Raw genomic sequence first — 287,617 nt, 5'->3', positions numbered from 1 at the left:
TTTGGCCACTCACAAAAGACTTCCCTGGACCTAATAACAGGTCATCATTGAAAAAGCAAACTATCTGGCTTTTCAGAATGTATCCACTCTAAGACTATTGTCTGTACTCAGGTACCACATCTATTGGTTGATCTGCACATGAACTGTGCCCCCTTCCTTAAGGCATCTTTTGTGATCCCCCTTTCCATAAAAAATGCTTAATCCAGATTAAAAATTCTGTTACTGTCCAAGTCCACCCTGCCTTTCCCAGACAAGGTGCTGGAGAGGATGTTGATTGAACAAGCCCTCACTGAGGACAATCCTATCATGAAAGGGACAGGGGATGGCATTAGACCATCTAGAATCACCATATCAGTCATTTCCACCATTTTGCATGACCTAGAAAGGGAGGTCAACAGCAACAATTTTGGGGCCAAATTCTCAAGGAGCTATCGCCGAGCTATTGACACCTTAACACAGCCAAATGTTAGATAAACTTACCATGCCATTCACAAGCTGGTGTAAACAATCCATATCACCAGTTTTCCTGTGATAGCAGCCGCAAAAAACATCACCAAGGATGACCCTGGCAAATATCGCTAATGAGATGCAGAGTATGCTTTCCTGAGCAAAAAAATGACAACACTACACCACAACATTTTCAATGACCAGACAAATCCACGATAAGATCACAAAACATGTGATAAGGCGCGTTAGCACAGGAAACTAACGCCTGCTCCAACCCACAGAATATGCATCCCGGAGTCCCAAAAGGGCAACAACACCCACCACCATCACCCCAAGGACCCCACCTAAACCATCACGGCTCCCCCGGGCCCCACTCCAGGCACTCCCACCCACTCCCGGACAAAGACACTGCACATCAACTGCTAGAAAACATGAACAAAAGAACCCGCCTGATGTCGCACAATTGCAACAATCAACATACATGTGAGCACTGAAACCCGATTCATACATTCACCAATGAAAGACCAAATAAAATGTCACATCCTAATTTGCCAACAACCATTTTGAAGAGTCATGGCGGAGAACCCCTGGACAACCTGTGACTCACAGCCTGCAAGACAATATCCAAGATAAGAAGGTGTGTCAGGCACTAAGCAAAGGACAGGGAGAGAGAGAAAGAGAGACAGATAGAAAGAGAGAGAAAGAAAGAAAGGGACACAAAAAGGAGCGCAAGGCCAATCGGGCCCTTGGCACATGCAAACATGCCAACAGCTGCGTGAGTCTCGAAATTTGTGCACCCCAAATCACAGGCCTGGCATCAAAGTCAGCGCGAAGTCCACATCACAACCAAGAAATGCAAGCAGTAGTCAGACTGATATCAGGAATGAAAGCCCCTTTGTTTCCACACACAAGGCTGAAGGCCAACCCAACTCCTGACCTTGGTCCTGAATGCGGCTGGCACACCCTGCGTGAGACACCACACCAGCCTCCGACGACTCCCACCCCACAAACTGCGCCAAGGAAACACCAACATGCCCACACCCCACACACACTTGTCCCTGCACGACCCACACCTGCAAGGGATCGCCTTGAGAAATAAGTTAAAGAATACCCATACGTCCAAACGTCGCACACACATACGACTCATTGCCCAAAGCTGTGGCATATCGTCTACCGAACTTCCGTCGGTCTGAGGAGTACCGGTGCCACAAGCCCAACAAACGCAATAATTAAACAACAGGGGGTGGTGATGGACAGAGTTTCTGAATTAAGCAGAATACTCTCACCCAGTCAAGAGATCAGGGCTTAATCCAACACCGTTTTTTAGCTCACTGCACCATCCCAGCTCAGAACCTGGCTATATGCAAATTAGTCTGTCCCTGGCCCAGTGTATCATGGGAACAGGGCAAACCAAACTACCAAGCCAATTCCTTCACTGGGAAGGAAACAAGCTACCGGGGACCGGTTTCTGGCATTTCAGCCGTCTTCGGCCCGGCTTGCTTGAATCCTGATGGTGCAATGAGCAAGGGACTCACGTCTGAGTATACCCTTCCACGCTTATGGTGGATAAAATAATTAAACAACAGGGGGTGGTGATGGACAGAGTTTCTGAATTAAGCAGAATACTCTCACCCAGTCAAGAGATCAGGGCTTAATCCAACACCGTTTTTTAGCTCACTGCACCAACAAACACAATGGCAGGCATTTCCGGGCGCATGCACAACCCCTGTCACATCGAACTGTACCGTGCACGAATGCTGCATCTGTTGGGATCCCTGCCAATGGAAGTGTTGCAAATCAGTTTCCGTCTGATTTTCAGTCTTGCCTACGTCACCTACGTCCGCCCTGGCTCCACTGTCGATCATGCACATTTTTTTTTTTTTAACATTTTTGAAAACCTTTATTGTGCACGTTACAGAAAAACAAATACGGGCCTACAACCATCCGGCCGGCCACAATACTTTTGAGCACGATTGCTAGCAATATTGTCTCCCAGCGGCAGCAGGTGACATAGCAACAATTAACAGCATTTACGCCAGAAAAGACATGTCGCCAGGGAGAAGGAGCAGTGAAGGTTAAATTTTAAAGGTTTTTTTTTTTTGGTGAAATAGAAATCAATGAAGGATAGGTGCAAAGGAGATCCGAGTCCGTACATTAGTTCCACATGAGTAGGCAGCATGAATAATGGCAGCAGTTACGTGAAACACCCCTTCAGAGTGGCAATACAGTAGAAAAACAAAGCGGACAACAGGAACCACGCTCGCGCCACTCCCAGCGCCGCCCACTCCCAACCATCCTCTATCACAGACCCAGAAAGGAAAACAGTGTGAGAAAGCGCAGGAAAGTAGGAAAAAGGCCCATAGAAACTAAAAAGGAAAATAAAATCTACCCCCCCACCCTACACCAATGCGGAGGCTACGGCCTACCCCCCCCGACAATGTGCCTGTCGCCCCATAAAGAACCCGAAATGCAGTTCGAGAAAAGGAAGAGAAGAAAGGAAAGAAGAAGAAAAAAATAATAAGAATTACTTTGAAATATAGAGAGTGAGAATAGGCCATTCTAATCTGCAACTCTCAAAAACTACAAATGAAGCGGGAGGAGGAGCCGTACCAAACATTCCCAGCCCCCCCGTCAGAAACACAATCCCCACACAATGTGCAATTATTAAGAATCAGACATTTACACAAGAGCAGTTAGGGAAGGACATTACAACGTGTGCGACTTAAACCAATGTGTGCCACCTTTAATCCCGGTCCAAACCGCTAAACAACCGGCAGCATAAGAAGAACCTAGCCCTGACCCGACCTCGGACAGATCTCAAAATGAAGCGCATGAAGAAGGCCCGCCCCCATCAAGACAAAGAACCAACATGGCCGCATGGCGAAGGAGAGTAAAACAGTCACACATAGCGGCAATTGAGCGTCACCAGTAAAACCTTTGTCCTTCGCAATGAAGTTCCGCGGGTCATCGAGGAAATGTGGGGTCTCCGGAGCGCAGGACGAAGGCAACAATGAGAAATCCGCCCATAGTTGCATCGCCCCCCACCCCATGAGCGAGAATAACGATGCATCATCCGACAGTGAAAGCTGATGAGGGATAAGAAACATTGTAGCGTCAATGACAGGGGCTGGCGACAGTACTTTAGGAGATACAGTTTCAGGATGTTGCCTCAGCTGACAGTCACGCAGCAACATTATACCCAGTTCAGTGTCAGGAGGGTCTCGGTCGAGATCACAAGAGGGTCCAGCTGGCGAGGCACTCTCCGATCCAAGAATGGCGGCGTCCAGCTTCGCGCTGAGTGCACAGAGACAATCATGCAGGTCTGCCCGGAGATCGGCTAGCGCTGCGAGAATGGTGCCAGGGGTGATTTCAGGCGAGTTAACCAGGAAGTCGGCATTGCGGAGGGCAACGGAGTATTTCGGTCGCCTCTCGAGGTCATGTAGGGCAGCCCCTGCAGGGGACGGGATGGAGCCCTTCCGTAGTGTAGTGGAGACGACCGCCATGTTGCGCCCACACTTGGGGGTCTCAGCTCGTTTGGATGGACTCTACGACGATAGCAAGGGTGTGATCTCGCCAAAGTCCAGCGTTCCCCTTCCCCGCGTGTAACGGAGCTCACAAGTCTCATCAAGGAGACCCATCACGGCGTGAAGCAAGGGCGAGCTGCAGCGGCCATTTTCGCCCCAGCAAAGAACAAAGCAGCGCAGCTCACCTCAGTGCCGTTCTGGAGGGGGGGAAACAATGGAGACCCACAGCCAGTCGAATAGCGTTGCCACAGAGGGGAGCAATGTAGGCACCGTGACGGGCAAGCAATCACAACGGGGAACAGCAGGCTCGCCACCCGTCAGTAGAGTCCAAGGCGCTCCGGTCGTCTCCAGCCGTGCACGTCGATCCAGGGCAATGATCCGGGGCTCAACAACGGCCGGCAGGGGAACACGCCGTTACAACCGGCAATCGGGCAGGTGGGGACTCCGGAGAAACGCCGCCGGCATCAGCGCGCTTCACTCGTCCCTTCTCAGCAAATCTGCTGCAGGATAGATGTCAGGATAGGATAGTTACAGGAACAGGCTCGGGGAGCCGGGCGACTACACGTCCGTCTCCGCCGCCATCTTGGCTCCCCCCCGATCATGCACATTTAAGTGGCCCTGGAGGTCTGCCTATCCAACGAAACTGTAGCTGAATTGGATTATGACCTGATAGTGCGTCCCCTGTTGGCCCAGAAACAGGAGCGTCACCGGGATACTCATGCATGGGATGCACTGCTCTTTGGCGTATGTGCTGGCAGTTGCACATGGGAGATTGCACAACTCCACGTTTGCAGTGACCACATCGAGGAGCTACCCTATTGGGCTGTGTTGCGGACATGGAACTCCCTCCCCATCCACCTTCGACTGACCCAGGATCACCTTTCATTCAGGAAGCTCCTCAAGACCTGGCTCTTCGAGCAGTAGCGGACCCCTCCCCCCAGCGCCTTGAGACCCTACCGGGTGAGTAGCGCGCTATACAAATGTCCATGATTGATTGATTGATAGGGAAATGGTATGGACGGAGCACATCTGCCTGGACCAGTTTATGGAATGGCTCACCCTGGTGTTCCTTGAACTCAACAACGACATACTATTGGAACACATTGCACATGAGGCTGTGCTGGCATTCATGGACGAGTAACTACGTTCCTGCAGCCGCATCCAATTGGCACCCACAGCACAGGTCCCAACACCTTGTTGCATCGTGGGGAATGCTCACATATCCCACCACAGCAGAGGACATGTCTGCCTTCGTCTGGACTCTGAATGCATGTGCGTGGAACTACGCGTCTGTGCACACACCTGTGCAAGGTGATGTAGTTCACAGGTCGGAGCAGCACAGCGTCATTTGGCAACGTTACAAATACAGACACACTGCTGGGGGAGGGAACACACAAGACAATGTAGCACGACATGTGACCTTGTCGGACCCTTTCACCTCATCCCTGTCAGCAGAGCAGACAGTCTGCGCAGTCAGGTGGCAGGTGGCAGGGCACTATGCAGACCCCATGGCCTGTAAGTTGTGCCCACTCACTTGGGGCAATGGGCAGACGCCAAACAACACGTGACTCGTCCAGCAAGGCAAGGTGGGCTGAGACCGTTGCCATCCGTAATGATTGGTGTTCAGCTCTGCCTCCCCATTTCCTGCACCTCGAAAGGTTCCCATGCTGCGTGCAAGTGCCTTAAACATGTCCCTGCCTACTGTGGCCGTTGCCTTGTCCGTACTGACACGCACATGCCAATAAAGTCTATGCAACTTCACTGGTGTCTAACTGTGATGAGTGTTGATTAGGTGGACCACTTGTGTGCCACAATGAGCATCGTCAATACACAGCGAGGGTCTGACTAACACATGTACAATGGGGGTGGGTCCCTTTTGACAGCTCTAACTCTGTGAGCCAGACATTGTTTTGGGATAGTTTCAGGCAGACCAGTGCACTTACATGTCTTAAGCAATGTAAGTATGGTGTCCAACCTCTGACCATGTTGAGCAAGGTCATTGGACACAACAGAATGTGTCCACACAGATGTATGTGAGCAGGTATGCAACGTGACGTTGTGTTGTCACGTGATGCAGGGCACCACTCCTGGCCTGCCGATGTGGTCATTCCTACACACAGCCCTATTCAATACATGGGCTTGTGCCTACGTTGGGTGGTTGTGGGATAGCTGTTGATGTGCAATGGGGACACAGCTGGTACCCGTCTTCACAGTCATTCAATTGGCCATGTGTAAACATGCACATTGATGTCGTTCACCAGGGGTTACCTTCTTGTGTAATCATTGTCCCTTCATCCAGCCATACTTTCATACATGAGTGAACATATTCATGACACATCTGTGTGACTTCGAATGTTTTATTCACATTCTGGTGAATGGTGAATGACGGAGCAGGAGCTGTACATGGTCATCCAAGCTCACATAACATCGGAGCCCAGTGGTGGGCCAACCAGAGTCCTTTGGAGATTGAAAAGTGATTGGGAAGAGGAAGAGTGCAGTCAGCAGCAGGATGGATGTGTAATTGTCAGGCAGTGTAGATTTGGCAGTCCATGTCGGGGTCCGGTTGGATGTCGCAGAGCATTCCGGGTGACAGTGGGAGGTTTTGTCCCAGGGCATGATGCATAGGGCTGAACCAGGCAGGAACATGCCATCTAGAGGTGATGGATGCTACTACCTCCTTCCTCACACAGTAATTCCCATCCGCATCTTACTCCTCTGAGACTTCTTCAGTGTCCGGTGTGTCCAGTGTGTGTGGAAGGGTAATGGCTGCATTACTGGGTGCGACTGACAAATCCAGGTGTAAAGGTGATGGGGTTGCATCACTGGGTGCGACTGACGGATTGGTGTCACTACAACGCATGCTTTTACATCGCATGCCTTTACAACGCGGTTTTTACCACGCAGTCCATTACAACGCATAATGCTTTTAGGCGCTGGATAGTGAATTATTTAATTTACTATTCCAACTCCAGTCCCCGTGGGTAGCAGGGAAGGTGTTGGATAGTAAATTAAATATATTCCCTATCCTAGAGCGCCCCCCAGCGCAATGCGTTGTAATGGTATGCGTTGTAATGGTTGCGATGTAATGGTAGTGCGTTGTAAAAAATGCGTTGTAAGTGATGTTCCCCCGACTGACACATCAGGGGTAGGAGATGTGTGCGTGTCGAAGTTCCCGCTGCAGTTGTCTGGGACTGGCTCAGTGGCAGCAATGGCAAGATGATGAACTGCAGGGCATAGAAGATCCCAGCTACATCGTGCTGGTGTTCAGCCGTGGCAGCCATACATCCAGCCTACATCTGCTCCTTGGTCTCCATTGTCTTCCGCATCTGTGCCAACTCTGTGCTGTCATCGCTGGTGCCTGTCTGACTGGACAGTTCCTTTATCCAAGTAATGGCCCCAGCAAGGTCTGCCAAGGATTGTTAGTGAGCATGGTGCGGACAGTGGGTGTCCGTAAGGGACTGTAAGTTGTCCCTGATGGGACTCAGACACCCACATAAGGTATTGAGTTTGGCTGCCACGAGCTCGAAACCCATCTGCAGCTGATCCACCAACTCCACCTGGCAATCCAACACATGGCGTTGGAATTCCATGTATTGTTCGTGGGGATCCTGGGAGACAGCTGTGGTTGTGTGTGTTTCATGCTGTGTGGTCTGTTCAGGTGGTTGGGTCACCTCGAGGCAGCTGGCCAGCCCTGCTCCTGGGGGTGGGGTGCGGAGGCTGTCCATTATTCATTGGAGAGTGTCTTGCATATGTGCAGGCCAGGTTGTCCACTTCATCATCACTGATGAGATTTGTGGTCTTCTCTGCAGTCAATCAATCAATCAATCATCGAATTTATATAGCGCACTACTTACCCAGAGGGTCTCAAGGCGCTGGGGGGGGGGTCTGTTACTGCTCGAACAGCCAGGTCTTGAGTTGCTTCCTGAAGGCGAGGTGGTCCTGGGTCAGGCGAAGGTGGGTGGGGAGGGAGTTCCAAGTCTTGGCGGCGAGGTAGGAGAAGGACCGTCCCCCTGTGGTGGTTCTACGGATGTGGGGGACGGCGGCGAGGGCGTGGCTGGTCGAGCGAAGCTGGCGTTTGGGAGCGTAGAAGTTGAGGCGGCTGTTGAGGTATCCTGGGCCTTGGCTGTGTAGGGCTTTGTGTGCGTGGGTGAGGAGAGGGAAGGTGATTCTTTTGTTGACCGGGAGCCAGTGCAGATCTCTCAGGTGTCCGGAGATGTGGCTGCGACGGGGGATGTCCAGGATGAGTCGTGCTGAGGCGTTCTGGATCCGCTGGAGTCTCTTCTGGAGTTTGGCGGTGGTTCCGGCGTAGAGGGTGTTGCCGTAGTCCAGACGGCTGGTGACGAGGGCCTGGGTGACCGTCTTCCTGGTCTCGGTGGGGATCCACCGGAAGATCTTGCGTAGCATGCGCAGGATGTTGAAGCACGACGAGGAGACGGCGTTGACTTGTCTGGTCATGGAGAGGGAGGAGTCCAGGATGAAGCCCAGGTTTTGTGCGTGGTCTGTTGGTTTGAGTGCGCTGCCTAAGGCGGGGGCCACCAGGAGTCATCCCAGGCGGAGGGTGAGGATCCCAGGATGAGGACTTCCGTCTTGTCCGAGTTCAGTTTCAGGCGGCTGTTCTTCATCCATTCGGCTACCTCTTTCATCCCTTCGTGATGGTTGGCTCTGGCGGTGGCGGGGTCGTTGGTAAGGGAGAGGATCAGCTGGGTGTCGTCGGCGTAGGAGATGATGTTGAGGTTGTGCTGGCGTGCGATGTCTGCGAGTGGGCTCATGTAGATGTTGAAGAGGGTTGGGCTGAGCGAGGAGCCCTGAGGGACGCCGCAGATGACTTCAGTGGCTTCAGATCTGAATGGGGGAGGCGGACTCTCTGTGTCCTCCCGGCGAGGAAGGAGATGATCCACTCCAGTGCCTTCTCCTGGACTCCGACGTTGCTGAGGCGTTGTACTAGGGTACGATGGCAGACAGTGTCGAAGGCCGCGGAGAGGTCTAGGAGGATGAGGGCCGCTGTTTCTCCATTGTCGAGCAGCGCTCGGATGTCATCGGTGACTGCGATCAGGGCGGTCTCGGTGCTGTGGTTGGCCCGGAAGCCAGACTGCGAGGGGTCGAGGGATCCGCTCGTCTCGAGGAAGGCGGCCAGCTGCTTGTTGACGGTCTTCTCGATGACTTTTGCAGGAAACGGGAGCAGCGAGATGGGGCGGTAGTTCTTGAGGTCGGTGGGGTCAGCCGATGGTTTCTTGAGTAGAGCGCTGAGTTCGGCGTGCTTCCAGCTCTCCGGAAGGTAGCGGTATCGAAGGAGGTGTTGATGATGTCCCGCAGGTGGGGTGCGATGACAGCGTCGGCCTTGTTGAAGATGTGGTAAGGGCAGGGGTCGGTCGGAGATCTGGAGTGGATGGAGTTCATCGTGCGGACGGTGTCTTCGGTGCTGATCGGAGTCCAGGCGCGGAGGGTGGTGGTGGGGGGCGGTGGTTCGGTCGTGGCATTCGTCGGTTGGGTGCTGAAGCTGTTGTGTATGTCCGCGATCTTGTTGTGGAAGAAGGAGGCGAGGGAGTTGCAGAGGTCTTGCGAAGGGGTGATGTCGTTGTTTCCAGCGTTGGGGTTGAAGAGCTCTTTGACGATGTTGAAGAGTTCTTTGCTGTTGTGTGCGTTGTTGTCCAGTCGTTCCTTGAATGCAGTTTTCTTGGTGGCGCGGATGAGTTGGTGGTGTTTTCGGGTGGCGAGCTTGAGGGCAGTCATGTTGTCCGGAGTTGGGACTCTGCGCCAGGTTCTCTCGAGGGCTCGGCAGTTCTTCTTGGAGCTCTTGAGTTCGTCGGTGAACCATGGGGCTTTCTTGCTGCCGGGTCTGCTAGGCGGGGTCCTCAGGGGGGCGAGCTCGTCTGCGCAGTCGCTGATCCACTTCGTGAGGTTGGTGGCCGCCTGGCTAGGGTTCGTTGTGCTGGTGGGAGGGTTCATGCTCAGGGAGGACGCAAGCTGGTCGGCTGTGATCTTGTTCCAGTTCCTGCGTGCAACCTGTTGCTGGTGGTGGTGGATCGTGGTCCTTGCGAAGCTGAAGTGGACGCAGCTGTGGTCCGTCCAGTGGAGTCCGGTGGTGTGGCTGAAGGCGATGTCCTTGCTGCATGCGAAGACGGGGTCGAGTGTGTGTCCGGCGTAGTGGGTGGTGGTTGTCACCAGTTGCTTGAGTCCCAGGTTGGCGAGGTTGTCCAGCAGGGTGGTGGTGTTGCGGTCGTTGTTGTTCTCCAGGTGGAAGTTGAGGTCCCCGAGGAGGATGTAGTCAGCGGAGCAGAGGGCGTGTGGGCTGATGAAGTCGGCGATGTCTTCGCTGAACTGTGTGCGTTGTCCAGGGGGTCTGTAGATGAGGGTGCCTCTGAGGGTGGTCTTCGGGTTGATGTGGACTTGGAAGTGCAGGTGCTCGGTGGTTGTGAGGGTGTCGTCGGTGTTGGTCGTGATGCGGATGGAGTTCCTGTGGACGATGGCGATGCCTCCTCCGGTGTGGTTGATGCGGTCCCGTCGGATGATCTTGTAGAACGTCTGGGATGGCGATGGCGATGTCAGGCGCAGAGGAGGCGTTCATCCAGGTTTCCGTGAAGAAGGCGACGTCTGGGGCTGTGGTGTCGAGCAGGTTCCAGATCTCGATGGCGTGCCTGTGGACGTTGCGGGTGTTGAGCAGGATGCATCTCAGGTGGCTGCGGCTGTTGTTGCTCGTCGAGGTCTTGGGCACTGCTGGAGTGGTGCAGGTCCGGATGCAGGTGAACTTGCAGGAGTTGCAGCAGAAGGGTCCGTGGGTGCGTCTTGGGGTGGCTCGGTAGCATCCTGGGCTTCGGCCGGCGTTGAGTGCGTTGAGGGTGGCGGCGTCGTACGTCTGGCGGGATGGGCTGGGATCTGCGGGGGCCAGGGGTCTTGGCGCTGGGCGCGGTCCAGGCGCGGACGGGCGTAGACGGGCTTACCTTTGGCGCACCTTCGGCGCTCAATCGGTGCTCCCGCTGCACGCGTCCACTGCGCGGTCGCTCTGGGGACGTCATAAGAAGGGAGCCGGTCGAGAGGGTCTGCGGGGAGGCGGGAGCGCGAGCCAATCGGCTGTCGAGGGGGCGGGGCCACGGGCTGAGGCAGCGGGAAAAGCTGGAGCCGGCTTGGCGGCCCTCGGGTGGCTGGGGCTGCGGGAGGCTGGTGTGGGCTCGGCGGCCCTCGGGTGCTGGGGCTGCGGGAGCAGGAGCAGGCACAGGAGCGTGGGGGTGACCAGGCCGAAGGCGCAGTGGTCACTCCCTGGATCTTGGTCTGGCTCCCCTTAAGAAGGGAGCCGGTCGGGAGGGTCTGCGGGGAGGCGGGAGCGCAAGCCAATCGGCTGTCGGGGGGGCGGGGCCACGGGCTGGGGCGGCGGGAAAAGCTGGAGCCGGCTTGGCGGCCCTCGGGTGGCTGGGGCTGCGGGAGGCTGGTGTGGGCTCGGCAGCCCTCGGGTGGCTGGGGCTGCGGGAGCGGGAGCAGGCACAGGAGCGTGGGGGTGACCAGGCCAAAGGCGCAGTGGTCACTCCCTGGATCTTGGTCTGGCTCCCCTTAAGAAGGGAGCCGGTCGGGAGGGTCTGCGGGGAGGCGGGAGCGCGAGCCAATCGGCTGTCGGGGGGGCGGGGCCACGGGCTGGGGCAGCGGGAAAAGCTGGAGCCGGCTTGGCGGCCCTCGGGTGGCTGGGGCTGCGGGAGGCTGGTGTGGGCTCGGCGGCCCTCGGGTGGCTGGGGCTGCGGGAGCGGGAGCAGGCACAGGAGCGTGGGGGTGACCAGGCCGAAGGCGCAGTGGTCACTCCCTGGATCTTGGTCTGGCTCCCCTTAAGAAGGGAGCCGGTCGGGAGGGTCTGCGGGGAGGCGGGAGCGCGAGCCAATCGGCTGTCGGGGGGGCGGGGCCACGGGCTGGGGCGGCGGGAAAAGCTGGAGCCGGCTTGGCGGCCCTCGGGTGGCTGGGGCTGCGGGAGGCTGGTGTGGGCTCGGCGGCCCTCAGGTGGCTGGGGCTGCGGGAGCGGGAGCAGGCACAGGAGCGTGGGGGTGACCAGGCCGAAGGCGCAGTGGTCACTCCCTGGATCTTGGTCTGGCTCCCCTTAAGAAGGGAGCCAGTCGGGAGGGTCTGCGGGGAGGCGGGAGCGCGAGCCAATCGGCTGTCGGGAGGGCGGGGCCACGGGCTGGGGCGGCGGGAAAAGCTGGAGGTTGGCGGCCCTCGGGTGGCTGGGGCTGCGGGAGGCTGGTGTGGGCTCGGCGGCCCTCGGGTGGCTGGGGCTGCGGGAGCGGGAGCAGGCACAGGAGCGTGGGGGTGACCAGGCCAAAGGCGCAGTGGTCACTCCCTGGATCTTGGTCTGGCTCCCCTTAAGAAGGGAGCCGGTCGGGAGGGTCTGCGGGGAGGCGGGAGCGCGAGCCAATCGGCTGTCGGGGTGGCGGGCCACGGGCTGGGGCGGCGGGAAAAGCTGGAGCCGGCTTGGCGGCCCTCGGGTGGCTGGGGCTGCGGGGGGCTGGTGTGGGCTCGGCGGCCCTCGGGTGGCTGGGGCTGCGGGAGCGGGAGCAGGCACAGGAGCGTGGGGGTGACCAGGCCGAAGGTGTTCATTGTCCCTCTGCAATGTTAAGGGGAGATGTGGTAACAGAGTTTCCCCTGTATGTTGACGCTTTGCAGATGTTTACATATAGACTGCATGACAATGCACATTGTGACTGTTTTGTTGGACCTGGCTATTTGATGGCAGACAGTGGGATGTTCGACTACATGACAGATGTGTGGTAGTACCCGTACATTATACTCACACAGTGTCAATCAATGCCAGATGTGAGTGGCTAGTTGCTACGCACAAGCGGAACCTGTTGTGTCCTCTGTCCTGTGGTGTAGGTGTTGAACTTTGAACCACATTGCTGTCATTGCTGATGTTCTGTGATTGCTAAGTGTGTGTGCTGCATTGTGGGAGAGCTGCCCCTGCAGCTCTGATGTCGTGTACCTTTCTCCCTTTGAGGCGGTGTGCCTTTGAATTGTTTGCTTTTCAGGGGGTGAAATATTTGCGACTTGGGTCATATGTGCTCTTGGACAGATTCTTTGGCCCTGTGCATTGTTCGTCGGTTGCGTGTATTGGATGGCATGGGTTGTGGGTGCACGTGAATATGCAGAGTGTAACCTGCTCCTTTACGGATGTGGTCCACACTCAGCCACCTCAATGGCGTCTTGTGCACCATGTCATCTATTTTGATTGCAGCCATGCTATCGGTCATGCAGTGTCACTTGCATAGTCAGTGTGGCTCACACAGCCACTGCTTTTCTGTATCCATCACATGTGCATGGCCCGGTTGTGTCATTGGTGAATTGGAGGGGGCCCATAGTGGACGGGGTCCTACTTGGTGTTCCTATGTGTGCTTCAGTGTGCCAAGGTTGTCAGGGACATGTTCCACACTCATTGTTGGTGTGCTGTGTGCGACACATGATTGTGCATGAGTGCCATTGTGTCCATCTCCTCCAGTCTCTGGTGGTTACTCACCCTGTTGCTGTTGGGTCAGGTCATTTCAAGCTGTTTCCATGCCCCCAACTCCTGCCACCGTCTCCACACTGGTGACTTTGGCCACCATTTGCTCCAGCTTCTCCAGCTCCTCCTGTGGCGCAGGACTCCCACCTCCAGTCGGCGTTGCTGCCTTCATGTTGGCGGCGAGCTTCTACTTGGTTTGGCTGTGCACTTCATGCCAGCGCCTCTTGACCTCCTCCATTGACCTCCTTGCCACTCTGACTGCATTGACGTTGGTGACGATGGACTGACATATTTCCATTTGGGTTGCCAGTGGAGGTGACAAACAGTTGTTGATGTTGTTCTATCACCTCCGTGACAATGATCCGGTCTTCCGGTGCACTGACCCCTGTCTTCCTCTTCCTTTTCTCCTTGCATTGATTTTTACGCTGCCATTTGACGCGTTATCTGGTGACTATTGGATGGTAACGCTCTGTTGTGAATACTTGGTTAACACGGCGTTAAGTTTCCCACAATATACTGTGATGTTGAGGGTTGTGTTAAGTAACTTTTGCGATAGTTCTCTCACGTTCTTGAGAATTTACCCCTTAGCCTGTTGATTTTGCTTTACTTATGGATCACCTACAATGCTGCTGACAATGCTTAATAAAAAGCCTACAGTGCAATTGGGTTACACAGGCATTGGTGATTAAGATTGTCTTGACCACCAAATCCCTAGTGGTATCCACACCTCCTTTTATGTCATTCTCTCAACCACCGAGGAACAGCAGAACCTTTGCAGTTAAAAAAATATTTAACTTATTCCCGCCCAACGTTAATACCAGGACCAAAGAACGGACCATGACACTACTAATGAATGTAGTGGTGGGCTATAGGTATTTTTTTAATAACAGACCCCATTTCAAGAGACTGCCTATTGACTCGCTCTGGTAAACCAAGTGTAGTATGATATACCGGGCCCTCTAATTTACCCTGATTGCATATGGAGTGTAGTTGCATCTTCTTGGATACATGTGAAATGCGGGACCCATGTTGGGCACCTCATGCGTATTTAGCTCCAACGACGTAGAGTTTTCTGAAGGTTTAGTGGTGGCCACAGTTAGCTATCACCCTTCCCCCTACATGGCCCCACAAGCTGCTCCCTAAATTTCATTCCCACTAGAATGTTCTTGTGAAGCAAACTACAGTGTTTGGATTTGTATCATGAAGAGAAAGGACATTTTGTTGTAAGTGACGATAACTGACCCAGTTCCAGCAGTTCAAGGGGTGACCGGGCCATACAGCAAGACTTGGACAAAGGCCAGGGCCTGGAAGCTTGGCCCGAGACACCCACATATTCCCTTCATTTTCACTTCATAGAAGGAGGTGATGTCCCAGTCCATCCACCACATTCTGGGCATTCTGGGCATTGTGCTGTGAAATAAAACTAACTTCCTGAAATGCACTAAGGTAATATTGTAGCTGCCATGGAGCTGAGGAAGATCAAAAGACAAATGCACTTCCTTGTGTTTTGTTCTCCTCCGAAAGATTGGCAAGAACTTAAAACTTGATTGAATATTTTCCCCCAGAAATGTCTGCATGCTGGCCCCTCCAGTACATCTAAGGGGCATATTATCAAGAGAACTAACGCCGCTTTAGAGGTTGTTTTTGTCCGAAAAGTAGCAATAATTCGATCGAATTATAAACAAGGATACGATAGCGCGTGTATCCTTGCTTTATTCCCCGTTTCTGTCACCACTCCATACGGATCAATAATGAGAGGCAAAGTAGGCGTGGCTGACAGAAACAACATGGGAAAATATCACGAAGGCAAATTCGCTATATTAGCAAGGAGGGGTAGCGATGATAATAAACGCGCTACCTCTAGCCTAACGCAGAAATTTAACGTCTGCTAAATTCCTGTGTTAGGCATACCTAACATGGGAGGTGGATTATGGGGTTAAGGCCACGGGGCCTTATCACCAAGATCCTCACCGTTTTGGGAGGGACATCGCTGTTTTTTAGGCGATGTTTGGCCATTTTCCCGCTATCGCTGGAATATTTATCGCCATAGCGCTGAGCGCTGGCAGGGGCGGCCTTAGGCATGTGCAAGCTGTGCACCTGCACAGGGCCACCAAACCCCAGGGGCCACCACACCAATATATATCCTTAATATAATAATCATCTGAGTATGGATACATATTTGTGTGGCGGCCCCTGGCTGGGATTTGGCGGCCTCCGGCTCTGTTCCACTTCGAAACACCCGGACCCCCCTCTTCACTGGCCTGCGCGCTCCGCCCCGCCCGGATGCCCTCTTCCAGGGCCTCCTACCTATGCTCCCTGCCCAGGACCACCATGAGCCTAGTGCCGCCCCTGGCGCTGGTAATACAGCGGTAGCTTGGCGAGATATACTAGCGACCGCCGGCGATAAAGAAAGCGCGTCAAGCGCGCTCAGCGATAATTATCGCCAACCCTAGATAATATGCCCCTAAGGGTTTATCTGTTCCCTCAAGGAGCTCTGCACATCAATATAGATCAAAGCAAGGACCAGAGGCACTGTGTCTATCTTCTTTTTTGCATAAGGACTATTCCCTTGCAAAGAAGCTCTGCTGCTGCTGAGGTTATTAGTAGATAGATTCTCTTTGAGAACCTACCTCACATGCCATAGACTTGGGTCACCATTAGCATCTTGCTATTAGGAAGTTGGAGAAGCCAAGCCTGCTGAGAGGGAGCTGCAAACTGCTCCTCAGGCCCCCTGCACGCTCTCCTGTCTAAAGGCCAAGCCTTGCTTCGCCACACCCTTCAGTGCCCACTGATCACGTGGCTCATGTGCCTTCACCTTGCTTCGCTGCATCTTCACTGTTAATGAATGGAAAACATTTCTAAAGTGCACTGCTACCCCAGGAAGGGGCGAAAGTCCACGCTTGAACCAACTAATTTCACGGGCTTCTGCAGGTCAGAAACAGTTGACAGACATAAAAGCACATTATATATGACTCACTTGAAACTCAAAATTATAGTGGTGGAAGCACGAGAAGAAATACAGCTTAACTCTTTTTCCAGTCAAATAAATAATTCAAGTACCTTATGATGCGTTTTGCTGCTGTTCGCTTTTCTTCAAAGTACTGAAACAGCCTCCGGTTCATGAAGTTGGTGCTTATAACGGCAGGCGACGTATGTTAGGGCTTGCCCCTTAAAATGTATATAGTTATGTCTAGGCTGTTGGGAGGATTTTGAATAGACTTGCCCTTTAGCAGCAGGGCTGTCAGTTGGCCAGCAGGTGGCAGTGAAGATCTGCTGTTCACTTGTCGAATTTGAATTTGAATTTGAATTTAAAACATTTGTAAAGCGCAGCGTTCACCCTACGGTTTCTTGGCGCTTGTCAGCAGCAGCTAAAGCTGTGAGCTCAGCACCAGGCTGCATTCACAGAGAGAAATGTAAATGTTACTCTTATTGCAACTTTCGCATCGTTGAGAAACCTCTCGGTTGAACAAACGTGGCATCAAGGGTGCATACTCTGGACACTTTGAAGCAGGGGCGGGCACTGCAGCCCCGCTGAGAGCTGACCTGCAGGGTCGGGGCTGCGGAGATGTCGTCGGACCCACCTGAGAGGGGGAGATGGGCTTTGATTGATGGTAGAGTTTCGCCATGCCCTTTGGTCGGCTGTCTTCCGAATCTAAAATAGACACACTCTGCGGCAGATTTACAAGGAACGCAAGCCCTTTGGCTGCCCCACGCTGCAGCACAGGAATGCGAAATATTTACAATAATATGTTGCATTCCTGTTCTCTCCCCTGGGAAGGCGCACAAACTGGTGTAATACGCCGGCGCAAGCACCCTTGCACCATGGTGCAAGGATGCCTGTGTCATAGGGAGATAGTTTTTACAGGTATTTTCCTCGTTCAATGTGTGCTGTAGAATGTAGCATGCATTGAAAGAGGAAAACGAGGCGAAATGAAACCATTTCTCCTTGTTGCGCCTTGCTATGCAACCCCTAGGGGGGCGTAGCATTCAGACGCATTTCCAGATTTACGATTCCTCGTAAATCTGGAAATGTGTCTTGTTCCATGGAAACACCCACAGCAACACCCAAGGAACGCCTCTTTCACGTAAAGTGCTGCGTGTAAAGGGGCCATACTTACAAGGACAGGAAAAGCCACCCAGTGTGGCTTTTCCTGTCCTTGTAAATATGGAGCAGTAACATGTGCCACCAGTACGTCACAAAAAGTCACGTACTGGTGGCGCAGGGGGCTTGTAAATCTGCCCCTCTGTATTTTGCAAACAGCCCCTTGCTGTATATGCAGATAGACCAAAACCAGACAAGTGATAGAGCACTTCTATTTATGTAACTAATAGGGTATCTTGGTGGGTTAAAATGCCTGCTGCCATGCTGGTCTCAGCTTCGAATTCCAGCTCTCTGTTGACTTACTTTTTCTGGAAGGTCTGCCTTTCAGCCTGGAAAGAACAATATCTGTTGTTACAATGCTCGGGGCTAGGCGATATGAGAAAGAGGGATAGCAGTGGCTCTAAGGCCTACGTGGCTCCAAGAGCACATAGAGACAATATCCGACTGTGTGGTGGCTTTCTGTCCGCCCAATGATGTACACTGCCTTCAGCCTCGCCCTCAAAGCCAGAGCTGTAAGGCGTGGTTTGTTATAAAACACTGTTTATAACGAGCCATGAATGACAGCTTTGGTGTTGACATCATGCTGGTCAGTGGTTGGTTGGTTGCCCCACCAAATATTAAGGGTACCAGCCACCACTGCTCTAGATAGGCATGGCATAAAGGCCGGACATGTGGCAGGCATCAGCATACATTCATACAGTTACCATATCTGTGATTCTAAAATATTCTATAAATAATCTATAAACCATTTGGGATTACAACTTTGCTCAAGGGCGCTCTCTTGTATGAGGTACACTAGGAACCTTAAGATGGCCACTGCAACTTGGCATAAGGACCAGACTCCATTGATTTAAAAAATAAACACCCAAATATCAGGATAATAGCTGACTTACTAAATGCAATTATTATAATACTGCTGTTTTATGAAAGTACTAAGGATCGACAACCTGCTGTCAGTGAATAATTAAAAGTATGCAAAACAATGAACAATCCAATGATGCAGAATAGATGGCTACAGACTTTCTACTTCAACCCTCAAACAGCCTAGAAACTCCAGGTAACGCTGAGATCACCTGGAAATGAAAAAACGCGTTATTGAACAACTAGCTAAAAGGAAATATCACACATGATCGACCCTAGAGTGCCTGTGTCCAAGGCACTTCAAGCACAGACCTTGCAAGTCCATTTGAAACTGACACTCTGATGCATGGGTGCAAGACTAGGATCCACAAAAAGGACCCACATTTTTAATGAGAAGAAAACACCAACAGCCAATGTCTTTGCAGACAGACACCGCCTTTCCCATCCTCAGTCTGCAACCTTCATCCAGGGCTCGAGTCGTGGTACCACAAGGGTGGATGGCGTCCCCCCACTTATTTTACCGGAGCTCGATAACGTAAGCAAATGGAGCCACACATTCACTCTTTGGCCTCTCTGGGGCGAGATCGGAGCTCATTCAGAACGCTGCTCACGCACTGGCTTCTCTGATGCAATCGCATCTAAGGGGTGAGCCAGGGGAGGCAATGAATCTGATCGTGCATGCCACATTTCGTGATGTCACTTCCTGTCGTGACGTCAGCGTCCCTCCACTTCTTTTTTAGGTCTCGACTGGCGTACACTGTGCAGCAGTGTCGCGCAGCTCGAGAAATTTAGTTTTTCAGGTACTGGGGGTTGAACCCGCCTCTCTCTTCCATTGGCTAGCTTCATAAATGGAGGCTAGCCATTGGAAGAGAATAATGTCACTCATTCTTGGAGCAGATTCGTGGGCGTTTCTGTGTTTTTTTAAGCCCTGCCCCCTTTGTTTCGTCATGAAGAGGTGGCCAATTGTGGGTGTTTCCTTTTTTTTTTTTCAGGATGTTTGCGGCTGCCATTTTTTCATGAAGCTGGGGGGGCGGTTCGCGGAAGCGCTTTACTGTGCCTTTAGCGCTGGGAGAGCTTTATTTCTTCTCTAAAGCGTCTGGAAGCGCTGTGCTTGTCTTCAGCGCCTTGGGAGCGCTTTCTGTTCGTACCTGGTGCCCACCCGGCATTTTCCTTAGCAAAGAGAGATAGAGAGATAAAAATATGTCAGTATTACAAGCTGCTAGACAGCTTAAGGAAGATGGAGAAGAGGCTGGGAGTGAAGTCTTAGATATACAGCGTTGCATGGCCATAGATAAATGTTATCCGGCCTTGCCGTCTTCTCCTCCGAAAGTGATGGAAGACCCTGAAAAAGATCCTTTGATCTCTCATTTACTGAGATTGCCTCCTCCCTATGTGCAGGGTGCTACTGCGCCTCCATTACCCCCAGTTGTCCCACCCTTTGTTGTTCAACCTCCTGCTGTTGTTCAGCCACCCGGTGCTCCACAAATGGTTTTGCCTTCCCCGGCGCAACCCATTCTAGGGTCGCCAGCCTTGCTACCAGCTTTGCCTCAAACTCCTTTGCCTTCTGCTTCTGCATCTTCGATTTCTACTGTTCTAGTCCCTACACCTTCCTTGCCTCAGAATACTTATTCTCCTGTTCTTATGTCTGCTTCTTCTCCTTCTGTTCGAAAACGAATGACAGAAACTGTTTCTAATTTATTGTCACCATTGTTTGGGTCAATGAATATGACCCCTGTTTCGGAACGTAAGCAGAGTCGTAGTCAGCTTCCTAGTTCTGAAGAACGGACAGTGGTGGATTTGTTGGCTCGTAGGTGGATTTTAAATGCTCCGAGGTATAATTTGCCAGCAGTTATGGATGTTTTCTTTCAGTGGGAACCGCCTAAGCAAAGGTATGTTTTTGATGTAATGTGTACTTTTCTGCATCAGGAATGGGAAGATAATGAGTTGGGTCCGATTCCGCAGGATGTGCTCGATGTTCAGTCAGATTTTGCTAAAGGGATGATAGTGGAATCTGATGTTACAGATGCCGTAGAGACAATACTTGCTTTCAGATCTAGGCTTTCGCCTCAGACATTGTATGAACCTGATTCTTCTGTTAGGAGGAAAGTGAAACAGTACCCTATGAGAGAAGTTCCTCCTGTATGGAAAGAAGCAGTTCAGGCTAATGTAAATCAGGGTATTCAGGCCGCTCCGGCTCATTTTCAGCGAGTATGGGTACACGTCCCTTGGAAGAGAGCAGAGGTCTTGGCTCTTAAGCAGACCTTACCTGACCCTCGTAAGAATCATGCTGGTTATTACAAGGAGTTGTCCCAGACAGTTGAAGCGTGTATTATGAATTTAGCTGACATCGATATGTTGATGGGTAATGTAGTTCCTCAACCCTTGTGGGCTTAGATTCGTCATGAGAATCATGCTGCTGAATTAGGTGATACCTGGGCGAATATTGTTGCTGCAGATGGTAGACAGGAGGGAGGTGCTAAACCTGAACCTCTAGTTTCAGAATTACCAGGTAGAATTATTAATCTGATGAAAACGATGATGCCCGCTTTGCGAGTGAATTGGGATAAGTTAGCAGCATGTAAGCAGAAGAAAGACGAGAGTGTATCTGATTTCTTCACTAGGTTTGAAGAAACGTTTATTGATCATAGTGGTCAGGATATAAGTACGGAGGGTGGTCAAAGGCTGTTTGTGGATAAATTTGTCTTTAATTTGCTTCCCGAACTTTCTAATAAGTTAAAGGACTCTGAGAGTTCATGGGCTGTCTCTTCGTAGGCCCAGATATTGGCTACTGCACAATATTATGAGAATAGGGATAAAGATGAGAAGGATAAAGTGGAGAAAAAAACGAAAGAGTTAAAGACGAAAGTTCTTTTGCAGCAAGCTTATCCGCCTCTTCAGAATCAGCAACAGTTTCAGCAACCTCCACAATTTCAGAGATTGTTACAGAAGCCCGAGCCTTATGTTCAGCGATTCTTTCCTGGCCCTAATCAGTGTGCTTATTCCAGAGAGAAAGGTCATTACAAGAATAGTTGACCGGCTTTGTTACAGCGTGCAAATGGTGTATCTGGTCAGAGAGGTCGTGGTAGTTTTCAGCAAGCTCCTAGGGGTAGGGGACGTGGTGTGATCCCTCAGAATGAGCGTTCCTCTTCCCTACAGAATTCTGCAAATTATTTTGACAGACAGAATGTTCCGAGTGGTCAGTCTGCCCAATTTTATGTTGAGGATTACTATGTCGAAGGTGAGAGTTCTGGTTATAATGATAACTAGGACAGCCAAGGACAAAGTGAGGGAGTAGTGTCAGTTCCAGTAGACCAGAGTGGACCTTATGTTGAAGTGAATACATCAGGTGTGGTAGAACCTTTTCTTTTGGATACTGGTGCGATTAAGAGTTCTATTATGCACTCTAAACTTCCTGGCGCACCTTTGTCTGGCTTGACCAATGTTTCAGTAGGATTTTCAGGCGCCCCAGTTCGTAATCCGGTTTCTAGTCCTTTGTCCCTTTCAATTGGCCCTTGTGAATTGGAAGCTCCACTTATTTTAACTACTGGTTGTGGTGAGAATCTGTTGGGGTTTGGACTTGCTGAAAAGATTGTAGGCAACATTACATTGTTCTCCTTCAGGAGTACAACTTACCCTCGGTAAGAAAGTGATTTCCCCAATGTATTTGTCTAAGGATTGTTTGCCACTGGAATTGCGTTCGCTTCCTGATACACTTTGGGCTACAGGTCCAAATGATGTTGGTCTTTTGCAGATTCTACCTTATGTTGTCACGCTTAAATCGAATGCTAGGCTACCTCGTATTCCACAATACAAGATCTCGAGCGATGGCGAGAGAGCTCTTTTAGCGATTGTTTATGATCTGGTTGAGAAGTTTGTAGTTGAGGAAACGAGAGGTAATATTTGTAAACGTCCTGTTTTGCCTATCCTTAAACGTACTGATGCTTCTCAGCCACCTGTGTACCGGTTTGTGATCGACCTTCGAGAGGTAAACAAGATAGTCGTGCCACAGTTTCCTGTGGTACCTGATATCACTGCTTTGTTGACTTTGATTCCTGCTTCGGCAGCTTGATTTTCTGTCATCGATTTGAAGAATGCTTTCTTCAGTATTCCTATTGCTGAGGAGAGCAGGGATATTTTTGGCTTCTCATTAGGAGGCCGAAGCTTCCGGTTTAAGAGAGCTCCCCAAGGTTATTGTGAAAGTCCCTCCATCTATAGTCAGGCGTTGAAAACTCAGCTTGACGGTTTTGTGTTACCTGTTGGTGCTACTCTTATTCAGTACGTTGATGACTTGTTGATTACTGCTGATAATGAACAGATTTGTAAAGAGGCTACTCTTTCTTTGTTGCGGTATTTGTCTGACCTTCATCATAAAGTGTCACCTTCAAAGCTGCAATATTGTCGCCAATAAGTGACCTACTTAGGTCATCTCTTGCCGAAGGAGGGAAGGAGATTGACCCCAGAAGGAATTCAATCAATTGTGCAAATGAGTGTACCATCCACACAGAGAGAAGTGCGTGCCTTTTTAGGTATTACATCGTATTGTAGACAGTGGATCCCTAATTTTTCACTGTTGGCGAAACCTCTGTTAGCATTGACTCTGAAAGATACTCCGCATCCTCTTCCTTGGTCTGACGAATGTCAGAAGAGTTTTTCTGAACTACGCGATGCATTGTGTTCGGCTCCTGTGTTGGGTACTCCAGACTATAGTAAGCCTTTCACGTTGTACGTGCACGAGAGAGAAGGTTGTGCGTTGTCAGTGTTGACACAGACGTTTGGGGACAAGCAACCTCCATGCGCGTATTTCTCCTCTACGTTAGACCCAGTTGCTAAGGCGTTGCCGAGTTGTCTGAGAGCTACAGCTGCAGCGGCTGTTTCTATCCGACAGTCTGCTGGTTTGGTATTGGACAACACGTTGATCGTGATGGTCCCGCATGCAGTGCATACCTTATTAAACAGGACTAAGACACAGCACCTTACTAGTGCACGTCTGTCAGGTTACGAGTTGACGTTGTTGGGTAGTCATGTGCACATTAAAAGATGTAATGTGCTGAATCCATCTACGTTGTTACCGATCTCTACAGAGCCGGATCCTCAGGAACAGCATGATTGTTTTCTTCGTACAGAGGAAGAAACGAAGGCTAGAGTTGACCTCAGGGATACTCCCCTTAAGAATGTTGATGGTACCCTATGGGTAGATGGTTCGTGTTTTAAGCTTCAGAATGGTGAAACGACTGCAGTGAATGCTATTACAACTTTACATACAGTTGTTGAGACAGCACGCATACCACAGAATTCTGCGCAAGCAGCAGAATTGATTGCACTGTCTAGAGCATGCGTGTTTTCAGAAGGAAAGCGAGTGAATGTTTACACCGACAGTCAGTATGCGTTTGGAGTTGCCCATAGTTTTGGGCGTTTGTGGGGAGAGCGTGGGTTCCTTACTTCGCACGGAACCAAAATACAGCATGGGCAGTTGATGAATGAACTTTTGGAATCTCTCACTCTCCCAAAGCAGATCGCAATTATAAAGTGTAGTGCGCATAAGAAAGTTGTGGACGATGTTGGTCGAGGGAATGCGTTTGCGGATGAAGTTGCGAAGGAAACGGCGAAAGACATGATGAGCCGTATGTATGTTGCAGGCCCAGCTTATTGGGTTATGGCTGGTGGAATGTGTGAAGACACAATAGAAAGTATGAAAATGATTCAGGCTGAAGCGACTGAGAAAGAAGTGAGTGTTTGGAGAGAAACTACGGGTATGTTGGATTCAACAGGTTGTTGGGTTCAGTTGTCAGAACACCAGCGATGGCTGTTGCCAGATGCGTATGTGCTCCCAGTGGTTACAATGGCTCATGGAATGGCTCACATAAGTTTGAAGGGAATATGCAAGTTGTTGGCTCCAGTTTTGCAGAATGCTGGAATTCCTAAATGTGCAGAGAACGTGGTGAAACATTGTATGATTTGTCTGAAGTATAATCCAGGTAAGGGAACTCCAACTCCAGCTGGTCATTTTGCTCCTCCTACGTATCCGTTTGAGGTGATACAGCTAGATTATATACATATGGAGAGATGCAACAATTTGAAGTATGTCCTTGTGGTTGTTTGTGCCTTTTCCAGGTGGATAGAGGCCTACCCCTAAAGGATAATACTGCCTTGTCTACAGCCAAGGTTTTGCTGAGAGAGTACTTCCCTAGGTATGGTTTGCCGAGAATTGTATGGTCGAACAATGGGAGTGAATTTGTGGGTCAAATCATGAAGAAAGTGTGTGCTGGATTGGGAATAAATCAGAAGTTCCATGCAGCGAATCACCCCCAGTCTGCTGGACTTGTTGAATGTTACAATGGTACCTTGAAGCTGAAATTAGCTAAGGTACAAGCAAGCACTGGCCTTACATGGCTGGATGCCTTGCCGTTGGCTCTTTTGTCAACAAGGACGACTGTACATTCTCGAGTGGGACTTAGTCCGTATGAAATTGTGTTTGGTCGTCCTGCGAATGTTTGGGGTGTGCCTCGTCCTAAAGAATACAGCAGTATTGAGTACCCTATGTTGGTGGATTACTTACATGACTTGACTGCTAAATTACGTGTTCTCCACCAACAGGTCTATGACAGTCTACCGACAGCAACTGCGGATCCAGGACACACAATTCCACCCGGCGACTACATTCTTATGAAGAATTTTCAACGAACAAAGAATTTGGAGCCGAGGTGGACTGGACCGCATTTAGTTTTGTTAGTGACTCGAACTGCTGTTAGAGTAGCTGGCAATAAAAAACTGGGTGCATGCCACTCATACGAAAAAAGTTCCATTGCCCTTACCATATGACAAGTGGGTGAGGGAAGGTATAGCCGATTCTGAATGTGGAAAAACTCCTAGATTTGTTCCATTTAGTGATGCTCATTTGACATGGACACGGTCAGAGCGCGAGGATGATGATGTTCTGCAAGCTGCTGTGCCTCCTCATCTAAAGATTGACACCACCAATCCAGAACTTTTGTTTACGGACCAAACTGTGCCGACTAAATCACGTTACAACCTCCGATCTCGGAATAAAGAAAGGGACTTTGAACATTATTTTTTTCCACACTGAGATCAAAAAGAGACAATTTCTTCAAGTATTTTGCATTTGACTTTTGTTTTTCTTTTTCTCTTGCTTTTTCTGAAATTGTATTATGGTTTTCTGTTAAATTTTTGATTGGTTACCATTTGCCAGTTGCAGGGTCACGTAGGAGTACCAACGGTTCAGTTTGTGACCTGAGTAGTGGCAGTAGGTCTGCAGGACTTGCAGTATCCCTACGACCTGCTAATAATCACAGCTGAAGTACTCTATCAAGATTGCGTGAGCAACATTAGAAAATGAAAATTGTATTGAGGAATGACGATAAAAAGCAAGAGATGAAAAACCGATATTATAAGATGTTGTTCTCTAAGTGTTGTATAGCTTTATCTATTTTAATACTTTTATGTATTCTATTAGCTACTATATTCTGGTTTGTTTCTCCTACACAATTGACGTCTGCACCAACTTCTCAACCTACTCTTTCTTTTTCTACTATTTCTCCACATGAGTTTCATACGTTACCTGAACATGAACAGACACGAAGATCAGAATTTGTGAACAATTCATTTATACAGATGTTGCATCAGCATCAGCTAGTCATAAATACCACGAATTGTTGGGTGTGTGGTCTTATGCCACATACTACAGATAAGGGAATGCCATATTTGGTTTTGCCTTTTTCGCCTAACGGGTCAGTTTGGGCACTCCAATCTATGTTTATCTATGCGAACGAAGCCTCTCCTGTACGTTCCATCAAAGACAATGCAAGTAATAATGCCTTAATACAGGGAAAAGTTGATATGATTAGAGATATCGATGCGTATAACGCTATCCCTAGAGATGAGGTACGAGCATATGTCGGTTGGAATAAGACGCCATATAGTGCTAGCTTGACGGAGAAGGAAAGGCAGCGAAGGTCTCCTCCTATTTGGATTGTACCCCACCGAGGTCATCTTTGTTTGCAAGGTAATGGTCAGAATCCTAGAGCTCAGCTTGGTAAGAGTGTGTGTGTTCACACATACGTTTATACTTCCCAGAAATCTCCTCCGTTCGTGCCAGCTAAAGGCACGTATTTTGTTTGTCACGATAGAGCATACACATGGCTGCCATCTGATTTTTCTGGCACATGTTATGTGGCATTTTTGCTTCCCCCTACATACACTGCTGTTTTCGACTACCATAAGACAAGATATGGTAGAGGTGTAATCGATGCGAAAGATACTGTCGCACAAGAAGCTGGAGACTTCTTTAAGGGTTTTCTACCCTTTTGGGGTCCTATGTCTAATAGTAGGAATATTCGTCAGCTTACGAGAGTGGTTGAGGCCACTATAAATGAGACTGCAGGTGCCCTTAGCAATATTACAGCTGAGCTTCAAGCGGATCGCCTTATGACATTACAGAACCGTTTTGTTTTGGATATTATACTTGCAGATAGAGGTGGGGTATGCAAATTGATTAGATCTAGTTGTTGCGTTTCATACCAGATAATGCCCCGACAGTGTACCAAGCCATCTCTAGACTACATAAGATCTCTGAGTCTATTCACGTGGACGAAGGAGACTGGTCGTTGATGGGATGGTTATGGGAGTCGTTGTCCAAATGTGGATGGAAGATTCTGACGTTCCTTGGTATGGCGTTAGCTATCCTTTTCTCGTGTTGTTTGTGCATCCAGTGTGGTCCTGCCATTTGTAGTCTTTGTGCTATGATCTGTGTGAGAAGACCAGTTCCGAGAGAAGTGAAGGATAATAAGATGATGTTACAGCAACACCTTGATGACCTGATGAGAATAGATATAGACCTAGATTCAGATTGACATGAGTTTAGGTCATTGCCTACGTAATGGCAAAAGGAGGGGCTGTGGTTCTGAAATTCTCAAACCTGTCTGCATTTTAATCTTGCCCTCACGTAGGCTAGTAAAGTAGGCCCAAAACAAGTGGCTTTGCCTTCTGATTTCGTGCATATATTAATTTAGGTTTCTCTGAATCTGAATGAACTGCAGAGAGAGTAACCCTTTTTGCCTGAAACTGACCTTTTGCAAAACCTGTTTCACTAGCTGATCGTTGTCTGAGTTTTCAATTACTGATTAGGACCTTGTTAACCATTAGTTTCTTGCGCATATGTTATCTTAAACAATATCTAAATGGTTTCTTTCCTTAAAGACTTTCTTTTCTGAAACCTGGGTTTTTGCTATGTGTCGTGACTGCCATCCAGTATTACTTTTTATGTAAGGTTTCAGAAGTTAGTTTGTGAGCAAGGCAGTCTGACCTGTTGTGAATCACATTTACACATTAACCAGGGATTGCTTCGTGCGCTGCAGTTAATTTTAGAAGCTGGCCTTTCACCTATAGAATTGACCCTGCCAAGCCAATTTCCCTGCAAGATCGTTATTCACTTTTTCCAATCACTATTCAAGACATTTGTTAACTTTTAAAGTTTCTTTACGTATTTGTTATCTGGCACATTATCTGAAACTACTTTTCCTGACTATTACTTCATTTCATGGGTTACGCTTTCAATTAAGGGTTTGTGCGGGCCTTCCAGATTATTATTTAGATATGCCTAAATATTAACTTGTGGGTTAGGACACAGTAAAATGAGCTTTACTGTATGATGCTGTGTGATGTCATGTACTTTCTATTGGTTGAATTTTGGTGCAGGGGTGTGCATTTTAAATGTACCTTTTTGTGTATAAATAGGGATGTCTTGCCTTAGTAAAATTGAGCAGTTTCTTGAGATGTACACCGTGTTGTATTGCTGGGATTTCTGCTACTAGCTGCAGCTAATAAATTTGATCTCTGACGCCACCTAGAAGTATTCCGTGTCTCTGCATACCAAGGCAAGGGAACCTAGAGGACTCTGGGCGTGTCCCTGACGCCGCTGGGTACTTGAAAACCCGGTTCTTCACCGCAAATCTTACTCCTGTGCCCTCAGCTCTTACCTGTGCCCTCAGCTCTTACCTGTGCCCTCAGCTCCAACCTGTGCCCTCAGCTCTTACCCGTGCCCTCAGCTCTTACCTGTGCCCTCAGCTCTTACCTGTGCCTCAGCTCTTACCCCTTTGCCCTCAGCTCTTACCTGTGCCCTCAGCTCTTACCTGTGCCCTCAGCTCTTACCTGTGCCCTCAGCTCTTACCCCTCTGCCCTCAGCTTTTACCTGTGCCCACAGCTCCCTCGCCAAGATCACATTACCGGCCACCTAAAAGATCTCCACTGGCTTCCCTCAACAAGAGAATAACGTTCCGTCTCCTCACCCACGCACACAAAGCCCTTTACAAACTAGGACCCGAATGCCTCAACACTCGACTGTCCTTCTACACACCCACCCGCCAACTAAGATCCTCCAATCAAGCCCTCGCCTCAGTCCCGCGTATCCAAAGATCCACCATGGGAGGTAGATCCTTCTCCTACTTGGCGGCCAGGACCTGGAACTCACTCCCCACTCATCTCCACCTTACACAGAACCACATCTCCTTCAGAAAAGAACTTAAAACCTGGCTATTCGACAAATAATGACCCCCCACACCCCAAGCGCCTTAAGACCCTCTGGGTGAGTAGTGCGCTATATAAATTCCTGAACTTGAACTTGCCCTCAGCTCTTACCCCTCTGCCTTCAGCTCTTACTCTGCTTTGTGCCCTCAGCTCTTCCTAGGCCCTCGCTTCTGACTCCTGTGCCCTCAGCTCTTACCTGTGCCCTCAGCTCTTACCCCTGTGCCCTCAGCTCTCACCCCTCTGCCCTCAGCTCTGACACCTGTGCCCTGTGACCCTCGCCGGTGACCATGGCCAGCATGGCGGGGGAGATCGTGGCCTTCCTGCTGGCCAGGTCGGGCTGGGTGCTGGTCTGCTCCACGCTGCCCACCGACTACTAGAAGGTGTCGAGCATCGACGGCACAGTCATCACCACGGCCACCTTCTGGTCCAATTTGTGGAAGACCTGCATCACCGACTCCACCAGCATCTCCAACTGCAAGGACTTTGTAATGATGAAATGTCCACAAGTGATGAAGTATTTAAGAGATGCTTTATTCCAAGTTGTATAGAGAGACCCCACCAGGAGCACCCAACATGGTGCTCAGCCCAGCCAACTGCAAACTCTCAGGCAGAACACCAACTTTCTGAAAGGTGCATCACATGAACATTCCAACAGAGGCAGAGAAGGATAGCATAGAGAATAACAAGATACCACATTATCCTCTCTTCTCAAACAGAAAACAAAAAGCTAAAAACAGCAACGGAGAATGGGAGGAAATGAAAGGAAGTGAATTGAGCAAAAGCGGAAAAAGGAACAACAAAGAGAAAATACTCATAAAAAGAGAACAAAGAAAGAAGAATGGAAAAAACGTATAAGCCATCCTCCCTTCTTACACCATATAAACCATTCTCTCTTCTTACGGAACTTTAAAAAGAAGAAAACAATGGAAGGCAAAAGAAAAGAAACAGGAAGATGAGGAAAAGTAGAGGTGAAACCTCATCAAAACACTATTACCTCTAAGCAAACTACAAATACGTAATGCAAGAGATAACAGTGCAAGAAGTTGCAATAAAAATACGTCAAATCTAAACATGTTTAGCATAGAAAGCATAAAAGCACATAAATAGAGAAAACATAAGCTAAATATGTGGATGTAAAACTTTTAAAACCTAAGTGACAGGTAAACAAACAAAAGTGAATAAAAACACAATAATGCAATAGGACTATAACCCTAGCATAGCTCCTCTGAAGGAGACAAAAAATATGCACACCCAACAGGGTATAAAACAAAAATAGACGTCCGTGTGGACAACTAACATGGTGCCAGGTGGGACTAAACCCCACTTCAGTAAAATAGGACGTGAACCCCATAGCAAAAACATTTAAATAAAGTAGATGGGACTAAAACCCACTACAAACAAATGGGACTGTAACCCATCGCAAATACATAAAAATTTTGCAAGTAGGACTAAAACCCACTACAGTAAAATGGGACGTGAACCCCATAGCAAAAACATTTAAATAAAGTAGATGGGACTAAAACCCTCTACAAACAAATGGGACTGTAACCCATCGCAAATACATAACAATTACGCAAGTAGGACTAAAACCCACAGCAAACAAATGGGGCTGGAACCCATAGCAAATTAAACAGGTGGGACTGAAACCCACTGTGAGCAAATGGGACTAGGACCCATCGCAAAAGACATTTAAATAAAACAGATGGGACTAAAACCCACTGCAAGTAAATGGGACTAGGACCCATCACAAACCTTAAAATTACACAGGTAGGACTCAAACCCAGTGCAATGAAATGGGACTAGGAACCCATCGCAAGAACATGGAAAATAAAGCAGGTGGGACTAAAACCCACTGCAAGTCAATGAAAACGGGACACATCCCCAAAAACATTAAACATAAGCATGTGAACAAAAGAACAGCTGGGACCAAAGCCCACTGCAAGTGTAAAAGACAAAACACTGTAGTGCACAAGCAGGAAACATGTGTGTTGTGTGCAAAACTAAACAATGTGGCATTAAAACATGAACCAACGCAAGTACAGAATTGCCAAAAAATAAATACGGCCAAATAAAAGTAACATAAACAGCAGAAAGTGTAAATCTTATTCAATTAAACCAAAGGTCAAAAGATAGTTCATATATAGACATCTAATCAAATCTTAAACGCGGGAGCTCGATCGTTGCCCCCAATAAATTATCCTTAAAAATGAAGTACACATTGAGATTCATGACGGAACCTGGGCGTCATCCTGGACTCCTCCCTCTCCATGACCAGACAAGTCAACGCCGTCTCCTCGTCGTGCTTCAACATCCTGCGCATGTTACGGAAGATCTTCCGGTGGATCCCCACCGAGACCAGGAAGACGGTCACCCAGGCCCTCGTCACCAGCCGACTGGACTACGGCAACGCCCTCTACGCTGGAACCACCGCCAAGCTCCAGAAGAGACTCCAGCGGATCCAGAACGCCTCAGCCAGACTCATCCTCGACATCCCACGACACAGCCACATCTACGGACATCTGAGAGATCTGCATTGGCTCCCCGTCAACAAAAGAATCACCTTCCGTCTCCTCACCCACGCACACAAAGCCCTACATGATCAAGGCCTGAGCTACCTCAACAACCGCATCAACTTCTACGCTCCCAAACGCCATCTCCGATCAGCCAGTCACGCCCTCGCCGCCGTCCCCCGCATCCGAAGAAGGACAACAGGAGGAAGGTCCTTCTCCTACCTGGCCGCCAAGACCTGGAACTCCCTCCCGACCGACCTGCGCCTGACCTAAGACCACCTCTCCTTCAGGAAGAAGCTCAAGACCTGGCTGTTCGAGCAGTAGCAGCACTCCCTCCCCCCCCCCCAAGCGCCTTGAGACCCTCCGGGTAAGTAGTGCGCTCTATAAATGTCTTTGATTGATTGATTGATTGATTGATGACAGCGCTTCCAAAAGACTCCGTAATTTTCTTGTAGTGTACAGTACCTTAAATTTTGTTGCTCATCAATATAAAGACATCCAACAACAAATTTACAAACTCATTTGTCACCTGCACAGTTCCATTAATATATTTCCATCTTCTACCCTCGAAAATCCATTCAGCGCTGAAGAAAGAAAAGATTTATGAAACAGCTTGAGCCAGGCTATAAAAAGAAGCTGACACTGCTTTTCCTCGGAACACAGCGAGATCACAGGAAGAGATTAATTTTGTCACTTTCTTCTGCTCTGTGAAGAAAAACAGACAGGGCTCTGACGTGCAGACAAGCTTCAAGAACGCATCCTACTGTGCTGAGGAGTGCTCAATCACGTTCCAGTATGACTGATAATGTAGACAGATCACCGAATCCCTTTTCTGGATTCCACTGCGTCATCAGCAGACCGACGAACAGCTCTGGTTCCAACGAACTTCCACGGAGCACTTAGAGCACACAGCTGATATTAATAAGGCAGTCCACGGAGACATCCATAAATATGACTCATTTCAGCAGATAACACCATGCCCCTCCCGTTAGCCTCCTCACCGGTGCATTATGAACAAAAATCAGGCGCTGGAGAAATAGACAATGTGGCAGACTACTCTTCAGTAAAACTCTGCCGCAAGAAGAGGTAGGGCACATTCTGCTTTTCAATTCAAATGTCTTCCCATTCACTGCCATATACAAAAAAAATGTCTTAAGTCATATTTCTTCCCCAAACAACGTGATGAAAGTCAATGCCTACTGTCATGTGAGGGCAAAACACAGGATGAGCCAAGAGCAGAAACGATTCAAGGTTAAACTCCTTAGAGGGCACAGCTCCGAGAAAGAATTTAATTGACTCTCCTTGTAAATAGGGCAAAATGCAGAGTTGGCCAATAAAATGCTTACCCTCATGTGAGGATACAGCGTGAGTCCCAAAGTCAAAACAAAGAGACTTACCCAGCGTCAGGGCACAGCTCCAACTTAAATTTTGTAGACTCACTGGTACACAGGACAACTGCCAGACTGCTGTGGGCGACCGATTGTAGGTCACTGGTGGGGTCATGCTGGCAGTTGGGGTAGCTTTTCTTGTTGCAGGAGGTCCTTTCATAATTTGTAGTTTTCTTTCTTAATACCTTCTAGTTTGAAGTACTTCTTGACTTGACAAAAGTAGGTTATTTCTTAAGATCGTCGCCAATATGTAATGATGAAATGTCCACAAGTGATGAAGTATTTAAGAGATGCTTTATTCCAAGTTGTATAGAGAGACCCCACCAGGAGCATCCAACATGGTGCTCAGCCCAGCCAACTGTAAACTCTCAGGCAGAACACCAACATTCTGATAGGTGCATCACATGAACTTTCCAACAGAGGCAGAGAAGGATAGCATAGAGAATAACAAGATACTAATGACTTCCCGTCCATGCTGGCCCTGGAGGGTGTGTCCCGACAGGGGGGAGGGGGGCTGTGTGTGTGTCTGTGTATGTGGCTCTGTGTATGGGTGTGTGTGTGGCTTTGTGTGTGTGTGTGGCTCTGCGTGTGGCTCTGTAGGTATGTATGTGTGTGGGACTCTGAGTGGGTCTGTGTGTTTGTGTGTGGCATTTGCGAGAGATTAAGCTATTGGCATTGTAAATGACAGTGCCATTTATTTATCTGTTTTCAAAACCAACACATAAATAAAAATGTTGTCATTTACAATGCCAATAGCTCTAACTTTTTCAAAGGCGAGACCTTTGCATTGTAAATGCTTGTTTAGGACTTGTGCCCTGCCTACATACCATCTTGGTGTCTCACCGGATCGCTGCTGCTGCAGGTGGCCGCAGTGACGGTGCTCGAGGCTGCGGGACTGCTAACGGACTCGGCCATGGCGAGGGGTCACATTAGTTGCACGTCAGATCTCGGCCTTCAGCACTAGCAGAAAGAAGATACACACAGCAACAAACAAGTTGCACATGTGTGGAAGGGTGAGATTTTGATCAATATCTTATCTCTATCGATCTAAAACCCCGGTCTGGTCGACTGAACCTTTATTGCCTGTCTTTGAGGAAAGAAAGTGCATCTCTTACCAAGTTAGTTCTCCCAATAAAGGACTCTGCTCAAAGGATCACAAACAACTTCTAGCTTTCAAAGGTTTATTATAAAGTCAAGATAAGTTGTAGATACAAGCATCTCAAAATGAGATTAACCAGATACACAGGCCCAACTACGTACATGTGTTCTCTGAAAGCCCTCAGACGAACAACGGAAATTACCAATACCAATTCTAAGAACAATAGTGCTATTAGCATAGACACATATTGAAATCTGTCGGTCATTACAGGCGGAGGGAAAATACAGGTTAGGCTGTCCCTACCCTGCTCTAGATGGTATCCCTACTTAACCAGGTCCCAACCTATCAAAAGGTGTCAGCAGTGAATGACCCCCAAAGGAAGTCATCCACTCTCAGTCTCTTGGTGAAAACCTAAAGTCCTCCAATCATGGCCCCTCTCTGCCTACCCATCCGCTCTCTAAAGGGTCCTCAGGCTTCTGCTCTAACTCCACCCAGGGGTGCTGTCCCTAATACAAAAACACAACAACATTTAGGACGCCCCTCGCGAGACGCCCCTCACGTGGTGTAGCTTCTGGCTTTTTCCATGATGAGGCCTTGTGGTTAGAGTCGACCTTGCTTCTCAGACGCTTCTCCGGCCCGCTGATACCCCTTAAACATTCCGGAACCCTCCTCCATGTCTGGTCCATTTCAAGAACAGGCTTCTATTCATATTTAATAATTGAATACCCCCTTTTCTCTTCCAGACAGACATTTGGAGCCAAATCCCAAATCTTATGGTTTTCCAACTGCGTTGCAACATTCCCCGGTCCAGACTAATACGTGTAAATCAACGTTTAAGGCTTTCCAGCTCTACAACAGTTTTATAATATTCAACTTCTTCTTTAATTGTTAGCATGTTAATACTCTTATTCTACTGATTAAGTAAACACATCTATAAATCAAACCCTACTCATTATTTCTAAACATTAGTGCAATCCACATTGTGCATTTTACTCTCCTTTCCCCTCCCTCCTAGCTCTGGCCCTGAGGCCTACCACGTTCAACGTTTTCGTATGCCATCTTACATTTTAGCAGCTACACAACATGGATTCAGGAATAATCACGTTTAATAAGCCTTATTACTTCATACATTTCTGTATTAGTTCCACTTCTATTTAAACTTCTATATTAACCACACATCAGAATATAACTGTGGCTACTATCAGCACTCATGGCATTTCTCTTCATGATTTGTGCTTACTACGTGTAAGTGTGATGCACTTCTACATTTTAGTCAGTTTGCGCTCTCTCAGTTCCCCCCTTTGATGACCTCTCGGGGTCATCACTAAATATTTAAACTGCGGTGATTGCTAGCATAACTCGCTTCTGAGTTTCCAGAGCCCTCAGACTCCGGTACTGACTATCTTGTATGGCAGCCAATCTCTGCAGCTGCTTTCTCTGAGCCCTCGCTGACCTTCTGGCTTTGTTCCATTTAAATACCCTCACCAAACCCCATAACACAATTCCACAGATCAATATTATGATGATAGGTTTTAGTATTTTCCACACAAAGCTTTTGCCTAAAGCGGTGAGCCAGCTTCCAGCTTCACTCATTCCTTGGCCCACCTTTTCCCAGACATTTTCCCTGCTCAGGTCTTCAATCTCCTTGTGAATATCAGTTATATTTCTAATAACTTTCTTAAGGGGCTTTGAATTGTCTGGAATGTAAGTACAACATTCTTGGACCTTCAAAGCCTTACAGACTCCGCCCTCTTTTGCTAGTAGGACATCTAACGCAAGGCGGTTTTGAAGAACCATAGCCCTTATCGATTGCATCTCTCCTTCTACTAGCATTAAGGACTGAGCAGTGCTAGCAGACAACCTGTCTACGACTGTTGCTAGCCGTCTAATTTTAACATCATTAAGAGCTAATCCCAGAAGTGGGAACACAGCTCCAAAGACATCTCCAACCATTTCTGCACTCACATCTCTCCTTCCTCTCGATGATGTCTTGCCCTCAATGATCTCTAAGTCTTGGGCATGATATATTTTAGGGAAGATAATTGCCAAATAACATGAGCCATACCAATTATCAGGTAGCCTCACGTAGGCATTTCTCCCACATACAAAATATACGTTAGGAATCACCTGCATTCCCTTCAGGAAGTCTTTGGTGTAGTACTCCAAATTGAAAGCATGTTCACAGCTAACCTCCCCCACGTATACATTTTCATAATACGTTTTGGCTCTATGAAGACACAACTTTCCTCTCTGCGTTCTATCTAAAGCTATTGGACCACTACTACCCTTTCTCTTGTGTGCTTTTTCTTCTTCGGTCCAATCTGTTTTCCATTGTCCTGATTTTTTCAAAATCTTTTGTCTCCTATTCCGATCATCCACCTGCCCTATGAACCTTTTCTCGACTTCTGACACCTTGCATGTCAGGTTATTTCTGCGGGCATGTGAGGTATCTAAAGTAATCCAAGGAATGAAAAACTTTGCCAACCTGTCTTCACTCTTCCAGTAGTCCCACTTATTCATCTGTTTATAATTTGGGACTTCTGGTAACACTGCATCATAGTTGGAGAAATAATAGTCAAAACTATCTCTCCCATAAAATATACTAAGCAACAAGCTACATGTAATGCCATATGTCAGCGGGAGGTGGTGATATCGAATGCCTTCATCTACAGACGCCGGCAACTGCATGCAGACGTAACAATCCTTGACCTCCATGGCATCCACGTATTCGTACAGTAATTTAGCATAAGCATTTGACCTAAAGTCACCTTGGGACTCATCCACGTGTAACCTGCGGGCTTCTGCAGCCAATAACGCTTTCTCGTGTGTGTTTTCCCCTTTCTCACCAGCAATGGTGGGTGTAAGCGCTTCTGCAGATGCCACATCAGTTACCTTTGCCTCCTCCTCACGTCCCTTTACATAAGAGACTGTTACCACTAAGGCTATTAGTATTATCACTCCTACTATTAGTGTACCTATTATACATTTCGCTCTGCGGTTCTGGGTACCGGCCTCCATTTCGTCAGATAGTGTGGTTCTCTCTCAACTCAGCACAAAGTTCCTTTCTTTTTCGTTCCTTTACTGTCTCTTTTTCTCCTTTTGTCCTGAGAACCACGCAACTGGAAGCTGACAACCCTTTCCGCCAAAGTTCTTTTTAGTTCAAAATACAGACAACCCTAGCCCTTCTCCGGCATCTCAGGGAGTGTCCCTAAGAATCTCTGCTTCCTAGGCGCTAGGTAATCTTCTTTTCTTCACGCTTATTTACAAAGTCTTTTAAGCATCCACTATCAGGCGCTCGCCTGCAGCTTCAACAGCAAAATTTAATATTTCCAGGCGAAGATTGTGCTCTTCTGCGGCTGATATCTTTGTACCAAAATCGGGGAATTGCAATTCTGTGAGAAACATGTCCTTTATCTTGCTGAGGCGGGGAGGTCGGGGAAGCATAAATGTCAGTGACCCTTCTTGTTCAACTCCGGGTACTAACAGTCGTATCTCCACTGTTACAATGGGCTCAGAACTGGACACCACCACCGCTCGGATCCTCCCTGTCACTGGCTTCGAAGCCATCTGTCGCCAGGTATGTCCACTCAGGGGTGGAGTATCTTCTGTTAGGCACACGCACTCTTCTTGACCTCCTCAACTCCGGTGCTTCAGCGCCCTGAGCACCTTCTTCGGGGTCTGAGTCTTCGGATATCGGAGGAAGGGTTCTCTCCGGAGTTGACCTTAGGCTAGAGCTCCCTCTTTGCGGCCAATCAGCTTCTCCACGTACCCTTCTACTCCGTTTTCTTCTTGTTCTTTCACGCTCTCTGTCAGACCTGTCAGCGTCTGACTCGTACTCCCAGTTACTTTCACCTTCAGTAGCGTCGTCTGTCTCGCTGTTGTACTGACCGTCCTCAGCTTGGTCAGATTCGTTCCCTGCTTCCGCTGGCACCTCTACAGCTTGGCTAGCCCCCTCTGTGGCTTCTCGGTCCTCAGCTGGACGTCTATCCGAGAGAGGAGCTGTTTCTTCCAGAGGTGCTGGAACTCTCCGCGTGTGCGACGCGTGGATCCAGTTGGGCAGGCTTCCCACCTTCACTGCCGTATTTGTGGTCAGGATGATCTGGAAAGGCCCACGCCAACGAACATCCAGGCAGCTGTTTCTCACGTGCTTTTTCACCAGGACCCAATCCCCAGGAAGCAAGTCGTGACAAGGGTCCTGGCACGACGGTACCTCGGCAGCCTGCACCTGAAGGGACACAGAATGAATGGCGTCAGACAGCCCCTTACAATAGTCCAGGATCATATCATCTGTGATGCTAATCAGTGCAGCAGTTGGAACAGATGGTAACCTCATTGCTCTTCCCATTAACACCTCATGTGGTGACAACCCCGTTCTTCTGTTTGGGGTACTGCGGAGGCTCATAAGAACCAATGGCAACGCATCAGGCCAACTCAAGGATGTTGATGAACACACCTTTGCAATTCTGGCCTTGATGGTGCCATTTATTTGCTCCACAATTCCTGAAGCTTCTGGTCGATAACTGCAATGTAGTTTTTGGTCTATATTTAAAGCGGCACAAATCATTTTCACAAGCGAGCTGTTGAAATGCGTTCCCCTATCTGATTCCAAAGAGGCCGGCACCCCGAAGCGCGGTATAAGCTCCCTAAGCAGTAACTTAGCCACTGTGAGGGTGTCGCACCTGCGTGTAGGATATGCCTCAACCCATCTGGAGAAAACGCAGACAACCACCAGGATATAACGGAGGCGGCTGCACCTTGGCATTTCGATAAAATCTATCTGCATTCTATTGAATGGACCTCCTGACCTCCCTATGTGGCTTAGTGCAACTGGTGTCTTTTTCCCTACATTCAACTGCTGGCACGTCACACAACGCTGGCACACTGCTTCGGCTGCTACTCTGAACTTGGGGTTGTACCAGGTCTGTCTAAACACTCTCAGCATAGCGTCTCTTCCTAAGTGGACAGGACCATGTATGTGTCGGGCCATTGGGCTCACCATTTCGTTGGGCAACACTGCTCTGCCATCTGCTGAGACCCAGAAATGGGCCTCACCCACCACACATCCTGCCTTCTGCCATGTCTCTTTTTCACGGTCAGGAGCGTTCTCTTGCATCTCCTTCAGTTCGTCCCAAGTATCAACAGTTTCCAATATCATAGCTAATTCAGTCCTTACATTTATTCCACCCACCTCCACCTCTGTGAAAGAGTATCCTGTCTCCGCGCAATACCGTGCGACTTCGTCGGCATATCTATTGCCTTGTGACACGAAGTCCATATTTCTGGTATGCGCGGTACACTTCACAACAGCAATACCTGCTGGACATTGCAATGCCTCTAACAGTAGGCGCACAAACTCTCCATTGCGAATGGGAGAGCCTGAAGAGGTCATGAACCCTCTTTGAGACCATAACTGCCCGTAATCATGAACTACCCCGTAACCATATTGACTATCAGTGTATATGGTGACTCGAATTTGATTGCTTGCCAGGCAGGCACGCGTCAGGGCAATAATCTCGGCTACCTGAGCGGAGTGTACTCCTTCCAGGCATCCAGCTTCCACTACTCCAGTAATTGTGCAAACAGCATAAGCTGCTCTCAACTGCCCAACTTCGTCTCTTACACATGAGCCATCGACAAAGAAAATTTCATCTGGGTCGGTCAGTGGCTCATCTACGATGTCGGGTCTTGGTTTGGTGCATAGTTCAGTCACATCGAGGCAGTCATGGTCTGTACATTCATCATCATCTTCAATATCGTTTGGAAGTGGCATCAAGGTAGCAGGATTTAAAACAGAGCATCTCCTGAGGGTCACGTTCTCTGCAGCAAGAATGACTTGCTCATAGCGCGTGAGCCTGCTGTTTGTCAGATGCTGTGTTATGGTCCTGGTCATCAACAGTTCAACAGAGTGGGGCACAAGCACCTCTAACGGGTGCCCCATTACAATATTTTCACACCTCTCAATGCTGACACCTGTTGCAGCAACGGACTTGAGACATCCGGGCAACGCTGCGGCTACTGGGTCTAAGGTAGCCGAGAAGTAAGCGACTGGTCTACGGGCATTCCCATGGATTTGGACTAACACAGACAGCGCGCATCCCTCTCTCTCGCAGCAGTAGAGCAAGAATGGTTTATCGTAATCCGGCATTCCCAGAGCTGGAGCACGACACAAGTCCTCTCTCAGCTGCAGGAACGCCATCAAACAGTCCTTGTCCCATGGTACCGGATCACTCACTTCCTTGTGCGTCAGTTTTTGCAAGGGCTTTGCTTTCAGTGAAAAGTTTGCAATCCACTGTCGGCAATATCCCACCATTCCTAGGAACATTCTGACTTCTCTCTGAGTTTTAGGCGCGTTCATTTTCATGATGGCCTCTATCCTGTCTGGCGACACCTTTCTCTTACCTTTCTCAATTCTGTGTCCCAAGTACTGTACCTCTGTCAGGCAGTACTGCAATTTCCCCGGGGACACCTTATGCCCATTTTCAGCTAGGTGATTTAACAAAGCAATAGAGTCCTGTCTGCAAGCATCTTCTGTTTCTGACGCCACAAGGAGGTCGTCTATGTACTGGACCAGAACTGACCTCTGGGGCAGCACTAGACTTTCAAGATTTTTCTTTAAGAGCTGGTTGAAGATCGATGGGCTTTCTGTATACCCCTGGGGAATACGACACCATGTTAGGACGCGACCTTCCAGCTTAAATGCGAAAAGAAAATGGCTTTCTTCGTCCAAAGGGATCGAAAAGAAAGCCTGGCAAAGATCAATCACAGTGAACCATTCTGCTTGGAACGGTATCTGAAACAGTATCACTGATGGATTCGGTACCACTGGACAACACGAAACGACTATGTTATTAATCTTTCTGAGGTCCTGCACTATCCGAAATTTCCCATTTGGTTTCTGCAAACCCATAATCGGGGAGTTACATGGACTACCCACGATTTCCTTCAGTATTCCCTGCTTAATCATGGACTCAATCACGGGTTTTATGCCTGCAATCGTTTCTGGAGTCAATTTATACTGAGGGGTTCTAGGGAACTCAGCATGTGGTTTTACTACAATTTTCACTGGGTCTACTCCTTTCACCAACCCAATCTCTTCCCCAGTGAAATCCCATACTTCTGGAGCAACTGTCTCTCTCAAGTCCCAGGGGAGCTCGTCTACTGTCAGAGTGGGATACAACTCCACACATATTCTGGAATTCGCGACTTTAAAGTCTGCATCATCATCATTTGTCAGTACCTCCACTCCTTGCGGTGTACAGTATATAGTGCAGTTCAATTTGCACAAAAGGTCTCTTCCTAGCAGACATACAGGACTAGAATCGCAAACCACAAACTGGTGCTCCTCACTGTACCTCCCTATTTTCACCTGCACGGGCTCAGTCAAAGGACTGATCATTCTCTTGTTAGCGACCCCCACCACTTGTATGGTCTCCCCCGATATAGGCAGGCCTGGAACTGCGGCTGATCTGATCGTGGATCGAGTGGCTCCTGTGTCCACTAGAAATGTCGTGGGGAACCCTGCCACTTCGGCCTCAACATAGGGTCCCCTTTGGTCTACCTCCAGAGCTGCCCCGAGGATGCAGTCATCTCTTTCCACTCTCTGTCCAGTTAGTGGGTCCACATAATAGCATTCCTCTCCTCCTACAAACAGGGGCATCTGTCTATATGTCTTACCCATAGTCCCTACTCTGGGTGCTTGCGGGAACTGGGCTCGGGGAGGAGGCCCCCCTTTGAGCACCTTTCCCTGGTATTGCGTTATCCCTCTCGTAGGCGCACTCTGGGTCTCTTCCTCTTCCACCTCTTGGTCTCCTATCTCAACATTATAGGGACACTCGCGTTTCCAATGCCCCACCTCGTTACATTGGTGGCACCTAGTCGTTTTCTTTAAGGTAGCTATATCTATCCTGGGTCTAAAGGTGGAGTTCTCCTCATTGCCCTTGTTCTGGCTGTATTGTTTCCTTCCTCCAGTACCTGTTCCTGGTTGCTGTTGCTGTGGTCCCCCTTTCCCCGCTGCCTGCATCTGTACCACCATCAGTTTCTCCTTTAGTTTCTTAGCCTTAGAGTCTATCTCATCACAGCAGTACCTGGCATACCTCAGTATTTCGTCTAGGGGTTTATTTTGCCAACAAATCAGGTGTTGCTGGATCATTAAACTGATATCCGGCCTCAGGCCTAGGACAAATTTGGACACAAACTGCCCTATGTCCCTCGGATCCATTACATCCAGACCGCTATACTGTTTAAACGCCTTCAGCAATCTCTCATAGTATTCGTGTACTGTTTCTTTGGGCTCCTGTCTTGTTCGGTCAATTTTTACCCAATCTATGTCTTGCATTGGCACTTTCTCTTTCAGCCACGTCATTACTCTTTCGAATTTTGCCATCACACTTTCGGACGGCCCATTAGTCCTAGCATCTCTGTCTGGTTCTATGATGGGCCACTCAGCGCTAACCTTGCATGCGGTCCACAAATCTCCTGGCACTACTATGTCAAACAGCGTGTTCAAATCTATCCATAGGACTTTTGAGATTTTTACGAATCTCTCAACTTGCTTATACCACTCCACAGGGTTTTCCCGCAGTTTGGGGAATGAGGTGGTAAAAGCAGCTAAATCCCCCCTACTCCAAGGGACGTGGACATAGGTTCCATTGGCGACTTCCCTCAAAGGGTACGTTTCTACTCCCTGCTGTCCTCCTGGTGTCATCCCAAGTGTACTTCTCCTAACGGTCCCCCTCTTGGACCACCTCTCTTCCCACTTATCTAGTGCCCTCCACGTCCTTATTCCAGTGATCAATTCCCTTATGTGTGTTTTCAATCCGATGGTCCTCCTCTCATCTAGATCTCGGTCTGTGTAATGTAGCCTGTGGTTGCCCTGTAACGCTTTGGTTCTTGACAAGTCTACCATATATTTGCCTGCTAGTTCGACTAATTTCTCATGGATTGTTCTCGCCTTTCGAGTTACGTCCTTTGCCATGAACAGAATTTCATCCTGCTCATACATGTCCATTCTTTCTAAGGGCAGAGTACCGTCTACCATGTCATCCAGATCTGACTTTAAGCTGGAGACATCGAGTCTTTTGGCCTTTATTTCTGCTCGCAATAATTCCTTCGAGGGAGGTTGACAGGTGTCTCTCCCATCCCAACTCCGGGCTCTACGTTTGGGTTCTGGAGAGTTGGGGAGTGCTCTCTCTTGTTCCCATCTCTCCAGATCCCATGCTCGGCCATCCGATCTTGGAAGGTGATGGAACACAGGCCTGTTACCCCCCTTCTCACCTTGCCCATTCTCTCCTCTCTTCTCACAGTAAATCTCTCTGCTACTCTCCCTTCGGTCTCCATTCTCCCTTGGCCTCGTATCACTCAGTATCTGATACGATCCTTCCTGGTTTCCCGTATTCCCTGGGCTGCGCTCATGTCCGTCGTCACAAGGACTATGGTGTGGCCTCATGCAACCCCCACTCTGTTCTCTCCTGCCGGGCACACAGTGGATGCACTTGAAGCTGTCCCTGTACTCCCGAGCCCTCCTGTCTTCTCCATTATGTATCGGGCGAGACACCCCCCCGTTCTCTGGGCCCCCATCCTCCAGGTCCGATCTATCTCCACTCCGGGCCCAATGGGTGTATCTCCTACTGTCCTTCTCCCTCCCGTCCCACTCCGGACTGCTCTCTTCAGCCCCGCAGTGAGTCCGGGCCCTGCTGTCCTGACTTTCCCTTTCAGCTTCTGCCGCTATGATGTTCTTTTGAGCCTCGACTGCCTCATCCCATTTCTTCATGTACTCGCTGAACTCTTGAAAAGACTTCCGTCCCGGTCCCCTCATATCCTCTGGCCATCTAATATCCCCCAGATCGCCTGTTGTGTGTACTGGGGTGCTCCAATCTCTTGGTATCGGCAACTGACTTGGGGAGTTGATCGTATCTTTCCTTCGTATCATCTCTGCTCTTTCTCTGTCCCTTCTTACCCGTTCTTCCCCTCTAGCCCTGTCTGGGTCATATACCGACACTATAGGACCTATGGTAACAGGTACCTGTAGTGCATCAGGTAATGCGTAGGATGTGGCACACGCCGTTTCTGGCGCTCTTTGCACCACAAACCTCCCGACCACCTGTTGCACTTGGCTAGGCTGGGACAGTTCTTTCTTTGCAGCGGGATCCCAATCGGAACTGGGAAGCGGCCCATGCTCTCCTGCATTGCCCCCCCCTTTGTCGCCGTTCTCAGCATCTCCCCCTGCTCTGTTATACGGAGGTGGCCTGTCTGTCAATAATCTGTTTATCAGGCTGTCCTCTGTCTCGCTCTCGTCATCCTCTTCTAGGGGGCTTTTGTTCCCGGGCATCTCTAACACTGGATTCATTTTATTTACTTCCATGTTATGCACCCTCCATCTTTTAGCATCCTCATCCCACTTGGCATCCTGTACTGCCCTTACCGAACGTTTCACTCTTTCTTGCCGTCTGTTCATGTTCTTTTCATGCGCTGCCCTAATCCATGCATTAAGGGCTTCAAACTGAGTTGGTCTAGGCAAGGGTCTAGTTGCGGTCATAATTGCTTTTAATCTGTGCAACACCTCTAATCTGAACGTCCCGTATTTCGGGAACGTAAGTTCCTCATTTCCATCTGTCATCCTACTCCACTCTGAGATCCACAGAATCGTGTGCAGCCCAACATTTATCCCCATGAAATGCGCTGGCGTACCCTCCGGCGGGGCTTCTTCCCCTTCATACGATCCCCTGCGCTTTCTTTTAAACAGCGCTTTTAACCACTTAAAACACTTCATAATTATGCGCAAAATTTCCAGCTTGAATACTTTGTTTACTTCCTGATGACAATCCACCAATCCTAGCGCGGCTTTGCTAGCTGGCCTATCGCAGCGCGGTCTTTCACCGGCCGGCCAATCCCAGCGCGGCACTTTCTGACGTCACTAGTCTCCGCTTTGCAGCAGCACCCCTCCTTTCTCAGCTCTCCTCGCGATCATGCATGCGTCCCATTCATACACCGAAAAATGACTACTTCCGACCAAGCGGTCACTTCCCTCGACTGTACGTCCACAGTCTATCTGTAATTGTCAACTCAACTGACGAGATGTCTATCGTCTCTCTGATAGGTTCTTTTCACACTCAGTAACTTCCGACCAGCGTCCGTTACTCACGCACTCACTCTTACGTTCCCCCTATCTGGTCCTTCGGGTGATCACTGGTACCTCATGACCCCCTTCACACTAGTTAACAATTACTCTGAGTGTCCGATACACCCGAACCACTTAAGCTCTCCTTGAGCTTAAGATTTCCACCGGTTGCGCGCGCTCACAACCTGTTCCACAGTCTCTCTACAGTCGTTCAACTCCGCCAGACATTACAACATAGATACAATACAAAACACCGCAATCTTAACACGCATGACCCTTTATACTCACTCTCGACCGATACTGCTGCTTTTCTGTCTCACGTCATCCGGTCCTTCTTCCGCGGGCGGTTCTTCCGATCATCGATCTCTAGGGGCCTGGGGGTAATCTAACCTGGCCTAGATCACCTTCCTCAAGAAGGCAACCATCCTCTATAGCTACCAACTGGAAGGGTGAGATTTTGATCAATATCTTATCTCTATCGATCTAAAACCCCGGTCTGGTCGACTGAACCTTTATTGCCTGTCTTTGAGGAAAGAAAGTGCATCTCTTACCAAGTTAGTTCTCCCAATAAAGGACTCTGCTCAAAGGATCACAAACAACTTCTAGCTTTCAAAGGTTTATTATAAAGTCAAGATAAGTTGTAGATACAAGCATCTCAAAATGAGATTAACCAGATACACAGGCCCAACTACGTACATGTGTTCTCTGAAAGCCCTCAGACGAACAACGGAAATTACCAATACCAATTCTAAGAACAATAGTGCTATTAGCATAGACACATATTGAAATCTGTCGGTCATTACAGGCGGAGGGAAAATACAGGTTAGGCTGTCCCTACCCTGCTCTAGATGGTATCCCTACTTAACCAGGTCCCAACCTATCAAAAGGTGTCAGCAGTGAATGACCCCCAAAGGAAGTCATCCACTCTCAGTCTCTTGGTGAAAACCTAAAGTCCTCCAATCATGGCCCCTCTCTGCCTACCCATCCGCTCTCTAAAGGGTCCTCAGGCTTCTGCTCTAACTCCACCCAGGGGTGCTGTCCCTAATACAAAAACACAACAACATTTAGGACGCCCCTCGCGAGACGCCCCTCACGTGGTGTAGCTTCTGGCTTTTTCCATGATGAGGCCTTGTGGTTAGAGTCGACCTTGCTTCTCAGACGCTTCTCCGGCCCGCTGATACCCCTTAAACATTCCGGAACCCTCCTCCATGTCTGGTCCATTTCAAGAACAGGCTTCTATTCATATTTAATAATTGAATACCCCCTTTTCTCTTCCAGACAGACATTTGGAGCCAAATCCCAAATCTTATGGTTTTCCAACTGCGTTGCAACATTCCCCGGTCCAGACTAATACGTGTAAATCAACGTTTAAGGCTTTCCAGCTCTACAACAGTTTTATAATATTCAACTTCTTCTTTAATTGTTAGCATGTTAATACTCTTATTCTACTGATTAAGTAAACACATCTATAAATCAAACCCTACTCATTATTTCTAAACATTAGTGCAATCCACATTGTGCATTTTACTCTCCTTTCCCCTCCCTCCTAGCTCTGGCCCTGAGGCCTACCACGTTCAACGTTTTCGTATGCCATCTTACATTTTAGCAGCTACACAACATGGATTCAGGAATAATCACGTTTAATAAGCCTTATTACTTCATACATTTCTGTATTAGTTCCACTTCTATTTAAACTTCTATATTAACCACACATCAGAATATAACTGTGGCTACTATCAGCACTCATGGCATTTCTCTTCATGATTTGTGCTTACTACGTGTAAGTGTGATGCACTTCTACATTTTAGTCAGTTTGCGCTCTCTCATGTGCAATCCTTCGCTTCCTAAAGTCAGACGTGCAGAACAGCACTCCCCATGCTCGCACATGCAACATCAAAGCTGCGTAAATTGAGAGCAATTAAGACACTTATGTTGAAGCCATGATGCAGGAAGAGAGCCCCTCCTTTGATTCCTTTGTGACCCGCCTACAGCACCATCTGCACATAACTTGCTGCGCTGCTGTAAATAAAACTCCAACAGTCACAGACTCCTTTGATTCCTTTGTGACCCGCCTACAGCACCATCTGCACATAACTTGCTGCGCTGCTGTAAATAAAACTCCAACAGTCACAGACTCCCAGGAAACAGGTGTTGTCAAGGTGCTAAAAATGCATGGTGCAAACAGGAAAAGTGTGCCCCAGCTGAAAAAGAGCCCTAGCAAGCAAATCATTTCAGATATGCATGAATTTTAATGTTCGTTAGGCAATGATTTCTGATAATATGCTGCCATCTAGGGACCCACTTCTTAACAGACTAAAATTACAGTTCGGGTTGTTTCTAGATAGCCTTTGAGGGAAAAATTCAATATGCCTGTTAAATGCGGGGACGAACTCAGCAGCCATAGGGAAGCTAGGAGAGGGAGAGCAGCAGTTTATTCATTTTTCTGCTAGGCTCTTGTTGCTGTGACAGTGGAGAACCCCCCGAAGCAGGACATAGAATATGTCAGTGATCGCGAAATATCGAGATCTTTACTGAATACTCTATAATTCTGTCTAGAACAATTTCTCAAATGTATCCAGTAGGAGGAGAATAGTTTACTTACCCGCATAGCATTCAGACTGTTGAAAGTAAACATACACCACTTTAATGCCTTATTGACAGTCACCTGTCTGTTGCAAAGACCTATTCTGTACATCGACAGTCACCTGGCTGTTGTCGAAGACCTATTCTGTACATCGACAGTCACCTGGCTGTTGTCGAAGACCTATTCAGTACATCGACAGTCACCTGTCTGTTGTCGAAGATCTATTCTGTACATCGACAGTCACCTGTCTGTTGTCGAAGACCTATTTTGTACATCGACAGTCACCTGGCTGTTGTCGAAGACCTATTCTGTACATCGACAGTCACCTGGCTGTTGTCGAAGACCTATTCAGTACATCGACAGTCACCTGTCTGTTGTCGAAGACCTATTCTGTACATCGACAGTCACCTGTCTGTTGTTGAAGACCTATTCTGTACATCAACAGTCACCTGTCTGTTGTCGAAAGCCTATTCTGTACATCGACAGTCACCTGTCTGTTGTCGAAGACCTATTCTGTACATCGACAGTCACCTATCTGTTGTCGAAGACCTATTCTGTACATCGACAGTCACCTGTCTGTTGTCGAAGGCCTATTCTGTACATCGACAGTCACCTCTCTGTTGTCGAAGACCTATTCTGTGCAGTACCAATACTAACAGTGAGCTTTGGGTTAGCCCATTGCTTATCATCGGTTCAATGATTTTCCCTTCCTCTTTTTGTATTCCCTACCATGAGTATAGCTTCTTTACCATCATTTTCATTGTATGACTTTTTTCGTACTCCAACATTCAGGGAATCACTTTTTACTTTTACTTCAAGAACTTTGTGGAGTGCATGTGTTTTCCTAACTCCCTCTCTTGAGTGCTCCTTCCCCCTTCACGTCCTTGCCCTCCACCCTCTTCTTGTTGCTTGCCTATCCCCATGCTCGGATGTTGCTTTCCACACCCCTCCCTGTCCCGCTCTGAATTTTTTATATTCCAGTCCCCACCACCCCTGTGCTACTCCAGGGTTTTCCAAAGTCGGTCCTGGAGGGCCGAATCCATGCCAGATTTTTTGAATATCCACGTTTGGAGAAATGCAATTTTCTAATAAAAATCTGACATGGATCCGGCCCTCCAGGACCAACATTGGAGTGTCCTGTCTCTACTCTATTGCTCCTCCCTGCTAATCTCCACATTGGTTTCCCTTCCACCAACCCCAAGCCCTCTGTTGTTCCGCTGCTCCTCAACCACTATGTTTTTTTAATGCTTGTTATTTCTTTTTAGAAGTATCATCAGTGGCAATGGTCTTCTGTGATGCTTCCTCTATTATTTATTTTTTCAGTTTAATATTCCTAGATGAGCATTTGTTATCTTGGAGCAGTAACTACAAAAAACAACTAGCCATTGCACGCAATGTTCCCTCTAATTTTTGTGCTCTGTGTGCGGCAATAAAGAATCTCTGCGTGCTGGAGCCAAAACAGTGTGCAATGTAGACAGGAAGGGCCTCATCATGCCCGAAATGCATAGGAGGTAACATAGCAATGTTATCAGATTATTAAAAGCGATATTAAGAACAATGAACTATTGAATGAAACAAATTCATAAAAGAGGAATGAATTAAAGAATGATTAATTAAAGACGAAATTGAGTGGAATCCTCATTTTTTCCAATAGAGGAGACATGCCAGTGTGCCCATGGGGATGCGACTAATGGATCATTAGAAGCACATCTTTATGTTATTATAGACGTCACTGGATGGAGGACGCCACCCGTGGAGCACCTTAAAATATTTGATTTAACTTTTTGGAACTTTTTGAAACTTTAATTTGAAATAGGGCTGTGCACCTGAAGCAAACTATTCACTGTAGACATGCGACATCTCACGATGCAAGCGCGTACATTTGGCAAGCTACCAACATCACTTTTGTTTGTCACTCCAAATAGGACCAGTGAGTGACAGTCACTGGTAGTGCAAGCAGTTATAGCAATGATTCTTTACATGCAAATAATTTAAAACATGTAGGATGCTTCAAATAATTTCTCACAAGCCTTTTGAGGTGGCAGGGCACACTGCATTAGTACGACCGACACTCTTCCCAGAGAGCCCACTTACACCACCTACTGTGCAGGAAACACCTGAAAACTGACTTGTATCCAGACTTTTAATAGCTGAGCATCCCAAGTGACAGACCCACTCCTAAAATGTATACATTTAAACCCCTGAAAAGATCAGGTTTTGGCATGCCCAGGCATCCACTGTCAAGTCCTTTCAGCAACTATAATGTAACACCAGGCACATGTTGCCTAAGGAATCTAAACTGGACTATCTCCAACATTTCTATGAACATATTCTAAAGCTTCACATAAACATGCATCAAATCAATTACTTTCTGATCAAAAACACATTTGTATATGATCAAATGTGACATGCTAGGCACAGATGGAAATCAGGTCAATTTCTCCTTTGTTCTAACTGCAGTACTTAAGAGCATCTCTTCTTCAATTTAAATCCCTCCATATCTGAAATCCTTTTGATTTGGGCAGTTTCTCTTCATGGTATGCCAAACTCTGGCCCACATCTTTGCAATTCTGTCCTTCATTTAGCTGGCAGTTAGGACTTTGGGAGTCTTTGTCAAATCAGATCTCTCCGGTGTCTCCCTTTTGTGTTGGATTCTGTCCTTTATAGGTTTTCCATATTGTAGACCCACAGTTAGTTAATAGTTATATTGTTCACGACGTTTAAGCACCATTCAACATGTTACAAAATCTGAAGTGTGAAGATTTTCTATGGCTTGAAGTTTGATCAAGCTACCATGTTGCTCCATGGCCCCATGGCCTGCAGCACATTCAGTTGAAGGCCATATTTATAGTCCAATATCCCATCTAAAATAATGACTCTGTGTTGGAAATAGCCCTTTTTGAAGGGCTCTCCCCAAACTTTTTGCATTCTTCCTCTTATCTTTTTTACTTTGTTTTTGCTATTGTTTGGACTTTGGGCACTTTACCAATGCTGACCGGTGCTAATGTGCATGCGCTCTGTGTCTAAAACGTAATGTCATTTGGTTTCCCCATAATTGGCATATTTGATTTACTAGTAAGTCCCTCGTACAGTGCCCTACACATGCACAGGGCCTGTAAACCAAATGCTGCTAGTGGGCCTGCAGCACTGATTGCGCCACCCAAAAATGTGTCTCAGGCCAGCCCCTGCAGACCCTGTGTGTGACAGTTTTTGTGGCCGTGTCAACCTCACATGTACACCTCCGTACGGTGCCCAAAACTTCCCTTTCACTACATGTAAGACACCCCAAAGGTAGGCCCTAGGTAGCCCCTAGGGCCGGGTACTGTGTATTTAAAAGGTGGGACATGTGCTTTTAAGTTTCACATGTTCTGGTAGTGAAAAGCTGCCAAATTCGCGTTTTACTACAGCGAGACCTATCTCTCCCATAGGTAAGCACTGGAGCTGCCCTGTAGCATTTTACACAGGTATTTTCCAATTGAGAGCTGATATAAAAATCGAAGTTTAGTGTCTCTGGACTCACAATTTAAAAAAAAACCTAAACCTTTAGTGAAGGGTTTTTTAAATTGCAGGTCTGACAATGCCACTTTTAGAAAGTTGATATTTTCTTACTTTAACCATTCGGTGCCTCTGCCTGTCCCTAGAATACACGTTTGGGTTGGATGACAGTTGGGCTTTATGAATTCACTCTAGACAATCACACACAAAGGGAGCTGAGGTGCTAGCTGCAAATTACGGTGTCCCATCACCAGGCTGATGGGTCTCCTAAGCTAGAGTGGTGGGAGGAGTTGTCACCTGCACCTGGGCAGGGATGTGCCTATCCCCACACAAACAAACTGCATACACTCCTGTAGTGTGACTACAGCTAGGGCCAGGAAAGGGCAGGGTCTTGTGCACTACAAAGACCTTTCTTCGAAGTCTTCCTACCTCAAAGACCAAAATTAATATAAGTACTGGACCTCTGACATCATAACAGTAGAAAAACGTCTGAAATGGGGTCACTCTGCCAGGAAGAAGAGCTGTTGGACTGCCAGGAAGGACTGTCCCTTTGCTGCTTGCTTTGCTGGGGTGGCCTGCTGCCGGCTGATTCTTGCTTGCACGTGAGAGGACTGGACTTTGCTCTCTGCACCCTGTTTTCTAAAGTTTCTCCAAGGGCTTGAGTTGAGCTTACCTCCTGTTGGGTGAATCAGGGCCATCAAAGACTTCACCTGCATCTTGCTACCAGCACCTGGGATCCTCTGCTGTTAGGCCCGAACTGCCAAGTTGTGCCAAACCCAGTCCTGGACCCTTTGAAGTGATTCTAGTGCTGCAACCAAGAAATCAATGCATCAACTCCAAGCGTCACTTTGGAACCTACTCATTCCTGTGTAATAAGGGCATCGCTGCTGCCTGCACTAAAGCTGTGGTATGTGCTCGCTCAGTGCACAACACAATGACCACGAATTACAACGCAAGCCCCAAGTGCCATGGTGCCTAAAAGGTCCTGCCCTTGAGTGGGTCTGGAGAACCACTTCATTGAAGTACATGATGCAACGTACCAAGTCCTACGCAGCAACTGCGGCCTGATGGTTCAACATTGCCGCCGTGGAATTGATCCACCACGCTGTTACATTAATGCATCTTTGACACTGCTTTACCTTTGGGGCCCAAGATCTTGCACCTCCAACCGACGCATCACCTCTCCTGCGTCCAGCATCATCCGAGTGTTAGGTGCTCAACGACCCTGCACCGCCTCCAGGAACCTCTGCTACAGTGATGCCTCACCTCCTTTATGCAACCCATCATCTCTGAAGTGCCTACGGCCTACATAGCAACAAGGAACCAATGCATCGCCTGCCCTCACGACGCCTCACTTCCTCTGCCCCTTGCATCATCTTTGACTTTGTGATGCATCCAAGGTACTGTACTATGGTCCGTGTAACTCCTGTAACTAGCCCGCGCTTTATCGCGGTCTGACTGAGCTTGTGGATTTGTTTTAGTCAAGCGCGACCAAAAAGTCCCAGTTGGAGCTATTGTCTTCTAAATGCTATTACTGCATTTAACATTGAAGGATTCATATCTTGACTTGTGTATGTTGGATTTTTATCATTCTGGTCTTGTTTTACTCAGCTAAATATAGGCTATTTTTCTAAACTGGTGTGGATTACTTTTGTGTTATTTTCACTGTGTGTGTGTGTGTATATATACACACACACACACACACACACACATACATATATATATATATATATATGTATATAAATATATACACATACACAAATACTTTGCACATTACCTCTTTAACTTAGCCTGACTGCTCTGTCCCAAACTATCCGAGGGTGAGCACAGGTAAACTTAGTTTGTACTACATTTACGGTGTAAAGCCCTGCGTTGTAAAAGATTTTGCGGTGTAAAAAATGTGGGGTAATGGCACAAGGGGTAACGCATGCGGGGTAAAGGATGTTTCCCTCTTTAGAGTCCACCATGAATCTCCCAGAAGGTGTGTCTATGCACATTAATAGTAAATGTTGTATGATAAAGCTAAGGTGGTCAAGAAGCAAACCAATTCTTTTCCGGAACTGTAAAAACAAGGGTATATGTTTCTGACAACTTCTGGCATGTATCAGGTGTCTGGAGCTGGTAGCTAGAATAACCACCCTAACCAGAACTCCGAGATTACAGCATTGCCAGGGAGAAAGCTAAGGTAGCTAGGCAGTCACTAAGGCAGTCCTGTGAGTGATGTAAGTGCAGCTGACTAATTTGCCAACCAATCAAAAAGTTCACAAATGATCACTATGTGGCAGTGTCTGCTCCAGGCAGTGATAAAGACACTTCCAATCGGGTTTGCTGTTGAAATACAAAATATATGTCCTGTAGAAACATGCTTTCTCAGCATTTTTTTATATCACTCTCCCTTTGTCTATGTCATTTCAATCTCTGACTCTTCTGCACATTCCCTGTGCCTTGTATATATTTTTATGACAGGCTGTCTGTTTGCTATTTTAATTGGCATTGCAGATGAGCATCATAGGGCAACTCATACCCCAAATATGCATAAGTGTTTTTCATGCTTCATAGCATTGTGGACTGATTTGGAGAAGCAGGAAAATATAAATGGTAAGGCGACATGTTTAACAGCCACATTTCATGGTTTTTCAGGCCATTTTTTCATCCAACAGATAAAAGCATGAAGCAATTTGTAATGTGAATATTCCAATTATATGTATTTACCGACAAGTTGCAGCAGACTTAGCACTGTTAGTTCAAAAGGCAAGAGTGGCCAAAAATCACCTTCATAACATGGTGGAGTTTGACTATTGTAAATTTTAAAAAAAAGAAAACTCCTGCTTATGTGTACATGAGGGTAATGCTTGGATGTGCATATGTTTGTGCAAAATTGTGTTTTTTGTCATTTAGACTATTTCCTTCAGTTTTCCATTGTACAATTCATGGGGCAGATTTACAATAGCCTTGCAACACTTTTATGCCACTGTTGCGTCACTTTTGTGATGCAGCAGCGCCGTAAACAATGCGCCACATTTCGATATATTTACAATGTGATGCATCTAGGGACATGAAAGATATGATGTAAAGCCCTGCGCTACATTATATCTTCTTCAAATATAATGTATGCAGGGTGGGCGTTCTAACGTAAGAAAGACCCGTAAAAGTGACGCAGTGAAACAACAAGATTTCACGGAGTCACTGCTATGACGCCACTGCGTCAAAACCTTACACCTGCTTGAAGCAGGTGTAAGGAGTGGTGCAGCATAATAGGAATAGGCTTTCTTGAGCATTGCTGGAGTTTTGTCGTGCTTGCGACACGACTCCAGCAATGCGTTGCCTTTGCGCCAATCGATGCGTCACGCATCTGTCAATCCTAGTGCCACGGTGCTCTGCATTGTAAATGTGACAGGGCAGATTTTTTTTTTTTTTTTGGTGTAAGAATTTTATTGCACTTTTTTATCACACACAAGACAAATCGATAATCACCCATGGTGCGTTCGCCTACAACCACAACGGGCCGGCTTCCTGCAACCATGGTTACCAGCAACTGTTCTAGAAGTACACAGCCCATCAGCCGACATCCAGCGGACCGGCGGCGCATTATCAGATAGAAATCCGTCGCGCGTCAGTGCTATGGTCGTTGCCTTATACATCAATAATCTTATGTTTTCTCAGTTTTTTGATCCTTGAACTGAAACTTAACTTAACTTTACAGTCCCCAACTTGTAGTTCTCCCTCTGCATCCCCCCCTCTGCATCACAGCATCCTCCCTCCTAAGAGTCTGCACAGTACAAATGTTTGTCTTGTGTTGTCACCATCATGCGTTCATTCACACAACTTCATCTTCTGAACCTGCCGTGCCATGCTCAAGCAAGTAGTCACGTAAGTATCCCCAGTAGTCTTTGGGCCTAGAGCCGATTGGCAGTTCCTCCTCGTATGTGTTGAGCGTGTCTCGGCAGTATACCATGTCTTCAATCCAGCGTTTCACCTCTGGTGTTCTTTTACTATTCCAGTGGATTGACACCCTTCTCTTAGCTAACAGGAGTGCGACCGCACAGAATTTACGCTTCAACGCTCTCAGGTGCGGAGTGATACCCAATAAGCAGATCTTTGCTTCACATGACATGTTAACCCCCAACATTTCGTTCAAAACCTGTATGACTTGTTCCCAATAGCCCGCCACCTTTCTACAGTGCCATGCTAGGTGCATGAAGTCGGCCCCTGCCTGTTTACACCTGCAGCAGTTGGAATCTTCCCGTAAGCCGTGTTTGTGTAGTCTCTGTGGGGTGTGGTAGACCTGATGCAAATACTTGTAATGTATTATTTTCAAATTCCCGTTAGGTGTCAGCATACCCGTAAGCATGCATGCGGAGTCCCATTCTACCTCCGTCAGGGGCTCCGCTAGCCCAGCGCTCCACCTGTCCCTGGCCTTGAGTGTGGTGTTTCCCACCGCCCCTTGTGTACTTGCATAAAGCTTGGATACCATGTGAGACGCTTTGGGTGTGGTCAAGAGTAGTTGTAAGGGTGCAAGGGTAGGCGGCTCTTCTGGATACGACGGGTAGTGTTCACGTATTGCTCTATTTAGCCTGTAGAAGTTGAAAGTAAACAGTTGAGACGGGTTTGTGATGTAATGCAGTTTATCGAGTGTCTGAAATTCCCCATCTCTGTATAGGTCCCCCAATGTGTCTATTCCGGCCCGCCGGAACAGATCCATTCCCACCTTTTCCTGTGTCACCGAGAGGGCCGGGTGATGCGCCAGTGGGAGTGTGGGTGCGTATAGTGGTAGACAGTTTGCCTCTTTGCCCATTAGTCTCCATGCCTCAATGGTCGCGTTGACTGTGTTAATGTCCCGGTCATGTAGCCTGGTGCGTTTGTGCGTGAGTATATTAGCCAGAGGGATTGGGTCAGTGTCACCCGCCTCTACCGCCACGTGTGTCAGAAAGGGCACTTCATGATACCAGAAGTGTGCATATTGCGCCTGCGCGCATAAGTAATATAGGTAGAAGTCCGGTACTTTGAACCCCCCCCTAGCGTAAGGTAATGTCATGGTGCGCAGGTCCATCCTCGCCTGCTTACCCGCCCACAGCAAATTGAGCACAAGCGTCCTGATATTTCGGAAGACAGCAGCGGGAGGTTTTATAGGGATGTTGTTGAATAGATAAAGAAATTTCGGTAAGAGCACCATTTTCACTATCGCTGCCCTGTCTGCCAATGAGAGTGGAAGCCTGTTCCATTTTTTTATTTTATCCTCCAGGGTTGCAATCGTCCGCCCATAGTTGGTCCTGACGACTACTTCAGGGTCTCTGTGAAACCATATACCCAGATATTTTGTGGGTTCCTCCTGCCATTCCAATGGATAGTCTAGTTGAGTTGGTTGTGTGCTGTCTGTTAGTGCCAGCACCAGGGATTTATCCCAGTTTATTTGTAAGCCGGCTTGGTGACCAAATTTTATATATTCCCTCAGGAGAGGATTTAGGTGTTGTTCCGGGTTTTTAACATACAGCACCATGTCGTCCGCGTACAGTGAGATGTGTATGGGTCGGGAGGGCATTTGAATCGCTGAGTGGTGATAGTGCTGCCGGATTTTGCAGGCCAGCGGCTCAGCACTAGAGCGAAAAGCATTGGAGATAGCGGGCACCCCTGTCTAGTGCCTCTGCAAATATGTATGGGTTCTGATATGTATCTGTTTACTCTGATGCGTGCCGTCAAGTTTGTGTAGAGCATCGCTATCCATCCCTGAAATATCCATGGGAATCCCATGCGCACCAGCACCGCACGGATAAAAGGCCAGCCAATGGTGTCGAACGCTTTAGCAGCGTCTAACAGTACTGCCACTGCCTTTGTTTCCGGCGCTAGATAGTGTGCTAACGCGAACAGCGTGCGGGTGTTGTGTGTGGTGGCCCTGTCTGGGATGAATCCCGACTGATCTGGTCGGATTAACATTGGCATGAGTGGTTTTAACCTGTCTGCCAGCAGACTAGCTATGATTTTGGTGTCTACATTTAACAAGGACAGTGGTCGGTATGAGTCACATTTATCTGCGTCCTTGCCGGGCTTCAGCAATGTGATGAGCAGGGCTTCCTTTAGTGACGCCGGCAGAGTCTGGGCCTCATGTGCCGTCCCATACATCTGCACTAAGTGAGGTGCAAGCGTGTCAGCGTATGCTTTATAAAATTCCGCCACAAAGCCGTCTGGCCCAGGTGCTTTGTTGTTGGGTAGGCGCCTAATGGTGTCGGTGACTTCCTCTATAGTGATGGGGCGCTCTAGGTACTTTCTATGTCCATCCGCTAACCATGCCATCTCGATATCCTCCATATATTTCAGTAATTCCGTCTGCGACGGCGAGGGGTGTGCCTCGTATAACTTGCCATATGTTTTCATAAATTCTCTCAGTATGCCCTTGGTGTCCGTGATCACCTCCCCGGTGCTAGTGGTTATGGATGTGATATTTTGCGGTGTTCTGCCTGCGCATATCTTAGCGGCTAGCTCCCTGCCCGGTCTACCCCCTTCTCCATACCTCCTCGCAGTAGCTCGTTTAGTCACATATTTTAGCTCGTCTGTCGCAAATTTAGCATGTTCCGTTAACAGTGATTGAATATCCCCCAAGAGTTTAATGTCTCCCGTTTGTGTGTATGCCTGCTCTAGAGCTTGAATGGCTTGTTCTCGCGTGTGTATTTGATGTCTGTTATCTTTGAGGATGCCAGAGGCTGTACTTAGGCAGACTCCCCGGATAGTAGCCTTGAAGGCCTCCCACAGCAAACCCGGGTCTTCTGTGGTTGGGCTGTTAAGATCGAAGTATTCCTTTATTGCCTTATGTATTGTGTCGACGTACACTGGGTCTCTCAATGCAGCCGCTTGAAAGCGCCAGGTGAAGGGTGGTGGGTCGTAGTGAGGGATGTCTACTTCTAATAGTACCGGACTGTGGTCTGATAGTGTGCGTGGCAAGTGCGTAACATCCAACACCCACGAGAGTACCAGCCAGTAATCTATCCTGGACCAACTATTGTTCGCCGCGTTTATGTGTGTCGCCGTTGCTACCCCGGGGTTACAAACCCTCCAGAAATCCACCAAATTTAGGTCCTCCATAGCGTCCCTCACCATTGTCCTGGCATTCCCATGCTGTTCCAAGGTGTGTGCTGCTCTATCTAGTGAGTCCCGCATTGTGACATTGAAATCCCCTCCCCACAGTACATGGGGTGTTGGCATGTTTGTGATGTCGTGCCATACCTTGCTGAAAAACCCTGGGTCATCCACATTAGGGCCATACGTGTTCACTAATAGGATCTGTTGTCGCCTAAGTCTGCCAGCCAGCAGCACGCACCGCCCAGCAGTGTCTCTGTGTATGTCAGTAACTTCAAAGCCCGTACCCTTCCTGATTAATATGCTTACTCCTCTTGAATATGTTGAGTAGCTAGAGTGAACAACCGTTTCAGCCCAACGCGCCCCCAGTGTTGAGGTGCCATCACGTTCTAAGTGTGTTTCCTGTAAAAAAACAATGTCAATGTGCAGTCTATCAAAATAAGCAAAAAGTCGCCTGATCTTCTTCGGGTTGCCTAGACCCCTCACGTTCCAAGTGATAAACTTTAGCGTGTTTCTACGTGACATGCGTACGTGTTTGGTGATAAATTATCCACAGCAGATACCCATTCTGCTTGTTGTATCACGTGCATATGATGTCGTACCATATAACATTCAGAATTGACAATATCATTCGCTGAAAACTAACATTATTCACATGACTGTGCATTCCCAAGGAGTTCGCCATGCTTCTCAGACACAGAGGTTTCAGTCGGTTAGGTTTTGGTTGTCCCATTTTCCCCCCACCCACTTTAGCGCCCAAACTTTGCCAAAGCCATCCCTGATTTAACTTCAACTTTAACAGTAACTTCTGTATCCAACATAGTTCGGGGTACACCCTCCTGAGGGTGTCACCAGGTTCACACATCTCCATCCACATAGTGGATGTGGACGGTCGCAAGCGCTCTTTTCTAGTGAATAACTTGCGTGTGATTTCTTTCAACCCCGTTCTCCCATCCAACATAGTTGGCATCGCTGTAATGCCAGATCTCCATTACGCTGGCCTCCCCTTTGTCTCTAGTCCTAGCGCATATGTGGGGTGACGCTAAGCAAAGCACGCAGTGTCTCTCGCACCGCCAGTAGTCAATCAATAAGGCCGGTCAGGGTCGCAGCCACCTACCCACTGCCACTCGGCCCAGTAGCCGGCCCATCCCGCCTGCAACAGTACTGTGTATACTTACAACCGGAACAGCACCTTCGCGGCATCGCAGACACAGGGACAGTACTCACAGCAAGTTCGTAAGTGCTTTTCCGGTCCAGTCGCTGCCACCCATGTTGCCATCATGGTCCATGTGATTGTCTGCAAGTAACAGCGCACAAAGATGGCCGTGTCTTGTATTTGAAGTACGTATATTTCGCCGGCTTGATAACGGTTCAATACACTCATTCCACATCACTCGTCGGTTCATTCCGGTCTTGCTGTTTTCTCCGCTTCCCTTGTTGCTTGATGTATTCTTGTGCTGCCTGCACCGTTGGTAGTATGACAGGTTTCCCGCCAGTGATGACTTTGAGCTTTGCCGGATACAGCATGGCGTACTCCATGCCAAGTTCTCTTAGCTTTTTTTTGACAGGAGCGAATTCTTTCCGAGCCTGTTGCACCGCCATGGTGTGGTCCGGGTAGAACTCTAGGGTGTTCCCCTGGTGAGTAATTTTTCCCAGCTCTCTCGCCAGTCTCAGGACCGTGTCTCTGTCCCTGTAATTAAGCATACGTGCGACGATCATGCGCGGGGTGGCTCCGGGTTTCGGCACAGGCGCCAGTGACCGGTGTGCACGCTCCACTAGGAACACTGGAGACAGATTCTCAGCTCCAAAGAGTTCTTTTAGCAGGGTTTCTATATACGTCTCCATTTTCCCTGTGTTTGTGGATTCCGGCAGGCCCGAAATCCGAACGTTGTTCCGCCTGGACCTAGCTTCCTGGTCCTCCACCCTGGCTCGCAGGACTTCCACTGTTTTCTCTAGGGCTCCGCATGTCTTGGCTGTGGTGTTCTGTTCATCCTCAAGCCTTGAGATTCTCTGTTCCGTTTCCGTGATGCGCCCTTCGTGCTGTTCAATTTTCGCCGCCATGTTGTCGACCCTCTGCACCACGTTGTCGAGCTTGCCGTTCATCTCTTGCAAACTCTGCTGTATCGCCCTCAGCACCGACTCCATGCCCGTGCCCTCTGGTGTCTCTCGGCCCCCTTCCATCTCCGCTTCTGTCGTATTATTTCTACCTTGGTTCCGCTTCTCAAACTGGAGCTTAGTTTGGTTCCGGTCAGGCTTCCCCATTTCAAGGTGCCGTTTCGACGGGTGTTGTTCTGCTGTGTTAGGGCTGCCGCCCGATGGTGTGCTGGTTGTGGAGATGGGACGAGTCGCTGTTGCCGCAGCTCCCCCTCTCACCGTGCGTGTGGTCATCTGCGAGCTACCGCACGCTCGGATGCAGTCTGGCCCCGAGCGAGGCCTCTGTTGTCAGGTGCGGCAGGTGTCGCTTTTCTCTGGTCTTAGTTGGGGCACTGCGAAGATAGAAGCCCACACTCTCACTCCCCACTGCGTGGGGGGGCCGTCCTTGTGCAGTTGTTGTAACCGGCGCTATAGTAAAGACAGCGCGTGTAGAGATTAGGTGCCGCCGTGCGCTTTATATCCCGTCTGCATACCTTCAGCTGCGGTGTGCTCGTGGCTCACTCCGTTTCCTCATGTGGGGGCCCCGCCGGCCGTGCGCCCCGCAGGCGTCGATGTTTGGCACAAATAGAAAGGGCCAGGATCCTCACGTCTCTGTCATTCCACATACGCGAGTGCCTCAGCCGGTCTATGAGGGGGTCCGACCGGCGGGAACGTCCGTTGCAGCCGCCAGACTTGTGCGTTCCACGGGCGCCGCCATCTTGCCCTCAGTGGAACGCACGTCGATTTGAAGTGGCGCTGTGTCCTGGGGTCTTGCAGGGGCCCTGCCGAGTCCTCGAAGGTGGTAAGCAACCATTTACCGGGCCGCGCCGGGTGGCAGCTGAAGTCCCGCCGCGCTAGGCGCCGTTGAAAGCTCCGGTTTGCCGAGCTTCCGAAGCGGCCATTTTGTGAGGCATCCGCGAGGACTCCGGGTTTCGGGCTGGATCTTCCTTTCCCTGCACAGCAGATCGTAGCTTCGTTTCGGGAGAGGTCGGCCTCACATTCCGATGCCCATATTTATTAACGCCGCTGATTTTGGTGGGGATTTAATGGGTCAAATGTCGTTAGGTGCGCGACCGTCCGGCGGAGCTGACTCGCTAGCCAGCCATTCCGCAGTGCGCCCTCTAGCGCCCCCCGACAGGGCAGATTTACAAGGAACTGACGCATCTGCATAGATGCGTCAGATTCCTTGCATCACCTCCAAATATCCTTGCACCACCATGGATGCGCTGTATTTACAATACAGTGCACCATGGCGCAAGAAATTACAGATGCATGAGATAATTCTGATGCATCTGTTGGAGGAAAAGTGACGCAATGTTGGAGTTTGAACACAAAAGTGATGCAACTCAAGCAATGCGCCAGAAAACATAGGTAGGTCCCATGTAAAATGCCCTGCGTCAATCCTTATGCCTGGTCTAAGCAGGCGAAGGGATTTTGAAGCAGTGAAGGTGTAGAGTGATGCAGTGAAATCTTGTAAATTTCACTGCGCCAGTTCGACATGGCTTTTTCCATGGGAACGCCTACCCAGCTTACATTATACCTGGTGCAGGTATAATGTGACGCAGGGCTTTACAACGTGACGCATCTTCCTAGATGCGTCATGTTGTAAATGGGATGCAACTTTTACGCCGCAGCTGTGTCACAAAAGTGACACAACTGCAACGCAAAAGTGACACAAGGGGCTTGTAAATCTGCCCAAACACATCCATGGTGGCGCAAGGTTTTGTTTGTGTGACGCAAATTAACTGACGCATCCCTGCTGATATGCAGAGATGCGTCAGTTCTTGTAAATCTGCCCCCATGTTTCTACAGTCACTGCAATCGCAGCCAAAGTGAAGAGGTGCAAAGACTCAAAAGGACATGTCTTCCTGAGGATTACCAGCTTTGTCTGGCAGGTCCTATTAGTTACACATAAAGACAAAAAAGAAACAGAGTGAAAGACTGACTGCCTTTATATTGACAGCTATTTGCGGATAGGTAAATAAAGGAGCTACGTTGCCATTTAGGAAAGAAAACAGCAAAAAGCAATTTCCTGGCATTCAGCTCTCCTTGTAGCCTTTAGTTGTCGTGCAGAGGGAGGCACCCACAGCCACTTCAGCAACGAGAGTCTATAAATAAACAAGAGCTGCGCTGCAGGGGCTTGTTTATGCAGCTCGGCAGGGTGTCAGCAGGATCCTCAGCCTGGGTCCATGGGCCCTGCAGGCCTCTCTGCCTGCCATTTGACTGTAAATAAAGGCGAGAGCCACAGTCTGCTGATACACATATTATTACACATTTAACATGATCTTGACTCTTCCGCCTGTAGGCAATTAAAACTACACATCTCATGACAAACATATCCTAGACTTAATTAGTCCAGCAGTGACAGCAAGCTCCCCAACAAAGCATATATAAATAAAGGTTTAAAGCAGGGGTGTGTGTTGGTCCCTCTCCTTTTCAATCTATTTATTGCTGACATGGAACCAGCCCTGAAAAGCTAAGAGGTTTGCCATTAAAAACTCAGCACCAGCAGCTTTATACCCTGATGATACACTTCTGTAGGAGTACTCGGCCATTTGCCTTCAGCGCTCTCTAAACAACCTGGACTCCAATTGCAAGAAAATGGATTAGAAATAAACCTGGACATAACCAAAGTCGTCACCTTTTCTTGGATTTTTTTATTTTATTTTTATTTTAAAGTTTTTTATTGATTTTAATTAACAGATACATCAGCATTACTGTCGCAGGGATAGCCAAACTTAGCCTGTGTTCCAGTCATTATAGGTCTTTGGGATTATGCCTAGCTAAACCCCCTTACGTAGCTTGCAGAAAAAGGGAAAGAAAAAAAAAAAAGAAAGCGATAGTGTGATAGAAAGAAAGAGACAGGAAAGAAGGAGGTGAATAAGAGGTGATCTAGGACCGGGAAATTTGGGAAGCACGCAGGGGCATGTTACCAAGCAATAGCGATATTTATCGCTATTGCTTGGGTAGCGAGAAAAAATTATCGCCGAGCTGCGGCGATTTTTATCGCAGATAAACCTTGGTATTACCAAGGTTTATCGCAAATGCGATAAAAATCGGCAATAATGCATGAATATCGCTGAAAAATCGAGCTAATGCTTTTAGCCATGTTATCCAACTCCCATTGGATAACATGACTAAGAACTGCTCCTGGGCAGGTGTTAGCTTATGGAGATATTCGCGCTTAGCGCGAATATCCCCAAAAGTTGGTAATAGGAGATAGCGATGTTAGCGACTGTTTCCAGTCGCTGACATCTTGGCACACCCACTTTGCATGTCATTAGTGATACATTTTTCTGACATGCAAAGCGGGGCCCAAGATAGTCGCTATCTCCTACTAGCTGCCGCTAACTGGTGTTAGCGATAGCTAGGTAATAGGGAGATAATTTTATCTCCGCTTTCTTGGCTTTCAAAGCCAAAAAAGCGGTGATAAATCCCTTAATAATATGCCCCCAGATTTGTAGCGTCAGCTCTTACTAATATTTTGGCGTTGAATTCCAAGCTTCAGGTGCCAGGAAACTCCACATGGAGTCGCTTCAAAGTAATAGGGGTGGCATTGACATTGAATGAGGTAGCGGACACTCTGACTGGCACCTACCTCTTGCTATAGCTACAGGTTACAAATGCCAAAAATCCGCTGTCATTAGTGTATGGCTTTGAAGCTTTCCCACACAAGTTTGGACAGTTCCGTAACAATAGCCCCCACAGTGCCTGTGGTACGGGGTAGGACCCGAGCTCCAGGGGGAGCCCTTTCGACACTGTGCGCGGGTGGCAGACCCCTGACCGCAGAGCTCCTGATTGGGTCCGTAGCTAGGACTTTGCAGGGGGGGAACCCTCAAGGTTCATTATGCCATTGAGTTTGGAGGATGGCTGCATTTAACTCAATCAAGGCTACACAGATTAATTTTCAGTTAGCCAAAAACCACCAAAGCTCAAATTCATTTGATATTCGTTCTCACAGATCAAGTGCTAGCCCTGAGGGCCACCTTACTACAGTTCTGGTTTAAGCTACAGAGAGCAGAGGCAGGGAGCTTCAAGTTCCATCTTTGCAAGGACCTGATCCACTCAACTCCCACACCATGGCACACCGCCATCAAGGAGCCCTCATGGAACTTCTCATGGTGCCACCATGGTCTTTGAACATTTATTATGCATCTTTTAAATATTTACAGAGGAGTACGGTCAAAATTCATCCAGAGAGACCCTACTCACATATCCTACAGTCAAGGTGCATAATCCATTAGGAGTCTCTACCTACATAAAGCTGTGTCCACAATAATACCATTCACTACCTGTCTTCAAACTTTTTTAAACTAAAAGCTTTGAGGTTGCGTATGGGTGTATTTGATGTTGGAGAGGTGGCCCAAGGATGGAGACACATACGCCTTAATGGCTCCTATCAATTTTGCTTTTATCAAATAGAATTTCTGGCCCATGTTCTATGTGTCTGGCCTCTGGCCCTCCTTTGAGCCGGAAAGGAGACTGCTGCTCAAGCCTTTATTCCGCGATCTGAGCATTTGCTCCTGTCAGGAGGCTTTAAGACATTGCTTTCCCGGGTCTAGACTGCAGACTGTGCTTCCAGGGTCTGGATTGTAGTATGTGCTGCTGGGGTCTAGACTGAAGACTATGCTTCCAGGGTCTAGACTGCAGACTGTGCTTCCAGGGTCTAGATTGCAGACTGTGCTGCCAGGGTCTAGACTGCAGACTGTGCTTCCAGGGTCTAGACTGCAGACTGTGCTTCCAGGTTCTGGATTGCAGTATGGACTTCCGGGGTCTAGATTGCAGAACGTCCTTTGAGTGTCTAGATTGCAGAGTGTGCTTCCAGGGACTAGATTGAAGACTATGCTTCCAGGGTCTAGATTGCAGACTGTGCTGCCGGGGCCCAGACTGAAGACTGTGCTTCCAGGGCCTAGATACAAGGCTGTGCTTCCAGGGTCTGAATTGCAGAATCTGCTTCCAGGGTCTAGATTGCGGACTATGCTTGCAGGGTCTAGATTGCAGGCTGTGCTGCCGGGGTCTAGACTGCAGACTGTGCTTCCAGGTTCTGGATTGCAGACTGTGCTTCCAGGGTCTAGACTGCAGACTGTCCTTCCAGGTTCTGGATTGCAGTATGGGCTTCCAGGGCCTATATTGCAGAATGTCCTTTGAGGGTCTAGATTGCAGAGTGTGCTGCCAGGGTCTAGATTGAAGACTGTGTTTCCAGGATCTAGATACATGCCTGTGCTTCCAGGGTCTGGATTGCAGAATCTGCTTCCAGGGTCTGGGCTGCAGAATGTGCTTCCAGGGTCTGGACTGCAGACTGTGCTTCCAGGGACTAGATTGCAGACTGTGCATTTAGGGTCTATATTGCAGACTGTGCGTCCAGGCTCTAGATTGCAGACTTTGCTTTCAGGGTCTAGATTGCAGACTGTGGATCCAGGGTCTACATTGCAGACTGTGCATCCAGCGTCTAGATTGTAGACTGGGCTTCCAGGGTCTGGATTGCAGACAGTGCTTCCAGGGCCTAGATTGCAGCCAGTGCTTCCAGGGTCTAGATTGCTGACTGTGCTTCCATGGTCTATACTGCAGACTGTGCTTTCAAGGTCTATATTGCAGACTATGCTTCCAGGGTCTAGATTGCAAACTGTGCTTTCAGGGACTAGATTGCAGACTGTGCTTCCAGTGTCTAGATTGCAGCCAGTGCTTCCAGGGTCTAGATTGCAGGCTGTGCTTTCAGGGTCTATACTGCAGACTGTGCTTTCAAGGTCTATATTGCAGACTGTGCTTCCAGGGACTAGATTGCTGACTGTGCTTCCATGGTCTATACTGCAGACTGTGCTTTCAAGGTCTATATTGCAGACTATGCTTCCAGGGTCTAGATTGCAGACTGTGCTTTCAGAGACTAGATTGCAGACTGTGCTTTCAGGGTCTAGATTGCAGACTGTGGATCCAGGGTCTACATTGCAGACTGTGCATCCAGCGTCTAGATTGCAGACTGTGCTTCCAGGGTCTAGATTGCTGACTGTGCTTCCATGGTCTATACTGCAGACTGTGCTTTCAAGGTCTATATTGCAGACTATGCTTCCAGGGTCTAGATTGCAGACTGTGCTTTCAGAGACTAGATTGCAGACTGTGCTTTCAGGGTCTAGATTGCAGACTGTGGATCCAGGGTCTACATTGCAGACTGTGCATCCAGCGTCTAGATTGCAGACTGTGCTTCCAGGGTCTAGATTGCTGACTGTGCTTCCATGGTCTATACTGCAGACTGTGCTTTCAAGGTCTATATTGCAGACTATGCTTCCAGGGTCTAGATTGCAGACTGTGCTTTCAGAGACTAGATTGCAGACTGTGCTTTCAGGGTCTAGATTGCAGACTGTGGATCCAGGGTCTACATTGCAGACTGTGCTTCCAGGGTCTGGGCTGTAGAATGTGCTTCCAGGGTCTGGACTGCAGAGAGTGCCTCCAGGGTCTAGATTGCAGCCAGTTCTTCCAGGGTCTAGAATGCAGACTGTGCCTCCAGGGTCTATACTGCAGACTGTGCTTTCAAGGTCTATATTGCAGACTGTGCTTCCAGGGTCTAGATTGCAGACTATGGATCCAGGGTTTACATTGCACACTGTGCATCCAGCGTCTAGATTGTAGACTGGGCTTCCAGGGTCTAGATTGCGGACAGTGCTTCCAGGGTCTAGATTGCAGTCAGTGCTTCCAGGGTCTAGATTGCAGTCAGTGCTTCCAGAGTCTAGTTTGCAGACTGTGCTTTCAGGGTCTAGATTGCAGACTATGGATCCAGGGTCTACATTGCACACTGTGCTTCCAGCGTCTAGATTGTAGACTGGGCTTCCAGGGTCTAGATTGCAGACTGTGCTTCCTGGGTCTATACTGTAGACTGTGCTTTCAAGGTCTAGATTGCAGACTATGCTTCCAGGGTCTAGATTGCAGACTGTGGATCCAGGGTCTAGACTGCAGACTGTGGATCTAGGGTCTATATTGCAGACTGTGCTTTCAGGGTCTAGATTGCAGACTGTGGATCCAGGGTCTACATTGCAGACTGTGCTTCCAAGGTCTGGGCTGTAGAATGTGCTTCCAGGGTCTGGACTGCAGACAGTGCCTCCAGGGTCTAGATTGCAGCCAGTGCTTCCAGGGTCTAGATTGCAGACTGTGCTTCCAGGGTCTATACTGCAGACTGTGCTTTCAAGGTCTAGATTGCAGACTATGCTTCCAGGGTCTAGATTGCAGACTGTGCTTTCAGAGACTAGATTGCAGACTGTGCTTCCAGGGTCTAGATTGCAGACTGTGGATCCAGGGTCTAGACTGCAGACTGTGGATCTAGGGACTATATTGCAGACTGTGCTTCCAGGGCCTGGATTGCAGAGCCCTCTTCCAGGGTCTGGGCTGCAGAATGTGCTTCCAGGGTCTGGACTGCAGACTGTGCTTCCAGGGACTAGATTGCAGACTGTGCATCTAGGGTCTATATTGCAGACTGTGCGTCCAGGCTCTAGATTGCAGACTTTGCTTTCAGGGTCTAGATTGCAGACTGTGGATCCAGGGTCTACATTGCAGACTGTGCATCCAGCGTCTAGATTGCAGACTGTGCTTCCAGGGTCTAGATTGCTGACTGTGCTTCCATGGTCTATACTGCAGACTGTGCTTTCAAGGTCTATATTGCAGACTATGCTTCCAGGGTCTAGATTGCAGACTGTGCTTTCAGAGACTAGATTGCAGACTGTGCTTTCAGGGTCTAGATTGCAGACTGTGGATCCAGGGTCTACATTGCAGACTGTGCTTTCAAGGTCTAGATTGCAGACTATGCTTCCAGGGTCTAGATTGCAGACTGTGCTTTCAGAGACTAGATTGCAGACTGTGCTTCCAGGGTCTAGATTGCAGACTGTGGATCCAGGGTCTAGACTGCAGACTGTGGATCTAGGGACTATATTGCAGACTGTGCTTCCAGGGCCTGGATTGCAGAGCCCTCTTCCAGGGTCTGGGCTGCAGAATGTGCTTCCAGGGTCTGGACTGCAGACTGTGCTTCCAGGGACTAGATTGCAGACTGTGCATCTAGGGTCTATATTGCAGACTGTGCGTCCAGGCTCTAGATTGCAGACTTTGCTTTCAGGGTCTAGATTGCAGACTGTGGATCCAGGGTCTACATTGCAGACTGTGCATCCAGCGTCTAGATTGCAGACTGTGCTTCCAGGGTCTAGATTGCTGACTGTGCTTCCATGGTCTATACTGCAGACTGTGCTTTCAAGGTCTATATTGCAGACTATGCTTCCAGGGTCTAGATTGCAGACTGTGCTTTCAGAGACTAGATTGCAGGCTGTGCTTTCAGGGTCTAGATTGCAGACTGTGGATCCAGGGTCTACATTGCAGACTGTGCTTCCAGGGTCTGGGCTGTAGAATGTGCTTCCAGGGTCTGGACTGCAGAGAGTGCCTCCAGGGTCTAGATTGCAGCCAGTTCTTCCAGGGTCTAGAATGCAGACTGTGCCTCCAGGGTCTATACTGCAGACTGTGCTTTCAAGGTCTATATTGCAGACTGTGCTTCCAGGGTCTAGATTGCAGACTATGGATCCAGGGTTTACATTGCACACTGTGCATCCAGCGTCTAGATTGTAGACTGGGCTTCCAGGGTCTAGATTGCGGACAGTGCTTCCAGGGTCTAGATTGCAGTCAGTGCTTCCAGGGTCTAGATTGCAGTCAGTGCTTCCAGAGTCTAGTTTGCAGACTGTGCTTTCAGGGTCTAGATTGCATACTGTGCACCCAGGGTCTATACTGCAGACTGTGCTTTCAAGGTCTAGATTGCAGACTATGCTCCCAGGGTCTAGATTGCAGACTGTGCTTTCAGGGTCTAGATTGCAGACTGTGCTTCCAGGGTCTACATTGCAGACTGTGGATCCAGGGTCCAGACTGCAGACTGTGGATCTAGGGTCTATATTGCAGACTGTGCGCCTAGGGTCTATAGTGCAGACTATGGATCCAGGGTTTACATTGCCCACTGTGCATCCAGCGTCTAGATTGTAGACTGGGCTTCCAGGGTCTAGATTGCAGACTGTGCTTTCAAGGTCTACATTGCAGACTGCGCATCCAGGGTCTACATTACAGACTGGGCTTTCAGGGTCTAGATTGCAGACTGTGCTTTCAGGGTCTAGATTGCATACTGTGCTTCCAGGGTCTATACTGCAGACTGTGCTTTCAAGGTCTAGATTGCAGACTATGCTTCCAGGGTCTAGATTGCAGACTGTGCTTTCAGGGTCTAGATTGCAGACTGTGCATCCAGGGTCTACATTGCAGACTGTGGATCCAGGGTCCAGACTGCAGACTGTGGATCTAGGGTCTATATTGCAGACTGTGCGCCTAGGGTCTATAGTGCAGACTGTGCTTTCAAGGTCTACATTGCAGACTGCGCATCCAGGGTCTACATTACAGACTGTGCTTTCAGGGTCTAGATTGCAGACTGTGGATACAGGGTCTAGATTGCGAACTGTGCTTCCAAGGTCTAGATTGTAGGCTATGCTTCCAGGGTCTTAATTGCAGTCAGTGCTTCCAGGGTCTAGATTGCAGACTGTGCTCACAGGGTCTAGATTGCAGACTGTGCTTTCAAGGTCTATATTGAAGACTGTGCTTCCAGGGTCTAAATTGCAGACTGTGCTTTCAGGGTCTATATTGAAGACTGCTGGTAAGATTCTCCAAATTTATGGACAACGTTGCTGTGAGAATGACCCAATTGCAAAGAGCAGGTGGCTGTTCTTGTGAATAGAAGACTGTTATCTGGAAACCCGCTGCCCCTAGGAGGCTGTTAGGCACTCCTCCTAGGGATCAGACTGCAGATTGGCAGTGTGATTCTACAAGTTTATAGACAAAGCTGCTTAGAGATCGACCCAATTGCAAGAGACAGGGGGGTGCTTCAGGCAATGCAGACTCTGTAGCACACCTTGCACTTTCATTTGATGATCTGTTTGCCAATGAGTGGTTGATTTTAAAATTGTGACGAAATAAAGTGCTAAAGTTTGGGGACATTAATAATGCTGCTAAACACCAAGGACTTGTGCATTGTAGTGACTTTGGACTAACCACATTTTAATATCTTCAACATGCAATTGTATATAATGTTGCATTTATTCCCAGATGAATGTATGGATTAGTACTGTTTCATTTATTTTGAAGGATTTTAATTAAAGAATATTTATATATTTAGTCCATAACTTGGCTGGAGGGAAGGGAAGTCCTCTGAACAGGTTAGATAGAGGCTTATCTATCCATCAATTTCTACTTGCGGGCCCAGTGGTGTAACAAAATTTGTGGCCCCAGAGTCAGTCAGGAGATCACAGGCCAGGGTGCTGTGCTGAGGGGGGCCCCTGGAGCTTGGGCCCCGATCCGCAGGGGCTGCAGGGGCCTATGTTAAACCACTGCGTGGGGCCATGAGGCCCAAACTGAGAAGAGAGCGCATAGCGTAAATATGGGCCAGTGCCAAAACTAAAGCCTTCAAAAAGCAGACGTAACGAGGAGAAATGTTTACATTTCTCCTATGTTTACATTTCTCCTAGTCGTTTCCTCTTTCTATGTGTGCTGCAGAATAGAACGAGAAAACACCTCCTTTAATTGTGTTTGTGCAGGAAGGTTTCCTTTTCTGCACAAAAACAATAATGCCAACAACACAGCCTTCGTTGGCGTTCGGCGCTGGCAGAAAGTACAGGAACGCTCCGTATCTTGTAGGCACGATACCTCCCTGCCCTTTCTTTTGATGTAGGGCAGCGCAGCTAGAAGGCCCGCGGTGCTGCCCTATGTCAAAATATTGTAAATGTCACAATGTCACGCTGAGGCCAGCATAGCATTATGATGCACGCTTGCACATGCGTGGTGACGCATTTATGCCTATACATATATGAATTGTGTGTGTTGTTTTGCCAATGTTGTTCAGGATACGCAATAACAATTGTGAAAAGATCACGGGCAGCTCCAATGGTATATGTTGATGTTTTGATCATCCATTTTGATTTTCTGTTTTGCTTAAAAGGGTGCACGAGTTACAGTCATGATAATGTGGACATGTGACCCACATCTTGTTCTGCACTCGTTGCCCCCTTCTGCCTCTTATCTTCCCCTAAATTGGCAAGTTATATTTCTGTACTCTTTCTTCTAGTCATGCATTTCGATCCAGTTCCAGGATTCGGTTATGCCTGCACACTTGTCAGCATGCACCATTTTTGTTTAAAATATTAACTTTGTATTCTCAGATGTGAGGCCCTGACTGGAGAACGTTGTTTAGCATCCTCTACATGCTATTTTTTTGGCTCTAAGAAATTCGATTTTTAAGTCAATGATATGTATAATCCCGAAAGACCTACCTAGTGGCATTGATGCTAATAGAGCCAGACTTGGGGAATCCTTTTGAACAGCCAAGGAGGCCATCAACTGACATCTAATGGGGCGGACACACCTATTGCATTCAATCAGGTATCTCAGGGTCTTTTTGCGCCTCAGCCTATTCCTAGCCAGGATGATGCATTACTCTTTTTAAATCTACTCATTAAAGAGACCCCTCTTGATATGTTAGTTCTTTAATTTCATAAATGGATAACTCACCATGAATTATGTCTTCCTTTATTCGCTTACTTACCTGTCTTGTCATTTTTTGCTAACCATGTTGCTCTCTTTGTGAAACGGAAGTGGTACAACAAGGCAGCATTCACATAGCATGTTTTGTATGTTAATTTTTATAGACAATTGTTCAAAGTCTGTTAAATACATCGCCCATATTTCTCCAAAGCACACTATGGGGCAGATTTATGTTAACTGGCGCATCCCGAGGGATGCGCCAGTTAACGTGCGCCACAGCTACGGCACCCATGGTGCACCGAATTTATAATGCGGCACACCATGGTGCAAAAACGGCACAGATGCGTGACGCATCTGTGCCGGAAATGTGGCGCATTGCTGGAGTTGCGTCGCAAGCGCGACGCAGCTCCAGCAAGGCACGGGGGTACACCATGTGCACAATGCTGGGTCAAGACCTACGCCTGCTTCAAGCAGGCGCAGGGTTTTGACGCAGCATTGCCCTGAAAGTGACTGAGTGAAATCTCATAGATTTCACTCAGCCACTTTCAGGAGGCGTTACTGCGCAGGAACGCCCCCCCCCCTGTGCAGGAACGCCTCCTTATGGCGCAGTGCTTTACAACGGGACGCATCTCCTAGATGCGTCACGTTGTAAATAGGGCGCATTGTTTGCGCCGCAGTTGCGTCAAATAAAGTGACGCAATTGCGGCGCAAAGGCCTCATAAATCTGACACTATGTGTCCATGAATTCAGCCTTTTACCATTTTGTTTAAAAGGGTCCCCACTGTGTACAATCTACAGCTTCTTTGGCAATAACAGCAACACTTACATTTTTTATAAGAACAGGGGTACTTTCACCTAGGCTTTTAGCTCTATGGATTATTCGTCTTAGGTTTTGCCTACAAACAGCTTTAGCTGTATGTTGGCAAAGAAACTATTGTGGACAATACCAGCACTTACAGTGGGCTTTGGGTCAAGCCATTGCTAATTGTTGGTTAGCTTTACTTGCTTCTTATGCAATGGTTTTCACGACTTCTGTTGTGTTTATGCCTCTCCTGGAGCGTAACCTCTTTACCATCCTTCTGAGTGGATGATTTGTATCCTTCTGCCGCTTACATACGGTAGCACATGCGCTGCGCTTGCAAGAGATACTGCATTCTTTAAGAGGAATGGAGCCCCACCCAGTGCTTACCATTTGTGGGCTTCATTGCAACTCTCATTTTCTTCCTTCTAATTGGGCAGCACCAGCCAGCTTCACTTCCTCTTCTTTCGTCTGGAGCATGGACCAAGTACTGATTGATTCATTTAGATGAAGGTCCTTCCACTGCTGGTGCTGTGATTGAGGTACTAGTGAATTTATTTCTTGAACCTTCCCCTCCCACCACCTAATCCGTGTTACTTCTTCCCTTCCCACCATCTGTCGTTTTGCTTCTTCCCTTCCACCTCCCACATCTGTGTTGCTTGTTCCACCTATTGCCCCCTCCATTTTGCTTCTTCCCCTTCCACCCCCTGTCAATCAAATATTTTATTGTTGGAAACCTTTTCAGAGATCAACAATATAGAAATTACAATATGAGCAATAGATAGCATTGTTCATAAATTTTACATCTTTAAAACAGTAGTAAAAAGTTTTATACAATTTAAATAAATTATAACATACACATTCATTTGGTGGAAATCTTGTTAGGCCAGTCAAATCATTAATTCTAAGGATATTGAATCTAAAACATATAGGTTTTATAAAATGGCAGCGAGTTTCAACCAGGAGTTTTTTTGGGCAGACGTATAAAACATATACAATGTCTTTGATAATTCCTCTACACACATCACAAGAATCTGATTTATCAATTGTGTCTCCCCAGTTTTTAATGAAGACGTCTAGCAGCAAGGTCCTTAATCGAAGCATCAACGTGGAATATCTAACTCCATGGTCTAATGTGAATCTTAGATATTTTGAACTCGCTTTGTATTCTACATTAGTTAAATCGGGCCAGTAGCGGGATAAATGTGTGCAATGTGCCTTATCAAGTTCAGAACTCAGTCTCGGAGTAGATTTTTTCAGAAAAAGTTCAAAAGTGCAAGTGACCGAAGCTGTAAGAGTTTAATGGAGCATTGGAAATGCTCCAGGGCAATCTCTAGATTTTCTTTAAAAGTGTTTTTTCTTGGGCTAACCTTAAACGTTTCCTTGCTTAAAAGTGCTCTTAAGGAGTCTTCAGGCACGTGGAGTAAATTATAAGTCCACAAGATTTGGTTTGTCAAGGCTCGTGAGTACGCACTGACTATTGTTAGTTCTAGTCGTAATACTTGAATGGGTATAGCTTGGCCTGTGGTAGTGCTCTTACACAGTAACTTCCCTGCTTTAAGATTTAAGGTGTACCCCTTTTATGGGAATGTACTCTAATGCGCAAGTTAAAATAGGGCTGACCTTAGTCCCGAAGATAAGTAAACTCTCTTCATTGCTCTAAGGTTAGCTACAGCCTTGTGTTCAGAGCGCTGAAAATGGGAATGTTTCCAAGTGTCTGATATAAGACTCTCCCCAGGTAGGTGTAAGTTGTTACTACCTTGACTGGTCTTCCTCCAAACGTCCAGGCAAAGTGGCTGAAATTTCTCCTTCCCCCTAAAGGGTCCTACTTTAGTTTTTGAGATGTTTACTTTTAAGAAGTTAGGGCCATATTATCAAGCAAGGGCGATACATTATTGCCGCTTTTATCGTCAGGAAACTGCTGCTAAAGCGGCGATAATGGGCTTGATAATATGCCCTTGTGAATTCCTATAGAAGCCCAGGTTCTGGTGTGAACCTGGGCTTCTACGGGAATTCACAAGGGCATATTATCAAGCCCATTATTGCAGCTTTAGTGGCAGTTTCCTGCCGATAAAAGTGGTGATAATGTAACGCCCTTGCTTGATAATATGGCCCTTAATTTCTGTATATCTAAAACGAGCATCCATATTACACAGAAGGGCACATGGTGTGCGGTCAAAAATGACAACGTCATCAGCGTACATTAATATGTGAATTTTTTGTGATGCTACTTTTGGAGGGTAATTGTTTACCTCTAAAGAGCAATTAGGTAAGTCACTAAGAAATAATGAGAACTGGAGTGAAGAAAGTAGGCATCCCTTTAAGACAATGCAGAGTGAGAATCTTATGTGTGAGTCCCTTTGCCCCTCCCATCTGTACTCAACACCATGTAGATGAGTAAAGAGCTACTATTAGTCTCAGCAAAGTTGCTGGGACTCCTTTAATCGATCATTTTTTCCACAGATTCGGTCTATCAACCCTATCAAATGCTGTAGAAAAGTACATGAATAAGCTATATACCACCTGATCTTTACTGATCACATATTTGTCAATTATAGTTTGCAAGATTGCAATGTTATCAGTCACAGAGTGGTTTGGTCAAAAACCTGCTTGGACCATGGGAATTGCTCTCCTCGGCGACCATTTAAGTGGTCTAAGACACTGGCCGCAAAGATCTTCACTGTTGAGGAGGGCAATTTGACGACAGTTACTTGGAAAGAGGCAGGAGCCTTTTTTTAAACTGGGACGACAATACTTCCTAACCAAGAGCTTGGAATATGGCCAGTTTTGTAGCAGTAGGGAAAGAGCCGGACAAAAAGCAAATCCATCCTTCCACATTGATCTTTACGATCTTTAAGGGAATCCTGTCTGGGCCCATTGCTGCAGTTGCTCTTGCCTTCCTTATGTAACGGTCTATTTGTTTTTCTGTTGGAGCCATTATCTGCTGGTCACACTCATGCCATGCCCTGGAGATGTAAGATTTTATATAAGTGGAAGTCACCGGGTTAGTTCCATACAATCCAGATAAGTAATCTACCCATTCCTTTTGTGGGACTGGTGACGCAATTGGTGGTAATTTGCTTCCACACACATTTGCAATTAGACCCCCAAAAGTCTTACTTTTTTTTGCACCCCTCAACTGTTTTGCTTTCCCCACTCCTACCCCTCCATGTTGCTTCTTTCTCTTCCACGAACCTCTGTGTTGCTGCTTCTCCTCCCACCATCAAATATCTATGAGGAAATACATAAGTGCTAAGATGCAGCCTACACTGGCTGCTTCATATCACATTTGTATGTTTACTGTCCTGGTGACTATGCTGGAAAACAGCCATTACATCGCATGCTTAACAACGCATGCGATTACAATGCTGTCGTTACAACGACTGCGTTGTTACATCGCAGTACCATTACAATGCAAGTTGTTACAACGACTTGCTGTAGGGGGCACTCTACGCTAAGCAATAGTATAATTTACTATTCCAACACCTTCCCTACTGTTGCACACGTTGGAGTTGGAATTGTAAATTATACTATTCCAACATCCAGCACCCCCTACAGCAAGTCGTTGTAACGACTTGCGTTGTAATGGTACTGCGATGTAACAACGCAGTCGTTGTACCTTCCGCATTGTAATTGCCTGCGTTGTAAACGCATGCAATGTAGTGGTATATTTTCGACTATGCTACCAGCCCTAAGTTGTCCAGCTCTATCTAATTGGCTAAGTCAAAAGCTTGCCCATAGGCAAAACCAATTTGTTTTTCCAATGCCTGTTCTCAACTGTTTTAATTTTTTAGAGGGCCCAGCAGTAGCAATTTGGCTAGCGGACTGCCCCTTTCATCATAAAGAGCGCTTTTGTAAATTGTTTAAATTTTTTCCAGTTTACTGCTCAAAAATTGCTATCCGCCATCGTGGAGATGTATATTTAAAAAACAGCTGATGTAGCATCATGACGCATACCAGCACAGGCATCGTGACGCATGCACGCTAATACATCATCATGCTGGGGATGTTCCAGCTTCATGACATGCATAAGCGCATGCCAAGAGATGCATACATGCTTATCATTATCTCTCTGGAGCTGACTGTTTCAGCTTCATTTGGCGATGCTCTTCTTCAACGAGAATAACTTTTTTTTCTTTTTTGTCAATGCTGTTAAGCATAGACGAAAACTGTTGCCTAAGCGAATATGAATGCTAACACCTTTCAAAGGCGAGACCTATTATTGGTTTGGCTAATGCTTGTTAGGTAAGATGCAACCAAAGACCTTTTGTTTTGGTTAGTGCTTTCTAAAAAAAACAGGAGGGTTTCCAGGATGGCACCCAGAGGGATAAGCATTTGTGTTTCTTCTATTTGTGAACCAATATTAAAAAGGCTATACACACGTCTATGTGTTTTAATGCGCAAAGATAAAAAGTAATGCTCATACTTCCCCCCCCCCCCCCCACACACACTTTTTTACTTCATAGAAGGGCACCTTGGTCGTCATCATAAACTACTTACAGATAGCACTAACCCACAGAGTATCTTAATTCTGCAGGCTTAACAAGAGATAGCCATGTACATTATAAGGTGAGACATCCCTTCCCAATGCAGAGAAAGCACCAGGGACTAGCTTAAGGGACAGAGAGGCGACTGCTGAAAATGGGATGTACAAAGTTAAATACAAATGGCCAGGTATGGTATCTAACAAGAACTGTACCACAACAAATGTCCCCATGTCAAAGGTGCAAAATTGTGAAATACTGCTAGCTGCCACAAATCAAGCACACTAACAGCACTCCTCGATGGCTAAATGATTTATGCAAACTAATAACTGCAAGTCAACTATTTCTTAGAGCCTGTATCCCTCATTGGCCAGGTAAAGGATTGGCCCAGTCTGGCAACCAAGGACTGGTCACAACAAAGGCTCAGCTGTGGAGAAAGGCTATGTTACCGCCTACTGATGCCCGAGTGGACTTTTCTGGGAGAGAGTGCCCAGCAGGTCAGGCATGTAATGCTTTGAACCCTTCAGTCACAGCCACCAACAAAGATACACCCTGCGTCAAGCTGTCTTAGCTACATAAGGGAGAGCGTTGTGCATGTGTCATTCCTATCCAGGATGCAATTAGTTATTTTTAATTACAGAGAGTTCCATGATATTAATGAACAACACTGACACAGATAGGTAGAACAAGATCAATATTTAGGAGCAGTAACAATCAGCATATATAATTTAAATACAGAAAGATCACAGATTTGTGGACATCTGAATGTGCCTCAAACATTACTAAAGACAAGTGCATGGATTCTAAGACATTGTGCATGAGTAAAAGGTGCATCATGCTGTTTTGTTGTAGCTCATGACAACATTCATCAGAAAGGACACACTCACACCATTGTGCACCACACTGAAATTTACATAACTCTATTTGCTAGTGCAACATCTCACACATCACTGCATACTAGAGCTAAGACCCACACATCTTTGTTTTATATGAACAATAACATTGGTTAGTGCATTCTGCAGTGGTAGTTGGCTTGTGGTCCTGTAGACAAACAATACGTTTCACAATTACACCCCACCCACCACCCCTGGACTCACTGTACCGAATGGCACACGTTTGATTGGGTAAGTAAAGGTGCCAAGATTCAGACCAGCAACATGGTAGTTGCACCCAAAGCTCACCAACATGTTCTTAGCACAATTAGCTATCTTACCTGCTATGATCAAAGTCTCTAAATCAGACTTCAATGTGACTAGGCCTGGCATACGACTGTACTCGAGCAATTGTTCACACTGCCAGTGTTTTCAGAACGAACTGAGGCCTTCGCACTAATATCATTGTTCCTAGAGGAATTTGCTCTCAGTTGGGATGCCAGTGACACCACTGCTTGGTGATGGTCGATTCACATTTGTAGGTTGCAGGCCAGTATTTGTGGTCGCCAGGGGCAGCACCATGACCCGTGCAAGAATAGAAGCAAAAATGATAGACGTGTGCTTGAGAAACAAGTTCACCTTCATAAGGGAACCCCGACAGTCTCAGTTCATAGGAATGTTTCCTAAGCCAACCGTTCCCCAGCATTTCTTACCACTGCCTTTTCCTTGGTTCCTATGTCAAGTATTAAGTCGTCTGAGCCCCCACTCCTGAGCATTCCTCATATTCGTGGCCTTCAGGAAAAATAAATAACTTGCCTTCAACCTAAGATACCGAAGCTCTATTTTTATACCAAGATCCACCATTTCGTATCCACTCCTGATGAATACTCTAAGAAACTTAAAAATGAAACTTCTCTATGAGTTCCATGTTAAAAGGTCTGTGCTTTTTCCTAGAAAAAGTCTTGCTACCTGCTACAAACTAACCCTGGACGTAGTTGGCGTAATAATGCAGCTGATGGCACTGTGTACTTGTCTGCACTGTGTAATAATTGCAAATGACATCTTGTACAGCATCAGTTATGATGAAATTCATATCTTTATATGCTAAAGAGCATATAGCACTGACATAAAAGTGAATGAAAAATTAACACGCAGTGAGAGAGGTGATGATTTTGGGATCCTCCCTAACCTAGGGAGAGAACCTAGCAGATGCCTTGAAAACAAAAAAGCGCATCTTATTGAACGATTCGGTGGTGGTCCCATCCTCTTAGGCCCACCCCAAGCACAGTTATTGGCAAAAAAACAATCCCAACCAAAGGCCCTGCAAAGCATTATGGGACGAGATTAGCACTGGGCAGTGAATATTATATTATCCAATATCAAAATAATTCTACAAAGAGCTGCAGTTCAACTAGTCGTTACTAGATGTAACTCACAAGTCAAATGCATAAGCTTCATGAAAGGGTTTCAATGCTTTTGTGTTTGTCTTGTGAGGGACATCTAGTAATGACTAGTGAAACAGCAGCTTTATGTAAGAATAATTTCAATGCATTTGCATTTGACTCGTGAGGGACATCTAGTAACGACTAGTTGAACTGCAGCTCTTTGTAGAATTATTTTGATATTGGATACTATAATATTCACTGCCAATTGCTAATCTCGTCCCATAATGCTTTGCAGGGCCTTTGGTTGGGATTGTTTTTTTGTCAATAACTGTGCTTGGGGTGATCCTAAAAGGATGGGACCACCACTGAATCATTCATCAAGATGTGCTTTTTATTTATGCTCTTTGTGTTCAAGGCATCTGCTTGGTCCTCCCCCTAGGTTAGGGGGGACCCCAAAATCATCACCTCTTTCATTGCCTAATATTTTCATTCAAGAAGTTCAGTTTGTGAACTGGTAATATGCTTTAGAGCATGTAAATTTACTTTATCAAAGCATCTGTATATGCCCAGGAAATCTTTGCCTGCACACTGTCTCCTTTCCACCACATTTGACTTTAGCTTTTACAAATGAAGCAATAGCGCATGAAAGCAGCAATGCATCACTTTCTGACGTATCTGTAAGCACAAAAGTGACGCAACTGCATTCTAGAAGTGATGCATTCTTCTACGAGGCTGTGTGCATGGGAACACCCCCCTGCATACATTATACCTGATGCAGGTATAATGTAGAGCAGGGGTTTATAAAGTGACGCATCTGCATAGATGCATCACTATGTAAATAGTGCGCAACAGGAGGCATGTTTTAAGCCACCGATGCGTCACAAAAAGTGACGCATCGTAAGCGCAAAACTGACGCAAGGCCTCATAAATGAGGCCCTTAACATTTTGTTACGTTTAAGAGTTTTTGTAGCTGTTATTCGATGATCTTCTGGTGCTTCAACTACCACAGCAAATAGAAATCATGGCTTAGCCTGAATTGTATCGAAGTGGGAAGGATGCTTTGAATAAAACACAAGCATGTTCAAGAGAAGATCGAAGCTGCACAGCCTGAACATTGCAAAAGAGAAAGAAAACCGAAAAGGATCTGATTGTTTAGAGCTCCGGAATTGAGGGTTCAGAAAACAGACACAAAGAACCAGGCTGGGGAGATGGTATTGCTATCCATGAGTATAAAGCCTAAGGAACCACGTAAGCTATTTTATAGCCATAGAAAACACAGTGGCCTTGCACAAAGCCTTACATCATCCAGAAGTCAGAATACTGAAAGAATAAAACGAATGCACTGAGTTCTGTGGGAAATGTGTGTAATAGTCTGGAGTCAGCACACTACTTGCAAATGTTTGTGCCGCAAAGATAAATAGAATTATTGTGCTTCTACAGCAGAATGTGAGGACAGTGTTAATGGTTGTCTCTACAAAAAGCAGTCAATGTAGACATAAAGTTCTATATTAGTAGTTTACTCCATTTTTAGACTATTCTTTATAGAGTGCACATCGTATGGGACAATTTTCAAAGATGCATCAGGCAGGATGATGGGTAAGAAAGAACATGGAGACTATGTAACAGCAGTGTGGCTATCTCACTCCATGTCATGAAAGATGTTCTATCAAACTCCAATAACATCCTACATTCTGGGTGGTGTAGTCTTAGCTTCTTGCACTGAACCAACTATGTTTAAACACCTGCATTTCTTTTAATTTCTAGCTCAAACGTTAGGACTGGAAACATTGTCAATATAGAATGAATATAACTCAATAACTATCTTTGACAAGGTAATAAACACCACACAATATCTACCTTTCACACCTTAGCAGGAGAGAAGGTGACCTAAGCTTAAAAGTGTGTGAATTTTACTGGGGCTATTTAAGGAACAAAGTCTGAAAACATGACCTTTACCTCTTGCCCATATTGGAACCTGTAGTTGTAATGTTCAACAGTTTCTACAGGAGAAAGAAGCCTACAAATGGGGGTTTGACTATCTAATAAACCGCTCAAAGCTGATTATATTTGAATTTTGAAACACATTATCATTGTCCTGATGTGTCTACCGTTTTCAGATTATCTTTTTACTTGACCAGTAGAACCTGTTGTTCTTTGCGCAAATGAACTATAAAGTCGAGGATCTTAAATCCAGTAATAACAACTGGTTCCAGTAGAAACTATCAACTGCTCAACTGGATCCGTTTAAACAAGGCCCTGGCACAAATTTGTTCCCAAACAACTAATTTTTGTTTTTATGAACTCTGTATTATTATACACTATATTGACTCCGATACCCCTAGGGGTGACAGTGTTGCGCTTTACAAATTCTGATTGATTGATTATCACCTGAAGGCTCCATACGAACATCTCAGTGTTTCAGATAAACCAGGAATTCAATCACAATAAAACTGCTTAATGTGGGCTAGTTTCAAGAATTGTATAGATTAACAAAAGCAAAGTGACTATGGGGAGCAATATTGTTCCCAAGAGAAGGGATATTGCGCTGACAATTGCTCCCTCCACAGCCACTTGCAGATCTATTGTCATAGTAAAGTTACCAATTTTAGAACAGTTAATTTTGTTGTGTTTAGTATACCTGTCACCGTCTCTTGAGAATTTAATGTTACAGAAAAGTAATTTATTTATCAGACAAAGCATATTGTGCCAATTGCATTGCGTGCAGCTTGTGACTCCCTAAATGTTTTATAAACCGGGTTCCTTCCAGTCCTTAATTGAATTGATATTATAAACGAATCAAGTAGTAGGTAATGATTAACAAAGGCAGGTTGTTAGAGCAAACCATAGATAGAAAAGGAGGTGGGGGTCAGGTTTTATTACCTTACCCATTGAGAGTAAATCCCACAGGAATTCACAGACTTTTGGCATTGGACAAGGCAGTGCCAAAACATTCCAGTTAACAATGCCAAATCGCACCAGTCCATTGTCTTATCGGAAGGTACGAAGAGTTCCGACAGCACCAGGGTCAGGCTCTTTAGAAAACTAAGATGCTCAAAGAAGGGGAGAAGGGTGGAAAATCATTTAAAAGCTGGCAAGCGGGCTTCCCTTTATAATACAAGTATTCTGATATTTCCAGGAACAAACAGAACTCACATACAGAAGGGATCTCCCCATTGACATATGTAGAGGCCTAACTTAGCCATGTACTGTGTCAGGTGCATCTTTTGTGAATTCATACTCATTTAACTATTCATAAATAAAAAATCTAGTGTTGGAGAAGATAAAGGTATTTACATCTAACTGCAGAGTTTCATTATTGGTATTATTTATAGACTAAGGTCACAGATCACGAATCCCAGACAGGTAAAAGGAAATATTAAAAAGGATATGAATCTATGAAAGATCCAATGCTGGCAAATGGTCATTTTCGCCATCTAAGCGGAGTGCAGAGGACTGACAGATGTCAAACCTACAAGTGGAGAGTGAGTGTTAGTGGAATGACACGTTGAACTCAACTGTAATAGGTGTAGAGTGTATACATTTGTACATGGAAAACATGTTCAAAGCTCAGGCGAAGTGAGGGACATGGTCCTCTTTGAATAGACAACATGAGAATAAAAAAATCGAAAAGGGGCAAAGGAGAGGTAGAATCCAGTGAATTGCAGGGAAAGCAGGCAGAAAGTGAAACAATTCCTCTCAAAAATCAACTTCAGTCCCTCCAAAGAGATCTGAGAGTTGACAATGCCCTGTTCCACTACTCTAAGACTTTAAATTCCCCACATGCAGTGGCACACCTCATTTATTGCCTAAAGAAACAGGGCCACACCACTGCCACCCTGATGGAACTCCACTTGCTGCCATAGTCTGCCTACACATCCTCAAACCCAGCTGTTCCATTTCAAAGCCATCATAACAGACAACCTCTGCGTATCTGGCTGGCAAGCTCACCACCTCCACCCCATGACACTCGAGATGAATAAGGGCAAAAGAGAAAACAAACAAGGCAACAGGCCTTCACAATCCATGCACCCAAGATCAGGAATAATATCCCCATAGCCACCAGGGCCCTGTTGCAATTTAGGTAAGAGCCAAAGGCACACATCTGTAAAAATCACTACATCATGATCCAGTAACAGGCCACTTTTTCTTTTAGGAGACAACTACCCATAAAATCAAATGTTAACTGTGTCTTCTCTCTGGACTCTGCGAAGTGCTCTGCTGCCTTTCAGCTAAATTTGCACTATGTAAATGCCACACAAAAATACGTATGTACAAGCAGAACACCTGACAAGAGTTGGGAGACCAAGAGGAAACCATGACCAATGGCATAAGAGACAGAGAAATTCTGAACAAGAATAGGCAGAAAATGAATATTGACTAATGATACTGAGAGCTGGAGAAGACCTGGAGAATGGTAGAATGAACCACAGACAACACTCGACCGGAAGAACAGGGCAAGCCTCAAATAAACACATGGGCAGCAGACGAGTGTCTAACCTACACCAAGGAGACCCTCAATAAAGATGGAGAGAACAAAAAGCCAAAACTAATAACATGAACATAACAAGACACTCAGTTCAAGGACACTAAGAACAGTGAAGTTACGATTGAGGATAGGAAGGAAAGAATGCGCATGAACAGCAAAAACAAAAAAAGCATTAGAAATCGATGAAGGAGTAGGTGACAGCCCTGAACAAACACGGTGTTAACGGGAATATTGAGCAAGTATGCACAGAAGGAACATTTTACTTAGCTGTAACAAAGTTTTGCAGCTTCAGGATATTCTAGATTTCCATGGTGTGCATCATCCCGACATTTAGTGGTTGGATCTTGGAGAAGCATCATATTTGTATGAACACATTTTCTGGGCATCAACCACAGAGTCAGTATGAATCATTATGGTGTTGACACAAAACCCAAAATGCTTTCCAACTTAGATCCAACTTCAGATTGTATATTCCCTGAAATCGTGTTATGTGCGCCCACTCAGAATGTAGTGAGCTATCACTTGTCTGTACTGGAGATTTGGGAGCATCTTATGTGAAACATAAATAGGTTCAAGCATCATTTTATAGGTAAGTAAATGGAAAGTGGTGCTTGACTGTCAGCATCAGATTGTGGTTTATTCTGTGGTGGATTCACATGCTATGCACATTTCTGCCATTTGATGTAGGGGACAGAATGGAACAACTCGTTTTTTCAAAGTTTTTGCTTTTGGCTTGTCTCAGGTAACTATTTCCCTTTGTAGGGAGCACCTATTCTAGAATAGCATGATGAAGATCCATTGTCATCCACTCTTTTCTACTGTTATGTGGTGGGTGTGAAATGTGAGTGGTAAACATATTCTTTTAACTTCTCTGTACCACTATCACATCTTGTGTTTCATGAATATTTCTACAGTAGTGTTTAGTGTATGAACTGAGGACCATGTTTCAGCCTTGAGTATGTTCACAATAGAGGCTTTGCCATTGAAATCTAAGGATGACTCTTTCTTGGGTAATATGCTGATGCACTTGGCCGAATGCGTACAGTTTAGTTCACTGGTGATTAGGAACTCTTTGCAGTGCACACTCCAGCGTGTAATAGTAGCTTTAGTAATCACATTGTCCATGCTTTGTGCAGCATGTGAGACAAGAAGCTGTTGAAAGTTTCTAATGTCTTTTGTTGTGGCAATGCAATGCATGAGAACTCATCTCATATCAAGGTTCTTTAAGCTCCTTCCACTGATATCCAGAATCTGATAGCAAGAAAGTGAGACATTGTATATTTCAGATTGAAAATAGAGGCCATGTTTAGAATGAACCTCAGGCGAGTGTGCGTGACAACTCTACCCAGGTGTATCTGCAAGCAGCTGCACTGTCCTTACTTCACCCTTACTAAAGCTATGCAAAGACTGGAAAAGCCATCTCAAATGTAAGGGCTTCAGAGAACACTTACATGTAACTAAAAAAAAAGAGAAATCTACTTGGTGAGGGCCATTTTCAAGATTCAGGTGGAACACTAGGAGTATGTAGCAATGTCGCTTGACACATCTGATCTCAACCACAGAAAAGCATATTTAAAAGGTACCCCAATGAGGCACCCAATCAGTGAAGGACTCCCCTTGGTTGTCACCTAAGCTATCAATGTTGCAAAGTGAATACAGTTAAATTGACAGCTGGAAATAGGGATCTAAAAATGGTGACCAGCCTAGGATTTTGGGTTTGAACGGTGTATTTTGCCTTTTGAACACATCAGGCCATACAACACATTCTGATTTGATCAACAGGAACTTTGCACGGTGACTTTCTGTCCTTCTGAAGAATGTCCATTCATTTTTGTGAGGGATTCAAGTTGACAAAAAGCAGACATGATTCACGATACTGAAGTTCATAGGCTAGGAGAAATGGCACCTGATGCAGCTGTGATGCACCGTTAAAAGCTGGGGATTGTCTAGCAACTTCTTGGAGTATGCAAAGGGCATGTTAGGCTGACAGTGGAATGTTTAGTATATAAGAATCATGGGGGACAGTATGGGTTTCCTTACCACACATGCAATGAGAGAGATTGGGCAACATCAGAGGTAAATGTTCAATGCAAACTCTCCCTAGGGTGCATACAGTGCCTTGGTTGTGGGCATTTGGAGCAAACCTTACTTGTTTTCACTTGAAACAATTACATTTATGTACAGAAGACCTCATTCTGAAAACATATCCTCGAGAGTTACTTGGCCTTGTGGATCTTCTACTTGATTTCCCTGTGTCAAACTGTCTGTTCTCATCCGGAGAAGGCTATTATTTCATCACCTATCCCTTGCTTAGGTACAACGCAGCATGGTTGTCAACCGCCTTGTCTTGCTAGAAGGGTTGACAAGCTGCCAAATCAGGCCACACCCATGACAGTTCAAACAAGATGTTGTATACTGGAGGACTGTGCCCTGGGGACACTGTCCTCTGGCTGTCAACTCCATAAATTGACAACATTTGGAAGTATTTCTATGTGGCATGATAAGCCACCGAAATCTGAAGTCCAAATCACCCATCACTGATGAAACTCTGGGCCGCGACAAGTCACGATTTCTATTCTTCGGTCTCGATGACGCCTATGCTTCTGAAACGGAAGGTGACTGAAATAATCTGGCATCCTAAGTGTTTTGCGTTGTGCGTTATGTTTAATGTCACCACGATGCATACAGACAACACCCTGTGGTCGACATCTGAAAAACGTTAATCATACAAAAAGGAGGTTTTTCAAAGCCGACACTAAATGGTGGATTGATGCACATCATTTGAATCTAGAATGGGTTCACATTCGAAAACAGGCATTCCTGAACAAACGAAAGAACCAAGAACCCTGGACAGAGGCGGGGACTTGAGAGATCCCTGAACAAACACAGGGAGAACCAATGGAGGAAGAATATGGGAAGATTTAACAAGGACAGGGATAACCGAGAGCCCTCACCAAGGACAGGAAAGATAGAAGGAGCCCTGAACATGGATGGTGCGAACAGGGGGTAAGACTAAACGAGAATAACAAGACCACAGAGAGTCCTGAATAAAGGCAGGCAGACAGAAGAACCCTAAATAAGGACAATGAGGACAGAGGAAGAAGGAGCAGGAATAAGGATGGACTTCTAAACAAAGACAGTGAGAAAAGGAGGAGCCGTGAACAAACAAGGGTGACCGAAGGATTGGGTTGTCTAAGTAAGGGCCTGGTGAAAGAGATTAGTCTGGAAAAAAAAGGCAGCGACAACAAAGGGAGCAGAAAACAATGACATTGAGAACAATGAAATCAGGAGAAAAGGGAATAGAAAGAGGTTCAGAACAAAGACAGGAAAAATCAGGGGGTCTGATTGTGGACAGGATGTACAGGAGACCTGAACAAAAACAGGGAGAACAGAGGAGCACTGGAGAAGGAAACTTAAAACAAGATTAAACTGTTCTTAGAGTAAGAGTAGAAAGTTACTTTTTGACAAAAGATTTATGCTGGGTAGTTGTCAGAAGCCCTCAGACAGCAGAGTCTTGTGGAAGAGAAACCTATTATAAGATGGGGGAGTAGCACTCCCTCTCAGCTCACTCACTTCAATCTAGAGTGACGTTGAGGACTGCGGAAAGGTGAGGTGACGACAACAGCTGACAAATATCTGAGATTTGCTAAGAGACTGTAAATCAAGTTCAGGACAAAGGGGACACATATATTGTGAAGACCTCCATGACAGAATGTTTAGAGTCACAAAGGCATAAGTTACGATTGTGGGCTCTATCGATGCTATAATGTCAGCGGCTCAACCCGAGTGCCGTAAAATTCGATTGTCAATGCTTTTTACAGGAAGTTACAAATGATAACTAAGTTATGAACAGTTTATCGCAACCAACATTGAACACACATGCCCAAAAGCACAGCACAGTCCTAATGGTGTGAATGGAGTTGTAGATCGTGATGATTGTGTTTGTCATTTTTCTCACTGATGAGGTCCTGGCTACTGTCAGGGGAAGATAAAAAAAATAATTACCCCGCTACAAAAAACATTTGATGGGGACCTAAAGTAACACATCTTTACCTGATCTTTCCTGTTGGCCCCTGTTCCTTCTCATAATGATCCTCCCCATGGTTTCCTCCTTCAAGGGTCTGGCAAGTATGGGGCTCTGTGTCTCTTCCTTGCCCTGTCTGCAGTCCTGTCTCTGTTCCGTCCCCTTGGCCATGCCCAGCCTGAGCCTCTGTCTCTCTCATCCCAACTGAACCCTGCACAAACCTGTGATCACTCTCTCTTCCAACACCCTGGCTATGCTCAGCCAGTGATTCCTGCCCTTTTCCATTCCCTGAGGCTTTCCCATTCTCCTGGCTCTCTCTTCGTAACTCGTCCTGTGCACCCTGCCATGGATCTGCCTCTTTCTCTACTCCACCTCTGAGTTTCTGTGCTGCATGAGTCTCTCTTCTTTTCCTGCTCTGGTGAGGAAGACCTGCTTTGCCTGTGTTCCCTGAGTTTTCCCTCTGCAGCTCAGCCTGCCCCACTGCAGCAGGCCTCACTGGTGGAACAGGAATGGGTTGTAGTGCTTCTGGGCTCTCTCTGCGACTATGATGAACTTGTTGGTGCAATGAAGTCTTCCTTCCATGACTTTTGGTTGGTGAGAGCATAGTCTGGTCCTTTTCGGCTGAGCTCTGCGAGTGTCTGCGATACGGTACTTCCCGTCTAGGACTCTTGGCTCTCCGTGGGGAAGGACTTCGACTTTTACTCTTCTCGCGGGAAGACGGCATCAGCATTAGATCATGAAACCTAGCCAAGACTGGACTGCGACTTCGGCGCTGTTTCCGCTGCCCTGGGCTCGGACTGCGTGATTTTGGGCGCAGTAGCACCATAGTACTGTCTTCCTCCGCTGAGCTGGACTCTGAGCTATCTGATTCACTGCTGCTGCTGCTGCTTTCGGAGCCTGGAAGTGAGATCTACAGGATAAAAGAAAAACATTCAGAAGCAGAAAACAATAGTACGAGAATCAAAATAACAATGTGGTCAATTCCCTGCTATATCTAAGTATAGAATGTACTGTGTACATGAAATTCCAGAGCTAAGTGAACACTGAACGGCATACAGAAGGACGTGAATAAGGGAGTGAGTAGAGTGCACAAGGAATCATACCTTCCAACACGACCCTCAGTATTATGGGCTTGAAGCATGATATCTCAGTGGCAGCCGGGATGGCTCGCAGGTGACAGGCCGGGCTGGTCGAGCGGGGGGCATATTTAAAAAAACATAAAAGACAAATAAATAAACTTACCTTTGCGCCAGGTCACGCATCTCCGCTCCTGCTCTTCTCCGTCTTGGACGGAAGCACAGTCAGTCCCCACTGACCAATCACAACACTGAAATGCAGCGTTGTGATTGGTTTTGAGCATCCTGGTTTGACGCTCAACCAGGGAATGGTAGCCTGGGTATTTTCTCCATGCAGGCTGTAATGCAGCTTGCATGGAGAACTGGGAAAGTGCGCATGACTGATTTGGGTGGCCCGAGAGAGCCGATCAAATAGTAAATGCGCACTTAGGAGTGGGCAAACCATTTCTCCCCTGCCCTGCTCTTAGAGCTGAGCAGTCCTGCCTGACCACCCACCCGTAAAGCAGCATGAAGCATAAAATGATAAGAACTTAACGTTATTATCATTTTATGCTTTTCTTCGCAGTGCTTAAAACCAGAGGGGCGACCCTCCTGCACCATAGCAGAGGATCTGTCACTGTGATATCTCCTGAATGCAATGCATGTTCATTATTGTGCAGCGAGCAAACCGTGTACTCAATATTGGGTACAATAAGTGTGCTAGAGTGAGCACAGTGTGGTCACTTCTATGAAAGATTTGGGTGTTGGGGACATATTGCTTGGGGTCTTGTGTAGGACATGGGTGTTCCAAGCGCAACAAATGTATCACCTTCTTATAGATTAAGTTGTACAGAACAAGTTAGCTCTTTACAGTTTTTCTGTAGAATTTGCTTGTGGTAGACACAGAGCATGAACGCTTCTGTAAGATCTTCCTTAACCCGTTGATCGCGGCACAACTTTTTCTGCAATGCAGGCATTTTATTCAGTGTGCGGGGTTCAGACGGCCCCCGGTCGTCCTCCGCACATGCCCGCCGCCACGTGGGATGGCCGGGGGCCGGCCGCAGCACCGAAGAGGTTAAAGTTCTAGTTACAGTCCCTTAGTAGGGAGCATCCAGTTTGATCACAGTAAAGCGGGCGCAGGTTTCCTGTAGAATATCATGTGGGATATACTGTTGAGACAGCACAGAGTGTGGGATATGTTGTTGGATACCGATATCACAGAGAAAGGGTAGAGAGAACACAACATGATATCTCCTGTGGGGTTTAGGTGTTTGAAAGAAAACAGAGTGTGGTATCTACTGTGGGGTTGTGGTAGATCCCAGTTAATAGGTAGAACTTGATTAAAAACTAGTCACATGAGATGGAGTGATACTACTTATGCCATCTGAGTGCAGTGTGATTTTAGGCAAGTATGTAGGAACCTATATCAATGTCCTACAAAGTATTTTCCTCTACAAAAGCTGAAGAATCTAAATGTGTAGGATAATGGTTCAAGGAAAACTAAAGCAAATGAAACAAACTCCCACCATGTGTGATACGGTAAAGACTTTAAACTAGAAAAAAAACTGACCATTGCTATAACCTGGCATACAATGGTTATTAAGTTGGTTTCCTGATTAATATCTCATTATTAAGGATTGAACCTGATCGTTAAAACAGGGTATAGGTACTTGCTTATCAAAAATTAAGCTAACCTGGATTTAATGTCCACTAACAATTGCAGACACTTTGAAAAATGTACCCACACTTTGCATCATCTTGGTAATGACTGTTGCTGGTCTGCTGCAGGCTCATCTCAACCTCCATAATATTCTTGCATATCTATCAAGCTATTGACCTGGGCATGGAACTGAAAAACAACTGGTGGATGTCATGGGTATTACAAATAGCGGATGAGGAAAAATACTTATCTCATGACAACATTCGCTAGGTTTGACAGCAGGGCCACACATTTTTGGCTCAGCATTTGAAGGCTGTGGCGGAGTGTTGGACTTGGCCATTTTTTGCAGGGCCATCCCAGAACTTTTTGCCTTCCTCCTGTATTTTTCCTGAACTGTTGTTGGTGGTTTTAGTACTCTGGGCACTTTACCATTGCTGATCAGTGCTAACCAGAAACCCTGTTTCAAACATTATCTTTCTCCAGTCTCTTCGGGTCGTGGGTTTGAATCCCACCGCTGCCACCAATGTTAGAAATGGGGTTTCTAGTTGGCTAGGGTATGCACCTAAGCCAGGCAGAAACCACCACTCTAGTCAGGGCAAGGGAGTTACATGCTGAAGATCTCACCCCCTTGGTAGCTTGGCAGAGCAGTCAGGCTTATCCCAGAGGCAATGTGTAAAGCGTTTGCGCAATACACTCACACAGTAGTGACACAGTAGGCTCATCACAAAAGAAACTACACACAAGGTTATATAAAAATAGCCTTTGTATTATCCATAAAAACACATTAGAACATAATCACATATATTACACTGTGCCACTGGCACTCATCATGACTCCACAGAGATTACATAAAACACTAGGCCCATCAGGCCACTGTCATAACATTACAGTTAGGCTGACCAGTAAACACTGGCATCATTGCACTTAGCTCAACATATTATGCAAAACATAATCAGGAGTGCACTATGAAGCGCTGGTAGAGTGCACATATTATAACCTTATCATTACTGTGCATATCCCTTTGCTATGCAACATTACATAATTTTTGCATTTGTCGCCCCGAGTGGTTTGGGTATGCTCAGACGTGAGTCCCATGCACTCCACACCGCTGGATTCAAGCAAGCCGGGCTGAAGACGGCTGGAATGCCAGAAACCGGTCCTCGGAAGCTTGTTTCCAGTCCAGGGAAGGCATGGCTTGGCAGTTCGGGCTGGACTGTTCCCATGAGGCACAGGGTCAGACTGATTTGCATATGGCAATGTCTGAACTGGGGTGGTGTGGAGTGCAAAAAAACGATGGATTTGGGCCCAGATCTCTGTACTGGGGTGAATGTATGACATTGTTCTGCATTCTGTCCATCAACTGTGGTTTTTACATTACATCAGGGCACAAGACATTATGCATAACCATAGTCCACAGTGCGCCAGAGTATCCCCTGGCCAGTTGTGCATATTAGGGAAGTTATGCCCACTGTAACTGATTTCCCTTGTGCAGGCTCCTGAGCTACCTACCCCCCCCCCCTACCACAGGGAATGCAGCACTTTTAATTAGGGGCCTCCGTCGAGGTCTCTCCCCTTGCTCTTGAGACCAACATCGCAAGGAATGGGTGCAGGGGTGCGGCTCACCTTGTCTCCTTCAATGGAGAATTCTCCCTGTGCTGTAGATAGGTATTCAGCTGCCCACGACTGTGTGGCGCAGCTGTGATGATGCTAGGAATGCAGAGCACTTCCTAACTAGGGGCTTCAATTTAGGTCCCACCCTGATCTTTTCCAGCTCCCATCGGCGGGAAGACCCCTCTGGGATTTTGCGCTTATAATTTCCTGGTGGGAGTGGCCCGCCACTTGCGGTGCTGTCCTTGTGCCTCACCTCACTGGCCAGTGGCAGGAGGACTCTGGTCGTGCAGGTCAAGTTGGAAAACCTCGGATCGATGTTTCCACCCCTTTCACTGGCCTCCGGTGGCTCACAGCGGAAGGGAAGCCTCAAGGCTCGTCTTCCTCTCTCGGGTGTGCGGTCCCATTTGGCACCGCCCACGACCAGGCTCGGCCATGCGGCCCTTTGCTCTTGCCTGGCTTCTGGTTTCCGCTAGGTTGCTGGACAAAGCTAAAGGCTCCTTCGGTGCTCGCTCAGCTGACGAGCGGTCGCCTTTGGTTTTCAGGCACGGCTTTGGCCTCGGGCTCCCGATGCCTTAAAATGCTCCACACATGATTCAGGAGTAAACCGGCTACAAAACTCAGTGTACGCCATGCGCTGTTGCACACAAGAGCGCTTCTTCATGCTCTTTCTGCCAACTCACTGGAGGAGGAGGGGAACACTCTCCCGCCCCTGCACAGCGCTCCACACACACTTTGGAATAGCAGGGAGGAAAATCACCGAAGACAGGGCCCAGGCAGGCCAGAACACTGGGTTTCTTTTATCAAATCTGCAGTCCCCTCAGCTGCCCAACGGGTAGCAGGCTCACTCCCACAGGTAGGGAGTCCCAGAGGGTGGTTCCTCCTGGTGCCCGGCAGTCCTCTTCTTCCAGTCCCAAGCAGTTCTAGTTCTCTGGACATGTGGTCATAGCCCCAATACGTATAGTACCAACAGTCTTTGTTCTGGCCTGGCACAGTGCCCTGAGCCCAGTTTAAACCAGTTCTGGGTACACTTTAAAAATATAATTAACAGTGCACAACACCCCAGATTCAAAAGAGTAAGCCCTGGCTCCAGACACACCACAGGGGGGCGGAGCCATCATTGTGGAAGGCAGGGAAAGCCCTATTCAGGTGCAGGTGCCACTCCTCCTACCATTCCAAATGCAGACCAGGCTTATTCAGCCTGGCACTGAGTCACCCAGGCAGGGCTGGACACACCTCAACCACCTCACCCCCCCCCCCAGGAACTGGCTGGAGTGAATGCACATTCCCTCTCCCCCTGTGAGTCAAAACCAGACAGTCAATAAACAACAGGCAGGCACAAAGACACATAGTGTACAGAAATGCCCACCTCTAAAAGTGGTATATCCAAAATAGTAATAATAGATTTGCTTTCACCAATGAGCAGGATTTATCACTACTATTCCAAACATACCAAACTTGATCCTGCTGCCCATCTTGGATCAGGGAATACCACTGAAACACATTTCAGGGAATCCCCAATACATCTCTATGAGAGGGCAGACTCACAGCAGTGAGAACCCAAATAGGCTGTTTGTCACTACCAGGACATGCCACACAGTTAAGGCACATATCCTACCTTTTACCTACACCGCACCCTGCCCATAGAGCTAGCTAGGGCCTACCTTACGGGTGACTGATATGTAGTAAATGGTTAGTTACAGACATGGCAAGCATGTTATGTGCCACGTCACAGTGGCAGTAAACTGCACGCATAGGCCTTGAGGTGGCAGAGGCCTGAGACAGGTTTGAAAGGCTACTTTGGTGGGTGGCGCAAGCAGCGCTGCAAGCCCACCAGTAGCATTTTATTTACTGGCCCTGGGTACATCAGACACCACTGTACAAGGGACTGACAGGTAAATTAAATATGCCAAACAGGTGTAGACCAATCTTACCAGGTTTATCATGGAAAGCACATGCACTTTCACACTGATCAGCAGTGATAAAGTGGCAGAGTCAGAAACCACCAACAACAGGTCAGAAAAAATACAAGAGGAAGGCAAATAGTTCTGGGATGACCCTGCAAAAAGGGCCAAGTCCAACACGGGTGTTAAATGGCTTGGCCTTCAGTGTTTTTCATCCAATGTGGAGAACCAGCCACAGACAGAAAAACGTCATCTCAGCCCCCAAATCTTTATCTTTTAGGGTGCTGCACTGCTCCCCACTTCCCCCAGCATGTCTCCTGTCTCAACTGTCCTGAACCATGGGTATGATCTGATGCTACGGTCCTTTCTGGATCAGTGCCCACGCCATCCCAGTGCGTCAAGCTTCTTCTAGACACTGAAAGACTCAAGGAACACGTGAAGCATAGCCGGCTTTAATTCAAGAAGGTGATACTATTTTGCATGCTTCTGAAGTTCAATAAATAATGTCATCTTAATCTCACTCACAGTGTCTTTGGCCTGGTCACTCTATCCCCTTTAAAGTAAACACTTGGGTCATTACCTTGACAATGGCTTATCCATTGGAGGCAAGGTGGATCTTCTCTTATGATGTGTCTGTAAAAATAATTGCCATGGTCTTGGCATCTATTGCCTTGAACATGGCAAAAACTGTCAGTTCCAGATTAAACAATTTGCTGAATATACTCAGCACAAACATAGCTGTGTCTACTTCAGAAGGCCCACGATGCAAGGCCTCAGAAGGCAGGACCAAATCTTGGAGGCCACAGGACGTTCTCCCAGCTCTGTGTGGCACACCGGGTTGTGTTTAGGCGCTTGGGCTTTATTACTATGGGCAAGGATCGCCCATCTTTCAATAGAGAGCCAACCCATATTGTCCAGATCAAACCCTGCAATCATGTGAGAAGTACCCAGTGTATAGAGATGTCTTATAGGTTACCCACCATGGCAAATCACTTAATCTCCCCCTGCCCTAAAAAAAATCTGCCTTTGGGTTATGTAACTGGTGCTCATGTGAAGTGCTCCAGTGTCCTTGGGCCGAGGTCACGCTATATGCAACTATAAAAGTAAATAATGCATAGGGCAGGGCAGTGACTGTGAAATGTCCCGTCCAATTCAGAGTTAAAAAGCACACTGGATCAGAAACGTAATAAGGGCACACAGGGGGCAGCTAAAGCAAGGTCCGAACACTGTACCAAAATACCTTTGCACAATATGAAAACCCCATACAATAAAAGGGCAACCTTTTTTGTCTAGTGCATAATGTAAACAACCACGTTAATAACGCCTTGCTGTGTAATGTAAAAAAACATAAAAGGAAAGAGAATCTATTTCTAGGAAACATCTGACCTGAAAAGGCTCAGTCACTCCCACCAAAGTGCCAAGGTTGTTGCTATAGTAACCGAGAATGTACTCGCTTGTTCCCTTCGGCAGCGACTCTTCATTAAACGTGACCTGAAACGAGGAAAAAAGGAAGATATTACATGGGAAGGCGCCAGGGGGAGCTCTCGCGCATAGAAATCTTAACACTGGTGCTCGTTGGTGCAGCTTTCAGGTCATGTCATCAACATTCTCTACAGAGCGTCGCTTCTCTTCTTCTATCGAGATGTCTTACTATAACTCTAGCTCATGTACAGAGGCTTCCCTTGTACTCTAGCGCTCTGGGCAGAGCTGTCCAGTCCCAAATGTGTTGTGAGTCATAATAATAGTGGGTCCAACATTTTTCTTTAGAGGTGGGGCTTCGCCGAGAGGCCGGCTTTTTTCTGTGGAAGAGGGGCTGTGTGGCCCCCTTCCCTTAATTATTTTTGGGCCCTGGGGAGCCCATCACCCAGGGCCTGAGAGATAGTTTTTTTTTCTTTTAAGCGGGAAGGGACCTCGCGGACCCCCTCCTGAGGCCAATTTCGGCCCAGGGACCCCATCCCCCGGAGCATGGCCACATATTTTTAATGGAGGGGGGGGGGCACGCGGCCCCCCTCCTTAGGCCTTTATCAGCCCCACGACCCCATTGCCTCGTTTCTTTTAAATGCCCCCCCCCTTCTTTGGACCACTTTTGGCCCCGGAGACCCCATCCCCTAGGGTCGGCCCTCACGTTGGGGGCCGCAGGGGAGCCCCAAAACCCCCACGGTACCTGCCTCCTGCGGGAGCCGGTATTGCTTTTGGACAAAGAGAACTGCAAACATGCAGCTCCCTTTGCCCAAAAGCAATTCTGCTTTGCTTCGTGGAAACGAGAGCAGGTTTCCTGCTCTCGCTTCTACGAAGCAAACCAGAGTTTGTTATGACAGGGCAGGAGCTGTGCTCCCGTCCTGCCATAGCAAACAACAATTTCCATGGGAGGGCACCCCGAGACATTGCTGGAGCCGGCCCTGGGGGGTGGCGGTCCCCAGGGCCATAGAGATGTCCAGGAGGGGAACCACGCGCACCCCTCCTTTCGTATGCAAAGCCCAGGGGAGGTCATGGGGCTGGGGGGCCGGAAATGATCCCCAGCTGCTTTCAATTAGTGTCCGGGTGGGAGTTGGCCCCAGGGCATGTGGTGGGGCTCGAGCCCCACACTCCTTTATTTTAAGCAGAGCCACGGGGAGGTGGCAGTCCCCGGGGCTGCAGAGGGGCCACGTGCCCCCTGCATTTGTTAAATAAGCCCCGGGGAGGTCGCGGTCCCCAGGGCTGCATGAGGGGGGCAGGAGCCCCCCACACTTAAAATAAATAAATAAATAAAGCCCCGGGGAGGTGGCTGTCCTCAAGGCTGCAGGGGGACCGGGAGCCCCCCGCATTTCAGTAAGTATCGCTCCGGGAAGGTGGCGGTCTCCAGGGCTGCGGGGGCCACAGCAGGGGCTCATCAAAATGAAGCACGGTACACCGTTTTTTTTTTATCTCTGCGGGATTCGCGTATGGTACGCAAATCCTGCTGGGAAAAAAGATAGCTTTTTTTGCCCCTGGGGCCCCCTTTGGGACCGCCTGACCAGGTCTAGGGGGTCAGGGTGTTTCTACCATGCCCCCTTTTCTTTTTTTCCTAATCATTTTGATCCCTTTTTTCTTGTGACTCGGTTTTACCGAGTCACACGATGGCTGCCAACACTTCTTGGTTTGAAATGTTGGCAGCCAATCAGAGTGAAGCTCGTGCTCGGGAGGGTTAGCGGATCCACCACGGTCACCAGATAATGATTTTTTTTATTTTTGAATTTCTCAGGAACTACTGAACAGATTTACACCATTGAAAGCAAAGAGTGCACTCTGGACCAAGAGCTACCTCTCTGCCAAAGTTGGTGTAATTCCATTCAGCAGTTCGGGCTGTAGCTACGACAAAAGCTTCCTTCGGAAATTAACATGGAGGAAATGCATTTTGGGACCCCCCTTTTTTCTCAGTCCCCACTTGACAAAGCACCCCAAGACTTTCAAGACAGGGACTGACCGGAGCGCCCTATTAGTTTTGAAATTTTTTCGAAGATTCGTCAAATGGACCAAAAGATATTGGCAAATCAAAAAACACTTTTCCTATGGAAACTAGGTCCTAACTGGCATACTTTAATCTAAAGTCTCACATGGTCATGAGCTTGATGCTCATCAGCTTCACTCGCCATACCTATCCCCCCTGTATAGAACTATCCCATTGTTTTTAAATATTTCTGCAAAAGGCTGTGCTCCAGACCTCCGGAGCTTCTGCACTCAACAGTGTCACTGCACCCAGAGAGCCTGAATAGAGCTGACTTCCCAGGCCTGCTGCTCCTGCATACAGCTGTCTCACTGTAGCGTGGAGATCTTGTCTAGAGCTATTTCACCCTAGCTTGAGTTCTGTTTCTCATGATATGATAACGCTTCCTTACTCTGCTGTCCCACCATACCATGGTAAAAGGATGAACTCTGTCACCCTGCCTTAAGCACATGTACTGAGGCATCTCAACAGTGAGCACCAGCATACACAAGCCTCGCTATATCCTGAACTGAATTGACTGTACAGAGGTTACAGCTTGAGGGTTGTTATTTACCAATGTTGCTGGGTAAGGTCACCGGCATTGGCACTAATGGTGTTGCACACCTTGTATGTGTGGAACTGTCTCACAATAACAGGAAACTTGTACTCAGCAGTCTTGCCATACATGATGCAGCTGCACAAAGCTTCCCCCATACCCTGGTGTTTCTGCATGAGCCGACTTATCGATCGAGTGGCTCTGCAGAGTCATCTCCCCATACCTGGAACTCCAGACTATAGCCGCCTTACCATACTTCGAGTTCCTGTGTGAATCAGTCTCACAAACGATTGGAGATTCAGTGCTTAGCACACTCATGATACCTGCAGCACCTATACAGAGCTCTCTGACCACATGTGCAGCTCCTCCTTACTCTGCTGTCCCACCATACCATTGGCACATGTATGAGCTCTGTCACCCTGCCTTAAGCACATGTACTGAGGCATCTCAACAGTGAGCACCAGCATACACGAGCCACGCCATATCCTGAACTGAATTGACTGTACAGAGGTTGTAGCTTGAGGGTTTTTATTTACCAATGTTGCTGTGTAAGGTCACCGGCACTGGCACTAATGGCGTTGCACACCTTGTATGTGTGGAACTGTCTCACAATAACAGGACACTTGTACTCAGCAGTCTTGCCATACATGATGCAGCTGCACAAAGCTTCCCCCATACCCTGGTGTTTCTGCATGAGCCGACTTGTCATCGATCGAGTGCCTCTGCAAAGTCATCTCCCCATACCTGGAACTCCAGACTATAGCCGACTTACCATACTTCGAGTTCCTGTGTGCATCAGTCTCACAAACGATTGGAGATTCAGTGCTTAGCACACTCATGATACCTGCAGCCCCTATACCGAGCTCTATGACCACATGTGCAGCTCCTACAAGCCCACTCATGACACCTGCAGCACCTATACAGAGCTCTCTGACCACATGTGCAGCTCCTACATAGAACTACTGCACAGGGCCCTGGAACTCATCTACATCGCTGTCTCACCACTCCTGGAGTTCTTGTTTTGAGGGGTTTACCATAGCAGAAGTCGTTCTACACGCTGTCCCACCGTACTCAGGCACTACTGCACTCTATAGTCTCATCAGACACCAGATCTCCTGTTGAGAGACACCACACACTTATGGGAGTGCTTGTATGGAGCCTTCTCAGAAATTCAGAGAGTTCCTTGTGGAGCTGTCTAACCAAAGGTTTGAGCTTCTATATTTAGTTCTCCAACACCTATATGAAGTTGTCGTACACTACGTATAGCCCCTATATGTAACTTCTCACAACAGCTTGGATCTCATGTCTATTGCTGTCTCATCACATGTGGAGGTCTTGCAGAGAGCGCTCTTGCCATACTCTGGAGCTTCTGCACTCAGAGGTCCCACCATGTCTGGGGCACCCGTGTAGAACAATCTCATCAGACCCAGGAGTTCACATATGAAGACATCCTATCCATATGCCAGAGCTCCTTTGTTGACCTCCCTTACCATTGTGTTGACAATCTGTATGAGATGTTGCACCATAAATTGGAGCTTCCCTACAGAGGGGTCCCACAATGAAGCCGCAGTAGGGTGCAAACTCAGCATACGCTTAAAGCTGCTGTAGATACCGGACAATAGACTACAACGATACACTAGCACTCCACCAAAGTACTGCTGGACATCTCCACCTAAGGTGACACTCTTCTAGGTGCCGGGCTATGCCTCCTTACCTTCCAGGTATGACCAACTTCAATGACATTTACAGGCAAAGAAAGAAGGGATGGAAACACTAGGGTCCCCTCCTACATCCCTTTGGGCAGAAGGTCCTACAGACTGATTCAAATTGCTCCTTTCCTTTAGTTGCAACATTTTACTCACAGTAAAGAATAGGATTATCTTTATGTACAATTTTGATAGGTGCTCTAAATCTTTTTAAGTGTGAAACATATCTTTGATTGAAGAGCCAGCATCCGGAATTTGATTTGCATTATACCCTTTCTGAGTTTTCAATAACTTTGAAATAAAGGTCTTTCTAACCACAATTCACAAGGCTTTGATTTTAGAGTGGTTATCCTTTCCCAATATTTAGCTACTTTGACAGTATACAGCTATGTGACCAAGCGCGAATGTATAGACCTGTCGGCTAGACTCCAGATCTCCTGCACAGAGCTGTCTTCCCCAATACTGGAGATCGCACACAGTGTTATCTTGCTCTCCCCGGAGACCTACAATTTACCATAAGCCACATTCCCAGTTCACTCCAGGTGACCCACCTGATGTCGATGCCTGACTCCATCCAAGTCCTCTTCATGTTTCGCCCATACATAGGCTACATAATCTTTGTGATGCTTGAATCCCACCTGAGAAAAGGAAAATAAAGTAAAGAACCAGTATGTTGGTGAAGGGCATTACTGCAGCGTTCCTGCATGTCACACATTGAGCAAACAAATAATAACCAGTCCATAGCCTGCCCCCTGAAGCCCAGTTAACCACATGTTGTACTATGTACCTCTCCACAGAAAACTTAAAAAGACACCTTGGTGCCCATTAATACCCAACAACATGAGTCCAGGAGATGGCTCAGTATTGATTTTTGACCACACTGAAGTTGATGCCTTTTTGCTTAACTTTAAAATGTCCACGCTTTTCCAAGCTAGACACTCATTCTCCCAAAAAGGCACTCAACATATCATTTTTAGTCTTTACAGGGGTCAAAGGACATGTACTAGTCTCTCTCTCAGGGACAATACACCAGTCATATTTTCTCTCCTTCAAGGTTAATGGCACGCGCCCCATGATCGCCTCTCTGGGTTACTGCAGCGGTCCCATCCTATGTCTCTCGCCTTCTCTGGTAAGCACAGTCATCTAATGTTTTCTGCCTCAGGAGCCGATGCACCCAAGCTGTCCTCTGCATCTGGGGTCTGCGTGGTCAAACCTCTCTGCATCAGGTTCAAGGGTGTACACCATGCCAGCTCCTTTCTTCTGGGTCACTTCAGTGACACTATACTCTACCTCTAAGTCTCTCCATCTTTCCTTGGTAAGCACAACTGTGCTAATGCTTTCAGGCTCAGGAACCAACCCACCCTCTCTGTCCTCTGTCTCTGGGGTCTGCTCAGCCAATCTTCTCCTTTCCCTGAGAGGCCAATCCCCCCCTCCCTAGCCAATCTCCGTCAGGGCTGTCAGTGTGTCAGTTCTACTGACCCTCGCTCAGAGCCGGTTTGCTCATACTATCCTCACACTCTAATGGTTTTATGTACTAAAACATTCTTTCCCTTGGTTTCAGGCAGTCCACCTGGTGGCCCATCTCACCAGATTTCCATCTTACACTCAAAGTAGTCCACCTAGCTGGCCTCTTCTTCGTTACACAATGAAATAATGATGCGGGTGGCATCTGTCCTAAACTGAACATCTGCGGTGCAAGGGTGCCCCAGGGCCCTGAGTGAGGGACAGGACACAGAGGCAGACTCTTCCTACTTTGAAGAGACAGTCAGTCCTGCTGCATTCATGCTACGCAGAGGATCAATGCCTTGATGTTCATCATATGCAGAGGGTCAGTACTGTGATGTTCACCCTCCACTGAGGGCTAGTGCTGGGAAGGTCACCCTCCACTGAGGGTAAGAGCTGTGGTGCCCATCTTACGCTGAGAGTCAGTACTGTAATGTTCACCCTCCTCTGAGGGTCAGTACTGTGATGTTCATTGTACACCGAGGGTTAGTGCTGTGAGGGTCACCCGCCACTGAGGGTCAGTGCTGTGAAGGTCACCCGCCACTGAGGGTCAGTCCTGCGATGTGCATTCTACGCTGAGTGTCAGTGCTGTGACGCTGAGGGTCAGTGCAGTGAAGTGACCTATAGTGCTGGGGCTGTCAGGTGACATGTTCTACCTTTAGTTCTGTGCCTTTGTGCATTCGGTTCTGTGAAGGGCTTTGTTCTACACTTCAAGGCAGTGCCGTGATGCAGCCTTTCTAAATAAATGTAGGGTCAATGCTACGATGTGACGGATGTATGACGTAACAACGCAGGCTTTTACCACGCATGCCTTTATAACACGGTTTTTACATCGCAATCCATTACAACGCATAGCGCTTAGAGGTGCTGGATAGTCAAAAGTTTAATTTTCTATTCCAACTCCAGTCCCCGTGGACACTAGGGAAGGTGTTGGATAGAAAATTAAACTTATTCCCTATCCTAGAGCGCCCCCCAGCGCAATGCGTTGTAATGGTTTGCGTTGTAATGCCTGCGTTGTAATGGTAGTGCGTTGTAAAAGTTTTGTTGTAAAGGTTGTTCACCCGATGTGACGTCAACCCAATAAGGTAACCTATTCCTATTCTACATCTGGGATCAGTGTTATGAGGGGAGGACTCAACCCAGCTCCTGGATACCCCTTGCCGGTGATTGGCTGCAATCTACAAATACTGATTGATTGGTTGATTGATTGGTTGATTGATTGATTGATTGATTGATTGATTGGGGTATTTTGATGTCCAGTGCAGTGAAGAGACTGATCCTGCAGTCTCCACTTTGCAAGGCAGATTGTTTCTGTTGTCCAGTGAATGAATGTCATTACATGGAGTGCGCCTCTCTCTGTGGTTCTTCAAATGTCAGCAGCTGAAGATAACTTCTTCCTATTATTTACTTAAGGTCACTGCTATGATGTGACCTGAGGGTAACTTCTTCCAGTCATTTACTTAAGGATGCTGCTATGAACTCACCTGAAGATAACTTTCCTACCATTTACTTAAGGTCACTGCTACGTTGTGGCGTGAGGATAACGTATTCCTATAACTTACATGAGGTCAGTGCTGTGCTTTGACCTAAAGAGCACGTCTTCCTTTAATTTACATAAGTTCAGTTCTATACTATAATGTGACCGTATCCTTGCTGCTCATGAAGGATTAGGGGCTCTGAGGCCATTTCTTCCTCTCTACCTCTGGGGACAGCTCTGCAATGTTATATCCCTGCTTCTAATCTCCACTGAAGCCAGACCCCCTCCAGTGCTCTCTGAGGTTAATGTTGAGAGCGGAACTTTCTCTCTGTTCTGTACATAGGGTCAGTGTTAACATGTGACCGCGTGCCTGCACAGTGATGAGACAAGTGCCCGCGTGCATGTACAGTGATGAGACAACAAGTGCCCGCGTGCCTGCACAGTGATGAAACAAGTGCCCGCGTGCCTGCACAGTGATGAGACAAGTGCCGGAGATGAGATAAGTGCCCGCGTGCATGTACTGTGGTGAGACAAGTGCCCGCGTGCATGTACAGTGATGAGACAAGTGCCCGCGTGCATGTACTGTGGTGAGACAAGTGCCCGCGTGCATGTACAGTGATGAGACAAGTGCCCGCGTGCATGTACTGTGGTGAGACAAGTGCCCGCGTGCCTGCACAGTAATGAGACAAGTGCCCGCCTGCCTCACAGTGATGAGACAAGTGCCCGCGTGCCTGCACAGTGATGAGACAAGTGCCCGCCTGCCTCACAGTGATGAGACAAGTGCCCGCGTGCCTCACAGTGATGAGACAAGTGCCCGCGTGCCTGCACAGTAATGAGACAAGTGCCCGCGTGCCTGCACAGTAATGAGACAAGTTCCCGCGTGCCTCACAGTGATGAGACAAGTGCCCGCGTGCCTCACAGTGATGAGACAAGTGCCCGCGTGCCTCACAGTGATGAGACAAGTTTCCGCGTCCCTGCACAGTAATGAGACAAGTGCCCGCGTGCCTCACAGTGATGAGACAAGTGCCCGCGTGCCTCACAGTGATGAGACAAGTGCCCGCGTGCCTCACAGTGATGAGACAAGTTTCCGCGTCCCTGCACAGTAATGAGACAAGTGCCCGCCTGCCTCACAGTGATGAGACAAGTGCCCGCGTGCCTCACAGTGATGAGACAAGTTTCCGCGTCCCTGCACAGTAATGAGACAAGTGCCCGCGTGCCTCACAGTGATGAGACAAGTGCCCGCGTGCCTCACAGTGATGAGACAAGTGCCCGCGTGCCTCACAGTGATGAGACAAGTGCCCGCGTGCCTCACAGTGATGAGACAAGTTTCCGCGTCCCTGCACAGTAATGAGACAAGTGCCCGCCTGCCTCACAGTGATGAGACAAGTGCCCGCGTGCCTCACAGTGATGAGACAAGTTTCCGCGTCCCTGCACAGTAATGAGACAAGTGCCCGCGTGCCTCACAGTGATGAGACAAGTGCCCGCGTGCCTGCACAGTAATGAGACAAGTGCCCGCCTGCCTCACAGTGATGAGACAAGTGCCCGCGTGCATGTACAGTGATGAGACAAGTGCCCGCGTGCCTCACAGTGATGAGACAAGTGCCCGCGTGCCTCACAGTGATGAGACAAGTGCCCGCCTGCCTCACAGTGATGAGACAAGTGCCCGCCTGCCTCACAGTGATGAGACAGTGCTTGTGGGTGTGTCTGCTACAAGGACCACGAAGGGAAGTGCTGCGGGTTGAAGACTACGTTTCACTGCGGGTTTGTTATCCCACTGTCCTCAGTGCTAACATGGATGGCAGGAGTGTGTGGCGTGTGTAAATTAAGAGTTTGCGCTATACGTCCCCCTTTCCCCTCGAAGGTGTCGGTGCTGATGCCTTACGCTGCAGGGCAGTGTTTCGAGGTGACCTCTGACCTTTAACACGTCTCTGTCATGTCTCGATCGCCTCCACGGACACTCCAGAGGGCCTGTACTATCCCAGCCTTCTTCTAACCGACCGGTGCCAGCCTCGAGCCATGAAGTGACGTCTGATTAGACGGAGAGGCTAGAGATAAGATATATTTATAGACTAGTGACAAAGAAACGGTGTCAAGGTCAGTCAGCAGCCCAGCCAGCGGCGTGACGCACAATGATGCACCGACCCCCTCAGAACGCGACGACCGACCCTGAGTCCCCCGTATCTCACAGATATTGATAGACCTTGGGCAGAATAGGATCATGGAACGGGTGGGCCCGTGAAGGTTTGCCCCCACTCGGACGCCACAGAGGCTGCGGAGACCTCGTTATCACCGTGAAATCAGGCTGAAAAGAGCAGAGGCTTGAGGCTTCCCTCCTTCGCTTCTTCTACCTCAGCTGTCTGCCTCTCTCCCTTCCGAGTTCGGCCCCAATCGCCGCCCCGCCCCCCCCCCCCCCATCCACCCCCGGAATAAATCAGCCCCACTAACACAAGATAGCTCAGACCTTTCTCTCTCCGGTCCTACAGACACCATTCCCATTCCCCAAGGCGGTCGCTTTCCCCCCGGTCCCCTCATATGCGTATATTAACGGCAGTGGGCAGGCCAACAATATCTGGCATAATACTGGGGAAGGACCGGCCTGAACCCTTTTACCGCGTCGCTTCAGAAAGGGTAAAAAGAAAACAAAATGCAGCGACCTGAGAGGAACTCGCTTTTCTGCTGACGACTGAGCACTTACAGTAATCGTAAGAAATTCCGAAGTTGTTTTGGCGCCAAGTTTCATTTGTGGCTGAACAGCATGAACGAATCCATAACTCTATGCGCAATAGACACCGTAGAAACACGGGGGGAGAGTGGAGGAGGAGGGGCTGCCTGAATTAAAGACCACTACGACAGAAATTCATGGGTTGGAAAATGCAGGACTCGTGGAAATCAGACAAAACTGATTTATGGGTAAAGAAGCCATTGATGTCATCAGAAGTTGATGTCATCAGAAGTTTGGCTTGTGTTCCTGCTCACGATTTATGCGGCCCATGTGTGTCACTGTACCTTACACTTTTCTCGAGCATGAAACACTATTTGTCTGACGAAAGACCATTAGTCACACAGGGCTGCACCATGTTGAGGATAGAGTGTGTCATTATATGTTTGAGTAGCTAAATAACTATAAACTCTATATAATTTATGGTATTGATACATATAGGCAGGGCCACTAGAATCATGCGGCAGGGGCAGTCCTAATTATACAGCAGGGCTGACAATAATGTGGCAAGAAACGCCAAATTATGCTGCATAATGCGGCATATTGTGTGATATGATTAGTCATTTTAGTGTTAACACTATCGGAGCACAGGTTTCACCTTATTAGTACCAGTTTGACACCCAAGTATAGCAATAAGCAACACAGAAAAGTGACCAGTCAACCTGTGCACTGCACCACAAGTTGCCACGTTTTTAATGACTTTTGATTAATCTGCAGCGGCGGCTCCTCCGCAGTGGCGAATGGAGTGTCGCCCCACTAGCTGAGAGCCAGCAGCTGAGAAATACAACAATATTTATTTTTTCAGCTACTGGCGCTGAGACAGTGTGTGCAGGGAGGGACAGGCCAAGGCAGGGGGGAGGAGGATTGGTAGATGTGTACTTTTAAGTGTGCATGTCAGTTTAGCCGGCCATCTTAGTCCCGCCAAACTGACATGCAGACTTAGGTTTCTCCAACCCGGCTGTATTGAACAGCTGCGTTGGAGAAACAGCAAAGACTCCCTGTGCCTGAGCGAGCATTAATCTAGGCGTTCATGCCAATTCCCACGCTGCTCTAATGCTTGAAAGAAGTGCAGGGAGTAGATGGGGAGCCTGTGATGCCGGGACCTGGAAGCAGAGGACCACGAGGCGGCCAGCAGCACCAGGTAAGTGTTTTGAAATAAATGTTCATCATTAAACTCCTCATCACATGCTCCCTCCCTGTGCTTCCCTCTGGCCTCGCCCTCCCCCCCCCCCCCCCCCCGCACTGCCTACACCCGCCCAGCCAGTATTTATTTGTGACGCCTGCCCTGTCCATCTGATTAAGAAACAAACTTTTTTTGTTAAAATCTATAGATTATGCAGTAGATGGTGCATTATGTGGAAAATGAAGCACATCCCTAATTATGCGGAAAATGTGGCAGCCACAAAATCAATACTATCTTCATGTAGTTAAACCTTGGTGACATATTGCAGGCATTGGTGATATTCTCATGTTTTTTCCTGCATCTATAACACTAGCAGAGTGTGTCAAATATGGTGTATTTTGTGGGATCAAGAGGATGTGTATCGGAGAAGGCACAAAATAAAGGCAACACATGACAAACACTCTACTACTTGTGAGTAATTTCAAGTGACTGCAAATCTGACCTGCATTTACCACAATGCATCTTGGAGAACTAATACAATAATGTCAAACAGTGTGCTCTCTTCCTCCCTCCTCATAAGGCCACTGACCTGTCAAACCCGTGGGATGCACCTGGGCTACTTAACCTGAGAGACACTGAGCAGCATTTCAAGCACCATGTTACTGTCTGCTGATGATGGACAAGAATCCAGAAATACCCCTGTCCAGACACACGAGCACTGGCTGTGCCAACTCACATCCATCGCTCTTCCACTGAGTGAATAATTTAAAGTGACTGCAATTTTGAGCGACCACAATGCATCTGGGAGAACTGGTGCTGTTATGGCAAGCAGTGTGCTCTCCTCTGCCCTTTAGAGTGGATTCATGTCTTATTTATCTGTAAACTCTGTAATATTGCGAGATTATATCTGTTTGAAATTCATTTTTATGAAGCAATGTATAATTATGTTTTTTTTATTTTTCTCAGAAATTATGCTTTCGTTTATTTCAAATATCTTATTACATCAGAGTAAGATTTGTGGTTTCTAAGGAACAGGGCTTAGTATATTAATGTATGTATATGTACTTTTTGCATAGTGCAAGAGCATTAGAGAGGCTTACAAGGATATGATCATAGTAGAGACAAAAATACATGCAGACATTTAGAAAACAGGCACTAGCAAAGCCAATAGGTCCGGCGTTCTTTGTCGACTTTTGGCTTTGCCACTGTTTATAAATGTTTTTCGTAAAGCTGTGCAAGGTGACCACTTTTTATATAAGTTCAGGATGTGCAAGAGCAGAATGCAGTCACTCGGAGAGGGGAGACCTAATGTTTGAATGGTGGACCCTGTGCACATTTTAATGCTGTGGTGGAAAGAACATAATGTGAATAACACACTGAAAGACCAATGGATGAAGAAAGCTAGCTGAAAAACGTTAAAAATGTGTTACATAAATATTAATATTAAAATCAGAAGGTCTTGGCTAACGCCTTGCCTAAAAATGATGTGAATTTACGATGCAGGGTGGAGAGTAGATCGTTAGTGTGCATTTTAATAAATACATTACAGAGGACCTGTGGATTTACACACATAAGATAAATCAACAAAATGAAATGAATGTGTTTACTGGTCAGGGTACGGGTTGCGTTGTGTTCAAGCAGCATGTCCAACAGGTGTATGGGTAGCAAGAGAAAGCAGATGCATCTGGGTCCAGTAAGAGGTTCTGCATTCGTTTTCCAAAATGGAAGAACACACAAGAAGCAGGGCAGGGTTCAGACACCCAGGTGTTTGATTAATACGTATAGTTTTCTCTATTTTAATTTCATTTATCTAGCTCTTCATACCACTGACAAGGCACCAAAGAGCGTTTGTGGCTGGGTAGCATGCTGCTACATCGGGGTGTTGCATATAGAAGATTGTGTGCTAGTCAAGTCGGCAAAGTAGCAGTGCTTAATTTGAGCTGGTGGTTTCCGGGGCTCGGAACCAGCACTTATTTGTCAACACCAGGGCTTGTGACAGTCTGCCACAAGTTGGTGCTGTCTGGCTAATTTAGAGATGAACACAACATCAGTTAATTATTAATTCCATATACATTATAAATGAATGTTACCTGCCACTCAAGCCATTCTTATAGCTTCGGGGGCCTGTAATACTCCGAATTGTCACACGCGTTCGAGTGTGATGGTTAGCAGTTGTGTTACTAGTATTGACACATGGCAAGGCAATGAGTGATGCAAGCCCCTAATGCGTCCTGAGGAGAGTCCTGGCACTTATCTTTTTTTACAAATTAAGCACTGCAGAGTAAAAGACCGTGAGCCTTGGGATTCTCAATGGCCACCATCATTTGTAACAGTTTTCTTTGTTCCCTCACAGTCTGAGACTAAGGCCTGGCAAAGGCAGTCGTCTTTCCAGTAAGGAAAGCCTCCTCGCCTAAGTGAGGAACGCAATCAATTGTTCTTGTTTATATCATCCCCCAAGGAAGTTGTCTCCTGGCTCTGAATCACAGATACAGCAGGCATTTTGTCTCAGCCACGTGATATTGGCTCTTCTTGTATAAATTGTACTTCACTAGATAATTGTCCAGAATATTACATCTGGACGCCCTTTCGTCTGGGATGAGCAGCCACCAATGACAGATAGGTTGTTCTCACTGTCGGTGCTGATTTAATCCCCAAAACTAAATCAGTGAGTTGGTATGCAGCTAATGTAAAGCAATAGTAGATCTTATGTTTCTGGTGTATTTAAATGTGGGTATGTGCATCTTCCACTTGAATGATCATTTCAAAATCACCCTCTTGCATCATGAGTCTTACAAAGAGTGTATTCTGATGTGTGTCCTGACCCAGTTGTTTAATGACGTCATGAAAAGTGCACAGAAACGTGATGGATGGAATGCTTGAATTAATCTTAGCCATTGGTAATCACTCGGGCCGCACCTCAGTCCATTGAGTGGCCTAACACAAACTTATGGGACCCACCTACATAATGTGATGATGGGCCAGAGACTCACATATCTCAGAGATATTATTTGGCCCTGGGCTGAATGGAGCCCTCTTGAAGGTTTGGGTCCCTGGAAGTGCTTTAAATGGAAAAAATAAGTGCAGGTACTCATCAAACTGAGTTAGGGTTGTGGCTAGGGGTTAGGGTGTTAGGGTGGGATATAATATAATGGCACTTCTTCCATCTGATGTGAATTCATTTTGTACTTGCATTATCCTTGTTAGTAATCTCAAATTCCCCATATGTGCAGATTCCCTCTGCACATGTGACATAGCACATAGTTAGTAATTAATAGCCAATTTGGTGTTATGACCCACTAAAGTATGTAGGCAGCCCATTGCACTTAAAGTGATCTTGACATATTCTGTGTGGTCTTTGAACAGAAATGTTTTCACACTGCTCAACACTGTGTGATTTTTAAACCTTCCTTGTCTGGTCATGAGCCCTTGCTGTGATTTAGGCCAGGACTGAGTGATGTTGGGCCGCCAATGTATTATCTTGTGCAAGTGATGTGGGGTCCTGGTTCAGCCCTATCAGACCTTGCCTCTGAAATTTCAGATCTTTGCTCTGTACCTTGTTTCGCACAGAGAACACAGACCACGAAAACATCAGGATGAGCTCACGAAGAATAGCACTTAGTTCATAATGGCATGCATGAAAAAAACGTGTGAAACAGAGGGGAGACTTTTAGCTTTAAATTATATTTTAACTTTCTCATCCTTTTTCCTTCATTCTCAAGAAAGCTAACAGAAAATAAAATTGAAATGTATCTCTCTAATAACTCTTAGGTATTCCCAATACGTTGGCATGTATACATTGGGAGTCTGTAATGTAAGTGGCCATGGTCCTTCCACCTATCTTCACTACATGAAAGGAAATTGCAGGGGAAAACTCTGGTACAGCAGCTTCAACATGCACACTCCTAGACTACTGCTTTACCATTTTTTTCTTTTAAACCAGGTAATGCCAAACCGTATTTGTACAGTCCTGGGCATCGTCCCTCCTTTAGCACCATAGTTTTCAAGAGATCCTCATTTAAAGGGCTCATCCTCATTTCCTCTTGTATGCAATGAGATTTCAGCACTATGGGCTACTGTATGTTGGTAGTTTAATTAACCCTGGGCGTAGCACTTCGCTACGCCCTCTGAATGGACGTAGTGTTGCCTACTTCGCCATTTGCAAAGTAGGCGTAGCAGGCAACACTACGCCTACCCCGCGGGCGTAGGGAAGTTGCCCGCCAGTTGCCCGCCACCCGCCTCCCTCCCGCCCTCCATAAATACTTAAATTGCATTTTATAAAATAATTAAAGACCACTTACCTTGTCCGTCGCTTCCCCGGGGCTCCCTCTCGTCATCGCTCGATTCGCGCCGCCGTCTTTGATAATAATGCGCATGCGCGGCCGCCCGCGCATGTGCATTTCTCGCGAGAAATGTGCATGCGCGGGCGGCTGCGCATGCGCATTACTATTCAAGACGGTGGCGAGAATCGCGCGATGACGAGAGGGAGCCCCGGAGACGCTTCGGACAAGGTAAGTGGTTTTTAATCATTTTATAAAATGTAATTTAAGTATTTAGGGAGGGCGGGAGGGAGGCGGGTGGCGCGTAGTGGGGCTACGCGAAGTGCGTAGGTGGACGTAGTGTCTCGCCCACTTCGCGTAGCTTCGCGAAGCCCCACTACGCCCACTACGCCACCCTTAAGTTTAATATGTTAATTTGGGCACTGTCATACTGGGTCTGCGGCGGGTGTGCGGAGCAGAGTAGAGGCAGCGATGGGTGGGACCTGTGTTAGTTCATGGTTTTTAAGCACTATGGAAACAATTTATTGACAACGTTTTTAGTGTCTGGAAGAGGGATGTCAAACATCTTAACTATCCCTCCTAATGAGTCATGAATCAACCAGCCTAGGCGTGGCACAGCCAAGCATGAAGGCGCATGTGTAATCGTGTCTCCCTCACACCAGGTCTTCTTACAACCTCATTAGTTGGTGTCAGAAGGTGAGTAGATAAATATTCTAGGGTAGATTCTTTGTAACACTATGCACATCTCATTCTTTTAGCTCAGTTATCCCTAAAGATGACATTACATTCTTTGAACAGTATTACTATTCATGCATTACTGATACCACACTTTAGAATACTTAGCATCTGCCACCCTCTGCTTGAAGCCACCGACAATCTAGGATCTTCTAAGGTCCTGGTTCAACCTATCCTACGTAACACATGGAAATATGGTTGATACCTCAAATAATCCAGACTGACTGGCTTGCCGTGTCTTCTGGCACAGAAGGAATCTCAGCTTACAACCCACATTTCCTTTTCAGATTCGTGATTTAACAGGGGTGTGTTGCCTACAGTGAAAGGACAGCCTAAAATAACTCAATAAGTACAACAAGTCTCTCTACTTGCTGGACATGTCTTGGAATTATACTCAATTCATCCATTCCCCTTCTTAAAGATTGGTACAATGATAATATGGAGCAGAGGATCCTTGTCTTACAACCTACTGAACCCTTTTAATGCATTTTATGCAGCGATGCCAGATTCTATTAATTGCCGTCCCCTCCCCACCATCCAGCACACACACACACACACGCCCCTAGTCCTCTCTCATCTTAACACGGACAATAGAAAACAATAATTGCCGCAAAAGAACATCACTGATCTGTCCTTCTTCAGATCCTGCAGGAAAATGAAGCCCAGCTAACCCCCATTTCTTTTTATAGGTTTGGGCAGGGACAGCTTTAGTTGTTTCATCAGCCATATGAAATGAAATTCCATAAATAAAAAAAAACACATGTAGAGGGGAATTTTACTCAACCGTCTTCATCCCTGGGTCTGCTCAGTTATCATTCACATTCTGCTTCCACTCACCACAACAAATAGCATGGGTTAAAGCGGCAGCCCATGAAGGCAACTAACCACCTTGCCCTTTGAGTGACAACATTTTTTCTAATCGCATGGGCAAGTTTGCCCTAAAAAGTGCACTTTACTGATAGGCTGGTGGGCCAGTACTTTACTTTGGCAATTATTTTTTTCTTTCCAGTTTTTATCCATTTTTTAGTCATTGTGTTTGCTTAAAATAGGTCTCCAGGTTACATTAATTAAGGGCCAACGTAGCTTTAACTTGCACCAATAAGAATCATACTTCCATGTGATGTGTATTAAAACTAAAAAGGGGTTCTAAACCAGTTGAGGAGAGGATGTTGCCGAACAACTAGAACAGTTGACCTTGAAGCTGGAGAACCGGGTACGAGTCTCGACAGGGATGCTGAACATCCTGTGATTCTAGGCAAATCAATGAATCCCCCTGTGCCTCGCAAAAAAATTAATGTGTCCATCTGTAATGCAACTGGTGCTCACATAAAATGCTCTAATACTTTGGAGTCTAGTTTGTGCTGTAATCCCCCCCTCCCCCCAACTAAAAAACAATTCTAAGTCACATGCTTGACAGGGCGCACTGATACGGTTACATTATATACAATGGTAGAAGGAATGTTTTCTTTTTTTGTGTGACATATTAGTGCAATCATCTTTTTTGAATTAACAATTGCATCAGCTTTACCAAGGCCACACCTAATGGCTTAGCCAATACTTTTTAGCTAGTGCTGCTTCTTGATGCCACACTGTTATTGTAAGGAAAGTGGAATTATGCGATTCATTTTCACATAAATTATGGATCTGCCGCATTTGCCACATCCTCTGCTGTATAATCTTCAAGTTTTAACAACAAAATGGTTTCTACCTCGAACAGTTAAAAAGTTAGTAACATTGTATCAACACATGCTGCTGCGCAGTAAAAAGGCCCTTTCCAAAGGTTGACTTCTCACCTTCCTGTTGCTTATTTCTATGTTTAAACTGAAGTGCAAGCTATGCCCAGACAGTGTTAACAAGTATACAAATTACAAAATAATGAAGTAATACAATCAGGAACTATTCTGCATTACCAGCATAAGGTGCCTTTTCTTGCTGCATAATTTAATCAACCCTGACGCATAATTACAGTGGCTCTGATTATTATTATTTATTTGCATTGGGCTTAGTACTCAAATTCTCGTGTGCGGACACACTCACACAGGTCCGAACATACATGCACATACAATGCAGTCTGCACACTTTCTTTAAAACACCTTCTTAGACTATGCAGATTCTATATCTTCCTCTTTCCCTTACACCTAAAGGCACACACAAGCCGTTAAACACTCACAATCAGTCAAACGCTCATACAAAAGGCCCACAGGATAAAGGACACTTTTAACTCTTTACCTCCTGTGGCTTTCCTTAATTGCCACTCTCAGTGGGTTGCCTGGATTCCAGGGTGTGCACAAATACACACCATAGTGTAAATGTGATGGACAGAGCAGTGTCTGAATGGTATGGACACTGCTCTGTCAAGCTCAGCATGAAGGTGAGATTCTCGACACCTACACGTAAAAGACATAATGAAACTGAGCTGCTGTTGAAGGGTTCCGCAGGGGCTCAGCACAGGGCTACACGGGCACTTTGGCTGTCAGAGTATCATAGAGGCAGGCGCCACCTTGCCTCTGACGAATTAGCAATGAACAACATATCAGACAATAGTACCGGTACTCTCCTTGGCGGGGTGCCGGTACTTGAAGGGATAAAAATAAAAAGTGCCGGTACTCAGTACCGGTGAGCTCCGGCCCATTTAAAGCACTGGACCCTGGAGGATTGGGGCCCGCCGGCACCACATGGGCTGCAGAGGCATGCGTTATGCCCCCTTAGTCCATCGTTATTAGAAGTGCACCACCTTTCTTTGAGATTAAGAAGCACATGGGGGTATAGTCCTTGAGCTTTCTCTACCAATGGTTCCCTGAGTTTTTCCCCCAAAACTGTCTCAGTTCATCTGCTAGTAGTGGCATATGTTTATCTCCTACTTTCCAGCATCTCTGTGACACATTTTGTGATCATTTATCAAACTGTAACCAATGTCTACGCTTGCAAGCACTGATAAGTCAAGGATAAATAGAATTAACTAATATGGTAAGTTCCCTGCCATTCGTAAACAGGGTTATCCTACCGTGCTCTTACCTGTATCTCTCATTCCTCCACCAACAGTCTCTGCCCTCACTCCTGCTCCTTATTGCCACACAAGACAATTTGCCTATTCCACTTAGCTAGTTTCCCATTCACTTCTATTGCTTTTGCCAGGTGGGAATTCCAGCATTTTCAGATTTCATTGCATTGGTTTAGGATAACAATAAAAGGCAGGAATCAGACAGTTTAGAGCAAAACTAGGACAGGACTAGTCACGCAGAGCTTTAGTTGTGCTCCTCCTGCAGGACGGTACACAGAGAAAACAAAGCAGATCTGCAGATCCACACACATGCATGCACGCGCACACACACACACACACACACACACACACACACACACACACACACACACACATGTGCAGTGGGGTAATCGCCTTACACCAAGAGCTGGTCTAATATTGCAGCCTTGTGGCTGTCTGTGGAGGGACAGGTAAGAGGTACTCATTTGCTTGAATCAATCTTGAGGCTGTACTGCCTTCACTTCCTGTCCACCAGACACCAAGCATATCCAATTTGTCTCCAGATCATACCTTGGTAGCTATAAGCACTTGAAGGTCACTGTCCAATTGAAGTGGGATATCATGTAATATATGCACATTTCCCTTGATGTACCTCCCTTGGTGTCACCAAAGGAAATTCCATTGCAGATTTAACAAACAAAGTGATTTGCCCCTGAATTTTCACTGCAGATATTGAAGAGGAATGATTAAGGAACGGGCAGGGTCAGGAAATTTCAGCACCGTGCTACATTTCAATAAATCAGCTCTAAAATATTTCTTCAGGTCAATTACATAATACTAGACACTTTGTGCCTCATTACAGAAACCCACGCCTAGCAGAAGAGGACTTACTAACAAACTGAGGCTTCAGCCTCATTACAGATGGTGCACCATTGGAAAGGTTTGGACAAAACGTGGATATTTGACAAGTAATCCTCCTCCCCTCCCTAAGCGCCTTGAGACCCTCTGGGTATGTAGTGCGCTATATAAATTCTTTACTTGACTTGACTTGACTTGACATCCACTGGCGATTAATCCCTCCCAGAGGCCTGGCAGGTGAGGCCTTAGTCCTTGGTAGCAGTTCCATGAACAACAGACCGACCAACCAAACCAGTCTACCATCACAAAGCCCTCTCCGGACAAAATTAGCCGCAAGGAGCCAGCGCTGCCAGGGAATACATATCCCATGGCACGGTAGCCAGGGTGCCTGACTCCGGACCACATGGTTCAATCCCCGGCGCGGGAGGTAGGTTAGCCCAGCACTATGTGACTCTGGGCAATAGCTCGCTTAATCTTCCCGACGGCCCCCAGCGCCGGGACACCTCTCCGGAGGTAGCTGTGCGCTTTACAAATGCTGGTATTATTAGTATTATTATACCCACTTTCTTCCTGATCTTAATGTGGCAGGGTTTGCAGTGGGCTCCTTTGGTGTCTCAAGACAACATCTTGCAAAGAAGCCATAGAGACTCCTTACTTGGGAGGGAAGGGGCTTACCACATTGCCCCTTGTTCACTCCGGAAGGGAATGAGTAGGCAAATGATGTTCTGCTTCATCCGTTTCTCATCTGCTCGGATGGAGAGGGAGTTCTCGTCTGCTCTGACGGAGACAGATTCGTTTGTGTGTAATCCTTTTCTGCAAGGGCTACACCACGCAAAAGATTAAAGGCCTTATTTAGAGGTCGGCAGACAGGTTACTCTGTCACTAACGTGACAGATCCATTCGCCACATTACAAGTTCCATTGGAAATAATGCACCTGTAATACGGTGGACGGGATATCCGTATGTTTGTGATGGAGTAACCTGTCGACCAGACTCTCCATCAGGCTCTACATCTTCACAGCCGACTGTGTGGCCAGTGACTTTGTATAATGAACACCTTTTTCTAGTGTTGACAGAGATGTGACATGTTGTGAGGAACAGATGGGATACGTTTCACCCCAGAAGAGAGATTGGGCACAGGACATATTAACTTTGCTGGGATTTAGCTGTGAACACCATCAGTGGGCTGTAATGTACGGAAGATGGGAAGTATACTATTAAGTATCTTGGCTTAAATTCAAGAGAGTTTTTACCAAGCACTGCCAACCATGCCATTAAAATACAATGAAAATTAAAAAATTAATGCACTATTGGTCAGTTCAGCATCTGCTGCATTACTAGTGGTCCATGTACTTTCCTACCTTATAAAGGCCAATCCAGTCCCATGAATTCTTTGGGTAAGTCGGAGACATCTTGAATACGACAACGGCATCTGAAGCCTTGGACCACTCATCCACCTCCACTATCTGCACCAGGGGAGTATCCGCCTTGTAGCTAAACTGAAAGAAGCAGGAAAAAACGAAGTAAGTAACTCTGCTTACTGTCGAGGATATCAGGACTCCAGAAATATAGAACAAGGGGATACGAATTTAACACACAGAGACCTCTGACCTAAGAAAAGAAAGTGCAAAAGAGCACACTAACCAAGATATTACACCAACATACAAAGACAAACACACTGTACAGAAATGCATCAAAATGTACGTCAACAATCCAACATGCATAACCTGAACCATCATAAATATATGCATAATAATCACCCACCTAGAGACACAAAACTAACATACACAAACCAATCTTCCATAAGCAGGCAAACCTTAGAAATAAACCCATCAATGAAATTAAAAGACAATGCAGAAACCAGTGTAACAGAAAGAGAACTCAGCAAATCTCCAGACGACATTCAAAATAGGAGAAACTCGCTTAATACGTAAAGACCAGACCAGCATCAAAAGATCACTGCATATGAGAAGTTAGTTAAATGTCCAAAGTTTAGCTCAATGCCTACAGGTCAATCCACACAGAATGAAGAAGTTTACTGTTACAGGCCATCCCAAAATCATGACTAATCAGTAACCTACCAAGGTTAGACCAGCTTGTAGAGACTGGCCCTGACTGGAAGAATAAGCCCCAGAAACAAAGACTAGCCAATGAGCCAGAGGCAACCACATATGCAATCCCATTTGACATCAAACAAATGTGTGTCCATAAGTGTACTCTAGAGAGATTTCGGTGTAAGGCAGTCATAGCCACAAGCTGGGTATGCCAAATACACTCATGGACTCACCTTCACCGAGAAAATGGCCGAGACTGGCTTGTGGTCGCTTTCGGTGTACTGCATGTGGCTGCGATAGCTGAGCAGGCTGACATGCATGCCCTCAACCGCTGTGGCCCCAGAGAGCCGCCGACCAGCGGAGTTTTGAGACAGGCACGGGGAGCTGGGAGCTTTCATCTTCCAAAGTATGCGGTCCGTCCATGCTGGTTTCCTCTTCTTTGCGCTGATGGAGCATACAGTTATTAGATCTTTAGCAAGTTTTTGAATCTATGATATGGTATAGTAGTATCTTAAAAATGAGGAGCAGACATGGCAAATCCTGCTCAACAGAAAAGTAGTCTTAATACACACAATGCTCATGGGTTCAATACTGATGCCCAGCACTCTTTATCCCTTCACATTAATCCCATTGAGACCAAATACAGATATTGGTGTATAGCACTCTCAACAAATCCTACAGGCGTCATCGTATGTAAGACTATCTGCATTATACCACCTGTCCTTAATCTATAACATAATTTCACTGACTCTTGATAAGAGGTACGCGCTCAGAAAAAATATTCCCTTCATATTAAAATGATCTTCCTCATACCCTACTGCATTTTGCACCATATGCATTATCTGACCCACTCCCTTTGGCAGTTGCTCCAGGCCATGAGCAAATTTCCCTCAAAACATTATGAAACCCTCTCAAATCACCGCTCAAATAAATACAGTCCAATACCTATTAATGTACGTTTCACATGTCACTACCCTTTCTCGGTACCACTCCCCTCCCGGACACTTACTATACCAAATTGTTCATGAAAATCTATTTGAAACAAGCTTTGCCTCGTCTACGTTTGTAATATTTTTACTTAAATATCTTTGCCCCTTTCCACACCAGCCTTTCTTGATTCTCTACAATTTACTGTCCCTTCGCTTGTTGCAGAGCATGGAGCTCAAAGCACCTTTTTTGAGGAATTCTCTAACACATGCAGATACATATTCCTTTAAGACACAAGAGCCGGAGGTGTATACTTATATCGAGCACTCAAATCAAATCAAACTCAACTTTATTTGGTTTCACGTACAGAAAACCATAAAAGTTTCACAATATCGAGCACTCAATCCTTTCGTAATTACACTTTCTTCCATACTGAATGGTACCCTGCCCTGTGCAGGCTGACTGCATGTGAAACTAGAACCTTGATTTTTGATGGCCCAGGTGATGCACTAATCTAGCTGGGGCTCTCAAGGGCTGTCCCTGGTGACTGCAAGGTTCAGGAACAGTTTTGTAACCTGAATGGTTATACCAAACATTCCTTCTTCACTGACACAGTCTTTACTGACTACTGTCCAAGTCCGGGGGTTTTGGCGTGAACTGGTGTCAGCGGCACACCAAAATGTTTGTGAATTGGGAGTACTGAGCAGACCTTTCTTCAGTTTCAGTGGGAGAGTGGCCTAACAGCCCCAATCATGTTACCCAGACATTGGACATGTACTGTCTGTAGCTGAAACAATGAGACTTGGACAATAAAGTGAGAGAAGATTGAGAAAGGCCTACTATTAGCAACTCTATGGGGACATTTTTATCAGAGGGCTGCCGATTAGTCATTCCTGAGCACTGTCATTTGGTGGATGGTGGGGAACGGGTCGGCAAATTCTGTTGTTAAAAGTGACTCAGTTTGTCGGCAAGTTTTTCTCTTTTGTCTGTTCCTGTTAACTACTTCAGGAAGTCTGATGACAACCAGGTGCTTCACTGTGCTCAGGTTCTGGGATACTCCAGCTTGGAGTCAATTCCAGCTGTGAGAGCCATCACCTTGCACAAAGATTGTGTCTGCACTCCAGACTTAAAGTGACATTTGAAAGTGACCCAACCCATTCTGGTTCTAGCATTTTTTAGCCTGCAGAGTTGTTGCACCCTGTAGCTGAACGCTATTACTCTGCGTAGTATTTCGATTTGCTTTAATAGTAAAGTACTTCTACTTTCCTCTGACAAGCAATGAGGTGGATAGTGTGTTAGTACGTCTTTTGGTTGATGATTTATGAGTCTCTACTCTCAAACTATCACTCCAAGAAGCCTTTGGCTGCTCGCCCACACTACCCTGTGAGTTCAGTGTGGAAAGTGTTACTTGGCCCAACACCAGGACACCAAAGGCGAACAACTCCAAACACCATGGTTGTGGCCCAATAGCTCGTACCTTCCCTGTGCCCCAAACGGGGTCTGACACATGACAACTTAGTTGTCTCTTCTCCTACAAATTATCCACTATCAGAATTGCCTAGCTCTCTGCCATCACATCTTCGCTGTCATTGAGTAGAAGAGTTTCTGTATTGCTGTACAGAAATCATATTTTCCAATTCTCAGTATGTTACCACACCCATAGATCCAGGGTATATAGACTGACCTGATACAAGGACTTTTCCACTGTTAAGATTGGCAGAGGCACCCTGGGGCGGAGCTAGCCGGCGTCAATGGTGGACGCGTAAGAGCGAAGCTCCGAGCCAGCGCTGACAACTATCCGACAGAGATCCTGTTAAAGCGGTGATCACCAAGCAATAACGGCGGAAATCGCCGTCTCTGCCCCTAACGGACCTCCGGCTGCAATTTGATCGAGAAACGGGCTTGGGAACCCTCATTTTTCCCCGACTACTCTGCAGGCGCCAGACCAGGCCCGGATCCCCGGCCTTTCCTGGACGGTGGGGCCGAGATACGTCACCCGACGTGCGGCCGCGCTGGGAGGATGACTCGGGGTCTGCCGGGGCTCGGTGGGGGCTGACCTTCCAGCTACCCCTCTCTCCTGGACCACGCACCGGAGGTGCGGCACGAGACATTGGGGGCGACAGGAGCAGCGAGGGAGGCGCCGGTCCAGCTAAGAGGCCGGAGGCGGACCACGTGGCAACTACGGAGCCCCCAGAAGGTACGCTTGTCCCGGGCACTGGATACACAAGCATAGCCTCTGCACAGGGTAGCAGCGCTGCGACTGGGGAGTGAGAGGCTCTCTGAGCACCGGGGCCCCCCCCCACAAGAACTAAGCATTGGCACAGCCCTGGGCCGCACCGGTGGGACCGGGGGGTGAATTACAGGCCGCAACTACCGAGGCCTGCGGACACACGTGGCGCCAGCGGGCCCCGGCAGGACACGCGCCCTACACAGCCTGAACTACCGAACACCTGAACCTACTAGCACCCAGCGAGGAGGCACGCGAAGCGCACTAGTACTCAGTGGGGCCTTCTTCCACGTGGGCCCCGGCCTTCTCTGACAACATAACTATGGGCAAGGGAGACAGAACACAGACGAAACTGTCGTTCGATCAACGACGACATAAGGAGCCAGAACAACCGATTGCCCAGTCTCCGGGTGCGGCTGGTGACCCGGGTCCCTCACTGTGTGCGGAAATAAAAGGGATGCTCACTACCATGGAGAAAGGCCTGCAGGAAGGCATGTCGGCCATTGGCAACAAGATTGATGCGTTGGCGTATCGGATGGATCGCATGACAGAAAGGGTAGACAAGCACGCGGAGCGGCTGGACATGGCGGAGCGCAGATTGACGGAGGCTGAGGGGGCGCAATCAGAGTGGGATGCCGATCGTAAACAATTCGGAAGGCTGCTTCAGGTAATACAGGACAAGTCGGAGGACTTGGAGGCACGCTCTAGGCGCTCCAACATCCGCGTTACGGGAGTGGCCGAGTCGACCCAAACGGGCAAAATGGAACTGTTTGTCGAGAAGCTCCTGAAGACACTACTGGGGGACGACACCTTTTCCCCAATGTTCATAGTTGAGCGCGCCCATCGCACCCTCGGACCAAGGCCTCCCCCGGGTGCCAACCCTAGGCCGATCATAGCGAAGCTGTTAAATTACAGGGACAGGGACACAGCCCTCCGAGCTGCCCGTGAGAAGGGGAAGCTACAGTACGAGGGAATGGACATATCGCTGTACCCCGATTTCACCACGAAAGTACAGGAGGAGAGACGAAGATTTGCCCCGTACAAACAGCAACTTAGAGACCTTGGCTTGGACTACGCCATGTTATACCCAGCGAGGCTGCGCATCAACAGGCAGGGACACTCGCATTTTTTCACTGATCCCAAAGAACTGCAAAAATCACTGAAGGTGTGGATGAAAGAGAACCAGGGGAGCCCGGAGACACGTACGGCGGAGCGGACCAGTAATGAAGACCTTGAGGAACAGGACTGATGAGAAGGGGGGTACACATGGCACCTTAAGGAGAATTGACTGCTTGCGCAACCCCGGACCCCCTCCTTGGATTGGTGAACGACGCCCCCACGGAACAATCTGCTGCAGTCGCTGGACTTTTGTATGCTGTACTGTGGGTGAGATCTACGCATTTTGAGTTGGTATCACTGTGGGGTTGCACTCAAACTACTGTAATCACCCTGAGCAGGGAATGGTTCCCGAATACACAACACAAGGGGGGAACAGAAACACTGGCGGTCGGGAGGGAGGGGAGGCGAGGACTACGACCTTTTGGTAGAATACTGTGTTTACGAGTCACTGCTAAACTCTATAACCGTGGCGCTGGCAAAGGGGCAGTCTATAGACATTGTGCGGAAGTCCCGGAAGGACAGTGGACGATGAAAGGACTGATTAGGCTACCTCTGCCCCAGCGCTTTCAGCAGTAACAGCTCGGATTGAGCCTGTTCGGGGTCTTGTCGCATGGGTTTGACATTGGGTGGGGGGGAGGGGCAGTGGGGCTTCGGTCACACCAGGTTGGGGTTGGTTGACTGTGGGAGGCGGGGGGATGTGAATGTGTTGGGACCAGATATGTTCGGGGGGGGGGGTCTTAGCGTGCTCTGAAATGTTACCTTCCATAGAGGTGTTTGGCAGTAGTTGCATACGACGAATGACAGTACCTATACTTGTAATGCATATGAAGTATTGCTACATTCTGAATGGCTAACGCACCACACGAAGAGTCAATGACTGACACAGAGACCTTTAAGGCATTGACGTGGAACGTGAGGGGATTGAATGACCATCGTAAACTCCGCAAGGTACTGCACTACCTCCAAAGACACCACATAGACCTAGCCCTGCTGCAAGAAACGCACCTACCCAACACCAGTAAGATGCTTACACATAGGGGCCTCCAGGGTAACTCCACTTATGCAGGTTTCACCTCGCATGCTAGGGGTGTTCTCACATGGGTCAACCCAAAATCCAAATTGTCCCTCACACTGTTGAGAGCGGACCCGGAAGGAAGGTTTGTGCTAAGCAAATGTACGGGCAAGGGGCTCAGTCTGCTGATCATGAATGTATACGGCCCGAATTACGACTCCCCGGACTTTTATGCGGCAGTAGCAGAACACTGTACTGAGTGGTCCTCAGATAGTATGCTGTGGGGGGGAGACTTTAACTTCATTTTTAGCCCGGATCTGGACAGGTCGGCGGGTCCACCCTGACGCCCGGCAGCTGCCACGCTGCAAATGCAAGCTGAAATGGTGAGACTGGGACTGGTGGACGTCTGGAGGGAAAGACACCGAGATAGAGGGGGATACACACACTACTCTGCGTACCACAATATACATACTAGAATAGACTATTGGTTGTCCACACTCCCGTTACTAGCGACTGTGAGGGGCTGTAGGGTGCTCCCCCGTACGCTGTCGGACCACTCCCCTATATTGTTGGTACTTAACACTCCCAGGCAGAGGATACCCCCATTCACGTGGCGCTTCCCACCATATTCACTGTTAGACGAGACGTTCAGAGCCGAACTAGGGGAAGAAATAGACATGTTTTTCGATACTAACATAGGCACAGTGGACAGTTTCGGGACGATATGGGAGACTTTTAAGGTCTACGTCAGAGGGATAGTCATGGCTAAACATTCCAGTGTCCTGAAAGCTATTAGACACAGACTGACATACCTTGAGGGGCAAATAGAGTGTGAAAAATTGCATCTAGCGGGCCAAACCCCCGCAGGAGACGGGACTCTGCAGGAGCTCCTGAAAGAGTTTCACGAGGAGGCAGACAGAGAAGTGCGGCACCTAGGAAAGTATGCGACGGCGCGCACTTATGGTGAGGGAGACCGGCCAGGCGCGCTACTAGCCAGGATAATGAAGGGCGCCAGGAGAAGGCAGGTAGTCACAGAAATGCAATCGGCAGGGGGAGCAGTGTTAACAGCGGAGGAGGACATACTCGCGGAATTTAAGGGGTTTTATGCGGAGCTCTACACAAACAAGATCTCCGGGGTAGAGGATCAAATTGACAACTACTTAAGCTATATCAAGATGCCGTTCCTCGAGAACTGGCAGAGGGAATTCTTAATGTCCCCCATTCTCCGGGAGGAGATATCAGACGCTCTGGACGGCATGAGGTCTGAAAGTGCCCCAGGGACTGACGGATTAACTGTGACCTTCGCCAAAGGCGTACAAAGATAAGCTATTGCCCTATCTTTCCGCTCTCTTTGACGAAATCTGTGAGGATGGCGCCATGCCGCCCTCTATGAGAGAGGCTCTTAGTAATAATATTGAAACCGGGCAAACCGCATGACCTTCCAGGCTCATACCGCCCCCTGTCACTTATCAACGTGGATGCCAAACTCTATGCTAAGGTGCTGGCGACCAGATTGGCACTTGTGGCCCCTGAGTTGGTGGCCCCAGAGCAAGCGGGATTTATTCCAGCGCGGAATCTCACATACAACATCCGCACAGTGATGGGAACCATGCAGCATACCAGGCATGACACCAAGGCCATCGCTGTCTTCCTAGACATGGAGAAAGCGTTTGACTCCGTAGAATGGGCATTCATGCGCAGAGTACTTAAGAAGTTGGGGCTTGGAGACCTTTTCCTCCAACTCCTTGGCGCGCTTTACTACAAACCCACTGCCCGAGTTAGACTGGGCGACGCAGTCTCGGAGCCGTTTACCATCAGCAGGGGCACGAGACAGGGATGCCCCCTCTCGCCATTACTTTACGCTCTGGTGGCAGAGCCTCTGGCCTGCCCGATTCGGGAGTACCACTCTTATGAAGCTATCAACTACCCCACCTATAAGATTGGTATATCCACGTACGCGGACGACACTCTGCTATACATCAGAGATCCAGTGAACAATCTCACATCGGTTCTGAGAGAGGTTGTACGTTTTGGAGCGCTCTCGGGGCTGAAAGTCAATTGGTCCAAATCAGTGGCGTTTCCCCTGACCCCTGTCACCGAACCCTTCGAGATGGTATACCCGCTCCAATGGTCTACAGAACCGATAAGGTATCTGGGCATAATGCTACACTCGGATCCCGAAATCATGATGAGGGAAAATTACGGAGTTGCCTATAGCAAACTCGCAGAGGACGTTGAGCTCTGGATTAAGCTTCCGCTGTCATTGATGGGACGAATCGCTTTGATGAAAATGGTGGTCCTGCCACAATTCCTGTTCCTCTTTACCAATATCCCGATTGTCCTCTCTAGAGCCTTCTTCAAAACCTTAGACAAACTTCTCGTGCGACTTGCCTGGGCCGGAAAGCAACCTAGAGTGCAGTGGAAGGTCCTTAAACTGCCGTACGAGCAAGGGGGACTAGCTGCGCCAGATATGGAGCGCTATTATAGGATCGCGCAGACCTCACACCTCCACACCTGGATTCATGGTAATCAGGACATTCCGCATGTGATACTGGAGCGGCTGTTCGCAAACCCAACTCCGCTTCCTGCGACTATCTGCGGCCCTAGGGACCGCAGAGTAGGTACACTGGACTCCCTCCTGTCTACTAACCATGCCTGGCACTCCATACTACAGCGACAAGACAAAGAACTGATGTATGCACCCAATATGCCGATACATTGGGCACTATGGCTCCCCACATTGGCGGAACCTGGTGTACATAGGGCCCTCAGCGAACTGGGCGCAAGCACTCTGGGAGACCTATTTGAGCATGGAAAGGTAAAGACGTGGGACCAGCTGGCACGAGGGAGGGAGCGCCCCTCGTTACTTCAGCGCTTTCAGTATCATAGGGTTCGAAGTGCCCTTCTAGATCTGCTGGGCCCGACATGGAGGAACCCCCTGAAATACCGGAACTGGTATATGTCATAGACACCGAGGCACCGCAGAAGCTGATCTCTAGGCTTTATAAAATAGGGCATGGGCATACGGCACTACAGTACACGAGGGCTCGCTTGGCCTGGCAAACCGACCTGGACACCCAAATAGATGACAGTATGTGGGCGTACTGCTGTGTGGCCTCGAGGCGGATCTGGCTGAACGGGCGACACCGTCTGATCCACTTTAAATTTTTACAGCGAGTGTATCATACGCCGGAAAGGCTGCACAGGTATGGTCTCCGGGACACGCCAGGCTGTGAGAGATGCCACGCTCCAGTTGCGGACTTCCTGCATTTAGCATGGATGTGCCCGGGGGTCCAGAGATTCTGGCACAAGATATTCACTGAAATGAGCATTATTGTGGAAATTGACTTAGACAGGGACCCAGCGCTCGCAGTGCTGGGCTATGCTAAGAATGTGCCTGCACCTGTGAGAAAAATGGTCAGCATGGGCATGCTCCTTGCCAAACGAGTAGACGCCTTACACTGGATGAGGGGCCCTCTTCCGACGCTGAAACGTTGGTCAAACGACATGATGTTCTGTAATACTCAAGCGGAGCTTTACAGTGAGCTGCTTCCACCACGAAGTCGGCCCAAGAACTTCTGGGGGTTATACCAGACCTACTTAACTTCCAGGATAGACGAAGATGACCTGGTAGACAGCTAGGGAAGTCCCTTACAAGGCAGCGCGACTTAGTCCGGTGGGAGTTACAGTTTCCCTGAGAGAGTGTGGACCTCGGAGACATCCCTTGGAGTTACAGAATGTAGCACGCAGCACAAGCCACAGCACGTCAACAGCTTATACACTGCCACACCTGAGGAGCACTGACTGGGGAATAGTTGGGGAGAGGCGGGGTTCTTGGGGTGGGGGGTGAGTTGGGAGAAAATGTTAAAACTATATAGACTTGTTTGTACACACACAAGGCACATCACGCTACTGATAGTATTAGCTTGCCGGAGAGGTCCTGACCACTTGCTTGACATGATGTTTGATTTTTTCCTTTGACTATGCCTAGGAGTCACTGATATGATAACTCGAACTAACGCCGGCCCGAGAAGGGATGTAGGCGAATGGCTAATTGCGCTATGTACTCTGCTGTTTTGTGATAAATAAATAAATTAAAAAAAAAAAAAAGATTGGCAGAGGCTCCCACCGCTCCTGCCTCAATACTGTTAGAAGCCTAGGCAGGAGTCTCTTCTTGAATTACCCTAGAAACAGCCTTGCTTTTGGCACCTAAAGCTCATTTATCTCCACTTGACTTTGACATAGATTCCAAATTGCTAATCAGATCTGATGGCAGCTACTCCCAGTCTCTCCAACACAGAGCATCCTCTTTACTTATTGGCGACTTTCCTGTTCCCCAGGCCCCCGCCCCACCACCCAACTTGTTTAAAACCGAATCTACACATTTGATAAAAAACAAATCTTCACATCTTTACCTTGTATCATAATTGTTGGTGCCAACATCAAACTTGTAGGTGGGTGGAAACTTTAGGGGACCTTCCAAGAATCCCTTTAGAACGTGCTCAGTGCTTTTTGCCATGGTCAGCTGTGGGGACAGAGACAGGGTTAGCATGGGATGCATGCATCAAGACATCTTTCAAAGAGGGAAGGAGGAAGGGTGCCAAACTCGAAGGAGGGGGAAGAAAATATCCATCATCTCATGCTCATTGGCAAGTTTAGGCTACGTGTGGTTTCTCCATAGACAATCACAGAGGATCATAGTTTGGCCATGTCTTTTAATGAGGTTTGCATCACGGATGTCCACATTATCACAGAATATATGATCGTGGCTCCTAGATACAGGACAGAATTGCAACCAGCTACTAAGGCTGGATATAAGGTCTTATTAGTCATAGATCATGCTAGTAAATCTTGTTAATATCTTGTGCCAGTCTTACTGAACATTGTATTGTCTTTATAGGAAAAACAAAATGCCCCCCTGTATATATACATAAGAACAAAAAAGTGATAGGTTGAGTAGATGAATCAATTTCAGTCACTCTTAATTTTTCTGCACTGCATTGAAGCCTATCTCTTATTCTTTCACAAAGCTATTAAATACAAAGACCAACCATATGCAAATCAGCAGAGGTCCTGCCCCAAAGGCCAGTTTCGGCCATTTTGGACATAATAGGTGAGGTGCAAGTTGAGGTAATGGCATAGTAAGCCAGGCCCTATTTGGATTATCGCCATACGTGGGTGCCAGGCCCTAATTGGGGTATCGCCATACGGGGGTCCTGTAGCTCACTGGGCCAACCACCTTGACCATATTAACCTCACATGTAGCATAACTACCCAAATATATACGTCACTGCATTAGTCAAAATGGCTGAAAGAACAGATGTTGCTATAATGTAAAACAGCAAAACAAATAAAAGAACGAATACATAAAAAGTGGAATAGAAAGTTTAGCTAACAGAAGACATGTAGCTTCTTTGAGGACTGTCCCATTTTTGTCTCTTTTGAGGTCACCCAGTATAAGAACCCCCAATGTCCCGATCATGTTTGGTCATGCGTAAGATTTTGTGTCCCATAATATGCGAATCCCCCTACGTGCCTGGCTTTACATGGACTGCACTCGGCAGGAACTGTAACCTGCAAGTCCACCCTTCCTGTTTTTGTAAATTGATTCTCATTCTCTGGTATTTATTAACCAATGAGTTATAAACCCATTTTTCCAACAAAGCATTCGCATTGAACAATTGTTTAACAACTCATTCACATTTTTTGTACCATTGACCCTTTATTTGCGGAGTAAATTGCTGCGAGAAACGTTGGATGATACTATTTGGTTATAAAAATAGTATTCAATTAGTTGTGTTTTTACACACACTGTGTGTTTTCTGTACCCGATGAATAAATAAATACATAATTAACTTCCCTCAGGAGAAGTGATTCCAAAGGCAGGCAAGATTACTATGAGTGGCAAGAAACTGAACTGGGAAAATTGTCTTCTATTGAACATTGTAGAAACTCGCGCAACTCAATGTGATCCGCATAACTAGCTGCTCAAAGATCAGAAGATATTGGAGTTGCAAGAAAGAGTGGAGGCCAAAAGGTGTACAGCAAATCTTCTTTGGCTAGTAGCATTTTTAAAGCAACAGGTTCAGTCTAGCAGCGGATGTGGTGAGAAGATGCTGACAGTGCAACTTAGACTTTGGCTAGAAGAGGTCGGTATTGCCTAATCCTTACTTATTTACAGGATTGCTACAACTGGAACCCTCTCTTCTGAGGTCTTTGCAGTTTCCCAAGATCTCTTTGGATGATTGACATAACTGGGACTGCCCCTTCTGGAGCCTCTGTGGCTTCTCCTTATCTGATTGGAGGACAGCTCAACCAAAAATGTAATGCTGGATATTCAAAGTCAGTTTTAAACTGAAACAGACAAATCAATACTTGCAAAAATCAAAGCATCAAATGGAAAAAAGGGGCAGATTTAGAGTGTGGTTATGGCACCTGACGGAGTTACCGCGCTCCAAATTTAATATCCACATTTTAACATCCCTTATAGTGGCAGGAACTGGGGTTCCGGAAAGTGTGCCATACAGCTCTGTGAACATGACAGAGCCGTACAGCACACTTTCACTTGCTTTAATACATTTTTTTTTAAATCCCAAAGTGGGAATTTCGTTTTGGATTAAATATGGGCACTGTGGGAGTAAGTGAGGAAAGGAATACTGCAATATCATTACACAAATCAATACACAACCAAACCAGACATGTTGGACTCCTGTTTAAAGCAAAGGAAAACCAACCATCACCAACCCATTTCCAACAGTCCTCTCCAAGAGTAGGCTAACCCAGCCTCTACATTCCTTCAAACAACCAAAAGAAACGGAATTCATGGATCTTGTCAAAGCAAGCAGGCCAGCCAATTGCCCTTCTGACCCTTATCCACCACAAATCTTCAAGACAATTCTTTTAACTACCTCTGCTGCCACGCCAGTCAGAAGAATCATCAATAATTCTTTAACTATAGGAATCTTTCCAGGTGGCTTTTAAAAAGGCATACATATTTCCATTATTAAAGAAAACAAACCTGGATCCACATGACCCCAACAACTACAGACCAATTACAACTGGAACTTTCCTAGCCATACATGTACATAGGGGACTTTATATAATACAACTTTATACCTCTTTACTATTTACCATATACATGTATGCATTTCTATATAGTTACATACCTATATATTGATTACTTTATTCCTACAGTAAGAAAAAAAAAACTTCAACTCTCCAATTTACTACACTGTCCCATCCTATACCCCTTTCAATATATCCTCTGCCTCCACTCTCTGACTTGTCCTACTACGATCTCCCTAATAAACCTTTCTAGACTCTTCCCTCCTCTGGCCATCCTTTGACTCATACCAAACCTCATCTTACTACTATGATCTCCCTACTAACCATTCTAGACACTTACCACCTCTACCCCTCCTGTATCCTATTCAATCCAACTAACATACTCACATGGCCACCACTCAAATTTAATAACTTATATGTCTCTATACTAATCCTCCACTAATCCACTTTGGGTCCGGAGTAGCGAGCTACTCTCACAAAAAATTTCTTCAACACCCTGTCAGGGGTAGTAAGCGCTATATACAATTACAGTATCCAGTATTTTTAGATAATACCTAATATTGAGCAGTTGGTTTGTTAATACGCTATACGTTTGCAGATATGGGAACTTGAGACCCAGGAACATAATGTGATTTGTCTAGGACTTGTCTAGGGTCACTGGCTTGCTAAGAATGGTAAAGATTTAGAAAAAAGTTCTACTGAGACTCCGCCCAAAGAGAAACACATGACTGCTGCTTACCCTAAGAGAACAAGTCACATCTTTTTTAAGTGCATGAGGCGGCCCTACAGAGGCGGCTCCTCCATTCTAACGGAAGAGCGTCGCCCCAGTGAAATGCGCCAGAGGCGAAAAATAAAAAAGTTAATGAATCTAATTCATTACAATTTCATTTTTCGTCACCCTGTCCCAAACGGAGTGTCAGGACGGGGGCGGCACTGCTGCTGAATGGCAGGGAGGAGGGTGGGCTACATTTTGGACTTGTCTCTTCAGCCCATTGTCTTTAGACCTCCAGACAGACATGCGCAATTTAAACCTCTCAACCCAACTCTCTTAAGTAAGCGGGACTGAGAGTAAGTGCAGGCATCCAGTGCCCTCTGGAGAGCCGACAGAGTCCACTCACTCCAATCAGGGCTCTGCTCTTATGCGCATGAGAGCAGCGCCAGGTTTGCCTTGGGAGCCTGCCTCGAGAAGAGAAGACGATGGAGAACTTTGCCTTGTTGCAGGAAGGTAAGTGTTTTATTAAATTTATTTTTTATTTTCCCCCACCCGCCTTACCACCCTCGGGACATGCCAGCCGCCACTGCTACCCTAGGGAATACGTGAAATAAGAGTGACATGAAAGAGGCCGGCATAGAACTACATAATAACTATCCTTATACTGGAGACTCATTTGGAGCAGGCGCTCCCGAGCTGACGTCAGCTCGTCCACTAACTGATTGGCTGAGAACAAGAGTATACCGAAGAATGGCGGAACTCAAAAACCAGTCAGGGCGGGTTGGTGAATTAAGCAGCTCCAAGGAAGGAATAAAAACCCTGCTTCCTGTTTCCATAGAAGCATTCTTCCACTGCTGTGGACTGTGGCCAATTCATTTTACACACAAGCACTAAGGGCAATTGCAGCTGCGGGTCCCTGGAGTGGAAAGGGCAGCGCAGAGATCAGATTTGTTCTGGGTGTTGGTCTCTGGTATGTGAAGGTCACCCCTGGGCAGGCAGAGCAAAGAAAAGTCTGAACACTGAGCAGAAATGTGGCACGACGGGGAGGTCACATACTGATTTTAGGGTATCTCCTGTGGCTTAACACTCTTGTCATGCAGGAACACACTCTCACAATCAGATATACCGTTGTACAGGTGGCACTCTGATCCTGTACCTGTGCACAGTGGCAGCTTTAGTCCTGCACAGCTGTTACGGAATATACTCTCATCTTGCAGCTGTGCATAGGACATGTGCTTATCACACACCTCTTCACAGGAGTACACTCTGATCCTACAGCAGTGTGTAGGGCGTGTGCTTAGCCCACAAGTATGTATAGGAGTACAATCTCTTCCTGCAGGTGTGTATAGGGCATGTGCTTATAGCACACTTCTGTACAGGTGTACACTCTGCTCCTGTGTATAGGGGTACTTGCTTATCCCGTACCTCTGTACAGCAGTACACTCTGATCCTGCAGCTGTGTATAGTGTATGTGCTTATCCCGCAAGTATGTAAAGGAGTACACACTAATCCTGCAGCTGTGTATAGGGCATGTGCTTATCACGTACCTCTGTGCAGGAGTACACTCTGATCCTGCAGCTGTGTATAGTGCATGTGCTTATCACGCACCTCTGTACAGGAGTACACTCTGATCCTGCAGCTGGGTATAGTGCATGTGCTTATCACGCACCTCTGTACAGGAGTACACTCTGATCCTGCAGCTGTGCATAGAAGCATGTGCTTATCTGGCAAGTATGTATAGGAGTACACTGTGGTAGTACAGCTGTGCAGGGAGGCATATGCTTATTCCTACAACTCTGTATGCCAATATACCCTGATCCTTCAGCTTTCTACAGGGACCTGTGACCTGACCTCAGGACACCCCCCACACCGCACGGCTCGCCAGCGGTGCCCCTCGCTGCTGCTCGTTCTCCCTGCTCCGCCTCACAGCCTGTATTTCGTGCTCACTGTATTTTCCCTGTTATTGTGTGCTGAACTTCTGCCTGTGTATTTTTTCCTGTGCTTTTAACTTTTGCCTTTATTTACTTTGCTTATATTAGCGTGCCTCGCTATTTCCTCGGGTGGGTAAACAACCTTTACAACAAAACTTTTACAACTTCCCCACTTACCAGCACTTCTTGATTTATTGAACAGCGCTTCACGCTGCAACGACTCGGTTCCTGTTCCTGGGCAGCCATTCTCGAGGGCGCGGCGCGTGATTGATACACGCCCCCTCGGTTGGCCACGCCCCCTCGCTGATGGTATAAATAGTGCGCGTCAACGCTAGGCGCCGCACTAACGCTAGGACTCCTGAGGCGGAAGCCGGGAGCAAGAGAAACGCGGTTTTTTTAAAAACCCTTTTAAAATCTTATTGTAATACTTTGCTCACTTCCCCACTTACCAGCACTTCTTGATTTATTGAACAGCGCTTCACGCTGCAACGACTCGGTTCCTGGTCCTGGGCAGCCATTCTCGAGGGCGCGGCGCGTGATTGATACACGCCCCCTCGGTTGGCCACGCCCCCTCGCTGATGGTATAAATAGTGCGCGTCAACGCTAGGCGCCGCACTAACGCTAGGACTCCTGAGGCGGAAGCCGGGAGCAAGAGAAACGCGGTTTTTTTAAAAACCCTTTTAAAATCTTATTGTAATACTTTGCTCACTTCCCCACTTACCAGCACTTCTTGATTTATTGAACAGCGCTTCACGCTGCAACGACTCGGTTCCTGTTCCTGGGCAGCCATTCTCGAGGGCGCGGCGCGTGATTGATACACGCCCCCTCGGTTGGCCACGCCCCCTCGCTGATGGTATAAATAGTGCGCGTCAACGCTAGGCGCCGCACTAACGCTAGGACTCCTGAGGCGGAAGCCGGGAGCAAGAGAAACGCGTTTTTTTTAAAAACCCTTTTAAAATCTTATTGTAATACTTTGCTCACTTCCCCACTTACCAGCACTTCTTGATTTATTGAACAGCGCTTCACGCTGCAACGACTCGGTTCCTGTTCCTGGGCAGCCATTCTCGAGGGCGCGGCGCGTGATTGATACACGCCCCCTCGGTTGGCCACACCCCCCCCACTTCCCGTCTGGCTGCCATAAATCATGTGTCTTGGTAGGAAGCGCAGCGGACGAGCGCAGCGGGCGCGTCGATTGCGCGCCGAAGGCGCGCCTAAGGCAAGCCCGTCTGCGCCCGTCCGCGACAGGCCGGGACTAGGGGCGCTCCACTCTGTCCCTTTCATCACCTACTCCCCGGACCAACTTCGTAGCTACCAGGGCCCCTGGCCCATCTCGGCCACAACCGGCTCCCTCATCACCACTCTTGGTATAGCACTCCCTACCCCTCTCCCTCACTCCCCTCCCACAGTCTCCTCTTCTCCCACTAATGGTGGAACTGCCACTCCCTCTATTCCTAAAAACCTCACAGTCTTCTACCTCAACACTCGCTCGGCGGTCGCCCATGCGCACGAACTTTCGGTTCTGCTGGACCTTCACACCCCCCGACCTCCTCTTCTTAACTGAGACCTGGTTCCGCGACGACTCCCTCCCCGCACTTCTTTCCACCTTACCGGACTCCTACTACGCCCTCAGGGCTGATCGTCCATCAGGCAGAGCCGGGGGCGGCGTGGCGGTCGTCGCTCGTACCGATCTCCCCTTTCAAATCCTATCCCTACCTACCATTGCCACCACCGAATCCCTAGTGATCCGCACACTCTCTACTTCCCCCCCCCTAACCTGCTTCCTCACTTATCGTCCCCCCCAGTCTCCCATACAGTTCCTCCCCGACTTTCTGGAGGTCCTGGCCACTATCACTGTCAACAATTCTTCTATTTTACTCCTTGGCGACTTTAATTTCTGGCCCTCCGATCCTGCCGAATGCCCTTCCTCGAAGGAATTCTCTGAAACCCTTCACTCGCTCAACTTCACATCCCATGTCCACTCTCCTACCCACACTAAAGGCCATCGGCTTGACCAGATCTGGTCCCTGAACTGCCCTGTGGAATCACTTTCTATCTCCCCCTGCCCGTGGTCTGACCATCACTTAATCTCCTTTCTCCTTCCCATTCTTCCTCCAGCTAAGACCCTCCGACCCAAAAACACCTGGGTCCGATCATGGAGTCGCGTCAATCTTGAAAATTTCTCCTCCCTCTTGACTAACTCTCTTCCTGCTCTTCAGGGTCTCACCACTGCTTCCCAGGTTGATTCCATAAATCTATGGCTCACTCACAGCTGCGACTCTGTTGCCCCGCTCAAACGCATAACCTCCAAACGCGACAAAGATGCCAATCGGTGGTTTAATAACGAGCTTAAAACCACCAAATTAACTGTCCGTCGCGCAGAGCGGGCCTGGAGAAGAAACTATTGCCCCGCTCTAAAACTGGAATACATCAACATCTTGAACCAGTATAAAAAAGCCATCCTGGAGGCCAAAACATCTTACTTCTCTTCGAAAATTCTAGCAGCAGAGAACCAGTCCAAAGAGATTTTTTCCATCGTTCACAACCTGGCGTTCTCGGACAGAACTACTCTCAAACCAGCCCCATCCGAAGACCTTTGCCTCTCTCTTAATGATTATTTTATTCAGAAAATTACCACCATTAAGGCCAACATCCCCCTTCCCTCCCCGTCTTTTGTTGACCCTCAATGTCCCCTCCCAAAAGGTGCTCTAACCTCCTTTCCCCCGATCACTCGGGAAAATCTGACCTCTGTAGTGCCACTGATCAAATCCGGCTCTCCACTTGATCCCTGCCCTGCCCACATTCTCCGCCACGTCTTTGTCTCTTGTCCAGACCCTCCCCTCCATCTCCTAAACAGCTCCCTCTCTCAAGGCATAGTCCCCAACTCTATGAAATCCGCGGTCATTGTGCCCATTCTGAAGAAACCGGGGGCAGATCCTTCTGTCCCGGCCAATTTCCGCCCCATCTCCCTCCTGCCTTTCCTGGCCAAGGTGCTCGAGCGCCATGTCACCTGCGCTCTGAGTTCCTTTGTGGAGAAACACGGTGCCCTTGCCCCCCGTCAAGCCGGTTTTCGCCCCGCACACTCCACGGAGTCTGTTGTTATGTCGGTCCTTGACACCCTCAGGGAGGGTATGGACACCAATCAGCACCAGGCGCTTGTGCTCCTCGATCTCTCAGCCGCCTTCGATACGGTGGACCATAACATCTTACTCACCCGTATCGCGGCGGCGGGGATCGGGGGGAGTGCCCTGGTCTGGTCGTCCTCCTTCTTGAGTGACCGTACCCAGGCTGTCCGCCTGGGTGACTACACAGCGGACACCCGAAGAGTTCAGTGCGGGGTTCCCCAGGGTTCCTCTCTCTCTCCCCTCCTCTTCAATCTGTATATTGCCCCTCTTATTTTCTCTCTTCAACAGATGGAGGTCACCGTATTTAATTATGCGGATGACCTCCAGCTGGTCTTCAATCTTTCTTCTCCTTCCGCCATACTAAATTTTCAAACTGTTATGCTTCATATCAGGGACTGGATGAACCACAACCACCTTAAACTCAACCCCGATAAAACAGAACTGGTGTTGACGGGTGGTTCATCCAGCCCCTGGTCCCCTCTCTTCTGGCCCCCCTCTCTTGGTCCCTCTCCCGTTCCCTCTCCCTCAGTCAAAACCTTAGGCATTAAACTCAACTCGCAACTCACCCTTCACTCCCAGGTTAGCTCTGTGGTATCTTCTTCCTTTCTCTCACTGCGCACAATTCGCAGGGTGTCCCGATTTTTCACTTTCTCCGCACTAAAACTCATTATCCTGGCCATGGTGGTGTCCCGCCTGGACTACGGGAACGCCCTGTATGCCGGTATTCCCGCATACAGTCTGCGTCGCCTTCAACAAATACAAAACCAGGCGGCCCGCCTGGCCTTCAATCTTCCCAAATTCCACCACTCTACCCCTCTCCTGAAACAACTGCACTGGCTCCCCTTGCGAGCTAGAATTCAATTCAAGCTCGCATGCACTACCTTCCTGGCCCGCTCCAGTTCGGCGCCAGCTTTCATCTCCTCGGAGATCGTCCCTTATGTCCCTACTAGGGCTCTACGATCCTCCACCCAGTCCCTCCTTACCATCCCACGTTTCCGGAGAAAGAAGTGGGGTGGTTCTAAATTTGCTGTCCTCGCCCCTACCCTCTGGAATTCCCTTCCCCTTGAACTTCGCTCCATCCCCCTCTATTCACAATTCCGCAAAAACCTCAAAACCCATCTTTTTACTAAATCCTTTGACTAACTGCCCGTTTTGACCTCCCTACCTCCACCCTCAGTCCCCGTTAGCAATAGCGCCAAGAAGCCGCTGGCGTACGTGCGCTTAAGAAGAACTTTTAAACTCAAACTCAAACTCAACGCACTACCATTACGACGCAACTTTTACAACGCAAACCATTACAACGCATTGCGCTGGGGGGCGCTCTAGGATAGGGAATAGGTTTAATGTACTATCCAACACCTTCCCTACTATCCATGGGGACTGGAGATAGGAATAGTAAATTAAACTATTCACTATCCAGCGCCCGAAAGCACTATGCGTTGTAAAGGCATGCGTTGTAAAGGCATGCGTGGTAAAAGCATGCGTTGTAACTTCATACATTAGTGGAGAAGTGTGGCTCAATGATTGGAGCTGGAGACCCTGATGCAGAAACCTACCCTGGGACCAGGGTTCAATTCCCCGCCCCGGAGGGTCTTGGGCTCAAAATTCCACGGACCTGATAATTCTAGCCTCGGTGCCTAATCCAATCATGGAGTCCCACTCTGCAACTCTGGGCAATAGCTTGCTTAATCTCCACAACGGCCCCCATAACGCTAAAAGGATGCCTGGCCTCCACCTTGGGGGTGCCCTGGAGTGGACGCCTCACAGGGAAAGCCAGGATGGGTTCCACAGCGGTATTCGTACAATCGCCTTGAGACCCTTGCGGGTGAGTAGTGCGCTATACAAGTATCAATTTTACATCCCCTCGGGTGCCGCCACCCGCTCCCCGCTTCCCGCCGCTGCCCCATCGCAGCCCCACCCCCTTTCTTTTTTCTGTACCCGATTGGCCCCCCCGCTCCCGCCTCCCAGCTGCTCCGCCCTCCCACTTTGCCTCATATGGAGCCCACGCATACGCGCAGTGTTCACGCGCAGTGTTCACGCGCAGCGGGCGCGCCGATTGTGCGCCGAAGGCACGCCAAAGGCAAGCCCGTCTGCGCCTGGACCGCGCCCAGCGCCAGGACCCCTGGCCCCCGAGGAGGCCAGCCCACGCGACGGACCTACGACGCCACCACCCTCACCGCACTCAACCCCGGCCGGAACCCAGCCTGCCACCAAGCCACCCCGAAACGCAACCACGGACCCTTCACCTGCCAAGCCTGCAAGTTCACCTGCATCCGGACCTGCACTGCACCCGACAAGCCGAGCACCAGCAGCAACCACCTCAAGTGCATCCTGCTCAACACCCGCTCCATCCACAGACACGCCGTCGAACTACGGAACCTGCTCAACACAACTTCACCAGACATCGCCTTCCTTACAGAAACCTGGATGAACGCCTCCTCAGCGCCTGACATCGCCATAGCCATCCCGGACGGATACAAGATCACCCGGAAGGACCGCGTCAACCAGACTGGAGGAGGCATCGCCATCCTACACAAGAACACCATCCACATCACGACCAACCCCGACGACACCTTCACCGCCGCCGAACACCTCCACTTCCAGATACACACCGACCCCAAGACCACCCTCAGAGGCACCCTCATCTACAGACCCCTGGGACCACGCACACAATTCAGCGAAGACATCGCAGACTTCATCAGCCCGTAAGCCCTCCCCTCCGCTGACTACATCCTCCTTGGGGACCTCAACTTCCACCTGGAGAACAACAAGGACAGTAACACCACCACCCTACTGGACAACCTCGCCAACCTCGGACTCAAACAACTGGTGAACACCCCCACCCACTACGCCGGCCACACCCTTGACCCCGTCTTCTCCTCCAGCAAGCACATCTCCTTCAGCCACTCCACCGGACTCCACTGGACTGACCACAGCTGCATCCACTTCAGCTTCAGAAGATCCACGACCCACCACCACCCGCAACCGATTCCTCGCAGGAGCTGGAGCAAGATCACCACCGAGCAGCTCACCACCTCCCTCTGCCAGAACCCTCCCACCAGCACAACGGACCCTAACGAAGCAGCCAGCAACCTCACACAGTGGCTCACCAACTGCGCAAATGATCTCGCACCACTGAAGAACCCTCCCAACAGACCCGGCAGCAAAAAAGCCTCCTGGTTCACCGACGAACTCAAGAACTCCAAGAAGAACTGCCGCACCCTCGAGAAAGCCTGGCGCCACGACCAGTCCACAGACAACATGACTGCCCTCAAGCACGCCACCCGCAAACACCACCAGCTGATCCGCACCACCAAGAAGATAGCATTCACAGAACGACTGGACAACAACGCCCACAACAGCAAGGAACTCTTCAGCATCGTCAAAGAGTTCTCCAACCCCAGCGCCGGAAACAACAACATTACCCCCTCGCAAGACCTCTGCGACTCACTCGCCTTATTCTTCCACCGCAAGATCGCCGATATACACAACAGCTTCGGCACACCTACCTCGCACCCTACCACCGAACCAGTGCCCCCCACCACCACCCTCTGCGCCTGGACCCCGGTCAGCACCGAAGACACCACCAGCACGATGAACACCATCCACGCCGGATCACCAACCGACCCCTGCATCCACCACGTCTTCAACAAGGCCGACTCCACCATCGCACCCCAACTCAGGGACATCATCAACACCTCCTTCAACACCGCCACCTTCCCGGAGATGTGGAAGCACGCCGAACTCAGCGCCCTCCTGAAGAAACTAACAGCGGACCCCACCGACCTCAAGAACTACCGCCCCACCTCGGTCCTCCCTTTTCCTGCCAAAGCCATCGAGAAGACCGTCAACAGACAGCTTGCCGCCTTCCTCGAGACAAACGGATCCCTCGACCCCTCGCAGTCCAGGTTCCGAGCCAACCACAGCACCGAGACCGCCCTCATCGCAGCCACTGACGACATCAGAGCCCTGCTCGACAACGGGGAAACAGCGGCCCTCATCCTCCTGGACCTCTCTGCAGCATTCAACACTGTCTGCCACCACACCCTAGTGCAGCATCTCAACAACATCGGAATCCAAGAGAAGGCACTGGAGTGGATCATCTCGTTCCTCGCCGGTAGAACCCAGAGAGTCCGCCTCCCCCCGTTCAGATCCTAAGCCACCGAAGTCATCTGCGGCGTACCACAAGGATCATCACTCAGCCCAACCCTCTTCAACGTCTACATGAGCCCTCTCGCAGCCATCGCTCGCAAACACAACCTCAACATCATCTCCTACGTCGACGACACCCAGCTGATCATCTCCCTCACCAACGACCCCACCACCGCCAGAACCAGCCTGCACGATGGAATGAAAGACGTTGCCGAATGGATGACGAACAGCCGCCTGAAACTGAACTCAGAAAAGACGGAAGTCCTCATCCTAGGAACATCGCCCTCCGCCTGGGATGACTCCTGGTGGCCCCCTGCCCTGAGCACCACTCCCAAGCCAACGGACCAGGCACGCAACCTGGGCTTCATCCTGGACCCCTGTTATGGCAGAGTTTTTGGCTTTACTTAGAAGTGATATAGATCATTAATCTTGCTCGCATCTAGTATAGGTATTCTTAGCCTGTGTTGGCCCTTTTAAGCCCTTTTTCCAGACCTAGAAGAGGATAGCTGCTTAATATGCCTTTATTCTTGACTTTAACCTGTCTATTGCCTATTGGCTTTGACATATTAGACATATTGGTATGGTTTATGTAGGTATTCTGACAGAGCTAAGGAGCATTTCACCCCTTTCAGGCCTAAAGCTAGAGAGACTCCATCTTGATGGAAGCAGAGAGGCTTTTTAGGGCAAAGGCAATGTTTTCAGTTAAGGCTGTTGTGCTAGAGGGAAAATCCAGTTAGGACTGCTTCTTATCCGAGAAATGTGTTTTTCTCTTGGGCCCAGACGTAACATGCAGAGGCGCACTGCGGTTGCGTGGAAGCCTGGGAGCTGGCACAGGAATTCGGTAGGAGACAGCCCTCCTGTGGAAATTTCCATGAGGGGAGAGGAATCCATATTAGCGAGCTACAGGAGAGGAGGAGTGTTCATTCCAGCTTGTGTGCAGTTCACCGTGGTGCTCAGACCAGCTTGGAGCACAGGACTGCAGGGAGCCCAGAACAGCTTGGAGCTCCGAATAGCTTGCAGAGAGAGAGAGGATGTCTGCTGGGAGCTGCAGAATAGAGTGCAGTTCTTGAATGGAGAAAGAAGGCAGACGACTACTGAAGATGAGGAGAGAGAAAGCAGTGAAGGCTGTCAGCTGGAGCAACTGAACCAGAGGCGTGGTGATGTGGTGAAGGAGGGAGAGACAGAGAGAGCCCTAATCCCACCAGAGGCAGAGAGAGAGCCCTAATCCCACCAGAGGCAGAGAGAGAAATCTTCCTTCTAATAGGTGAGGTAGTCTGAATTAGTTACATTTACACTTTCTAATCTTTTCCCTTTCAGTGGAGTGTTCCTGTTATGTTTAATCCTTCTCTTTCAAGCGGTGTGTTCTACCTATAGTCTTTGTCAGTTACATATCTGTATATGTGTATTTTATTAGTGTAATAATAAACATCCCCATAACTACAGTGCTTGAGTTCTTTCATGATAAAGTTATCCTGGCTTCAAGCCAGTTGCTGTTGAGCCACTGATGGATCAAAAAGGGGGGTAGGAGCGCTTAAATCAAGAGACAACTCAGTCAACTGGTGTGTAGCCCCTATTCTTGTTCACTGAAGGTAAATGTAGCTCCTAGGTGAATGCTAGGCACGTGAATGGATGAGTAATCCCAATCAGGTAAGTGGTGATCACATAAATAGGGAGTGAGTGGACCTTTGATGCCAAGAGCAGGTAATACACAATAATCTGGAACCACATTCAAAGTCATTATTGTAGTTTCATCCCGAGTAGACAGCTGAGATAATATCCCAATATATGTATATATATATGTATAGGTGTTCATAGGAATGTGGTCGTCGTTGATATGCGGCGTTAATGAGAGCACTGGGGGGTCGAACCAGTGTGTATACCCACAGGATTGTGGCTTGAGTAAATGAGAGCACTAGGTGGTTGAACTAGTGTGTAAGTTTCGCAGGATCGCGAACGGTTTGGAAAAGGGAGCATTGGGTTCTGCAGGCCCGTGTGTAGACGCACCAGATTGTGTGTCAGATCTGCCCTAGGGTAGAACGGTCTGGGTCAGGGTGGCCGCGAGACCAACTGATGTAAATAAGTGTGGTGTAGGGTATGGATATCCCTAGTAATCAGTGAGTATTCTTAGTATCCCTATAGATTTAGTGGTGTTTTTGATAATATGAGCTTGTATATTGCGAGTTCCCCATCCTCAGGTAGGTACCAGGTGCCTGGATAGGTGGTCCTGAGGACGGAAGGTGAGTACGTTTTGGCTGGGTCACAGGGCCCCTGGGGGCTGATCCCACCTACTCAGAAAATCCAGCCATTACATTTTGGCGTAGTCGGACAGTTTACGAAGCCTGTGTGCCTGGCCATGTGTTTAGAGAGTTGCCCATGTGTTCTGAGGGAGTGCCCTGAACGCTAGTTCCATCTGGCGTAATGTTGCAGTTTATGTAGCCTGTTAGACCTATTGGCTTGAACAGTTGCAGCGTGAGGAGATTGTATTACATCATGGCATTTGGTTTATTCAGGGTGGAAGGAATGGTTTTCATCTTGGTGTTTAAACTGTCAGAGTTGAAGGATGGCATTACATGAGGAAGCCAGTTACATTTTTGTGATGGTCCAATTGTATAAATGTGTGTAAAAAGTGCTTTTAAATTGCCCATTAAATTGCTTGCTGCATCTGCTTATGCTGTGCAATGTGAAATGTGTTCATTTTAATATGATCTGTGGAGTTTTTAGAATATAGCTCCTTGTAAATATGACTTGTGAATAGCGCCATTTTATTGTGGCTTATGAGGTGCATGTTCTCATGTTAATCTGCTGTGTTGCTTGTGAATGGTGCTTTGAATATATTCCTTGTGAAAAGCGTGTCATTTTTTGAGTTTGTTTCCTGTCTTGTAAATATGGCTTTAGAATAGCGCCATTTTAATGTGGTTTGTGAGGTGCATGTTCTTATGTTAATTTGCTGTGTTCCTTGTGCATTGCGCCTTGGAAATGTTGTTTGTGAAAGGCTTGTCTTGTAAATATGGCTTGTGAATAGCGCCATGTGGTCATGGCTTGGACAGGGCATGTTCTCATTACGTTTGGCAGGAGAGAGCTGGATCTCTCTCGGGTGCTTGGGGATAACGTTTTTGAAAATATGTGTACGTGTTAGCTGTGAACGTGAAGAAATGTGATCATGATTTTCCCATGTATAAATGGACGTTGGGAAATGTTTCTATTTGAGCTGCCAAAGGGTTAATATCTTGAGTTGAGATGGCAGCCTTTATTTTTTACATGCTGTCAACATGCATGGTTATCTGACCTGACTATAAAAGTCAGTGAATTATTTTAAGGATTTTTGATGGTTTGATTTTGACTTTTTTTTTTTTTTTGATTCCTTGGTCAGCCTATGTGCTTTGTCAGTTTCTTGACGGAAAGGTAACATCTTGTGTTTTGAGAAGGGTTCTGTTCATTTCACATTCCTTTTGAAATGCGTCTACGAATTTGTGTGGGTTCACCTTGGAACTGAAGTGGTTATAAATCAACCAGTCTGTTTACGGAGAAAGCTGTGTTCTTTTAAAATGAGTGAAATGTTAAAAAGATAGCCCGTTAGAGTGCACGCTACGAGCTGTTTTCATTAATAATTTCTGTGAGGGGTTTCCATCTAGACAGGAATGTGTTGGTTTAAGAATAATAAATCTTGCCCGATAGTGCATGATAACATGTGCTTTTAATTAGTGGAATGCAACCATATGCCTTTGAAAGAGGGAAAAATGTAAATGAAAATGTATGCTTTTATAAATGTGAACTTAAATACAATGTTGAAATGTATCTGCATTTTATGTTGTTTTACAAATTATTTCTCTTTGACAAATGGACCATGTTAATTCGTTTCTCAAATGCAGCATGTATAATATTGTATGCCTAAAGTAGTTGCCCCTTTCTAAATAAGTGCTCATATTTTAAATGTCTTGCCTTTAGTTGAGTTAGTTGGACAAACGTCTTTTTAAAAAAAAACTGGAGCTTTTTTAATTGGCAATACACTGTAACAGAATTGTTTTTGTTAAATTCGAGCTTCCGTTAATTACAAAATAAGGCATGTGAAATTTGTTTTTCGACCTTGGCAGACCAGCTGGTCTGTGCAGACGAGCTTTTTCATTCTGCAAGTTTCGATCACGTCCCAGTGTGTTATGATTGGCTACAGTTCAATTTTCTTCCGCGCACGGCTTGTTTATTTAAGGGCGGGGTGGCCTGGCTCTTCCCTTGGAGTTAGTTAGTTTGATGGGCCTGGGCGGACTTCTCTGACCAGGGAAAATGGGAGGCTTGCAGTGCCCTGCTGATGCTGTCATCATTTGGCGGTGTTCCACTTTTTTTTTCACACTGTAGCATGGCTCTTGCCCAGAAGGGTGGGACTGGCTTAGTTAGGATTAGGGTATGTTAGGCCCCACTCAATGTTACTAAAAGTTAAATTTTGAATGTTTTTAATTAATTAGGATATTTTCTTTTCAATAATGAAAGGCACCCGGGGTGCTTTTTAAATGGAAAATTTTATTTTACAAGAATAATGATACTTGTTCTCTTGTTTTTTAGGATGGCTGTGGTTGTGGTTTTGTGTGGGCCCGTCCCCCTTTCCACTTCCTTTTATTATTTTAGCTTTTTACTTTCATGTTCTTATTTTAGTTTATTGTTTTTGGATGATGGAACCAGACCAGACCAGACCAGACCGGGTGATGGATGGCCGCATTGGAGGATGCAGGGTGGTGGCCTACACTGAAGAATTTGGACATTGAATAATCCCTTGGACAATCAGGCCCCACTTTTAAAGAACAAAAAAAGTAGAAAAATGTTTTATTTGTAACAGTATTATAAAAGAATTTGGACATTGAATAATCCCTTGGACAAGCAGGCCCCACTTTTAAAAAGAAATGAAACCCAAACATGTTTTATTTGTTACAGGATTATATAAGTACTTGATGCGTAATCCCTTGGACAAGCAGGCCCCACTTTTGAAGCAAAAACATGTCACCTATTATAGTTTTTCTGTTTTCTTCAACACAAGTTTTTCCCAAATGAAGGACTTTTTTGAATGATGGCGCACACATGTGCTCCACTGTGTGATTTAAGCTTGATGTTACACTAGTTATCTTGTAGACTGGGGTTGTAGTTTTTTTTACTGTTCTTGCATTTTCACCTTGATTGATCAAAGGGTGGTTACCTTAACATTTGGATTGTTCTGGGTGGTGTGTCTTTTAGTATGATTATGTGTTAATGTTTATCCAGACCTTGCAACAGTTTGTCATGTTTATTTCCCAGATTTCACTTTAAATTGACTAATGTCAGCAGGTAGGCCTCATTTAGGCCTATTGTTATTTTCATCTCACATATTAGCCCCTACACCAATAGTTTCATGATTCATCATTAGCTTAACTTGCCTATAGTACGTAAGGCTCATTTAGGCCCTTTCTTGTTCTTTCATTAGAAGTTGTAACACATTTAGTCTTAAGTTGTCCGAAGTAGGCCCCATTTAGGCCCCTTGCTGTTTTCATTCAACACATAAGCCCCTACATCACTAGATTTCACCAGTTATCATTAGAAGTTGAGGAACATTTAGTTTGAGGATGCTTTGGTTAGTTTCTTTTGTTATCAGATCCAATCTCAGATATGTTTCAGCATTCAAGTCAAGGGTGCTTTGATTTGTTTTTAGGTTTCTATTCCCTACAATTGAGTTCCAGGTGGAATTTCCTTAAGTTGTCATTGTTTTTAGGGAGTTTTTTAGGTTTTGATTTGTTGATAGATTATGTTGATGTTTGTTTAGATGGTTGTTGTTGTTTATAAGATGCTCGCAAGATAAGGATCTAAGGGTGGAATGTTATGGCAGAGTTTTTGGCTTTACTTAGAAGTGATATAGATCATTAATCTTGCTCGCATCTAGTATAGGTATTCTTAGCCTGTGTTGGCCCTTTTAAGCCCTTTTTCCAGACCTAGAAGAGGATAGCTGCTTAATATGCCTTTATTCTTGACTTTAACCTGCCTATTGCCTATTGGCTTTGACATATTAGACATATTGGTATGGTTTATGTAGGTATTCTGACAGAGCTAAGGAGCATTTCACCCCTTTCAGGCCTAAAGCTAGAGAGACTCCATCTTGATGGAAGCAGAGAGGCTTTTTAGGGCAAAGGCAATGTTTTCAGTTAAGGCTGTTGTGCTAGAGGGAAAATCCAGTTAGGACTGCTTCTTATCCGAGAAATGTGTTTTTCTCTTGGGCCCAGACGTAACATGCAGAGGCGCACTGCGGTTGCGTGGAAGCCTGGGAGCTGGCACAGGAATTCGGTAGGAGACAGCCCTCCTGTGGAAATTTCCATGAGGGGAGAGGAATCCATATTAGCGAGCTACAGGAGAGGAGGAGTGTTCATTCCAGCTTGTGTGCAGTTCAGCGTGGTGCTCAGACCAGCTTGGAGCACAGGACTGCAGGGAGCCCAGAACAGCTTGGAGCTCCGAATAGCTTGCAGAGAGAGAGAGGATGTCTGCTGGGAGCTGCAGAATAGAGTGCAGTTCTTGAATGGAGAAAGAAGGCAGACGACTACTGAAGATGAGGAGAGAGAAAGCAGTGAAGGCTGTCAGCTGGAGCAACTGAACCAGAGGCGTGGTGATGTGGTGAAGGAGGGAGAGACAGAGAGAGCCCTAATCCCACCAGAGGCAGAGAGAGAGCCCTAATCCCACCAGAGGCAGAGAGAGAAATCTTCCTTCTAATAGGTGAGGTAGTCTGAATTAGTTACATTTACACTTTCTAATCTTTTCCCTTTCAGTGGAGTGTTCCTGTTATGTTTAATCCTTCTCTTTCAAGCGGTGTGTTCTACCTATAGTCTTTGTCAGTTACATATCTGTATATGTGTATTTTATTAGTGTAATAATAAACATCCCCATAACTACAGTGCTTGAGTTCTTTCATGATAAAGTTATCCTGGCTTCAAGCCAGTTGCTGTTGAGCCACTGATGGATCAAAAAGGGGGGTAGGAGCGCTTAAATCAAGAGACAACTCAGTCAACTGGTGTGTAGCCCCTATTCTTGTTCACTGAAGGTAAATGTAGCTCCTAGGTGAATGCTAGGCACGTGAATGGATGAGTAATCCCAATCAGGTAAGTGGTGATCACATAAATAGGGAGTGAGTGGACCTTTGATGCCAAGAGCAGGTAATACACAATAATCTGGAACCACATTCAAAGTCATTATTGTAGTTTCATCCCGAGTAGACAGCTGAGATAATATCCCAATATATGTATATATATATGTATAGGTGTTCATAGGAATGTGGTCGTCGTTGATATGCGGCGTTAATGAGAGCACTGGGGGGTCGAACCAGTGTGTATACCCACAGGATTGTGGCTTGAGTAAATGAGAGCACTAGGTGGTTGAACTAGTGTGTAAGTTTCGCAGGATCGCGAACGGTTTGGAAAAGGGAGCATTGGGTTCTGCAGGCCCGTGTGTAGACGCACCAGATTGTGTGTCAGATCTGCCCTAGGGTAGAACGGTCTGGGTCAGGGTGGCCGCGAGACCAACTGATGTAAATAAGTGTGGTGTAGGGTATGGATATCCCTAGTAATCAGTGAGTATTCTTAGTATCCCTATAGATTTAGTGGTGTTTTTGATAATATGAGCTTGTATATTGCGAGTTCCCCATCCTCAGGTAGGTACCAGGTGCCTGGATAGGTGGTCCTGAGGACGGAAGGTGAGTATGTTTTGGCTGGGTCACAGGGCCCCTGGGGGCTGATCCCACCTACTCAGAAAATCCAGCCATTACAACCCCTCCCTCTCGATGACCAGACAAGTCAACGCCGTCTCATCATCATCATGCTTCAACACCCTGCGCATGCTCCATAAGATCTTCTGATGGATCCCCACCGAAACCAGGAAAACGGTCACCCAGGCACTCGTCACAGCCAAACTTCAGAAAAGACTTCAGCGCATCCAGAATGCCTCCACACGACTCGTCTTGGACGTCCCCCGACAGAGCCACATCTCCGGCTACCTGAGAGACCTGCACTGGCTCCCCGTCAGCAAGAGGATCACGTTTAGGCTCCTCAACCACGCACACAAGGCCCTCCACGACCTGGGCCCCAAACTCCTCAACAACCACCTGACCTTCTACATGCCCACCCGCCAGCTACGATCGACCAGCCTCGCCCTCGCCGCCGTACCAGCATTCGCAAAGCCACCGCCGGGGGAAGATCCTTCTCCTACCTGGCAGCCAAGACATGGAACTCCCTCCCCCTCCACCTCCCGCTGACCTAGGATCACCTTTCCTTCAGGAAACTCCTCAAGACCTGGCTCTTCGAGCAGTATGAGACCCCTCCCCCCCAGCGCCTTGAGACCCTACCGGGTGAGTAGCGTGCTATACAAATGTCCATGATTGATTGATTGATTGAGTATAGGAGTACATACTTATCCTGCCACTGTGTAGAGGAGGGTACTCTGACCCTGTTCCTCTACCGACACACCCTCACCTTACCCATTCTTTATAGCGATGGTCTATAAACCGAGCATTGGCTATGAAAGAGCAGGTCCTGGCCACTACGGGCATCTGTTACCATATTATCCTCTTGTGGCAAGGAGGACCCTGGTCCAAGCACTTATAACAAGCAGATTGGATTACAGCAACGCGTTACTCGCCTCTGCCAATGAGACATTACTAGCCAAATTGCAAGTTGTCCAGAATATAGCTACCTGTCTCATCGGCAACCTTCCTTTGGGCCCTGCTTCTACACCGTTACTAAGATCTTTACATTGGCTGCCAGTCAAGAAAGTAATTCTTTTTTAAATTTGTTGTCTTACTCATAAAGTACTGTTAGGCAAAGGCCCCAGCTACCTAATCTCTAATCTATAACATCACTGTCCAGCTAGACGCCTCGGATCAAGTGACAAAGCATAGCTCGCTGTCCCACATATAACAAATTCTAATATGGGAGGAAAGTATTTTTCCTACCTAGCCCCTATGTACTGGAACATGTTACCTTACCACATTATCATTTCCAACGGCTGCGGGACGCCAGGAATCCACGGATCGGAACGCCCGCAGGTTGATGTTAACGCTACATCCAAGACAGCTTTCGCTTCAAAGATACCGCTGAGGGAGCAGCTTTATTAACCGCGTTCCCTTGTATATTTACCAACCGAGCCAACTATTTTTCGTTTTAAAGAAATTCACAAAAGCAACGAGCCCCATATCAAGGAAGAGCCGTTCTGCTGCATAAGTGGTTGTATGCTTTAGCACTGACATCGATTGGTTGCCGTTTTAAATATTTCCCTTCACACACTGAATTGACCAGCATTAGTATTTTGGTTGGATGGTTTAATATAACCAAAAGGAACTAAACCCCACATCCGTCCATACGATTAGGAACGGAGCGTTCCCCTGTGTTCCAGCCATCACTTGGAACTACGTAGTATTTTCAACTTTTTGATTTTATATGTGGCTCCTGAAGAAGGCGTTCTTGGTAATACGCCGAAACGCGCGTCGAAGATTATATTTGTTTGCCACTGTTTTATGAACTTACAATTAACTATGTTATTGACAATTTTACCTTGTGTGTAGATTATTGTTTTTTATGATTAGAATAGGTTGAATGTATTTGTTTTTGTATTTGAATGTTTTTATTCGGAGTATATATACTTAATAAAAAACAAAATTTTGTACTTTTTAATTGATTGTTGTGCCTTCCACATGTTGTTCTCTCCCTGGTGATATCAATTCAGATGCCTTTTTTCATACTGTCTAATTTCCCTGTATAACATATTCTGTTACACAAACAGGGGGTCCTTGTTTTTTTCGTCCACCTTACCACATGTGCACATGTTCTGACTATCTGAAATTCAGGAAACTGCCCAACACCGAATTTTTTGATCCAGTTTTTGCTTTGCCGCCGATCCTCCTGTGCGCGTAGATACCCCTCTCGGGGTGAATCGCACACGATATAAATTAAAATAACAAAAACCTACTAAGCTCACTGACACACCTGGACCGCATGCTTAAGGGGAAACACTTTGCTACCTGTTTCTGATTTTTAGGAATAATCAAAAAGTGATCTTTACAGCGCTAAAGCGCGTCTGTAGACATTCTGCATGCCCAGTGCATTGATGTCCTACGCAAGACCCAGAGTAGTGCTGTGATTGTGTTTTGTCTCCAGGAGTGACACTGAAGCAAAAGGAGAGTGGCTATTTCGTTTAAGCATTAGATGCTGGTGTACGGATGGGTAGAGTGTGTGAGTGCAGTGAGACCTATGCAGGTAGTGTTTGCGTGTCATGTGTATATGGCAGACTCCTCAAACCGTGTCGCTGCAGACATGTGGCCCCACATACACCTGTGTTTAAGAAAAACATTAGAATGGATGAAGTCATGCAAGGATGTTTCTGTGGTTTAATTATGCAGAAAACCATGTACCAAGTATTTGCAGGGTGAGATCATCTTACCTGGTCCTTCTCCAAGAGTAACCCCAACTTGTTGTTATCAATGGCGTATTTCACAAAGTGCATATCAAAGTCTTCAATACGAAAGTTCAAGTCCCCAAACCAGAAAACGACACTGGAGGAAGAAAGGAGATCGATGAGGACAGAGGAGTGGCAGGGAGACAGCCCCATCACCCTGCCCCATCTGCTGAAGTAGCTCGACTCTTGTGGTATGGTACATGTGCATGCATTATGTGGATCCAGCCTGCAGCTTACTGAGCACAAGATCTTTCAATCAGGAGGAAGATGTGAGGAAGATAAAAGGGAAGGGGCGGTATCTACGTGTGCATTGTGGGTTCACGTGGGACGGGCATCTACTCGGCCTTAAGTCGCCCCTCGTGTGATCAATACGAGTCCTAATCTTAGCATAATTCCATGCAGCACTTATGGTGCACAAAGCATAGGGCAACTGCTCAGTGGGTCCCCACTTGGCCCAAGAATTATCTGTGAAAGGATAGCTTAAGCGACGTTTAGGGGATCCCTACTAAACTTTGTAAGAGGGGAGCACATCATAGTACATTATGCCTCTGGGTCAACTCTCACGCTCTCCAGCAAAGCGGGGCAGAGAGTCTCAGCAAAAAGCTCCATTGTGACTAATGATGCCATCTGCCCTGGTCTGAGCAGAACCATTTTGGCTGGTCTGCTCAAGCAAACACCTTCCCCACAAGATCCCATATCATTTTCAGGAGTGGGTAACTCTTTATTGTGAGTGTCTACTGTGACACGGTCTGCAGCGCTGGACCCAGGCTACAAGGAAGGCTGGAGGTCTTCTAAGGATTGCTACGATAATTTGTCGGTTTGCTGTTGAGGAGGAATGATGCCCAGTGGTAGGCTGTTAGAGTCCTGGGCGAAACACCTATTTTTAATCGAGATGTACTTCTGGAAAGGTTTCCCAAAGACGCCAGCAGAGCGTTGGGCTTGCTCGCAATGCTTGCTTATGGGGTAGATTGTAGAACTTTGTCCACGACTGCTGCCCGGCTCTGAATGCTATAGTTGAGTGTGATAGGCTTAAACTAAACCCGCCAAACTCAATTCGATGGTTAATGGCAAGCTGTTCCCAAAATGAGTAAACACTGTGTAAAGAGCTGGTCAGCCGTGTGGACAAGCATGGTAGCTTCTTGTGCCATGGCTCCTCATTGCCTGTGTAGGAGTCCTTTCAGCCACAATTAGGAAGTTATCTAAAGGAGGGGGTAAAGTGTATCCCTGCAGCTCAGGAATTACAATGAAATACCCTCTCTCGGTCCCATCAGCTTTGCTCAATTTCTGTTAGCATTTCCAGCAAAGGTTGTCCAATTAGAGGCCACTGTACCTAATTAGGCAAAGCGCGTTGTCATTTTATCAATTTCAGGTACATTGATGGCAAACTACTATGACATGAGCTCTCAACAGCTGCACCAGAGTGGAAGATATATATAGCTGCAGATGCCAGGATGATCTGTGTCTTGCAGATTACCCAGTCAGGAGAAGGGGCCTGGGAGAGATCTAAATGGATTGAAATGTAGGCAGGTAGCAAGCCGAGAACTGGGGCTGCCAGATTCCAAGCCATTATTGGGGATGCAGAACTAGAGACCCTAATACATGACAATGGATGCATTATACTTGACTACCAAGTAGGAGGGGGATCGATAGGCAATCATGGCAGATTGCCTATCGATTTCAGGGTAACAACGCAATAACAAAGCAAGCAAAACTTTGAGAAGGATGGAAAACATAGGATGGGGATTAACAATCAGAAGCAAATGGATTTACAACACACGTATTAGTAAGGCTCGCCGGAAGTATAATGTGGATTTTAGTCGGGATTGGTTCAGGTGGACACTAAAGAGTCCTGCAACAGGTACAGTCTGAATCCCATGTCTTTTGTGAGAAGAGCTAGGAATGGAAACATGTAGAGCCATGTGTGGAAAGGTGGTTCTAGCACGTGATTTTCTAATCATGTCTCTCACGTTCTCTAGCACAAGAGGAAAGCACATGAAATATGTTAAAGAAGTCATAGTATCAGACAAGAGAGAACAAGACCCAGAGGGGACTGAGATAGAAATCCATCTCCCAAATGCCAGTGTCTCTGAAAGGCAGTAAGGTCTGAAGCAGAAATAGGTACACTCGATGTACGCCTAGCATGAGACCAACTCTTCATTTACTCCATCAGAGTAGCATGAGCACCAACCGAACTGGAAAGGTCACTTCTACCAAAATAGGTAATGAATAAATGAAAGTGCCTTTCAATGTAAGCTGTATTTCACTCCATAAAATATACATACACATCCCTATAGACAATCCATTATATTGAAATGCTCACTATTAAAAATAACATTACTGAAATTTCAATTACTAAGAATGCAAATACATTGAAATTCCAACTACTGAGAATACTGCTACATTGACTAAGCTAAGCACAATGGTAAGTGCACTGAGAATACTGCTACATTGACTAAGCTAAGCACAATGGTAAGTGCACTGAGAATACTGCAATATTGACTAAGCTAAGCACAATGATAAGTGCACTGAGACTGCTATATTGACTAAGCTAAGCACAATGATAAGTGCACTGAGACTGCTATATTGACTAAGCTAAGCCCAATGGTAAGTGCACTGAGACTGCTATATTGACTAAGCTAAGCACAATGGTAAGTGCACTGAGACTGCTATATTGACTAAGCTAAGCCCAATGATAAGTGCACTGAGACTGCTATATTGACTAAGCTAAGCACAATGGTAAGTATACTAACCTTGAGCTTAACGTTCAAACCTAAAACCTAATTTTACTCTAATCTCGAATCACCAAATTGAATTCTAAGCATTACCCTAACTCTCAACATAGCATTATTAACCATAAATTATACCCTAAGCCTAAATTTAACCTAAGGCTAAGTCTCCTCAACTAAAGAATCCTCATCCTAATCCCAAACCTATCTCTTGCCCTTATCCCTTGACCAAATCCTAAACCAAAGCCTTAGTCATCCCTTATCCCAAACCAAAGCTTAATTCAAACCATATCCCTGCCCATTCTAAACCTAGCTCCCCACTTACCTAAACCCTAACCCTAAGCTTAACAATGCTCCTTAGACTAGCCCTAATTCTAACTCTTACCCTTCTGATTATCTAATTATTCCTAGTGATATTCTTAGTTGTAGTAATTGGGAAGTTGTAGCATCAATGTAATGATACATTCATGTCACGGATTCTCAATAGTGCAGGTGCACCTCCAGTGTGAGCAGGTTTCGCAAAGCCTCACCATGTATTAAAGAAAAACAATCGAATGAGCACTAGGGGGAAACTGGTATTAAAGAGATAGTTGGGATATCACACAGGTGGAATAATGGGCATCAGAGAAGGGCCTTGCACAATGCGCTCTACTTCTCAATACCTATTTTGTCGTTTTGATTTAAAGGGGCATCCTACTGAAGGATATCTCCATAGACCGCAAAACGCAACAAAGCATCATCAATAAAGGACCAGTGTGCAATCTTTATTGTTGATGATGCAGACCTGGATAAAGAGAATTGAACCTTTTTTCACTTATGACGAAGGTGTCTCAGAGAGTAGCACCATGCAGTAGGTCGTGAGGAATAGTGTTTATGGATTAAGATAGTAGAACAGAAAGATGGTAGTCAGTGTCGGAGGATGAGAGCCACGAGTGATGACCATGATGACTTGCATATGTATAGACGAGCAGACGAGGGTAAGGAGACATAAGTTACCTACTCGTGGTCAAGGACACCATTGGCCAAGGGACCTTCAAACTGCTGCAGCTGAAGGATGCTCCCAAAATTTTCCATGCGTTGCTCTGAGTTCTCCATGTGAGCTGGTAAATGGCAGTTCAGGAAGCACACCATGTGACCAAATAGAGACATGCGCACACTGACTCCACCCTTATTGCCCTAGAGAGAGAGAAAGCAAATCCTGTTCAAAGTGTCATTGTGCATTGAACCTCTCTGTAAGGTAATCCATTTTTTGAGCAGTTTTTTTGCTTAGGACTGCTGGTAATATGGCAGCCGCAGGAGCTTTAAAAAGTGGGTTAAAAAGCTAAACCACATATGCTCTATTTAAATGCATAAGTGTTTTCTGCTCTCTATGTTGGCATATCTGTGAGGTTGCTGTTAATGCCAAGGACTCCTGAGCAGTTTCAAAGTGCAGATATGGGGTTCAGGTCTGATGTAAATATTTTTCTCATGTGAACTTAAAAATGTAACATGTACAGTTTAGAAGTGTATGCTTTTTCAGAAGCCGTGCTACAGGAGCCTCTAACTGTTGAATGATAGCAATGCCAAGATTTACTACATTTTACACAGCGCAATGTAGCAAAGGCACTTCCTGTGTTGCGTCAAACGGACAGAGCAGGAATAAGCCATATTTAACAGGAAACGTTGCATTCCTGCTCTCCCTCTGCGCTGGCGCACTGAGTGCCGTCTAGCATCTACGCTCGCACTCTTGCACCCTGGTGCAAGGGTGCTTACGTCACAGGCCGGATTGTTTTTGCGCAGGAAGGGACAACTTCCTCCACAAAAACAATCATCAGAGGCTATTTCCTCTTTTTATGTGTACTGCAGAATACAGAACACGTAGAAAGAGGAAATAATAAGGAAAAATAAGCATATTTCTAGTTGTTACACCTCTGTTGGGATGTTGTACCATTTTAACACATTCCCAGGTTCATTATGTTTAGTAAATGTGTGAATGAGCCAAAATCTATGAGTGGATGCGTGTGAACGGCCACACTCCACCCACGAAACGCCTTCCCAATGCAGAGTAACACCAGGAAGTGACTTGCACTGCCTTGTGTCAGTCTAGATTTACTAAGCTACGCAGAGCCACACAAGATGGCTTTGCATGGCTTAGTAAATCTGACTTAGGGCTTGCGTTGCCTTGCGCATCGCCGCCAGGTTTCAGATTGCTATGTGTGACATTTTCATAACTTCAGTGTAATTATGAGTGACATTTCAACGAGTATGAGTGACACTTTCTTGTGAGCAAAATCATACAATGAAGGCAAGGGAAATATAAATATCAGAAATGACACCCTTTTGAGCAACAAGAAACTCTGTGAAAATCTGAAAACTGCTGCAAAGTACCAGAAATGGAAGGGCACTAACGTAGTGCCCTTGCGACCTGATCATGCTGGTAAACAGATGTGTAACCTTGAATGTAAACAAGTTTTACAGAGGCAGTACTTTATTAAAGCTCTATGCACATACAAACAGTCAAATAGATAAGATAATACTACTGGATGCAACAGATCAAACAGGATTTGCGAGGGCCCAGCACGGATTTCAGCTGCCTGCCCAATGTAGCTTGTGTAGCAACCAGTATTTCGTTTGGGCCAGCTGCGGTGTTACTTTGTTTTTTGAGGCTGATGACCATAGTCTGGCTTTGGCTGCTTCGGTGAGCGGGTTAATGTATGCCTGCTCCCGGAATGCTAGCGTCTTGTTGTTGAGCGTTGTAGTGCGCGGGGTGATGAGTTTGTAGATGTGCGCTGTCTGGTGTCCTACTTTGTTTAGGTTCTGTGCGTACTGTAATATTGAGGGTTTTTCTTTCGAGAGGTTGGCTCTGGTGATTGCTGTTTTGGTGCTGAGAAAGGTGTAGAAGTCTGTGTTGTGCAGTGTGTGTGTCTGCTGCAGCGTCTCAAAAGTGAGTGGGTTGTTGTTAAACGCTAGTTGTGACGGTGTTGTGATCCCTTTGCTACACCACCCCTCATTCATTAGTACGGCCCCTCTGTATGTTATTCTGGGGTTGTGCCCCAAGGATTCCCACTTGGAATTTTTGATGCTGACTTCCAGTTCTTTGTCCACTCTGTGAAGGGCTGTCATGGTTTTCCTTATGAGGGCGTTTTTTGTTTCTGGGTGTTTGCTGGCTGTTAGAGCCATTAGTGGGTTTGCCCCCCCCAAGATGTTCCTCTCCACCTCCATCCATACTGGTGAGTAGTCTGGAGTGGGGGAGATCCAGTGTATGCCTTGTTTTGCAAGGCAATCCGTTTGGAAAGCCTTGTAATTAGTTAGGTTGAGCCCTCCTAGTTCCTTCTTCAGTCTTAGTTTTGAGAGGCTTATTCTGGCTCTTTTACCCTCCCATAGGAATGTGTTGAGTGCCTTGTCTAACTTGCAGTGGAAGTCCGCAGTTAGTGTGAGCGGTAGCATGCACAGCAGGTAGTTTAGCATGGGTGTGATCATCATTTTTATAGTTTCTACGCGACCCCACCAGCTTATGTATCTCGGGCTCCATTCCTCCAGTTTGCCTTTCAGTTTTTTAAGCATAACTTCCTCGTTGTTTGCTAGCGTTGTCATTAGGTTTCTGTCGAACTGTGAGCAGGCTGAGACTGAGCAGTACACTTCAAGGCTCAGAATGATGACACGCTTGCCTCTAAAAGAACATTAAATATAAATTAGGAGATACCAGAGTAAGTAACTGTAGTCTGAGAGAGAGCGCGGCGGTACAGACCAGCCGCGACGACTCCCCTGGCAGCATCCGCGGTCCGGGACTCAACTCGCTTGGCAATCATGAGGCTGCAGTGCAGGCTGCTGAGGCCCAACTACTCTGGCGTCAGCCGTGGTTCAGGGGCAGCCAGGTCATGTCCTGATCCTGATGCCTGATGGTGTGAACAGCGGCGGACGGTTCTGCCAAACTTTAAACTGTCTCATCTGCTGCCCGCTCACGCCGCGGGCAGTCAGCCAAAGTGTCCTGGCTGTCTCAGAAGCAGCCATTGGGGCAATCATTACAGACTCCCATGACGTCACGTGAATCTCAATGAAACTGTCAGGTGTATGATGTACATTGCAGCCAGAGCGTGCTGACCCAGCCCCCAAGCCTGCCGCAGCAGGGTGTGTGCGGGCGCTGCCAGCTTTTGCTCAGTCAGTACTAATTAGCAGCGCTCAGATTTCGTTGAGGCACTATAAATGTGTGACTTCACATTTCAGTACCATGATGGTGGTGAGATGCGTTAGTCTAATGCCTGATGATTGGTACTTGGCAGGGCTGCTTGTGTCACCTTGCGTGAAGCTAGAGCAACACAAGCCCTTAGTAAATCTGGGCCATAATGTCCGAGTTTTGACCCATCGAAGCTATTCCAACCAAATATGAAATATGTATGTCAAGAAACCTGATAAGATTCAAATATAATTTGCTAACAATGCTTACTGCAGCTATGAGTTATGAAAAATATGCCACCTGAACTCAGATGAGCACTTCTCAAATGCATACACATCTGTCTGAGATCACACTTCTTGCTTAATGGTTGGGTAGTTGAACCTGCCATCTCTTACTTCAAAGATCTAGAAACACAAACAAAACAAGATGGGATAAGGTTTGGGGTGGGATTAAGTGACAGGAGTAACCTCCACATGGACGACCCATGGGTCAACCACCTTAGGTTTTGATGCAATGAACTCCTGGATAGTTTTGTCACCCCAAAGCATGCACCATAAAGGAAATACATCACACATTTGTGAAATATGAGTACATTTCCATGTGGCTTTATTTTGCTCTGCCTGCTAGAGAAGTGAAGACTGTCTTAAGCTCTCTTTGGAGTTCTGCAGTTTTTCCATGGTTGTATTGTGCTAGATTCCAGCTGACCCACAGGACTAATGGGGTTCAGCTCCTTCCAGTGCAGCCCATTTCAGCCATTGTAACTTCTCTCCTCTAGCTGCAACATGCAGAAGGTCCTGAAGGCAGGAAGACACCAACTATGTGTAAGAATTATAAAGGACTATTTAAATTTGAAGACTTCTCCAGTTTATCTTGTGGGAGTACCCTCCTGAGGTTGGAGGGTGCAGTAAGTTTTAAGAAGAAAGGAAGCAAATCTGTTACCTGCAGCGGCGGATGCAACAAACTCGAGGAGTACTCTCCTGGCCTCGCTACTTGGGCGATAATGCAGCCTATATAGCTACTGTTTTATGGCCCGGCACCATTGGGCCTGGTATTTTGGAATGAATTGTGATTAAGCTGACTCTTTCTATGTATCAGCCCTGAAGAAGTAGAGGTATCACATGCCTATCGATGAAACACGTGTTGGCTGAACTGTTTAATGCTGGCTGAGTAATTCTACTCTTGTTGGAATTTTTCACTGGCTGTGTGAACTTCAACTACTTCCATGTGAAGATTTATGAATAACACCTCCTTTGACTCAAACAGATGAATTGGATTAAAGTGGACTTTACAGTATCTACTGATTGGTTGAATAACTGACTTTTCTTAACTCTTGCGTGTTCGGATTAGTTTGATAATACAGATTGCCCCTTTTTTGAGGGACATATTAGGTTTGCTTTGGTAACCGACCCTTTTTTCCCTTGAGCACCATTCAAAGATACTCTTGGGCTTTACTTTCCCCATACGTAAGTCCAAAGTCTGAAAGTAGAGTTGTGTGACACCTCTTTCAGCTGGAAACCATGGACGATCCCGCTAACTTGTTCTCCTGTCCTGAAAGCATTGTCAAACATGACTATATATGGTAAAACAGAACTTCTTGGCTCCTAACACTGTTGACAGTGAAGGGTTCGAATTACAGAAACCGGTGGTCCATGCCTACTGACTGGCTAAAACGGTCTCTTTAATGGAGCCTTATCTGACCCGGGTACACAATATGTACATCTGTAGCTTCTAACTAGGTTCAGAAGGAACCTTCTTTAGCAATTAATCAGTTTTCCCAAGGGTTGGGTTTCACAGGGTACCCTTGGTCACTGCGAGTGTAACAATTCTTCAGCCCAGACTGTGGCCCATTATGTTTTGTTCTGTTCTTTTCATACTCTCCCAACGAAAAAATATTTAATACCCATTTTAACAGCTCACAATTTCAATCAAGTCAAGCCTGCTTGGCGGTTCCTCCGTATGTTGAGAGATGTTAAAACCTGCTTAAATGTGGGCTTTTTCTTAAGCAGCATTGTTAAACTACAAGAGGCTTGGCCCTAATTTAAACACAACTTTTATTTTTTACTTGTGATTGATGCTTGTAATTTGCTTTTGAACTGGTCTTGCCATGCCCATTTGTTATTCTAGGCTAACGTTTTTGTATGATTATGCATTATGCTCTCTTCTCCCTTCCATGAAGAGGCTGTTTTTAACAGATGGAGACTGTAAATCCAGTATGGGAAGATAGTTCAATCTTTCAGGCAAATTGGCAGTGGGGCAACGATTTATCTTGTATTAGGGCTATGCATTTTACCTTTTTATCTCAATCTTGTGTACTATTTTAAATTTGATGATATGCTATGAATATTTTTATCTGATCTTATGTATTTTTTATGGTTACATGTGTTTTAACCAAATAAAGAAATTTACTATTACTGTGGAAGGAAATCTGAGGAGCAAGTTCTGAAGATTTGATAACTTTTTATGCTGTCACCATAAGATATGGATTTGCCACTTTATCACCTTTTTAGCATTTTCAATAGGATAACACTTTATGATTTAACTCGTAATATTCAATTGGCCGAGTTTTCTTTTTTTGTAACTTGCATTCTCTTTATCCAATCTTCTTCATTTGTATGACATTTTTCTTGTTAAATATGTTTTTTAATTTAACTTAATTTTGATATTTTAAGCTCTTCATTTATGTAACACTATTAATATTGTTTTGCCTAATTATTGCTCCTTTGACAAGGCCATTTTCTCTGCGCGAGTCCTCACTGCCTGTGCCAAGTTACTCCAGGTGAAAAGTAGCTTCCTAAAAGAAACCAGTTTACTTTTGTAGGTCAAACCCTGGCTTAGATGAAGTAATTATATCAAGACTATGAATACCACTCTCTTATCATTGGACAAAGGAAGATACAATGGACATACATACAGTAGGTTAAGAGGAGACTACCCTAGGGCACCCATAGCTCAGGTCAGGCTCACACAACGACCTGGCCGGGGAGATCCTGGCGTGACCTTTTTATAAAATGGGTCAGTAGTGAAAGATTTCTCTTAGAAAGTGTTAGCAGGATGCCGGCATGCAGCAACAAAGCATCAACACAGCTAAATTATAATAATTAACAAAGAAAATAATAACAAATAGGTATTTAAGGATTTAGTAAAAATAAAGGATTTAAAACACTTACAACCAAGTAGTCAGTAAAAGAAAAGCTGTTGAAAATGACACGATAGTGCAGAGTATTAGCTCTTGGAGGAAAACCCTTAACATGTTTCCTTTCTAATAGACTAGTACAAAACAAATATGTCCAAAAAAAACAATAAAAGGGTAGCATCTGGATCCTAAATAAGGAGTTTAAAAAGAAGAGGTTGTTTTTAAAGTGTAGCACAAAAAAACCCTTTCATCAAAATATATCTGCTGGCACTTCAGCCAATGACGGGGGAACTCTTCTACTTCCCGAAAATAAATTCTGACTCTAATGGTATTTAATGCATATTTGACGTTGGCATGGTGGGTGAAGACCAGGATTTACAGTCTGGTTTATATGACTAAGCCCTGGACAGACTACAGATCCAAAGAGTGCCACACAATACTCCTGTGCTTAGACAGGGCACAGCAAGACAAGTATTATTATTATTATTATTATTATGTTTCTTGTATAGCGCCTGAATCGACCCCCGAAAGGGTATCTCCGCGCTTGCCTTGGGAACCCGTCCTGGCTTTTCCCTGTGAGATAGCCCCTACAGGGCATCCCCAAGGTGAAAGCCAGGCATCCCGCCGCGGGGGGCCGTTGTGGAGATTAAGCAAGCTTAATGCCCAGAGTTGCAGAGTGTGAACCCATGATTAGGTCAGGCACCGAAGCAGCCAAGCCTCTTGGCTTTCAAAAGTCTGCAACTGCAATTTGCAGATATCCGGTCAATGCCACACTTTATAGCACTGGGGTCTTCCCACAGTATGCAAACCAAAGCAGCAGGCAGGACGTCTCCATTGGTCACAGAATAAAATGGTGACTTGGCTGGTCCACCTATGATAGGCAGATGCAGTCTAACAGGGACCTGTCAGGAATCAGGGCAAATCTTCCAAGTTCCGAGTCTTCGACAAGTTTCAGTGGGCAACAGCAAAGCGCCATCTCGGCTAACATTGGGTGTCGACTGGGGCACTGAACTAGCCTAAATTACAAAAAGCAGATGTTGTTCTTAAATAACCTATGAAATATATAACAACCTAGGCAATTCAATACTTGAAACTCATGGGAAGGTGACAAAAGGAGAAAATAAATTAAAAGTGGCAAAAAAAATTTGTGACAATTTTTTTTGCCACTTTTAATGTATTTCCTTTTTATGCTGTGTTCCCTACTTGAATTGTCAATTTTTTTTTATTGTATTGTGATTTAAATTCATGTTAGTTTAATTTGTGCAATTGGTTTAAAATAATTAAAGAATCAACCTCCTTAATGGTTTTTATCTTCAATTTTTTATGCCACTAATGATTTTTTGGACACATTTGGTATTCTTTTCTCCTTTTGACACCTTCCCATGAGTTTCAAGTATTGAATTGCCTAGGTTGTTATATATTTCATATATTGTGTTTCCCCGCCCTAGGAATTACTGTATTCATATATTCAGGGGGTCCTTGTTACTTATAAATAGTTCTTAAATAACCTCCCACGTTTACAACAGTGACTTCAGCAATGTCGAGTGAGTCCTTCCTGAAAGACAACAAAATCTCATGTCTGACTTCATATGAATTCAACATGGAAGGACGTTCAAAGACAGAATACAAGCTCAGCTGCCCTTGTGTTTTCAGAGTTACTACACTTCAAAGGCAAGGGCAAACATGCCAGAGGAAGGAGTTTGCATGCTGGGTTTGGTAAGTTCTTAATGTTATGGGTGTTTTTACCCAAAGGTTGTGCCCCCCCCCTATTCTTCAAGTTAAGTGGGCTTTCACCCAAAGTCTATGCCCCTCTGTTCTTCACGCAGACAGGCCTTCGCTGAAAGGCTAAGCTCTTCTGTACTTTAACTTACAGCCTTCACAGGGAAGCTATACTCCTTTGCTCTTCAAGTAAAAAAGCTTTTATTGAAAGGCTACCTGCCAATGTTTTTTCCTCAAATTAAGTGGGCCTTCACCCAAAGGCTATACCCCTCTGTTCTGTTCTTCATGTTCAATGGGCCTTAGAAAAACACCATGCCGCTCTGGTTTTCAAGTAAACAGGACTTGCAGAGAGGACATGCTCCTATGTTCTTCACATTAATTGGGACTTCACCAAAATGTTACATTCCTCTATTCTTCATGTAAATAGGCCTTCACTGAAGGGCTATGTGTCTCTGGTCTTTTTTTAAGTAAAGTTGGGGTTTGCCAAAGTATAGGTCCCTCTGTTTAGGGGTCTTCACTGAAGGACGATGCCCCTCTGTTCAAGTTAAGAGGGTGAATTGGCCTTCACCAAAAGTCAGTGCTCCTCTGTGCTTCAAGTTAAGAGAGCCTTTTAAGAAAGGCATTTCCCTCTGTTCTTCAAGTAAAGAGGCCTTCACCACAAGTCTTTGCTCCTCTGTTCTTCATGGTGAGCAGACTTTTCCTGAAAGGTTTTGCCTCTCCGATCTTCGAGTTCTTCCTACTAACCCTTTTTTCACTGATGACGACAGGCTGCATTTTTTAGGTCTTGCCTGAGAAATCGTATGCACTGCTGCTTGAAAGACATTTTGTTATATTGTGGTGGGCTAAGCGCCTGTCCATAGCCTACCATTGGCAGACTTCATTGTCACTCTCAATTGCTTGTTTCCTTGTTATTACTCACCCACTTCACTTACTCTTCTTGTGTTTGCCCCTCCCCTATAGAATGCCTGAAATACTTGTGCCCTTCCATTGCTCGTGTTTCGGGTGCTACTTTTTTCTTTTAGTTGAAGCACTCTGTGAGAGTGCATGTGTTTTCCAGCTTTCTCTCTAATGTGCTTCCCCTGCACTCTGTGTTGCTCTCTCATCTGTGTGCTTCTGCCCCAAACAACTGCTCATGTTGCCTTCTGTCACCCGTGTTCCTCTGTGCACCCCATGTTGTCATCCATTGGCGTGCTTCTGTCCATTCCCTCATTTTGCTCTTGTTCTTCTGTGTGCTACTTTGACCCCTGAATCTCCTCCATGCTGCTCTCCTTCATTTGTGTGTTTCCTATGCCACGTCCTTCATTGTTCCCCCGCATTCCCTAACCCGCTACCCGGACCCCATTAAATATTTAACAAAAACAGTGCCATGACGCAGCCGCTGGGCTGCATCATTTTGTAGGCATATGCAGGTGTGTTTGACACATGCTCGTGCCAATGAAATGTTGCAGCCCTGTAGCCACGTCATCATGCTTATTTTTTCATAGCTTCTTTCCCCTTTCCTTCATGCTGTACAGTATTGTTTTGATGCTGTACAGTTTTTAGAAAAATATAAGAGGAGCCAATATTTCTAAAAGGTTAGACCCATTGGGTTTGCCAATGCTTGTTTTGGCAAGCTTTCAGGTTTCTTTCTCCAAGAGCAAGTCTTAAAACGGGGAAAAAAGGTTGAAACGCCATGTAACCGTTTCACAGCTGCTCCCGCAGCCTCTCCATAATGCATACTTAACGTTAATGTCTAAACTCGAGCCATTCCCATAGGGCACTGGTACTCATAGTACGGCCCGCGGGCCGGTGGAGGCCCGGCAAGCCTTCCCTGGCGGCCCGCCGGACCTTGCAGACATGTAGCCATGTTTTAAAAAAAAATTGTTTACAGTGTCAGCAAACACCTCTGCGGCAGCGCGACTCGGACTGCTGCTCTGTGGGGGCCGGGCGATTCCCTTCGTAGTCAGAGTGGGGCTGCAGGGGGGCTAAGAGGTGACAAAGCCTCATTAACAAACGAATGGTCTTTTGAAGACCCGTGAAGTGCTCCGGTGAGGCTGTGTTTGTGTGTGTGCCTGCCCAGTCTCAGCCCGGGCACACACGGGCAAGGTGGAGGGAGGGAGACAGGGAGGGAAAGGGAGGGAAGGAGAGTGAGGGCGAGGGAGAGTGAGAGCGAGGTAGGGCGAGGAGAGTGAGAGCGAGGTAGGGCGAGGAGAATGAGGGAAAGGGAGAGTGGGGGAGGGAGAGTGAGTGAGGGAAGGAGAGAGTGAGGGAAGGAGAGAGTGAGGGAAGGAGAGGGCGAGAAGAGAGGGAGGGCGAGGGAGAGGGAGGGCGAGGGAGGGAAGGAGGGGGAAGAAGGAGAGAGCGAGGGAAGGAGAGAGCGAGGGAAGAAGAGTGAGGGAGGGAGAGTGAGGGAGGGAGAGTGAGGGAGAAGAGAGTGAGGGAAGGAGAGAGTGAGGGAGAGGGAGAGCGAGGGAAGGAGAAAACGAGGGAAGGAGAGAGTGAGTGAGGGAAGGAGAGAGTGAGGGAAGGAGAGAGGGAGGGAGAGTGAATGAGGGAGAGTGAGGGAAGGAGAGAGTGAGGGAAGGAGTGAGAGTGAGGGAAGAAGAGAGTGAGAGAGTGAGGGAAGGTGAGAGGGAGGGAGAGTGAGGGAAGGAGAGTGAGGGAAGGAGAGAGCGAGGGAAGGAGAGAGTGAGTGAGAGTGAGGGAAGGAGAGGGAAGGAGAGAGAGGGAAGGGGAGAGAGGGAAGGAGGGAGTGGGAAGGAGAGAGCGAGGGAAGGAGAGCGAGGGTGGGAGAGCGAGGGAGGGAGAGCGAGGGAGAGTGAGGGAAGGAGAGAGTGAGGGAAGGAGAGAGTGAGGGAAGGAGAGAGTGAGGGTGAGGAGAGAGTGAGGGCGAGGAGAGAGTGAGGGCGAGGGGAAAGGGAGGGCGAGGGGGGGGGGGGAAGGAGAGAGCGAGGGAAGGAGATAGCGAGGGAAGGAGATAGCGAGGGAAGGAGATAGCGAGGGAGGGAGGGAGGGAGAGGGAGGGAGAGAGTGAGGGAAGGAGAGGGTGAGGGAAGGAGAGAGTGAAGGAGAGTGAGGGAGAGAGAGTGAGGGAGAGAGAGGGAAGGAAAGAGAGGGGAGGAGAGAGAGGGGAGGAGAGAGAGGGAAGGAGAGTGAGGGAAGGAGAGTGAGGGAAGGAGAGTGAGGGAGGGAGGGAGAGGGAGGGAGAGAGTGAGGGAAGGAGAGGGTGAGGGAAGGAGAGAGTGAAGGAGAGTGAGGGAGAGAGAGGGAAGGAAAGAGAGGGGAGGAGAGAGAGGGGAGGAGAGAGAGGGAAGGAGAGAGAGGGAAGGAGAATGAGGTAAGGAGAGTGAGGGAGGGAGGGAGAGGGAGGGAGAGAGTGAGGGAAGGAGAGGGTGAGGGAAGGAGAGAGTGAAGGAGAGTGAGGGAGAGAGAGGGAAGGAAAGAGAGGGAAGGAAAGAGAGGGGAGGAGAGAGAGGGAAGGAGAGTGAGGGAAGGAGAGTGAGGGAAGGAGAGTGAGGGAGGGAGGGAGAGGGAGGGAGAGAGTGAGGGAAGGAGAGGGTGAGGGAAGGAGAGAGTGAAGGAGAGTGAGGGAGAGAGAGGGAAGGAAAGAGAGGGAAGGAAAGAGAGGGGAGGAGAGAGAGGGAAGGAGAGTGAGGGAAGGAGAGTGAGGGAAGGAGAGTGAGGGAGGGAGGGAGAGGGAGGGAGAGAGTGAGGGAAGGAGAGGGTGAGGGAAGGAGAGAGTGAAGGAGAGTGAGGGAGAGAGAGGGAAGGAAAGAGAGGGAAGGAAAGAGAGGGAAGGAAAGAGAGGGGAGGAGAGAGAGGGGAGGAGAGAGAGGGAAGGAGAGTGAGGGAAGGAGAGTGAGGGAAGGAGAGTGAGGGAAGGAGAGTGAGGGAGCCCGCCAAGAGTGAGGGAGCCCGCTAAGAGTAAGGGAGCCCGCTAAGAGTGAGGGAGCCCGCTAAGAGTGAGGGAGCCGCTAAGAGTGAGGGAGGGGACAGAGTGAGGGAGGGAGACAGAGTGAGGGAGGGAGACAGAGTGAGGGAGGGAGAGGGAAACAGAGTGAGGGAGAGGGAAACTGAGGGAGAGGGAAACAGAGTGAGGGAGAGGGCAACTGAGGGATAGGGAAACAGAGTGAGGGAGAGGAAAATTGAGCGAGAGGGAAATAGAGTGAGGGAGAGGGAGACAGAGATGGAGAGGGAGACATAGAGAGTGAGACATTCAGAGTGAGTGAGAGAGGGAGTGAGCGAGAGAGAGGGAGTGAGACATAGGAGAGAGGGAGTGAGACAGAGGGAGAGAGGGAGTGAGACAGTCAGAGTGAGGGAGACAGGTGGAGACAGAGAGACTTAGGGGGAGAGAGAGAGAGAGGGAGGGAGAGAGATTGAGGGAGAGAGAGAAAGAACGAGATATATATATATATATAATATGTGTCGGGTGGCTCAGTGGACGAAGGCGTCTGCTGCAGGGACCTGTGATCAACCTCATAGTAACATATTTTTTGTTGTTGCTCTAGCCCCGCCCCTTCCCCCACTGACCCCGCCCCAACCAGTGCGGCCCTCGGACATAAACCACACTGTAAATTTGGCCCCCGAGAGAAAGTTTGTGAGTACCCATGCCATAGGGGCACGTTAAATGCAGAGCCCAATGTGGCGCGACTCTCACAGTAAGTAAAGCTAACAAGCATCTTCTACAGTCTTTCAGAAAGCAGTGGTACCACAACATCAATCACACGCCTAATGCAGAAGCAGCCTAGGACATCCCAGAGTGTGCTAGGAATGGAAGAGAAGGACAGGTTAAAAAACAACAAATGCAGTTGAGATCAACCCTGATCCTGCCTCAATCCCGCTCATCCCCTCAGAGTAAGGCACAAGGGGCGGTTCCTCCACAATGGCGGAGGGGCGTCTCCCCACTGGCTCAGAGCCAGCACCTGAAAAATAAAATGATGTACTTTCATAGTTTTATTTTTCAGCTGCTGGCTGAGTCAGCATGCAGTAGGGAGGAGCCGGGGCCATGGGAGGGCGCAGGAGAAGTGCTATGTGTACTTCTAAGTGCGCATGTGTGTTTGGCCGGCCGTCTCAGGCTAGTCAAACACACATGCACACTTATATGTCTCTAACCCGGCTGTATTTTCAGCAGGGATGGAGAAACTGCACAGACTAGCTATCCTGGGCGGAGCATAATCTCAGTCCCTCAGGCCAATCCTTACGCTGCTCTCATGGTATGAGAGCAGAGCGGGGATTGCACAGGGAGCCTTTGACGTTGTCCCACTGCCTGCTAGGACAAGAAAGAAAACCGAGGCGAGACGCGGCCGGCAGCTGCAGGTAAGTTTTCCTTTTACATTTTTTTATTATTAATAAACTCCTTCCCCCTCCTGCGCTACCTCCCCCGCATCCATTTCCCCGTCTCACCACTTTTTGTTTGTGGTGGCCGCCACTGTAAGACACCCCTCATCCTCAGAACCCAGAGAATGATACCTTTCATTCTCAGAACCCAGAGTAAGACCCCCCTCATTCTCAGAAGCCACAGTAAGACACCTCTCATTCTCAGACTCCGAGTTATAACGCTCTCATTCTCAGAACCCAGCGTATGTACCCTCTCATTCTCAGCACCCAGAGTAAGACATCTCTCATTCTCAGAACCCAGAGTAAGAAAAATCATTCTTAGAACCCAGAGTAAGACAACTCTCCTTCTCAGCACCCCGAGTAAGACACCTCTCATGCTCAGCACCCCAAGTAAGACACCTCTCATGCTCAGAACCCAGAGTAAGACACCTCTCATGCTCAGAATCCAGAGTAAGACATCTCTCATTCTCAGAACCCAGAGTAAGACACCTCTCATTCTCGGAACCCAGAGTAAGAAACCTCTCATTCTCGGAACCCAGAGTAAGACACCTCTCATTCCCGGAACCCAGAGTAAGACACCTCTCATTCCCGGAACCCAGAGTAAGACACCACTCATTCTCAGCACTCAGAGTAAGACATCTCTCATTCTCAGAACCCAGAGTAAGACACCTCTCATTCTCGGAACCCAGAGTAAGAAACCTCTCATTCTCGGAACCCAGAGTAAGACACCTCTCGTTCTCAGCACCCAGAGTAAGAAAAATCATTCTTAGAACCCAGAGAAAGAAAAATCATTCTTAGAACCCAGAGTAAGTCAACTCTCCTTCTCAGCACCCAGAATAAGACACCTCTCATTCTCGGAACCCAGAGTAAGACATCACTCATTCTCGGAACCCAGAGTAAGACACCACTCATTCTCGGAACCCAGAGTAAGACACCACTCATTCTCGGAACCCAGAGTAAGACACCTCTCATTCTCAGAACCCAGAGTAAGACACCTCTCATTCTCGGAACCCAAAGTAAGACACCTCTCATTCTCAGAACCCAGAGTAAGACACCTTTCATTCTCGGAACCCAAAGTAAGACACCTCTCATTCTCAGAACCCAGAGTAAGACACCTCTCTTTCTCCGAACCCAGAGTAAGACACCTCTCATGCTCAGAACCCAGAGTAAGACACCTCTCATTCTCGGAACCCAAAGTAAGACACCTCTTATTCTCAGAACCCAGAGTAAGACACCTCTCATTCTCGGAACCCAAAGTAAGACACCTCTCATTCTCGGAACCCAGAGTAAGACACCTCTCATTCTCGGAACCCAGAGTAAGACACCTTTCATTCTCAGCACCCAGAGTAAGGCACCTCTCATTCTGAGCACCAAGAATAAGACACCTCTCATTCTCAGAACCCAGAGTAAGACACTGCTCATTCTCGGAACCCAGAGTAAGACACCTCTCATTCCCAGAACCCAGAGTAAGACACCTCTCATTCTCAGAAGCCAGAGTAAGACACCTCTCATGCTCAGAACCCAGAGTAAGACCCCTCTCATTCTCAGAACCCAGAGTAAGACACCTCTCATTCTCAGAACCCAGAGCAAGACACCTCTTATTCTGAGCACCAAGAGTAACACACCTCTCATTCTCAGAACCCAGAGTAAGACATCACTCATTCTCAGAACACAGAGTAAGACATCACTCATTCTCGGAACCCAGAGTAAGACACCACTCATTCTCGGAACCCAGAGTAAGACATCACTCATTCTCGGAACCTAGAGTAAGACACCACTCATTCTCGGAACCCAGAGTAAGACACCACTCATTCCCGGAACCCAGAGTAAGACACCTCTCATGCTCAGAACCCAGAGTAAGACACCTCTCATTCTCGGAACCCAAAGTAAGACACCTCTCATTCTCAGAACCCAGAGTAAGACACCTTACATTCTCGGAACCCAAAGTAAGACACCTCTCATTCTCAGAACCCAGAGTAAGACACCTCTCATTCTCGGAACCCAGAGTAAGACACCTCTCATGCTCAGAACCCAGAGTAAGACACCTCTCATTCTCGGTACCCAAAGTAAGACACCTCTCATTCTCAGAACCCAGAGTAAGACACCTCTCATTCTCGGAACCCAAAGTAAGGCACCTCTCATTCTCGGAACCCAGAGTAAGACACCTCTCATTCTCGGAACCCAAAGTAAGACACCTCTCATTCTCAGAACCCAGAGTAAGACACCTTTCATTCTCAGCACCCAGAGTAAGGCACCTCTCATTCTGAGCACCAAGATTAAGACCCCTCTCATTCTCAGAACCCAGAGTAAGACACCTCTCATTCTCAGAACCCAGAGTAAGGCACCTCTCATTCTGAGCACCAAGAATAAGACACCTCTCATTCTCAGAACCCAGAGTTAGACACTGCTCATTCTTGGAACCTAGAGTAAGACACATCTGCTTCTCAGCACCCAGAGTAAGACACCTCCCATTCCCAGAACCCAGAGTAAGACTCCTTTCATTCTCATCACCCAGAGTAAGACACGTCTCATCCTCAGAACACAGCGTAAGACCCCTGTCATTCTTGGAACCGAGAGTAAGACACCTCTCATTCTCAGCACCTAGAGTAAGACACCTCTTATTCTCAGAACCCAGAGTAAGACACTTCTCATTCTCAGAACCCAGAGTAAGAAACCTCTGCTTCTCAGCACCAAGAGTAAGACACCTCCCATTCCCAGAACCCAGAGTAAGACACCTCTCATTCTCAGAACCCAGAGTAAGACACCTCTTATTCTGAGCACCAAGAGTAACACACCTCTCATTCTCAGAACCCAGAGTAAGACACCTCTCATTCTCGGAACCCAGAGTAAGACACCTCTCATGCTCAGAACCCAGAGTAAGACACCTCTCATTCTCGGTACCCAAAGTAAGACACCTCTCATTCTCAGAACCCAGAGTAAGACACCTCTCATTCTCGGAACCCAAAGTAAGGCACCTCTCATTCTCGGAACCCAGAGTAAGACACCTCTCATTCTCGAAACCCAAAGTAAGACACCTCTCATTCTCAGAACCCAGAGTAAGACACCTTTCATTCTCAGCACCCAGAGTAAGGCACCTCTCATTCTGAGCACCAAGAATAAGACACCTCTCATTCTGTTATGTTATGTTACATACATTTGTAATGCGCACTGCTGCCCCAGCTAAGGGGCGTCCAGGCGCAGAACCCAGAGTAAGACACTGCTCATTCTCGGAACCCAGAGTAAGACACCTCTCATTCCCAGAACCCAGAGTAAGACACCTCTCATTCTCAGAACCCAGAGTAAGACACCTCTCATGCTCAGAACCCAGAGTAAGACCCCTCTCATTCTCAGAACCCAGAGTAAGACACCTCTCATTCTCAGAACCCAGAGTAAGGCACCTCTCATTCTGAGCACCAAGAATAAGACACCTCTCATTCTCAGAACCCAGAGTTAGACACTGCTCATTCTTGGAACCTAGAGTAAGACACATCTGCTTCTCAGCACCCAGAGTAAGACACCTCCCATTCCCAGAACCCAGAGTAAGACTCCTTTCATTCTCATCACCCAGAGTAAGACACGTCTCATTCTCAGAACACAGCGTAAGACCCCTGTCATTCTTGGAACCGAGAGTAAGACACCTCTCATTCTCAGCACCTAGAGTAAGACACCTCTTATTCTCAGAACCCAGAGTAAGACACTTCTCATTCTCAGAACCCAGAGTAAGAAACCTCTGCTTCTCAGCACCAAGAGTAAGACACCTCCCATTCCCAGAACCCAGAGTAAGACTCCTTTCATTCTCAGAACCCAGAGTAAGACCCCTCTCATTCTCAGAACCCAGAGTAAGACACCTCTCATTCTCAGAACCCAGAGTAAGACACCTCTTATTCTGAGCACCAAGAGTAACACACCTCTCATTCTCAGAACCCAGAGTAAGACATCACTCATTCTCGGAACACAGAGTAAGACATCACTCATTCTCGGAACCCAGAGTAAGACATCACTCATTCTCGGAACCCAGAGTAAGACATCACTCATTCTCGGAACCTAGAGTAAGACACCACTCATTCTCGGAACCCAAAGTAAGACACCACTCATTCCCGGAACCCAGAGTAAGACACCTCTCATGCTCAGAACCCAGAATAAGACATCTCTCATGCTCAGAACCCAGAGTAAGACACCTCTCATTCTCAGAACCCAGAGTAAGACACTGCTCATTCCCAGAACCCAGAGTAAGACAACTCTCCTTCTCAGGACCCAGAATAAGACATCTCTCATGCTCAGAACCCAGAGTAAGACACCTCTCATTCTCAGAACCCAGAGTAAGACACCTCTTATTCTGAGCACCAGAAGTAACACACCTCTCATTCTCAGAACCCAGAGTTAGACACTGCTCATTCTTGGAACCTAGAGTAAGACACCTCTCATTCTCGGAACCCAAAGTAAGACACCTCTCATTCTCAGAACCCAGAGTAAGACACCTTACATTCTCGGAACCCAAAGTAAGACACCTCTCATTCTCAGAACCCAGAGTAAGACACCTCTCATTCTCGGAACCCAGAGTAAGACACCTCTCATGCTCAGAACCCAAAGTAAGACACCTCTCATTCTCAGAACCCAGAGTAAGACACCTCTCATTCTCGGAACCCAAAGTAAGACACCTCTCATTCTCGGAACCCAGAGTAAGACACCTCTCATTCTCGGAACCCAAAGTAAGACACCTCTCATTCTCGGAACCCAAAGTAAGACACCTCTCATTCTCAGAACCCAGAGTAAGACACCTTTCATTCTCAGCACCCAGAGTAAGGCACCTCTCATTCTGAGCACCAAGAATAAGAGACCTCTCATTCTCAGAACCCAGAGTAAGACACTGCTCATTCTCGGAACCCAGAGTAAGACACCTCTCATTCCCAGAACCCAGAGTAAGACACCTCTCATTCTCAGAACCCAGAGTAAGACACCTCTCATGCTCAGAACCCAGAGTAAGACCCCTCTCATTCTCAGAACCCAGAGTAAGACACCTCTCATTCTCAGAACCCAGAGTAAGGCACCTCTCATTCTGAGCACCAAGAATAAGACACCTCTCATTCTCAGAACCCAGAGTTAGACACTGCTCATTCTTGGAACCTAGAGTAAGACACATCTGCTTCTCAGCACCCAGAGTAAGACACCTCCCATTCCCAGAACCCAGAGTAAGACTCCTTTCATTCTCATCGCCCAGAGTAAGACACGTCTCATTCTCAGAACACAGCGTAAGACCCCTGTCATTCTTGGAACCGAGAGTAAGACACCTCTCATTCTCAGCACCTAGAGTAAGACACCTCTTATTCTCAGAACCCAGAGTAAGACACCTCTCATTCTCAGAACCCAGAGTAAGAAACCTCTGCTTCTCAGCACCAAGAGTAAGACACCTCCCATTCTCAGAACCCAGAGTAAGACTCCTTTCATTCTCAGAACCCAGAGTAAGAGACCTCTCATTCTGAGCACCAAGAATAAGACACCTCTCATTCTCAGAACCCAGAGTAAGACACTGCTCATTCCCAGAACCCAGAGTAAGACAACTCTCCTTCTCAGGACCCATAATAAGACATCTCTCATGCTCAGAACCCAGAGTAAGACACCTCTCATTCTCAGAACCCACAGTAAGACACCTCTTATTCTGAGCACCAGAAGTAACACACCTCTCATTCTCAGGACCCAGAGTTAGACACTGCTCATTCTTGGAACCTAGAGTAAGACACATCTGCTTCTCAGCACCAAGAGTAAGACACCTCCCATTCCCAGAACCCAGAGTAAGACTCCTTTCATTCTCATCACCCAGCGTAAGACACGTCTCATTCTCAGAACACAGCGTAAGACCCCTGTCATTCTTGGAACCGAGAGTAAGACACCTCTCATTCTCAGCACCTAGAGTAAGACACCTCTTATTCTCAGAACCCAGAGTAAGACACCTCTCATTCTCAGAACCCAGAGTAAGACACCTCCCATTCTCAGAACCCAGAGTAAGAATGCTCTCATTCTCGGAACCCAGAGTAAGACACCTCTCATTCTCAGAACCCAGAGTAAGAATGCTCTCATTCTCGGAACCCAGAGTAAGACACCTCTCATTCTCAGAACCCAGAGTTAGTCAACTCTCCTTCTCAGCACCCAGAATAAGACACCTCCCATTCTCAGAACCCAGAGCAAGAATGCTCTCATTCTCGGAACCCAGAGTAAGACACCTCTCATTCTCGGAACCCAGAGTAAGACACCTCTCATTCTCGGAACCCAGAGTAAGGCGCCACTCATTCTCAGAACCCAGAGTTAGACACCTCTCATTCTGAGCACCAAGAATAAGACACCTCTCATTCTCAGAACCCAGAGTTAGACACTGCTCATTCTTGGAACTTAGAGTAAGACACATCTGCTTCTCAGCACCCAGAGTAAGACACCTCTCATTCTCAGAACCCAGAGTTAGACACTGCTCACTCTCGGAACCCAGAGTAAGACACCTCTCATTCCCAGAACCCAGAGTTAGACACTGCTCACTCTCGGAACCCAGAGTAAGACACCTCTCATTCTCAGAACTCAGAGTAAGACACCTCTCATTCTCAGAACTTAGAGTAAGACACCTCTCATTCTGAGCACCAAGAGTAAGACACCTCTCATTCTCCGAACCCAGAGTTAGACACCTCTCATTCTGAGCACCAAGAATAAGACACCTCTCATTCTCAGAACTCAAAGTAAGACACCCTCTCATTCTGAGCACCAAGAGTAAGACACCTCTCATTCTCAGAACCCAGAGTTAGACACTGCTCATTCTTGGAACTTAGAGTAAGACACATCTGCTTCTCAGCACCCAGAGTAAGGCACCTCTCATTCTCAGAACCCAGAGTTAGACACTGCTCACTCTCGGAACCCAGAGTAAGACACCTCTCATTCCCAGAACCCAGAGTTAGACACTGCTCACTCTCGGAACCCAGAATAAGACACCTCTCATTCTCAGAACCCAGAGTTAGACACTGCTCATTCTTGGAACTTAGAGTAAGACACATCTGCTTCTCAGCACCCAGAGTAAGACACCTCTCATTCTCAGAAACAAGAGTAAGACGCCTCTCATTCTCAGCACCGAGAGTAAGCCATCTCTCATGCTCAGAACCCAGATTAAGACACCTTTTATTCTCAGAACCCAGAAAAAGACACATCATTATCAGAACCCAGAGTAGGACACCTCTCCTTCTCGGAACCCAGCAAGGAGTAACATGCAGCCTCTCTCTCTCTCTGCCTTCCCCTTCCAAGCCCCAACTCCTCCTTAATGACCTGTGGTGTGTAGGAGAACTTACCCAGTAGCCTCCCAGCCCAGTCCTGGTGCAGTCTGTCTGGACATGGTGGAGGAACGGCAGATGGAAGTACTTTGCTAACACCAGGAGGAGTACACCCTGCATGCGGACTGAAGTTACCTGAAAAGAGCATGGCAATAGCAATAATGACAAAAGGATAATAACAACAATACAACAGCAATAAAAACTATAACAACCAACAATAATTACAATAACAACAATTACAATAATAATCATAAGAAACATTTCATCAGGCAATTAATATGGTACTTCTGCATTGTCATTATTCTCCAGTTTTACTCTACTTAATATGCTGACCATGGAAGGGAGAAAGACGGAATGGCCTTTCCAGGATTCAATCCATATAGTAGGGGTTAGTACCCTATATGTATTTTAAGGTTCGGAAGAAAGGGTATATGAAGGACAACAAAATGATAACTAATCCAGCTCAACCAGTATTAATAAGTCAGAGTCTACCAGGTTCACCTCTTCTCATCTGAGTGTGGACACCTTGCATTACACTTCTGTGTTGACACCCGCATTCCATTCCATAGTGCGAGGTGTCCACACTCAGATGAACTTGACAGATTTAGACTGCCCTTCTACATTGTATTTTAGGATTTGGGAGGCTTATTCTACACTGTATTAATATATAGGATGGAAGATTTGTGAGAATATACGAAGTGACATTGTGGATCATTGTAAAAGTAATTATAAATACAATTACGATAAGATAGATCCATAAGGCGCTGTGAGGCCCCTTCAATGCAACAGTTCTCACTATTGGTGAATTATGAAAGCCTGGTGAAATGGAAATACACCTCAAGTCCTGCATTTATGATATTTAACACCACTCACCTGGAGCTTGGTCCTGAGGAAGGTGGCATAATGAGAGAAGTAGAAGCCGAAACGTGCATTGACCATTTTTAGGCTCACCGGATACCAACCAGCAGCATATGACGAATTTATCTAATGAACAAACACTGTACTAAGGGATTGTTGATGATGCTGGGAACACACTGTTTTTAACTAGTGTTAAGAAGGAGTATGATTGTGTGAATGAGTGCAGTTAGGAGTGAGTTTTTTTCCTACTTCGTGTCTTTTGATAATGGGTTTCCTGACAATGTGCCTCAAAAACAAACATATCTTTGAATGATGACTATTGGGAAAGAAGATTTATTTGTGATATTGTAGTTTTTACTAAAGGATAATACATTGTTTAACAAATTATATTTAAAAAAATGTGGACTCAGATGATGCCTTCCTTGACATATATCACGTGGTGATACACAAGAATAGAAGTACTGCAGGTTGAGCTGGAGTACTTATTATTCCGTTGTTTTTTCTTCGATTCAAACTTGTCACTTTTAGATCACTGTAGATGCCAGCAGCTGTCAGGCGACTGATCAAATGCAGCACTTAAGGACAAAGTTTATATGACAAATTACCATTTCCTCTTCATCCAAGACCTGTAGGACATATTAACCCTAAAGCGCCCTTAGATTTCAGTAGTATGTACGAATAATGAAGAGACTACAATATCTCTGTGTAATGTCATGTCTTTCCAAAGGCTCAAACTATGAGGTTAAGCAACCATTAGAGCTGGACTGGCCTGGAGAAGCATTATTTCACTAGGCCAATGCCTCTGAAAGAAGGGCCATTTGCCAGGCTATTGGATACAGGATATCGCCCAATTTTTTGTCTTACATGGGAACTGACTCTGTGCTGCCCTGATGCTCTTTTAGAGAGACCCTCCTGTTTGGGAATTCCAGACTACAGGCTCCAGAATGCAAACTAGTTGCTTCAGGCCAAGAAAGGCTGGTGGTGCCTCATGTAACATGATCCCATAAGTGTTTTGAATTGCCTTTCACAATCATGCCTTGTGTGATGATCTCAGGCAGACCTTCTCAAAAGTGCAACAATACAACTTTTTAACCATTTTTTAAAATATGAAATTAGCCCTAAATATATCCAGAACTGGAGTTAGAATAATAATCAAGCATCCTGGATTATTTGGGAAAATGTTGCACTTTTCATTTTCTGAACTTCCTGGTCACGTGCAAATGTGCAGCTGTGGTAAGTTGCTCAGCTTGTGAAAGGGGAAGAAGGGACAAAAGTGGCCCACTGTTGTCAGAAACACAATGGTGATCCACGGGGGCCGTTGGAGTGGAAATTCAATTAGGGTCCCTTTCCATGTGGAGGTGATTACCACCACCACACATGGTATAAGTTGTAAAGTTGCCGAACTGTGGTGGGTTAAACCACCTGCTGTGCCCTCAAATTTTACACCTATAGATAGGTGGGAAAACTGAATATAAAATAGCCTAGAATTCAGGAAAAAACATGTGCTGAAAGGTCTGGCAATTCCAGGATGCTCATATTTTCCCCTTTCCAGGACTCAAACACTTAATTCTTGGTAAATGGGGTGATGGTACTAGCGGGAATCTGTAATACCCAGCCTGGTATTACCTCCCCATTTTACCAGAAAACTCAGAATGGGGCCCCAATGTGAACAGGCTAAATGGCCTGAGCAACATTCCCTGTCTTCAATGGAGCTGTCAACATTACAATAGTCTAATACTCCAAGGCCCTGATTACAAGTTTAGGCTTTATTCATCGCACCTGATAAATAGCGATACCACGAGGCACTTTCTATATCGTGAGTGATAAATAACACCTATCACAAGTTTGTGGGGAATAATATGTGGAATTTGGTGTTTATTGCACCAAATTCCACATAGTACGGTACTTACTGTTCAATTTCCCCTGTTGAATTTCGGCAGGTGAAACTTGTCGAAATGTAACAACAGCTGAGGTATTTAACGCATCCGATAATTGTCAGATGTGTTGAATTTAGCCAAACTCGTCATTCTGACCAATGTCTAAACAGGGGTTTACGCATGTGTCTGAATTTTCCAGCCCAATTGAGTCAGGGCCTGGGTATCCTCCAAGTGATACTTAATTTCATTCCTAGAGATTTTGATGCAACTAATGTGCTTTCATTTCCAGTTGTTGCTGACAAGGAAAGGTGGAAATTAATGGAAATCAGGTTAGGAACATTCCAATTGCTAATAATTTGTTGGCAATGCAAACTAGGGCACGAAACGACAGAATCTCACCATGGTCGATATAGTAAGCACAACAGATACATGATCTGGGTCCCATCTATTTGCAAGGGACTGCAAAGTTCCTACCAGGAAAGGTGACTCCTCATTTTCAAAAATGGGGCAACAACGTGATGTATTTAGTTGTATTACATGTCTGCTTGTGCTCTTCGAGGTTAAGGGGCATTCAGCTTGAAAGCAACCTCTTCTGATAGGAAGAGGGCAGCGTCGGATTGGTAATGGGGGCATTCGGGCAATGCCCGAAGGGCCGGGTTCCAAGTTCCAGTTGAGGGCTGCTTTTGAGCAGCCTGGGGGCCGATTTAAGCGGTGTCTCTGTTCGAATATACCACCAGCGGGTGTCTGAGTGGCCTTTCTGGAGGGAGATGTGCACTCATTACCTACCGTATAGCAGCAACAGGTAGAGGTGTCACCTCTTTTCTCTCGCTGGGCCTCCCATTAACCCCTCCCCTGCTGGTGACGGAACCGCTCCGTCACCAGCCGCGGTTGCGCTGTGCTCATGACGGAGCGGTTCCGTTACGGCCCGCTCGGCACGCCTGCGCGGCGCGGATTACGCACCTGCGCTGAGCGTTCCATTGAGCGGGCGGGGCCGTGACGGAACCGCTCCGTCATGAGCACAGCACAACCACGGCTGGTGACAGAGCGGTTCCGTCACCAGCATGCACCCGCCGCGTGGCCGCCCCGCCCCCTTAGCACTGCGGCGGAATAGCCGACGCAGTGAAGGGGTTAATGTAGGTATACTGAGCGGGGAGGGGCCCTGAGCAGAAGTGGTCTCACTTGTTTTCAGGGGTGTTTCACTAGTGTAAACTGATGCGTGCATTCCTCCCCCCACCCCCTTTTTTTATGTAAAATGACGCAGAAGCAGTAATTTGAGGGAAGGCATTATGCTAATGTGGGCCGATTTTTTTATGCATGCCCGGGCCGATTTTTAATCCTAATCCAACCCTGGAAGAGGGTCTCCAGAGAAGGAGCTTGTCCGGCAGAATCAGTAAAGCAAAGCAAGGTGCTGCTTTTGGCTGGGACCATCATTGAATATGTGTTCAATGCAAATCTTGAAAAGAGTAGAGAGCATGTTGCAGACTTCCAATAGCTGTGCCCTGGGCTCCAGAATGCATCTGCAGCTGCGGTCAGGGTCGGCTCTAGGGCGGTGCGACCAGTGCCACCACACCGAGTGCTGGTTTCCCGGGGGCACCGTGTTTGCAAGTTTATGATTATTTTAAAGCACCTGCTGCCATGTTAGTTCCCTCCAGCAATTTTCAGGTAACAAAAAGGTGTCAGTGTAAATCCTGTGATTAATGTTTTTCTTGAAGAGAGATCAGAGCTTTGTTTAATTGGGGTTTTGACAAAGTAGCGCAGGGGGTTAATACTCCTGTTGCAAAGTACCGAGCAGATTACAAAGTGCATAGAACGTAAATAGGTCAGTGGGTTATTGCTTTTAAGAGGGACATCATTTTGTTACTTGCAATTTATAAGTTCAAATCCTAATATAGGATTTGAATTTATACATTGCAAGTAACGAAGTGATATTTCTTTTAAAAGCAGTAACCTACTGACCTAGTAACACTCAATGCACTATGTAATTGTACTGAACTATTAACTTTTATCAAGGAACTGCATGCACGCTGATAAGTACAGATTTGAGCAAAGGTTATTGTTGCAAAAATGATTAATTTAGGCAGAAATCTATTCTCAAGTATTAAAAAGAACCCCCAACTATTGTGTTCCTTTTTAATTTCGAAGTTTGTGCTTCTCCAGACTAAGCCCTGTTAAACTATACTGCCCACCAGTATTGATGACGTGACTCTTACACTTTGTAGTCCTCTGTCTTATGTAGCATATCCTGTATGCTAAGTTACCCACGTATGATTGATTGTCTCTGTGGAATGTGTGTGTGTGATGCAAAATGCTCTGACACCCTACACTGGGATGAGTGGCGCTATATATGCATCAGAGAGAGACAGTCCTATATATGCATCTGAGAGAGAGTGGCTATGGGGACTTGGGCAGGTCTTTAAGTGGGATGAAAAAACTGTGGGGGTCTCTCAAAGGGGTGGGGCCAATGTAATTAAGGGCGTGGCTTAAAACAAGTAAGCTAAAAAATCTGTGCTTAGCAGAGTGTGCTCCCTGATTTGTATCCTGCTGTTTCTGTCATTGCATCCAGATATAGGATACAACAACTAACATCAATCCTACAACAAGTCAGGACTATTGGCTTCATCAATGGTTGTTAGTTGCATAAGATAAATAAGCAGCAACTATGGCTTTTATATATTATTGAAAAAGCTTCCACTTAAAGCCCGGGTGACACCACAACAATGTTGCTGCTCCTGAGTTTCAAAAAGAGAAGTGGCAATTTGAAGTGTGTGCTATTCAATAGGGCCCCTTCACTCGCAACAGCGCTCGGAGTCTTGTGTTTTAAAATGCAGACACAAGGGAGATGTAAGAAGCAAGAATTTTCCTTCCACTACAGCTCTCACATGGCATGACGTCATGCCGTAAATTCTCCATTAGTGAGAAGTGAGCAGTGTGAGCAGCGGACATCGATGTGCCTGCTGTCACTGCAGTCCGGAAAACAACGGACCGCCTGTGCCAGGACACAAAACAGAGCCCGATAGAGACCCGTTTCGAGGCCCCCTTTAAAAAACTGCCGGTGCTCAGACCCCTTGAGACCCGGCCCACTTATAGCCCTGGACTTGGGCACTGATAAAGGGTGGTGGTGGGAGAATCCGTGGTGGAGGTAGTCATTGGGGGGCGCCGGGCGCCACCAGCTCTAAAGCCGGCCCTGGCTGCGGTGATAAATTGAAGGCTTTTTTTTTTTTACATAAATGGCTGTTTTACTGGAAGCACTCAGAAATCAAATGGGTGTTGGTGCCAATTTTTGGGAATTACAGAAGGGGCGACAGATAAGAGTGCGGCTCCTTCTGTAATGAAGATTGCATCAGAACGCATTTTACGTCCGCGAGATCCATAGGTGCATTTCTTAATTTGCAGAAACGCCAGAGATGGAGAACGAACAGCCAGCCAACACGAATAGAGAAAAGAGATCAGACAAGCAGACATCACCTACGGTTTCCAGATGCAGAAGTAGCTGCTGATGGAAAAGCGCGAAATCTCTGACCTCAAGTGCAAGTCAATTAAGATGGAAATATAGGCACAAGAAGACAGGGCGGATCATGCGCGCCTCGCTGCTAATCCGACATTCGAGTGGCAGTCCATAAACGGGTCCGCTGAGACCAGGGGATTAGTGTTTCAAGTAAGAGGGTTCGTGTTTGGGAAACTGGTGTTTGAGAGCACAAAATTCCATTAGCTAAAGTGCTGATCGGAAGGTGTGCCCCGAGAAGGAAAATGACTGTGGTGAATTCACTAACTTCTCTGACTGGAACGAAGGACACTTTATACATGTGGTGTAGCGCTACGAAGACAATTAAGCGCTGCTTGAAAATTCAGCATGTGGAAACTCATTCTTCACTGAACAGCCCCTTAGTGCATAGCAGCTGTCACTCACCACAGTGGCTCAGCATACCGTAGAAGCTCCCCAGCTGCCTGGAGTCCACCAAGCAGCGCCACGGCCCACGAGTTTGAAAGTTTTCGAGAACTTCACCCCTTTAGTCTCCAATGCAATCATACTCAATCTAACCAAACAACTACCAATGTCACAGTACATTGGAACCACGAATCACAGCGTACACACTTCAACAGAAAGGCAGGGTGAGCGGTGCAAAACCCTTTGTGGATAAATGCATGTGCCAATGTCACAGTACATTGGAACCACACATCCCAGCATACACACATCAACAGAAAGAAAGGCAGGTTGAAAAGTGAGCAACTCTTTGTGGAGAGATGCATCTACCAATGTCACAGAACATTAGAACCACAAATCCCAGTGTACACACACCAACAGAAAGAAAGGCAGGCTGAAAAGTGTTCAACCCTTGGAGAGATGCATCTACCAATGTCACAGTACATTGGAACCACAAATCCCAGCGTACACACACCAACAGAAAGAAAGACAGGTTGAAAGGTGAGCAACTCTTTGTGGAGAGATGCATCTACCAATGTCACAGAACATTGGAACCACAAATCCCAGCATACACACACCAACAGAAAGAAAGACAGGTTGAAAAGTGAGCAACTCTTTGTGGAGAGATGCATCTACCAATGTCACAGTACATTGGAACCACAAATCCCAGCATACACACACCAACAGAAAGAAAGACAGGTTGAAAAGTGAGCAACTCTTTGTGGAGAGATGCATCTACCAATGTCACAGAACATTGGAACCACAAATCCCAGTGTCACAAACCAACAGAAAGAAAGGCAGGCTGAAAAGTGTTCAACCCTTGGAGAGATGCATCTACCAATGTCACAGTACATTGGAACCACAAATCCCAGTGTACACACACCAATAGAAAGTAAGAAACGTGGGCCACCCAAAGCTCCCCAGTTACAGGGTTTATTGAATTATGGAAACCAGGAATCAGAGTCTGCCGCTACGGCACCCAAAAGGGGGACTGTCAATTTATATTTCAATAATCTAAAAGGCTCGATTGTTCTGCTAAATTTTGAGGAAGACTGGCTTCTTGGGTTTAAAATCAATTCATGGTCCAAGCAACGCTCGCTCCTTCTCCTCAATGTGTATATCAACCCAAGCACGCGGACAAAAAAGGGACATCTGGCACGCTTATCTGTAATCATGAGCGATCTGGCCGGGGACCACCCTGATTCGGACTGCATAGTCACGGGGGACTTCAACACCAATCTCTTCCAGGGCAAACCTGTAGACTACGACGGACTTTCCCCATTTACACTATTGGAGGTGCCAGACCAATCTAAGCCCCAAACCAAGCCCACTGTGCCCTGGGTGAGCTCTGCGCGTTACAATTCTATGGCGCCGGATACCTGGTAATGAACGGAAGGACACCGGATGACACCCCCCAAATTGGACCTGGACAAACGGGCATAAGAAAACTTTTTTGGACTTCACCATCTGCAATTCAGACCTGTTCCATCATCTGGCCAGCTTTAGCATCCAACCACGACGGGAAAGCGATCACCGTCCACAGGTCATCACCCTTAACATAAAGCCGGAGTATCATGCCTCTGCTCTAACCACTTGTACTGGGATCTTCACTGAGAATCTGAAGCTCCTAAGATGGAGCGACGATATAAGCCCCAACATCATGAAGGCAAGCTTGGCTCTTATCAATGGGGATACGATCTGACGGCTTCCCCGATTGCTGTATGGACGACTCTTTGCTCACAACTGGTCACGCTTTTTCCTGTTAAACAGCACCAACACAATGCAAGCTCCATCCGGCAGTTTTCACTCTCAATCCAGTCGAGGGCGCTGAAGAAAGTCAGGAACAACGCCTTGCGGGCACTCACAAAATCCCCAGGAAATAATGATCTCAGGCACGTGTACAAATCAGCGCAAAAATCATTCAGGATGGCCTCACAAAAAGACAAACGACTACATCAAAATCAATTCTGGGCCAAGCTTCTTTGAGAAAGCAAAAACCGCAATGCGAGAACATTTTGGGCCTTGATCAACCGCTCTAACTCGGGGCCATCAAAAGTTGGGTCGGCAAATATACAGGAATCAGACTGGGCCGCCTATCTGACTGACCACTTTAGGTCCTCGGAGAGCACAGTGCCAATAGGAAGCAGCCCCCCCAAAGAGGCAGAAGCGTCCCCAAGCATCTGTAGGCGCAAGAACACAAACTGTGTAGACTATCGTACAGATGATATCAAGATCACTGAAGAAATGGTTGCTAATGCTGTGTCAAAAGCAAGATTGGACGGGGTCACAGTACATTGGAACCACAAATCCCAGCGTACACTCACCAACAGAAAGAAAGGCAGGTTGAAAAGTGAGCAACCCTTTGTGGGGAGTTGCATCTACCAGTGTCACAGAACATTGGAACCACAAATCCCAGCGTACAAACACCAACAGAAAGAAAGGCAGGCTGAAAAGTGAGCAACCCTTTGTGGAGAGATGCATATACCAATGTCACAGTGCATTGGAACCACAAATCCCAGCGTACACACACCAACAGAAAGAAAGGCAGGCTGAAAAGTGAGCAACCCTTGGAGAGATGCATCTACCAATGTCACAATACATTGGAACCACAAATCCCAGCGTACACTCACCAACAGAAAGAAAGGCAGGCTGAAAAGTGAGCAACCCTTTGTGGAGAGTTGCATCTACCAGTGTCACAGTACATTGGAACCACAAATCCCAGCATACACACACCAACAGAAAGAAAGACAGGTTGAAAAGTGAGCAACCCTTTGTGGAGAGTTGTATTCGCTAATGTCACAGTACATTGGAACCGCAAATCCCAGCGTACACACACCAACAGAAAGAAAGGCAGGCTGAAAAGTGAGCAACCCTTTGTGGAGAGTTGCATCTACCAGTGTCACAGAACATTGGAGCCACAAATCACAGCGTACAAACACAAACAGAAAGAAAGGCAGGTTGAAAGGTGAGCAACCCTTTGTGGATCGCTGCAGCTATCAGTGTCACAAAATACATTGTAACAACACATCTCAGCATACACACACCAACAGAAAGAAAGACAGGGTGAACAGTGAGCAGCCCCTTGTGGATAGTTGGAGCTATCAATGTCACGGTACATTGGAACAACAAATCCCTGGGCACACACCAACAGAAAGAAAGGCCTATTGAAAAGTGGGCAACCCTTTGAAGATAGTTGCAACTACCAATGTCACAGTACATTGGAACCACGAATCCAGAAAACACACACCAACAGAAAGGAAGCTCGGCTAAACAGTGAGCAACACTTTGAAGATAGTTGCAACTACCAATGTCACAGTACATTGGAACCACAAATCCAGAGAACACACACCAACAGAAAGAAAGGCAGGGTGAACAGGGAGCAACCCTTTGTGGTCAGTAGATATATTTACAGCACAAACCAGATTTCATTCATTAAGTGTGCATAGTGTTTACTAAGTGTGCCCTTAGTAACTCTCCTGTAGGCAGCAGATGACTAAGTGTTGTATTAAGTGTTATTTCTTTTGATGTAGCCTGCTCTTCTGTATCATCTGGATGGCAGTGTATAGAGTTTGTTTGTATATACACAGGGACCAGGTTTGAGCCCCGTGCCGTGGGGGGCGAGGGGGTGGGGGGGGTTAGTCATCCATATGCTTTTGTTGCTGGTGTTCTCTCCCTGCCTTGTGGACAATGGAAATGTAAAGTACTCTGGTGTCCTCGGGTACAAGTTCGCACTGTATAAAGCTAATCAAATAGAAGGATGCTTGAACTGCTGCTGTTACACCCCTGCTCAGTACAGGAACAGAATTTGTATAAACATCATTTACACTATAGGACAGTTTGAAGTATTGTTTTTGACAGTGCTTGTATTATGTGGACCAGAGAAAAAGTGCAGTGTTCCTGGAAGCAAGGAGTAATGCAGTCCAGGGACTGAACACCACAGCCATTAATTACACCCAGTATGTGTAGATAACACTCCAGGCACTTGATGAAATATTGATCCATAATTGATGTAATCTAAGAGTTTGGACAGAATCCAACTGGAGCCAGCTCTTAATTTGTAAAACAAAAAAAGCAACAACAAAAAAGCAGCCTGCTACACGCACTCTCAAATACGGTGGTTGGTCTACCAAATCCACTTCGTGCCTCTTACTACCATGACTCTCTACGATTCCTATCTGTGGAAGGTTCTTTGTCATCCCCTCTTTCCCCTTCCTCTTACTGGTTTTCGAAATTTCTTCTCCTCATTCTTGCTCTCTTTTGCTTTGGGTCAAAGCCTGATGAAAAACAAGCATTGGCAAATGCAATGGGTTTCCCCATTGGCTTTGCCAATGGTTTTTACCAAGGCTGAACAGCATCCTTGATGCTGTGCAGCCTGGCTAAAGAAGAAAAGGAAAAAAAATCATTGGAAAAAAAGGGAGAGCGAGAAGATTCTTCTTGGTCCATCACACATCTTCCCAAATCCATAAAATGTAATTCAAATAGGGGGGAGTTTTGTGTAGTGTTATAGGGGAATCTTGCTTTACGTCACCAACTATCAGGTCCAAGGAGTCTCAGCTTAAGGATGCACTGACCCTCACCTACCTAGGTGCCATGCTTCATTGGGTCATGTACCAGGTTGGGTGGAGTGTGCAGTGCCAAACTGGCTCCTTGGTGGAGCATTTTCCAGTGATCTTATTTTGAGATCACAGGACCCCAAGTTTGAGGTACCTTCTAAGCTTTCTTTTTTTTTAAATAGGGCTTTTGTAAATTATTTAGAATTACTTGTTGTTAGGTTTTGAGGAATTTATTATTTTTTAATTTGCACTATTCATGGTAAGATTAAAAGCAAAGAAAGGACTTGCTGAAAATTATAATACCATGAGCACAACTAGGAATTGGACCACCTGTCCTCAGGTGGTAGAGGGTTAGTGCACCCTGTACAGGAGTCTCCTCGGATTTGGCAGTTCCTGACTTCATAGAAGAATCTCTTTAGCTATCATACATTGAATGTAACAGTATTTGAATTGAGAATAAAAAATACTATGGCCCGGCTGCCTGCATCATTTTGTTAGCTTGTGCACCATGTATACACGCGCATACAGCTGACAAGGTTTTTTTTCTTCTTTTTACTTACTAATCTGAGTTGGAGTGTTAAATAAAATGAAGAAAAAAAACATGTGAAAGAGTATTTTTCCAAGTGGGGTAGAAGCAATACGGGGAAGAATCAACATAGGAGCTGGGGAGTGGTGGAAGCAACATAGGGGCCGGGTGAGGGAAGCAACACGGAGGGTGTGGGTGGGGGCAGAGAAAAAAGGGGATTGCTTGGGTGCAGAGATAAGAAAATGGGCAAAAAAAAAACCAACATAAAGCACAGGGGTGGGAAAAGCAAAAGGATGATAGAGAGAGCAACATTGATCTGGCGGAGAAGCACAATGGTGAGAAAACAAGGCGGGATGGGAAGCACACAAGAGTGAGTGCATCACAGCAGGGTACGGGGGAGAAGCACATGGGCGACAGAGAGCAACACAAAGCATGGAGGGGCGGAAGAGAAGCACACTAAGGAGACAGATGGAAAACACATGCACTCTAATGGAGAGCTTAAGACAAACAAAAAAAGAGTTCCCAAAAAGTGAGCAGTGGAAGGACGCAATACACTTGAAATGCTCCAGTGGAGAGACAGACACAAGAAGGACAAGGCAAGCCATCACATAAGAAGCAGGCAAATAAGAATAACAGTAAAGCCAACCAATGGCAAGCAGTGAACGCCCCTCTATGTTCTTGGGAAGCCCATAATATGTCTTTCACAAGCAGACAGCTGCACTGTCTAGGAGGCTCGACCTAACAAGCATTAGAAATGCAATAGGTCTCGCAGCATTAGAGTTAGTGCTTTTAGAATTGTTTATGGGGTTTTTTTTTTTTTGTAAATCTTTAGCATGAGGTTGAGGGTGAGTGAGGGTGAGTGAGGGTGAGGGGTTGAGGGTGAGTGAGGGTGAGTGAGGGTGAGGGGTTGAGGGTGAGTGAGGGTGAGGCTGAGGTGGTGAGGGTGAGTGAGGGGTTGAGGGTGAGGGGTTGAGGGTGAGTGAGGGTGAGGGGTTGAGGGTGGGTGAGGGGTTGAGGGTGGGTGAGGGGTTGAGGGTGAGTGAGGTGAGGGGTTGAGGGTGAGTGAGGGTGAGTGAGGGTGAGTGAGGGTGAGTGAGGGTGAGGGGTTGAGGGTGAGTGAGGGTGAGGGGTAGAGGGTGAGTGAGGGTGAGTGAGGGTGAGTGAGGGGTTGAGGGTGAGTGAGGGTGAGGGTGAGTGAGGGTGAGTGAGTGAGGGGTTGAGGGTGAGTGAGTGAGGGGTTGAGGGTGAGTGAGGGTGAGTGAGGGTGAGTGAGGGTGAGTGAGGGTGGGTGAGGGTGGGTGAGGGTGGGTGAGGGTGGGTGAGTGAGGGTGGGTGAGTGAGGGTGGGTGAGTGAGGGTGAGTGAGGGTGAGTGGGAGGCCTTTCGCAAAGGTTTAGTGGTCTTTCTGTTGCTTATTTCTTATTTGGGTGTTAAAGTGGAACTAATAAGGTGAAGCCTTGGCCCACAGTGTCAACATGTGTAAAAATGCCAAAATAATGAGGTAATCAATACCAACACAAAATGTGCTGCATAATTATTATTTTTTTGCTGCAATTTAGTCAACCCTGAAGCATAATTTGGTCCTCTCCTGCTGCATAATTCCAGTTGCCCTGCTGATAATCTTCATTACTCCGATTGCACATTCCTCATTAAATCACTTACATTACTCTACATCTGACCAGTTAAACTACCAGTCGAGCGAGGCAAGTATGAAACCTCTGCAGCCTAATCTGCTCCAATACAACCATTCGTTCGATCCGGGTTAAAGAAATTTAGTTTTGTAAAGATCTTAATTGGGCCAAAGGACTTGTAATAGAATTTCCAGCGATGCCGCCAATATATTAATTAGTGGCTAGTTTAAACCATGAAACCCCCTCTTTTTGGTCACATAATGTTGACAAGATTCGGGACTTGTACGTATACCTCAAATGACGGTGGGTGGGGAGTTACCAAGCGTCTACCACCTGCTGTAAAAAGGTCTGTAATGACTGTTACACCTGTCAGACATGCAAGCAGCTATAGTTGTGGACAGTATGAGATGAAACTTTAAACAAGAGAAGGGACGTTGGGAGATTAAGCAGCTAAAACTATGGCTAATCCGAGCTGGAGGGTGCGTGGTTGTGTTCGTATCCGCGTGTAGTTGAGAGGGCAGGGCTGGAGGAGCGGCGGGCGCTGACAGACTTGCACTGAGCCCTGGCCGCTCAGTCAACAGGGCTCTTCTCGAGGAGGCAGGTAGCGCCTTGTTTGCCTCCAGCGCCTACCCGGCGCCTTCTTAACCAATTTAATCTGTTTGCTTTAGGAGGGGGCGAGCAGAACCGCAGCGGCAGTCTAGTGGAGGGGTCTCGCATAGGGTTGACAACACAGTGACAACATAGGAACAGCAAAATCAGCCACGTGGAGCAGCCCAAGGGGACTTCCTGGAACACATCCTGATCTGCGAGGGACCAGGAGGAGGAGGAGGGGAGGTGCTGCCCTAGAGAAGGGCGAGAAAGATCCGGGCTGGGGTGAGAAAGGCGCTGCGCGGATCACACACTGACGGAAAAGTTTATCGTATGCAGAAGAGCAAGCAGGGGGCAGCACCGCTGCAGGAGACGCGCAGCAGAGCGGCCGGGCACCGGGAGCAGCAGAGCCGGGGGAAGGAGCGGACTGTAATCCGGAAGAGCCGAGGGGCGGAGGAGGGAGCGAGGCTGCGAGCCGGGGGGAGCGAGTGGGGCCGAGGGCAGGCAGCGGACGATGCGGCTGAAGGTGGGCTTCCTCCTGCGCAGTGTGCTGGTGATCGGCACGTTCCTGGGGCTGGTGCTGCTCTGGGCTTCCATGTCCCCCAAGGTGACGGACGAGGCCGGGGCCCCTGTGGCCGGAGTGCGGGTGAGTGCAGCATGGCGACGCCGCGAAGGGAAACCGGATCTCGGACCGCTGGGCGCGGGGATGCCGGGCCTTGTTTCCGGGGATAAAGGGGGTTGTGATGGGGTAGGGCTTGGTTGAGGGTGTCCGTGTCTACGCTGTGCTCAAAGGGTGCTGTGTGTGTGTGTACCCGGCTGTGCGGGGCCTGAGCTTTGTGACAAACGGCGGTGCTTCCGCCGTCCGGGGTTACTATGGAGACCAAACAAGAGTCAGCGGGGACGGGTGTGAGGGCACGAAGGAGTGCGGGCCGGGGAGTGATTGTGATGCCGGGGGACGGTGGTTAACTGTGGGATGCAGGGCAAAGATTCTCGGCAGTTGTATAATGGTTGGGAGAAAAGGTTGACGTTATCAAGGCAAAGGTGATGAATGTGAAACAAGCAAGACGGAGGGAAGAGAGGGGAGGGGGGAGGAGAAATGCGACACGGCGCGAGGGGAGGGGGGAGGAGAAATGCGACACGGCGGGAGGGGGCGGAGCGGGTAAAACACGACGGACGTGCACGCGCCCGTGACTTTTAAGGTCAATGCGCATGCGCATAAGCTCAATGCGCATGCGCATTGACCTTAAAAGTCACGGGCACTGCAAGGAATCGCCACGATTCCTTGCAGTTGGATAAAGAGTGGATAACTCGCAATAGTCTCGCTTGCTCGATGCGCATGCGCATCGACAGGCGAGACCTAAAAATGAGTTGTGGTGACTGGTCACCAAAAATGAGTGCTAGAGCCCCACCCCATGAACAGGTGCTCTGACTGTCCCCAATGTTCCTTGATATGGTCTTTGAGGCTCTGGCCTTATATCCTTACCAAGACGTAGCTGAAAGGGCTGAGGACGTCCATGAACACCTCGCTCCACTGATCCGAAAACAAGGCATCCTTCAGCCGCTTGTTTATCATGGAATTCACTTCCTGCAACCTGGGCAAAAACACAAACACGGCCTGTGTTAACCTTTAAACTTATGTTACACATGTGACCGAGGTAATGCGTCTGCAGTGAAGTCATAGCCCAGGAAACAAACACAGATCCCCACTGCAGCATCTCCAGCAGTCTGCACTCCCTGCAAAGTGCCTTCTGCCCCTCTGCTGGCTCCACTCACGCCCCGGGAGAAACGCCTAGCTCTGTGGTCTTCAAACTTAAATGTCATGCTTCTGCTTCCCCCTCTTGATTATAAAACATTCACAGAGTGGAGACATATTTTTCCCAATTATTTTATGAAATTGGCAGCTCTAAACATATTTGACAATCATGTTCTGTGGTCCCTTTTAAAAATGCAATCAAATATATGATTTTCAACATGTTTATAGGCAGCTCGGTCTTTTTAAACTGTCTAAGTATCTACAGTGTGATCTGGGGGGGAATTTTCAGGATTATTTGGAGCATTTACCACGAAGTTACTGAGGCTCATTGCAGAGTGGTCTCTGACTTCCTGTTCTTTTCACTTAAAATAAAGCACTGTTTTCGGCATATCTTGCCCAGTACTTCCCCCTTGAGATCAATTCATATCCCCTAGACCGGCTCCAGTTTAAAGACCCCTGGGCAGGGTCGGATTGGGAAAGCGGGCAGTTGGGCATTGGCTGATGGGCTGGCGCCTAAGCGTCATCTGTGGGCAGGTTTTTTATGTAGGGTGACCAGGTGTCCCTGATTTGCCCGGACCGTCCCGGTTTTTCAAAAGTGATCCCGGCAGATTTACGTAAAATTGGCTCATGTCCTGGGTTTTTGAGAGGGTAAATGGAAAACAGCCAGAGGCACTTTTTTAGTTGTTCCAACGCAGGGCTAGTAAGCAGCTGTTATGAGTAAGCAATTTAATTGGCTTCACTAAAGGCGTTAAAGAAAGCCCTCACTCACCACCTAGTGGTGACATGCTTCATCATCGGGCCCCACCAAAGAGACCGAGTGTCTCTTTGGTGTGCTACAACGCCAGTTTTACTGCGGAGCGGGTTGGTGAGTTCAGGCAGTGTTGTGCAAAGAAAACTAGTGAGTGGTGGATGGTTAAAAAATAGTCCGTAGTGTATCAAAATTAACTTTATTCTAATGATCACTAAGGACGGGTTAACCCCTCCCATGCTCATGACGGAGCCGCTCCGTCATGAGCATCGGCTGAGCTGTGCTCATGACGGAGCGGTTCCGTCATGGGCCTGCCGCCGCGCCTGCGCGGCGCTCAATTCGCACCTGCGCGGCGCGTTCTATTGGGCGGGCGGGGCTATGACGGAACCGCTCCGTCATGAGCACAGCGCAACCGCGGCTCGTGACGGAGCGGCTCCGTCACGAGCATGCGAGCGCCGCTCGGCCCTCCCCCCCAGCGCTGCGCCAGAATTGCCACCGCAGCGAAGGGGTTAATAAAAACTTATGTGTTGGAAATTAGTCCACAATTAATTGAGTGATAGTTTCCTAGTTATCAGTCGACATGTTTCAGCCACGAAACGGTATGAATTTACCTGGCATTTATCAGGACTCAGCGTGTACTAAACCCTGGTGGAATGGACTCTCTAAGGCCCACCCTTACCTAGGGACGTGAAAGTGAAAATTAACAAAAAGGTGTAAAGTGCAAAAAAATTAGGAGGAGAAATTGTCTTCCTAATTACTCCTGGTTTAGGAGGATTCCGACTTTACGGTTTCTGCACCTGTAGATAGAAAAGACAACGTGATACATCTAGGACAGAACATACATTGAGTAATGATGCTGATCACTTATGTCAATCCATTGTGCTCCAGTATGTGGTTCAAGAGACATTCGTGGTAAAATAACAATATAGTTATCACCACCATGGCCCCCAGAATTTTGACTGCTAAAAGTGGGTAGTGCTGTGTATTATACGTGCTATGAAAAAGTAGTATTACTTAAAAAGTACGTTTAATACAGCTATGATGCTGGTTTTAAAAATTAAATTGTATTTATTTTCTTAGTGCCTTTTCTGTGTTTCTTTGGGGATGAGGGCTGTCATTCTTTGCTACTTTATTGATGTACATTTTTAGCCCTTCCTCTATTTTTGCGAAATGTCCCGGTTTTTGGGTTGCACGATCTGGTCACCCTATTTTTATGCCCGGTCTCATCTGACCCACAGAGCTGTGCAATTTATGGCAAACCCACAGCCAGGCCGCTGTATTGTAAGGCAGGCTGACTATCAGGGCAGGGAATGGGGGCACTAGACTGCAGCTTAGCCCCTGCACACACACCCAAAAGCAGTGCTCCTTCTCCGCTGCTGGGCTGTCAAACAGAGGCGGGACAGGAAGAGTAAAACAGCCTTTCAGGGGGGTTCATTTTCAGGTGATAACGGCCAATGGTCCATCCTCACCACAGCCTCCCATTGGTGATTTTTGTAATTTTCGTACAGGCCGGGATTTTAAAATTCCCATCAGAGCAGGTGTTGTGGCCCTTGGACCATTATATTTCACCTAGACCGCCTGGCCAAAACTCAGTACTCCTAGTTTTTACCCACGCTACTGGCTCTATAAGCTATACAATGTTAAAATTACCAAACATTTCTATAAACATATGCCCAATGAGACTAATCAATTGGTGTTTAATGAAAGGCATGCTCCATGAATGTGGGCCACTTTTTTAGGAGTGCCCGGACCGAATTGTGATCCGACTCTGCCCCCAGTAGAAGGATATAGGCCCTCACTGCTTATATGCTGACTGCCCCTCATGCCAATGGAAAAGTCCTCACTCATGATCTATTGATTGCTCTCTCACACCTGGAGAAGGACACAGACCCTGATTGCTCATTGGCTGACACCCTCACACAGAGTCGGATTGACCTATATGGCAATCTGGCTGTGCCAGAAAGACTGGACTGACAGGCTAATGTGTGCAACGGCTTTTTGATTGTTTGTGGTCTGTTTTATTGTCTAATGGGCCAGGTTTAACTGTAGATGTCCTTGATATTACAACAAACAGTCCCTGCAGCAAGCACAAATGCATATAGTTTCCCTCACTTGCAAAGTACATGTACAGTGCTTCTTTACAAGTTAACTGCCCCAAATTGCAAATAGGGGCCCCTATTTTGGCTGTCTGATTCGCTAATGGGGCGACTTTTAGTTTGCTGCCACAGGCAATTTTCTGTCTCAGTCTGACCAAACCAGGACAAGGACAGGTGTCTTAAATGCTCCTCTGTTAATTGCCCTCCCACCTACGAGAAAGACACAGGCCATTCTTTCTGCTCTGCTGAATGTATTCTCAATCCAAGAAAAGAGCATCATTCCTAATGACTCTTGTTCTGACTGCTCTTACACCCCAGAAGATTGCACTTGCCCTCACAGCTCCTTTGTGGAGTTTGCATACACTGGTAGGAAGGAAAGGGCAGTGCTTAATTTGAGCTGGTGGTTTCCAGTGCTTGGCAGCAGCACTAAATTGTAAACACTAGCACTTATGACTGCTACCACATGGGGGTGCTGTCTTTCTAATTTAGAGATAAGCAAAACAAGCATTTATTATTAATATAATATATATAAAAAATGACCAATAGCTGTCTCCTGAGGAATTCTTAATGTTTTGGGGGTCTGGAATAGTTTGAATTGTCACTGGCAGCGCTGGAAGGGGCAATGGGTGGAGAAAGCTGCAGTGGCCTTCTGACAAGGGCCCTGACGCTTATATTTCTACAAACTAAGCACTGGGAAAAGTTTGTCACTGCTGCATCTCTGACAGACTAATGCTTCTCTGTTGACACACCAGGAGGACCATATCCCCTTGTCCACTACTGGTGGCCTTCACACCACAAGACAGACTGAAGCAACCACTCCTCCTTCTGGGACATGGGAAAATGTCCTAAAGTGCTACTCGCCCACTGACTTTACAAGGAAGAAAAACAAGTCATATCTCTGCCACTCAGAAGCACCAGGAGAGCAGATCAGGGCCCTGCTTCCCGATGCCATGACATACTGACCCAGTCACTGACTCATCACAGCAGTAGAGGGGCTCAGGTGTAAGCACTTGTATTCCCAGGGCACTGTATTCACAATGCAGAAGAGGAAGTGGATTTGTGTACCTAAAAATGGGGGAGGGGGATCCCACCATACTTTAATTCCATGCTGTTCTACCCACCTTAAGCTTCACCTCCATGGCCTCTATAACTCAGGTTTTCATGCTAGCATCTGATTGATGTACTATCCTGCGCAAGGGACTCTTTCCCAGGAACTTGCTGAAATGTTTTTAAATATCTTCTCAGGACACATGACCAAGGTGTCAAGCAGTCACTGGCTGAGAAACATCGAGGCGGAGTCTCATAGAATGAACAGAGGGAGGGCTTTTATCTCCACTCAGAGAAAGAAAACTTGTGCCTGCTACCCCATTGCAGGGGGGAATCGTGGAAGGACTACAAAACGAGCAAAAAAGAGACACATATATTTTCTCTCATTCCATAGCACGAGGCTGCCAGTAGGTTATGCATGCATAAACAATTGCTATGATTTTATCTGGCCACCATGCACGGTCACTGTCGTATGTCTTACCCAATCACAAACATGTCCGTCTTCCCATCTCCTGCATTGAGACACAAGAGGGAGGTGACGTCACTGGGTGGCACGGCAGAACCCACGTTCCATGTGACTATAGTTATCCTTTCAAAGGAAAAAAAGAGATACAGGAACAGCTGTCAAAGTCACATTATGTATTGGAGTAGCACCAGCATGCATGCATGAACCCAACATGCCTTCACCGGCCTTGCTATCAACTGGCACAGGTCAGAGGAATCAAGTTACGCCTCAATCATTCGTCCAATATCAGTAGATCACAATCACTACAGAAACACCCATACGCCACCCCAAACCCGCTACATCGCAGGATCTCAACCCAAGATTCAGATGAGGTTCATTCGCCCAGCAAAACATCAGAAGGACTTCAGCCTTATCTAACAAAACTATCCCTGCCCTCACCCGAGAATCAAGCACACACCTCACCAAACTCGGTGACAACCAAGAGCTTAGCATTCTAAATCAAATAAATTCCTGCCACAGCCTCCTGGCTCTATCCAATATGAGCTTTCTGTTATACACACTTCATCCATTCACGGTGCTGGCCCAGCACCACAAGCGGGACTAACTGAGAGCGGAAGCTGTGTCATAAGAGCTGTTCTCTGCCCTGTATCTTACCTAAAGTCCTCATGAGCCAATCCTGTGCTCTGCCCCATGTCTGGTTTGAAATCACCGCAATTTTGGACTGTCCCATGTTCAACTTGACGTTTCACTGTTCTACCACATTTTACCTGAAGTCCTCATGAAACTCTTATCTGGTGTTAAGAATTCCACCAAATGCTACTCCTTATCTTCCTACCCCACTGCAGCTTCCACGTTTTTTCTGACCTGGAACCCTCAGAGTGTTGTCCCCTTGAGATGTGTAGGGTTATTGAAGTCCTTGCCCGGTAAGGAGAGCTTTGCATCCTGCCAGTTTTCAAGAATGTCATCTGCATTCCCTTTGTGAACTCGACTCTCTGCTAGTCCAAAGAAAGTGCACCATGGATTCTTAAGGGGACCAGGCGGCTTCGCTGGTCAGGATCTGCCTGCAAAAATTTCACCCATCAATGTGAGAGGGTGTCTGTCCCTCCTCCCCCTCTCGAACTAGGATCTGAGGAAACTGCTGGTTGATGGCAACAGAATCAACAAACCTTTTTAACCTGCTAGTACAAGGTCGCAAACTTATGCAGGGCAAATCCTTTCACTCCCCTGTTACTGAGGTCCACCACACCTCCTCCATATACACAGTAGGTTGTGTTGTGGGTGTTATTGCATGCATCTTTGTTTGGTAGTTAGCAGATACAGGGGAAGACCAAGACTCATCTGGTTTCTCTCTCTGGAGCCGCTGCACTCCAGGAAGCCCAAAGCAGTGTTACCCAAGGCAGATTTATGGCTGCAACATACATTCAGCCTATAGTAAGTCTGAACACTAAAGACTGAACACAACTCTGCCCTCATATCTGCCTAGAGATAAACGATCTTGGCCCTTTTCTATCTCCCTTTTGAAGAGTATGAAAATAAAACTTGCAAGATGCTCTCTGCATTGGTTGGCTTGTGGTTTGCATTTTAACTTGGCCTCCAAACTTTATTTGCCTGGACCACAAGGAAAGCTCTTCTTCGCCAGTACAGATAGGCAGCTGACCAGGAACAGGACTCTGGAAATTGATATCTTCACCAAGGCTGAGAACAAGCCTAAGACTTTTGAGGAAGCCCTGCTGTTGTGGTCTGACTTCGAAAAGGAAAGCTCTACTACCTGGTGCGTGTATAGGAGACACCTCGTACCACAAAAACAAGGAGCAAGGCCTAGCTGACGAAAGCCTGCGTGGAGATCTTCTTGAAAGAGGCGAGCTGCTCAAGACAGATGATTACCTTAATGGCCAGCTGGCTAGAAGAAAATGAGTGTCTGGGGACCTGCATGAAACAATGCAAGATTTCACGTGAGGTGAGCTTGTACCACACTGGACTGCTCAATGCATTCTCAACCTTGGAACCTTTATCATCCCCTTTCCAGCGCAAGTGGTACATACATTTTTTTAACTTTTCACCAAAGGTCTTTGGATAGTGCCTTGTTACCTAAGGTCACTCGTTTCGTATTTCAGAAACATTTCAATGATCTTTCCAGACCCTGCGATTCCAGAGATACTGCAGTTTTAAAACAAAATGGTATCCTAAGACCAAATCCCAGTTCTACAGATCCCTAGTTGCTGCAAGAAACCTTTGGTTCCATGGGTGAACCAGGTCCCATAAATCTCCACCCTCAGAATATTTCAAGCACGACTAACCATTTACCAGACATGGACTTCAAATGTTTAGTAGTTGGAAGACCCAACTCTGGGTTATATCCCTGTGCCAGTAACCCCAATCTGTGCCTATAACTTTGGAGATAGGCTGAAACCATAACTTGTCCTTGAACTGACTACAGTGGTCCAGTCTATCTGTCAGCGACCACCACGCTAAAGGGAACAATTGACTAAACAACAGACCTCTGACTTTCTGAGCAGTGTTTTCATCATCATAATTTTCTGTGAGTGGGAATCACAAGTGAATTTTGGGTGGTGTTTTATGGACAATTTTTGCAGATTCTCATTTTTCTGCTATTTATTCCCATTGATTTGCCAACAATGCAGAAAGGGTCAACTGAGAGACTAGAACAAAAGAACAGATGTACCATAGTATACTCAATGCAATCTAACATTCTGTCTGACACCTTTACTTCCACCGGCCAGGACTGCAAACAAAGTCATGGTAAAGGGCCTGGGACGTAATGGTTTCTGAGGATAACCACCACTCACAAATCTATCCCGTGTGGCATCAATGACCACATATGAATAAGCATTTGAATTACAAAGCTTTACTATATAAGTACTTTAGATTTATTTGTTCGAGGTCATTGCTAGAAGCACACAATTATGGGCATTTCTATATCTATTTCACAGATCATCACTTTAACACCTGTATCTTTCCTAAAAGGAATGAAATGCTCATTACTTTAAAAAGATATTGCTCTAACTGGAAGTTGAGTTTATTGAATGTGATTGCTGTACCAAATTATATCTGAGGCTGAAATGCAATATCACCTCCAGGAGTAATCCTTGGCTGCACAACCTAGTTACTTTTAGAGACTTAAATTTACAAAGGGACTAAGAGTAAAGGCTTCACAACTTGTCGGACCGCTGCCATAGGCCTCCTTGTAACCAACCTGATGTTGTCATGACTCAATGAGGAGCACAGAACATGATGGGTCATTAGTTCTTCTGTGGCTCCCCCGTGGCTTCCGTCTGATCTGAAGTCCCTGTATGCTATCTTCCCAGTCTGAACTGAAGTCCTCCCAATTCTGCCCATTCATATTTACCTTACTTTAAGTGCTTGTAAATCATTGTTGAAACTGCTCTGTGATGGCCTAAAGTACTCAAGAGATTCGTTTTCTTGGACCCGAAGTCCTTCCATTGTTGCATTCTATCCCTTGCCTGACCTCCCAGTGTAGACAAAGTCCTCAAGAACCCATACTGCAGCCTACAACCTGTTTGAATTAGAGCCCTCCAAATACTGCTCTTTCTCTGATCTGAATTCTCCTGGCTAGAAGTCCCACCATCTTATTCCTCTCTGACCGAAGGTTGTCCTGAAACAAAGCTGCAACCAGCGGCTTAGAAAGGGTGTGTGGACGGGTGGGGGCCGTCCCGGGTGTCATCACTGAGGAGGGTGACAAATTGGTAGAGAGCGTATAGATAAGGAAGGGGAGGGGGTGTTTCTTTCCGCCAAAGTCTGTCTCTGCAGTCTGCACTAGAGGGAGGGGTGACAACAAATTTTCCGCACCAGGTACCACCTGCCCTTGCTACGCCACTGGCTGCAACATCCCGCCACCAGAATATAACGGCACTTTGACCTTCTTTAACCTGAAGTTTACCTGATGATGCATTGTGTTCTATTCGGACTTAAATCCATTTGGAACCAGTGCCTCAACCAGCAACTTTTTAAACTGAAGACTCCTAGTTTTTCTCTTGTCGGACCTGATGTTTTCCCAATACAGCATCTCTCTCGGGATAATCTAACATATCAGCACTGTAGACTCTACTGCAGATCTAACTTAAAGATTTCAAGTGCAACACCAGTCCCTTGTCTAATAGGACACCCTACCAATTGTACATTCTTGGCCTCTGCTCGACCAGGAACTATGCCCTGGTCTGACATAAATGCTGTACACCTCTCCTTGTCTCACCTGATTTTGTTATGATCTAATGCCATACCATGTCTATGTCTTATCTCACTTGAAGCACACTGTGAAGCAATCTTGCGCCATTTCTTACCTGACATTCTCTCACTGCGTCACCCGCTGTTCTTTCCTGTAATCCTCACAAGAAAAGCTGCACAAGGCCCTTTGTCTGCCCTGAAGTCCTCTCAATGTTGCACCCTAAAATCTCCCTTTCTGAAGCTGTCAAGGGCCAATGATGTGACCTGCTCACCTCCTTACCTTTATTCTGCTTTAGTTAATTCTGTGACCTGTCCCTCGTCTTACCGGACGTTCTTGTCAGCCAATCCTGCACCATGCTCCTTGTCTCACCTGAAGTCCTCATCCATTTCTGCTCCATCCGGTCTTGCGAGGAGATTGCCACTCACATTTACATATTCACGCCCCCCACCAGCAGTCCGCGGCAAATCTTCATGTGCAAGTCGCAAAGAATCATTGGATTTTGCTCTTGGGAGTGATCCATCATGTTCCGTTGCTAAAAATGTGTTGGTTGCTGCTTGGCAAGATCTGCCAAATTCTTCAAATGGAGATCCACAATGGTGCCTAGGTGAATAGGGGGGATCCAGCGAAGGAGAGTCCGCAACTTGGCTGGAGAGGCTACCAGACACAGAAGGCAACCTGTGATGCACTGGGGAAAGTAAAGCTGGTGACCCACCAGATCCCTCTGGCTGGGATCGACCAATGTCGATAAAAAGAGGATTGATGAGGCCGGCAGAGAGTCGACGATCTTGCCCGACGTTTCTAGACCCTTCTGGCTGAATTCGGTCAGATGCTGAAGGTAAGGACCCAACTGCCGAGACTGGGCTGAGTACGCTTGATCCCACCGATAGGGCCCCTTCTATCAGTGGGAGGATGGCTGACCTGCTGGAGCCCTCGGGCTGTGTTCGGACTGACACTCCAGAGCTGGCTCTCCTGGCCATACGGTCCACTGGTTCAGGGGATGCAAGCGGAGCTTCCATTTTTGGATCCCTTGTGCTAATCTGACGATTTCAAGTTTCGCGGCTCTGTTTCTCCATCTGGAATGAAAAATTACACATTTAAGGGAAAGAGCTTTAACAGTACACATGATTAACATGTCAGAGAACAATATTAAATATTTAATAAGTATAACAGATTTTATAATAGTAAACCAATGTATGCTACTACTATCTATCTTCTAAAGATTATAGTGAAGCAGAATGACTGCTACATGTCTGATGAAGCAGAATGCAGCCTGTCTGGTCATGAAGGGGCATGTCAGCCTATTCTTTCGTGGCTCAATATTATTGTATGTTCGCAACTACCACAGGCGTTGTATGCTCTAAAGGGCATATAATTAGGTGCTTAACCAACCGATGTGGGTACGTGGTCTCTACCATCACAGGGAGAATGTGGGTTCTACAGAGGTCACTGGTGATGGTACACTGTCTTATACTCGTCCTCTTCCCTTTACTAACTTGGAAACACCATCAGCTTGTGGCACAGCTGGGAAATACATTTTAACATGCTATGCTTAATGCTGCTACATGCACAGTACAAACAAAATTGTAAACAGGTCAAATCCCGAGCACACACTTATTACAATTACCCACAAAATGTCTGATCAACATTTGTGAGATTCTTTTTCTTTAGTTCTTATTTTCTTTCTTTAGAGCCCAGCCAACACATGTTTCGTTGTGTTACCCACGACAATTAGTTTACAAAATTACAGTTGGCAAAATAACATCCTATCACTCCCAAGTGGGTCTAACGAGAATTCTCACAGTGCAAATCTGCACCCAGGGTTTTTAGAGTTGGCAATCAACATCAATACTTTTGCCTACCACAGTAATCTGTGAGAATCCATGTAACAAGATATCTATTTGTAGGCTGTTATACATAGCAATCACAATCACAATCAAAACATAAATGCCTATTGTTTTTAACATATGCTTTTAACAATCAATGGGTCAGGTCTACTGTATTTATTGTAATTTTTCATTGTAAACAATCCAGCTTCGAGCCTTTCCTCATTGGCTTATCACCATAACCAACAGAGATCTATTGTGTTGGGCAAAAGCTTTCCCACAAGGCAACTATCAGTAATACTGTAATAAAATTTCAATACGTAACACATCACAGTTGCCTAAACAATATAAAAATCACTTCTAACAGAGCTTAACAAAGGTTACCATAATGCAAATTTACTATCCCCATGGGTTGTTCGGGTGGTTACCAACACCAAAACTGTTGCCTACTACTGTAATCTGCAAGATTCCATGTAACAAAATACCTGCCTACGGGCTTTAGCATTGAGTAATAACGATCCACCCTTAAAAAAGTCTACTGCCTTCAATAGATGCTTTTCACAATAAGTTATTGAAGCCTAATTGCTTTGTCCTAACTTTACATTATGAACACATCACACTGAAGTAATCTGGCATAACTTGAACTGATAAGACTTGCAGCCTTCATCATTGGCTTCACACCATACCCCACTTGAGCTAGGTGAAGTGTGCATAAACTGGCAACCATCATACATACAAATATGAAATATAGTCTTATAGCCCACCGCTGAGGTCTATATCAGTTGTTTAAGGCCCTGAACCCGAGTTAAATGCCTGAGCTCCAGGAGAGGGCCTATAATGAAGGAGCGGGCCTTTAACAACCAGAATAGCCAAAGGCAGAAGGACTATAAGGTTATCAGAACATTCTACCCACTGAGGGTAGAATTTTATAAAGTAAAAAGGGAGAAAATGAAGATAAACATTGGAATGTTGGTGCTCCGGGCTTATACCAGCCATTATTAGCCCTATACCACTTCATTGTCTTCAATGAAGTTCCCAACTTTCTAGGGTTCTAATTTAGCATTATAGCCCGCTACCGAGGTCTATACCGGTTGTTAAAGGCCCTGAACCTGATTTATAGGCGCAAGTGGCAGGCGACGGACTATAACGAGGGAGTGGGCCCATAATAACTGGTATATCCCGCAGCAGAAGGGCTATAAGGCTATTAAAACATTCCACCCAATAAGGGTAGACTGTTCTAAACTATAAAAGGAGAAACATGAAGACAAAATATGGGAATGTTGGAGCTCCGGTCTTCTGCCAGCCATTATAAGCCCGGAGCTACTCCGTTGTCCTCAATTGAGTTCCCTCTCAACATTCCAATGTTCCAATTACAAATATATGCAAGTTACAGTTGGCAGAACAATATTCAGCCCCTCTCATTACCGCTTAAGAATCATCAAAATGAAATCTTCTACTCCCATGGTTTGTCAGTGTGGGTGACCAACACCAAAACCCTTCCCTACTAAGGAAATCTGTGAAAGAACATTTAATTAAATACCCGTCTACAATCTGTACCACAGTGTGTAACAATCCACTGTTAGAGGTCTATGGTTTTTGGTTATTAACAAATTCTTTTCACATTAATTAAGCCATACCTACTTCCTTTGTCACGGCTTTTCATAATAAACAGACCAGATCCATGGGATCTGGCATAACATTTCTCAGTGCACCAATCAAACCTATAGCTGATAATGTTGCATGCCACCTCAACCAACTCAGGTATACTGTACGGACTGTAAGATTTTCCACAAGTAAACACTGGGTGTAAAGTCACAAAATTACAAAAGCTTACACAATTACCGTGGCACAGCAAAATACGATCTCATCTAAGAGGACCTAACAAAGATTCTCACAGTACAAATCTTTTATACCCACGGTTTGAAAGAGGGACAACGCCTAAACCCTTACCTACTATAGTAATTATACTATGAGATTTCATATAAAAAGATTTCATTTTTAGGCTTTAATGCAGAGTAATGAAATGACAAACATATACAAAATCACACTAGTCAAAACGATATAAAATCCCTTTTAACAGATCTTAAAAAGGTTTAAGACCAAAAGGATTGGGGAAAGGGGTTTTAAGCACAATTGCACCTATCCTGAGTACTGCCTTGTTCGTTCTTTTTTATGGTGCTACCGATCGGAGATTCTATTCCCATAAATCTCCTAGAACAATAGATTGTTCCAACATACAATTTTTGACAATACTGATCCAGCACACAAAACTATTATTTGTAAACCTATACAGTGATGATCAAAGTTCATAAATCAAAATAGAGAAACATTCAGTAGCAGAATCTGGGATGTTTTTAGAAGTTCAATCTTTATTTAGTTCTTCACAACTGTAGCCAACGCATTTCGTCCTCCACGGACTTCTTCAGGGCTACAAATAATATATATATATATACACACAATTATTATATGTACAATATATACACTATTATACAATTTAAAAACACATTTAATTACATTTCAACCTATTAAAAAGAAAAGAGTCCAAAAATTGTGTTCTGTACAGTTCTCTTATACACATTTTTTACAAACCATGTCTGCAATTAAAATACACGTATTTCGAAATTTACATGTTCAAAGAAAAACCCTTTTATCAGAAAAAAATCCTTTGATATCTTATTTTACTGAATTCTGCTACTTTCTTGTCTTGCAGGGCAATTTCAAACAGAGAAGTGGTGATTTGACTAAGGCAAAAAGCCAGTTGTGGGCCTAACAAACTCATTGTCTAAAAATATTTTTGGTGGGTTTTATATATTGTGATGAAATTAGCAAGGCAATTCTGGGCCTGTGTAGTTCTAATTCAAAATTAATAAATGAAGCCGGAAAAATGGCTTACCAAATAGAGTGAACCCTTCTTAAGAATAAGTATATATAAATATTCTTCCATCCAGTCAAAACATTTTTTTTAGGTATCTGAAGGAGGAAAAATATATCCTTAATATCAAGTTTTTTAGCATATCATCAAAGACATTTACATTGTCATGGTAACATTTGAGCTATTAGCATACCTTCTCTTTTAAATGAAAGACACTGCAATTTCGTAATCAGGGTCACTCGGGTCAGATAGCCCAGTGTGGTAGAAAATCGGAGTGGAAATAGAATGGCGTAAAAGAATACTATCACTGTAAGCGAATCAATCATTTTTATGTACCACAGGTGTAAAAACTAATTAACACTCCAATTGCATATTACAAATTTTATATTTAAGTCAATTTCCTAAGGCTTTTTTAATTCAAATCTTTCTAATATTAAAAGAAAGCCTTTTATTATATTGTAGGCTATCAGAACTGGGTGGTTTCCTCGATATTTGTCTCATATTCCTCCCCATTCTAATTTCTTTGGCAGTTTAAGCCATATAGGAGGAAAAACCCGTTCGTTTACAATTATTTTTGCTCCCATGTGCCTCCCCAACAAACACTCTTACCCGGTCTGCCCCATTACGATATTATTCTTTGTCTATTTGGCAGCCATGTTTGGAGGTCACAAACCCTTTTGTATCTATGGGCAGCGGGCGTGAACAACTTCCCATATTTTACAGCTAGCAGCGTTTACCTATTCAAGGTGCCCATGTTACACTAAATAAAGTAAGAATCAAACTAAGAAGGCAACGCGGTGTTCTTATCAAGAAAGGACATCCATCCCATCTTGTTCGCAAATTGATTTTAGCGGCATGTTACTTACTTGAAAAATGGTTTAAGCCGGCTTCATCGCGTGGCGTCTTCCGTTGTATGCGTGAAATTAACGGAGCGCAAAGACGCTTTTTATACAATGGTTAATTGTGCAATTGCATTCACCTGTGGTTGATTGAGTGTATTTTTACATTTTTGCTGAACTATGCCTACGTTATACCAGCGCCATCTTGGTCGTCCTAGATTAACTTCCCATGTGACCATTAGGATCGAGAAATCTCGGATCTCTATATGCATTTTTACGTGTTATCCACTCTTAGAAGCCTATATTTAAAAATGTCAAGTTACTAGAAAAAAGAAACAAATTCCAGGTTTCATTTGTCATATAACAGATATATTTTAGGTTGACCTAATATTGCGACATATATCGTCTGCTTTTCGTGTCTCGTGTGATTTATTATTAGTTTGTATCTGCCTGTGTTTTAGAGCCATAAATACAAATTCCCAATCGTCCTTACACACAGGCAAGCTCGTCCGGCAACTGGACCCGCCATTTTAGATTGGTCTTACAATTTGGATCAAGATGTTGTTTTAGGCGCCATGTGGCAGTGCATGAAAAACGCTCACTTCGATTAATGTCAAGTAAGCGCCACTTTCCAATGTCAATATAATATAGTGAGTGATTAGAGCAAAGAGTGTAATTGGCTAATCATTTCCATTTTTAAAGCGATCACGTCAAAAAGTTTAGACACATCCTTTCAATTGATTTTACCTTAAGTGACTGAATTTAAATTTCGGCGCCATATTAGAGTGGTGGTTGTATTAGAGTTAAATTTCATAAAAATAGATTTCTAATCATGGTACATTAAGGTTACTGTTTGTCCATGCATATTGTATCAAGACATATTCAGTTGAGTTATAAGAGTTTTGCAATAAATGGCAAATTTAATTTATTTGTGCACATTTCTGAGGTTTTGTTTTAAATTAAAACCATCATAATGAAAACAATGATATAAGCATGGATCAAACAAATCATCTTCAGTGCAACCTTATTGCCGCTATACAGTATTTTGCAATATTTATAAGGTTTTGTTTTAAATTTAAAACATCATAATGGAAGCAATGTTATCAACATGCTTTTCACAAAAGATATTCTGTGCAACCACATTACACTATACAGTGCTTTGCAATATTTTATAAACACATGCATACTTTTATGGAAAAAGATTCCTGCATTATTTAGAGAGACAATCTTATGATTTCTTCTTCACTATCTAATTGATATTCTGAATTCAAGGACATATACCGGGTCACTAACTGATTGATTTTGGAGATTCAAGAACAAATGCTGAATTATAGCCTAGGTTGTCCTAATCTACAGAAAATGATGCAGTTCAGTATTGGTGTTAAGTCCCAGGGTCGTGGTCCTTAATCTAAAAATCCAGCCTGCCTCTGCTTTTCTTAAACACAATTCTTTGTTTCCACTCCTCAATGGAGTCTGTATTTGTTCCAAAGCATGGAACCAGACATCCCTTTCGGTTGGATGATTTTCTTGTATGTGTATTGCCACAGGGTATCTTGCATCATTATTTCTTATCGCTCTGATATGTTCTTTAACTCTTATTTTTAGGCATCTGATGCGGCTGCCTATCTATACTTTGTTGCATGCGCAACCCAAAGCATATACAGTGTGTGTAGTGTTGCAGTTGATGAAAGATCGAATTTCATATTCTCTTTTGGTGTTGTATTTAAATTTTGTTTTTTTATTAAGGCCATACTAACAAATGGTGCATGTGCCACAAACATAAAAACCTGCCAGTTTATTAGTTAGCCATGTGATATTACTCATCTACTTCTCACCTTTTACATAGCTGGGACACAACATCTTTTTCAGATTTTCTCCCCTTGGGTTTTATTGGTACTGTGCCTGGGGGCATTTTGCCTGATGCAATTATGTGCCAGTTTTTACGTAAAATATTTTACACATGATTGCTGTACACATCATACTTGGTTATAAACATGATTTCATCACTGTATACGTTCACAAATAATAGTTTTGTGTGCTGGATCAGTATGGTCAAAGACCCTAAAAAGGTTTATCCGAGTGCAAATTTTCTATCTAAAAGGTTCGTTCAAGTGCGTCACGCTCACAAACACCAAAACACTTGCCTGCTCAGTACATGTGAGAATCCATGCAGCAAAATACCTGCCTACAGGATTTAGCACAGTGAAACAACAATAAATCCTTAAAAGTCTATTGCCTTTAACAGATACTTTTCACAATATGTAATTTAGGCCTACAGGCTTTGTCATAATTTGTCATAATAAACATATCAAACCTAAGTGTCTGGCATAGGTTTTCATAATAAACCAAAAAGGGCCTATAGTCTTTGCCACTGGCAAGGTATCATAACCAACACAGGCCTATTTATGGGCACATAAACTAAGCAACCACCCTGAATATGGTTATAGAATTAAAAATTTGAAGTAATTTACAGTTTAAAAAATAATATGCAGCCCCTTACAATAGGGCCTAACTGGTATCATCACTGTGACAATCCCCAGGGTTTGTCAGAGTGGATGGCCAACACCAAACCCTTGCCTACTACACTAATGTTTTAGATTACATGCAATAAAATACATGTCTATACCCACTGTAAAAGATCTGCTTGCTATAACAAATGCTTTTCACAATAAATAAGGTAGGTATTTTGTCTTTGTCAATATTTTTAATAATAAGCAGATCATACTAATGGGATCAGACATAACTTTTCACAGTGCACCAATCAGGCATATAGGCTGCCCACTATAACCAACACAAGTCTTCTGTTTTGATCGTAACCATACCCACAGGGAAACCATTAGGTAGTATTATTATTATTTTTTTTTATTCACTTGTAAAGCACCCGACTCACCCCCAGAGGGGTATCTCCGCACCACGGAGGTGCTGCAAAAGGCAGATGATAGATGGTTAATTAGAATAGTTCCATTTTAAGGAGTCTTTTAAATAGAAGGTAATCTGGGCATTTCTGAAGATGAATGTAGACCTGATAAAATTATAGAGGCATACAAAATTGGCATTGGGTAAATTAAATCCTCTAATTTCTGAAAGGGACTAACAAGGATTGTCACAGAGCAAATAATCTATAGCCACGATATGTCACAGGGTGTAACGCACACCAAAACCCTTGCCTATTACAGTATACTGTAGAATACCATGCAACAAAATCCCTCCCATACAGAGTAATAAAAATCCACTCTTAAATGGATGGATGATGGAAAGGGGCGACCATTCGGTCCCCCCGAACGTATGGTGGAGTACCACGATCCCCCCGGGAAGCCATCTTGGGCGGGAGGCGAGTCTCGGCTGGTATGCCCGAAGCGGCGTAGCCGGGGCGCGCCTTTTCCCGCCCTAGAGTGGGCTGGCCTAGACACCGACGCGGCCGGCCACGCCCTCGGAGGCAGGCGGGGGCGGGTTTACGCCCACCCCGAAGACGGATAAAAGGAGCGGAAGCCAAGAAAGCATCCTCTTGTTCCTGTGCTCTGAAGCTGCACCTCCCCGCTGCACGTGAGCTCGAGACGGAACGAAGAGCAATTTTGAGCGTTGTAATCTTTCTTTTGTCTTACAGATATCCCGTCTGAGAATGCCCAAGAAAGTCGTAAAGCGGGTCGGTACCGAGCAGATGCTCTGCATGCTCATGAAGGAGATAGCCGATCTGAAGAAAAAGGTGGAGGCTAAGGACGGGGAGGGAGGACCGAAACGGCCTTTGCAGGGAACAGTCCCCGGTGGAAAAAGCAAGAGGCCCAGAAGGGGAGCGCTTGGGGGAGACACCCCGGTTCCCGAAACCCCACGTGAGGAGCCAATCCCGGTGCCGAAAGAGGGGAATCCAATCCCTGTGGTGGTCACCCCCGTGAACAGGGAGGATATGCCCCCCGAGTTAGCGGCACAATTGGCAGCGTGGTTGGGAAACGATAGCGAGGGCGCCACGGCTGACGACGCCCGGGCAGTAATGAGGCAACTGCGGGAATCTAGGGAGGCTGCGAAGGCAACATCTTCTGTTCCCCCACAGGTTCCGGCGGCTGGAAGTGCAGCAGGCCCAAGTTCGGCGACAAGCGCGGGGTCTACTTCAGGTAAGCGGCCATTACCGATTGCGGGGGAGGGGTCTATACCTTCTCGAAGGGAGAAGATTGCCCAGCACGTCCCACTAGAAATTAAGGAATTGATTTGGGCGGATAAGTATGTAAACATGTTTTCATTGCTTACCGACCATTACGAGATAGAGCATGTGAAGAGTCAAAAGGAGCTCATGCATCCGAGTGTTTGGCACGCGAAAATGGCCGCCTTTAAGGTCGACGAGACCATTGGTACTTGGGGCAGAGCGTGGGGCATTTTTACCTCCATCATGGGCGAGCGCAGGCCCGAGTTGCTGACCGAGTTACCCATTTATCAGTCGCGTATTATGGAGTATTCTGTGGCATATGGGGGCAATCAGTGGTTCTGCTATGACAATCTGTTTAGAAAAGCTAAAGAACACAACCCATTGTTGACTTGGGATTGTTACGACTCCGTGTCATGGCAAAAAATGGAGAGTACAGGAATGTTGAAGGTACCATTGGTAGGGAGTAACGGGGGGGAATCTTCCCGCCAAAACTCTGGGACACCCTTTCGGACGGGTGCAGGTAACGAGTACCACTCGAAGCCGAGTGGCAACACAGGTAAAAGGGGGATCTGTTGGAATTTTAACAGAGGGAAATGTACGAGGCCCCAGGGGTCATGCAAATTCAGACATGAGTGTGGAGGGTGTGGGCAGCCATCCCATCCTGAGTCCATGTGCAGAGCCAAAACGGGTGATAACGGTGGTAAGGGAGGCGCCAAACAGGTCTAATACAGTCCGAGGGGCGCCTTTACCTACCCCGATTGATACCATGGCAATGATTCCTTGGCTCAGCGAATACCCGGATCATGCTTCCGCTGGGGTGTTACGAAACGGGTTTTCATATGGTTTCCGCATCCCAGTGGGGGATTTTCAGGGTGTACCAAACTGTAAGAACCAACTGTCGGTCTTGCAGCACACGGCGGTGGTGCAGGTAAAGATTGGGAAAGAGGTGACTCGAGGTCGTGTCGCCGGTCCATTCGATTTGCCACCGGTTGCTAACTTTGTTTGTTCTCCTCTAGGGGTGGTCCCCAAGAAGGACCCGGGTGAGTTTCGGCTGATACATAATTTGTCAGCCCCACGTGGTCTTTCCGTGAATGACGCGATAGACCCGGAAGTGTGTTCGGTGCGGTACGCATCTTTCGATGAGGCCGTTGCCATGTTGAATCGCCTGGGGCCCGGGACGCTGATGGCAAAATCGGACATCGAGTCAGCGTTCCGGTTGCTCCCGGTACACCCAGACGATCAGCGTCTCCTTGGTTTTCAGTTTCAGGGTCGCTATTACATGGATAGATGTATGCCAATGGGATGCTCGATTTCATGTGCCTATTTCGAGAAGTTCAGTTGTTTTCTGCAGTGGGTATTCACAAGGAAGACAGGTTTTCAACATGTTATGCACTATCTCGATGACTTTCTGTTTTTGGGGGCAGCCGGGGATTCTGAGTGTGGACAGGCTTTACATGAATTTTGTGTCCTAATGAATCAATTCGGGGTGCCATTGGCGCCAGGTAAGACTGTGGGTCCCTCGACCTTGATCGAGTTTCTGGGGATCGAGCTCGACTCGGTGGAAGGTTGTTTTCGATTACCCAAGGAAAAAGTGTTAAAATTCAGGTTATCCCTTGAGACATGTATTCGTGCAACGAAAGTAAACCTGCATCAATTGCAACAGGTGGTGGGTCAGTTGAATTTTGCCCTAAGAGTGATACCGATGGCGCGCCCCTTTTCCCGCTCGATTGCACAATCCATGGTCGGATTGAAGGAAGGACATCACCGCACGAGACTCTCGGCAGAGGTTTGCCAGGACATGCGCATTTGGATTGCATTTCTGGCGGATTTCAATGGTCGAATTGTCTGGAACAAACCAGCGGTGTCTTCCGAGGAGTTGGGGCTCTGGACAGATTCGGCGGGGAGTATGGGTTTTGGCGCCATATTGGGTACACAATGGTTGGCTCAAAAATGGCCGTCATGGTGGCATGAGTGCGGGTTGACGAGTAACATTGCTTTTCTCGAACTGTTCCCTATTCTGGTGGCTTTGAAAACATGGCCTGAGGGGTTTAGGGATCACTCTGTGGTGTTCTGGTCTGATAACATGACCGTGGTTGAGTGTGTCAATAGTCAGGCAGCACGATGCAAATTGATTCTGAGACTGCTCAAGGAAATTGTGTTGTTATGCATGCAACTGAATGTACTGTTTAGGGCGCGGCACGTGCCGGGGGTGATGAACCAAGCGGCTGATGCGCTTTCTCGTTTCCGTATGCAGGCCTTCTGGGGTTTTCTGCCCACAGCGGACCCGGTGGCGGCACCCTTTCCCGAAGCTCTCTGGTCTCTCGGTGCCCCGAACTACAAAACCTCGCGGGAGAGAGTTTAGCACCCAGGACGAGGAAGGCATATGAAGGGGCGTTCCGTTCCTATTGGGCCTTTTTGGGTACTGCCGGGGGGGAGCTTTGGGGTCAGGAAGAGTTTGTAGTGAGATTCCTGCTCTCTTTACATCAGGCAGGCAAGTCAGTAGCTACGGCCCAGAGGCATCGGGCCGCTATTTCCTTTATGGCAAAGGCTCATGGGATCCAGGACCCGACAGCGTCTTTCGTTGTGCAGAAAGCGCTACGTGGGTGGCAACGCCTTGAGGGTCGCAGAGTAGACGATAGGCACCCGATAGGTCTGGATAGGTTGACCCTGTTATTGTCCGTACTACCGGCAACGTGTTCATCCCAGTACGAAGCAGTGTTGTTCCGAGCCGCATTTGCACTAGCATTCCATGGGGCTATGCGGGTAAGCGAATTAGTGGCAAAGAACAAGCGAGATACGATGGGGGGACTGTGCCGGGAACACATTCAGGTCAGGGAGGAGACGATGACGGTCTCGTTTGTTAGGTCCAAATCCGATCGGGGTGCAATCGGGGACTGCGTAATCATTCAGAGGATCCCCGGGTCTTCCATGTGCCCTGTTGTGTGCGTAGAGGAATATTTAGCGCAGAGGGTGGCAGCATGGGGGGGGACCTTGTTGAGACACGCTGACGCCACCCCACTGACGAGGTTTCAGTTCCGGAGGGTGCTTGCGATGTCTATTTCGGCCGCGGGCTTGAACCCCGGTGAGTTCGGGACCCATTCCTTTCGGATAGGGGCTGCTATTGAGGCTACAGCCAGGGGTCTGAGTGTGGAGCAAGTAAAACGTGTGGGGCGTTGGTCCTCTAATTGTTATAAAAGGTATGTGCGGTTGCACATGTTGTGAAGCTGTAATGATATACTCACGCTTCTTGTCTCTGTTTGATTTTCAGTTACGCAAGCTTACGAAGCGGGGCGGACTGTACAGTCGACCCGACTCCTGGGGACCAGCGGTCAGAAATCACCGTCTGCGAATAAGGAGGTGTGGGTCGTGGGCCACTCATATGTGAGGCGTGCCGCGGACGTATTCAAAGCAGGTGATATGAGTCACATGGCTGGGGAATACGGGTACAGGGTGTCCTTCTACGGAAAGGGCGGGCTCTGTATTGACCAGTTTCAAATCTTTTTTGAGGGTTTGTTAGAGCGGACGAGGTCACCGCCGTCTATAATCATAGTCCATCTTGGGGGTAACGATCTGGTGGCCACTGGTAGACGACTTCTTCTCGAGGCAATGCTTTCCACAGTAAGTTGGTTGGCAAGAAGAGTTCCAGGGTGCACGATTGCATGGTCCCATATGATCCCACGGAAAGTGTGGCGGGGGGCTATTTCGGTTACTGCACTGAATCATTCAGTAAGAAAGATAAATAACAAAGTGAGTAGATTGTTTCGTTCAAATACATTGCATTCTGTTTCGCATGGTTGTATCAAAGGGGACAGTATGTATTTGGGGGATGGTGTTCATTTGTCCCGGGTGGGGAACGAGTTACTCATAGGAGACTTCATAGCTTGGTTAAGGGGTTTACAGCATGACCTTTAGGTAGGAGTGTGTTGTGGGGGGTCCGGATAGCCGGTCAACTATCCGGCCTGTGGCGGTAAGGTCATGATCGGTGAGCAGTAATTCGAAGATCCCTATGAGGGGGCGTCACCCATTACGGATGGGAGCGCTCAGGGGAGGTGGCCAATTGGCCCCTCAACGGGGAGGCGGTCCTGTCTAAGGAGAGGCCGCCGGAAGGAAAGGAAAGGTGGTCAAGGCCCCTTCCTGGATAGGAGGGGCTACTGCCCCTCCTGGGGAATTTCCCGGGGCCAGGACATCTGCGACGGCAGATGGGTAAGTTGTGTGGGGTGCGGGAGGGGGTTTACGCTACCTTTTAGACACCTCACACGAGTCCTCGAACGACCGTTAAATGGCGTCGAGTTTATTGGGGCCCCCGTCAAGTACAAAGGGAAATTGGTAGATGCACTTGAGGTACGCCTCTGTGCGGTCGCTCCTCTCACAAGTGAGGGGGGTATTTCTGGTTTAGGGATCTGACACCGGTTACGACCTTGCCGTTGGCCCTTAACGTTAGGATGTACAATTTCAAGTCAAATGTTTTGTAGGATGTTAGTTCGGCTAGGAGAACCTTTGTATTAGAGATCTGTTAAGGTTAGCCAATGTGGAAATGAAATTGTACATAATATGAAACTGTTATTTTAATGTTTTATTTTTGTTTCATATTTTAATAAATACGGCCGGGAAGGGTAACTCCCTTCCCGCCTTCCAAAAGTTCAAGAACTGTTTTCGGTTTCCCAATTCTTGGGGATTGTGTTGAGAGGGGGTGGCGGGTATCTCAGCCATATGACATATGCTTTCCACAATAAATATTCCAGGCCTACTGTCTTTATCATAACATTTCATAACAAACAGATCAGGCCTATTGCCATGATCAATCTCTGCAAAATGTCTGTGATAGACTAACACACAACTCCCACAATAAAAATAAATGAAGGGAAAGTCCTTCAAAGCAATCGGTTTAAGAATTATTCGAGGTCATCAAGGCAAGAGTCTCTGCAGAATAAAACGAGCTCTATCAGGGGGGCTGCAGAAAGGATGGGGCCCTGGGTCAGAGCCCACTTTGCCCATGCCTGAAACATCCCTAGAGGGTACCCCAAGAGGGTAAAGTACGCTGGTAAAACTTCCATGGGGGAGAACACATTCCAAGTATCTACCCCGTGAATAACAGTTAAAGACACACTTTAACTATCCTCCTCGCACTAATGTGAATAAAAAGACCAGAGAGGCTCTGCAGATCTAGGCACACTAGTGCTTCTTGGCCAGGGACAACCAAGACCTCGTCGCAGTAGCACCTTAGCTGTGGTATCTCTTTGGTTTCTGGTTTGAGAGGCCACTTGGTGAAACTACGGGGAGAACCCGAAGTTGACAAACACAAAGCTAGGCATGTAAGACCCTTCTACGGGCTTTCATCCTTACAGGTCCTGGGTGTGCTGGTGGTTGTATTATGGTACGGACACTGTGCTCTGTGTCTAGATGCTGCAGGTTCTGCTGTGGTGCACTCAATGCACTCTGTAATGATGATGCCCGTTCTATCTTTGTCCACAGAGTGTCCTATGGAATACTGCAAACATGATCATGAAAGTGCCTGTTACTGGACTCCAAGCTTTATTGGGTGTGGTGCAATGATTCTGACTACTCGACAGCAGCTACCACTCGACTGCGAAGAAACCTAAGGGAGCTTTAACTTACATTCGGAAGCAAAAGCATATTGGGTTCTGAGACAGTGGTAAGAAACACCCATATCATCACAGGAACTGCCCAGTCAGCACTCACCTACCACGAGGCGTGTTGAATAAGCCTGTCATGGTCTGTCATGGTATTATAAGATGCGTTCGGTTTTGATATGGTACTTGTTGTATCATGAATGCTAAGGCATTTCCCTCTCTGAATATGTAATATATCTCTTCAACGAATAAAGATGATTAATGCTTGACTTAATCGGACTAAATGTAATATAATTGAATAGATTGCAGTGTGTTCAGTAATGGTGCCTTAGGTTCTGTTATGGTCCCCACAATGTTTTCTGTATGGATGCTCCAGTGGGTTCTGCTGATATGGGGAATGCCTTGTGTTTAGTAATGGGCCGCAAAGTCTGCTACGGTGCATGCAATTACTCTGTAGAATTACGTAAATGGATAGACTGTGCAATTTACTTTAAATGAAGGAATGTGCAGCCTAAGCATGAAAAATATGGAAGGCTGCCATTAAATCCAAAAGGTCCTCGTTTATCGCTCAAGCAAGATGAGATGTTCTAAAGTTCCAAAGAATACTGCGAGACAACATAACATTGGGTTTTTATTTACGAACACTGCCTGGCATCCTCAACAAAAGAGGGCTGACCTAGAGCATTTGCTCTTTCGCTTATGGTTCATCGCTCCTTTATGTCGAAGGTGGTGAAGGAAATGTCCATAAATTACTCAACGGGTCTATACCATGTTTCTATGCGTCTGGCATTCCTGATCTCACGAATTTTACCTCAGGAGATAAATCGCTAAATATATTTTACTGACCCTTCTTGAAACAATAATGTAAAATAGGAAGATGGCTGAAAGTATCACTCTTGCTAACTCTGATTAATAGCAAGAGACACCTGTGGAGAACCAGGAACCTTCCTTCAACGCTTTAAGCCGCCTTGAACTTGCCATATGGCCTCCACTTATGCTTACTTTATGTTGGAATAAAATGGGTAACCCAATAGACCCTTGTAGGCTTGGGCAATGAATAGTTGAGGTAAGAAATAGCTACAAGGGATTTGGAGTGTATAATGACTTGTGATCAATTAATGAGTTAGTTAACAAAGATCTATAATGTATCCATAGGATAACAGCAAGACTTTTCTAAGGTGAAAGCAATTAATGATAAGTAGGAGATAAGGGAAAAAGCACACGGAAGAATAATTTTATCTGAAAGATATTGTATTGAATAAATCAGTAAATAAATATACCATTAATTGATCACAAGTCATTATACAAACCAAATCCCTTGTAGCTATTTCTTACCTCAACTACTTTATGTTGGAGCAACCTGGACTGAACCTGAGATCAGGCACTGTTAGAGTGCCTTACATCTCTGAGGGCCATCAATATTGCCTATGTTTCTAGTGTTTAATGAGGTTGTATACTATACTATGCTTTCTGTACTGCAGTAGTACCTATGACCAATACCTGGGCCAGGTTACATAGCATAATTACACAATAATTACATAGATTTAGACCCACACTTCTGCAGCGCCTGTAGTTGTTTTAATGGATGAGTTTTATGCTGTTTCTTCTTCACTTAGGTTGCACATCAACCCTAGATCTGCTCTAACCTCTCAGTAGGTCTTATAAACCTTGTTACGCACGGATCTTAACTTCAGTTCACTTCAATTGTGTTGAACCATAAAGCATCATTTGTTTTCCAATTGTGTGTGTTTTGTCATAGGATAAGTTTAATGAAAATACTTTAAAGCTAATGCTTTTGGTTCTATTTCTTGACAATACGTTTGGAAGGTCTTCAAAGCAAGCTTTACGCTTTAGTCCTAAACATATTAAAAGCGTGCAGCTTTGAAATATTGCCACAACTACCAGTGTTTGTATTAATAATACTGCAACAAGTTGGATTTCTTTGAAACGTGGGACCTATCAGGGGCGTTCCTATCACGTGACTTTGATGTTGTCAATCAAGACTGAACTCTGTCTTGGTACAAATACTATGGGACACATACATCAAGCTTTTTACCGTTTGCGACCGGTAAAAAAACATTGCCGATGCATCAACCCAAAATGCATTCGCAAAATAGATAATCTCAATGTTTGCGATTACCTATTTTGAGAATGCATTTAGGGAATTGTAATTTGCAATTCCCTAAGTGCAACACAAGAAGCATTTTCAAAATGTGACTTTACATTAAGGAATCGCAAATTACATCAACTTCAAGTTGATGTTAATTTGCAAATCCTTAGAAAAATGCACAAAATAGCATTTTTCTGTGTGCCATGTGGCACATACACATGCCCTTAGGGCTTGTGTGTGTGCCACATGCGCACACTTACCTTTTTGGGGGTGCATCAGGGGGGCCTTAAGCCCCCTAGCACCCTTGCAATTGCATTCACAATTTGCAATTACCTATTTGGTAATCGCAAATTGTGAATGCTTTCCCATTCATTCTTATGGGCCTATAGTCCCTTAGGAATGAATGGGAAAGCATTCCCTAATAGTGAATCACGATTTGTGATTCGCTATTAGGGAATTTGTAGGAAACGCTAATATTGTTGCGAAACCTACATGCATAAGGATTTGCGACTCCTAAATAACGATTCCTTAAAAATCGCTATTAAGGAATTGCAATTCCTTATTTTGATGCATGTGGCCCAATATCTTTATATGCAGAAGATAGTCATCATCAAAAACTTTAATTGGCTCAAATGAGTCATAAACCTCCGAGAAAATAAAAGAAAACCACATGCAGTATTAAACTTCGTAAAATTGAGAGACATTTGTTAAAAGCACTAAAAACAGGTATTAAAAGACATCTGAGCGACAGGATAATCATTCAATAATAAGATTTTGCATTTATGGCACTTAATATGTAATTTAAAACAGCATGTATAATGGTTTCAGTTCACAAGCTGTGCAAATAAGCAAAGGCAGCAGCATGAGATCTGGTTTTTAATGCTCGTAGTATAGGCCAAAGAAACCACACACTTTGTTAAGGGTAAATGTGCACAGAAGCAACAAGTGCGAAGTGCTTTATTCTGATGGAAATTCACAATGACATCAAGGGAGAGACAAAAACCACGTGCCTTTTACTGGAAAAGCTAGCAGAAAGTGTATAGTTTAGAGACAAAACCATGTCAGAAGAAACTTGTGCCTCTCATTTGCAATGACCTGTAAGTAAAGTGTGCAGCATACAGGAAAATCCCTAAGGGTGTTTTCTAACCCTCCCACTATAGCCTCTTCCCAATACCTTTCTATTTATTGATTAAACAGTGCTTTAGTTTGAGTTAGGGGAATAGTTGACAAACTATCCGGGTTAATATAAAATTTTGAGGCACTAAGTCTTTCAAAACTCGTTTTAATGTACTTAGGCCATAGAATATCGAGACAGTTGTGCAGTTTCATACAATCCCGTAAGATTGCTCTGCAGAGATGGGATTCTGTGTTTTTCAGATACTGTGCCATAACAAAAGCAGTTGTAGCTTGATATGATCTTCAATATAATCAAGCCCGACCTCTTCATGGCAAAAGGCCCTCGGGTAGATAGAATGTGGAATTGCCAAGAGTCTTCTTATAAACTTATTCCCCACAATTTGTAGGGATTTGCCACCAATAAAGCCCCATAAGCCTGTGCCAAATGTGGCAACAGAAACGTATTTACTTTTCTCTAGGTGGTTTGTGTCCCAGTCTATTGGAGAATCTAACAACTGCATCACCTGCTCTTTGGAACTGCATGAATCCTACGTTCAAGAGGAATTTTCAGTTAAAATCTCCATCGATCGATAGTCTTCTCTGCTGACTCTGTGTTCCAAAGCTTATCATTACAGTAGTTTCTCAAATAATTACCAAACCATAAATAAATAGAAGGCCAACTAATTGGTCTCTGTATGGATAACTGTCTCCCCTGAGCCTAATTATACCGTATAGAGACCTGTTCAAGAATGCATTAATGTATGAAAATCTAACTATCTTTCATAGGTAACAGTAATGCCATTAAAATAAAGTCCAATATTCTTTAATACATAGGTTCCCTAGTTCCAGCTGCTGTCCTTGTTAAAAAGATACATTCAAAGCAAGCCATTATTTATGGAGAAATAAACTAACTTGAAGTACAAATAAATCACTAACTCCCCAGTTGTATAGGAGCTAGAGCATGTTCTGCAATCATGCTCTACCTTCTCTTAAGACACGGGTTCTTCTATAATGATGTGACAGGTTCCGATACAGTACATGCGACATGTTCTGCAATCATGCTCTATCTTCTCTTAAGACACGGGCTCTTCTACAATGATGTTACCGGTTCTGATATAATACATGTGACATGTTCCGGAATCATGCTCTAGCTTCTCTTAAGATACGGGCCCTTCTATAATAATGTGACATTTTCCGATACAGTACAAGCGACATGTTCTGCAATCCTGCTCGAGCTTTCCTTAACATGGGCCCTTCTATAATAAAGTGACGGGTTCAGATACAGTACATGCGACATGTTCCGGAATCAGGCTCTAGCTTCTCTTAAGATACGGGCCCTTCTATAATAATGTGACATCTTCCGATACAGTACAAGCGACATGTTCAGCAATCCTGCTCGAGCTTCCCTTAACATGGGCTCTTCTATAATAAAGTGACGGGTTCAGATACAGTACATGCGACATGTTCCGGAATCAGGCTCTAGCTTCTCTTAAGACACAGGCTCTTCTACAATGCTGTTACCGGTTCTGATATGGTGCATGCGACATGTTCTGGAATCATGCTCTAGCTTCTCTTAAGACACAGGCTCTTCTACAATGCTGTTACCGGTTCTGATATGGTACATGCTGTCTGTTCTGGAATTACAGTGGAAGGATGTCTTCTTACTGTACCGTGAGTGCTTTCAGAAATGATGGTGTGGGCTGTGTTCTGGTACATGCAGTCGGTTTGGGAACAAACGTTCAGGCCCAGCGACATGTTCTCTAATGACGATGCTGGCTCAGTTATGATACTGGCAGTATGTTCTGTTCTTATGCTGATAACAGGGATTATTATAGTCCTTGTCGTTTTTACTGGAGTGAAACTGCAGGTTCTGTTATGATCTTTTCACTATGGTTATAATGATGCTGCAGGTTATAATATAGTACATGCAGCATGTTCTATAATAATGGCGCAGGCTCGGTCAGAAGTCCTAAAACAAGCATTTGCAATGCAATAGGTCTCAGATTTATAAGAGTTTGAGCTATTGGCATTATAAATACCAATGCCTTTTATTTATGTGTTATTCATTAAAACAGATAAATAAAAGGCATTATCATTTACAATGCATATAGCTTAAACTCTAACAAATGCGAGACCTATTGCATTGCAAATGGATTCCGCGCCAAGCTATAAAAATAAAAAAGAGAGTTAGGAGAAAGCACGTCCTGGACAGCAGGCATGACAAAGCTGTTTGAGAAAAGAGTGTTTGGAGGCTGTAATTAAAGACTACAGAGCAACAACACTCTTAACAAGAGGTATCGCCATGGGAGGTTACAAAATGAGACAAGGCTGTAGTAAGGCGGGACTACTAAGCCTTTTGACCAATGATCAGCCACAGTTTACAGTGGACAATGACACAAGCCAAAGAAAAATGTGGGCGGAGAGTGGGTGGAGCTTCAAGTTCCTACCTCAATACAGAATGCCTCGCAGAGCAGCGCATGCGCTACACAGGCTTGACCTAAAAAGAAGTGGGGTGAGTCACCAAGTTAGGCAGAATGGGTGTGACATCACTGTGCATGATATCACAGGAAGTGACATCATCATGTGTGACATCACAGGAAGTTACATCACGATGCGTGACATAACAGGTGGAATCACAGGAAGTGGCGTCACAATCCATGACCTCACAGGAAGTGGCATAAGATCTTAAGACCTCACATATGTTTAGCAGGTCTATCATGAGTACATTTGAGCACATTACAATAGTTAACAAATTCGATTTTGCATTTGGGTTGTGCCAAAATATTGATGCAATCCGACACAAAATCCTTTAGTTACTTGCAGTTCATACATTTTAATGATTCTAATATAGTACATTGAGGTATGAAGGACATGTGGCTCTCAAACCTTGTAATCCTCACTGTCTTATGTAACACATCCTTTATATTGATGTACACACTTATGATTTATTGTCAATGTATACTCTGTTCGTGTGATGTAAAGTGCTCTGGCACCCTGCATTGGGACGAGTAGTGCTAAAGAACTACAAAATAAATAAAACCAAATAGTGGTATTTCAATTGTAATTTGTGTAAATACTGGGGCAACCAACACATCTGACATTTGCACTGTGTATGCATATCTCTTATATGCAGGGAATAAACAAAGTCAAAAGCATTTCTCTCTTAATTTCTTGTGAAGTGATAAGATGTGAGCCTTTGTTTCCCCTCAATTGCATCTAGGTGTGAGGCTCCTGATAGCTCCCAGCCCGGATACTTCAACAAAAATATGCCTCATGGCACCTTAGCTCCGACTTTTGTTCTAGGCGGACCTGGAATCTGATAAGCCCATCCCAGCCTGCATGTTGCAGCTCGGAACAAATGCAAAAACCACAGTTGATGGACAGAATGCAGAACAATGTCATACATTCACCCCAGTAAAGAGTTCGGAACAAAAGCAGACCACGTGCAGGTGCTGCTGAAAGTGTGGTGTCAGCAAATTAGACTGGGGCGACTTCACCATATTCCTGTGAATGCCGGGAGAAGTAAGAAAGGAACGTGGCACTCACATAATGTGGCCGGCTTTGCAGCAGGGTAGACGGTGTCGACCCTCTGAAAATAGTGGATAGACGGGGTCTACCCACTTCTAACCTCGTCTCGAGCCCTGGTTACGATACAGGGAGTATGTCCTGGAGCTGTCTTGATTGCAAGTCCTACATGAATTGCTCTCTTGAATGAAGCTATGGGTTCGGTTATGGGCAGGGCCACTGGAACTATGGGATTCTGTGGACTTTTTTGCATAATTTTGGATTTTTCGCAATTGTCACATAATCTACAATTTGCTGCACGAATTGCAGATTTCAACAACAAAATTGTTCCTTGCTCAAAATTTACCAAAAATCGTCATAAGTGGTGAAGCGCAGTGGCAGACTTTTTACAAGGTACTTCTTAGTTGCTAATCGGGGAATTTATGTGTTAAACTGATATGATTACACACATGAAACATTCGCTCAAAGAGTATTTATGTAAATTAAAGTGATAATACATTGAAGTAATACTACCACAGAATATGCTGCATTTTGCAGTATAATTTTCATGTTGTTGCTCAATAACTTCGTCAACCCAGCCGTATACGTTGGTCCTTCGCCGGCGCTTAATTCCAGTGCCCCAATAATGGAGCATGCCTTTTTCAGAAATGAAACTGCATCTCCTGTTATTGCCATGGTGTCTGTGCTGCAATAATGCTGAAGCCCTGTGAATATTAATATAGCCCTGTGTAAATAAATATTGCACTAGAACAGTCACCTGGGGCGACAGGCGTTTCCTGGTTGCTGCCCCTAGACTCTGGAACACCCTTCCTGCACATATCCGAGCAAGTCCCTCCCTGTTCACATTCCGCAAACAGCTAAAGACGTGGTTATTTGACCAATAGCCTTGTATATCTTCTTTACCCCAGTTGCTGATCCATCCCTTAACTAGCGCCGAGACGCCCACGGGTATTCGCCGCGCTCTACAAATGTCAATAAATAAAATAAATAAATAAGTGTCCACAAAGGTGTGTGTCCTACAATAGAGATGCAGGTTCTAATGTGGTACACGCTGCGTGTTGTGAGGAAACAGGCTCTCTTATTGTTCATGGAATTACAACGCATACCAATACACGCATGCCACTAAAACGCATTCCAAGGTAAGTAATGGAGATTTTTTAGTTTTAGGGTGGATATGGGTTTTGGGGTACATGGGAATAGTACTTACCCTACTGTTGCCCTAAAAGTATTATGCGTTGTAATGGAAGGCATTGTATTGGTAGTTTAAAAAACGCGTTGTAATGGCATGCGTTATAAAATCATGCGATGTAATGGTAGTTGCGATGTAAAAACTGCATTGTAAAAGTTTGTGTTGTAATGTCATATATTCTTATTGCCACGAGAATGTCACTTTTTGTGACGTTTGTGGCGATAGGGGCTTCGCCTCATTTACAAGACAGCTTAAGCTGCCTTGTAAATAAGGCTCTCTTTCACGCTATGCTTAGCGTGAAAGGGGTGGGCAGTGAGTTTTGTAGTGGGCGTTCCACCACAACACCTATTCATTTTGACGCCACCCCCTATTTAGAAGAGCAGCGTAAATAGGAGGCAGCGCCAAAATTAAGCCCAGTGTTGTCAGTGGTGAAGCTGCATGTCCCGCCCATGCAGTGTGTTCTGGAATGATGCTGCGTACACTGCTGTGGTCCAGGCAGTGTTCTCAGGAGTGAAGCTTCATGTCCTGTCCGTGCAGTGTGGCCTGGAAAGATGCTGCAGGCACCTCTGTGGTCCAGGCAGTGTTCTCAGGAGTGGAGCAGCGGGTCCTGTCCATGCAGTGTGTTCTGATAAGCGCGAGATCTCGGCGAGCGTGCCCTTAGGGCCTGGCCCCCTGGACCCACGCCACAATCCCATAGTCCGGTCCAGTAGCCCGATTGGCTCCTGGCCGGAAGAAGTACTTCCGGGTCAACCGTGACGCTTGTCCGGCCGGAGCAGGGAGCATTAGGGGTGGAGCCAGGGGGGGCTATTTAGGCCCTGGGTCCACTTCCACACGTCCTCTTTTTCCTGCTCTTGACACCTGGATCAGTGGAGCAAATCGGTCTCCGTGAACTTCGAATCGCGGTCGGCTTGAGGTCTTGGGTTTATCGATCCTCGTGGACTTCGGATTGCGGTCGGCAGAGGAGTCTTGCAACGTGGTAGCGCGCTATTGTAGAAGCGACGTGGGCATCGCGGATCCGGAGTTGAGGTGACTGGGGCTGTGGGGAGCACTGAGCGGCCTTAGGGGCACGGTGGGCGGCCAGAGGTGAGTGTACTAAGGTCCCTTGGCCCCCGCTGGACCCCTGTTGCGACACTGTCTCCCTTGTGTTAGGTTTGTTCCGGGTAATCGTTTGATTCGACGCCTCCCTCTAGGATCCGGGGTTCGTGTGCGGGGTGCTGTTTAGGGCGTGTTAAGCGTGGGAGGTGAGTTGTTGTGCGCATTAGAGCAGTGGTATCTTTTGCGCGCTTTTATCCCAGCGGTAGCGCTGTGCGGGCTGTCGCGCGTCGGGCATTCCTGTTTAATTGCAGCGGATATTGGTTTAGCGTTTGTTGTTATCTTTCGCGGGCTTTTCATTCCTGGGAGTAGCGTGTGCCAGCGAGCGGGTTCTGCTTGTATACACTTACGGGAATATGGGTTCAGGCCCGGGAAGTTCATTGTATCCACCAGCTGATCATGTCCCAGCGCTGTGTGGGGTCAAAAAAGATAGCACAAGGCCATTAGATGTGAAAACCCTGGGTGACATTCTGGGGGTACTACAGTCGGTATGCTCCTCTTATTACGAGAGCATCTTATTTGGGGCTGCATTTACCTTAGTCTTTTATGGTGCGTTTCAACTATGGTAATTGGGGGGGACCTCCAAACTAGAACACGCGGGGGCTCCAGTGCAGAACACAAATTCAGTCCAAGGGGGTCTGGTGGTGGCTCTGAGGAAATCCAAGACAGATCCGTTGGGGAAGGGGGCCACGATTCACTTGTCCCCTGTGCCTGGGGAGGAGATTTGCCCGATAGCCAGGATGGAAACATACTTGGCGATTTGTCCATCAGGGGGTGGACAGTCCCTGTTCATACATGAACAGGGCGAATGCCTGTCGCAGTACCAATTCAGGGCCGTGTTTAGGCGGGCGCTGGTGTGTCTGGGTCTGGATTCTAGAGGGTATTCGTCACATTCGTTCAAAATTGGGGCGGCAACGCTGGCAGCGGGCGCCGGCTTACCAGCTGAGGTGGTCAAAAAGGTGGGGTGCTGGTCATCAGCCTGTTTTAAGTGCTATGTGCAGCCCGAATTACTGTAGGACAACACACCGATATATTGGTATGACCATGCTGACTTTTCTATTTCTCTTCCTGCTACTAGTATTTCCTCAAAGGTGATATGGGTGTTGGGACACTCATTTGTGTGGCGTGCCACAGTTCGGCTACGGCAGAAGCGAGTGTCGAAACCACCTGGTTTAAAGAGAACGTCGTTCCTATGGCGAGGCGTCGGCAACCTGCGAATTCGGCAGTTGCGGCAGCTGATTGAGGAGACGAGGGAACACGAGGGACATCAGTCCCCGGATTTGGTTATGCTGCATTTGGGCGGAAACGACATGGTGGAGTTGGGATGCATGGCAGTCAGGGAAGCCTTATTGACCAAATTCGCCTGCCTAGGGAGAGCATTTCCTCATGCTCGGATTGCATGATCTTGTATGATACCTCGCCGGAGATGAGCCACTGGAGTCAGATCTCGAGCTTTGAACGTGTCGGTGAGGCACCTCAACAGTGAATTGGCCAAGTTGTGCTCAGGCCCAGGCAGGGCCCGACTAGGAACCAACACTGGTCCTGGCAAAGAGCTCGGCCGGCCCCACTGGGAGCGGCCGAGCTGTTTGCCAGGGCCGGTTTCGCCTGTTTTTGTTATAGGACCGATTTTGCAGCTTTGCTGCCAAAACGTCCCTGTAAAAAACAGCACCCAGGGGCCCAAAATCAGCCCCCACCCTAGCGGCCCACCGGGGAAACGCCTGGTGCCCGCTATGGCCAATCCAGGCCGCTTTTGTCATATTCCACTTAGACTAATCACAGGGGACCTGATGGTTCACCAAAAAGGTGTGCATTTATCGGACATTGGCACAGACTTGTGGATCTAGGGGATCTGGTCATTTGTTCAGAACTTGTTAACAGGTGGGAAGGGTGAAGGACCTGAGGACCCTGTCACCCTAGTGGTGAAAAGAGGCCACAGAACATTGATTTTCAGGGTTAACAGGAGGCCTGCTTACCTACTCCTGAGGCAAGCACTGAGGGGAGAGACAGTAAGCTCTCCACAGGGAGAATCGGGACACCGGCTGGGGAGGCAAGGGCGCCAGGTCACATGAGCCTCCTTGGCAGTCTGGTGGTAGAGGGGTGGGCCCTCGGAAAGGACGGACAAGGACCGAGGGCTCACCGCTCAAGGACGCAGGTGGGTTGCGCCTTGCGTGGTTCTCAGATAGGGGATGCGAGCCAGAGGGCCCCTTGGTGCTGAGTAAGTAGATATTGCATAACCGGTGGTTGTGATCAGTGATAACACTTGTAAATATTAAAAGTGTTAATATTGAATTAGACTCAGCGGGCAGCCCCATCTAACTGAGCATATACCATAGTACATGCTCCCGCCATTTTGAAAGTGAAATAGTTTATATTTGTGTCATACGAACTTCATTGTGTTTTGAAGACCATACCACAGTCTCATCGAGGAAACACATTTTTTTTGTTATACTCAATGGAAGAAAGAGTGCATTTTTAATAAGTCTAGTGTCCCTGCTTTGATAACGGGCTGCTGCACGGACGAATCACCCTACCTGCTGCCTTATCTTTGGATCCTGCACCCACGCCTCGCGGCCCCCACTTCGCGGGAGCCGCTCGAGTGCCTGCGACCTTTCTGCTGTGGGGAGCTTCACGAGCGGCGGACCAGGGAGTGAAGCAGTACTCCACCAGGGCTTGTTGCGGGACTGCGAGGACCAGCGGGCAGTGCGCTAACCTGCCACAGCTGGTCCTCTTCCCGCCGACTCCTCCCTGGCCCTTGGAATTAGGGGCGTGGTTACACCTACAGGAACTATATAGCTGGATAACCGTCACCGGCCCGCGGGACGCGCGCGGACACGCACGGGCGAAGACCGGGCAAAGAGCGGGCCGTTTGAGGCCGTTCGAGGACCTGAGAGACTGGACTGGACCCCACCCCCCAGGTTGTTCTGTCTTCCAGGTAGCACACCGTCTACATTACATCTTTGTTTAGCAAGCCACACCAGACCTAACCTAGCACTATGTGCACACGGGCTACCCGCAGTAAAGCTGCCTAGGGTGGGAAGATGGTAAATGGAACGCTGGATGACTTTATCACCAGAACAAACATTGCTATTGATCACGAAATTTCCAAAATGCATAAACGTGTTTCACTGGACCTAGAAGCAGCTAGAAGTCTGTCCCAAAATATTGCAATGTCTAAGAAATCTTCCCTAGGTCATATAGCAACAGTTAAAAGCCCCGAGTATCCATCAAATCCTCGCCTAATCACAACCTACGCTGAGGTCCACCAAACCCCACCCCTACTGCCCAGGTCGTCTGAGACCTCAAGTCTTTTCCAACTACAAAATAGCCAAATTTCCCCTCTGCCTTCTAGCGACCCGGATCTTGCCACTCATACTGATACAGCCCCTATCCCGATCTCTCCTAGTCCCATTCAGGAGTATGTTAATCACCAGGGTTCCCACCAAAAGGGCACAGCTCACAAAAGGAAACGCACTGCAAGGTCTGCTTACTCGCGGAAGAAGGCCAAAATTGCTAGGGTACATTGTTCAACCAATGCCAACTTACTCGAACAGGGAGCAGTAGTAAGATCCGTTGTCCAAGACTTGGTCTCTCCAAGCGTTGCTGAGAACTGCCCAAGCCTGGGCCCGATCGATATTGCCATTACACAGGCGAATACTGGGGCGGGATCAAGTGAAGTTGGGGGAAGTGTTGAGGAGTTCTTAAGTATCGTTTGGAACACACTAAAAAAGCTCCTTACCCCGCTAGACCTTAGACTCGCCCGCATTGAAAACCACCTTTTAGAAGTGGAAAAAAGCATCTTAACTCTAGCCAGTCTTGGTCTTCAAAATATCAAACGGCCTGCCATAGCTGAAGAGGACACACCCATTATTATGCCAACTGCACTGCCCTCCAGTAAACCAATACCCAAACCACGCACAAAGGGCTTCGAACTTAAATCCACCAACCACCCTGTCAAGCCACTCTCGCAGTCCTCACAACAGTCAACTAAACCAATTAAAGAGGCAGCTGCCCAAAGGGGGAACGACACCAAGTATAACCAAACTACCAAGCAGGTCCCACGTAATGTCGAACATTTCCGCGGGGGATATATAGATCTACCCCCGGACGCAAGGCCCTATGTGGTAGTACTAACGGGAGTTCCCGAACTGGGGAGTTCTAACCAAGAAAATTACTGGTCCCTCAAAAACAAGGTTATTCATTGGTTGAACACTAACAGGCAGATCCCAAGGCATCTGAGAAGTAAAGTCCTAATGGTGCGCAGAGTTCCCTGGATAGGACCCTCACGCAAAACCATCCAAGGTGACTGTATTGTGGTCTCTTTTGAGGATCCACAGACAGCGCATCACATCTGTTCATGGAACTCTGGAGAGGACAAATCACCTATTACTGTAAGACCCCTAACTTTCTTCTACCTCCGCGCCCTGCTCCAAACTATGGGGGCGATTGGTCCCACCCTCGCTATCCGGCTCGTGGAGGGGCGAGAGGTGATTGGCAAGGTCCCAATAGGAGGTGGCATGGAGTAACAACCGCCAATAGATTCGGCTGTCTAGAAGAGGTAGACTGACTCTCTCTGCCTCCTACTTTATCCTATGAAGCCAGGATCAAATTGCCACCAGCAACCTTGGCTTCCCCTATCCCAGAGAGCAGCCTAATCGGGAGTAGCCCTGCTTTGCGCTTATTGGAGAAGCCTGCTAGGTCACCTCCCAGCGCTCAAATTTTCCACCTTCCCACTAGCCATCCACCCGACTATCTAATCCTAGATGCTGAAGCTGACATGGGGGTGATGAGTAATACCACCCACAAGGTAGCCCAGCCATTAGCTATATCGCTGCAGCCTAACTAACCACCATGGCCACCCTTACTTACACCTATTTATTGTGATAAGGCAGTCCCTGTACCCACCCCCACGGTAGGCAAATCTATAGCCGGGGTGGGGTCACATCCCAAAGCGGATAATTCTATAGTGGATGTTATGTCGCCACCGGTAGTTAGGAGCCTGGGTCTCGAGCTTAATCCCCTTGTAAATGCACCAACATCGGGAATGAGGGCTACCGGGAGCACTGTACCGGGTACTGTGCTCCGGATCCTGAGTTGGAACGTAGCAGGCCTCGCACGCAATTTTAATATCCCCGACTGGAATACCCTTGTTGAATCCTTTGGGATTTGTATACTGCAGGAAACTTGGTGTTTAGAACCTCGCCACAAGGTGGGTTATACCACCTACTTTGTCCCTGCTTCACAACCATCTGGAACCAAAGGGCGCCCTTCAGGCGGCCTCTTAATCTGGGTTAGAATTTCTTTGGGCCTTTCTATTAGGCATTTACCTACAAAATCCCCCGATCTACAGAGACTATCAGTTAAAGGTCCGGGGGGGAAAAATTTGGAAATATTTAACATCTATCTAAGGGGGGCAAGGGGTGGTGTCTCCATGCTGCCACAGACAGGCATAGAGGAAGAACTCACAACTTGTAATGCCAACTCTCTTGTCCTACTCGCAGGAGATTTTAACTGTTCCTTCGAGCCTCTTTCCAGCGAAGACATTCTAGACACCTGGGAGGAAGACACTAGGAGAGGTATCCCCCTATTAACACTCAACACTATCAAAAAAAAGTCACAGGGGGCCATAGATCGTAATGCCCTCTGCATGGAATTCGGCTTAAGGGCAACCAATGGCAGATCCAAATCTGATCTCAATGGGGCACACACCTATAATAGGGTTGGTCACACTTCTCGGATCGACTATATCCTCCTCAACTACAAGCTTTGGGCTCACTTGCTCGACATGGAGGTCCTAACAACCACTGATAGTGATCACAACCTTCTAGCATTGACACTGTCTTCCCCTTGAAGGGGCTCGAAGCCAAACCCTCCCCCTCACTTATGGAAGTCAACACACGATGTGTGCCCTTCAAACTGTGGAAGGAGGCTTAAATGGAGAAAAGTTGCTGCAGACGAAGGGAAGATGACCTTAGCAAATTCCATAATGTCCAACGTCAAAGCGGGGCTAGACGCCATGAGCCCTGGTAGTGCGGATGTTCCACTCCTTTTCGTTGAAACAACCAAAGCTCTGGGAGATCTTTTCACTATCGCTCCAGCAGATGGGAGACGGAAGGCAAAAAGCACTGCAAAAGGTGGAGCATCCTGGTTCACCCCTGTTTGTCGCTCTGCAAAATGTGAACTTATCAGATCAGTGAAATCCAAGGATGCCAACCTCATAAAACTTGCCAGGAAAAGTTATCGGAAGGCACTATCTACGGCTAGGGTTGACCACGAAACTCAATTCTGGATTGACCTAAAAGCGGCGAGCTCCAGGAAAGACTCGAAGGGCTTTTGGGACTTGGTGAGATTGAAAAACAAACCCGATGACTCCCTTATGACTTGTAACATTACTGGGGAGGTATGGTTTGCTCATTTCTCCCAGCTCTATTCCCAAACTGGGGGTCCCACACCCTGCCCCATGACCCAACTGTCCGGCGTGAGCTTTTATTCCAATAACACAGTTCACATCGAGGCTGATCATTTCACTACCAAAGAAGTTGAGGGGGCAATCAAGTGTCTGGTCCCGAATAAGGCTGCGGGACCCGACGGAATCCCAGGCGATCTTTTAAGGGTCAACACACGCGAATGGAGCAGTCTACTTGCCGCACTTCTGAATGCTGCTCTGATGGGTGGGTCTCTCCCGGACTCATGGAAGGGAGCGGAGGTCGTCCCTATCTTTAAAAAAGGGACCCGGGACGACCCCGCAAACTATCGCCCAATCAGTCTGCTTGATTCCACGCAGAAGATAGCGGGCAAAGTAGTTCTAGGAAGGATTCAACAGTGGATTGAGGAGGAAAATATCCTCTCGGACTATCAGGCGGGGTTTAGATCAGGCACTGGCACCATCGAGCAAACATTTCGGCTTTTAATGATCGCCTGGAAAGTGGTAGTCCTGGGTAAGGGCAGCCTGTACCTTGCCTTTATAGATCTACGCACCGCGTTTGACTTAGTTCCACAAAACCAACTGTGGCGCGTACTGGACACAATGGGCATTCCCCAGTATTTACTAAACATGCTCATAAAACTACATGAGGACAATTTTGCTCAGATCAAGTGGGGAGATCAGGGCCAAAAAACACCTTGCATCCCTGTGAAAAGGGGAGTCCGCCAGGGTTGCGTGCTTGCCCCCACACTATTTTCCCTATACGTTAATGGAGTGGTGGAGCATCTTCTTAAACATCCTGCTGACGCACCTTCCCTGGCTGGTAGGAAAATCCCTACTCTCCTTTTCGCAGACAACACCCTCCTGATCTCAAAAACACCAGCAGGTCTGCAACGCCTACTCTCCGGCTTTAAGGACTTTTGTGACGCAAGGGGTCTATTAATAATCGTGAACAAAACCAAGTTCCTGGTCCTGAACGCCCGGAAGAAATCTGTCATTCCACTGTCTCTGGATTCTGTCCCACTTGAAAGGGTGAAGGAGTTTGACTATTTGGGCATTCGCCTCAGCGATTCAATGAGCTGGCAACTCCACCAACAAAAGGCATTGCTGGCCCACAAGAAGGTGGTAGGGGCACTTTTGAAGGAACAACGGGCCTCTGTCCTCAAACCCATCGGCCCTGTGTTGGACATTTATAGGGCAAGGGGGTGAGTGCAGCCCTTTATGGATCCGAACTATGGGGCATTCAGAACACTGACCTTTTGACCAGAGTGGAAAACAAATTTCACAGAGGCCTTTTGGGACTGCCGTATAGCACTCCTGCCCTTCCAATCCTTCTAGATGCAGGTACTCGACCCATAGGGGATCAGGCGAGGTTGCGCCCTCTTCTCCTCTGGGCCCGCATCTGGAGAGTACCAGAATTGTCTAGCTATGCTGATAGGCTAAAGGAACTGCTTTTAACACCAGGTTGGTCCAAAATCCGTTGGCTTAAGGAAGTCAAGCGCCTTCTTATCGAACTGGGCCTTGAGGATGCGTGGGTTAACAGATCTGCCCCGCCTAAACAGACATTAAAGTCGCTATACTGGTCATGGGTGACGGACACCAGAAATTGTAATCCCATCCTCTGTAGAACCTCTGTCGAATTTCTCTTGTTCAAGGATGTCCCTTACTGTGAACCATATTTAGACCTGATTAGCAAATCTTGGGACCGGGCACTCTATATTAAATTCAGTTTGGGGTTACTACCAGTGGGTAGATTGATAGCCAGTTGGAGGGCATCGTCGCATTCATCTTTATTTTGTCCTTTTTGTAACAGTAGGCCAGAGTCTGTGCCCCACCTACTTTTCGAGTGCCCAGCCTATCTTGCCCCGTGCCGCACCTGGCTAAAGCCTTTGTGTAGGAGTCTCGGAACCAGATCCCATCTTGAGGCTCTGCGAATTTTAAGATCTGACCCCCGCCCCCTGTTTGCTTTCTGTCTAGCTAAATTCTTGGCTTGGGCATGGCGGATCCGATCTCTCAGGCTACCAGCAATACCCCAATAGCCAGCTGCATACCCCGTATTAATGCTCATTTTGGCTGCATGTAATTTTTGTAATGATTTTAACACTGTATTGAGTTTTTTAATATATATATATATGTATTTTTTGTAATGCTTTTCAACATATGTGCAATATATCGAAATAAAGCTTGTTTCAATCAATCAATCAATATTGAATTTTTAAATGTGAATTTTATAAATGCTGTTGTCATGTTTATGAATGTTTTGATGGTTATTAAACATGGCCGTTTTACCCACACTCTTGGACTGGCTAGTTTTGATGGTGGGATTACATGAGGTTGGAGCGGGGGACATCCTGGGGGGTCCGGGCTCTATTAAATGATGCTGCATACATCGCTGTGGATTAGGCAGTGTTCTCAGGAGTGGAGCTGCATGTCCTGTCAATGCAGAGTTTTCTTAAATGATGCTGCGTGCACCGCTGTGGTCCAGGCAGCGCTGTCAGTGGTGGAGCTGCGGGTCCTGTCCATGCAGTGTGCTCTGGAAAGATGATGCGTGCACCGCTGTGGTGCAGGCAGTGCTGTCAGTGGTGGAGCTGTGGGTCCTGTCCATGCAGTGTGCTCTGGAAAGATGCTGCGTGCACCGCTGTGGTCCAGGCAGCGCTGTCAGTGGTGGAGGTGCGGGTCCTGTCCATGCAGTGTGCTCTGGAAAGATGCTGCGTGCACCGCTTTGGTCCAGGCAGCGCGGTCAGTGGTGGAGGTGTGGGTCCTGTCCATGCTGTGTGCTCTGGAAAGATGCTGCGTGCACCGCTGTGGTCCAGGCAGCGCTGTCAGTGGTGGAGCTGCGGGCCCTGTCCATGCAGTGTGCTCTGGAAAGATGCTGCTTGCACCACTGTGGTCCAGGCAGCACTGTCAGTGGTGGAGGTGTGGGTCCTGTCCATGCAGTGTGCTCTGGAAAGATGCTGCGTGCACCGCTGTGGTCCAGGCAGCACTCCAGTCGTGGAGGTGTGGGTCCTGTCCATGCAGTGTGCTCTGGAAAGATGCTGCGTGTACCGCTGTGGTCCAGGCAGCACTCCAGTCGTGGAGGTTCGGGTCCTGTCCATGCAGTGTGCTCTGGAAAGATGCTGCGTGCATCGCTGTGGTCCAGGCAGCGCTGTCAGTGGTGGAGGTGTGGGTCCTGTCCATGCAGTGTGCTCTGGAAAGATGCTGCGTACACCGCTGTGGTCCAGGAAGCGCTGTCAGTGGTGGAGGTGCGGGTCCTGTCCATGCAGTGTGCTCTGGAAAGATGCTGCGTGCACCGCTGTGGTCCAGGCAGCGCTGTCAGTGGTGGAGCTGCGGGTCTGTCCATGCAGTGTGCTCTGGAAAGATGCTGCGTGCACCGCTGTGGTCCAGGCAGCGCTGTCAGTGGTGGAGGTGCCGGTCCTGTCCATGCAGTGTGCTCTGGAAAGATGCTGTGTACACCGCTGTGGTCCAGGAAGCGCTGTCAGTGGTGGAGGTGCGGGTCCTGTCCATGCAGTGTGCTCTGGAAAGATGCTGCGTGCACCGCTGTGGTCCAGGCAGCGCTGTCAGTGGTGGAGCTGCGGGTCTGTCCATGCAGTGTGCTCTGGAAAGATGCTGCGTGCACCGCTGTGGTCCAGGCAGCGCTGTCAGTGGTGGAGGTGCCGGTCCTGTCCATGCAGTGTGCTCTGGAAAGATGCTGCGTGCACCGCTGTGGTCCAGGCAGCGCTGTCACTGGTGGAGGTGCGGGTCCTATCGATGCAGTGTGCTCTGGAAAGATGCTGCGTGCACCGCTGTGGTCCAGGCAGCGCTCTCAGTGGTGGAGCTGCGGGTCCTGTCCATGCAGTGTGCTCTGGAAAGATGCTGCGTGCATCGCTGTGGTCCAGGCAGCGCTCTCAGTGGTGGAGCTGCGGGTCCTGTCCATGCAGTGTGCTCTGGAAAGATGCTGCGTGCATCGCTGTGGTCCAGGCAGCGCTCTCAGTGGTGGAGCTGCGGGTCCTGTCCATGCAGTGTGCTCTGGAAAGATGCTGCGCGCACCGCTGTGGTCCAGGCAGCGCTGTCAGTGGTGGAGTTGCGGGTCCTGTCCATGCAGTGTGCTCTGGAAAGATGCTGCCTGCACTGCTGTGGTCCAGGCAGCGCTGTCAGAGGTGGAGGTGCGTATCCTGTCCATGCAGTGTGCTCTGGAAAGATGCTGCGTGCACCACTGTGGTCCAGGCAGCGCTGTCAGTGGTGTAGGTGCGGGTCCTGTCCATGCAGTGTGCTCTGGAAAGATGCTGCCTGCACCGCTGTGGTCCAGGCAGCGCTGTCAGTGGTGGAGGTGCGGGTCCTGTCCATGCAGTGTGCTCTGGAAAGATGCTGCGTGCACCGCTGTGGTCCAGGCCGCGCTGTCAGTGGTGGAGGTGCCGGTCCTGTCCATGCAGTGTGCTCTGGAAAGATGCTGCATGCACCGCTGTGGTCCAGGCAGCGCTGTCACTGGTGGAGGTGCGGGTCCTATCCATGCAGTGTGCTCTGGAAAGATGCTGCGTGCACCGCTGTGGTCCAGGCAGCGCTGTCACTGGGGGAGGTGCGGGTCCTATCCATGCAGTGTGCTCTGGAAAGATGCTGCGTGCACCACTGTGGTCCAGGCAGCGCTGTCAGTGGTGTAGGTGCGGGTCCTGTCCATGCAGTGTGCTCTGGAAAGATGCTGCCTGCACCGCTGTGGTCCAGGCAGCGCTGTCAGTGGTGGAGCTGCGGGTCTGTCCATGCAGTGTGCTCTGGAAAGATGCTGCGTACACTGCTGTGGTCCAGGCAGCGCTCCCAGTGGTGGAGCTGCGGGTCCTGTCCATGCAGTGTGCTCTGGAAAGATGCTGCGTGCACCGCTGTGGTCCAGGCAGCGCTGTCACCGGTGGAGCTGTCCTGTCATCCTCCATGCAAAGTGTTCTGCAGAGATGCAGATGGCAGGTTCCCTTTTGGTACATTCAGTAAGCTCTCTAATCAGGCTGATGGTGTCTTCTTTAACGGCACATGTGGGACAGCATAAATTGATGTACACTAGCGCTAGCAGCTCCTGCCAGACTGCCTGTCTGTCCTCCTGTTTTAAATGGATTTGGAAGGGAAAGTGCTGTCAGCTGCAAAATCACTGCTCTCTAAACGCAATCAATTCCAAGACAAAATTACACAGGGCAGAGAGTGATAATCAGGCAGCTGCAGCAGGCGCCCAAGTGGAGAGACTGCTACTGAAGGGGTGGGCCCTGCAACCACCAGGAGACCTCTCGAGCAGCCATCTGCAGGCATGGGAGCTCATCCAGTGCTGAGCTGTAGTGCACGAATTTTAAGGAACAATCAGTAGCTTTGAATTCTGGTACGTGTAGGGACGATTTCTTGTTTTAGATGTGGACTACAAGTACCAGAATGCAAAGAAAACAACAGGAATGGAATGGATGAGCTTCATACGGCTGACTTTGGGGACTCTAGAGCCTGGCATTTGTGGAACTGCCATACAACAGCTTTTAGTGTCAGTACATTGGCATGCTGCTGCCCTCAGCCTAGTTTGAAGTTAGGTACCCAGTGGGACTGGACCTCAGATATCTGCCACTTGCTTTAGACCTGGTGTCTGTACTCTGTGATGCTCACGGGTGATTAGACGCACTCTACAAATCCAGATTGACTGATTCATTGATTGTTGCTGCCAAGTAGTAACTTTGGGTTCCTTCCGCTTGTAACGATCACATACGGTAACTCAAGCAGTAGCAGCAAGCGCCTAAGTGACCCACAATGGCTTCAGGGCGGTACCCTGGTGGTGCTACTGGTGCGCTCTAGTCTTGTCCCTTGTCGATGCAGCTAGAAAGCTCTGGACTTGGTGAATCCGCCTGATCGCGGAGTAGCCAGTGAGTGATCCACATGTGAGATGGATAAGGAAGTCTACCTTTGAGGCCTCGATGAGCGATCATGGTCGAGCTAGGACTTCAGTGCCTAGAGATGTGTCAATGCGGGTCATCATTGTCTAAGGGCTGTGTTGTGTCCATATGTACTCTGGAAGACTTCCTTGTTATTTTTTTTCACCATGTGATCTTGGACCCAAAAAGACCGCCCATCTGCCAGCTTTAAGTGCGCATCAGCACACTTTAGGCTCTGACTACTATGGGGTGGAGAATTACATTTCAAGTGCCCCATCCATATTAATCTCAAGCAGGGCTTGATTGTCATAGGCTGGCGGCAGCCTACCAGGCTATCAGATCTGGCATGCAACCTTCAAGGTATCCCATGGGCAGAGTTCTACTGGTCCTCCCATGTAAAACCCATGGAGGCGCCTACAGAAGGACCCTTCCTTAACCTCTGAGGGTGTGGTAAGCATGTGAAGATGAATGGGTGAGATGCCCGCTTGAGGTATGCCTGAATAAAGGGCGGTGGCACCCCACTAGATGACACACCTACTGCCCGTAATCCATGTTATGCTGCAATGTTGCACCCTGAGGGGCATGTACAGCAAATAAAAGAGTCCTCTGCGATGCATGGTTTGGGGTCGTAAACCTTCCTTCTCACCAAGCCAGCTTACCCAAATATGCCCCGGAAAATGGCCATAAAAATGCCCCTTTTATTGCGAGGCAGGCTGCCTGAAATAAAATAAATAAGGTTCCTTGGTGACTGAGAGCTCGAGCAGGGGCGGTCTTAGGCATGTGCAAGCTGTGCAGCTGCACAAGGCCACAAACCCCAGGGGCCACCACGCCAATATATCACGTTAATATAATAATCCATATTTGTGTGGCGGCTTCAGTGGCAGGGATTTGGCTGCCTCCGGCTCTGTTCCACTTCCAAACACCCTGACCCCCCCCCTCTTCACTGGCCTCTGCGCTCTGCCCCGCCCGGACCCCCTCTTCCGGGGCCCCCTACCTACGCTCCCTGCCCAGGGCCGCCATGAGCCTAGAGCCACCCCTGGCTCGAGCCCTTTCCAGCTCCTCTGAGTGCTGGGGCCTAGCAGCTATTACTTTGAATGACTGCTTCCTGAAGCCCTTCCTGGACCTTGGGACTGCTTCATGGGTGCTGGATCTGCCTTTGACTTCCGTCCCCCACCAAGCAGGCCACGCGTTTAGTCTGATCTCTGACCTTAAGTGCCTGCCAGCCTAGCCTGCCTCTAGGAAGTGCTTGTCTTCACTACCCACACGAGGAAGACAATAACCCTAGAACAGCATAACGTGTGCCCTGCCAGAGACTGGACAGCTGCCAAAGTGAGTACAAGCCACGGAGAAGCACACAGGATTCCCAGGTCAAGAACTGCAGGTGCGGTATTCCGACAAAATTATTGTGGTTTAAATCATATTAATGAACTGTAAATATTGAAGGTAAGAATTTTGGGCCGGATGTACAAATTTTAAGGCTTGCGATTTCCTAATTGCGATTCTTACCAAATTGCAATTACGAAAGCGCAATTCCTAATGTACAAAATAACACAGTGTATATAAAATAGTGATTCTTTAAGTTCAGAATGATTTTATTGAAACATTTTGCAAACAGAAGAATTAGACAAATACAATACAAAAGAATAATAGTGATTCTTACTGGGTTAGCAAATATGCACGGATTCCTGTTACTGTTGCACCTATGTCTGTTCCACTTGGCTACATTTCTGTCATGCTTATGCCACGTATGCGCAATGTCTTCTCATGACTGTCACCTTCATACAATCCTGTTATACCTTTCCCTCCCTGCTGCCCCACACAGCCCCGCCATGCCTAGCATTATTGGGCACCTTTCTGTGTCAACAGGCACACTTTAGTACTCTCTCGTCACAAGGCATACTGTCATACTAGTAGTGTTGCATAAATGTCTGCAATTTATATTACTACTACACCTATCCCGAACACATATCACTATTGGCTAATTTTTTTGCCATGCCTATCACTGTGTACTCCTATCCACCATGCCTGTCCTTATTGTCCACGTCACAATTATGTCTGTAGCTAGTGAGAAAGTTTCAGGCATGCCTATAATTTTTCCTAAATTCCTTTCATAAATGTGCCTAGGCAGGCGCGTATATATATCAAGTTTGTCACCAGTGGACCCATTTCTGTGTCGCTCGCTTTTCACCACTGCACTCATTCCCAAAAAGTTAATTACTGGCTAGGATGTTTCTGCCCTCCTCTGCCTATGCCACGCACTCTTGTCCTGTGTGCCAATATAGGACACATTCATGACACATTTGTGTCAGGCATACATTAATAGGACACATATCACTGTTGTGCACAGTCCCATTCACTATTGCACAATGATTTCTCATGCCTGTAACTATAACGCACATTATAGTTATGCCCTGTCTATCATTGGCGTATGCACGTGCCACACGTCTGTCGCTGTTGCTCTGCTTTCCGTCATGCTTTGCCTTGATATACACATTTAAACCACGACTGACATGATTATTGAGTGCATGTTACGCCTTTCACCAATTGGCTCGTGGCATTACTGCTACTTCTATTATAAACAGTTATGCTTGTTAAGCACATTTCCTGCATGCCTGTCACACCTGAACATGTACTTTTATGTCTGTCCCTATAGCAATCCTTCCGGATATATCAGGTGCCACCTTCACATTTCAGCTATGCCTGGTACTGTACATGTGTGCGCTGCCTCTCGCTAATACATACATCCATTTATGTCATGCTTGCAAACACTGTACAAATTATTGTCGTTTTTGGACACATTCCTTTCATGTTTATTTCTATTGGACACTCATCTGTCTTATTTGCCTATCAGTGCCAGGCCTGTCACTACGTCAAAGTTTTGTACCGTCGCGTTTACTAGTTCACACAGTCTGTCAAATCGATTACGGTCACACACAATTTCACCCAGGTCTCTAGTCTAAAATGCTGCACATTTATGTCAATCATGTCGCAGTTGTACTAATTTCTTTCATGCTTTTACTCGTGTCTGTCACTATTGGACACAATTATTTCAAGCCCGTCATTATTAATCCCATTTAAGTCATGAACGTCTCTATTGCCCACCATTGTTATTTTGCGTACTTAACGTGTACACACTATCCCTCAATGTCTATTACAGTTGTCAATATTTACCTCCTGCATTATTACACACATTCCTGTCACAAGTGCATATTTTTTCGCAAGCCTACCACTAGTAGACAAATGTATGTCTTGCTTCATGCACACACATTCCTGTCACGCTGGGCACTAATGCTTGCATTGCTGTCACGCAGGTCACTTTTGCACGCATGCCTGTCACGCCTTTCATCACTGCACGCATTTCTGCCCCAACACTTACATTTTGACAAGGTACTGTTTGTTTCATGCCGACACCTACTTACAGGTGCTAATTAACAACAGCCCTCCTGCCACACCCGTCACTGTTGCGCACCATCCCATCGCGCCTGTCACCACTGCACACATTTTAGACCAAGCCTACCACATGCAGACAAATACATGTCTTGCTTGGTTCTCAATCACTCCTGTACACGTTCCTATCACACCTTTCATTTTTGGGACATCTCCCTGCGAGAACTGTCCATATTTGCACCCATGTTCTGTCAGGCATCTCTAACTGTGGCCTTCCTCTATCCACAGTAGCTTTCGTCTTGCTTACAACAGCTAGTTATCATGCTGGGTGTTTGCAGAGGCAGTCAGGGCCAATCTTCCCTACTAGATAACATCACTGACAGGGCAGCATTCACTTGTTTTTTTCAGATGCCGGAGGCCTCTCTGTTAGTAGTCTGGGAATACTCATTTCCAGCTGCCCTTCTCTGCTCGTGCTTTCGTGTGTGTGCTCGCTGACTCGGAATGTCTCTGCTGTTTAGTCAGGGATTCGGCTAGGTGGTCAGGGCGATTATTACGTGTTGTGTTTTCCTCTGGGATACTTCAACCACATTCTGGCTGTGTTTCAGGAGTTAGCCAATCCGCTGGGGGAGAAGCAAACATCTCTTCCCTTTGGCCTGATATGCTTTCGAGGTTGGGTTTCATTGTTGAGAGGCGTTCCATTGTTTCTAAGTGCTCCCAGTTTTGGAAGATAATGGAAATAAGGTGCTAGGGGCAGTGATTTTCTCGGGATAACACATCTTGGTCCATCGGAGGAGTCAGGCTACCCGTGTTTACAGTTTAGTCGTGCAACCACTACCCCCTTCTGAAGATTGTGATGTTTCTCTCTTTGTATCGTAGATCATTCTCTAACTCCAAATCTGGTTCTGTACCAAAGTTGCACTGAGTTGAGGAAACATCTGAAGTCCTGTCCTTTTTAGGTTTCGCTTGCACAGCGCTTGCTTAGGTTTCGCCTGCGTGCTTGTGTAATCTATTCTTTTTAACATATTTTAAAAGGGGCTTCTCTTATCATTATCCTGAGGCCCAAGTACTCATTCTTATCCGCTTTATTGGATGGAACTTTTATTCTTACGTTAAGGCTGCACAGCGTTTACTGCTTGCTGATACTTATCTTTCCCTGGTTGCACGCATTTACGATACTCATCTTCTACTAAATCTGCATTTTCCACCTGGTTATTACAGAATAAATAAGTGCATCTTATGAATGTCATTAAAAAAACACTTAGCAACTGATCAGATCTCTGCTGCTTTCTTTATTATGGGGGTTGTTGCATTATCGGCCCAATGTTTAAATAGTATCCAGACGACCCAGGATATAGCGGCATGGATTAGCAAATTTAGCAGCACAAAAATGGAAATTTAGCGGCACAAATATGGAAATTTAGCGGCAATTTTGCGGCATTTTATGTGGCCATTTTTCCTACAACAAACACAGATATCTTAGTTTTTTTAGTTATTTAACAACATGAAGCTATGTATATTTGGTTTCTTTACAATGTAGACACTTTGGGGCAGATGTACAAGCCCCTTGCACTGCTTTTACGCCGCCATTGCGTCACTTTTGTGACGCAGCGGCGGCGCAAAAGATGCACCATGGTGCGGGGTATTTAGTACGTGACGCATCTCCCAGATGCATCACGTTGCAAAGCCCTGCGCCAGAAGAGTCGTACCATTGCAGGTCAGTTTGTGTCTTGCAATAGCCTTAGAGCTTGGTGCCACTGTACCTGCTGCACTAATGATGGCTATACCTATCGCCCCTTTTATTAGTAAGCACGTTAAATAGTACAGTGTATTTTGAACACGACCTGATATCCCACCGGTTGCCCGTTCGACAGACCTAACCACTAGAGAAAGAGCAGTCAAAACCGCCAAGTGGTCACTTGTTAAACAGTAGCGAACTGCATGTTGGTACTTGTAGTTTCGTTGCAAAATGTCAGCCTGCAAATCGTCTCCGATTTAAAAGCGGGGACTGGTTGAAGTTGACACCCATGACATGGGGCCACTTGACGCCCATGTTAAATTTCTCGCCTCTAGGATTTTTCCCATGGCTCACTCCCAGGGGGAAATGGTCTGCAATAGGTGAGCTCAACCCTCTGACTTCATCCCTTGTCTAGCGCGCCTCTGCAGATATCCCGTCCCGTGTGCGCCTCAGCTCTCTCAGCTGAGTGGTTCTGTCTGTTTATCTTGAGGGACAGACATCTCTGCACGAAGCTCCGTCTCCAAGCCAGCGAATAGGGTGACCAACTGGCATTGGTGCAAATTCAGGACGGTGAGTGTAAAAATTCAGGACAAAGGGTCAAAATTCAGAACACAAATTAGGACAGGAGCTCAAAATTCAGGACAAAACTTCAGGACAATAGGTACGTTTTACAGACACATCAGAGGTCGCGCAATAGTATATAAGTAAGCCCAGCCATTTCCAAACATATTCAACCGTTTGCAAACCTATCCATCATGTATCCTTCCATCTATCATTTCACTCATCCATCCCTTCATCCATCCCCTCATCCATCAATTCACTCATCTCCATTATACATCCACCCTTTCACCCGATCCATCTGTACACTTATCCATCCACTCTTCATCCCTTCCATCCATTCACTCATCCATTCAGCCATTTACCCTTTCACCAATCCAGCCATCCTTTCACTTACTAATCCTTCCACCCATCCACTATTTTAGTCATCCATCCATCCTCCCTTTCTCTCTCCATCGGCCCTTTCACTTAGCCATCCTTCCTTCCATCCATCCTTTCACCCACCCATCATCAATCCATCCATCCATCCATCTGTCCTTCCCCTCATCATCCATCCTTCCCCTCATCACCCATCCATCCTTTTCCCTCATCATCCATCCATCCATCCATCCTTTTCCCTCATCATCCATCCATCCATCTACCCACCCACTCTTCATCCATCCATCCTTCCCCTCATCATCCATCCATCCTTCCCCTCATCATCCATCCATCCTTTCACCCGCCCCCTCATCATCCATCCATTCCCTCATCATCCATCCATCCACCCTTCCCCTCATCATCCATCCTTTCACCCACCCCCTCATCAACCACCCATCCATCCATCTGTCCTTCCCCTCATCATCCATCCTTCCCCTCATCACCCATCCATCCTTTTCCCTCATCATCCATCCATCCATCCATCCTTTTCCCTCATCATCCATCCATCCATCTACCCACCCACTCTTCATCCATCCATCCATCCATCCATCCATCCTTCCCCTCATCATCCATCCATCCTTCCCCTCATCATCCATCCTTTCACCCGCCCCCTCATCATCCATCCATTCCCTCATCATCCATCCATCCATCCACCCTTCCCCTCATCATCCATCCTTTCACCCACCCCCTCATCATCCATCCATCCTTTCACCCACCCATCCATCCATCCAACTCCTCATCATCCATCCATCCTTCCCCTCATCATCCATCCATCCTTTCACCCGCCCCCTCATCATCCATCCATTCCCTCATCATCCATCCATCCACCCTTCCCCTCATCATCCATCCTTTCACCCACCCCCTCATCAACCATCCATCCATTCATCCCCTCATCCATCCATCCTTTCACCCACCCATCCATCCATCCTTCCCCTATATCCATCCCCTCATCCATCCATCCGTCCTCTCATCCATCCTTCCCCTCATCCATCCATCCATCCTTCCCCTCATCCATCCTTCCTTTCATCCATCATCCTTCCTTTCATCCATCATCCATCCTTCCCCTCACCCATCCATCCATCCATCCATCCTTCCCCTCATCCATCCTTCCTTTCATCCATCATCCATCCTTCCCCTCACCCATCCATCCATCCTTCTCCTCATCCATCCATCCTTCCCCTCCATCCATCCTTCCCCTCATCCATCCATCCTTCCCCTCCATCCATCCATCCATCTCCTCATCCATCATCCTTCCCCTCATCCATCTTTCCCCTCATCCATCATCCAGCTACCCTTCCACCCATACATCCAGCTATTTACATTTTCTCTCCATCCTTCCCCTCTCATCAATCCATCCATTCTCTCTCATTATCCATTTATTCAATCTTTCATTCATCCATTCACCCTTTCACTAATTCATCCAGCCATTCACCCATCCCTTCACTTACTTACTCGCCGACCTTTCCATATTAATTTTGAGCTGAGCCCTTTTGAGAAGAGGCCCATCAAGAACTTCACCCTCGCTGCAGGGGCCGTTCCAGGACTGGGACAGAAGCCACCCAGGGCGGAGACAGGATCCACCACAGGGGTGACAAGAGCCATCACAGGTGTAGGTGGACTGGAGCCACAACATGGGGGGACAGGAGCCACCACAGGCGGGGGGTGGACTGGAGCCACCACATGGGGGGACAGGAGCCATCACTGAGGGGAGGGCAGGAGCCATCACAGGAGAGGGAACAGGATCCACCAGGGTGGGCACAGGGGTGGGCATGCAGTATTCTAGTATCATCTTGGGCTCCTCGCCCCCTCCTGCACAAGACAACGAGAAGACAGGCTCTCTGTCCAAAATGCCATCCCCCAATGTGATGTACAGTACTTACAGGAGATACTCTAAGAGAACTGATTGAACTGATTGTCCTCCATACTCTGTTAATCAGTGTGGGTGCGATTGTGCCATTTCTGTATTTTCTTAAATTATAGACTGCATGTTTGAAGAACCGAGGTTTGCTTACAATTTAGTGACAGTAATTACGCTCTGTGAAGAGAACCACGTGCTGCCTCGGTGTAATCAGGGGTGTAATCTGGCCGAGTCTCGGATGTTTGGGGCCCTGGGTAGAAATGGAATGTGTGAGCCCCCTTCTAAATAGCAAATACATGACACATTCAGGGCTGTTTGCATGTGAATATATGTCGCAGCTCCTGAACCTGCAGCCCCTCCCTCTCAGTCACCTTTGAAGCACCTCTTAACAGGTCATCAAGGGCTGGAGGTGTGAGGTTTGCCATCCCGCTGTGACGCTTCAATGCTGCTGAGTGTCTGAGGAGCTTTGGTGCAGCATCGGAGACAGAGGCACAGGCGATAGCCACATAAAGCAGACCCCCCAGGATATAGCGAAAAATGCCGCGATTTCTACAAAAATGCCAATTTCGCGGGCATTTTGTAAAAATCGCGGCATTTTTTTAAAAGTGCCGATTTCGCGGCAAATCGCGAAATCGCGATATCCTGGAGGGTCTGAGTATTGTGCATTTTTAAAGCGTTATCGTAACCCTCAAGCTTAATTGCCTAAAATGTAATACAGGGCTAGATTAAGCCAGCAGTAGCTGAATACAACTATTTGGATGGTATTTTGTCTCTTTTTGTAATGATTAGAGTACGACCTTAATTGAAATCACCGTTTTGGGTAGAATAAGTGTTTGTATTTAATGACATTTCCCTTTATTATGGGCATTCTCAGTTCATATATATTAAATGCACTCCCAGAAACTGTATAGCCTATATTTTATATTATTTGTATACAATTGGCAATTACATGTGCAGCTGGAAGATTTCAAAGGACAAAAGTACATTTAAGTTTCGGCATCACCCTAACATATGGTGATCTTGGGCAATTCACCCTGTTTAATTCCCATTCACTGTCAAGACCTCAGGGACTGTTAAACTATAAGATAAGATCTCTTACCATGGAAAAGGCAGACAGCTTCTAACAGTATGTGGGATTGCTTGCTTTTTATTACTTTGTTGTGTAAAGCTGATCTTTAGCTTTAGAACATTTGTGGCATTTCCTATTCATACCTCAGTACATTTCTTTGCACTTTGTAGACATTATCGAATCGATTTTGACAACTTAATCTATTTGGTCATTGTGATCAAATTCTAAATGTTGTAATAAACATTGCACATTAAAATTAAAGTTAATATACAAGAGCTACTCTTTGTTTGTATGTAGCGTACCCGAACGAAGTGATTGCAGTGCTTTACATGAGCATATTCTGTGGTGTTGGGAAGGGATTTTTTAACCTCCTTTATCCGTTGGGACAGTTTCTGTATAAAATTACAGCACCAGACAACTGCCGCAAAGTCTTGGATTGTGAACATGGTCATGTACCTATTCTAAAATTATTCCTTGAGTTTTGTAATTTCAGCCCGTTCCTTCACTATGCCATGATTTCAATAGTGCAGTGGCACTGGGAGCAAAAGCTCTAGGCACCTCACTAAACGCGGATTATTGATATATTTTACAACTAAACAGGCATTCACAAGCGCAGTTTTCTTGCAGGTACTAGGGTCATGATTTAAATGGTGCAGCAGGTGCAGTGGCATGGGCCCAAACGCTGTCAGAACTCCTCTAAACACATGATATTTCTATATCTTACTACTACACAGGCAGCCACAACTGCAGTTACCTTGCAGTTAAAAGGGACTTGATTTGAATGGTGAAGCAGGTGCAGTGGCACTGGGCCAAAAGTTCCAAGGACCCCACAAAACCCCGATTGTTGCTAAAATGTAATATTAAACAGGCAGTCACAAGTGCAGTTATCTTGCAGGCACTAAGGTCATGCTTTCATTGGTGCAGCAGGTGCAGTGGCGCTGGGGACAAAACATCTCAGAACTACTCCAAAAACCAAATATTGCTATATTTAACTACTAAAAAGGCAGTCACAAGTGCAGTTACCTTGCAAGCACTACGGTCATGACTTCAATGGTGCAGCAGGTGCAGTGCTACCGGGGCCCAAATCTCTAGGAACCCTTCTAAACTCCAAACATTGCAACATTTTACTACTAAATAGGCAGTCACAAGTGCAGTTACCTTACAGGCAATAGAGTCATGATTTGGATAGTGCAGCAGGTGCAATGGCACTGGGGGCAAAAGTTGTCAGAGCTCCTCTAAACACATAATATTGCTATTCCATCAATTCATTCTATTGTTTCCCTCTTTCATTTCATTTTTCAAAATGTTTCTATTTCTTACCCGCACTATACTAGTAGTACCAGTACAACATAGGGCCTGTTTGTACATAAACAAGTCATAACACTTGAACAGACTTTATGTAACTTATATTGTACAATTACTCAGAAAGGTACAACTTACAACAAAAACTGCCTATAATTAATCACAAAGGCGAAACCTCATGCATTTACCATTGCTTGTTTGTGAGTAGGCAGTGGTCCGTGAGACCACTCCCTGTTCTTAAAAAATATTTTTTCTTACATTTTCGAAAGTGGAGGGGTCCCTTGGGCATCCCCTTTCCATTTGCAAACTGATTATCACATCCTTTGATGAGTTGGTAAAATTTTCATGCTTAGCGATCGGAATTTGGTCGCAAAACATTCACACATTGCGAATTGGTATTTGGAAGGGATGCCCTAAACATGCCCCTTCCAAATACTGAACTGCTAATACAAATTGTTATTCAGTAACGTGGTATCAAACCTTAATGTGTCCATTAGTACATTGAAAAGGGCATTTTTTAGGTCAGAAACGGCCTGATTCTGTGAATCAGGGCTTTTCTTACCACAAAAATGCTTTGTGTATATATATGGCTTTAGTCTTCTTAGTAATGTAATTTTTTTTAAATATACCTGTACAATATTGTTTTATTTATTATAGTTTCATACAGTATTGTCTTTTCATTATTTTTGATTAATATTAGTTATTTTAGTATTATAAATTATATGTTTTATATTATTGTGTTTAATTTGTTTGAGCACATTTTCCAAAGTTTTTAAATGATTTTTTTAAAATTCACTAACAAATTGTTAATTTAGTAGCATGTTTTGGGGTTTGTAGGGGATTAATGGGTGAAGATATTTAAAATATAAATTATTATTTTTTAACTTGATATTCATTTTTATGTAATGTACGTTTTTTAATTGGTAACTAGTAATGTAAATTAATTAATTGTTATTTTAATTATTTGTTGATTTTTAATGAATTGTTAATTGGTTGATCAGTTTAACTATTAAATCATGTACATTTATTTTATATTTATTATTTATATTGCAGTTGTATTGTTTAAAAATTATTTTAATAATAAATCTTCATTTTCAGAAATTCTTTTACTGTTTGTCGATGTTTAGTTTATAGGGTAGAAAGGAAAGAGGTATTTTGAGATGTTTATTTGTAATATAAAAATGATATTTTTAATTAATTTTCTTTGTTTCATATTTAATGAATACATGTATTCTTTTCAATATGTTTACATTTTTTGCTGTGTTTTAAACATTTTATTTAAAAATTCAGGTAGGGGAATAGGACATTTTACACCTCTTAAGTTCAACACTTTCCCTTCTGTAATTCAGACTGGAGTGAAAACAGTAAATTTGCCAACCCCACAGTGCAACACTTTACCTACTGTTGTTCATATTGGAGTGGGAATAGTAAATCTGGGCTCTCCAATGTCAACACTTTCCCTATTGTTGCTTAGATTGGAGTTGGAACAGAAAATTTGATCCCGTCAAAACTCAACTTGTAATCTACTATTACGCAAATCGGGGTGCAAATAGTAATTCTGATCCCTCCAAAGTCACTTTCCCTACGTTTGCTTATGCTGGAAACGTCCAAGACTTTCCGTACTTTTACTTACGTTGGAGTGGGAATACTAAATCTGACCCCTGCAAAGTCCAACACTTTTCCTACCATTGCACAGATGGAAGTGAGAGTAGTAAATATATTTTTAAGTTGATGTAATATATTCATTATTTTAGTTTTCCATTTATTTAATGTAAATAATGTTTTGTATTATTTATGTTTTATTCTTTTTTGTTAATTTATTGTATGTTGGTATTATAAACATTTTTTTATTACCTAGTGTATGATATTATAAAATTATCTTTTATGATTTATGTTTAAATATTATTTAAAAAATATATTATGTTGTTTTTTAATTATTTTAAAATATGCACAATTATTAAGTGTTACAGTTTGTTTTTATAAGCATTTTTTCAAAAAATGAAATAATATTTCAAAGTTAACATGTTTTAAAAAGTTAATATAGGGCATCATTACGATGTTGATGGGACCGACACCAACGGCACGTCAGTGTCGGTCCCACCAACATCTATGGCTACGGTCAGACCGCCGCTTTAATATGCGGTCGGTCGGACCGCATTGGTAGAGGGACCGACCGATAGCTTGCGATGGGCTCAAGGAGCCCATCGGGCAGTCGGCTGAATCGCATTCCCCACAATGGAGGTAGTGTATTCTCAGGCACGGCCATGGGGATTATAATCCAACTTTCCACCAGTCTTTTCATGTTGGTTCTTCCGACCTGAAAAGGCTGGAACTAATACTTTTTGGGGGCCCCTAGCAGGGCCCTTGTCCCCCGTGGCCTCCCACTATGGGCCCTGTTTAAAAAGTGCATATTTTCTATCGCGGCTTGTGCTGCAGCCCGCAGAACGAGCCGCAATGCAAAGTATACACTTTCAGACCCCCACGAAGGTGGTCGCATCCAAATTATGAAGGCAGACCGCCGACTCCTTGTCAGGTGGCCCCGCTTCTGATACAATTTAAATAGTATTTCAAACTTACCCATGCTTGACAATATTGCAGTTTTCTATATTTTTGTTGTTGATATTTCTTACTTTACATACAAAGTATATATAGTCAATCAATCAATCAATTTATCTTTATTCGATCATATTAGAAGATCATAAAAGCACATACAAATAAATCACATTAAAAATAATTACATTTTTCTGTCTTAAAAGATACAAATATTTCATCACAATTTCTGGGATAAAGACGAAAATTCATAAAAATATATTAAAAGGAATGAGCCTTTTCAGGTACTAACTCTTGATACGTGGCTTGACATTTTTACCTGCTCAATGGCCTACGCGCTGGCCCTTTCCTATTCCTCATACAAGCCCACAGGAATGACGCAACTGAATAACAAACCAGAGGATTATGGAGTGTTTTCAAAAAGTGTAATGCTACCCGACACTCCTTAAAATTTATTTTCTTTAAAATAGGTTTGACGTAGGCCTTCCTTTCCCTCTCATATAGACTGCAGAATTAAAATATGTGCAATTCTGTTTGAGGTCATAGGTTATAACAAGGACACAATCTTAAGTCAGCTTGATTATATATTTTTTCTGGATAACCTAGCATTAACAGTGTATATACAGTCGATATTTGTGCTCTCAATATATATATATTTTTTTTGCATATCTTTTGTTGGCAATATTTCATTAGATAACCTCAAGTGGGCGGCCATGAGAACTTTCCACCAGAAATCAACTCAATTTTTAACCCTGAGATTTCCCCCCCAATTTTCCATCTTTTGGCAGTTGGCAAAACTTTACATGTTTCTCACAACACACCTGCCGCAAAGGGTCTGGTTTGAATATTTTTAATGCAGCGGGTGTAGTTTGAATATTTTTGCCAGGAGCAATTTTGGTTTCTGGTTCAGCTATGGCTGATCTTTACACACACCCCATCCCACAGTGTGCTGCCTAGTCTTGGAGGATTGTGGGCAGCTATTGGACTTCGTACCCAGTTCGACACAAGTCATACAACACAACATATTGGAAAACTCTATACATATCCAACACACATCACATCTGCCATATTGGCGGGTATGACTGTGCTCACACCGGCATGTGCCCTTCTTGGTTCTTCACAAGATAACCATCAACTGAGCACATTAACCCCTTAGCTGCGGCGGCTATTCCGCTGCATCGCTAAGGGGGAGGCGGGGCCGCGCGGCGCTCCCGTACTCATGACGGAACCGCTCCGTCACGGCCCTCGGGTGGGCTGTGCTTGTGACGGAACGGTTCCGTCACGGCCCCGCCCACTCTTTAGAACGTCAGCACAGGCGCGGAATTCGCGCCGCGCAGGCCCGGCGAGCAGGCGGTGACGGAACCGTTCCGTCACCAGCACAGCCCACCCGAGGCTCGTGACGGAACGGTTCCGTCAAGAGCACGGAAAGGGTTAAAGAGAACTCCTTACATCTTCCCAACACAGTCCAGTTAGGCTGGTAAATGCATATCAGGGCTTCCCAACACCACTAGTAACTCTAATTAACACAGCCCCTGTACAGCATGTCAAATCATGGACCAGCCACTTAAACCAGAGACCAACTGAATGTTTGTGGCAAGATCCCCTCCCACACTCATTTAAATATAACCCATAAATGTATTAATTATTAAAACATACCGGAGAACTACAAATGCAATGCTCGTGTTGTAGCTGATAAGCAAACCCAGAGCCCATTCTTTGTATAATCCTGGACATCGGAGTGAGAAGGTTCCAGAACCAATAACGCCACAAGGCCATACTAATGGTAGGATGCACACCAAATAAAGACAAGACTGGATTACAGAACATTTTTGACAGGTGATATTTGGTGGTAAATTAAGGCAGTGCATTCTCCAAACACCTTTAAGCACTGTATTATGAAAATAAAACTCAATCCTACAGGCTTAATAGGTGGCAATAAAGTCTGTGTATATTTTTGGGGAGGTATTTTGTTGTTTTTGGGGGTTTACTCTGTTATTTTATACGGGAAAGCAACACTGGCTGAGCCACGAGTGCCGTTTCCCCACAAGTGGAACCACACTTGCCTGAACCACCATATGACATAACCACGCATATGCGTGGTTAAGTGCGCACGCAGTCTAGATGCTGAGATGGGCGTGCACAGGAAGAAGAAGGTTTGGGAGAGGAAACTGACTGGTAAGTAGGGCTGGGGCCGGGTTTTGAGGGGTGGGGGTTAGTTTTTACGGTTCAGGGTTGGGGTAGTTGTTAGAGTTTCGGGGTAGTTGGGTCGTTTTTAGCTCTCAGGGGTTAGGGTCATTTTAACGGCTCCGGGGAGTCTGAGTACTTTTTAGGGCTCGGGCTGGGGTTTCTTTTAAAGCTCGGGGGTCAGGTAGCTTTTAGGGCTCGGGGTTGGGGTAGTTTTAAAGGGTCAGGGGGTTGGGGTACTTTTTAGGGCTCGGGGGTTGTTGCTTTTAGGGCTCAAGCGGTGGCAATGTAGTTTTTAGGGCTCAGGGAGGGTTGGGTAGTTTTTAGGGCTCAGGGGGGTTGGGGTAGTATTTGGGGCTGGGCAGTTGTTAGGACTCGGAGGGGGGGTCAGGGAAGTTTTTAGAGCATGGGGGGTCAGGGTAGTTTTTAGGGCTCAGGGTGGGGTCAAAGTACTTTTTAGGGCTCTGGATTGCTTTTATGGCTCGAGCGGGGGTTGAGGTAGTTTTTTTGGGCTTAGGAGGGGTCGAGGTACTTTTTTGGGCTGGGGGGGTCGGTAAGTTTTAGGGCTTGGGGGAATTGGGGAAGTTTTAAGGGTTTGGGGGTTCTGGGAAGTTATTAGGGCTCAGGTTGGGTTGGGATCGTTTTTAGGGGTCGGGGTAGGGTAGTTTTAGGCCTCGGATGTGATCTTTACCACACATCTCTTTGCCAGTCATGCCTGTACCACGAAATTGTGTGATGAAAGCACGCATAGTAAAGGCATGCATTGTTCAGATGCATTTGTTGTTTTAGCACCGTAGTAGAGGCACGCGTGGTTATGTTATGTTGTTATGTTATTAGTATTTTTAAAGTGCAAACTGCTACCCAAAGGTGACCTGGTGCTAAATGATTTAGCCATACCTGCCTCTGTCATACAACAATTGTATGCTGCTATGTTTATGTTTCTGTGGTACATTATTTTAATGTAATTTTGTTGTGTTGCCCTGCAGTAGTGTTGCTATGTGTTTGACTGTCCTGTTGTGATGCGCCCTGTTACGTTTTAACTGTGTTATTTCGTTCTTTTGTTGTTTCCTTTAGATATGTCAACAACTGCTGCTCCATTTCCAGTCAAAAGCAACACATTAATTTAAAGTACCCATGGCAAGCGACCATTTACCACTGCCTAAAGTGGTAAATTGGCTCTGCTCCCACCCTCCATCTACTTAGGACACCAGTCAGCCCAAAACTGTGTCAGAGTCTAAATATAGCGCTCATGTTGCTCGCTTTATATAATATGTTCCATCCTGATCTAATAAAAATCCACTCAAGACACCTTCTGCAATTATCAATTCAAAAGATGCTTTGTCCATCCACTTACTGTATTATTATCAAAATCTGAGTTTATCCTTGTTCATATGTTCAGTCATCATATGCTTTGCCAACATGACAATTAGACTCCCCTTCCTGTTATAGTCTACACTCTTCCTGATCTTGAAAACCTCGAAGACTCCTTATTCATAAATTCTGAAAGTTGTTCATGTCGGTCAATTTCTCCAAATGCTTTCCTTTGTCTTCCTTCTTCTCAAAGGCCAATGGAGTGTCTCTAATAATCCTCGCTGGGCACAGGTCTGCCTTCACAGTCTGGTAAGCAAGGATGCTCATGAGCATGCAGACGTCTAGAACTTAAGAGGAAGCAGGAATAGCAAGGATGTCAGTGTCACTGGTGTATGCAAGGTGAATGGCCCCTTTGGCTGCTATTCGGGTAGTATAATAAGGCAATTATCAGGGGTCAATAGGCCTCTCAGGGGTCTGAGCCCTAGTGCCACTGCACCTGCTGCACCAATGGTAACCACGCCCCTGTGTACTGGGAAGAACACCAGAGCAACGGAAAGTGTGAGGCACAAACAACATAGCTGTATGTCACAATATCAAGGTCAATAATGTAGATCCAAACTTATATAGACTCCACAAAATTAACTACCAACCCGTCATCACGATAAGCTTACATAGAGAAGTAAATAAAGGTACGCATACTGAGGGAATGGTAGATTTACCATGGTACCTCCACATCTACATAACTTGCTAGTACATTGGTAGTCGATATGACGGAGATGATAGGGGCACGTGACCATTAAAACTAGGATATTGTGGTAGAACGGACATTGTGGTAGAACACCAGTAGCAGAACCACTATCCACAGTGGAAGATTGGTGTGTGTGTGGGGGGGGGGGGTCTGCAGTGTCAACAGGAGTGCTTAATTTGTGCCGGTGGTTTCCGGGGCTCAGCACCCAAACATGTCAGCACCGGCTCTATTGATAGTCCACCACCTAGTGGCGCTGTATTTTTAGCTTGAGATGAGCACAACAAAAGTGTTTATTAAGTCAATATACATTGAAAATGAATAATACCAGCCTTTCATGCCATTATTATAGCTTTGTGTGGCCTGAAATAGTCCTGATTGTCAAACTTATAGAAGTACAACCCTTCGTTGTTATGTTGGTACTGTCACTGGCAACACTGGCAGGGTATGGGTGGTGCAGGCTGCAGTGGCCTTCCAAGAAGGGCACTAGTACTTTGTTTTTTACAAATTAGGCAATGGTCAACAGATATCCCACAGCTAGGCCCAGTAGCTTTGGACGGCCCGTACCAACATCAGAGGCAGGTCCAAAAGAGAAAGAGAACCTCTTCCCTAGCACTAAGGGGGAAGAGCCATACAGTTCCATAAACGAAGCAATGGGACACTCTCATATGTGTGTATGTAAAAATGTGGACTAGGACGTGAGTTTGGAGAAATCTATACTTGGCAGTGGTCGCATCGTATGCAGGTTGGTGTATTACTTTTGAACCCCCGATTCCACTGTACTGCTCATTTGCTTGACCTGGGTGGCGGCTGCTTTTCCTCATTGCCGCTGTGCGGTCCTGGGAAAAAGTATCATCGTAACTACGATCGCCCATAGGTTGAAGGGGAGGCTGCCATGCTATTAATATAACACCATCAGAACAGTACAACCGCTGACCAGCTCTTTTGCCAAAGTTCAAACATTGTAATTTTAAATAGACAGTAAAGCAATCCGCCCTTTGCAACGACTGAGGCAAGCTAAGATCTAAGTTAATTACTCTGTGCTGTTGAACTCCTGGGCACAAAGCTAAACGCCCACTAATTCAAGTATGGCATTTCAGCACAACTGTGATCACATTGGTGACATATACTCGGCTGTAGGAGCGAAAGTCAGCAGCTACAATGCAACTAGCAATACATATAAAAACTGTGCGCACGCTGTCCAATAATCAACCGACCTGGGTCTCTCAGAGGGTACATGATACCCTGTATTTGTCTCACGCCCCGCCCGCTCCCCACAGAAACAAGCACTAGCTGCGCCATACACACCCAGACGCGCTCCATCAATCACTCATAAGAGAAGATGATGTGGAAAACCGACGCTAAGCAAATGAAAATATTGTTAGACAGTAGAAGATCCACCCAAACTGCCCAAACTGTGACAGACCAAGACACAGAATTGACAGCGAGCAATCCCCCAGATAAACAAGATGATGACATACACAGCATTTTACTGGAGGTCAAAACTAGCCTGAAAGCCATAGACAATAAACTCAACAAACTCTCTACCCAACTTGATCAGGTCAGAGATCGCGTGGACACTCACCAAACGCGCCTAGACCAGCTTGAAAATAGAGCATCCGACTCTCATGACTTCCAGCTGGAATCAAAAGAGCACCTATTGCACATGGAGAAAGACTTGACTGTCATAAAAGCAAAGAATGAAGACCTGGAAGCACACTCAAGAAGGAATAACATTTGTGTTCTAGGTATTCCCGAGACTACCGCAATCACTGGCCAAGACTTATCAACCATGTTCATTGTGGCGAGGGCACATCAGACTCGGGCCCCTAGGCCTGCAGTAGGCACTACCCCATGACCCATCAAAGCTCGCCTGCTGAACTACAGGGACAGAGATGTGGTTCTAAAGAAGTCCAGGAAAAGGGAAACATCACCCATCAAGCTTATCTTTCTTTACAGACCTCACACCTACAGTGCAGGCAGCCAGACGCGAACCCTGACCTGTCAAGCGCCTCCTTCAGAAATCCGGTACAACCTATGCACTCTTTTACCCTGCAAAACTGAAGATTACACATGAATGAATACCACGCTATTTCACTGATGCGAATTCTCCACTAAAGTTCGCAAAACACATTGATAAATCGAAGCACAAGAACCAAGTTTCAACCAGTCGCACCACTTCAGATGCTACCCTAAGTGACAATGACTGATATATGTGATTAATCGTTCATATTGCGATGATTATTGGTTACACTTCTAAACTTAACAAGGTAACAAGTAGGTTGGGTGATTCTGGGACTCAACCTCGCCACACTACAGGCTGCAGCCTGGGAACACTGAGGGATAAGTTCCCTTTAGCCGCTCTCTGAGAGTTCGGCCAACGTTCCAGAAGGTTGGGTTGTATGCCGGTGACCCCATGGGCCCTGGTAGATCTCCCTTTGAGCTCCACTAATGTTTACTGTTTTATTTGTTGGGATGGGAGGTGGGGGGGTTAAAGTGCTCGACCTATTTGGGGGGTTGGTGTGGGTGGGAGGGTGGAGGGGTTGTTAAGAAGTTGCTACTGATTAACGCGAAAGCACACAAACAATATTCCATGACACAATTCTTAGATTCACACTGCAACATAGACCTTTTGCTCGCAAAACACCAAGGGCCAGATGTAGAAAGCCTAATACCGGTCGGTAACAGCCGAAATTTCCGAATTTCGGCCATTACCGACCGGTATTAGGCATTTGAAATGTAGGGGCCTAATTTAAGGATTCAGTAATTTACCGGATCGGTAATTTAAGGTATCGGTAAATTACTGAATTCTTAAATACCGATTCGGTAAATTACCGACTTCTTAATGTAGAAAGCACTCAAGTGAGTGCTTTTCACTTGTAAGGATTCGTTATTTACCACCAACTACAAGTTGGTGGTAAATAACGAAAACCATTAAAAAAGCAATGTTGTGCTTTTTTAACAGTGCCATGTGGCAGACATACATGCCCTTAGGGCATGTATGTGTGCCACATGTGCACCCATGCACTATTCAGGGGTGCAACAGGGTGTCAATGTGACACCCTGCCACCCTTGAATGTGTTCCCCATTTTACCGAATCCGTATTTACCGATTAGGTAATTCCCATTCATTCCTATGGGCCTGGAGGCCCATAGGGATGAATGGGAAATACCGAATCGGTAAATACCGCTTCAGTATTTACCGAATCTTACCGATTCGGTAAAAAATACCGAATGGATACCTACATCCCATTTACCAATTCTAAAATACTGAATCGGTAAAATTTGGTATTTTAGAATTGTTAAATCTGGATTACCTACATCTGGCCCCAAGTGAGGCATTCTAGCGACGACTCTGTCACACTGAGACAGCTGACATTTACTTCAGTGACACTTAAAGATATTCGCAGTAACTCTACATTTGACCATTAACCACTTAGGATGGCAATATACAAATTCTTAACCTGGAATGTCCTGGGCCTTAACAACCACAAAAGGGCATGACTGGTCCACGCTTTCCTAGCTAGGCAACAGGTAGACGTATGTTTCCTCCAGGAAACCCACTTAAATGCTACTGACTCAAATAAACTGAAGTACAAGCACTGGGGTGAATGCCATTCTTCCACCTACTCCAAATATGCTAGGGGAGTGGCAATTTTGATACACAATGGAATTGATTGGATGTTGACACACTCAAATATATATACAGAAGGAAGATTCATTATATTAAAAGGGACTCTAGATGGAACAGAGATAGTCATGCTCGCCATTTATGGACCAAACATAGACAAGCTGGACTTCTTTCATGATGTTTGGGCTAAGGCCGTTGCTATGGGATGTGACATGGTTATATGGGGGAGACTTTAACGCAATCCTCTCTGATGACTTACACAGATTGGGCTCCGCCCACGCTCTTCACCCCGCTCTGGTCATGCACTCTACACGGTCATGCCTGACCGTTATCTAGTAGACATATGGAGACGACTGAACCCGCACAAACGGGAGGGAACCTGTGTCTCATCACAACATAACTCCTGGTCGAGAATGGACCACTGATTCATGTCTGGAGACATAGCAACATGGGCAGTAGATGCACAGCACCTACCAAGGACCCTGTGTGAACACTTCCTGTGCACTCTCAGGGTCATATTCCCTACATCTATTAAACGCGAATTCACGTGGAGACTTACCCCCACGCTTTGCTAGATGCAGCATTCCAGGCAGAAATCAAAGGCGACATTATTGAATATTTCTCATTAAACCACGGGTCAGTATCATCTCCCTCCGTTCTTTGGGAGGCCATTAAGATCTTCATAATGGGGAAATATATAACTCACCAGGCAGGAGTGCTGAAGGCCATACGCGGCACATTACAGAAACTAGAAACTGAAATTAGAACACTAGAGCTCCAATACTTCGACTCTAATGACATTTCACTTTTAGCACCCATTCGTGAAAAGATTTCTGAATTTGAAGAGGAAGCAAACGGAGAATAAAAATTCCTGGGGAAAATTGCCACATCCAGGCAGTATGGAGAAGGTGACAGACCGGGCAAAATGCTTGCAAATATACTTAAACCTTCACGTAGTTCTCCCTATATAGCAGAACTCCTAGACAACGATGATGAGCCCATCAGAGGCCCCAAAGAGATACACGACCACCTCACCGAATTCTACACCTCACTATACACCTCCACGTTGCCACACATTGACTCCGAACTAACTGCTTACTTAGACTCCTTGGAGCTGCTATGGCTCATCAATGCTCAGAGAGAATATTTGGATGAGCCCTTTACTGTAGAAGATATAATACAAGTGATCAATAGTCTTCCCACCGACAAGGCCCACGGTCTTGACGGCATCACAACCGCCTTCTATAAGAATTACACCACGCTCCTAGCCCCCCACCTCATGGAAATGTATTTAGAATCCCTACAGAATGGTTCACTCCCCCCAAATACCAGGGAGGCTGTCATCGCAACGCTACTCAAGTCAGGCAAACCCCCTAATAAATGCGACTCCTACAGACCCCTTTCCCTTATAAATATTGATAACAAGATATATGCAAAACTTCTTGCAAACAGACTGCAACCCCTATTACTATTTATTGCTAGACCTGATCAATACGTATTTTTACCAGGGCGCCCCACATCGCATAGTTTGAGGACCTTTTTCTCCATCTTACATCAACTGGAACCCCAGACCCCTGCCATGGCGGCATTCCTCAACGTCACCAGGGCCTCTGATTCGCTTGAGTGGCCATACCTCTTCACCATCCATGCCAGACTAGGACTAAGCCCTCTATTCATCAGGCAGATCAGACTTTTGTGCTCTAAACCAATCACCAGGCTGCGTGTAAATTGATTAACTTCGGCCCCATTTGACATCACATGAGGCACCAGACAGGGGGTTCCTCTGTCACTGCTTCTGTTCGCCATTGCCATGGAAGCCCTTGCGGCAAGGGTAGGCAACACCATAATACAAGCGGACTTGACTTCTCCACCAGAAATGTAATTATATCATTATACGCCGACGACATCACACTATATCTCAGAGATCCATTAGATAATCTGAATCCAGTCCTTCGCGAACTCACCAAGTTCGGAGGCCTCCCAGGCATCCACATTAACTGGTCCAAATCCTACCTGCTCCCACTCACTAACACCACGTCCCTTTTGAGTCAGACTATCCTATTCAATGGTCGACTGGTCCAGTGCGCTATTTGGATAAATGGCTAAGCACTAATATTCAAAACCTTTGGGACATGAACTTTAGTCGCACACTAACATGGTTGGAGGAGAAGACGGTCATCTGGTCAACACTCCCTATCTCCCTGGCTGGTCGCATTGCTATAACTAAAATGATAGTCTTACCTTAACTCTTATATTTATTTGTCAGCCTGCTTCTGCAACTAACTCAATCTTTCCTGAAAACTCTTAGATCTTTATTGATCTCACTGGTATGGGCTGGGAAACAACCACGCATATCATGGGAAGTGCTCACGCTGCCATTGGCTCAAGGTGGGCTGGGCGCACCCGACTTAGCCCTATATGCCTTCTGTGCATTTTCTCCATTACTGGATTTTCCCAACCCCTATCAACCCCACGTGGCAGCTGAAGCAGATGGTGAGGCACCTTTACCTTTAAAAGGTGGCTCTTTACTGACCTTATAAACACCAACATGTTACCCTAAATACTGCAGACACACTACTTGGGCCTAGGATAGGCTCCGCTTACGTGCTGGGCACTCGACATTATATGCCTCATCTATTATGCTTGCTCACAATCCACAGCTGCCAATACTGCAAGACAAAGGTAACTTCACATGTGTGCACAACCTGGGATGGCACACATTCACTGATCTATATCCTAATGATAACTTCCAAAATTCTCCTACAACCGAACCTGGAGGTATCTCCAGATCCTCCAATCTATTGTTATACTACAGTATTAGAAGTACATGCCATAAACTTCACAATACATTTCCTTCCCCCTAACTTCTCTCCCAGCCCTAGAATCACTGCTCACAAACCCTTCACCCAGCAAACTAGTTCCATGCAAAGCTCATCCACAGTCACTCAACCAAAGGCCTTGATGGGTTCGAATGAAGAGCTAGAAGACCCTGATTCAGACAACCAATGGCAGTTCTGCTACGGCATTAGAGATGCTTTCGCCCAATTATCAAGTGTGTCTCATACATTTTAAATACTTGCATCGCATCTGTAAAACCCTATACAACTTAAACGCATGGGCATTCGCCCGGATGCGAACTGCTGGCTATGCAAGACCCCCAACGCCACATTCCTACACATGGCATGGAGTTGCCTGGTTATGGAAACATTTTGGATAGAAATATTTAACACAATAAATGAGATTTTGGAGGCTAACATGTCTCCATCACCTAAAGTGGGCTTTTTGGGATATGACAAGGAGGCCCCAATTGGTCACCGTAGGCTGCTCTCTATGCTCCTACTGCTGGCCAAGCGCAGAGTTGCGATGCACTGGGGCAAGTGCAAATGCCCCAACATCAAGACCTGGGTTTTAGACACCACATTTTGTCAGGAGCTATTAAACATATACTGGGAACTACTACTAGGCCCAAAGACATCTGGGGACCATTCCTGGCTTGGTTAGCTGTCCCAAATTCGGCCCCTATCCAGGCTACTGTGTCTATCCGCGAATGCAATCAAACAATGGCTAATGATTATCTGGATGCCCCGGGATGTGTTTACTGTTGCTGAATTGTGTTACTTCTCATAAAGAGCCTTCCCACTTAACAATGCTATGCAAACTATATCTGTACATTTGTGCCTTGCTTTGCTTGTTTGCAATGTATCTCACTCAACACACATGATCAAACGGTGCTGCTTCTGCTTTGGTTTTGTTTTACTTGTTATGCTGTATTTGCTCCCCTTCTCTGTAACATCAGGCTACATGTATATGAACATTGATTCGCTGTACTTTTCTTGAAATGCCAATAAACACATTTAAGAAACAAACAATGTGGACTATGAGCGCAATGGGCAATGCCTAAAGAAAATCCCTTTTTAAATCAAGATGATAAAATAGGTCAGAGGGGAAAGTGCCCTCTACAGAGATCTGGACTCAATCTTCAATTCACAGGCTTGAGAACGCAATAAATACAGACTGACTGTAAGTACAGTAACAGCACGGAGATGAACAATGTGAACACAGTGCGACAAAAGGCAGGACTATAACCCCCGCTAACTTGCATTGTTGGCACTTTTAAATGGTTGTTTTATGGTATGGCTTACATGTGTGTTAAATCATAGGGGACCAAGTTGAGGGTGCAATATGTCACCCAGTCAATATGAAGAAAGATTGAGAGTAGAATAGAAGATAAGAGGAGAAGGAGAAGAGAAAGGCAGAGGTTCATCCCCAGTATTATGGATCCAGTCACGAATGGGAGGGCCAAGTCTAGCCTCTTAGTTAGCCTCACACACCCTGAAAGATGTCATGCTTCATCATTGGGCTTTTCAGCTCCTCGTCGGGCTGGCACTGCAATGCCTGACGGTCCCTGAAGAGTCAATTTCACAGAAATCATTTAAGCAATACCCTCACTTGCGTCACCACCTTTAAACCTTTGTACAACAAACTGAAAAATATCATCAGACGGAATTGTAAGACACTCAATACTGACTTAATGACCTGGGGATGAACCTCTGCCTCTCTCTTTTCCTTCTCCTCTTATCTTCCATTGCTCTTGGGCACATACAGGTTGCCTCCCGCCACACGCAACCCTTGCACCATGGAGCAGGGATCTGTGTCTCCGGTCTCGTATGGGATTTGTGATGGGAGCATACCCTACCACTACAAAATTCTACGCCTAGCAAATTCTTAAACATTCCACACATTGTATGGGAGCTGTACAGTGCACTGCGTATTTAATGTATAGAATGTTTGAAAAATGAAAACGTTTCTTTTTGGAAGCGCGTGCTTCAATGAGGCTTTTTTTATTTTTTAGATTTTTGTATTGTTTTGGTTCATATAATAATACCATTAATACATAACCACAGGTCATAGCACAGAAACACAGCAGATACTGCATTTAACACCATGTATTGAGTCTGTAATACACAGAGAATACATATTTAAACATACATTAAGAAATAGGGTCAGTTTCCTTATCAAGTATCTGATTTCCTGGGAACCAAGTCTTTATTGTGTTTATTCTGACTATCTTAGTAGATCGGACTTTGCATTAAAAACTATGGGTGCTTGCACTTATCCACCCATAACACACCCCTGCCAAAAAGTGGAGCAGAGTAGCATGTAGAGCTATTTGTGCTGAGAAAAGGGCATCTTTCCAAAGAAAAATACCTTTGTGTTTGAAAGTAAGTTTGAAAGTAAATACCACTGCAAGAGTTTGCCCCGCTTTCCATCATTTTGTGTGTCCACAGCACAAACCGTTGGTAAATTTGTCCCGTAGTTAGCACAAAATGGAGACTTTGAAGCAAGTGCTTACAGAATAGTGAAGACAGGGAAAACAGAAGACAGTATAGAGATGCATGGAGCAAATGTAAAGCACACAGGAAAAGTAAGTGATGGAGAAAGCAGATACATAGAAAGATTGGAAGAGAAACATATACACATGAACCAGGAGCCACAAGAAGTGGTAACTGAGAAAGAGAGACAGACAACTTTGAGAACAGTCAGGTGTGTTGTTGGTGGGAGCTGTATATAGAGGGAGTGTCAAACGTAGAGAGAATTAGGTTTTCCTGATGACGACAGATGTGCAGTGAGACACAGAGAAATGCCCGGACGGTAGGAGTACAGAGCGGGGGAGTATTGTCACAGTGGTGCTGAAACCTACTTGGGAGAAATGTACAGAGATGCATAAGGGGCTGATAAATGTGCCCCGGGTCAATGAGAGTTACACAAGGGCACAGAGGGAAGACAAGCATTTCCAATGCAATAGGACTCGTATTTACGCGAGACCTATTGCATTGCAAACGAGAGGCGGGGCCAGGGGCAATGAGCCGAGTAGGCATGGACAGCGGGAGTGCAGGGGGGGTGGGGGCGCGGGGGTGCGAGAGGCCACAGACAATGGGACTCCAGGGAGGAGCAGAAAAAATAGTGCTTTTTAATAACACATACCATACAGTTTAACACTCGAAGTAAAAGGGCCAGTAGCCATGGAAGGATACAAGTGACAACATGCTTGTCATAAGGAGGGGCTAACAAGCCTAAAAACAATTGGAAGGCTGCATTTAGGACCTAAGCCAGTGAAAAAGATTTGCGGAGAGTGGGCCGAGCTTCCACGAAGCATCCACCTATCCTGAATACTGCATGCCTCGCAAAGCGTCAGCGCATGCGCTGCAACGCTAGGCTCGACCTAAAAAAGGAAAGGGGAAACACTGGAAAAGTTAAATATGACAAGGAAGATGAAGAGACACTGTAAGAGAGAGAGAAGAGACTGAATATAGAGAGTTGAAGTTTAAAGGAAAGGAAGGGCATAGATCGGGGTTATTGACACAAGGGCAGTGGGACGAAGAAGAGTGCAGGGGGCAAAAGTGGGGAATAAGAAACAGAGAGGATAGAAAGAATGACAGTGGGAGACATATGCACACAGAGCAACAATGTGGAAGGAGAGTGACATGGGGTTGATAGCAACCAGGACAGATATAGAACCATGCATATGAGGTCATTGGGGGAGAGGCAGAACTGAAGAGTTAGACAGGGGAGGCGGAAATAAAGGTAGAGTCAGATACCAACATATCAAGAGACATACAGGAGGGCAGAAGCGGTGAGAGTCGGGGCATGGGAGATGAAAAAAGGGCATACAAATAGAGAAAAAAAGATTCAGAGCTGGTGTTGTCTTCTGGTTGTTTTTTTTACCAGCATGACTGGTATTTTAATGCCCCAGCCAGCATAAAAATGAGAAAACTCACTAATGCTGGTATTTTTCCCCCTTATCCGTACATACTTTAAACAGTAAATGTAAGACGAAAACAATTTAAAATGTGTTATACTACTGTCCTAACGACCCCTGACTGATATATATTAAGTAAACAAAGACAGAAAGACAATGTTAAAAATGAATACAGACTGTTTAATATAAAGTTCTACTTAAGTATCATGTCTGTGCCTTTGCAGAATGTTAGGAGTGAACTAAAAGGTTGTATTTTTCTCAAGGAAAGGTGGCAACCCTATTTAGAAATGGTAGGAGAAAGCGAGGGGGAATGCAGGATCGACTGGGAAAGGAAAAAAACCAGGGCACCAAATTAAAAGATGCATTTATAAGCAAATCAGTTAGTTAAAAAAGTGGTCCACATTAGCAAATCTGGCTGTTATAAACACAAACTGTAGAAGTGGTTTTCAAGGTGCAGGAGACCGCATGAAGTTGTGCTTGCTGAAGGCAATGTTTGTGGTAATATATGAGAAATCAACAATTACAACTGGCCTCCCAGAGCATAAAACAAGGCCCACAAGCAGCCCACACACTGGTCTGAATGGGCTGACATCTACTTTTAAATCCGAATCAACACAAAAACAACCATTAGAGGAAGCTCTCTGCAACTCCCTGGTTGATTACTTCCACAAGATATCCGACTTCCACTTCCACATTCGAATTGACACAAAAACAACCATAAGAGGAACTCTCACCTACGAACCCCCAGGCCCACACCCCAGCTTCTGCAATGCCATCTTTGATTTCATCTGCCCCCTAGCAATCAACTCCACGCATTACATCTTCCTCGGCGACCTCAACTACCACCTCGATGACCCTAACAACTTCAACTCTACCAACCTCCTAGAAAACATGAGCAACTTCGGCTTCAAGCACCTGGTCACCGCCCCCCACACACAGCACGGGACACACTCTTGACCCCATCTTCACTGCCAGTGACAGTCAAGTTCAGCCAAACCATTGAGCTAACATGGACTAACCACAGCATCGTCCAATTCACCATCACACGCTGCCCGGGCCCCACCACCAAGCCTCCTAACACCCTGCACCACAGATAGATCACGATCACAGAAACCCAGTGAACAACCGCCTCAACACCACCAGGCCTGGGACCACCCTCAACATTACCAGGCCTGTCACCACCAGCAACCTGGAACAAGTCGTCCAGAACTTCTCTGACTGGATCTCCAACTGCACTGACTCAGCCGCCCCATCAAACCTTCCAGCACCAGCAGATCTAGAAAGCGTGCCAGCTGGTTCACCCAAGTACTCCGGTTCATTAAATGTAAATGCAAGCAACTGGAAAGATGCTGATGCTTCAACAGACCGCACCATCTTCAAATCAGCCTTCAACAAATGCCACCTTTGCCTCAAGGATGCCAAAAGGACGCCCTACAAACTGTATCGAAGTAAGCATTAGTCACACCAAGGAAATCTTCAGCATTGTCAGAGAGTTCTACTGCCCTTTAGCCACCGAGAACACCATCCGGCCTTCACAAGCTCTCGGCGACTCCCTGGCTGACTACTTCCACAACAAGATATCTAACATCTACTGCAACTTTAACCCCCAACCCAACGACCACAGCCCAACACCAACTGACGACACAATCCAGCACCTGCTCACCACACGGAAACCGCTCACAACTCTGGATACCATGGCCATCATGACCTCAATCTACTCCAGGGGCATCAGTGGAACCCTGCCTTCACCACGTCTTCAACCTAGGACAGAAAGAAATTAGCAGATCCGTCACCGACATCCTCAATGCCACCATCACTACTGCCACTTCTCTGATGCATGGAAGCACGCAGAAGTCGAACCTCTCCTGAAGAAGCCCTCCGTCGACCCCAACGAAGTCAAGTATTACAGCCCCATCTTGCTGCTCCCCTTCCCAGCCAAGGTCCTAGCGAAACCCATCCACCACCAGCTCACCGAACACCTCTAAGAAAACAACCTACTCTGCACCTCTCAATGCGGCTTACGCGCCAACCACGGCACCGAGACCACCCTGATCACCTAGATAGATGACATCAGAACCTTTGTTGACTGTGGCAAGACAACAGCACTGACCCTCCTCGACCTCTCAGAAACATATGAGACCATATCCAACCTCACCTTCATCAAAAGACTCCACCACATCGGCTTCCAAGGCGATGTCCTCAATTGAATCACCTCTTTCCTCACAGGACAAAGCCAAAGAATCTGCCTACCTCCATTCACCGCAGAACCCAAGAACATCATCTGCGATGTCCCCCAAGATTCATCATTCAGCCCCACCTTATTCAATGCCTACATGACGGCACTGGCAGACATCGTACACCCCCGCAGACTCAAAATCAACTTCTACATGGATGACACCCACTAATCCTCTCCCTCACTGAAGTTGCCAGTAGATCCAACTTCTGGAATGCCATGACCAACATCTCCAACTGGGTACGGTCCAGCTGCTCTAAGCTGAACAGGGACAAGACAGAAGTCCTCATCTTCTGGAATAACACCACACCGTGGGACGACACATGGTGGCCCATCAAACTCAGACCCACTCCAACCCCCACTGACCATGCCCACAATCTCGGCATCATCCTGGAGAGCAACCTCACTGTGATGCTGCATTTCAACACAGTTTCTTCTCCCTCTCCTGCACCCTCTGCATGCTCCAAAAGATCTTCAGATATATCCCCATCAACACCAGGAAAACAGTTACACAAGCCCTCATCTCCACTCGTCTACACTACGGAAATGCACTCTACGCTGGAATCTCCACCCAACTCTTCAAGTGAGTCCAGACAATACAGAACGCCGCAGCCAGACTCGTCCTCAATCTCCCCAAATGGACCAGCACCACCCACACCTCAGAATGCCCCAATGGATCCCGGCCCAGGAAAGATGCCAATATAGGATGCTCACCCACACCTACAAAACCCTCCACAACCTGGGACCTGCCTACATCAATCACTACCTGACTTTCCAACAACCTGCCAGACGAATGCACTCCGCTGCCTAGCCCTCACCCACGTACCCCGCATCCACCGAAGACGACATTTGTTCTCCTATCTCTCTGCCAAGTCCTGGAACGACCTCTCCCCCCACCTAATAACATCCCCCTCAGTCGCTGAGGGTGATGTTATTAGGTGGGGGGAGAGGTCAGAACACAAGACCTGGTCTTGGACAAAAGACCAGCACTTGGATCTCCCCCGGGGTGATAAGCAGTGTGATAGAAGTACTGATTGATGGATTGGTTAATTGATTGATTCATCTGTGAGACCAGCCCTTCTGGCACTGCCATTTTGCCCAACAGGCAAGACCGAGCCTGCAGGAAATGAAACAAGGGCAAAGGAAGAGAGAGATATCACACACATACACACACACCCACATGGGTCAGAAGTGGAGCAAGAGCAAGAAAGGGGGAGAAGGAAACAAGGACAGAGGGAGAGACACGAATGGAGGTCAGCAGGGGAGAGAGAGAGACAGGGCAGAGAGAGAGATAAACACGGGGAAGTGGAGCAAGATAGGGATGCATAAAGGGAAACAAGAGCAGAGGGAAAGACAGAGAGACACGTGGGGTTTGGGAGTGGAGCGAGGGGGCGATGGAAATAGGTGCAGGGGAAGAAAGACGTGCACTAGACACAGAGATCAGAAGGGGTAAGAAATGGAAAGAAGGGCAGAGAGAGAGACACAGGAGTTCAGAAGTGGAGAAAGGAAGCGAGGGGGAGACGGAAACAAGGCAGAGGGAGAGAGGGAGGGGGGGGGGGTTCGAGCGGGAGAGCGAGGGGCGATGGAACCTAGGGGAGAGAGAAGTAAACACACATAGAAGTGGAGCCGAACGGAGGGTGAGATGGAAACCAGGGCAGCGGGAGAGAGATGTACACACGGGGTCAGGAGTGGAACGAGATAGTGAGGGAGGAGAGAAACAAAGGCAGAGGGAGACAGAGAGAGAGACACACGGGGGTCAGAAGTGGAACGAGGGAGATGGAAACAGGTGGAGGGGAAGAGAGATTACACTACACACGGAGATCAGAAGGGGTAAGAAATGGAAAGGAGAGAGAGAGAGAGAGACGCGGCTGGAGGCCAGAAATGGAGCGAGAGGGGGGAGATGGATACAAGGGCAGAGAGAGACACACACATGGGCATTAGAAGGGGAGCGAGGGAGAGAGGAAAGGAAACAAGGGCAGAGAGAGACACACACATGGGGGTCCGAAGGGAAGGGAGAGAAAGCGACAGGGGAGGTGGAAACAAGGGTAGAGAGAGAGACACACGGGGTTCAGAAGTGGAACGAGGGAGATGGAAACAGGTGCAGGGGAAGAGAGACTACACTACACACGGAGATCAGAAGGGGGTAAGAAATGGAAAGAAGGAGAGAGAGAGAGAGTGAGAGAGAGAGAGAGAGAGAGAGAGAGAGAGAGAGGGAGAGAGAGGGTGAGAAGGAGAGAGAGTGAGAAGGAGAGAGAGAAGGAGAGAGAGAGAGAGAGAGGCGGATGTTCAGAAGTGGAGGAAGAGAACGGTGGGAGACAGAAACATGGTCAGAGAGAGAGAGACGCGGCTAGAGGCCAGATATGGAGCGAGAGGGGGCGGGGGGGAGATGGATACAAGGGCAGAGAGAGACACACACATAGGGATTAGAAGGGGAGCGAGAGAGAGAGGAAAGGAAACAAGGGCAGAGAGAGACACAATGTGAAGTGGAGCGAGATAGTGCGGTGGTGGGAAACAAGGGCAGAAGGAGAGAGAGAGGTGCACACCGGCTTCAGAAGTGGAGGGATGTAGTAAAGGGGAGAAAGAAACCGGGACAGAGGGAGAGACACGCATGGAGGTCAGAAGGGGGGAGAGAGACAGGGCAGAGAGATGCACAGGTGTTTAGAAGTGGGGGGAGAAAGCGAGGGGAGACGGAAACAAGAGCAGAGTGAGAGAGTGACACCATGGGGGTCGGGCGTGGAGCGAGATAGAGAGGGGGAAACGGAACCTAGGGGAGAGACACACACACACACACACACACACACTCGGGGTTAGAGGTGGAGGGACTATAGGTTGAGCTGGAAACCAGGGCAGCGGGAGGGGTATGTGCGCTGCACACGGGGTCAAAAGTGGAACGAGAAAGAGAGGAATGAAGGAAGCAAGGGCAGAGGAGAGAGAGATACAACTACAGGGGGCTCAGAAGGGGGGCGAGACAAGGGCAGAGGGAGCGAGAAGGGCAGATGTGGCTGGCGAGATGGGCGAGGAAGCAGAGGCGCAGGGGGTGCACGCTAGTGGGAGAGGGCAGAGAATGAGAGGCCACGGCGAGTGACCTTCAGCGCGGTGGCATCGATGCCACCCCTCTGGCAGGGGTGCCCTTGTTAACCCCCCTCCCTCCAGCTGCCAAGAGCGTCTCCGATCTCGGGGTCTGGGAGAATGCAGTTACCTGGCGGCGGCAGGTGTTCCTTCTGTGGGAAGCAGGCGGGTCCCTGCCTCGGGGGTAAGGGTCCCTGCCGCAGCGGCCACCCCTGCTCGGTGCCCGGCTCCCTCAGTGCCCGCCGCTGCTGCCCCCCTCCTCGCCCATCGCTGATAGCAGCGTGTGTGCGGGGCGCAGGATCCCTCCTGCAGCCCGAGCGCCAGTGACATCAGCAGCCAGCAACCTGCTGGGGATTTAAAGGGACCGCAGCAGCTAGAGGCCTGCAGCAGGAAGTACCGCCAGGGGCACCTGGAGTCGGGCACGGGCACTGCGCTCGCGCTGGATCCTGACAGAGGCATATTGAGAGCCCTGAGTCTGAATGACATGGGCACAGTGCTTCACTTGATCCTGACACGAGCATAGTGCACACACTGGAGTATGACTGAGTGTGCATTGACATAAACTGGAACCTGAAGCGGGTATAATGCTCGTCCTGGAGTATGACTAACAGAGTCACAGTGCTACAGTCTGCACAGGTATAGTGCGGGTCCTGGAGCCTGGCTTGCATAGGAACAGTGCTTCGCAACCTGGGAGCCTCGCAGCAGCACAGCCCTCAGATTGTATTCGGACGCGGGCATAGTGCTCGCCTTGTATGTCTGACTGACACAGGCATAGTTCGACATTGCAGCCAGCTGCCGGCATAGAGGGCGTCCTGGGGTTTGACTGTCAGGCTGACTGACAGAGGCACAGTGTTGTGAGCGTAGAATCTCTGCGAGAAGGGTTGTAGGCCTGAAGAGAGAAAAAGGGTTTTTCTAATTTGCACGTGCTGATACATGTCGAGTTGTATTGAGACATAAGTTGCAAACTTCTGTTAAAAGTCTATGAGAATTGGGATTCAAGCTGCGGATGTCTGTCTGCAGGTGCGAGGGGGTTTCGATTAAAGTTTAATGAATAGAGCTCTGTTCGAGTAGACTGGTACAGACATGGAGGAGGATTCAGGAATGTTTAGGGGGTATCAGCGGGCCGGAGAAGAGCCTGAGAAGCAAGGTCAACGCTAAGCACGAGGCCCAGAGGAAGATCATCATGGAAAAAGCCAGAATCGACACCACGTGAGGGGCGTCTCGTGAGGGGCGTTTCAACTGTAATTGTGTTTTCGTATTAGGGACAGCACCCCTGGGGGGAGAGAGAGCAGATGCCTGAGGACCCTTCAGAGAGCGGATGGGTAGGCAGAGAGGGGTCATGACTGGAGATCATATGTTTTCACCTAAAGACTAAGAGTGGGTGATCTTCTTAGGAAGACATTCACAGCTGACACCTTTGATAGGTTGGGACCTTGTTAAGTAGGGATACCATCTAGTACAGGGTAGGGACAGCCTAACCTGATTCCTTCCTTCCTTTGTAAATGACGGATAGATCACAATTCGTGTCTATGCTTGCAACCCTGCTGATTTTGGAACTAGTCCTAGTAGTGTTCTTTGCTCGCCTAAGAGCTTTCAGAGAACATATGTTTGTATTAGTGCCTCTGTATCTTTTGAATCTCATTTTGAGATGCCTGTACTTGCAGTTATCAAAGACTCTGTAATAAACCTTTAAAACTTAGAAGTAGTATGTGGTTTTTCAGAGTCGAGCCCATTATTGATCAAACTAACCTGGTATTGGATGCACTTTCTTTCCTCAATGACAGGCAATAAAGATTCAATCGACCAGAACGGGGTTTAGATCTAGAGTGATAAGATAGAGATCAAAAATCCCGCCCGCTCAGTTGGTAGCAGAGGATGGTTCGCTCTCTCAGTTGCTACACTTTTGCGCTGCAGCAGCGGTGGCGTAAAAAAATGTGGCCAGTTTACTATGTGGCGCATCTAGGGAGATGCGTCACTTTGTAAAGCCCTGCGTCACATTATACCTGCATCAGGTATAATTTATGCAGGGTGGGCGTTCCCAGGCAAAAAGCCATGTTGAACTGATGCAATGAAATCTACAAGATTTCACTGTGTCACTCTACGCCTTCACTGTGTGAAAATCCCTATGCCTGTTCAGACAAGGCATAAGGAATGACGCAGAGCTTTTTGAATGGGACTCACCCACCTGTTGTGGTTCATTGCTGGAGTTGCATCACTTTTTTTTAATGTGCAACTAAAGCTATGCGTCACTTTTGTGCCAACATATGCGTCAGAAATTCTGACGCATCTGTTAATCCTTGCGCCATGGAGCACTGTATTGTACATACAGCGCATCCAAACTGGTGCATCTATGCAGATGCATCAGTTCCTTGTAAATCTGCCCCTGAGTCACTTTCAAAGCACAGGGATGTGACATATTTACAACTATATGTTGCATCTCTGTGCTTCCCCCTGTGCTGGCGCACAAACTGCTGCCATGCGCCGGCGCAGGCACCCTTACACCATGGTGCAAGAATCCCTGCGTCGTGGGGAGATTGATTTTGTTTAGAAAGGGTTCCCATCCTACACAATAACAATCTGAAATGCAGTTTTCCAACTTCTATGTGTGCTGCATTGGCACACTTAGAAGTTGAGAAACGTCCTTGTTTCAATGATTGTTTATGTGCAGGAAGGGAACCCTTCCTGTACAAGAAAATCATTAGATGTGATTTCCTCTGTCTTTGTGTGCTGCAAGATGCAGCAGGCATAGAAAGAGGAAAAGAAAACGAGGGGAAATGAATACATTTCTCCTTGTTTCGCCTCCCTACGCCTCCTGGGGAGGCATAGCATTCACATGCATTTCCAGATTCACGGTTCCTCGTAAAATTGGAAATGTGTCTTGTTCCATGGGTGTTCCGTGGGAACACCCACAGAACAACCCATGGAACACCCCTTTCACGCAAAGTGCTGCATGCAAAGGGGCTATATTTAAAAGGGCAGGAAACATCATGTAGGGTGGCTTTTCCTGTCCTTGTAAATATGGAGCATTAAAATGTTGCACGAGTATGACACAAAAAGTGACGCACAGGTGGCGCAAGGGGCTTGTAAATCTGCCCTGAAGTTTGCGCACCCTGGAGTCTAACAGCAACAGTGCTCGCTCAGGGGGAGAGTGGCAGGCAAGTGCCCACCCTCGAGTCCAACCCAAGGGTGGCGCACTAACACCTGCACCATGTGGCCTGTCCTGGGTGCAGCGCTCATCCTGGCACCGTACGCCGTGGAGCCTGACGCGGGTCCATAAACAGACATCTCAGCATGGAAAACCCTGTGCAGTAGTAGCACGAAGAACTGCCATCTTAAGAAATACCACACAGGCATCTGCAGACCTGCTCAAATATGACAGCTTTCTAAAAAGTAACAACCAAAACATGCAGCTCAGCTTCTCACACTCGTGCATCCTTCACACTGCAAGCGCTGCATGCTGCTGCCGTGGCCATCACACACGCAGCTTTGGCAAATGTCCCAGATCCAAGCGTGACTAGTTCCTTGGGTGCCAGATTTTTCTTTAAAAATTCTGGGACTTGTAGTTTTCTTGATTCCATTATAACTCCGGAAATATAAGTCCCATAATTCAAAGAAAAGAAACTGCAAAGGGCAGCTCTGTACTGGACCTATGAATCTTGGCAGCCATGCGCACAACATAAAAAACTCTTCCCTCATAGACTAAAAACACAAAGAAAACAATGTTCCAAACACAATCCTACACAGTGCTGCGTGCTACGTAGGCAGGCTTCACTGCCCCATAGGGGTACGAAGCGCTATATAAATGTAACAATGCGATACACTATGCTACACTGGAACCTGACCCTGGTACAATGCCCGCGCACTGGGGCCTGGTACAGTGCACACCCTGGATGCCACCACAAGGTACGCAGTTCACAGACCCTGCAGTTTGACACCTGTACCTTGTAGCTTGACCCGGGTACAGTGCGCCTGCCCCCCACCTCGATTCTTACTCAGGTATACTGCTCACCCTGGAGTATGACAGGAGGTTCACGCTCGGTGCATGCCACCAGCACAGTGCCCGCACCCAGCGTACCCTGGGGTCTGACACAGACACAGTGCTCACCCTCGAATCTAACACAAGGTTCACGCAGCCTGAGCCGGGTACAGTGCTCACCCAGGAGCCTGACACAGGTACAGTGCTCACCCTGGAGTATGGCACGAGGATCGCGCGCGCCCTGAAGGCTGGCACTAGCACAGTGCTCGCACCCTTGGGTCTGACAGAGACAGAGTGCCCACTTTTCGTACACTAGTGCCTGATACATGCGCAGTGCTTACTTCCTGGAGCATCGCGTAAATACAGTGCTCATCCCCGAGGACATGGCACAAGCACTGTGCTCATACCCTGTAGCCTGGCTCACTTTCCAGAGCCTGGCATAAGCAAAGTGTTCATATCCTGGAGAAGCCTAGCACAAGCACAGTGCTCACTTTCCGGAGCCTGGCACAAGCAAGGTGTTCACACCTCTGAAGAGTCTTGTACAAGCACTGTGCTCACTTTCCAGAACCTGGCACAAGCAAAGTGTTCATAGCATGGAGATGCCTTGCACAAGCACAGTGCTCACTTTCCTGTGCTTGGCACAAGCAGTGTTCATGCCCCGGAGAAGCGCAGGTTAGAGTAAGGACTCTGCCGGCCTCCAGGACGCCCCTCCCGCGCTGACCGGCAGTTATTTAAACGACCGGATGCAAACGCTCAGTGAGGATAGTCCTGAATTATTGTTGCGTAGACGCCTGTTTTTAACTTTATGTTTCCCTTTGTGTATTCGCATACTCGCACGTTAAAATTTGAACGCGCTGGAACTTTGTTCCTCATTTCTTTTAACAAATGTAGAATTGTGTTGTGCTTTGCGCAATACTACATCCTTGCGACTCACTCTGCTATCAGGGCGGACTGCACCCTTTAAACTTGGCGCCCTCCGCTTCTCGCTTCTAACGCGGGTTAGAGGAAGGACTCTGCCGGCCTCCAGGACGCCCCTCCCGCGCTGACCGGCAGTTATTTAAACAACCGGATGCAAATGCGCAGCGGGCGTGCCGATGGCACGCCAGAGGCAAGCCCGTCTGCGCCTGTCCGCGCCTTGGATCGCCCAAAGGCCAGGAACTCTGCCCAAGGTGAGCCAGAAATTCGTAGCCTAGCTTCGTACTCCGGATTGGAGATAGCTCTTCCCCTTGCGTGCCCCTTGACTGTTTGGCTAAAGATCTGGCGAAATGTCCACATTGTAATTTTGTTTTTAGTCACAATATTGTGTCTTTAGTGCCATCAACTCCATCCTAAAAGTTTGGGAGCATCAACTGCCGCTCTTTGCCAAAAAATAGAGACTATATTTTTGACCTACTAACCTCCGCCCTGCCAGATGCTCTGTTCTTAACAGAAACCTGGCTTCATGCCAGTTCCGGACCGGATGTGGCTAGCGCCTTGCCATCCGGCTATGTCATTGTCAGACAAGATAGAGGCACTGGGAAAGGTTGTGGGATAGCGATTATTTTTAAGGTCACTCACTCCTGTCAATTTGAAGCCCTCCCATTCCCGGACTGCGAAGCCGCACTGTTTAAACTAGCGGTCTCCCCCCAATTGGCACTATCGGGAATGCTTATCTACCGTCCCCCTGATAAATCCACCCAGTGGCTATCATCGTATGCTGAGCGAGTAGCCCCATATGCTCTGAAGTCAGCCAATTTCACCATCCTGGGGGATCTGAACCTCCATTTAGAAGACACTCAAAATAGTTTAAGCAGAACATTTTTATCCGATTGTGAGGCCATTAACCTAATATTACGCAATCAAGGTCCAACCCACCAGGCTGGTCATTTACTTGATCCGGTTATATCTAATATCTCGCTTGATTGCAATACCCCTGCTCTCCCCCTTGATTGGTCCGATCACTTCGCCATTTACTTTAGTATGGTCGCAGAGACTGCTAAGAAAGTGACTTTCTCTGGCACCATGGGTAGCTATAGAGCTTGGACTAAGCTGAATATCCCTGCGTTCAACGTCTCACTATCTGCTCGCCGCCCAGACACTAAGCTAATGTGTACTTCTTTGAATCAGGAAGTATCCCACTGGCTGACCTCTAACATTAACCGCCATCTGCCGTTATGTTCCAGACGATCCATCTTACATCTTCCTCCAGCCCCATGGGTCACGGACGATCTGAAAACATTGAAGTCCAAATGTAAACACCAGGAGTGATCTTGGAGAAAAACATATGCCCTAAGTGATAAACTGATATATCGATCAGCACTCAGGCAGTACCACCGAGCCTGCAGAAAGGCGAAAGCCCTCTATGTTTCGGAGTCCATCAAAAGTTCTTTTTTTCAAAGGTGAAGAAGCTAGCATGCTCAAATACTTCCCCTACCCCACCTGCTTTAGGAGTAACTGAATACAATGAAATCAGAGACTTTTTTATATCTAAAGTCGAAACAATTTACAACTCTCTCTCATCGGCTCCCTCTAGGACACTTCATGACCCTCCCATTCTGGGTATACAGGGTTCTCCATCTTCGGTGGTACAGATTTCGGAGTGGCCCTTGTTAGATCAGAGTTCGTTTCTCGCCTGTATGGCCAAGGTAAACTCAGGCTCTCCCCTGGACCCAATTCCTATGGACATTCTTCGACAGCTATCTCCTGACCTGCTTTTGGTCATTCAAGAGCTCTTGAATTCTTCACTACGGGAATCCACTGTCCCGGACAAATGGAAAACTCCTAAAAAATGTCCACTCCTAAAAAAACCTGGCGCAGACCCCAAGACGCTTTCCAATTTCCTGCCCATCTCCTTGTTGCCTATGTTCTCAAAGATCTTGGAGAGGCACAAAAACATACATCTTACCTCCCACGTGGAGACTACAGGATTTTTACAGCTGCCCCAGTCTGGGTTCCGCACCCACTTCTCCACGGAGACCACCCTCTTGGGGGTCACTGAGAATCTACGCTCTCGCCTCGATCAGGGTGAAACCTCGAAGCTTATTCTTTTAGATTTAAGCACCGCATTTGATACGGTCTCGCACCCTGTCCATTTGAAAGCACTGAAGGCGGCCGGGGTGACTGGTCCTGCTCTGGCCTGGTTGTCCTCTTTCTTGAGCTGCCGATCATTTCAGGTCGTTTCTTCTAACTCCTCCTCCTCTGTTCGTTCATCTGCGCATGGGGTGCCTCAGGGGTCCTCGCTGAGGCCTCTGCTCTTTAACATCTATGTGAGGGCCCTGGCAACCATCGTGGAAGATGCTGGTTTTTCCTTCTACTCATACGTATACGACACTCAGATTATCTTTTCTCTTTCCTCGGCTGAGACAGGTACTCCGTCTGTTCTTAAACAGGGGCTCAGGTGAGTGGCGGAATGGATGCAGACAAACCTCCTAAAATTGAATGGAGACAAGACGGAGGTGGTTATTTTGGGCAAGCATAAGCATCTTTGAGGTCCCCACCATTGGCCGCCGGAAATGGGCCCTCCACCCCATCCTGTTGCGCAGGTACGAAATCTTGGCTTTGTTCGCTCTCCATGCGGCACCAAGTGGTCAGAGTGGCGGCCACCTGTTTCTCCATCTTAGGGTGGCTTCGGAAAATCCTCTGGATGCTCCCGGACTCGACAAGGCGCACTGTAGTCCAGGCTTTTGGTTAACTCTCGCCTGGACTACGGCAATGTGCTTTACCTTGGAGTTACAGCGGAGATCCAGAGGAAACTCCAGCTTGTCCAAAACTCGGCTGCACGCCTTTTATGTAAGGTTCCGTGGAGATCTTCCATCTCCCCCTTTCTTAAAGACTTACACTGGCTCTGCATTGAAAGCCGAGTCAAATTTAAGGCCCTCTGCTTTATGTATAAGATCAAGCAGGGGTTAGCTCCGGCCTACCTCCAGTCTCTTGTCCAACAATACTCTCCATCTCGCCTTCTCAAATCCTCATCTCAAGGGAACTTTCTGATTCCACGTTTCAAATTGATGAGAATGGGCGGACGCTCCTTCTCTTGTTTGGCTCCCAGGCTGTGGAATTCTCTCCCAGTCGCACTGAAACTCGAGCCATCCTTGACGAAATTTCGCAGAGATCTTAAAACCTGGCTCTTCCCTCAATGATAATTGTTGAATTCACCTTAGTGCTTTCTCAAGCGGCGCCAGGAGACCCCATGTGGGTAGCTGAGCGCCTTATAAATGTAATTACAAATACAAATACAAATACAAAATACAAAGCACAGTGCTCACTTTTCGGATCCCTGCACAAGCAGTGTTCATATCCCGGAGAAGCCTTGCACAAGCACAGTGCTCCCTTTCCGGAGCCTGGCACAAGCCAAGTGTTAACACCCTGAAGAAGCCTTGCACAAGCACAGTGCTCACTTTGTGGTTCCTGAGACAAGCACAGAGATAGTGTTCATATCCCGTGACCCGTTACAAGCAGAGTGCTACTTTCTGCAGTCTATCAGAAGCACAGTGCTCATACCCTATGGCCTGGCACAAGCACGTTCACACCCCGGGGCACGTATGCACAGAGTTCATACCGTGGAACGTGGCACGTGAGCAGTGATCACTTCCTGGAGCGTGACGCAAAAACAGCGCTGATAGCATGTGACTGCACGACAAGCCCAGTGTTCATACCCTGGATTTTACACACGCACCGTGGCCCTGGGTTTGACACGCTCAGTATCGCACACCTCGGATCCTGTTCCTTGCACTGCTGCAATCACCTCCTGGACTCTGACACAAGGACACGTAACTCAGATAATTCAGCGTGACAACCTGGCCCTTGACACAAGGTGTGCTCGGATCTGACACGTGCTCTGCTGAGTCCGCACAGTACAGCGGTCACAAAAGCACAGTACCCACAGTATGAGCAGACCAATACACCCACAGTACTATACACCTGGAGCCGGCCACACTGTGCTCACGCGCTGGCTGCAGACTGACGCAGGCGGAGTCCTGCCCACAAGCAGCTGGATCCTGACAGACACTACTCACATAACTGTAATGTTGGTTAATAATGACTCGTAGGCAGTGGTTGAGGCGCTGTGCTTATTTATTTAAATATATAATAAACTCGTCCGAGGAGCGCCGGCCGGGCGCGCTAATGATGCGCGCGCACCCCGGCGCCAACATGGCCGCCTTGCGTTACGTCAACGTGACGTAAAACAACTAGAACGCTACATATCTCCCCCTTTTACCAAACCCAAGATCAGTCACTTACAGTTCGCCGTCTAGTTCAAAGTCTCGGAATCGGGCAGGCCTTACAATTTGTCTTCCCCTCCTGGTCACCTTACCAATGTTCTCTCGAGTCCCTTGACCCTGCGTTTCCGTATCTTCTGCTCCTCCGCTCATTGCTCCTTCATCGTTCGTATTACCTCCCGACACATCCATCTCCGCTCTCTGAGTCTCGCTCCCTTCTTCACCTTCTTGCACTTCTCTTGCACTTGCTCCATCTTCTTGCTCACTTCCGCTGGACCTATCTTCCCCGGTCACGTCATCCATGTCTACACCTTCCGAGGACCGCCGTCCCCACCTCACTATCTTGTTGCACCTGGCCATGCGGTCCTGCGACCACACGTTTCCATCACTGAGCAGAGCCGCTCGATCGTATACTTCCTTGACTTGCATAGGCTTGCTATACTTGCTGTCTCCTTTCCTTTGTAAGGTGGCTAGCCTTACTCTTACCCACTCTCCTCTTTCCAAGTGAGTGTCCTTCACATTCCTACGTTTGTTGTAGTTATTGGTGTAGATGGCTTGTGCTCTTTCCAGATTGGCCCTTACTACCGCAGGAGACCACTCACTGGTTACCACCTTCTCCTTCCAAATCCTGTTGTCATGCGTGAAGGGCTCACGTCCTCTCAATATTTGAAACGGGCTGTACCCCGTGCCCGTGGGGGTTATTCTGTAGGCCCACACCATATTCTCCAACGCTCTCTTCCAGTCTTTATTGTTAGAGATGGCCGCTTGTATGGCTCCCATCACTACTCTGTTAAATCTTTCGACTAGGCCATTTCCCGCTGGATGGTAGATGGCTGTGTGCTTTATGGAGATGCCATTCCTTTCCATGAATTGTTTCCATCTTTCCGATGTGAACTGAGGTCCATTGTCACTTAGGATGGACTTGGGAATTCCTTCTCTGGTGAACGTTTCGGAAAGAAACTCTAGAATGTTCTCCGTGTCCATAGATTCACTCACTTTTATCTCTGGCCATTTGGAGTAACGGTCTATGAGGACGCAGACATATTTCTGTGTGCTCTGGTCATCAAGTACCGGTCCTAAAATGTCTATAGATAACTCTTCCCATGGGTTTAAGGGATTGTCGAACTTTCCAAGAGCTGGACGTAGTGGTCTCAATGTTTTGTCGGCCCCTTGGCATTGGGGACACTCTCTGACGTGCCTCTCTGCTCTTACGTCCATTCCTGGCCACCAGTAATTTTGTTTCGCTCTGGCCTTGAGCTTCCCTATGCCAAGATGGCCTTCATGTAATAAGTCCAGCAACTTGTTGATGAGGTTCCTTGGGGGAACTACCTTGTCTCCCCGGTAGATGAATATGCCCTTGTCTCCTACTGACAGTTCCTCTTTCACCTCATAAAATGGTTTAAGGTTTGTCTTCACCTTTCTCTTCTCTGGCCAACCTTGTATGATGTGCGCCCTCACATCCTTGATGTCGGTATCTTCTTCATACGCTTCAGTCCATTCCTGTATGCTAATTACCTTCTCTTGGTCTTCTATGAGAGCCACCATCTCCCCTCCGTCTGCTGGATCTTCTTCTCCAGGCTCCATGGCCGCTGCTCGACTCAGGTAGTCCGCCACTCGATTCTTGTTTCCAGGGATGTACTCTACATCATATCTGAATTCCAGTAATTTTAAGGACATTTTCGATATCCTGGGTGTGGCACTGGCATGTCCACACGATGTTAGTACCTTCACTAACGGCTTGTGGTCCGTCTTTAGCAGGAATCGGGTGCCCCATAAGAATTGCCGGAACCTCGTCATGGCCCACACTACCGCTAGCATCTCCTTTTCGATGACGCTGTACTTGCCTTCGGTCTCTGTCACTGCTCTGGAGGCGAAGCTGATTGTCTCCATGTCCCCTCTTCCTCGATCTTGCATAAGTACCGCGCCTAGCCCTTTGTCGCTGGCGTCGGTGATGAGCACGGTGGTGCCTTGTGGATCGTACCCCTTGAGCGGTATGGCTCCCGAGATCTCCTTTTTGATGACTTCAAATTCTGCTTGGGCTTCCGGTGTCCACTGAAACGCCGTGCTCTCTCTGGTCAGCAACCTCATGTTGTAGGTCTTGGAGGCGAAATGTACCACAAACTTGCTATAGTACTCCGCCATTCCCAGGAACGACCTGACTTCCTCCTTGTTCTTGGGGGGCGGTGCTTCAGCAATGGCCTTCACGTTCTCCGCCTTTAGCGTGATCCCCTGTTGTCCAATTTCATGGCCTAAGTATGTCACTGATTGCAGGCCCAGCCGACATTTCGACCACTCTGCCGTGAGACCTTTGGCTTCCAGTGTTTGTAGTACTTTCTCTAGTTTTCGGTCATGATCTCTCCTGTCTCTCCCCATCACCAGAATATCATCCTGGAAATACTGGACGTCTTCACAGCCTCTGAATAGTTGGTGCATCATTTTTTGAAAGACGGCTGCCGCCGAGGCCAGCCCAAACGGCATGCGACAGAATCTGTAGCATCCAAACAGGGTAATGAACGACGTTAGGCTTTTGCTGTCCGGGTGCAGTGCTACCTGGTGGTAGGCTGATGTAAGGTCGATGGTGGAGTACCACTTAACCCCTCTGGTTTTGGCCAACATCTCCTCTATCCTGGGAAGGGGAAATTTCTCCACCACTATGTTTTTATTGAGTTCTCTCAGGTCCACGCAGAGCCTGACCTTCCAGTTGGTTTCATTACGACTACCAAGGGCGCCAGCCATTCGGCGCATGTGATTGGCTCTATGATGCCCTTCCTTTCCAGGTCTTGGAGTTCCGTCTGGACCGCTTCCCTCACTGCGATGGGCACGTTTCTCACCTTGTGTGCCACTGGAATGGCTCCTTCCTTAAGCACTATTCTATGTTGGAATTTCTCCATTTTTCCTACCGTACCCCCGAACACCTTCGGGTAGTTCTTCTTCCATTTGTTCATGTCCGGCCATTCCTCCTGTTCTGTGAGGAGAATTTGTTCCTTCCCTCCTGGGTCGAGTTTTATGCCGAGATCACCCTGGTCTAGCCATCCTAGGACGGAGGGTCCTTTCTCTGCGACATATAGTTTGCACCACGCCGATCGGCCTCTGAACTCAAACAATAGGTGTCGGAAGCCTAACATGGGAATGCGATCCCCGTTGTAGGTGACTGGCCGTATGTCTAGTTTCTCCAGTTCTGGGCCCAACTTGGGTTGGAATTCTTCTTCCCACACTGCTCTCTGCACGATGGTAAAAGGAGATCCAGTGTCTGCCACAACCGTGATGGTGATGCCGCCCATGGACATGTCTAGGACTGGTTTGGTTGATCTCTTGCCGTCCACGCTCAACACTTGGTCGTATATGCATAAGACGGTGACCACTTCTTCCTCCGTGACTTCCTCAGGGTCTTCTTCGCTTTGGTCAACGTATTTCACCATTCCCTTCTGCTGTTTCTTTCGACATACCTTCTCGTAGTGACCTACGATGCCGCAGTGTAGGCATTTGGCCCGGAATGCCGGACATTTCCTGTCGTGGGCTTCATGGGACCAGCTTCCGCACCTGTAGCACGTTTTCTTGTTCTCACTGCTCGCCTGTTTCCCTTGCCATCTGCTGGTTCCTTTGGTTACTGGTTGCTTGTTTCTTTGGTCTTTGCGGTGATCTTCTTCCTGTATTCTGTTCACCATGGTAGGAGCGGCCACCTCTTTCTTGGTTGCATTTGCGCACCTCTTTGCGAGTTCTGCTCTCTTCACTATGACCAACACTTCTTTGAGCGTGGTGTCGCCGCTCGCCCACAGTTTGTCTTGTACATTTGTGCTCGTGGTATGCATGACCACCTGGTCTTTTATGAATTCATCTTCCCACAGCGCGTACTTACACGTGGCTGCCAGTTTTCTCAATGCTGCTACATACTCTTCGATAGTTTCTCCCGCCTTTTGTTTCCTTTGCTGGAAGTTATATCTATCCACTGACACGCAGATGGTAGGGCGATATCGTTCATCCAGGTCCTCCACTGCGTGTGCATACACATCGTCGTCTGTGTCTTCTCTCTTCTTTGGTACTAGACTCTTGTATATTCTCAGTCCTTCTGGTCCTAGATTTAGTAGTAGGATTCGTTTCTTTCTCTGAGGAGTGAATTTTTCTTCATTTTCATCTTCTAGGACCCCTATGAAGTTATCTATATACTCCTTCCAGTCCTCCCACTTCATTAGAGGCTCTCCGGGCTTCGGTAGGAATTGTACCGGTGCAATTGCATATCCCGCCGGGGTACTCATCTTCACTTCCTTAACGCCTGTCCCGTCGGTGGGTTTTCCTGGGGGGCTGCCTGGGGTACTGTTTTCGTTCCCTGTGTGCTTGTTCCTCTGGGGGCTCTTGTCACTAGACCCCACTTCCTCCTCTTTGGTAGCCAGCGCAGCGCTCCCTGTGCGTGGGTGTGCAGGAAGGTGGCCCGTGTGCTCTTGGCTACACTGTGGTCGTGCTGCCTCTCTGGCCTGTTTGCCGCTTCAATGCTGTGCTGTGGCACTGCCACGCTCCTCGGGTTCCCCAATGCCTCAGATTGTTCAATGTGGCCGTTTGTGATGTGTCCCCAACCTTGCTGATCCAGGTGTACCTTACTGGTGCTTGGATGGGCCTGGTGTCCTTGTGCCTGAGTCTTCCTGTGCCTCGTGGGAGCCACGTGGGGTGGTGCTCCCTGCTGTGCTCCTAGCGTCGGTCTGGTCGTCGTCCCGACCTCGTCGCCACTGTAATGTTGGTTAATAATGACTCGTAGGCAGTGGTTGAGGCGCTGTGCTTATTTATTTAAATATATAATAAACTCGTCCGAGGAGCGCCGGCCGGCGCTCTGCTCCGTTGAATGCCAGGCGCGCTAATGATGCGCGCGCACCCCGGCGCCAACATGGCCGCCTTGCGTTACGTCAACGTGACGTAAAACAACTAGAACGCTACAATAACCTGGAGCCCGGCACCCGCACAGGTTACACACCTTGCAGCGTGACACAAAAGCAATATCTGCATCACTACTGTGCAACCTCTTCTGTGCACATACAACACCGTGTCAAGGACCCATCTGTGTGAGTCACGATGAGTTTAGAGCAAATTATGGCATTTTAACAGGAAACTGACAATAATATCGAGCCACGCCTCCTGTATACAGAGGGAGGATCGAGCCAATAGAAAAGTGCCCGGTTCCCCAGACAATGATAAGGATGGAGACGAGCCATGCCGGGGTCAGGCACAGCGGGCGTGCCTGACACCCTCTCAGCTGCACTGACTCTCCCAAATATTTCAGCTGTCAGCACGTGGCAGGCTTCACATGACAGCCGATTAGGATGACCAAGTAATGCTGGTTTCTAAAGAATGATCCACCAATCACTGAATGATGAGATGAAGGGTGGCTCCCACATTTTCTGCAAAATAATAACTTAAGTAGGTCCAGCACCTCACATGGGCAACCACTGGTACTGCCACAACCACCCATGGAAAATGAGGTAGACAGAGACTTAAAATAAAACCCCATAGGAAATAATATTAAATTAAATGAGAGGGTTTGCTGTACCCCATTTTTCAACTGCTCTCTTTGGTCCCTCTCACATTTACTACTAAGTAGTAAACTTACATGTGTGAGGATCTCCCAATAGAAAAGACAGGAGAGGTAGATATTTACACCTGTAGATTTGTGGATAGCATTTTGTAGTACTTTAGTAATGTTACTGTAGTACTACTAAACATGCTACAAAATGCAATTTGTGAATAGGCCCCAGTGTGTTTGCTCATGATCCCATGTGGTCTGTGCCTCAGAGGTCCTCAAGCTGTCTGAGAAAAATGTAAAAGCATCTTTTGTGTCTGCAGTCCTCTAGGGTACTAGTAAAACGTTAGTTCATTGAACTGATTTAAAAACCTTTGCTGCCCAGCAATAACACCCAAGCACACTCTTCTGTTCTGAGTGCAGGCCAGCAGTATGTCCTGCATAACAATAGAGCCCGTGTGAAAAAGATGCCTGGTTTGGGATGCTGAATTCACATCCCAATTTACATCCATGGGGACCCACATCACCCCCAACCTCAGAAAGCTCCACTGGCTCCCCATTCAGAAGAGATGTCACTTGAAGATGCTGATGCACACATACAAAGCCCCGCACGACCAAAGACCAGTATACATCGTCCACCCTCTGAAATTCCACCAACACTCCAGACATCTGCACTCCACTTACCTTCACCTCGCTCACGCCCCCCTCATTCGTCGAAGCCTACCTCGCGGCCACGTCCTGGAACAACCCCCCCCCCTTTACCTCCAGACCTCACCCTCGTGGTTGGAGTTCAGGAAAGAACTCAAGACCTGGCCGTTCAACTGAGCCCCCCCTCCGCAGCATGATCCTCAGCGCCTGGGTACCCTCATCGGCGATTAGCCGCGCTTTACAAATCTTGTTTGATTGTTTGATCTATTGTTCTCCCATTCTTCCTTCTTGGAAAGCACCTGAAAGAAATACCCCACTCCGGTTGAGTTTACATTTTAAGTTGACAACCTTGTGAATTGGGCACTGGCTTCCAAAGAGGGCAGTAGAACAGTAAAGGTTTTGGATCCTACGTCTGCCCAGCCCGGATCTCAACAACAGGGAGAACAGAACTCTGGGCATTCTTCTTTTGTGGTCTCCCCCAGCCTTTAACACATGCGCTGCAATATGTGAGCTGTTTCCAACTTTGATAGTGCACCACTTGGCGGGCATCACATCTCCAGTTTACCTCTGAGTGAAGTACAGGTATGATTCATAATTTTCTTCGGCCTTGTACTACCGCTCTGATCATCCCAGATTTTCCCGGTTTGCCACCGCGCTAAGCCTATTCTTATATATGTTTTTTCAGAATTTACTGTCCGTTGAGATTGACCGACACCACGGCAATTCCTATGCCCTTGTGCAGGTAATCATTTCCTTTCCCCTTTCCCGGAGCCAGAGTAAAGTGTTACAGTACTATGATAGACAATTTTGACACCCACTCTGTATATCTTTACAGACTCACGGTTCCCAGTCCCTGTCCTGAAGAGAACCTGTAACACCTTGGTTCGAAACGCGTCGACACTTCCACCCTGTGGCAATCTCTAAGGGTGCCCCTAGGATAGAATTCAACTGATTACTTTGGATCCTAGTTGTGCAACCCGATATAAACATTCTACCACAGGCTTTGGTAGACAGGCAGGCACTTTATTCCATCTCCTCCGCCTGTCCCTTGGTTTCATAGTCCTATGGACTGGTCGCACATTTGCTTCATGCACTAATTTTTTGCACTGTACATAATTGCAATTTATGTTGATCACTGAATTTTGTATTGTTTTGGTGTGTCATGCTTACTCGTTTTGCTTGATTCATTGTTGTAAGTATTGTATATTTGTAAACTTGTATATTTGTAGATATTGTAACCATGAATCCACTGCCGTAACAGGTTTTTGTTTTGCGCTTGTGTCCTTGAATCCTTGATAACTTGAGTCAAAAAAGAAAATAAATTTGCTTTGGGATTCAAATCCTGTGGTCACGTGGTACATATTGACTACGTGGCTGGAATATGTTTTGTTAATTGTCCTGTCCAGCCACCTTGTTCTGTTTTCCAAAGAGAGCAGCCATTTTTATAAAAGTGTTGGCCCTTTGGGACCAGTAATTTCTACTGTCATTGACTTGAGGAGGAAAATCTGCAGCACCAACTGAGATCAGATGTTGTCTTAGTGCCTGGAATCAGTCATAATTTCTGTGACGCCGGAACAAAACCTATAGACATGAGAAATTGTCTAATTTACTATGATTTCCCTAGAAGATAAGGGAGCTGGACTGCCAGGAGAGGAGAGAACAGTCACTGACCTAGAAGGAAAGAGCTAAATCCAGCTAGATTCGTCCTGAATAGACTGACAAAAGATCCAGAGACAGCTCATGTCCACATGGAGCTGCAGCTCCACCATACCATGGAACAAAGACTGAAAGACACATAAGTGTGCCTAATCAGTGACACTGCGTGTGATCCTGCTCAGCTAACGTCCATGGAACAGTATACTGCCCTACCTGAGGGTAATGGAAAGGGTCAGGCCCAGAAGCTCATTTTTGAGCCTGAGAGGAAAGGTCGTTTTCTACCTTTGCACACAAAAGTTTCAGCACCTCTGTTTTTTTTCTTCTTTGCGATTTTATGCATCACAAACGCATGAACGGGGCTTTAGAGCACTTGAGCATCAACTTACCTAACAAATAAAGTAGCATTTGTGTTTCTTATTGTTTAATTGTTTTAGGCACAGGGAGACCAAGGATCTGATTCACAAAGGGCCTCTGCACTTGTGGGAGAGGCCCCGCAGTCATGGGGGCTTCTCGGCATTCGGGGTGGAATCTCCGCAATGAGAATTATGAAAGCGTAGATTCCACCCCAAGTGCGGAGACTCCCCCTTGACTGCAGAGCCTCTGTCACGAGTGCGGAGGCCCTTTGTGAATCTGGCCCTAAGTGATTTGCCCAGAATGTCAGGATGTTGAGCTTATGCCAGGACCCCAACTTGGTTCCCTAGCTCCAAAGAATATTTCTCTGGCGCTCCAAAGTTGGCAGCTCTGGCTGGTAGGCCACATCTCCTTCACTGAATATGTACCATACGCTCATGCAGAACTTGGGACAATTTAAATCAGCACTTTTTGATGTACCCCGTGCAAGTTATCATGGTTTAAAGATTCTGGTGTCATGCTTAACTAAAAAAATATGGCTTCCCTATTCCTGTCATGCACTATTGCACCTGTCCGATGCCTTAGGATTCATGACTTCACACTGCTTAATCTTGACCAGGACCGATCAGTTTTCAGTGTTGGGCCCTGTTGTTTAGGTCTCGCCTATGCAGCGCGCATGCACTACATAGGAGGACCTTTAGCCGTCGTTCTGCTCTTTTTCGAATCACATACTGGTGCTTGTGGCGGCATCCACCTCGCGGGAGCGAGCAGAGGATGCGCCACAAGCACAAGTATGTACTTTGAAAAAGAGCAGACTGCACGCACACCTCTGATGGCTACAACCCGGGGTTTTCGCTGCCACTGGTCTCCCATATCATTGCCGGTTTCTTGCAACAATTCAAGCTTGGAATAATGTCACATGGCCAGAGAGTACATCTTTTATGAACTTCACTCACTAAGACTAATGTAAAAAACATATCCAGACACTTCTCCAGTTTGTTTGTTGAGCCATCAGCTCCCAACCATTTAATTATTTGCCATTAGCACATCATTTGCATTCAATGCAACATGTATCCTAAGCTTTTTTCTTGTTAAGAAAGCATTAGTTGTGCTATTTTAAGGTATTCCCTAATGATTCTGCATTGTCTAAATGCTAACAATTTCTTTCCAGACTTGTACTTTTTTCATTTCAGAAATCGCCTCTGATGCACCTCGTCTTTGCAATGCAGTAGGTCTCGCATTTACGCAAGTTTCAGCTATTGGCATTGTAAATGACACTGCCTTTTATTTATGTTTTGAAAACAAAAATAAAAGGCATTGTTATTTGCAATGTCAATACCTGAAATTTGCGTAAATGCTCTATTGCATTGCAAATGCTTGCTTTAAGCTTCCTTTGGTGTGAATCAATGACACTTTTCCATTCCATAGCATCTTTCTGACCATGAACATTGACTCTCCGATGAGCTTGTGACACTCAGCTGGCATCCACTGAATGGAGTTCTGTATCTTATGCACTACCATTAATTACCTTGCAGCCCCTCTTAACCAACTTGAATAAACCACATTGGACTTTGGTCCCCTTTTCCATTTTTGGACATCAGTTTTTAAGCCTTGTGTTATTTAATTCTAAAGAAGCGGCACATCCTAAGTTCTGAGCTTTTTATAATATCTCCTTACGCCTGGGGACAAGAGGGTGTGTCAACAAACAGAGATACATTTATTGTAGCACCACCAACAGATCTTTGATTCACTGACTTTGGCTCCCATTTGTGAAACCCTGAGATTTACTCATTGTCAAGTTTCTTCATAGGCTTCCAAAAACTTCTAAACCCTTGGCCATAGGACAACAGTGGCCACAAACTTCAATACTAAGCTTACATATAGTCTTCAGTCCAAGTGCTTGAAACTGTTGGTGATACTGGAGGTCACCAGAGGCCCCGCTACTGCGGGATCGGAGGGCAGATATGGACAACTTGACCATATTGGAGGAACTGATATGT

General features: G+C 47.0%; 1 protein-coding gene across 1 annotated transcript; it reads right to left on the bottom strand.

Moving 5' to 3' along the window:
• Positions 1-86,537: 86,537 nt before the first annotated feature.
• On the bottom strand, positions 86,538-268,647 carry INPP5J (inositol polyphosphate-5-phosphatase J). The gene is made up of 13 exons (XM_086943176.1): positions 268,416-268,647; positions 199,270-199,973; positions 194,712-194,819; positions 190,070-190,178; positions 174,651-174,767; positions 154,011-154,186; positions 150,270-150,381; positions 127,275-127,384; positions 117,808-118,018; positions 116,882-117,019; positions 100,400-100,486; positions 95,531-95,635; positions 86,538-88,827 (listed from the first exon to the last, which is right to left on the bottom strand). Exons 2-13 carry the CDS (start codon positions 199,914-199,916, stop codon positions 87,943-87,945), a joined length of 2,805 nt encoding a protein of 934 aa, XP_086799302.1. The 5' UTR covers positions 199,917-199,973; positions 268,416-268,647; the 3' UTR covers positions 86,538-87,942.
• Positions 268,648-287,617: the final 18,970 nt, after the last annotated feature.

Source organism: Lissotriton vulgaris, chromosome 11 (genome assembly GCF_964263255.1).
Source record: "Lissotriton vulgaris chromosome 11, aLisVul1.2, whole genome shotgun sequence".
Lineage (NCBI taxonomy): Eukaryota > Metazoa > Chordata > Amphibia > Caudata > Salamandridae > Lissotriton > Lissotriton vulgaris.
The sequence above is the reverse complement of the archived record's forward strand: the minus strand, read 5'-3'. Positions and strand labels throughout refer to the sequence as shown.

Excerpts from the sequence above, each read along its gene's own strand:
- INPP5J (XM_086943176.1), bottom strand. The coding sequence starts at position 199,916 with ATGGAAGCTCCGCTTGCATCCCCTGAACCAGTGGACCGTATGGCCAGG. Across the intron at positions 127,385-150,269 it reads TACTCTTGGAGAAGGACCAG|CTGACCATGGCAAAAAGCAC; the intron begins GTAAGATGATCT and ends CTGTCCCCACAG. Across the intron at positions 117,020-117,807 it reads CGGCCATTTTCTCGGTGAAG|TTTAGCTACAAGGCGGATAC; the intron begins GTGAGTCCATGA and ends TGCTTCTTTCAG.